The sequence below is a fragment of the Haliotis asinina genome, chromosome 1, assembly GCF_037392515.1.
Source record: "Haliotis asinina isolate JCU_RB_2024 chromosome 1, JCU_Hal_asi_v2, whole genome shotgun sequence".
Taxonomy (NCBI): domain Eukaryota; kingdom Metazoa; phylum Mollusca; class Gastropoda; order Lepetellida; family Haliotidae; genus Haliotis; species Haliotis asinina.
Genome location: NC_090280.1, coordinates 66,592,219 through 66,880,576, shown reverse-complemented (window position 1 = coordinate 66,880,576; position 288,358 = coordinate 66,592,219). Strand labels below are relative to the sequence as shown.

Sequence of the window (288,358 nt, the reverse complement as noted above, 5' to 3'; positions counted from 1 at the left end):
TGTAGATCTGTGGATACACTGACATACTTACCAGTGCCACCATTGTAGATCTGTGGATACATCTACACATTAACCAAAGCCACCATTGTACATCTGTGGATACATCTACACATTAACCAGTGCCACCATTGTAGATCTATGGATACACTTACATATTTAACAGTGCCACCATTGTAGATCTGTGGATACATCTACACATTAACCAGTGCCACCATTGTAGATCTGTGGATACACTTACATACTTACCAGCGCCACCATTGTGGATCTGTGGATGCATCTACACATTAACCAGCGCCACTATTGTAGATCTGTGGATACATCTACACATTAACCAGTGCCACCATTGTACATCTGTGGATACACTTACATACTTACCAGCGCCACCATTGTAGATCTGTGGATACATCTACAGATTAACCAGCACCACCATTGTACATCTATGCATACACTTTAGATTGTAACTAGCACCACCGTTGTACATCTGTGGATACACTTACATACTTACCAGCGCCACCATTGTAGATCTGTGGATGCATCTACACATTAACCAGCGCCACTATTGTAGATCTGTGGATACATCTACACATTAACCAGTGCCACCATTGTACATCTGTGGATACACTTACATACTTACCAGCGCCACCATTGTAGATCTGTGGATACATCTACACATTAACCAGCACCACCATTGTACATCTTTGCATACACTTTAGATTGTAACTAGCACCACCGTTGTACATCTGTGGATACACTTACATACTTACCAGCGCCACCATTGTAGATCTGTGGATGCATCTACACATTAACCAAAGCCACTATTGTAGATCTGTGGATACATCTACACATTAACCAGTGCCACCATTGTACATCTGTGGATACACTTACATACTTACCAGCGCCACCATTGTAGATCTGTGGATACATCTACACATTAACCAGCACCACCATTGTACATCTATGCATACACTTTAGATTGTAACTAGCACCACCGTTGTACATCTGTTGATACACTTACATACTTACCAGCGCCACCATTGTAGATCTGTGGATGCATCTACACATTAACCAGCGCCACTATTGTAGATCTGTGGATACACTTACATCCTTACCAGCGCCACCATTGTAGATCTGTGGATACATCTACACATTAACCAGCGCCACCATTGTAGATCTGTGGATACACTTACATACTTACCAGCCCCACCATTGTAGATCTGTGGATACATCTACACATTAACCAGCACCACCATTGTAGATCTGTGGATACATCTACACATTAACCAGTGCCACCATTGTACATCTGTGGATACACTTACATGCTTACCAGCGCCACCATTGTAGATCTGTGGATACATCTACACATTAACCAGCGCCACCATTGTACATCTGTGGATACATCTACACATTAACCAGCGCCATCATTGTACATCTGTGGATACATCTACACATTAACCAGTGCCACCATTGTAGATCTGTGGATACACTTACATACTTAACAGTGCCACCATTGTAGATCTGTGGATACATCTACACATTAACCAGCGCCACCATTGTACATCTGTGGATACATCTACACAATAACCAGCGCCACCATTGTAGATCTGTGGATACATCTACACATTAACCAGCGCCGCCATTGTACATCTATGCATACACTTTAGATTGCAACCAGCGCCACCATTGAAGATCTGTGGATACATCTACACATTAATTAGCGCCACCATTGTAGATCTGTGGATACATCTACACATTGACCAGCACCACCATTGTAGATATGTGGATACACTTACATACTTACCAGCGCCACCATTGTAGATCTGTGGATACATCTACACATTAACCAGTGCCACCATTGTACATCTGTGGATACATCTAAACATTAACCAGCGCCACCATTGTACATCTATGCATACACTTTAGATTGCAACCAGCGCCACCATTGTAGATCTGTGAATACATCTACACATTAACCAGCGCCACCATTGTAGATCTGTGGATACATCTACACATTAACCAGCGCCACCATTGTAGATCTGTGGATACATCTACACATTAAGCAGCTCCACCATTGTAGATATGTGGATACACTTACATACTTACCAGTGCCACCATTGTAGATCTGTGGATACATCTACACATTAACCAGTGCCACCATTGTAGATCTGTGGATACATCTACACATTAACCAGCGCCACCATTGTACATCTATGCATACACTTTAGATTGTAACTAGCACCACCGTTGTACATCTGTGGATACACTTACATACTTACCAGCGCCACCATTGTAGATCTGTTGATGCATCTACACATTAACCAGCGCCACTATTGTAGATCTGTGGATACATCTACACATTAACCAGTGCCACCATTGTAGATCTGTGGATACACTGACATACTTACCAGCGCCACCATTGTAGATCTGTGGATACATCTACACATTAACCAGCACCACCATTGTACATCTATGCATACACTTTAGATTGTAACTAGCACCACCGTTGTACATCTGTGGATACACTTACATACTTACCAGCGCCACCATTGTAGATCTGTGGATGCATCTACACATTAACCAAAGCCACTATTGTAGATCTGTGGATACATCTACACATTAACCAGTGCCACCATTGTACATCTGTGGATACACTTACATACTTACCAGCGCCACCATTGTAGATCTGTGGATACATCTACACATTAACCAGCACCACCATTGTACATCTATGCATACACTTTAGATTGTAACTAGCACCACCGTTGTACATCTGTTGATACACTTACATACTTACCAGCGCCACCATTGTAGATCTGTGGATGCATCTACACATTAACCAGCGCCACTATTGTAGATCTGTGGATACACTTACATACTTACCAGCGCCACCATTGTAGATCTGTGGATACATCTACACATTAACCAGCGCCACCATTGTAGATCTGTGGATACACTTACATACTTACCAGCCCCACCATTGTAGATCTGTGGATACATCTACACATTAACCAGCACCACCATTGTAGATCTGTGGATACATCTACACATTAACCAGTGCCACCATTGTACATCTGTGGATACACTTACATACTTACCAGCGCCACCATTGTAGATCTGTGAATACATCTACACATTAACCAGCGCCACCATTGTACATCTCTGGATACATCTACACATTAACCAGCGCCATCATTGTACATCTGTGGATACATCTACACATTAACCAGTGCCACCATTGTAGATCTGTGGATACACTTACATACTTAACAGTGCCACCATTGTAGATCTGTGGATACATCTACACATTAACCAGCGCCACCATTGTACATCTGTGGATACATCTACACAATAACCAGCGCCACCATTGTAGATCTGTGGATACATCTACACATTAACCAGCGCCACCATTGTACATCTATGCATACACTTTAGATTGCAACCAGCGCCACCATTGAAGATCTGTGGATACATCTACACATTAATTAGCGCCACCATTGTAGATCTGTGGATACATCTACACATTGACCAGCACCACCATTGTAGATATGTGGATACACTTACATACTTACCAGCGCCACCATTGTAGATCTGTGGATACATCTACACATTAACCAGTGCCACCATTGTACATCTGTGGATACATCTACACATTAACCAGCGCCACCATTGTACATCTATGCATACACTTTAGATTGCAACCAGCGCCACCATTGTAGATCTGTGAATACATCTACACATTAACCAGCGCCACCATTGTACATCTCTGGATACATCTACACATTAACCAGCGCCACCATTGTAGATCTGTGGATACATCTACACATTAACCAGCGCCACCATTGTAGATCTGTGGATACATCTACACATTAAGCAGCTCCACCATTGTAGATATGTGGATACACTTACATACTTACCAGCGCCACCATTGTAGATCTGTGGATACATCTACACATTAACCAGTGCCACCATTGTACATCTGTGGATACATCTACACATTAACCAGCGCCACCATTGTACATCTCTGGATACACCTACACATTAACCAGAGCCACCATTGTAGATCTGTGGATACATCTACACATTAACCAGCTCCACCATTGTAGATCTGTGGATACATCTACACATTAACCAGTGCCACCAATGTACATCTGTGCATACACTTTAGATTGTAGCCAGTGCCATCATTGTACATCTGTGGATACACTTACATACTTACCAGCGCCACCATTGTACATTTGTGGATACATCTACACATTAACCAGCGCCACTATTGTACGTCTGTGCATACACTTAAATATTAACCAGCGCCACCATTTTAGATCTATGCATACACTTTGATATCAACTGAAAAAAATAAAACGGCATGCACATTCCGATTATTTACAAAAATGCCTGGATCTATATATAGTTATATTTAATCCCCAACAACTTGCCAAGATCTATGTATACAGTTATATGACATGTACAACAACTTGCCAAGATCTATGTATACAGTTGTATGACATATACAACAACTTGCCAAGATCTATGTATACAGTTATATGACATATACAACAACTTGCCAAGATCTATGTATACAGTTATATGACATGTACAACAACTTGCCAAGATCTATGTATACAGTTATATGACATATACAACAACTTGCCAAGATCTATGTATACAGGTATATGACATGTACTACAACTTGCCAAGATCTATGTATACAGTTATATGACATATACAACAACTTACCTAGATCTATGTATACAGTTATATGACATATACAACAACTTGCCAAGATCTATGTATACAGTTATATGACATATACAACAACTTACCTAGATCTATGTATACAGTTGTACACCAGTTACAGCCCCTATCTAATTTGGAACTGAGAGTTATATATGAAGCACTACCCCTTATACCATTGTATAAAAAATTTAAAGATTTCCGCACCCTGGTAACATCACTCATCCAGAGACACGTTACTCCTACACGGGTGAATTGGGATACAAGCTGCCGTGTACGATATGCTTCAGTACTAATGTATTATACACTATCGGCTGCCCTCTGCTGGAGCACTTAGCGATATCTGACCTCTCAATACACAAACAAACACAGATTTCACTTCAGACTGGCATTCTATCGGATAGCCATCACACTACATGCACTTTACATTAATTCTGGTGCTTGTCTGAAAACAAATCAGCATGAAAATGCATTATTAAATGAAACCTTCATACCAGCAATGTTGTCACAAAACAGGAATCAGTTTACTGTTTAAATGTCAGCTATTTATGCATGATGTGAGAAAACATGCGGGTGGTAATGAAGCAGATAACGCGATATAAGCAGGGGTAATGAAGCTGGTGGTGAGATATAACAGGTGGTAATAAAGCTGGTGGTGAGATATAACAGGTGGTAATGAAGCTGGTAGTGAGAGATAACAGGTGGAATGAAGCAGATAGCGTGATATAAGCAGGGGATAATGAAGCTGGTGGTGAGATGTAACAGATGGTTATGAAGCTGGTGGTGAGATATAACAGGTGGTAATGAAACCGGTGGTGAGATATAACAGGTGGTAATGAAGCTGGTGGTGAGATATAACAGGTGGTAATGAAGCTGGTGGTGAGATTTAACAGGTGGTAATAAAGCTGGTGGTGAGGTATAACAGGTGGTAATGAAGCTGGTGGTGAGATATAACACGTGGTAATGAAACTGGTGGTGAGATATAACAGGTGGTAATGAAACTGGTAGTGTGATATAAGCGAGTTGTTTGAGCCAAGTCATAGGATGTCTCTTGCTGGTAGGGATAAATGCTTTATTACAAAACGTCAGACAGAACGCATGTCAGTCTCACAGAGGAATAAAAGCAATCAGTTATTAAAACACTTCAAGACTCAGTCCTTAACAGTATCCAGTTGCTTTTCCTCATGCACGAAAACAGGCCATTTACGATTGGGAAAGGAATGATACCGCATTTTTTTTCTAAACACTATAAGAATGGAATTTCGGGGATGTTGTTCAAACAGGACTAACAATAGGTTGTTTTGCCATCACTAACATAGTTTGTTATTCATATTGATTCAGGGATATTCCCTGTTATCGAGGGTTCCACATATGTATTGGTTTAGTTTTGCTATATTCTCCAGACAGTCAGACGTCACTAACAACGATCGTAAGTCACTCAGAGTCGGTCCTTTGTGGAGAAGCTCTCTGAGAAGCCATTGCACCGTGTGTACATGCAGTGTGTGGAACAGAACAGAAATCCAACCGACTCCTTCGCCTGGATGAAGGTGGCTGGTACCAAATGTGAAACCAGTCACTTCCCACTCGCAATCGCCAGAACGTGATTCTTAAAGAAAATATAGATATGAAATGTCGTCTTTGCAATCAATTTACAGAGACTGTCCAACACCTTGTCAGTGGATGCCCTTCCTTGGCACAAACAGCATATCTTAAAAGACATGATGACATGGCTCGCTCCTTTTACTATCGTCTCCGCCATGTCTGTGGCTTTGACCCTGAACATGTCCGGGACGTCATGGAAAATGATGATTTCAAACTTCTATGGAATTGGCCAATATACAGCCTGAGACGAATTCCAGCCAACAAACCTGATCTTGTCCTTTTTGATAAATCCAATGAAATTATTTATATCATTGAATTTCTTTCCCTTTTGACGGCAATGTGATTGGCAAGATTCAGGAAAAGCATGATAAATATGCGGACCTCGCCTTTGAAATGTCTCGCTTGCATCCCAAGTACACTGTCGTCAAGCTCCCCATTGTTCTCGGTGCCCTTGTTTCGGTACTCAGGAGAGTGCCCGGGTTTCCCCGGAGCACAGCAATACAATCTGGGTAATGCAGAACCCTACAGTGTTGGGGAGCCTCCATATTCTCCGGAAAGTTCTTGGTGGGTTCGATTAGGCAGTGTTTCCTCTGAGAAGCCCCATTTCGCTGTCTGGGCTGCGTGTAGATGGGGAGAGGGCCCTGAGCTGAAAGTGAGCTTTACCAGCCTGACTGTGCCAGGATCACCCGAACCCTCTCTGCTGCATTGTAATCTTAATCTGTAAAACATAATACTAATAAGGGCCTGATGATGTACGCCTCATAGGGGAATAATATTACCTGAACTGAACGTACATCATTCAGTTGGGGCTGACACAGCAAGACAAGAAGAATTCGATCTTTCACTTCCACAGCCCAGTCACTGTTTTAGTGACACAAACCATAATGGACGTGGGACTTGCCCCAGGGGAAGCACAGAACCCGACCAAGAATATCTTGTAACCATCAGATCCACACTATTAGAGTGCAAAATCTCCAAATCAACTCTCTCCGGCTTAAAGATCTTATGCTCCGTGAGCCAGTTCAACTCACAACTGGTGCCCGTCAGGAACCTTTGCATGAGCAGGATGCTCAAGTGGCAGCAGATCCAAAACTTCTTATGGACGTCAACAAACTGTTCCGGCGTAGAGCCAACTGGCCCCGATCTTTTGGGCCCTCATTCTTCCTCTTCCCCAATTGCCGATCTTTCCGAAAACCCTGTGTATATTTTGTTTCAATCTATTTATGATGAAATATCTGCTATACCTTTGGAAAAACGGAGGTCTGTGCTGCCACTCGAACCTTGGAGGAACTTCACACGGTTTCCGAAGAAAAGCCGTCTATTGCTAAGTACAATAAACCAAAGAAACGCCGGTTCAAAGTAAAACTAGAAAATATATTTCCTGGATAGAGCTGTGCCTGAAATTAAGATCATCAGGGAATCCCATGTCTAAACGACAAAAGGCAATTTGGAGAAAAATAAAATTCCAGTACAAGACAACAAAAGAAATGTACTTCTCCAAATTGTCGATTCCCTTTAGGCAAAAATGAAAGTTTGGACTGAAAGAAAGAAAAAATGGGATAAGAAAACAAATTCATCAAACAAAATAAACTTTTTAGAAACAATGAAAAACAATTCTATAGGCAACTTAAAACGAGTGGTGAAGGTGAGCATGATATACGACCTCCCATGGACGCCAATGAAAGGTTCTGGAAACAGTTGTGGTCTGTACGCGGCGACTGTAACCTGGAGGCACCATGGGTCAGTGATTATAACCATGCAATACATGAGAAAGTAACTAGGTCGCTTGTGTGTTACATCTCACCAGATTGCCTGAAACGTGTCATCAAAAAGTACAAATCTAACACAGCTCTCGGGCCTGATGGCATTGGAAACCGGTATTGGAAACTGTTCCCTTGTGTCCATACACCATTACTTCACTGTTTTAACTCTCTTGTGGACACAGGTGATATTCCTCCATGATTCTGCAAAGGTCGCACAATACCCCTTCCCCCCCAAAAAATACTTGACTGATTCCAAAATCGTCGGAATGTATGCCAATCAGAAGGGGGAACTCTTTCAGTCCTTTGCTTTTTTGTCTGTCTTTAAATTATTTTGAGATTTCTGCTCAATAGGCAGGAGGGTTATCATCCCGGACCTCCTCAGCACAGATCCCCAAAACCTCTTACTCATCTCATCTACATGAATGACATCGAGCTCTTTACCAAACGAAATACCAATTTGAAAGAACAGGTTCTCCTTGTCGAGTCCTTCTCTAATGATACTGGCATGACATTTGGACTCGACAAATGTAATACTCTTTGTTTGAAACGTGGCAAGGTAACTAATGATGGATCGGTCAAGTTACACGGGGGAGGAGTTATTGAGCATCTTGTGGAAGATGAGACCTACACCTATCTTGGAATGCAAGCTCGAGACGAGCTCCAGTATGCCCAGATTCAAGATAAACTTCGGGCCGAGTAGAAATCTCGTTTAAAGAAAATCTGGAGCTCAGAGCTAAATGCTCGAAACAAGGTCAAAGCCACCAATACTTTCGCTGTGACAGTCCTCTCCTATTCCTTTGGATAACATGCGTTACTTGATTTAGGAAGTTGGCCTTCATCCTTACTAACCATCAGCAATTTTATGAATCTGTACAGATGATCGGGTTTACCACAACAGTTACCAGTCTCATTTAGACAGTCATCTCTCTGGACTTGTCTGATGACTGAAATTACGTGATTTCTGTATTGTCGGAAGATCTGTGTACTTCCAGTCCTGATTAATGCCACTGACGCTCTGTTCGACGTCGCTGACGTTTAGCCACTTGAACATTTTCAGTTGTACCAAGGAGCATGTGACGCCGTATTATCTGCGTCTCAACAGCCAGAGCATGCTTGTCAAGAAGTGCAGTCAAAGTACTGTCGTACAGTGACCCAAGAGTTTCAACAGATGCAGGAGGATTTTGAAGAAGCTCCGATGACTCCAGATCCTCTTTGAAAGCATTTTCATCGATCTTCTTAAGATTTCTGCACAAAACCATGCGGTACTGATTTTGTGGGTAAATGTTACAATACTGTGGTCAGATGCTTGCTTATCGACAGCTAAACATCAATCTGTACACAATCGCTCTCTCTACATATCTCTCACATCAATCGGGGTAACAATCTCAGTCCAAAATGTTCTCTGATTTGTGAATAGGTTTAAGGACGAGTTGCTTGAGAGAATACGCAATGAGAAAGTCAAGGACTGTTTTCACACTTCGTTTTTGTTGAGTGTTAAAATGAACGTTAAAATCCCCCCAAATATAGTGTTGACCTGACAATTCCTGAGAAAAGTCATCATGAAAGAGCTTATTCCGTGCAGATGTTGAAGGGGTCTGTATGTACACATCAACGGTGCTATTTAGACTGTGTCTTGTTGACATGAATGCCTAAACAAGATCTGTAAATAATGGCAACAGTTCGGGAGTGAGAAAATCAGTGGCCAGTTTATGGCTACTCAGCGGAATGATGGACAATAGCCTATCCCAACTGTAGGTGAGAGCTGGATTTGCCCCCATTGTCTCACAGCCTGGGTATGATTGTGTCCTGATTGAAGTTAGACAGAGAATCAGCAATTTTGTCAAGCAAAATGTCACATGAACCAGCAAATATCTCTTCCTTCCGCAGGTCAAAAGTGTTACAATCTCAGCATCAGGTTCCTTGAAGATCTATATGGCCACCCTGGTGTATCGCCATGACAATACTTTTATGAGTGTATGCAAAAGCTGCTTCCTTAGAACCTAACTGATAACTGTGGGGAGACACTCGGACACTCAGGCACTTAGGCAGCTCGCATCGATCGATCAGTGAATATCTTTGTTCAAATCATTAAACATTAGCGTACAAAACTTATATGAATACTACTTTCATATCCCGAAACAAATAAGGGATGTGTGCAGTATCCCCGATGGACTCTTATGTCATTTACATGCGTATGATTCGGTTGTTCCTGTGTTTCTATACGCCTTCCCTTGCATAAGATTATTCAGTCCCATCAGCGCGAAACACGCAGTGAAGATGCGTAATCTAGGTTATAAATTACAGTTGCGCATACCTCAGAAGAGAGAAGGTACGGAATGTCGAGCTGCAAATATAACAGAACACATCATAGAAACTTGATATGATAAAACTTCAAGACAAAGTATATGTGGACGAATACCTGACGAAAGTGTTAGTGTTTAACTAGGGAGGTACCATAAGCTAGACTGGTACGAACCGAATGTATACGATATAAGTTTTAAATACATATGAACCATTTTCGTAGACCTCGCTTGAAGATATCAAACAAGTCAACGCCAAATAATTACTGGTCAGAATATTCCATTGTGCGTACAGGGCAACGAATTACATAACTACATGAGTTAAATCAGTGAACGTAAGTTAGATTCGTTAGCCATGTGAACTAATGATTGTTCTCAGTTTGAGAAGTTTACCTTATGTAAGCATGCTTACAAAATGCACGGCACAGTGCTGTCTGGGAGGAATTCGGTCATGAACTGGGAAGATCCTTTAGTGTCTCTATATGTTTCATTGAAAAGATATGCCTTTATGTCCATTGATCAAGATTACTAATACTTCTAATTACTCCAAGACTGTGTGTACCAACACAAACACACAAACGGCAACACAAACACACACAAACGGCAACACAAACACACACAAGCGCGTCCACTTGGTATCGCAGAGGCTACAGTACCTCCACCATCAAAGGCGACTGTGATACACTGTTGTATTTATACCTTGATTAATACTGCATGAATGATGAGATAAAGACATTGTGCCATGGAGACTATATGAACGAATAAATACTTCATAGAATAACAATCTTATCTTGGGCTTGACCGTATGATACACACCCTTCTGGAAAGCAGTACGAGCTTGCGTCACATGACTTTACTCAAACTGAAACTAAAGACAAACACTTGTTCCTTCGTAACGACCTCAAACCAACCTTAGAAGTAACATTAAATGTCCATCTGCGTGTATCACCCCCACATGTAATGATGCATGTTCACCTTCGTGCATCACTCCTACATGCAATGGTACATGGTGATCTCTATGTATCACTCCCACATGTAATGGTACGTGGTCATCTCTATATATCACTCCCACATGTAATGGTACATGTTCATGTCCATCTTTGAGAATCATTTCTACATGTAATGGTGCATGTCCATCTTTGAGAATCATTTCTACATGTAATGGTGCATGTCCATCTTTGAGAATGTACCATGTAATGGTACTTGTCCATCTTTGAGAATCATTTCTACATGTAATGGTGCATGTTCCAGCGTCACATATAACCAAGCAGAAGGGCATATACCATGACATTTATCAATCAAATCCTCTTTATATATTAATTATAACATAATTCCATTATAGCTGAAACCAGTTATCGCTACCTGACTTTCTGGCTTCACTAAATGGTCCTTCTGGTCTTGACCTTGTTTGTTCATTACGTGGGTCAAATCGACACTAAGTACCAATGGTAACTGTGACATTCCACAAACTAGGCTGCCAGCACAACCTGGCTGTACCATTCCGAGAAATTCTGCTTAATCAAACATCAACATTAAAGTAAATGTTTAATTCATTTTCACACCATGTCCAAACGGGTGTCTGTGTTTTTCCCTTCTCAACAACGTCTTTTGAGTATGAGTTCTGCGTATTGATTTAAATCAGATTTATCTGTTAACAGCCCATCTCTGTCTTCACGGTGTTCACTGTTTTTCTTCACTGTCTTCACTTTCATACGTCTCGGAATAACTCTTGTTCTTCTCGGTTGGCCTTCACTGTTGTTGGTCTCTGCTTTCTTTCACTGTTTCCATGAAAACCAATATGTAAAGACAACTGAAATACTACCATGGTACTTGTTATATATTTATGACATATGAAGTACCCTACTGCCGCAAACTTCATGTTCTGAAAGAAAATTACATAGGGTCGATATGAAATATTGATCATTTAACAACATTGTCTATAGCATAGCAGCAGCTTAGCCATTTGTAGCTCCTGCGTACATCGTGCATAATTCATACGCTTGCATACAGACAGATAGCGACCGGTAATGTGATAAAAGAAAATCCTTCCCTGGAGATTTGCATGGGAATTATATCACATTGTCAACAAGTAATTAAATATAGGTATCTTGAGAGATGACATGACTTTAGAGGCGTGTTTTTACTTCAAAAGATTTAGTCAAAGACTTTGAGATCGTCAGTTTCAGGATGAAATTAGCTTGATTTTTCCCAGTTATAGACTTGGGTTTCCGAGGCTCATGTGTAAAGTGGATGCTGGATCGACAGTGCGTTCCATTTCGCCCATCGACGATGATGTCCAGCATATTTTACATTAAGCCGAATGTTTCTCCACATCCCCAGCCTGATGTGAGTGACACCATGTGCCAGGGAAATGTTGCACCATGGGAATTTCACAAAAAAAGAATCAGCAAGTCGGTATCAGAAAATTGCACGTTTACTGTTGAGAGTATGTATGCCTGTTGACAGCAACTGCTGGCGCCATGAAGATACTCATAATAAATATTTCATGCTGTTGATATGGAAGTTTTGTGCTATATTATGATTTGTGGCAGAACACGACCTATCCCAGCTAGGCCCAATAAACACGTATACAATGTATATATGTAAATTAGCTTTCAAAACAGACTTTTCTTAACAGTTGGCCCAATCGACCAACTACTTACGAATGTGCCAAATGCGGATACCATTGATTTTTAACGATGCTAAAGTCAGCTCGTAATTATACAAACATTCACTTGGGAGGTATACATTATTTATTTATAATCAATTTCCTGAAAATGTATTTGTTCAAATTCTAACAATATATTCGGACACATTTGATGTTCAACAATGATGAGTGGAACGCCTCTGCCTTTGACAGAGATGACGGCAGGACCAAGATAAAAGTGGTTTGCTTCAATGCAGTGTGCTGAAAGAATGGGCAATAATTGCACAGCAAGACCTGCCTTGTAAACACTTTCCTTAGAGAGACAGGAAACTAAATCGCAAATGAATTTTTTCCTCAAACTGTGCATATCAAAGTTATCCCCTGCTTTCAAGTTGTCAAATACATCCTCGAAAACAGTGCATGGCATTATTGCATGGTTACGAAGCAGGTCGAAAACAATGGACACGCCATTGGCTTCAACACATTCATTGTTTTCGGGGAAATATGTTTGACAGATTTGTGTATTTGTTGATCTACAAGCTTCTCGCGTTTTGGATGAAGATTGTGTTTACTTTCATGCAAAAGTACACATCTAATCTTTTTTTTAACTGTTTGGACCTTAATATTTTGTAAAGTGTTTGGGGCATGGCTTTACGGAAACAACCATTGTGTGCGTATTGCCAGACGACACATATTAGCTTAGGAGTGTTGTGCGTGGCATACAATGAAAATCATGATTTCTATCAACCGCAAGCGCATGGTGTATCCTAGTTGGGTAGATCGGTGCATGACTAGATGGTCTCTAGTTACAGAGTGATTACAGAAACGTCAAAAGTGGACGACCCGTTCTGACACATTGCCTGTTCGTTCGCCTGTTAAAGTAAAACCATCCTCACACTGAAAAGACAGGCCAGCTAGACTGGCCAGACATCTGACATTATAGCATCAGAAGGAAACTAGTGATGAGACCATTTTGAGGCATGTCATGAAACTCTTTATGAACGTCTTCAGCATATTGGGTACAATATGCCATGCATACAATGTGTGTGACACTTTTCAGAATGTTGTTTGGGCATCACGTGTGTACTTTCTTTTGTGCATCAGTTTATTTGATGTAGATGACACGTAATGGAGATAGTTCTGACTAGCCAAGGATCACAATCATTTGGAACATTACATTCGAACCAACGATCAACGGATCTGCGAACGAGGATGTGTAGTTGTAAACATCTATAGGTATAATCCACTCCTCTCCATTTCTGTTTTGGTATTTTCTTTCGCCCTCTGTGTTTTCTACAACACTTCATTATTCTGCGTATCTACCTTCCCCTTTCTTGTATCTCTACCTTCCTCTACCCTGTATCTCTACCTTCCCCTGCCCTGCATCTCTACCTTCACCTCAACTGTATCTCTACCTCCTATTGACTTGTATCTCTACCATCACCTCAACTGTATCTCTACCTTCCCCTACCATGTATCTCTACCTTCATCTGAACTGTATCTCTACCTTCACCTAAACTGCATCTCTACCTTCACCTGCACTGTATTTTTACCTTCACCTGCCGTGCATCTCTACCTTCACTTGAACTGTATCTCCACCTTCCTCAGCCCCGCATCTCTACATTCACCTGAACTATATCTCTGCCTTCCCCTGACCTGTATATCTACCTTCACCTGAACTGCATCTCTACCTTCACCTACCCTGCATCTCTACCTTCACCTCAACTGTATCTCTGTCTTCCCTTTCCCTGCATATCTACCTTCACCTCAACTGTATCTCCACCTTCCCCTGTCTTGCATCTCTACCTGCACCTGAGCTGTATCTCTGCCTTCACCTGCCCTGCATCTCTACCTTCACCTCAACTGTATCTCTACCTTCACCTGCCCTGGATCTCAACCTTCACCTGCCCTACATCTCTACCTTCACCTGAACTGCATCTCTACCTTCACCTGCCCTGCATCTCTACCTTCACCTGCCCTGCATCTCTACCTTCACCTGCCCTACATCTCTACCTTCACCTGCCCTGCATCTCTACCTTCACCTGCCCTGCATCTCTACCTTCACCTGCCCTGCATCTCTACCTTCACCTGCCCTGCATCTCTACCTTCACCTGCCCTACATCTCTACCTTCACCTGCCCTGCATCTCTACCTTCACCTGCCCTGCATCTCTACCTTCACCTCAACTGTATCTCTGTCTTCCCCTTCCCTGCATCTCTACCTTCACCTCAACTGTATCTCCACCTTCCCCTGTCTTGCATCTCTACCTTCACCTCAACTGTATCTCCACCTTCCCCTGTCTTGCATCTCTACCTTCACCTGAGCTGTATCTCTGCCTTCACCTGCCCTGCATCTCTACCTTCACCTCAACTGTATCTCTACCTTCACCTGCCCTGGATCTCAACCTTCACCTGCCCTGGATCTCTACCTTCACCTGCCCTGCATCTCTGCCTTCACCTGCCCTGCATCTCTACCTTCACCTGCCCTGCATCTCTACCTTCACCTGCCCGACATCTCTACCTTCACCTGCCCTGCATCTCTACCTTCACCTGCCCTGCATCTCTACCTTCACCTGCCCTGCATCTCTACCTTCACCTGCCCTACATCTCTACCTTCACCTGCCCTGCATCTCTACCTTCACCTGCCCTACAACTCTACCTTCACCTGCCCTGCATCTCTACCTTCACCTGCCCTACATCTCTACCTTCACCTGCCCTACATCTCTACCTTCACCTGCCCTACATCTCTACCTTCACCTGCCCTACATCTCTACCATCACCTGCCCTGCATCTCTACCTTCACCTCAACTGTACCTCTACCTTCACCTCAACTGTATCTCTACCTTTCCTTGTCCTGTATCTCTACCTTCACGTGAACTGTATCTCTACCTTCCCCTTCCCTGTACCTCTATCTTCACCTGCCCTGTATCTCTACCTTCACCTACAGTGTATCTCTACCTTCCCCTGCCCTGCATCTGTACCTTGCCCTGCCCTGGATCGCTATCTTCACCTAAACTGTATCTCTACCTTCACTTAAACTGTATCTCTACCTTCCCCTGTCATGTAGCTCTACTTTCAACTGACCTGCATCTGTACCTTCACCTGAAGTGTATTTGTACCTTCCCCGGACTGTATCTGCACCTTCACCTGTCCCATGTCTCTACCTTCCCCTGCTCTGTATCTCTACCTTCACCTAAAGTGTATCTTTACATTCCTCTGTCCTGTATCTGTACCTTCCCCTGCCCTTTATCTGCACCTTTACCAGCCCTGTATTTGTACCTTCACCTGTCCTGTATCTGTACCTTCACCTACCCTGCATCTTATCTTCCCCTGCCCTCTATCTCAACGTTCCCCTTGTGTGTCCTCCCCTAGCTCACGGTGGTTTCTCACTGTTTCTGTACTTAAGGATCTTCCTGGCAGTATCGTCTTTCTGACGACATAGTTCTTCAGTAGCCACAATACAGTGATATGTGCTGTATTTCCTTCCACGATATTTTATGTTCTTTTCCTAAGTCCCGAACTTGATAGCAGCATACCGTTTGACATTCCTACATGAACATGCCTCATGATACAGCTGCCATTTTGTTAAGTCCCTCTAGATGCGGCGGCATGGCAACAATATCGCTTCACTTGTTTTATTTGACACAAGACAGAAACCAAAGAAGAACTAGCAGGTTTAAAACTCTTACGTTTCATACTAGGTTTGTCAAAGGTTGAGCTTCACAACTGGCAAACTGGATGGGTCCCTCTCTACTTTGCACAATCTAAATATATTGGCAGTCGATAGGGGATGCTGCTGCATTGCTGTCATAAGAGACTCATAAACAATGGCGGCTAACTTAATCAGTGTCGTCTGTTTCTGCTCACGGCCGCTGAACAGTGATAACCCCACAACCCACTCTCTCTTTCCATCCTACTTTCCTCTCGCCAGTGCCGCTCAAATGTTCATTTAGTCTCGGGGTGCATATTAAAAGTGAACGGATAAATGCCTTTGTATCTAAATTGTCCTTCTTGAAACCCAGACCGCTGCGCCAATATAATTGTCCATTTATTCACAGACCACTATTAAGACTGTATTTAACCTGGCAAATATTTGTGCTGGATATAGAAGACTGGGTAAATATGTAAGTTTGGTGACACCTTTGGACTAGAGCTCGTCATTACCGAGGAGGACCTTGCAATCTCTATATAAATCTATATAAGTCACATCTGATAACTGTGTCTGTCTTGGGTATTCACACACCAACTGAGTCGCTATGAAAATATATGTTTCAGAATGTGAGTTGAGGTGACAGTAGCTTGACCGTTGCCTTCAGATTATTGCAGTTCCACACCGACAGTACGCGCGCGTGCGTGCGTGCGTGCGTGCGTGCGTGCGTGCGTGTGTGTGTAACTGGGGGAGTACTGATCTCATGCGGGCGCGTACAACAACAGCGTCACATAGAATAAGTGACTAAATATGTGACAGATTATTTTGTTTTCATTTCACAGAATGTATACAGAATGTATACAGATTCTATCTCACTAGAACTGTCGATACAGGTAGCTTCATAATACACAAGTACAGTGTATCCTACATCAGACAGTCAAGTATCATACTGTTCATAAGTATGTAAAATGGTCAAACTAAGCGTGTATATTAATTATTACATGTTTACAGAATATACATCATTAGTACAGTGTAGCAATACACAAGTACTATGCTTCCTTAGTCACTTTGTCAATATCATGCTAAATGATGAAACTAAGCATATTTACATTTCAGTACAGTTCAGCATAGGTAGCTTTGAAGTACGCAAGTACAGTGTTTCTTTAATCACACTGTCGCGTATCAATCTGTTCACAAGTATACAAAAATGGCCAAATTAATCATGTAGTGTTACATGTTTACAGACTTTACCTCAATAGTACAGTTCAGTACAGATAACTCTGAAGCACTTAAGTGCAGTGTTTCTTTGATCACATTGTTAATATCACGCTGCTCACAAGTATACAAAAATGGCCAAATTAATCATGTAGTGTTACATGTTTACAGACTTTACCTCAATAGTACAGTTCAGTACAGATAACTCTGAAGCACTGAAGTGCAGTGTTTCTTTGATCACATTGTTAATATCACGCTGCTCACAAGTATACAAAAATGGCCAAATTAATCATGTAGTGTTACATGTTTACAGACTTTACCTCAATAGTACAGTTCAGTACAGATAACTCTGAAGCACTGAAGTGCAGTGTTTCTTTGATCACATTGTTAATATCACGCTGCTCACAAGTATACAAAAATGGCCAAATTAATCATGTAGTGTTACATGTTTACAGACTTTACCTCAATAGTACAGTTCAGTACAGTTCAGCATAGGTAGCTTTGAAGTACGCAAGTAAAGTGTTTCTTTAATCACACTGTCGCGTATCAATCTGTTCACAAGTATACAAAAATGGCCAAATTAATCATGTAGTGTTACATGTTTACAGACTTTACCTCAATAGTACAGTTCAGTACAGATAACTCTGAAGCACTTAAGTGCAGTGTTTCTTTGATCACATTGTTAATATCACGCTGCTCACAAGTATACAAAAATGGCCAAATTAATCATGTAGTGTTACATGTTTACAGACTTTACCTCAATAGTACAGTTCAGTACAGATAACTCTGAAGCACTGAAGTGCAGTGTTTCTTTGATCACATTGTTAATATCACGCTGCTCACAAGTATACAAAAATTGCCAAATTAATCATGTAGTGTTACATGTTTACAGACTTTACCTCAATAGTACAGTTCAGTACAGATAACTCTGAAGCACTTAAGTGCAGTGTTTCTTTGATCACATTGTTAATATCACGCTGCTCACAAGTATACAAAAATGGTCAAACTAATCATGTATATGGAGTGTTACATGTTTGCTAAGTTTACCTGATTTGTGCAGCACAGTACAGGTAGCTTCGTAGTAGACAAGGTATCACATTGTCAGATATCATGCTACTCACAAGTAAGCAAACTGGTTAACTAAGCATATATCTGAAGTGATGCATGTTCTACAAGTCTGCTGATAAAGTTAATCCTTGGCAAATAATGTATGGAAGGAGGACCAGAAGCTAAAGAATTTGGCATAATTACAATTAGAAAAAGCTATCATTTTTGTTGCCTAATAATATTTGATGATTTATCCTTTAATATAACTAATATTCAGAGTTTGCCTCTTTCTGCTTTTCCTGTATATAGCTTCTTTAACCACCCGAATTACAGCATTCAGTGGGTTATTGTGCTTGCCTTTAAATCCAAACATAATATTATCTTGTGAAATAATAACTTCACCCTCTGAAACAGTTTTGAGCCACTTTTGAATTTCCTTCCATATCTTTTTCACACAAGGACATTCAAACAACGGGTGTACCTAGTTTCTGATTCTTGTCCACAGACATTACGTAACTGTGATTCAGATATTCCTCTCTTGTACAGAAAGCCATTTGTTGCTAAAATATTATTCACTATCTTAAACTGGAGCCATCTCATATTCACACTCTCAGTACATCTATAAGACATCAAATTAAGATTTTCTTGTCCTGATCTATCAAGTAATCTATTCAAAGACTTTTCACATTTCTCTTGTGCATCTGTACTGAATTCTGGAGCAAATTAAACCTGATAGAACATTTTGCTACCGTTTTGTGTATTGATTATTTTGTATACATTAAATGGGAGGTTTGGATCGTATATCTTTTCTTGGTGGTCATTAATCAAGATTTTGTTAATATATCCCGCTACTGTTGACTTGATCCCTTGATATTGGATAAAGTTATTTTCTTAATTACATGTTTCTACAAATTTGTTAAATGAATAAATTTCACTAGTTTCAATAAACATATCTTTAACAAAACATGTACCTTTTCCTATCCAGTGCCTATATTCTTCCCATCTGAAAACCAATAGAAATATCAGAGTTGTACCATAGTGATTGAGTCTTTATGTTATCTTAATATTTGTAATCTTATCATAGCATTTAGATAGATACAAACCCCATGTCAGTATAGCATCCCTCCAAAACATTTTTGTAATGTATGGCACTACTAAAGTAGCATTTATATATAAGTAATCGGCTAACCACAAAGTATGTATTTCTGGGATGAACGTTCCAGCATGTTTGAACCAATATGGCTTGCTGTACATTCTTTTTATCCATGGTAGTTTTTGTGACAATATACTAGTAGGTAATCTAACATCAGTTACCCCAGTTGCTCTATATTTAGGTGGTTGTGTCATAAAACTTCTCTTCACTCTATCTATCTTACCCCGCCATATGAAGTTAATGCATTTCTTCACAAACTATTTCGGTGTTCACATGTAGGGTTAGGTAGAGAAGCAAACAAATGGTGAGAGATTATCTTGAAATTCTGAAGTTTCCATGAAAAGCCTCATGGCGTAAACCAGTTATTAACAGTGGTAATAAAAGTGAAACTGAACGAAGGGCTACACAAGTCTGTGTGAGACAGACCAGGTTAATTTACAAACTATTAGATCTTTTTCATTTCAGTGTCTGAACAAATAGAATTACTGACAGTAGATGAACTGTTGTCTCTCTTGTCTGAAGGTGAAATATCTGTTACTGAACACATAGAAGAAATGTCATGGAGATGTATGATAATCCTATCTTGTAAATACCAGTATTCCGTGGTGTCCTCACTCAAGTGTGTATTGAACCTCCAACATGACTAGACGGCTGTACGTCAACACTTCTACATGACTACACGTCTACATGTATATACGCCAACTCTTCTACATGGCTACACGTCTAAACGGCTGTTCGTCAACACGTCTACATGACTACACGTTCAAACGATTGAACGTTCATACATCTACATGACTACACGTATTACGTACACACGTCTATACGCTAACATTTCTACATGGCTACACATCTAAACGGCTGTACGTCTATACCTCAACATAACTACATGGCTGTGCGTCAACACTTCTACATGACTACTCGTCTATACGCCAACACCTCTACATGGCTACACGTCTAAACGGCTGTTCGTCAACACGTCTACATGACTGCACGTCTAAACGGCTGAACGTCAATACGTCTACATGACTACACGTTTAAACGGTTGAACGTTAATACGTCTACATGACTACACGTATTACGTACACACGTCTTTACGCTAACATTTCTACATGGCTACACATCTAAACGGCTGTACGTCTATACCTCAACATAACTACATGGCTGTGCGTCAACACTTCTACATGACTACTCGTCTATACGCCAACACCTCTACATGGCTACACGTCTAAACGGCTGTTCGTCTATACCTCAACATAACTACATGGCTGTGCGTCAACACTTCTACATGACTACTCGTCTATACGCCAACACCTCTACATGGCTACACGTCTAAACGGCTGTACGTCAACACGTACTACATGGCCACACGTCCATACAGCTGTATGTCAACACTACTACGTGGTCACAACGGCTGTAAATCAACACGTTTACATGGTTACACGTTTACATGGCTGCACGTCTAAACGGTTGTACTTCAATACGTCTACATGATTACACGTCTACACGTCTATAAACCACCACTTATACATGGCCATAACGGCTGTAAATCAATACGTTTACATGGCTACACGGTTGTACATCAACAAGTCTACATGACTACACGTCTATACGCCAACACGTTTACATGGCTACATGTCTACACGGCTGTACGTCAACACTTCTACATGGCTACACGTCTAAACAGCTGTACGACAATAAGTCTACACGTCTATACGTCACCACTTCTACATGGCTACACGTCTAAACGGCTGTACGCCAACACGTTTACGAGGCTACACGTCCACATGACTACACGTCTACATGGCTACATGGCTGAGTCCCAACACGTCTATATGGCTACACGGTTGTACGCTTAGACGTCTGCATGGCAACACAGCTACACGGCTGTACACCAACACGTTTAAATGGCTACACGTCTACATGGCTGTGTGCCAACACGTCTGCATGGCTACATATCTACACGGCTTTACGCCAACACGTCTGCATGGTTACACGTCTAGACGGTTGTACACCAACACGGGTACATGGCTACATGTCTACATGGCTGTGTGCCAACACGTCTGCATGGCTACACGTCTAGTCGGCTGTACGTCAACGCGTGTACATGTCTACACGTCTACATGGCTGTGCGCCAACATGTCTGCATGGCTACACGTCTAGTCGGCTGTACGTCAACACGTCTGCATGGCTACACGTCTATTCGGCTGTACGGCAACACGTCTGCATGGCTACACGTCTACACGGCTGTACTTCAACACGTCTGCATGGCCACACGTCTATTCGGCTGTGCGCCAACACGTCTGCACGGCTGTACACCAACACGTCTGCATGGCTACACGTCTAAACGGCTGTACGCCAACACGTGTACATGGCTACATGTCTACATGGTTGTGCGCCGACACGTCTGCATGGCTACACGTCTAGTCAGCTGTACTTCAACACGTCTGCATGGCTACACGTCTACACGGATGTACGCCAACACGTCTGCAAAGCTACACGTCTAGTCGGCTGTACGTCAACACGTCTGCACGACTGTACGTGAACACGTCTGCATGGCTACACGTCTAGTCGGCTGTATGTCAACACGTGTACATGGCTACATGTCTACATGGTTGTGCGCCGACACGTCTGCATGGCTACACGTCTAGTCAGCTGTACTTCAACACGTCTGCATGGCTACACGTCTACACGGATGTACGCCAACACGTCTGCATGGCTACACGTCTAGTCGGCTGTACTCCAACACGTCTGCACGACTGTACGTGAACACGTCTGCATGGCTACACGTCTAGTCGGCTGTATGTCAACACGTGTACATGGCTACACGTCTACAAGGTTGTACGTCAACACGTCTGCATGGCTACACGTCTAGTCGACTGTACGTCAACACGTGTGCATGGCTACACGTCTACACAGCTGTACACAAACACGTCCACATGGTTACACGTCTACACTGCTGTACGCCAACACGTCTACACGGCTACACGTCTACACGGCTGTACGTCAACACATCCACATGGCTACACGGCTGCACGGTTGTACGCTTTCTTTTCAGAAAGCAGTGTAAAAGAACATCAAACGCTGTTTGTCAAGTTTACGTGTGTCCCGTCGAACTCTATCTCAACATTTTTATGGTATTCCCAGGGCAGATCTGAGTTTTTCATGTTTGTCTTATGACACACTCCATTATCTGTCGAGCAGTATGACACGTGGCAAGTCCTAGCATGTCTCAGATGCACTATACATGATGCAGACTTATCATGCAGCACGTATGATAGAGCCTGTTAAGAAGAGCGAACAAACAGAACTTGGTAAATGCGTCTGAGGTGATTCCAGAGCACGAGATGCAGGAGGGCATTAGGTCGGAAAACATAGGGGGAAATACCATTGGGCGTTGGCAGTTGTCCCTACAAACCTTCAGTTTCTTCAAGGATCAATCAGCATGACAAGTATGTGCATCGATCAGTTGCCGTCTTCCCGTCATGTGTTATTATGGTTAGTAATTGGTGATACCACCGGATAAAAGAACTACGAAACAGCTAGTCAAAACAGATAATCCAGGTATTGTTTCAACACCAGGGTGTAGAGGTAGAGGCTGAGAGAAGGTAGGGAGTGAAGGGATCAGGACAACTCAATCCCTAGCTGTGACGGCCGAGACAAGTTGACTGGCAGGCGCGACTCGAGTGTTATGGAAATGTTAGTGGTGGTAATGCCGCGTGACAGAGGCTGAGGACTGCTGATCGTCAACAATAACACCCAAGGATGGCGCTTGTCACCCCAAGTAGCATTATGAAAACAACCCTTTCTCGTCCGACCTCCGCCAGATCTCCCTCCCCTCCGTAGACCAATCTAACTTTCCCACCACAGACGACATCCTGTGAACTGGCGGGAACTCCGCCGAGGACGTATTAACATTAGCAGGGGGCGCTTTTAATCAGTTCCTCTCAGATCAGGCCACCCTGATTAATTACTGGCGTGTTTCTCGGAAAGTGATCCTCCTTAATTGAAGCTGAACTGTGGCCTCATTGGGATGTGTTTAAGACCAGGGCACATCCCGTCTTCATATTACCGCCAAGCAATTGTGCTGTGTACTCCAAAGTAAATCACAAAAGTAAAATTGCTTCCCTAAAGGTTGAATCTTTGAAACAAGAGGTTTGCTTCACACTTTGTGTCCCGCTCCGACGAGAGCAGTGATGGACAGACCGGCGCTGCCTTCTCCGTGCAACCGCCTACCGAGGACACCACTTTGATGCCTCGTGTCGCCATTCTCTCAGTTACGCCATGAGGGAATGTGAGCGTCGATCTTAGGATTAATTAGACAGATCCATAGAGGATAATTGTCTTAGAAAAGCGCTGATATTTGGCTGTGATGTAGACATAACTTGATTATGTCGAGTGTGGTCACTGGGGCATTGCGCAGTACAGGATGACTCCCTACCCGCAGGACTAGTGGCTGTCAGTAACATAGGACTGGCGTTTTCGAAAATCTCATACTTTCGCTCGTAGTATCTGAAGTCAAACGTAAACAGCAATTAAAAGCTGTACATAATTTGAGCAGATATTATTATTTGTGGCAATAGTATTGTGGCTTTATATTATTTATAGTCTAAAGCACTTATGAGTGAAAGGATGGCGAATGCATTGGTAAGCCATGGCGACATTTCAATTCACAACGCATTCTAGCATGTATTATCCGTCCAAATCCAGTGAACATTTTCAGCATCTTGCATTAACAGTGTTCATGGCCTGTCTGTGTATCTTCCAGCTTACTGTACTGCTTTCATGGCTTCAGAAAAACAAGAATCAAAGACTATGCTGGCAGGTACAAGGTCAATAGTCGATACAGATACTCGTGATATAGAGAACGACTGCAAGGTACTGCGAGGGCACCATACAGATGCTTGTCTACTTAAAACAACAGATTACAACAAAAGGTATTCCTGAAACATGCAATATAATAATTATATTGATATCGAGTGTCCACGCGCAACACGACATTTGAACAATTTGTGGGGTCCATCTAGGTGACATGCCGCATTGATCGATGACGGGAATAAAGTGTGTCATAGTGACTATGAATGCAGGCAAATCAGTAAAACACCGTTACAAGATGCCAAAACTGGTGTGCACTTTCACAGTTTGTTGTATATAACAATAGTCTAACAAATTTGTACACAGTTGAGTACATACGTGTGCATGAAGTCTCCTGGGTTGACGAACAGATGTGTTTGAATTCTGATATGTGAGGTCGGATTGTCCGTTCATGTTACAGAAACTGCCGCCTGCAATCTTTTTCTTAACAGGAAGATCAAAGGTTTCCGGTTTATTGTGTATTTCTGTTTTTCTTTCCTTCATTTCTTGCAAATCAGTATACCAGCTGCTGAATATTGACTGTTGCAATCCTGCTATGGATTAAGGTCACTTGGCACAAGTGGAATGGAAATGGGATCGGAAGAGCTTGTATGTTAGGGGTCCTGAGGGTGACGGCTGAAGTTGTGAACGCCGGACCTGAGGTGTCGGACAGGGCGAGAATGGACGTGACACCTTGTTCATGTGCCCCTGGCCATGTGATCCAGCTTGCGGCACGGCCTTCTGTCGGGGATAAGCGATGCAGTGCTACGCACATGCTAGAACGCGCCCTGGAGCCGCGGGCTGAGACACCAACACATTACACGATATATTTGGAACGATGGAACGGCAAAAACCGATAGCTGTTTGCAACATCTGCAGTGATGCAAGAAGTCTAGAGACCAAAAGAAGGAAATGTCAGGTTTTGTTGGTGACACAGTGAGAGGCGAATAAGTGAATCACATTTTTCTCGAAAACAACTTTATTCAGTGGCCAGATGAGGTTGACACATCTTCCGAGGGATGGTCCCTGCAGGTTTCACATCTCACTCAGGACCTGCAATACACAAAGGATTGCCATTATATACCAGCACAGTCACAATGGACGATTTCTTTTCGTCGCAGAAACGGATGCAGTTGATCGGGAACCTGACACAGATGCACTGTTGAGGACAATCCTACACAGGTCCCCCATCCTCATTACAGAGGGACTGGGGAAATATGATAATCATAAACTACTGCCAACTGTGAGTGCAGAGAGGAGAGTCACGTTAAGAGGACAGTGAATGATATAGCCTGCGTTAGTGCATGCAACCCAGCAGCAGGTGTTAAGTCTTCATGAAAAAAAATCGAAAAACCTAGCAAACCGTCAAACCAGCTTGGTGAGGCGTGAGAATGACATTGGGCGCACACCTGGAACAGTTAGATTGGAACACTACATTCATCTCGATGGGGACAAGCTTTTGTTATTGACGTTGAAACAATCAGTAAGATGTATATGTAGGTAAAGGAATTTATGTTGACAATGACATGGTAAAACAACGATAAGATCAGAACAAAGGTAATTACAGACACAGGGGAGGTTCATGTTGACAATGACATGGTAAAACAACGATAAGATCAGAACAAAGGTAATTACAGACACAGGGGAGGTTCATGTTGACAATGACATGGTAAAACAAAGATGAGATGAGAAAAGATAGAAGCTTTCAAAGAAAAGAAAATAGCAGAATGAATAAAACAGACTTAATATTCATATGGTTAAAATGAGATAAACTGTCTACGCACTATTTTGGTGTTCGGTTCTGGGCGCATGAAGCATATTAGATGAACACGTTGTGTTCAGCATTTGGTACGTCTGGTCACACCATTCACCGAGCTAAACACGTGCTCGTGTGTGGAACTGAAGCAGTGCAGGGTTTAATCCTGTTTCTAGAGGGTGTTCGTGATACTTGCACAAGCAATTACACAGATTAACAGGACGTGACAGGTAAGGCAACAGAGACACGATGCGTCCATACCAACATGGGTATCTCGGGCAAATCTCTCTTTCATAGGAATAATTTGTTCTTAATATTTATATAATCTGAAACATATTTTCTAAACTATTGTTTCAAATACATTATAGACTTGCTCGGGTCTACACGAACCCTGGCAACAACCTAGAAGTGAAAGAATCAGACTCCCAACTCCCAATAGCTGCGTTTGGCATTTCATGCACAGCTACACAAGCTACATTCATTGCTGGTGGGCCGAAATGTCTGGAGAATGCATGATGGTGCCGTCTAAATGACATGCTGTCACGTTATACTGCTAACGTGTTGGGAAACCTTACCGGGACCTCCAGACTTTTACCATATGAACTTCGTCGTTTTCAAAGCATCCATGGGGACGAGTCAAAGCAGTCAGTATACAGAGAGTATAAGGACTGAAAAGATCATCTCTGTAGATGAACACTTCCCAACTCCAACTAGTGTAGCTGAAGTCGTGCACTAATTTATCCTACTTGTCGCTTCAAGAACTTCTTGCAGGCACTTACACATTCCTATGTCACTTTACAAGGTAGGTAGTGATGAAACATCAAACCGTACCGTTCTGTCCACCGGAACTAATCGTACGTGCTACTTTAAACATAAACCATGTTAAACGTGCCGCCTAACAAAAGGGAGCTGTGCCGTGTAATTTACACGATTAAGAACAATTAAGAATTGAGTTGGAAGCTCTGACTTGTGAAAGACATGGAGTATTCTGTCATTGTCTTCAGTGTTATCACACGACAGTCCACTGCCTAGGGAACCTTCACCCATCACCCAACGCATTAGCCCTTTGTTCAGTTTCTAGTAGTAAATATACTGAGATTCATAAATAACGCATAGGAAAAGACGAAATGGTTCAGATTTATTTTTCATTTGTCACAACATAAGTTATGAGGAATATGAAATGACTCATTATGGTCTTTGAACACATTTTGCAGATGATTACTGATCCATCAGTGTCTGTGAACACATAAAAAACAACAGGACACAAGTGTCACATAACACAACTCAGTAGTTGGCCCACCATGTGCAACCATGCAGGCTAGGTAGGCGCTGATGTATAACATGATGTGTGGGGATCTGTGTATAACGTGATGTGTGGGGATCTGTGTATAACGTGATGTGTGGGGATCTGTGTATAACGTGATGTGTGGGGATCTGTGTATAACGTGATGTGTGGGGATCTGTGTATAACATGATGTGTGGGGATCTGTGTATAACATGATGTGTGCGGATCTGTGTATAACGTGATGTGTGGGGATCTGTGTATAACATGATGTGTGGGGATCTGTGTATAACGAGATGTGCATGAATCTGTGTATAACATGATGTGTGTGGATCTGTGTTTAGAATCATGTGTGTGGATCTATGTATAACGTGATATGCACGGATCTGTGTACAACGGGATGTGTGTGGATCTGTGTATAAAGTGATGTGTGTGAATTAGACTAGCAACTGTCTCTAAAATGAACATATTTTACTGAAAAAAGCTCGTAGTAAAGCATAATAAAATGAAATGGAGTCCTGAGACTTTCTTCATTTGCAGAAGCTAGGGGAATCTACACTTGCCACATTTTCTAGACTTGCATGGGCTTTCTTGGATATATTTGCTTCTGGGTCTGTACGACAGACTATGTGGGGATCTTTGTACAACGTGATGAGTACGCATCTGTGCATAACGTGATGTCTACGAATCTGTGTATAAAGTGATGTGTACGGATCTGTGTATAACGTGATGTGTATGGACCTGTGTACAACCTGATGTGTATGGACCTATGTATAACGTGATGTGTGTGGATCTGTGTATAATATAATGTTTGTGGATCCATGTCTAACATGACGTGTGTGGGTCTGTGAGTAACAGAATGTGTATGGGTCTGTGTATAACGGATCTGTGTATAACGTGATGTGTGTGGATCTGAGGGTGATGTGTATGGACCTGTGCACAACATGATGTGTATAGATCCATCCACAAATGCGCGTATGGTGTGATGTTCATGCGCTTTATGTTTGTGAAGCATGCTCAAACAATGACACTAAATCAGTTCTATTCATCGCTTCTAAAAAAATTATAACATTTATCTTTTTCAATTTGAAACACAGACCACACATTCAAAGTGTGATAATACCACTGGAGTAGTGTAGAGGACTGGTTCTGCCGGGGACATTCACATGGGTCAATAGCTAGCTGCCTTCACTGCTCATATGCAAAGACTGTCCCTGAATTGCCGGTTGCGTGCCTTGTGTAGATCACAGCGCAATCCCAAGTCACATTATCGTGCGTCGTAACCCTACATCCGGTTTTCATGGCGTCGCCCACCATAGAGAGGCGAGGAAAAGGACCACCCACAAAGTCGCACAGCGCCAATGTCGACCGTCAGACTACCTTGGATTTGGTTTACGCTACATATTGGTCCCCATCCATCCCCACATTTCTGCTCATTTGTTGGCTCGGCGAAAACCAATACGAGGTAAGCTGACTGCACCACACAAATGAAGGTCACATGCAGCGTTATCTGCGACATCACTGTTAACGCTACAAAGACGGATTGTACAAGACCTACTGCTTTATTTAGTAGGAGGACAGGGCATGACGTGCTGTAATCTGTGCGGCTTCAATAGATGGACAGTTCATGACATACTGTAACCTATGTGGCTTCAGTAGAAGCACGGAGCACGACGTGATGTTACCTGTGTTCCTTCAGCAGATGGACAGGGCACGACGTGCAGCTACCAGCCTGGCTTCAGTACGGGGCACGACGTGCTGTAACCTGTCTGGCTCCATTACATGGACAGGGCACGGCGTGCTGTAAACTCTGTGGCTTCAGTAGAAGCACGGAGCACGACATACTGTAACCTGTGTGACTTCAGTAGATGGACAGGGCACAGCGTCAAAATGAAATGACTTAAGTTCCTTAAGTTATATCAGTCAGTTAAGCTAGATTAAGATTCCAGCGTACCAATGACGCAGGGTACAACGATATTGTCAACTGAATGTGGGCTAGTTTGACAGTACTGTTGACAATATTGTCAACTGAATGTGGGCTAGTTTGACAGTACTGTTGACAATATTGTCACCTGAATGTGGGCTAGTTTGACAGTACTGTTGACAATATTGTCAACTGAATGTGGGCTAGTTTGACAGTACTGTTGACAATATTGTCAACTGAATGTGGGCTAGTTTGACAGTACTGTTGACAATATTGTCAACTGTACGTGGGTTGGTTTGACAGTACTGTTGACAATATTGTCAACTGTACATGATTGGTTTGACAGTACTGTTGACAATACTGTGGGTTGTATTGTGGGTAGGTTTGACAGTACTGTTGACAATATTGTGAGTTGCTTTCACACTATTGTTGATAATATTGTGGGTTGTATTGTGGGTCAACCGTTAAGACAGACACACAATACGGTCAACTATGCAGCACTTCTGGTGCTGTGACGTAACCCACTATCATGTCGACTGTACGCTTTATCAGAGTCCGGATTCCTACTGTTCTTTTGCTTCGTGATGACTGAAACACTCACTGCCTAACGTGGTTAAATACCGATACTTCAGTAGGCCCAGCGATAACTGGTTTCTGTACAGAATACATTACGGGTGCCATGCCACAGCTGATTCCTGTAAGAGCAATACGCACATACATCCTATTAAAACACTCTTATTCTATAGACAAAAATGTTATTTTCACACCTGACTGTGATATAATATTCTTACGGTACAAAACACGATGTAAATCTAGCGCTCCTGCCTTGAATAATGTATTGGTAGAAATAGCAAGGCGATATTGAGAACAAGTCATCCATCGAGGTACGTCAGTCGCCGGCAGAACCCCGGTGATGCTGGGCAACTCCGACACCTGTGACATACGTCCCGGCCGTCTATTGGTATGTGTAAACACGAAATATGGAGACGTTCATACCGTTCAACCCTTACATGAAGGTTTGATTGACAGGCTCAGTGCGTACCATTAGCCCCCTAATCAGAGTGGCAATGTGCCAGTACGTGGTTTGCCCTTGTTTATTCATTACAAGATCATCAATTATGTTTTATATGTATTTCATCAGTCTTTAGCATATCAATGTATGTGTACATGTAATTGTATTCTGTGCTTAGTTCATGCTTGTGTGTGCACAGTGCCAGCAGTGATGTAAGACAGTGATATGACGAAGTGGCCATGGATCGACGAATCAACGGGGAGGGGGCGGGAGACGGGAGAGGTCCGGGAATCCGGTGTTTGTCTACGGCTGGGGACACTGTGGGAAAGGTCCCATGCCTTTGCCAGCCTCCAAGAAGCTACGGCGACTCCGTAGCACAACTTCCATTGATTTTTTCTCGGCTGCTTTAGGAAAGTGTTAGTAGTTTTTCCTGCATTAAGGATCCCGTGGGATGAGCTGTATACAGGCAGAGCCGCCCCTCCTTTCTCTAATGTCTGACATGACGACATTGCTCCGATCACCAGACACTTAATTATTGTCCTCCAAACCCGCAGCCGCCACTATCAAGATGGCCCGTGGCTCTGCTAAACACAAGAATTGTCCAATTATTAAATTGAGAATCTTAAAATGCACCATGGAAGCTTTCAAGCTAAGTACTTAGCTTTCATAGCTATTTTGTCAAGTCCATGGCCAATTGTCCCAATCCTCGGTGGTTTTCATAAAGAGAAAGTGATTCTGATTTGTGCAATATAAAGTCCCAAGAGGTAAGACGAAAAATTAATCTTCCTTTCAACCTTACATATTTTCTCTTGTGGGAAGAAAGTGTTTAAGTTTCCTCTCCAGTAAAACGTGGCGGGGTTCGGGCAATAGACCAATATGACCGAAGAGAACACAGGGCTTGTGGTTCACTCAAACGTTAGTTCTCCATCTCACGGGGCAGCAAGTCACGAAATAGCGAGTTATGATAGTCATTAAAAGGACTACAGAGAAATATGATGGTTATTACAAGCACTACAGAGAAATATGATGGTTATTACAAGCACTACAGTGAAATATGATGGTTACTACAAGCACTACAGTAACATATGATGGTTATTACAAGCACTACAGTGAAATATGATGGTTATTGCAAGCACTACAGTGAAATATGATGGTTATTACAAGCACTACAGTGACATATGATGGTTATTACAAGCACTGCAGTGAAATACGATGGTTATTACAAGCACTACAGTGAAATACGATGGTTATTACAAGCACTGCAGTGAGATATGATGGTTATTACAAGCACGACATTCTGATGTGATGATCATTGCAAGCACTACAGGGAGGTAAGATTGTTATTTCAAGCACTATAGCGAGGAAAGATGATTGCAAGCACTACAGTGTGATGAAAGGATCATGATGAACTCTACAGTTAGATATCTTGAATAGTGCAAGCACTACAATGAACACTCAATGCAAAACGCTGATGTCTTATAAATCCCCTACAGCGATCATGAATGTTAGTGTATGTACAGATTGTGTAATAGCAGTGATAGCATGATTCCTAATTGGATGGCTTTAGTATCTCAAGCCGCCACTGCTAGCTTCACACATAACGAGATTTGGTCTTCAGCAACACATGCTTGACGCCGTAAGAGGCGACTAACGAGGTTAAACGACAGTTTAAATTATGAAGGGAGAATACAGTGGGGTTTTAACGGCCATATTTTTCGTTCGGTGAATTTTGATTGGGACTTTCCCGACATGGGATGGGATGGTCAGGTCTGACCTGGTTGATAAATCGATGCTCGTGCTGTTGATCACTGGACTGTCTGGTCGATACTCGTACACAATAAACCATCACATAGCTAGAGCTGATACTTCTACAATCCCAAATCGTAAGCGTGAAGCTCCCTCTTTGATAATTTTACCATCACATACAGCAAGCATGACCCATGCTCCCTCTGATAAAAGTTTACCTTCGCATACAGCGAGCATGACCCACGCTCCCTCTGATAAAAGTTTACCATCACATACAGCGAGCATGACCCACGCTCCCTCTGATAAAAGTTTACCTTCACATACAGCGAGCATGACCCACGCTCCCTCTGATAAAAGTTTACCTTCACATACAGCGAGCATGCACCACGCTCCCTCTGATAAAAGTTTACCTTCACATACAGCGAGCATGACCCATGCTCCCTCTGATAAAAGTTTACCTTCACATACAGCGAGCATGACCCACGCTCCCTCTGATAAAAGTTTACCTTCACATACAGCGAGCATGACCCATGCTCCCTCTGATAAAAGTTTACCTTCACATACAGCGAGCATGACCCACGCTCCCTCTGATAAAAGTTTACCTTCACATACAGCGAGCATGACCCATGCTCCCTCTGATAAAAGTTTACCTTCACATACAGCGAGCATGACCCACGCTCCCTCTGATAAAACTTTACCATCACATACAGCGAGCATGCACCACGCTCCTTCTGATAAAAGTTTACCTTCACATACAGCGAGCATGACCCACGCTCCCTCTGATAAAAGTTTACCATCACATACAGCAAGCATGACCCATGCTCCCTCTGATAAATGTTTACCTTCACATACAGCGAGCATGCACCACGCTCCCTCTGATAAAAGTTTACCTTCGCATACAGCAAGCATGCACCACGCTCCCTCTGATAAAAGTTTACCATCACATACAGCGAGCATGACCCACGCTCCCTCTGATAAAACTTTACCATCACATACAGCGAGCATGACCCACGCTCCCTCTGATAAAAGTTTACCTTCACATACAGCGAGCATGCACCCCGCTCCCTCTGATAAAAGTTTACCTTCACATACAGCGAGCATGACCCATGCTCCCTCTGATAAAAGTTTACCTTCACATACAGCGAGCATGACCCACGCTCCCTCTGATAAAAGTTTACCTTCACATACAGCGAGCATGACCCATGCTCCCTCTGATAAAAGTTTACCTTCACATACAGCGAGCATGACCCACGCTCCCTCTGATAAAAGTTTACCTTCACATACAGCGAGCATGACCCATGCTCCCTCTGATAAAAGTTTACCTTCACATACAGCGAGCATGACCCACGCTCCCTCTGATAAAACTTTACCATCACATACAGCGAGCATGCACCACGCTCCTTCTGATAAAAGTTTACCTTCACATACAGCGAGCATGACCCACGCTCCCTCTGATAAAAGTTTACCATCACATACAGCAAGCATGACCCATGCTCCCTCTGATAAATGTTTACCTTCACATACAGCGAGCATGCACCACGCTCCCTCTGATAAAAGTTTACCATCACATACAGCGAGCATGCACCACGCTCCCTCTGATAAAAGTTTACCATCACATACAGCGAGCATGACCCACGCTCCCTCTGATAAAAGTTTACCTTCACATACAGCGAGCATGCACCACGCTCCCTCTGATAAAAGTTTACCTTCACATACAGCGAGCATGCACCACGCTCCCTCTGATAAAAGTTTACCTTCACATACAGCGAGCATGACCCACGCTCCCTCTGATAAAAGTTTACCTTCACATACAGCGAGCATGACCCACGCTCCCTCTGATAAAAGTTTACCTTCACATACAGCGAGCATGACCCACGCTCCCTCTGATAAAAGTTTACCTTCACATACAGCGAGCATGACCCACGCTCCCTCTGATAAAAGTTTACCTTCACATACAGCGAGCATGACCCACGCTCCCTCTGATAAAAGTTTACCTTCACATACAGCGAGAATGCACCCCGCTCCCTCTAATAAAACTTTACCATCACATATATCGAACGTGCGCCAGGCTCCCTCTTTGATAATTCTACCATCACATATAGTGAACGTGCACCAGGCTCCCTCTTTGATAATTCTACCATCACATATAGTGAACGTGCACCAAGCTCCCTCTTTGATAATTCTACCATCACATATAGCGAACGTGCACCAGGCTCCTCTTTGATAATTCTACCATCACATATAGCGAACGTGCACCAGGTCCCCTCTTTGATAATTCTACCATCACATATAGCGAGCGCGTGCCTAGCCCCTTGTTGTGATATATGCCCATCTGTGGCTATGGCTGCGACAGTGGATGCTAGTGTTGTCTCGTCTATTTGGCTCTTATTGCTGTCTACTGAAATCGGAACATAATTTGCATCGATCACATTTCAATCGGAGAGCAAATAATAGTTTATAGTCTGCGATATCTCACACAGTAAACGCTGAAATTCTCAACACGACAATCAAAAACTGCTTCTACATTGTTTGGGAAGTAGCTGAAACAGAGCGCGTAGGAATATCCTCCTGTTGCTGCGGGATTTGATTGTCAAGTTGTCTCTTTGTGACAGCCTTCATACAACCCTCAAACGAAACGACAAACATTGCTTAAGAAACATGTGGATGGAGTCTATTGGTCAACGCATTAATCATTTTCATACTGACATCTCAAAACAAAATACCGTTCTGCTCGTTTTGGGAGGTCGTTACAGATCAGCATAAACAAGCAGGACGTGGAGCTGGTGTTAAATGTTCTCTAGATACGAAATATACTTTCTGCATCAACCTCAATACAAAGACACCATAACCTAGTTTGATAAGACTTCAATGAAACAGCTAAGGAACTGAATGGTGGGTTTTACCACGAGCAAACTGTAGCGCAAATGGGTTGCGCAGCATAGAGAAAATGACTAGTCTTCTTACATGCGAGCGAAGCGAGCAAAGGTTGACTTCGTTCGAAAAATATGTTTCATGTCAAAATAAAATATCGCCACCATCAAAGGTATACACCAATTTCTTCACTGGATTGTGCTCTCACATTTCCAACTCCATGCTGAACAAGTACTCTCGTAAAATAATTTTTATACCAACTCGTGGTATATCAGACCGCTCTTCGCCTCCATTCCCCCTTCCAGCTTCCGCTTCAAAGATATGAAGGAACAGGACGGTATTATTCCACATGGAATACTTACAGTTACCTCCCCTGCTTCATTCGCCCATTGCGCCAGAAGTGATTTACGCAGAATAAATGTTACGAAAATTCCAAAAATGACGGATAAGACAAATAAACTCCAACACGTTCATGATACAAAAATTAGGCAATATTGTATTTCTTTTTAATTTCTGCTTATTCTTGTTCCGTCACTCCGTCCAAGTGCAATTCCAAATGAGGAAATGGGAGTGTACCTTTGATGGTGGCGATATTTTATTTTGACATGAAAAATATTTTCGATCCGAAGCGAGGGAAGTACGCTGCCAACCTTTGCTCGCTTCGCTAGCATATGAGAAAACTTGTCATATCGTCTATGCTGCGCAACCCCATTTGCGCTACAGTGTGCCTGTGGTTTTACCAGTAAAGAACATAGGTTATACGCTGTCCATCTGGAGGATGAGTGAATGCAGAGAGAAATGGTGGTAGTTTGACGTGTGTTGGTATGCACCTGTGTATAGGATGTTTGTGTTAGAGACACGTGTAATACGTAGTGAAAAACGGTATAACTTCCAACACTCTTGTGGGTGTATTACACTGAACCAACCAACCGGTCGGTTAATACAAGCGCAAATTAATGTTCACTTGACCACTGCCACACGGATTATCACTCGACCCGTGTGCTTTAGGTGGCCTTGGTATACTCCCATTTGTCAGACATCCCAATAGTCAGACATGTTTAAACAACATACTATCTGGTTAACTTCACAGAAAATCCCCTGCCTGTTACCTCTTAATGAAATAAGAATGGTCCATAAAATGAATAACAGAACATCTTTTCACATGTAAAGAGTGATGTAAATGTTCAGATATTAGGCTTGTTTATAACACAAGCTGGTATATAACATTTACCTTTCTTTTCTTAGATATGCGCATTTAAGAATATAAAGAAGCTAATGAACAGAATAATTTACATTTTCTGTCATCTGTTGGTATTTAACCCCAACAGCCACCCATGCAGATGGAGTGTCCAGTTTGGAAGATGATAAGGGCACGGCGGGACTGACCGATGACTCATCAGCTGCCACATGCCCAGTAGGCATCAGTGTAGCGAGGAACTCTCCGAGGATGGAACTGGTTTCAGTAGGCTGCATATCACATCAAAAGTGCGCCAGTTTCATGATGTGTCATTGACAATTCATTTTGGTTTGAAGCAGACTGAACTGACTGCTTTGCGTGACTTTCAACTATGAATGATTCTGTGGTTCGCCGCTATCAGACCGAGACTATACGACAATCAAAGTCAGTGAAACACACACACCCCACCCCTCCTTCTTCTCCTCCTCCCCTACAGAAGTAAGCAGCCCCTGTACCACTAGATTGACAAAGGGATAGTTGTTCTGGGATTTCCAGTAACTGGAAAACTACCCTGGGACGATGAGGCCATACCACAATGGGTACAGTGTATAAATGTATTTCATTAACATGCACTATAGATCCCGTCACATGTCCACCCCAACCCAAAGTTAAAGAAAGAGTGAGTCAATAAGTTGGGTTTTACACTTTTCGCGATATTCCAACAAAATCTCGGCAAGGTTATGAAGGGACAGTTACCCAACATTATGCAAACTATGATGGCATTATCAGCGCAGTCAATCATAGTTGAGATGAGAACCTTTGGGTCATCCATCGTACATGCAATATACTGAAATAGTCATTATGGTCAGCTTCTCAAAATCACAAAAAGAAACTAGAAACAAGAGTTTAAACAAGGTGAAATTCTGTCCGGAAATAGTGAATTCTGATAGCAGAATATAGTAAATGTATGTTGAGACTTAGTGATAAGCAGTAGTTTGAGGTCTGATCCAAACGCTCAGTAAAAGGTATGCTATCACATGAAACTGGTGTTTCTTGGACAGTTTCAATGCACATCACTGAACATTCAATGTCACCCTGATTATACATTTCATTTCAGTAGAAATCATATAAGTTTAACAGCTTGTATGAAATAGGATATTGTCACGACACCTGTTTGCAGGCATAGGCCTTGTCACACCAGTGCAGTTTCAAGCTGAAGCCCATCCATTGCGTCAGAACATCAAACGTGTTTTAAACACGTAAACACCGATGACCTCAATGACTGCATTTACATTTTCGACACATCACATATGTAACTGCATGACGTCATAGTTTGTGCGGAAGGAACGGCCTCCCTAAATATTATGTACATACAGGGCTGACGTTGTCTGACGTTGTGTCTTTGTGTTTCTGATGACCTCAGCACGAATTGACTATGTCTGAAACTGTTATTATGTATGTTCCAGCATTTTCTTCATGCATCATATCCTCCATGTTCCTTTATTAACGGAAGTGTCTGAATTACAAGTTATTATTATACCGTACACATATGACTTCCAATGAAGTTTGTTCTCTACATCTCCATTGCACATCGTACTATCTATACGTTAGTATAGCTTTTAGCCGAAAACCCCCAAAAGGACATCAATTTCTAACGCGTTTATTACCATAACGTTGACGTATTCAAGTCGATCTCGGTATAGCGATGTACTCCCAAAGGCGTCGATCATCGTTATATCTTACCGCCCTCATCGGGAGTTCTCGAGAAAGATATCAGTCACATTGTCAGAACTGTACCTGTCCATTACGTTTACGATATGGTATCATTACTTTAACTGAATAGTTACATTAACTATCACGAAATACTTATAAAAATACATGTAACAACTAATACACGTCTATAACTTTTGAGAGACAAAGTAAAGCCCACCTGTAAACAAAAGCTGTCGGGTAGTATTACTTCCACTGGCTACCTGAACATGGAGGAGCAGCAGTCATTAGTGGGTGGAAGTTGGGTGAGGGTTGACGGGAAGAGGAGAAAGGAAGCAAAGCCAACCTACTGTGATGTTTAATTTATTACATGGGCCGTGCAGTACCACTATCGTGCCATGAAGCTAGAGGCCCCGAATCCCAGCTGTAATCCATGGCTTATCGACACCCTTGTTGAAGACCAGCAACAGAGGAGAAGTCTTGTAGACCTGATGAACTTATCGCTTTTCATTCACATTAGTACCCCGCTGGGATTCTGGGTCAGGATTGGTCTAGAGTAACACCTGGTGGTACTGGAAATGGGGAGGGTGGCTGCGACTGACAAATGAAATCATACCCGGATACCCCAGGCCCCTCACAGCGGTTATGGGGCTGTTTGCCACAGGCTTTTGTAATTATTTACAGGCTGCGACAACAGCCTTTCTTCAAAAGTCCATTGTGTGGCGTTAAACAACAAACACACCCACACTTAGGTGATATAACTGAAGCATTGGGAGACATCACGTACACTACAATCTAACATTGAAGCATTGGGAGACATCACGTACACTACAATCTAACACTGAAGCATTGGGAGACATCACGTACACTACAATCTAACACGGCTCCAGGTTTAGTTGTGAAACGGGATATACACATAAGTATTTTGGCATGACGGTGTGTGCAACGTGATCGAGCAATATATATTTCCAGGCACTATTTGGCATTTCTCATGCCTGTCTACGGTATCATACCTCGCAACGCCTACAGACATTTTACGGCCGCATGCATTCTTCCAAAACCTAAGGGAAATCACGTCACATTCTGAACAGGGAATGGCTATTCGTGTGGACCTGTAGAGTATGTACCACAAGTACTGCTATCCGGATAACGGCAGCCGCTGTAAGTACACACGTACTACGACAACAACTGTCTGAAGTCTAGTAACCTTGCTGAAACTTGCAGACAAGGTTTTACAATAACGCTATGGCCTGTATTTGCCTGAGGTTATGACGCAGTACTGACGCCGTGGGGGGAGCGATCCCCAGTCTGTAAACACTCCGTGAGTAGCAGCCAGCACTTGATCATACACACAAAAAAGCCACATATAATTATGAAAATGGCTTATAAAAAATGGCACGACACTAAGATGGCAGACCCCGTGACTTGACTGCGAGCTAAGGGCTCCCTTGGGGACTGCTAGCATTTGCATACAGCAGATATACGAATGAGAGCGTTGTTGCTGTGGAAGGCTGATGAATTACTGGGTCTTAGGAAAATAAATACTTTATACTGAGGATTACTCCAAATCAATTTTCAATGACATTTGCACACAGGAAAAGTGTACTTAAGCAAACGAATATGACATAATGTCGGATCCAATTGCATGGAACTAGACACAAATCTAATTACTCTTGTGATAAAGATGTCTCAGTCTGTAAGTGTTAGCTTCACTTCACACGACTTTTTTCATCCACATGCCTAAGCTTGTGTTATGATTGCCTCAGGTTGGTATGACCCAGGCGACAGTCCACTCACGCTCTACACACAGTACCATGAACGCCGTCTCCAGTAGCACGTGTGTTAACTGTAGCTGTGATTGTTTACAGACCGCCGCCATATAGCTGGAATTAGTGCTGAGTGCGGCGTAAAGCTAAACTCACTCACTACATCAGGAATTGATAGGCCTTGCTCCTTTACAGTAGGAGTTAATAGGCCTTGCTCCTTTACAGCAGCAGTTGATAGGCCTTGCTCCTGTGCAACAGTAGTTGATAGGCTTTGCTATCTCCTTTACAGCAGGGGTTAATAGGCCTTACTTCTTTACAGCAGCAGTTAATAGGCCTTGTTCCTTTACAGCATGAGTTGATAGGCCTTGCTTCTTTACAGCAGGAGTTAATAGGCCTTACGTCTTTACAGCAGGAGTTAATAGGCCTTGTTCCTTTACAGCACGAGCTGATAGGCCTTGCTTCTTTACAGCAGGAGTTAATAGGCCTAACGTCTTTACAACAGGAGTTAATAGACCTTGTTCCTTTACAGCACGAGTTGATAGGCCTTGCTTCTTTACAGCAGGAGTTGACAGGCCTTTCTCCTTTACAGTAGGAGGTGACAGGCCTTGCTCCTTTACAGCACAAGTTGATAGGCCTTGCTTCTTTACAGCAGGAGGTGACAGGCCTTGCTCCTTTACAGCACAAGTTGATAGTCCTTGCTTCTTTACAGCACGAGTTGATAGGCCTTGCTTCTTTACAGCAGGAGTTGATAGGCCTTTCTCCTTTACAGCACGAGTTGATAGGCCTTGCGTCTTTACAGCAGCAGTTAATAGGCCTTGCTTCTTTACAGCAGGAGTTGATAGGCCTTTCTCCTTTACAGCACGAGTTGATAGGCCTTGCTCCTTTACAGCACGAGTTGATAGGCCTTTCTCCTTTACAGCACGAGTTGATAGGCCTTGCTCCTTTACAGGAGGAGTTGATAGGCCTTACTTCTTTACAGTAGCAGTTAATAGGCCTTGCTTCTTTACAGCAGGAGTTGACAGGCCTTTCTCCTTTACAGCACGAGTTGGAAGGCCTTGCTCCTTTACAGCAGGAGTTGGAAGGCCTTGCTCCTTTACAGCAGGAGTTGATATGCCTTGCTCCTTTACAGCAGCAGTTAATGGGCCTTGCTCCTTTACAGCAGGAGTTGATAGGCCTTGCTCCTTTACAGCAGGAGTTGACAGGGCCGTGGTTGTTTACTGCAGCGAGTTATCACAATTGAAACAGAGATTTGTGTTTTCATGACTTTTGATCAAGTATTCGTTAATTTCCCTCTGATGTTGGTGCAATGTTTCGCAATAAGATCTCTGTTGACTTTGATATTATTAAGCATACACTGACACATTCCGACATAAAATATTTAAGATATCGTGTACACAATATTTAGTTGATACCCTGTTATCACTCAGTGACCTCCTCCTCCAATGGTTTCCACTGATTTCCCTGGAGATTGTGCTACAACATCTGCCATAATGGAAACATGCAAGAAACAGTCTCCCAACACTTCTTATGGAAACCAGGCGTAACCCCAAGCATATTCCCCTTGCCGACATCTGTAGACCTGTCACGTGTACTTTTTACCTGTCGTTTTTTTTCCTGGCCATTTGTAAATGATAGAGGACAGTAGGAATGCCACTAGACTAACAGCTAGTCTCTGAAATGAACATATTTTACTGAAAAAAACGTCCATAGTGAAAAAAATAATGTAATGAAATGGAGCCCTGAGACTTTCTTCATGGAAATCTAGACTTGCCACATTTTCTAGACTTGCGTGGGCTTTATTGGATATTTATACTTCAGGGTCTGTACGACAGACTAGAATGCCACTCACTGTGGTCGTAATGTAGCGGGAATGTTGCTGGTCATGAATACACATGTCTGTGTATTTACTGTTTTAATGTCTTTGAAAATACGCCCTGCGTGTTAAAATAATGTTTAATTTCTTATACACCACCGTCTCTTCCTAACCATCACACATAGCGTGCTTATAAACTCATAAAAACGTAGGGGAATCTGAGAATCTCATAACGGACCAGCATTAAACACAACACATGAAATGCACGTGCACAACGTAGTATCCCGCATCTATGGGACGTCATTCTAGATTTTGAAAGTTTTCAAGAAGATCAATAAACCACTGTAAACCATTAATTTTGACAATTTGCATCGCACAGTTGTTAGTGTTTCTTTCTAGGCATAGTTTTTTGTTTTGTTTTTGTTTTCTTTGTTGTTTTTGTCGATTTGTGTATGTGTGTGTCGGTTGGGTTACTTTCTTTTATTTGCTTGTTTATTAGTGCGTTTGACAGAAAGTGAAATGAATATCACACACATGCAAAATTTATGATCACACGATACCACTTAGAAAGTGCTCAGATGCAACATATGTCATATTTGGGATTTCACTTTTTAGTCCAAGTACAAATTCTAGTACATTTTTTTGGCTGAGCATCATCCGGGATTCGAATCCGAACCCTCAGAGTGAGGTACCTAATCGCCAGCACAACTAGCCCGCTCAGCCACCACGACTATCACGTTGAGCGGGCGAGGAGGCTGACTTTGCGTGCTGGCTAGACGGTGCCAGACTCTCCCGAATCCGGAGATGGGACTCAACCAAAAACAGTGCTAGAATTTGTACTTAACTAAGAAAATGAAATTCCAAATATGACATATTTTGCACATGCAAATTTTACATATACATCAAACATGGCAACATCACCGGTGGGTGGTTGTGTGACGGCTGGTTCAAAATTAGTTATAGGTGCTGCTTATTTCTCGTGTTTCTAATATGTAAGTTGGGGCTACATTCGGTCAATACTTGTAACCATATTGAACCATTCGGCCATATAAAATGGACCCCGTTGTGGTTATGGTCAGTGGATATAGTGGCAGAGGTTACAGTGATCAAATGATCATACGAATCAAATCGATGTAATGTTTACAAACGAATATCTAGGAAACCAATATCTAGGATAGCACAAAGATACACTCAGTCCAGACTAAAGACATGTAGACTACTCGTGTTTGCACATTTATTCGCTGTCGAGTTCGGCCTCTTGTTTCCCTTGCATTAATTTCAATGTTCAGTGAGTAGTTTCTAAGCTTTAAAAACTCATGCTTTCTCTTCTCAAGTGCCTGGCTCGATCACATCGCGCACTGTCCTCCATGTTGCATGACAAGAGTAGATCGTCGAAGTTAGTGATATGCCTGCTCACATCTATGTATTTCTATGATAACCATCTCTTACCTATTATCATTGATGTGTAACATTAGTTTAGTATTGTCAAACTGTTTATCACTGGTACTGTGATTGTGTCGCCAGTTTACAAAGTTTTAAGACGTTATTTTTGCATGTGTTATTGGGTGAACACGCATCAATGTACGACTGTAATACAGACATCGTATTTACTGTCAAACACTGCATAATATCATATCTTAACCACATGGGAATTCCGTGATGTGTCCAAATGCCCTCTAATTGCTTTATAACTTATTTACCTGTCAGGGATCCGAGAGTCTGGAGTATGACATCAACTGCATCGACTGACACCTACTGACACTGCCTAAAGAGCTTCACCGTCCCAGGGTGCGTGTGGTGGAGGGTCTACTATGAGTGACCAGTGATTTCATTTACCATTGGAGTTTCCCTATAGAGACTCATCTGCTAGTAATATCCATCGTGTGCTTGATGTGTATCGAGTGTGAGCGAGTTTAATTTTACGTCGCACTCAGCAATATTCCAGCTCTATGGTGACAGTCTGACAAATACTGAATCTGGACCAGACAATCCAACTGCATGAGCATCGATCTAAGCAATTGTGATACGTCAAAATATGTCAGCCAAGTCAGCGAGCCTGGCTAAACAATCCCTTCTATGAGCATGGGTTACTGAAGAGTCTAACCCGCATCTTCACGTTTTGTAATGTAAAGAACGTCCTCTTGCTGTTCACAGTGTAAAGTAACCATCTCCCTTGATTAATCGCTTCAGTGCGGATGGGGATCTTATACGTGAATGTTGCTGAAGTTCAAGTAAGGAAAATGCAGATGTATTGAAATGATAATCACGCCTGATTTGTAATTATACGTTCATGAGATCATGTTTTGTTCTCGACAGTTCAGGTAGTCATTATTCTGTCACATTCTTCTAGATACAACGAATCATGCCAACACCCAACGGTCCACTAACATGTGCCAAATAAATGTGCTGAGGAACTCCAAAGCAATATTACTTGCATTTTCGTTGTTTAATACGCACTCGCATGTGAATGTGTCGATGTCCAAATTCGTCCACATCACGTTATAACGTTATCGATATATATTTGTTGGAAAGGCCAAATATTGATTTCATTTATCTCACTTTAAATGGCTCAGCTGATTTACTAATTATAGAATTTAGTTAATATTTCCATAATTCCACTGTTTCAAATGCACCATTGTACTGTCATATTAATTAGTAGTAAGGGTTAGAAGTTTATTTTATATTCTTGAATGCTGCATTTCATTTTTGATATGGTGATCCTTTTATGTCAACCTAAATGGGAAGGGAGATAATTTGATATAGGGCTGGCAGAATGACCATGTGGTTTGTGGCAAGCACATGTGGACCCAGACATGACACAGGTGAAGTCTACAGTAATGGTAAGCCACATATTATTCATTTAGTAGACATGTTCACTGGTGAAATGTGTTTGTAAAGGTATCATCTTAACTTGTACAAAACATAACAATAATAATATTTTCATAATTTAGGTTTTATTGCTGTTTTGGACTTGACTTATTGAAAATGGCTTTGACTTCAAAACTTGTTCACAAGTGTTCTTTTGGCCTAAAGTTGGTGTTAAAGATGTTTGAAATATTAAGCATGCCATTTATGCAATGTAATGAGTTACTTTTTGTGGTATAATCTACATTGTCATAATATATGATGTCAAGATGTTGTTGCTCTGTGACTTTAGTGAAGGAAAATTACAGTCATATAATTAATTATATTCTTTTGTTTTGTCACAGTCAGTCTAATGTTGAAACTTAGACTCAAGAATAAAGGAAGAACAGGAATACTTTCTTTGTTATCAACATAGCATTGCCATTACTTGACTTAAGAACTGGATCAAGAAAACATGACAGATAAAATAGGAAAAACGACAAAACAAAGAAAGCTAACTGATAAGGGTATGTCATATGCAATTGAAACAAAAGTTAAGCGGATACAAGGTATTTTCCGCCAACTTGAAAGAGATTTTGACCACATCAACCTAGTAATTGGGGTTGTGACTAAGAGCACAACTGAGGATGTACGTCGGGAATATGCATCGTGGCTTTTCTTATATAACACAACATTTGTTCTCGGTTGACATCTATTCATCTGACCGTTCAGTGTCGTATTCTGGGTTAACGTCTACATGGTACAAACAGCCAATTTAACCAAAGAAGCATATCGCTGGACTGCATGCCATCATTCCACAGACAGCCGCGGGTTATCCCATTCTGCAAACCATGACACTGTGATCATGTTAGGGAAGCGCAGAGCGGACGGAATGTGGTAAGGATTTAAGCACGGCATCGGTGTGAGCGGTGACACTGCTGTCATTCAAAACTATCGCCACATGTTCAGTACACAGGACAACTTAAGGAAGCACGTCGCCTTAGACGTGGACGAATCAAGATTATGGCCCGTGGTCGCGGGGCCGCACCATTATTGAAAAGGGTCTAATGCCACTCTGACACTTGCACGAATTTTGTTCCTGCACTCAGCAATGCGTACATAAAAGCGTGCCCGTCGTCAGTCCCCACATTCCTCAATTCGACAGAGACCACTTATCATACCCAGACGAAGAAGACAACAAGAAGGAAAGGCACCAGTGCATGCGAGTTTAAAAATGAAGAAATAAAGAAGAAATAAGAACACTCTTTATTGCCTTTCTTCACACAACGAATTTAGAGAACAGTAGTTACAGTAATTGCCAAGTATTGGCGCTTCGTGTTGCGGAAACGTCGAGGTCATGGTCCAAATTTGTGCTCACTATGGGTCAGGTAGTCTGTGGGTCAGGGTGTGACCATTCTCGCTTCTCAAGGAACAACGTTAGCAAAAGACAAGTAATTCTGTTCCAAGGAAGCCGTGCTGAAATTGGTGATACAATCCGGGAGGCCTCTTTCTGGAAATGACGTCTAGGCAGATGCATATGAATCAAGCTCACCAAGCGCAGATCATGTGTTACTAAATGTTCATGGTCCACAACTGTCGGCGCCAGTGGGTAATCTGTTGGGGACGAGTTTGTGTAAAACAAAGGCGCATATGGTTATCAGTTTGATCGTCTCTGGGTGCTGTTGCATCGTAGTAGAGAAACATCTGAACCTGAAATTAGAGTATGGAGATATCTTACATCATAAGATTACATATGCAATATCTAGCTCATTAGAAGGAATCCAAGTGCAACTATACCAATCCATTTATATATGAAAACAAATAAATATATAAATAAGTACCCTGGAGACAAGATTCCAAGTGCATTCCCCACCACACGACGAACTGTAGCTGTAGACGGATAGTTCCTCGGTGAAATTGGGGGCGATGACAGAATAGTTCCATTAGCCACGTTTTGAGTGTCAATGCGCCATCAGCTACGAAATGGTAGGGCACAGGCTTGTCATCATTAGAGAGTGCCCAGGCATTCTGGAGCGGTTGTCCTCGGCAGTTTTGTGCCAAGTACAATTCTTCCATGTTCGTCCATCTGAAGGACCACCCTCTGCCCCAACATCAAAATTCAAGAACTTGGGCCTACACTCCTGCACTGAACATGAGCACAATGCTGTGGGAGCCCTTATATTTATAGTAGAATGATCCAGCTTTGGGTGGCACCTTCATAGCAACAGTCCCTGACAATTGTGGTAGTTCCCTCTGGAACTAATATCCTGGGCTGTTTGTAGGATAGCTGTCTCTTCAAATACAGAAGTCCACCAGTGGGTCCAAGCACTTTATTCATGATATAATCGGTATACAACTACATGTACATGGTGCTGTAACGAGGGCTAGGCGCATCTTGGTAGGCAATGGTCAGCCAACCTGCCTAGCCGCTGTCCGAGTGTCAAGTCTTACCAACTCAAAGCTCTCTATATTTAAAGGGTCACTGATGCGGAGCGAATAATGTTTCTCGCCAACGGTCTAATTACGAAACCAAGCAGCAAATTGGTTAGCACCCGCTCCCTCGACCGTGACGGACAAAGGACTGGGCTCCTGTCCACATTAGCAGAATTTCTTCACCCTAAAAAGTGAGGAGGCCGGATGCTCATCACATGCCGTTATTTAAAAATATCCATGGTATTCCTTATCTGATTGTAACAAAATATCCCAGTATTGTGAAGTTTTTCCCCCCGATACCTGGATGGTATAGTGACTGATCCAATTTGATCCTATTTCTGTGTTTTTTACCTCGATATTTAATCATGTCATGTGAAAATATGATGTCTACATACACGTAGCAAGCCATTTGTTTCAGTCCGAAAGATTGCAAAGACTGCGTATTTAGATAGTTTTGAGGATTGGCCCAGATGTCATAGCAAACATACGTAAATTTTGGTAGCTACGACTCCGGTTTATTATTTATGATAATAAAAACACACACAGCTGATTTATCTGAATTCGTAAACTGATAACGACTTTCCCATTGGTAGAGAAATCTGTAAAGTTTCTTACGTCAAAAAACCCCTGATTATACCCATTTAGCCACGTACACAGCAAATACCTGTGTGCATTTCTTATGTAAAAACAAGTTCCGTTGGTATCCTTGAAACGGTTTCGGCTCATAAGTGTTTTCAGGCTGCATGCGACACAGAGATTACATCTTCCTTGCTGTAACTCGCGTTTGATGGTATAAACCTACACGTATTATTTGTCACCATTCACTTGATTGTCAGTTAATGAATTTATAACGGGTATAAATAGTGGTAACACCACTAAAATTACTCGACATAGGTTCCCATTTGGCATTTCTCCTGTCTGGAGTAAATACTCAACATTATTAATTAAGGTCTGTAGTGGCAAATGTATTGCATGTTATGTAATACGTGCATGTAAGTGATGCAAGAGGGTTTATTAGCTGTTACAAAAACAAACATCGATCAAAGAATTAACCGATGACACATTGATTGATTAATTACTTCCACAGCGGATTTGTCAAAAAGGCAGTGTTTATGAATGTAGATTTACGTAATCTATACTAAATACACCCTGTCCTAAAGTACGAGTGTGAAAACAACATCCTTCCTACAAAGAATTAACCGCCACTGCCTTGACTGATTGTTGGTCATTATTGGCTAACTAATGGCAGACATCATACAGTTAGTTGCCAGGTGTGCTGTCCTGGGTGACTAGTGAGATTATGTATACACCAGCGTGAACACGATGTGCCACTTTTTCGCATATTAGACCGTTGAAAGACAAGATACAGAGCAGGATTATTTACCAGCTGCAGATGAATGGATTATCGTTCTTTTGTGTGGATATTGATGGATACATTCCTGAACGAGGTAATACCCTGACATTGTTGCTATAGCTTTCGTCTGTCTTAACCTTAGGCCCTGATCAGACTGTCACGTGACGTATTTGATGTTAGCTTGCAGCATCTCGCACCTCATCCATCTGATAGTATATTCCCCTCATAAGAATTAAAGGTGTATGTTAAAGATGTTTTTGAAGTAATAACTAGAAACACTCAAACAACGGCGTATAGTATTTCAGAGCAGATCGGCGATATGTCACATTTGTCACACACATCAAATACACATTCTTTTTCAGATTATCAAAACTATCACTTTTACTTGCAAACACATTTCACCTGATAGTATATTCCCCTCATGTGAATTAAAGGTGTATGTGAAAGATGTTTTTGGGGAAGTAACTAGGAATACTCAAACAACGGTGTATAGCATTTCAATTGCGGATCAGAAAAGATCGGCGAAATGTCATATTTTTCACACACCTCAATTACAACCTAACAATTTTTTTAAGTCATAAAACTGTCACTATTACTAGCAAATACCTTTCAACTAAAGGTATGTTTTCCTTCTAAAACTTAAACGAATATGTGAAAGAAGTATTTATCGGCACAATTTAGTCTATCTTCGCGGTGAATCGAGAATAGAAGCCAGCGAGCTACAACTTACCGACTTGAAACTTTAATACAAACCTTCTGTCCTAATACGGACACTAATACCAATTATTTGACTTAAACTGAAGTGACAAAATAGTTAACCTATCATCTACATGTTGGATTTCAGTTGTTACAACACTCAGCGAACTTAATCAGCTGTTGAAAATACACCGGGCTCAATCTTAAATACTACGCTGTCACCATATTGGCTACACTGGTTACGTAACGACCCGAGACATACGTTCACCGGCTTTTCCAGGAGTTCTTTCTCCCCCTCTATATAGGCTCCCTAATATGAATTACCAGTGGCTAGGAAGCGAAGAGTGGTTGCCAGCTAGAGTCCTACCTCCAGCGGTTCTCTCATGAATGTGGTCTTCTCAAAACGAGGGGTTAACTTATCCATCATGTCTTGGAACAAGTCGAGTAAATTCTGGGATAATTTCTGTAGCCTCTTAATCTTCCTTGTGGATTTCTGTCAATAACTGATCGTAATGTCTGAAGTGATCGATGTCTTCTGGTTAACAATTGCCTCCCCCACACTGTCCTTAGTTTTCTTTTTCTAGTTGGGGTTACGTATTCTTCTTTGGCCTCTTGTTTGTGCACTTGCTGGTCTTCAAGTAATGGTGCTGTAACTGCGAGATATGAACACCTTTCCTTCTCTTGTTCTCTAGTGTTCAACATCTTATAGGTCCACTGCAATATAAGAAACTGGAGGTGATGCCTGCTGTCTACAGATCGTGGGGTCAAGCGGGGACCAAATGATACCACGACTGCTTCAAGTATGCGCGAAGTGGTTGTGACAATGCATGTCCTGCGTACCATGGTGTACACTAGGTATAAACAATGCCCAACAATACTTGACTCAGTCTAATCAAGTCGAACGATAGCGTGTCAATGCATGACAATAAGCACCATTTTCGGTCACGCACTATGTGTCAAGTACATAGTTTATGCGTAAGCAGGAAGGGAACAGAGCGCAAACTTGGCTTCACGCTCTCATGCGTACCATCAGAATTACACGTATTGCGACGACATATTGTGCCGCAGTGCGGAGACAAAATTCGTGTGTCAGGGCGGCATAAGAGTGCACAGCTAGCATCAGTCGCATACACACAGGAATAGACTTCCTTGTGTTTAACGGGTTTGCACCAAGTGCAAACAAAAAACGTGAGGGTTTGGACAATATATTCCAAATATATGAGCATTATGTGGACCCTCATGTTTGCGGAGGTTCAATGATTTGGGAAAAATTCAGTTTCAACAAGGGGTATCCTGTTCGGGGTCATTTGGGGTAGAGTGAATGAGTTTAGCAATAATTCTGCAATACTTTGGCAGGGGACAGAGGAAATGGGCTTCACACATAGTACGCATGTGGGGAATCGAACCCAGGCTTAGGCATGACGAGCAAACACTTTAACCACTAGGCTATCCAACCGCCCCCAATTGCAATAGCGATACAATTTACAGCTATGGCTAACAAGCTAGATTCCTTTTCGTTTGTTTGTTGTTTAATACCGCAATATTCCAGCTGTACAATCTGGAAATAATGAGTCTGGACCAGATAATTCAGGAGTAGCATCATGAGCAAACATCCTGGTTACACTCCCGGTTTCACTCAACTGACCTCAGGAACATTCTGCAGCACAATCAGATTGATAGAATGGACAGGGCTGTTATCCTGATTGGGCGCCAACATTAGCAAAGTCTGTTGGTCCCTCAAATGGTTCTCAGTTGGTACAATTCTTGCACAAAGAATTACACTAAGAAATAGTTCGATGGATCAGCCGTAACTTGTTGAAATGTCACAACAGATCATGTACACCTTAGATGCACTCTACTGAGTCGGATAATATACTGGTACAGCATACACTGGTTGACTGGCCGACTTGACTGTCTCCCAATTTGGTCAGGGGCATGTCCAGCTCAAAGAGCAGTGCCAGTTTGCAAATGACTGTCCCAGTAAGGTAAATAGCTAATATTGCCTTTTTATGGTGTTTAGATCTTATGGTCTCTTTGAATATACTGATCAGCATACAATAGATTAGTTTACACAAGCATACTTTATTGATGTGGAAATGCTTCTAAACAACACTATTTCAACAGACATGTCTGTTCTGTTACATGAGCTTCTGGTATGGTTCTCTCACCCAAACTGATCAGTTCTTACACAGACACTGAATTTTACATATATTTGTCTTTGATTCTGGTGCCAGTGTTTACATTTTTGCAGCAAACATACATCTGTCTATGCAGAGCTTTTAGTTATGAGTAAATATGTATTACAAACATGCTTTTACAAGCATGTTCTTTTCTGTATAGTGCAATAACATATCAATGTAAATCAAAGTATCTTCTTGAATAAAGGTAAGAACTGAGTCCCACAATCAAACTACATGTGAAAGCATGGTCCTCAACGTTATAAAGGTTCAAATCTTAAAACCATGCTTACAGATTTAACATTGTTCTGGATCAGTCAGTAATCTATAAAACATAAGCACTGCTTTACTACTTGGCCCCAAAGTTTGCTGGAAACATCTTCCCTTGGTAGAATGACTTCTGTGTGCTTGAGGTTTGAGTGACTGTTTGCACCTTATAACATATGACATACACCAACAGAGGCAGAGACTGCCTGTCTGTCACCTGAGCTGATACTCCCACAATACATCATTCTAATCCCCAACTGTGAAGTCATGTCTACTTTCAAGACTGTCTCCTGAATGTGCAGGTCTACACTTAAGAAATATACATATGAGAATATAAGGAAAAACAACAACCTGAGTTCTTTCATTACATATGAAGCTAACACAGATATGGAATATCGTTTCCAGATTTAACCTCCAGTGTCAAATCTAGGTCAAGAATAACAATACTGTTCTATATATTATGATTACTACAGGAGACAATATTATTCTCAGTCAATTCCGATTATGTCCTGACAAAGTAAGAATTAAGACAACAGGTTATAATTCCAAAGTCAGGGTGTCTAGGGTCACTAGGGTCTTGAGCCAGAGTCATCTGTAACAGAGAGATGCAGCTTTGAGTCAAAGGGAGCAAACACAGACACTGGAATGAAGTCAGTGTTTTATGTTTATGTATTTCCAAGTACCATCTCCTCTGGGATTTTTCTACAACAAGCCATATATGCCATTAGAGCCATCAAATATTTATCCTCCGGATAAGACACTGATCGCTGCAGATATTTTTTTTATGTTGATGTAGTTTGGACTTGAAGACAATCTTTAAAGATAGAATCAAATATTGTGGATGTACCCCCTAAACTTCTTTGATGACATTGGGAATGTAATCATCTCTGACTGCCTCTGTCAGCTCCTTTTGGTACATATCGAGCCTCTGGGTCATCTGAAATAATTCACAACATACCTGAACCTTCCCCTCCACATATCAAACGTCAGCCACAAGCTATGTAGAGATGTGGCCATCAAACAAATGCACACAGATACTTATTTCATTTAAAATAAAGGCACTGTCTGAACACCACACAAAGCAACATTCCAGCTATATAGCGTTGATTTGAAAATAATGGGAGTCTGAACCAGACAGTATAACAGTATGTGCACTGATCTACATAACTGGGATACAATGACATACAAACAAGTCAGTCAGTCTGACCACCAGATCACGTTAGTTGCCTGTTGCAAAAAGCAAGAGCTGCTCAAAACCAGTTCTGATGTAATCTTCTATAATGATTCACTGGTAAGTAACGAAAACTGCAATGGACATAAAACACCTCTCTTGTACTCACACACACCTGTGAAAATCTAGGTCAGAACTGATTTTGCAAGGCAATATGATAAAAAGTTCTTATTATTCTGATACTCAAATCGTTCATTTCTGCCACTGCCACTGATAATGGGATTTCTATGTCCGCTACCGATACAGGTATACAGGCACAAACAAATGAATTAGCTTGATTCTGTGAGTACCTGTTAGGAGTACATTTGGATGAAGAATTACCTGTTACTTATTGCCGCGTAACAATTATTGCCAACACCTGGCTGTAGCACTTGTGCAGACAGCTTTACTTGCACTTCCGTAGTATTTCACATATTGACACATCCATAAAACGATTGGTTACGAGAGTTAAAATTGCTCTGAGTATTTTACATTGTAGACTCTACAAATATGAATCCCTCAGAAGTCAAGACACAAACACATTGGGGGTGCTGTCACGTGACCATTAGTGACATGACATGAAATTTCATAAATGATGAGAATTGAATGAAAATCATCCTGGCTGTGTTTTGAATCTGACTTGACAATTCAGTCCACCAAAATTGAATCTATGACTTGACAATTCAGTCCACCAAAAATGTGGATATTAATGTGTCTGAACATATCCATAATCCCAACAGTCAATCACTTAACTTTGAATTGACCCAAATTTCCATCTCCGTTTTATGGACTCGACAGACACCATGCAGACGATACTGACAAAATATAACTGACAATTATCACCTTTATCTTTACGTTTTTCCCCGAGAAAACAAACATTGCCAAAATTGCAAACAATTACTCAAAATGTCAAGTTTAATAAGTTCAACTCCGCGATGACATCTCCGTATTCCCATCAGCTAATATCAGCATCCGTCAACATTTACAATGAAAGTGAGTTTTGTTCTTTCATATTTCTTTTTCTTAAAGACAAATTCCAATTATGAAATTTCTAAAATATGTCAAGGGTTGAAACACAATAGTTTTATTGACAAGTTTATGTCAAATTAGGTGAATAATATAAAAACTTCAGAAATGGCGTTAATGGGTCTTATTAGTAGCAGAGAAAGCACAATCTATACCACTGCGCTTCCTGTGGAGAAACATGAAACACAACTGTAAACAAGCCAAAAACATCAGTGAATAGCTGATCTATCGTGAAGATAAATTTTATTTCATTCTGTGAAGAAATAATGGAGCAAATCGTTAAAAACTGTGTAAAAAAAGTGATGAATGGTCGCTAGGTAACTAGTTTGAAGATGTACTTTTATCATTCGCCAAAAAATGCATCATTTAATAGACAGTGTTTTACTACAATCAAAGACAGTAAAGTTAAGACTATCACATAAGTGTCGTTCACCAGAGTACTGAACAAAAGAACTGTGTCAATATAAATGTATGGTGCTACATATGGCTCAAATATTAGAAACTATATTTGCCAATAAGACATATATCTCCTGCAAAATGTTGCTTGCAAATGTTAGAAACATGAAAACTGGCACAAAATTGAAAGAGATGTTATTTAGGTTGGTATTTGGTGATGTTGGAAATCCAAGTTCTGTGACCCGAACTCCACTTGACCAACTTACCCTGAAGTTCCACCTGTCATTCACCTGGCGACACAAGTTGAGGTCCATCTCAGTCACCAAGAGTCCATCACGGGTACGAGACAATGACTGTAACATCAACATCAACAACAGTCATCAGAAGATTACATATTCCCCCAGCCCAGCATATTTGAAAGGACAAATCATCCGAGAGTTTTTAGAGTATATTCGATTCATTTCCATGGAAATCATGCAAAATATAAATGCCATATATCTATAAACAGAAAAAGGCACCACTTAAGATCTGTCTCATATAGCTGCCAAGAGGTCTTGAAAGATATCAAATGGTTTTTGGGTTGTGTTCCGGAAACGAAGCCCAGCCCTCCCTTTTGAGTATAAATTGTTTCCGTGGACACCATATAAAATAAAAATGCCAAAATTTTGTAAATTGCAAAAGGCACCCCTTTGGGGTTTAGCTCACATATCTGTGAAGTTTTCCAGAAAGATATTAAGAAGTTTTCAAGTTGTGCTCCAGAAACAAAGCCCAACCCTCCCATTAGAGGAAATTCCATGGCATGAATGAATGAATGAATGAATGAATAAATAAATAAAGAAAGAAAAACAAACGCAAAAGGCACAACCTCAGGTTCAGTTTATTATATCTACCAATTTTGGTAGAAAAATATTGACCGGGTTTTGAGTTATGCAACAGAAATAAAATGATTATGGACAGACAGTAGTATACACGATAGCGGTACTGTGACAGGTTCTCCCTAAAGGGAGGTGAATCCCTATCACAGTACTGTTAATACTAGTACCGAGGTGCATGCAAAGTTTGAGTAAAATTGGTAGGACAGTTTTTCGGATACGGACTTCGAAGTGAGCATGGGTTTGGTATCGTGAAATATCTGTTTTTCAAAAAAAGTTTTCTTTGACAAGGGGAGGGTTTCGAACTCAGTATCCTCAGACTGACTCTGTCAAGAGAAAAAGGCAGCCAACACAAAGTCCTCATGGGAGAAGTTGCGTAACCTGATCTTCCTATTTCACCCTAGGGGAACTGTGGCTACTGGGGTTGTTTTTGCTATTCTTTTTTAAAAGAACTTTCTATCTTTCTACCCTTACATGACTGTTAAGGTAGTGAGTGAGTTTAGTAGTATGCTGCTTTAAACAAATATTCAAGTAATACCAGACGTGAGTTTCACACAATATACCCACAAGGTGAATTGAACTCAGCCTTAATCACACACACTGAAAGGAAGCTGTTTGATGTTCCTAATACTTATATACGTCTTCTCACTGACTAATTATTAAAACTAAGTGAACTGTCTTTACTCACTGTTCACGGATATAGAAGTTGCCTGGCTATTCGGCTGTGATGTCCACAAAGCAATTTATCATGAATCTTCTTTGAGAATAATTTGTTTGGTTTTTGTGAGGAAGGTTTCTCCAGCCTGTTGTCTCCCCTTTTCTAGAAGCGCTTCTTTCTCTTCTTCGCTGAAGATGGGGCATGAAATTTGGTTCGAATCTCTTGCTTCATTCAGTGGTCTTTGTCAAGTTCTGAGAGCACCAAACGAAACTCCTCACGCGGCGGAAACATGATCTTCTGTTGTGTTCAGCTGCAATTCAGCCAGAACTTTGATTTGCTTTCACCATGTTTTTTCTCTTCGAGTTGCAGCCTGCAATTCAGTCCAATCAACTCCATTGCTCTGGCCATAACTTCAATGCCCAGCACCTCGGGCGAGGCAACAATGGTTGACAACAACCCAAAGCCCAATGCGCCTAATTTCATCCTGATTGCTATTGTGTCGGGCGGTGTCAATGCTGTCCACGTAATTGACAGCTCTGTAAAATTTACAAAATTTATTACAGTAATATAATAAAGGCACTGACACCATCCCGAAGCTCCCTAAAGGTGCACAAGTCTCTGAAGAGAAAGCCAAAGCATAGCTAAAAAACAAGCCATCTGGCGAGTCTACATGCTGGCGCCTCGGCTCATCACGAGAAGAAAATTCTACATTTCAACACCGATTTGTGTTCACCAAGCCGACCTCCTGATCCTCACGCATGACAAGGTGAGACGCAAAACCTACAAGTACGCTCTGCACGTCGTCAATGTTGCCTGCCGCTACAAAGCTGCCAAACTGTTGACGATCAAACACTTGAATGAAGTCACAAAAGCCTTGGAATACATCTACAAACACAGTCACTTGACCTGACCCGCCTTCTTGTAAGTCGATCCCGGACATGAGTTCATGGGAGCTGTGTTGCAGCTGCTGATCAAGCATGACATCTGTGTGTGAGACGAGGCATAGTGGGAGCTCACTGCAGCCAAGCCTTCGTCGAGAGATTCAATCGCATCCTCGCGATTACACCTCACAGCACGGTCCCTTATGCATCACCCACTGTGCAATGACTGTTCTCTTAGCCGTTCAAGCTAACATTGTCTCGTGTGTGACTCACTCTGACACCAATTGTTTCTCTTTTTTTCAAAGTCCATCTGAAAAACATTATCTTCTAATTCTAACAACCGAAAATATCCTTTTCCCCAGACCGACCCATGCTCACTTCAAAGTCCGCATCTTGAAAACTATTCCAATGCATGTATTCACCTGATGAAGGAGCAAGCATACCCTCCGAAATGTTTTGATATCCATAATAAAGAAGTTGACATCCATAAATCTGGCTTTTCTTATGCTTTCCACTTCTACATGTCCATTAAAGAGTTATTCCACTGATTTTAATCAAATTTTGCATGCACCTCTGTAGTAGTATACACAACAGCAGTACTGTGATAGGGATTCACCAAAGGCTCAATTATATTGAACAAAGGTTTAATCTATTAAATTTAACCTTTGGGGAAGACTGCTATCGTTCACACTACTCAGACAGATGAGGCATCGACTATATCCTCCTGCATTACATGCCATGGGGGATAATAATTATTAAACCAACATAATTTTAAGACATATTCAACCCTGATGCCATTACTGCAAACATGAACAATATTATGTGACTCTCTGTAGATCTGCAGTTAATCTAATTCCATTCTGTTTAAGTTTCCTACAAGTTCCTCAACTGCTAAGGCATAATGTACTGACCGGGGTGCGACTTCCATCTGGACCAGCAACATAGCTTGATCCTGCAACACACAGATCCAGGTGGTTCTTGAAAGGCATGGACCAACGTGAACACATGACATATTTTTGTCCTTGATCCACATAGATCCATACTGGCTCAATATATACAGGTGTAACAGACATTGTGGAAATGATGTAGTATTTTAAATACTCTTGGAAATATAAAAAAAATTTGTTTACATGTATCTCTACAAGTTATGTAGTTGATATGTGAAAGTGTGAAATACCTGTTAAGATAAGTTCTGCCTAACTACAATCTCAAAGGTAGGGAGATAGGAAACATAAACAAGCGTCATCAGAAGATGACACATACCCTCGTTGCTTGATTTTTTTCAGACTAAGTTTGAAACATTTCCATGGAAATCATAAAAAGTATAAATAACATATCTGCAAACAGCAAAAGGCACTACTTCAAGATCTGTCTCATATATCTGCCAAGACCTGTTGAAAGCTATCAAATGGGTTTTGAGTTGTGCTCTGGAAAAGAAACCCAGCCCTCCCTTTTGAGACTAAATCCAAATTGTTTCCATGGAAACTGGGAAAAATTTAAAATGCCAAAAATCTGTAAATAGCAAAAGGCACCACTTTGGAGTCTACCTCACATATCTGTGAAACATTTAAAAGTTTTCAAGTTGTGCACCAGAAATGGAGCCAATCCTCCTTTTTGAGACTAAGTATGAGACCCGTGAAGGTCCCCGGGTAGAATAGGCCTTCAGCAACCCATGCTTGCCATCAAATGTGACTATGCTTGTCGTAAGGCGACTAACGGGATCGGGTGGTCAGGCTCACCGACTTGGTTGACACATGTCATCGGTTCCCAATTGCGCAGATCGATGTTCATGTTGTTGATCACTGGATTGTCTGGTCCAGACTCGATTATTTACAGACCGCCGCCATATAGCTGTAATATTGCTGAGTTTGGCGTAAAACTAAACTCACTCACTCACTCACTCACTCACTAAGTATGAATCATTTCCATGGAAACCAAGAACAATAAAAAATGGCAAAAATCTGTAAATAGCAAAAGCATTGCCTGCTTGTCATCTGTCTCATTTATCTGAACGATATTAAGGTTTACTGAACGATATTAAGAAGTTTTTGAGTTGTACAGCAGAAACAAACGTCACCCCCTCCCTTTTGAGAGAGTTTCTCACTCCCCCTATTCTGAACACCAAAAGGCACTACTAAGTTTCGCTGAAAGATATCAAATGGTTATTCAGTTGTCCTCCAAAAGCGAAGGTCACCCCTCCCTTTGAGACTAAGTTCACATCACTTCCATAGAAACCAAGACAAATATAACTGACAAAAATTTGGAAATAGCAAAAGGCACCACCTTAGGTGCTCTTTGCCATATGTGTTGAAAAATATTGAAGGGTTTTGGAGTTATGAGCCAGAAACAAAATGATTACAGATGGACGGACAGACGGACGAGGCGCCTACTATATCTCCCAGCATTACATGCCGGGGGAATAAAAAGCACAAAAATATGACCCCTTGTGCCTGTAGGCAGTACATGCATTTCACGCCAGTTCTGTTGACAGACTGTCATCACACCTGGCTAAACAACCTACTTGTCATCTGTTGTTTTCAGCAGCTATTTGTATTTATTCTGTTTTGCTCAATTTTACGAGTAAACATGCTTTTCTGGACATCCTCTTATGCATCCCACTGAATGCCCAACTAGGCCAAAGTGGTTTATTTCAACATACGCTATTTGTAGTTGTGTCAGTTTTAGGGATACAGAGTAACAACCTAAAAACAGTTGGGTTTTTTTCCATTTCCGACTGTACTATAGTCAGCAGTAGAATGCAATGTAAATGATGTTCTACATATCCAGTAACAGTATTTAGTAACAGTGTGTAAGTGATGTTCTACATAGTCAGCAGTAGATACAGTGTGTAAGTGATGTTCTACATAGTCAGCAGTAGATACAGTGTGTAAGTGATGTTCTACATAGTCAGCAGTAGATACAGTGTGTAAGTGATGTTCTACATAGTCAGCAGTAGATACAGTGTGTAAGTGATGTTCTACATAGTCAGCAGTAGATACAGTGTGTACCTGATGCAGCTTATAGTCAACAGAGATTTCATTCTGAAAGTATTAACAAGCGATTGACTGAAACATCTTGTAAGATTCTTACCATAGAAATGGCCAAAGTCTTTGTGAGCTGTTGAAAAACAAATAAGGTCATCTTTAAAGAAGTTTATAAAAATACAACCAATGCGTGAAACACTGATACAGAAGACTTAAAAGAATACAGAGGACTAGTTCTGTAAAGAACTGATTGTCTGCAATTGGTCAAGCAAAACACATATCCAGTATTACAGATTGGCTTTAGAAGAGCAGCTGTAAGTATTTTGCAGTATGTAAAGTTGAATGAGAGGGTTCAGAAGTTTTCTAGTAACTGCTGCTACTGACACAACTACCCCCTCCCCCCCACCCCTTGACATACACTGACACTATTGCAGGTTACCTGAGTGAGTGAGTTTTGGGTTTACACTGCTTTACTGACCCTGATATCACTTTCAGTTTACTTTATATGCTTCTGGTTTCATTATATCATTTTCCAATGGAAAACCAGTCATAAGCTTCCAACTAGCAGCATACCTCCATGGCTGGAGATGCTGGTCAACCTGTGGCATAAACTGCATGACCAGGACGAGTATCAAATATGTATACAGGTGTATGTGAAGTATACAAGACTTCAAGGGAGACATTTAACAACAAGTACTCCATGTTGTGATAGTCAACTTACCAGGCAGGCCTGATCCAGAGGTAAACTCATTGGGGAAATATTCCTGTAACAGAAGATATCATGCTTTACAGGTATGTCTGTGTAGAGGAACAGTGAGAAGCGTTTTGTTTTAAACATATTGTATTCACAGACAAAAGGATTTGGAACAAGTTCTCCAACTTAGAATAACCTCTCCTTGGTATGAACATAGGTAATTCAGATAACCGCAACTGAAGAAGACAGACAGTGGACAAGAAAGTAGTACAAGTGAAAAAGAGATACAGCTTATACAGGATAATAATATGCTATACAAATCGTTTTGTCTCACTACAGAATGACTGCACTAAGTTGATTACATTTGTATTTTCAAATGATGATAGGTCTGCACTTCCTTCTAACAAAAGTTTGAAACAGACAAGACAAGAGTCTTCCATAAATCCCCAAATATACAATTGGGATCAGTTTTCCGTCCAACTCCGTACAAATCAAAGTTCAAACAACTGACAGCATAAGGAACAATTACAAGTATTCTTAGTAACTGTTTGCAAACTTACCTCTGGATTATGGCTGCCTTATTCCTGTGGTTACCACAGATACATACAGAAAAAATGGAAAAGGCAAAACTATTCTTAAGTCATAGTTTCCCTGCTGTATGTTACTCCCCATGGATTTATCTCTCCTTACACGCGAGACATAAGAGCAGGCCCTTTTAAACCTCACAATTATGCACTCTAAAGCCAACATGTTAACCCAACACCAAGGTAAGGATCAACCATTAGGAACGCAAGTAAAGTGACAACAGGAGTCTATGACGTCGCTTCTGCGTTATTGATGTCACTTTCAGTTTCAGCCGTCATAATCTCCCTTTAGATTACGTAATCGAGAACAACCAATATGGTGGTATACCAATCCACTGAATAACATGTGACTCAAAACTAGATTAGATCATTCCAGATATAAAGATTATTCTCCTCGGAGGCATGTTTTCTCTAAATACCGTCAGTCATGGGTAATTACAATGTAGATGATCACTTAATGAAGCTACATATCAATTTAATGACAGTAACTATAAGTAGATAATTTAACCCCTCAACCTTCATCGACCCAGTGGCCGTGTGGTTGAGCGGCTGCCTACTGATGAGAGAATTGCGGTTCTAGTCCCGCTTTGGACAACCTTTGTATTGTGAGTTTAATCTTGAAAGATATTTTCAATTGATTTCAAACACTCATGTAGCATCTGAATATTGATAGTCATACGAAGTTAGGAAAAGTAAACCCCTCGAAGCGGTCTTACTAACGAAAAGTAAAACCTGGAAAGTCTTACTAATGAAAAGTAAAACCTGTCCCTCCAAAACAAAAACCTCAAATGCTGTTACTCTGGGAAAACAAGAGATGACCTATTCTATAGTGAGGAGGACACTTTAGGTTTATATTAAGACTCCCATCCCTTGAATCCTGAACAGCAGAAGACTCCCATCCCTCACTGATCAGTCAGTATTACACTGCATGCAGACTTTTCTGAGCACTACCCCCACCTCTTCCTTTTTACCCCCAAAGGATGATCTTGTAGAGGAGAGGGGTTGAGCTGCAACCTCAGTTTCAAGATTCTTCAGCCCGTCCGTGGAAGACGCCACTTGTCTGAGGTATGTGTTGATGGAAGTATTCTTTGACTTCCACTGACAAGTTGACACCATCTGTTCTACTGAAACGGATCTCCAAGCAGCTAAAAGGTTCCTAATGCTTTCATCTCATTCGGTGAGAACTTTACGTTATTTATGCCCTGATCACAATCCTGGTATGAATAGGGCAATAGTCTATGCTGAAGTGTTCTTTGAAATTTCCGAGTTCGTATTGATTTTACTAGATAAAAATAGTCTGCAACGATTTTGCATAGAAACTGAATATACCAGCCTACAGCGTGAAGCTGTAGCAAAGGCAAAAAGAAACACTGTCTTGAAGGAGAGGAATTTCAGCGATGCATTCTGAACTGGTCCATATGGAATCCATTGTAATGATTCAAGTACTGAACAGAGGTCCCATTTTGGCAATTCATGGAATAGTAATAGAAGAATCTAAGAGCTGATGCTGTTGTCTCCATTTGATGACTTAAGCCCAGTGATGCTGTGGACGATCTCACTGCACGAGAGATAGACACTGGTGTCTGTTGTGAATCCCTACTGTTCAAGTGACTTGCAGATAACTTCAACATTGGGTTGAAGTTGCCGAATGTTCTTGTAATATGGGCTCAATTCCAGTTGACTAATGAGATTGTGCCAAGTTGGTAGTAACATCGGCTTGTCAAGAAGATATACTAGAGTTGGAAACCTCTGCTGGTCTGACCACATTCCTTGAACTTAAAGGTGACCAATATGTACCCCCAACCCATGGTGGAAGCATCTGTGTACACTGTCAGGTCTGGACATGGAGGCTGAAAGGGTGCTACTGACAGGGTGTTGGCCTTGTTGGTCCACCAAAGTAGCTCTACTTTTAGTTTCTTAGGTAATGGAAGCCGCATGTCTAAGTCTAAATGTCTGTTCTGGTTGATCCACACCTGACTCTCCCACAAATGGATCCTGCCATGTTGAATTGACACTAGCAATCCTAGGAGCGACATCAAAGAGCGTAGAGAAACTGGAGGTGTAGAATCCTGTCTCTCAGGATTAAACAGCAATCCGGAGAAGGACAAATGTAAGACACTCTAGAGTCCAGTATTGAACCCAAACACTTTATTCTTCAAGTCAGAATTAACTTTGATTTGTCGGGAAGCACAATTAGACCCAAATGACTAAACACATTGATTAAGAACTTAGTTTGATAAGAGTCTGAGTGTATTCCTTGCTGGAAAATCGTCCAGGTCTCCGTGAATGGCAATGTTCCTGCGATGGAGAAAATTTAATATGTGAAGAGCCCAGGCGCTAAGATATTCCAAACGGAACCACTTGAAACTGAAAGCCCTTGATTGCAAATCTGAGATATTTCTGGGAGCATGCACGAATCAGGGTGAGTAAATAAACATCTCTCAGATCTAACTTCTGAATTCTGAGTGAGTGCGGATGAGTGTGTAGAGGTTGCTGAGCAACTTCATCTTGAATTTGGGAGTTTTTTGGAGAAAATGTTAGTTTATAAGCTTCAGGTCCATAATCATTCCCATCTCGTGTGTGTCTTATCGCGGGGGAATAGAAACACTGGAGAATAAAAACCTAGGAAGGTATCGTGATTTGGAAGCTCTATTACCGCCCATTTCTCCAACAATTGATCTATAGTCTGAGTAGCTGCACAGAGGTGAGGTTCCTGTACAAAAAATCTCCATCCCGTGGGCTGGATTGTTATGGGAGGTAACCTGTCACACTGTAACATAAAACCCCTTTTCACAACTGACAGTATCCAAGGGTTCCGTTTGATCTATCTCAAATTGTCTCTGTACATGGAAATCCTGCCCCCAAGCCCAGGAGGGATGGTACCTGAAATTATAAAAACACGATGTTCTAGCTCTAAGTCCATGGACATTACTGGGTCGTAAAGCTGAGAGGAAAGAATTCTTGGATCATGTATGCCAGAATTTTCTTCCACCCTTTCTTGAGGAACGAAAAGGAACTCTACCCCACTTCTTCCACTGACACTGTCAGACTGCTCCCTGGAAGAAATTGAAGGTGAATGTGGTCTGGGTTTCCGATATATGTTCAAAAGCCGATCTTTGCAAGGACAAGTTCAGGGCACGTACAGCAGAAGCTAAATGCTGATTAAGATTACGCTAGGTAAAAGCATCCTTAGTTGCAATGGCCTGCTGATAGTATCCATTAAAGATGGTATAAGAGTTAATGAATTAGGGAGGTTCCTCACAGTGTTAAACTTTGAGAACAATCCACAGCAGTTAAGCTAACTCAACTATGGACGAGTGTGGTTGTGAAAGCCTAGAGACACGTTCAGGTGGAAGACATCCCTTTGTCCCTCAGTTCCACAGTAATTTCCACCGCTGGTTGATCAGACGGAGGAGGTACCGTAGGCGGAAAAAGTGCATGAAGAAATTCAATTTTCTCTCTAGGAGAACATCCTGGTACGCACTCATCAGCTTCCATATCCATGGACAGGACTGTTATCAAACCATCTCACAAAACAATGGTTGGGTGCAAAACAGGGTAAACACTAGATCCACGGGTTGACCCAGTGCCAGCAATATGATCCAAGACATCCGTGACAAGACTGCCCAGCCCGTGCTGCATGCTTGCATCTGTGTTGGTATTAGTTATCAGCTGACTGTCACATGTATAGAGGTGATTTGCCAACAGCGACTGAACACCCGACACAGGTAGGCTACCACCGGCCCGTGCCATGGATTTATCCTGCTGTCTGCTGACACAGATGGCTGTCCCTGCCCAGCTCAAATGCTGGGATCACTATTCAGCTTCAGATGGCATCAGATGACCATCCTCTGGGACAGAGCTCCTGACCTGCCAACGGGTACTGACCACAGACTGTGGCCTCGGCTGGCTTTTTGCAGGTCTGATCCACTTAAGGTAGACTGAGACTAAACTGCTTTTGCAGATCGGAAAACTTAAGGTATTAAGAGACTCCAGCTCATTTAAAGGTCACTTGCAACCAAAAAATCAAACATAATTAAAACACAGATATCACTTATTCATGATATATAAAATGCTGATTAAGAAAAAACAAATAAACAGAATATAACCGGATAATCGCAAATCAAAAGTGCAATATTGTGTACTTGGGCTTACCTCCCTAAAAACAAAGCAGCTGCGATGCCGAATCCAGTCAGAGCCCATGGGTGTGCACTCAAGAGTAACAAAGCCTTTTCATTGGCCATTGTTTCATTTGCCACCCCTTTGTTTGTGGCTTGATGAATTCAAATTGGATGTGGTCTGTGATTGAAGTTGTGCATTGCATATTGTCATTACCAGACCTAGGTGTGAATAAACCAGATATTGAGTTTTCTTGGTGACGGAGTCTACTTACTGCTTATCACAATCATGTTTTTTTTGTAACAACTAGATTATTTACACTACTCATGTGTCATGAGTGCAGCGCAGCATAGCTGTTGAAAGCACTTTTTCCCTCAGCAATGGGGGATAATCAGTGAATCGTTTGAACTTAACTGCAGGCTTTTTGGTCATGTCAGGTTTTTTTCAACTTTATAGGTTGAAATTGGCATTTTTGATCATTTGTTTTGGTAAGTACATACTGAAAGGTACCAGAATCTGCAAAGTTGTGTTTTACAGTGCATGTGATCTTTAAGGATTCGTTAACTGAAGCTGACAGGGAGTCAAACAAATTAGTAATGGCGACCAAATCAAATGATGCCAAAGATCTGGATTTTGATGAGAAAGAACAGGAACTACTTTCACTAGTGCTATCCGTTCAACTAGAGAGGGAATCTGATGAAGATTTAGCATGTTTTCAAAAGTCTGAAGACCAAAAAGATTCCTCTTTTTAACAGAATTCCTAGCAGCGTCCATTTTGATCCAACTGTCAGAGCTTAGATTTGAGCACAACAAACACCTAGTACAGGGAGGATCCTTGATACACGCTGCACACAAAGAATGAGGATGAAGATCTGACATATATTTTTGACACTGTAAACACTTGCCTTGTGCCACAGTGTGGTACAATAAAAGGGGACGCAAAGTAAGTTATTAAAAATGACACAAAGTTAATAATTGTAATTGTTGCTTCAAATAAAGCGACTGTACTGACCAATCTGTTGATCTGATCTTGAAAATTCATAATAAACCAATGATAACGAATCATAGTAGAATCTTTTCCAATTTCCTGAAAGTGTCCTGTGCATAGCACATACAGAAAACATTTTAGGTTTCAGAGGGAGCACTCTTACATCACAAGTTTAAGGGGAGATAATTTCATGGGGAGGGGCATACACCAGGGGAACTATGACTCATCGTTTTTTCTCTTCCATTTTTTTCTGTATGTGTGAAAAAGGCAACCATAATCCAGAGGGAATGTTGACACCTATAATTACACAACTTGGTATGAATAATATTGATGCAACCATATGAACATATCATAGATCTTAATGAGCGTTCTCCTAAACAATACATATTTCAAAAGTCATATGGAGGTAACCATTTTTGAAACTTTTTGTTTCCTATTTTTAATGTTGCCAGCCCATATGCTATTGCAGGTAAGGTTAACTGCAATATAGTTATGGTTATCAACAGTTTTAGTTTCATCATCATTCAAAGTAAACACGTGGTATTTCGACATCACTTTTCTCTGAGAATTGGACAGCTTCTGTATTTCCTCAGCTGCACTTAACTTTTACCCCAGATATTTAACTTAGATAAAGCATTTAGATTCATTTTAATAATCCAGTTATGAGGTGAAGTGTAACCTAAAGACAAGTCATCAGTAAAAAGATACATTGAGCAATTTAATTCCCCTGCTACATCATTAAAGTATAAAATGATTTAGACAAGAGTCATCAGAAGATGACATATCCTCCCGGCCCCCACATATTTGAAAGGACAAATCATCTGACAGTTACTTCATGTTTTCTTAGATTAAGTTTGAATCGTTTCCATGGAAATCATGAAAAATATAAATGCCATATATCTGTAAACAGCAAAAGGCCCTGCTTCAAGAACTGTCTCATATATCTGCCAAGATCTGTTGAAAGATATGAAATGGTTTTCTCTCGAAATGAAGCCTATCCCTCCATTTTGAGACTGAGTCAGAATTGTTTCAGTGGAAACTGGGAAAAATAGAAATGCCAAAACATTGTAAATAGCAAAAGACACCACTTTGTGGTCTGCCTCAGTCTTGCTGTAATTTATTGAATAGTTTTCGAGCTGTGCTTTGGAAACAAAGTCCATCCCTCCATTTGAGACTAAGTCAGAATCGGTTCCATGGCAACTGGGAAAATGATAAATCACAAAAATCTGTAAATAGCAAAAGGCACCACTTTAGGGTCTCCCCTACATATCTTTTGCAGAAAGATATTTAGAAGTTTTTGAGTTGTGCTTCGGAAACAAAGCCCATCCCTCCGTTTTGTCCAAAATGTTTCCATGGAAACTCAGAAAATTATGAATCACAACAACCTGTAAATACCAAAAGGTACCATGTTGGGGTCTGCCACATATATGTACCAAGTTTTGCTGACAGATATTAGGAACTTTTTGAGATGTGCTCTGGAAATGAAACACACCTCTCATTTTTTAGACAGAGTCTGAATCGTTTCCATGGAAACCAAGAAACTAAGAAATCGCAAAAACCTGTAAATAGCAAATGGCACCACTTTGGGATCTGCCACACATCTCTACCAATTTTTGCAGAAAAATATTGAACGGGTTTTGAGCTCTGCTCCAGAAACGAAGCCCATCTCTCCATTTTGAGACTAAGTCCGAAACATTTCCATAGAAACTGAGAAAATAATACATCACAAAAACCTGTAAATAGCAAAAGGCATCACTTTGTGGTCTGCCTCAAATATCTGCCAAGTTTTGCTGTAAGATATTGAATAGATAGAATGTATTGTTTAGGAGATCTCCAGACAAGATGACAACCTCAAAGCCACAGCCTAAATCATGTTTCCTTGGAAACCACCAAAAATAAAAGTGATATCTGGGTCCAACCCACAAAAGGCACACCTACGGATCATCCTTGACATGTGTACAAAGTTTGGATAAACTTTCACTGATAGTTCAGGAGATGCTTCTGACAAAATATGAGGACGCATAGACCAAACCTGTTTCTACATCCCTTTCAACTGTGTTGTAGTGTGGATAATAATTAAAGATGTCTTTGAAGACAACTCTTTCAAATACTTCACACAGCATAAAAGGAATACTGGTCTATTGTTGGAAGCTAAAGTTGGATCACTTTTCTTGAAAAGTGGCGAGACAGGCAATTCAACAACTCCACAATGATGAATTCTTCCTACATGTTCACTGGTTACAACTAAATCAAGAAAGTACTATAACGTTGCGTTACCCTTGTAGGCTCTGTTATAATATTTTTCAAACACTTACTTACTATGTGATATCTTAAAGGTTTACCTTTACAAGACAGAAGGTCAGCAATAAGATCACCTACTATAGTAATTTGACTTGTAACATCTAGATTCTTTTCAATACTGATGTCTAATCGTTCTCACAATTCTAAAGAATTATACTCAGGTGTGTACGCTACAAACAACAAAACAAATAATTACTGTGTCTTTTAGCAGCATTTAGAAGTCATTACTCATGACCAAGATCTGTTATGGATTAAACTTCTTTTTGTACATGTGCTTGGCGTATGTGAAGTGCTGGGTATGCGACATCTACATTAAGGATAAAGGATAGGATATTTATATAGCACACATATCCATGCATTTATAGCTTGCTCAAGGCGCTGGTATTTGTTTCCCTCAATCATTGGATCACATCAGTGTCACATTGTATAATCAGTCTCAACTCCCTGGGGAGTATACAACTCTTGGTGCCTCTAGGCACACCAAGTTTATTGTGGCTCTCTCATCCAAACGAGGTGCCCAATTCACAGCTGGGTGGACTGTACTCTGTACATAACTTGTAGTATGTGTGCGTGACGGTTGCTAGGTGGGCATGACATGTACATATCTTGTACTCTGTGAGTGTGACATATGCTGGGCGTGTGTGACCTGTGCTGGGTGTGTGTGACATCTACATACCTCATACTGTGTGTGCGACGTATGCGAGGCATGTGTGACAGTGACATGCTGGGTGTGTGTGACATGTACATACCGTGCCCACTCTGTTGATGGCAACACTGAAGTATGAGTTGGCTATAGCTGCACAGCGTGCTTCAATTGGCCACATTGTTTCACTACAAATGGAAAAGGAGACTGACAGAGTGTTAGTGAAATGTCAAACGTCCAAGCTTAATGAAAACAGTTGACAGAAACTTAACCTTTGAACAGATTACATGTGATAAACCATTGCACAGATTACTTTGTGATAAACCACTGAACAGATTACCTTGTGAAAGACAATTGCACAGATTACCTTGTGATAAACAACTGCACAGATTACTTTGTGATAAACAAATGGAAAACACTAAGTAATCATGGAAGTGGGGTGGGTGGGTGTTTGAACAAGTACAAGAGTACATGCATACTTGGCTGTGTTGAATGCCAAATGTATCTGTTCACTCAAGCTGTGGGTTTGTATCACAACGCACAGCAAAATGGACATTGTCAGTCTTACTTCAACTTCATGGAATCTTTAAGTTCATGATACATGTAGCATAAATGTTAATGGGAAACAGTTACACTCCAAAAATACCTGTCATTGACTCAATTCTGTTCGGCTCATATTACAGTCAAGATTGGGAAAATCATACTCACTCACTGGAACCAAAGAGTGTTGGTGAAAAGTCCAACCTCATCAATCAAATAAGGGTAGATCTACCCCAGGAATAATAGACAATTTGATAAACTGCATAGAACACTGCATCCAACAGAGTATTGAGAGTATCAGAGTACATGTATGTAAAATATCTTTGAATCTGACTGAAAAAAATAAATTCCTCTGCTGTGAATGTTGCTTGTAATGTAATACCGACACCATGGCACTCTTTTGAGACACCACGGATAGAGCCATCCTACAAAGATTCAGATTCGTACGCCTTGTCGGAAAAGGCAAAACCAGACTGATGGTTAACAAACATACTAGGGACGTTAAGGAGAACAAGGAATCAAGTGTAAGTCTAGAGGATGACGGAAGAATTCTTTCACCATCCTGAAACACAAGACAGCTGCAGACAGTGATTACCTGAGTCCAGAGACAGTTGCAGATGGATTGAAGACAATTTCAGCTCCATTGATGCCATACATCAACCAGTTGAGTGGATGGTGACGCCCATAGCAGATGTTCACACCAATCTTACCTGTTGTGAGAGAGAAATGTGAGCTACCTGATACATGTCAGTATGTGGTGATCAAAAATGACACACCTAAAAGTGTATGATGGTATCTGTATCGTGGTTATATGCTTTTAGGGTATCACACCTAACTGTGAGTCATGCACGGCTCCAGAGAAGGACTGCATTGGTGTATGCGCAAATAAAACATGCATGATATGGTAGATGATTTAGACAAGAGTCATCAGAAGATGACATATCCTCCCGGCCCCCACATATTTGAAAGGACAAATCATCTGACAGTTACTTCATGTTTTCTTAGATTAAGTTTGAATCGTTTCCATGGAAATCATGAAAAATATAAATGCCATATATCTGTAAACAGCAAAAGGCTCTGCTTCAAGATCTGTCTCATATATCTGCCAAGATCTGTTAAAGATATGAAATGGTTTTCTCTCGAAACGAAGCCTATCCCTCCATTTTGAGACTAAGTCAGAATTGTTTCAATGGAAACTGGGAAAAATAGAAATGCCAAAACATTGTAAATAGCAAAAGACACCACTTTGTGGTCTGCCTCAGTCTTGCTGTAATTTATTGAATAGTTTTCGAGCTGTGCTTTGGAAACAAAGTCCATCCCTCCATTTGAGACTAAGTCAGAATCGGTTCCATGGCAACTGGGAAAATGAAACTTTTGCAGAAAGATATATAGAAGTTTTTGAGTTGTGCTTCGGAAACAAAGCCCATCCCTCCATTTTGAGACTAAGTCCAAAACGTTTCCAAGGAAACTCAGAAAATTGTAAATCACAACAACCTGTAAATACCAAAAGGTACCACGTTGGGGTCTGCCACATATATGTACCAAGTTTTGCTGACAGATATTAGGAACATTTTGAGATGTGCTCTGGAAATGAAACACACCTCTCATTTTTTAGACAAAGTCTGAATCGTTTCCACGGAAACCAAGAAACTAAGAAATCGCAAAAACCTGTAAATAGCAAATGGCACCACTTTGGGATCTGCCACACATCTCTACCAATTTTTGCAGAAAAATATTGAACGGGTTTTGAGCTCTGCTCCAGAAACGAAGCCCATCTCTCCATTTTGAGACTAAGTCCGAAACATTTCCATAGAAACTGAGAAAATAATACATCACAAAAACCTATAAATAGCAAAAGGCACCACTTTAGGTTCTGATTGATATATCTAACAAGTTTGGAAGAAAAATATAAAACGGTTTTTGAGTTCTGCTCCGGAAACCAAACACACCTCTCACTTTTGGGACTATGGCCGAAACATTTCCATGGAAACCGAGAAAACAATAAATCACAAAAACCTGTAAATAGCAAAAGGCACCACTTTAGGTTCTGATTGATATATCTAACAAGTTTGGAAGAAAAATATAAAACGGTTTTCGAGTTCTGCTCTGGAAACGAAACACACCTCTCACTTTTGGGACTATGGCTGAAACATTTCCATGGAAACCAAGAAAATAATAAATCACAAAAACCTGTAAATAGCAAAAGGCACCACTTTTGGGTCTCCCCTACATCTACCAAGTTTTGCAGAAAAGTATTGAACGGTGTCTGAGTTCTGCTGAAGAAACAAAGCCCCCCCATCATCAGACTACTAGTTTGGTCTAAAAATATTGACTGGTTTCTGAGTTATGCTCCAGATACAAAATGATTACGGACGGATGAGGCGTTGACTATATCCCCTCGGCATGTCATAAGGATATCTTGAGAGAGTCCACTAGGTCGAAGAACTGCTGGATCCACCAGAGAAGCTGAGGAGATCCTATTGACCCCATCTGGATGATGTGCCACATGACCGCTGCGTTGTCTGAACATATCATGAGAGACATTGGCCAAAGATGTGCCCAATGAACAATGGATAGTATTACCCCTCTGAGCTCCAGAATGTTGATGTGACACAAATGATCTGCAAAAGACCACTGCCATAACACTTGCTGGTCGAGAAGGTGAGCTCCCCATCCGTGAAGGGATGCATCCACATACAGATGATGGGACAGGATAAACAGCTCTAAACAAATGCCTCTGGAACATTCAACTCATCCACCCACTAACAGAGGTAGGGATGTAGTTACACATGAAGGGAGATTGGCGCTTCTAGACCGCCCACTCTGATGTGAGGAGCTACAAACAGATGTACTGGTTGAAGTTGCAGTTGACCTCGTAGGGTCAGGGTTTGTGCTAACGTCAAAAGGCCAAAGAGCTCCTGCCACTGACGTAGTGTCCTTTGATGCAACAATGCAAGGGGAATGAGGCACACTCCCTCGGGACAAAGAGTTTGTTCACAGTCTGCGTCGAACACCCTTATGGCAAGTAAGGATCAGTTCCGACTTCTGCCAATTGACCAGCCAACCTAATTGGTAAAGTAGCCGCATCGTAAACTCCACAGCTTGGATACTCGATAATCGTCGATGTAAGCCTCAAATATGGGGCCATAGAAATTCCAAAGGGAAGAACTCGCCATTGGTAGTAAAAACCCTCGAAAACAAACCAGAAGAACTTGCGATGAGCTGGGAAAATCGGAATGTGAAGATATGCATCTTGCAAATCGAGACTGACCATGTAATCCCCCAGCTTGATAATCGTTTTGAGAAGCGCTACTGAGACAGTTCGGATATGAGGTGGAGGCAGAATATACCTTGTTGAAAACCTTCACTTTGAAAACAAGAGTCATCAGAAGATGACACATCCCACCGGGCCCACATGTTTGGACAAACAGGACAAAACAGCTGACTGTTACTTCTTGTGTTTTTAAACCAAGTCACAATTGTTTCCATGGAATTCATGAAAAATATAAATGCCATATATCTGTAATCAGTAAAAGTCACCATTTCAAGATCTGTCAAATATATCTGCCAAAATCTTTTGAAAGATATGAAATGGTTTCCGAGTTGTGCTCCGGAAACGGAAGTCAGCAACGTGTTCATGGAACCGAGAAAATAATACATCATAAAAACCTGTAAATAGCAAAAGGCACCACTTTGGGGTCTGCCACACATATCTACCAAGTAACACTGACAGATGTTAAGAAGTTTTTGAGTTCTGCTCTGGAAACGAAACACACCTCTCACTTTTGAGACTGTGTGAAACATTTCCATGGAAACCAATAAAATAATAAATCACAAAAACCTGTAAATAGCAAAAGGCACCACTTCAGCTTCTGACTGATATATCTACCAAGTTTTGCAGAAAAATATTGAACGGTTTTTGAGTTCTGCTCCGGAAACGAAACACACCTCTCATTTTTGGGACTATGGCCGAAACACACCTCTCATTTTTTAGACAAAGTCCGAAACGTTTCCATGGAAAACAAGAAAATAATAAATCATAAAAACCTGTATATAGCAAAAGGCACCACTTTAGGTTCTGATTGATATATCTTACAAGTTTGGAAGAAAAATATTGAACGGTTTTTGAGTTCTGCTCTGGAAACGAAGTCCACCCCACTATAAGACTAACACCAAAATGTTCCATGGAAAAACAAAAAAAATATAAATGCCCAAAATCTGTAAATAGCAAAAGGCACAACCATAGGCAGAGATTACTACATCTATCAAGTTTGGTCTAAAAATACCAAACAGTTTCTAAGTTATGCTCCGGAAACAAAACGATTACGGACGGACGGACAGACGAGGTGTCGACTATATCCCCCGCATTACATGCCGGGGGGATAATAAGTCTTAACTTGCCTGAGTCTTTCTTGGGGACCAAGAATATTGGCGAAAAACCCCTGGTTGTCTCTATTGTGAATCGTAGAACCACCTTCTGCTAGGGGGGAATACATCCTGTGAGCTGGAAAGATTGTAAGAGGAGGCTTGCCCAACAATCTGGAGTCTGGAGTCAGTAAATCAAGGACATAAGAATCTTCCAAAACAATCCAGTTGGGAGCATAAGTCCCAAGTCTTCCACCCACTGGAGAAAGCTGGATGGGCACAACTGGGGTGGAAGAAACAAATCTGTTTCTGATATCACAAAGTCATTGTTTGTCAGACTTCTGGGTCAACTGTCTGGATGAGGAGACTGGCTGAGAGGCTGTGAACAGAACAGTTGTCCCAAACGATTCCTCCAAGGCCACGAAGGGAGGGGGGGAGTAGTGTAGAATCAGAGTGCAGATCTGGATTTGATGGGTTAAAATGAGAAAGTCGCTATTGTCTCAAAGACTCTTCCACTTGCATGCGCTTATACCTCAATGGCTCAACTGACACTTGCATGTGTGCATCCTGGCCTACTTTATCAGTGACATTCCGAATAGCTCCGTTGAATAAGGTCTTCCAAGACCAAGGTTGACGAAACAAGTTGGTGCGAAATGTGTCCTCCCAAGAGGATAGGTGAAGAGGACCCCTTGGACGCAAAAGGAAAAGAAGTGCGGGAGCTGGTTGAGCAGGACTTGAAACTGTTCCTGGATCAAGAACATAGTTGCCCGAATAAAGGCTTGTTGATGTGTAAAAGCATGAGCAACTGCTATGGCCACGGCTTCAGAAGCAATCAGAATCATGTTGAGAGGAGCCATCACTTTCCTAATTTCACTTTCCTAATTTCACTTTCCAGATGAGGCAGGTCTCTGTCCTCGACTAAGAACAGAGAATAAGCCCTCTGTTTGGAACCCAGCAAGGAGATGTCGTCATCCACATGAAAAGCCAAGCACATGATCTGCTGAGAGACTAAAGCGTGGAGTAGCAAACCTGTCTTTAATCATCATCAAGTTGTCAAACGCAGTATCCAAGGCCGATGCTAACTGTGGGATACACGGCCAGGAGGAAAAGTGATAGAGGCAAAATCCCATGGATGCATGTCAAAGCTACACAACAAGTCAGCAGGTCATGCATGAGCTCCAAGAAGGGTGCAGGTTGTCAGCAATCCAAACCAAAAGGATCTCAAGGATACAGGCAGTATAGGTCTCGCCAACACAGACATCGTAGAAGCACAAGCTTGACCCAAGGTAATCATAGAACTCATCAATGGAGACATAGAAACCACAGAAGCCATGATACGAGTCGTTGTAAGTGTGGCATAGGATGCCATCGGTATGCCACGATTTGCAAATGCATAGGTAATGGCCAAAGCAGAAGAGACAATCACCACTAACTAACTCCACCAACCGAATCATGAGACAGTGCAAACCCAGCCACTGGAGGAGATGCATGCATTGTTCTGATGTCAACAACCGAAGACAGAAGCGGTGCACTAGGTAGCCCAACAGTAAGCGTCGACCTCACTGCAACACTCGGAAGCTGTACACGGTGTGGAGTAAGCATGGCACTGGTAGCATGCGGCACACCGAACAAAAGAGCTGCACTAGGGGTAAGTGATGCACTAGCTTAAAGCGGCGCAATGATAGAGAGCCACGCTCAAGATCGAAGTGATGAACTGGACGAAAGCGCCACACTGAGTGTATGTAGCACATGGAGCTTGGATATCCCATGCAAAAGTGAATACCGCTGCCAACAAAAGCGCCACACTGGAGGCAAGTGGTTGAATAAACAGATCTGGAACAGGCAGTTGCAATAGCTGCACTCTTAAATCAGACTCCACTCTAGACCGAAGCGGCACACTGGGATCGGAGATCTAAGAGGAAAGTGCGGCATTTGAGTGTAGAGCGTACGGAGATTATTGCTGAGATACGAATCAGACGTTTTCTTGATAAAATCTTTTAGGAGAGGGAGATTGTGAATGTCAAGCTGATTTTTTGTGCTAGCAGAGGGACCCTCCTCCGTCCTGTGTCTATCCCTGTCAGCAAGCCGGTGGGAAGTCACTCTTCAATATTCAGAAAACGCCTTGTCGTACAAGTCAGCACAGACAGTACACCGCCGTGACCAGGCACAATGGCCAAGGCAATCCACATACAAAGAGTGTGGACCTGCAGCAGAACGGCAGTTATCACAATGCTTTCACTTTTTCGTAGTTGACTTCAAAGTTATCCCAATAATGAAAAAGTAGAATTCTCATGTTGTCAAAACACATCCATAGTCTGAGGTGACAAGAAAGAGAATGACGAGTACACTCTGTCAAGTGAGCGTTGGAGCATGCTGCATGAGCTTACTGATAACTGAAGGTGTCGATATTGGGTAGGGGGCCAACAACTTTTGTTTCAACTTAGCTCAAAGCACATTCCACACATAGTCGAAGAACAAGAAGAAAGCTGCATAATGTGAGATAGAATAAGTTTAAAAATAAAGACATTATCAGTTGAAAATTGAATATCTTTGTAAATTGTTTGACCCCCAAATTTACATGTTGACTCTCAAAAAATTCTCCGCAGAGTTAAACTAACCCCAAATGTAGATGTCCAGGGGGAACCTTAGTCATGGTAACCCATACTAGTACAACATCTTATAGTGCTTCATGGTAACATGCATAATGGTATGACACTTTACAGTGTGTCATGGTAACATGCATACTGGTATGACACCTTTCAGTGTGTCATGGTAACATGCATACTGGTATGACACCTTTCAGTGTGTCATGGTAACATGCATACTGGTATGACACCTTTCAGTGTGTCATGGTAACATGCATACTGGTATGACGCCTTACAGTGTGTCATGGTAACATGCATACTGGTATGACACTTTACAGTGTGTCATGGTAACATGCATACTGGTATGACGCCTTACAGTGTGTCATGGTAACATGCATAATGGTATGACACTTTACAGTGTGTCATGGTAACATGCATACTGGTATGACACCTTTCAGTGTGTCATGGTAACATGCATACTGGTATGACACTTTACAGTGTGTCATGGTAACATGCATACTGGTATGACACCTTTCAGTGTGTCATGGTAACATGCATACTGGTATGACACCTTACAGTGTGTCATGGTAAATCATCTTTATCTGTTTAGTGGCAAGATACCTACCAAACTGAGTCTGGAACACTCTGTGTCCTGTGTTGCCTTCCATGTAATACGTTGACTGAAACAGACAATGTTCAGGTGACCTGGATAAACAAAGACACATTGTGCAGGTGACCTGGATAAACACAGACACATTGTGCAGGTGCCCTGGATAAACACAGACACATTGTTCAGGTGACCTGGACAAACACAGACCCTTTGTTCAAGTGACCTGGATAAATGCAGACACATTGTTCTGATGACCTGGATAAACACAGATCCATTGTTCCAGCAACCAGGATAAAGACAGACATTAAGGTGTCCTGAGTAAAGACGGACCCTTTGTTCTGGTGACCTGGATAAAGTCAGACACATTGTTCAGATGACCGGGATAAACAGAGACCCACTGTTCTGGTCACCACGATACACACAAACCCACTGTTCAGGTGACCTGGATAAACATGGACAATGATCATAGGGTACTTAGCAAGCCGAACACAGAGATAAAGTCTCATGACTAGGAACATCACTACGTACCTCATTGAAGTCCCCAATCCTTGGAATATGATTCTTGCGGCTTTTGCCGATCACAGCACCCGAGTTAGAGACAACTACTGTAATACAACAACAGTCAACATGACAGAGTGGTCCTTAGCCTTCCTTGTCTATTAGTAGTGTAACATGACAGTCGAGAAGAGAGAGTGGTCCTAAGCGTTCTGTTTCTTTTAATTAATTTAGTTACTTTTAATTAGTGTAACATGACAGTCAACATGAGAGTGGTCCTAAGCATTCCTTTTCTATTAATTAGTGTAATATGACAGTCAACACAAGAGAGTGGTCCATAGCCTTCCTTGTCCTTTAATTAGTGTAACATGATAGTCAACACGAGCGAGTGGTCCTTAGCCTTCCTTGTCTATTAATTAGTGTAACACGATAGTCAACACAGGAGTAGTCTTGAGCATTCCTTTTCTATTAATTAGTGTAACACGATAGTCAACACAAGAGTAGTCCTGAGCATTCCTTGTCTATTAATTAGTGTAACACGATAGTCAACACAAGAGTAGTCCTGAGCATTCCTTTTCTGTTAATTAGTGTAACATGATAGTCAGCACAAGAGAGTGGTCCCTTAGCCTTCCTTGTCTATTAATTAGTGTAAGACGATAGTCAACACAAGAGTAGTCCTGAGCATTCCTTTTCTATTAATTAGTGTAACACCATAGTCAACACAAGAGTAGTCCTGAGTATTCCTTTTCTATTAATTAGTGTAACACAAAAGTCAACCCGAGAGAGTGGTCCTTAGCCTTCCTTGTCCTTTAATTAGTGTGACATGATAATCAACACGAGAGAGTGCTCCTATGCGTTCCTTTTCTATTAATTACTGTAACACAACAGTCAACATGAGAGAGTGGTCCTGTGCGTTCTTTTTCTATTAATTACTGTAACATGACAGTCAACATCAGAGAGTGGTCCTATGCATTCCTTTTCCATTAATTACTGTAACACAACAGTCAAAACACGAGAGAGTGGTCCTAAGCCTTCTTTATCTATTGATTACTACAACAGTAATTAATTAATTACAGTAACACAACAACAGTATAGCAAAGTGGTACTAGGGTCCATGTCTAACAGCATTGTTAGTACACAACTAACTTCAAGTGTCAGTGATGAGGTAGTGCAAAAAACAGATACGTTTTATCAATGTCAAAATTCAGTCAACTTGTAAGACAGCTTGAAAAATCCAGTGACCAAATTATTTGATGTAATGCAAGCCACAGTCTCATTATGCAAAATGTTTAAGTGTATTTGACACAGATTTAGCCTCAGTATAGCCTAATCTGAAGTCATGTTTCACTTGTGCACAGTCATCAGAAACTAGCATTACAAGCATTACGTCAAGGCTGCATAGGAAACAATGTTGAAGGGTATCGGCTCAAAGTATGGAGCATAACAGAAAGCATTAGGTTAGGGGGAAAGTGAGAACTGTCTTATTGAATCTTGTTTGGAGGATAGATTAAACATCATGCTATCAAAAGAATGACAGACAAAAGACAATATGGATTGTGCCAAGTTACTCTTAGGATTACACAAGTTCTGTTTACTTGTAGAAACTAATGTAACAAAATTCATGTCACATTATAATCCCACATGCCTCTGTAAAGTTTCAGCTCACCATTTCAGTTGAGAATGAGCAGTCTAAGCTGTTTTTGTGTCCACTAGCCATTAACAATATTGCTAGAAGACTTCAGCTAGTGTTGCAATACGGGCTACTAGTGGGGCCTACCTAACAGAAATGAATTTTACTTGAGTCTTGGACAAATGGCTAAAGTTACAGACTGCTTGAGTCCTTTATGTTGTCATAATGGCCATACATATAGCTTGAAATCATCAGCAGACATACCTGTGGTGTTGGCCAGGATTTCGCCATGTGCCTCGTCCCGCTCCAAGATGGAGCTGACTACAACCATGTTGTGTTTCTTGCTCAGCTGGACAACACAACAAATGTCAATGTTCAATGTTCTTCATGAACACAAACATGTATTGTTACCATAAAAGAAATGACATAAACATCCTCTCTGATTAATCAAGAAAGCCTCATGTTCACTAGTCATGTTTTCTGCCTTATATGCAGGTGATGTCATATACTTGTGTACTGTCAGTACTATCACTACACACCTTAACAAGACGCCGAGTAACTTCAATACTAACATAAAGAAGTCACCAATATCCTCAACAATGGCAAACTACACTTCATGAATATTCTACTAGTTAGGATTACAGTATGTCAATGTATTGTAAGGTTTTACAGTTCTGCTCTGGAAAGCACACCACCATATTCAGTCAAGGTAAAAACTGTAACGCAAAAGTATTTCATTCAGAAATCCAAACCTACCTTTCTGCTCTGGAAATGAGTACAAAAACCAAGTCAAACTTGTTGCCATGGAAACCACAAAAAAATCAAATTCTAACACTGGTGTAACCCCCAAAGCACATCTAGGGATCATGGTGAACATGACATTGGCAAACATGTGAACCAAGTTTGATACAGCAAAAAGTTTGGGAGATCTGCTCTGGACAAAATGACATCCTTAAAACCACAATAAGTCATGTTTCCATGGAAACATATCTGGGTCTAATTCCCAAAAGGCACATCTTGGGATCATGCTTGACATATGTACCAAGTTTGTTGAAGATAGCAAGCATAGTTTGGAAGATCTGCTCCAGACAAGATCACATCATCTGTCATAGTCAGAGCATAAGTCATGTTTCCATGGAAACTGCAAAAAGTAAAATTCACATCTGGGTCTAACCTCTAAAGGGCAGATCTAGAGATAATGCTTGATATATGTCCCCAGTTTGGTTAAACTATCACAAATAGTTTAGGAGTTTCATTGTTGAGGGGGGTACCAAAAATATATATGGGGCTTCTAACTCACTTCTTGCATCGCTTTCACTGTTGGTCCATTTTCTGCTGACTCAGCAAACTCACACCATGGAGATTTCTCTCTGGTGCAGAAGGCAAATGGCATATCTGATAGAAAGAACACATTAAAAATATAAAAATAGTACAAGATCTCAACTCAGGCTGGAAAGACAGGGTGTTCACTCCATACAAAGCCTATGCCAGAAACAATCATACTTACTCCAAGCCCCCTGGTAACAGTAGGCGTTCACTCTACACGGGGCCTTAGCCTCTGACAATCATACTTACTCCAAACCCCCTGGAAACACTGGGTGTTCACTCCATACAGGCCCTAAGTCGAAGAGAATCATACTTACTCCAAACTTCCTGGAAACACTGGGCATTCACGCCACACATTTTCTTCGCTCTCAGCCTTAGGGAATCATACTTACTCCAAACTTCCTGGAAACACTGGGCATTCACGCCACACATTTTCTTCGCTCTCAGCCTTAGGGAATCATACTTACTCCAAACTTCCTGGAAACACTGGGCATTCACGCCACACATTTTCTTCGCTCTCAGCCTTAGGGAATCACACTTACTCCAAACTTCCTGGAAACACTGGGCATTCACGCCACACATTTTCTTCGCTCTCAGCCTTAGGGAATCATACTTACTCCAAACTTCCTGGAAACACTGGGCATTCACGCCACACATTTTCTTCGCTCTCAGCTCCAAACTTCCTGGAAACACTGGGCATTCACGCCACACATTTTCTTCGCTCTCAGCCTTAGGGAATCATACTTACTCCAACTCAGCCTCAGACACTCATACTCACTCCAAGCCTCCTGGAGACACAGAATGTTCACTCCACACAGGGCAGCAGCCTCCGCTATTTCACAGATCCTCTTTATGAGGGCATCTCTCTGAAAATACAACAACAGTATGCTATGGTAAACAATCAGCTACAAAAGACTGGTCTAATACCACACTGACATGATGTTATGATACCCTAGTAAACACAACGAGCAGTTGTCATAATCAGTGACATAATCCACTGTCACAAATTATCAAATCAAACTTAACAAGAGTCATCACAGGATGACATATCCCCCCGGCCCCAACATAATTGAAAGAACAAATCATCTGAGGGTTACTTGATATTTTACAAAATTAAGTTCGAATCGTTTTCATGGAAATAATCAAAACTATAAATGCCAAATATCTGGAAACAGCAAAAGGCACCACTTCAAGATCTGCCTCATTTATCTACCAAGTTATGTTCAAAGATATCAAATGGTTTTTGAGCTGTGCTCCGGAACAGAGCCCATCCTTACATTTTGAGATAAAGTCTGAATCATCTCCATGGAAACCAAGAAAATGGTAAGTTACAACAAGAGTCACATATGGAAGGTACAGGGTCGAGTCGCTTGGAGTCGTAATTTTCAAGATCACATAAACACTTTCAAGATTTCAGCATGTTAACCTGCATGTTAAGCTTGTCAGCGATATACCTCAAGAAAAATTCACTGGATTTTCCTCATATTTTATGCCTAGCTTCATATAGGGAATGTGTGACATCTGTGACAAAGTGGTTCCAATCAAGACATTTTGTATACTGCTTCCCTATGGCTGGACAAGATGTATCACTTCCATAAAGTCCAACATTTCCACACTTGTAACATGTACATCCATCTTTGTTGCTCAGTCATTGTCACTTACGGTTTATAAGACATAACACTCTGGTCATGTCATTCCACTACACTATATCAAAATCACATGCGAGGACAGTATGGAGACAACTCAAAGGGTCAGAGATCTGTGACATACTAGTATGCAATTGGATGATCTAGAGTAAGATGTTTATGTACTTTAAAAGCACATCCATATCTATCCATTAATTATAACTGACCACAATTTTAAGTATTTAGTGCTATCATTTTCATTACCATGACTTACGCTTATGTGTGCACAAATGTTTTCAAGTAGGTGACATTTGGTGCCGAATGGAGGGTTGATGTGTTCCGCTTCTTATGCTTGGAAAATTCGCTGGTTAAGTTGGACAGGACATGTGTTTTATTGTAGTTTAAAGGTCAGACTGTACCCATATGTATATGGAATGGCTGTTGATAGCCTGGATAATTTTTATAAAAATATAGGGTTACTTAGTAACAGAGGTCTATGGGAAAACATTTGGTGTCATGTAACCTGTAGCTCCAGGCACAAGTTTTAATGAGAATTATCTCCCCTGGTTACATGTTACATTGAGATTCCAATGCGGAAAAGGACTGGCAATACATAACAAGAACTATCACCTATCTGCCAAGTAAAGAACAAATCCCCAAACTGCCAAGTAGAGAACTATCACCAGTCTGCCAAGTAGAGAACTATCACCAATCTGTCAGGTAGAGAACTATCACCAATCTGTCAGGTAGAGAACTATCACCAATCTGCCAAGTAGAGAACTATCACCAATCTGTCAGGTAGAGAACTATCACCAATCTGCCAGGTAGAGAACTATCACCAATCTGTCAGGTAGAGAACTATCACCAATCTGCAAGGTAGCGAACTATCACCAACCTGAGAAGTAGAGAACCATCACCAATCTGCCAGGTAGAGAATTATCACCAATCTGTCAGGTAGAGAACTATCACCAATCTGCAAGGTAGCGAACTATCACCAACCTGAGAAGTAGAGAACCATCACCAATCTGCCAGGTAGTGAACTATCACCGATCTGCCAGGTAGAGAACTATCACCAGTCTACCAAGTAAAGAACAAATCACCAATCTGCCAGGTAGTGAACTATCACCAACCTAAGAAGTAGAGAACTATCGCCAGTCTACCAAGTAAAGAACAAATCACCAATCTGCCAGGTAGTGAACTATCACCAACCTAAGAAGTAGAGAACTATCGCCAGTCTACCAAGTAAAGAACAAATCACCAATCTGCCAGGTAGTGAACTATCACCAACCTAAGAAGTAGAGAAGTATCACCAATCTACTACGTAGAGACCTACCACCTATCTGCCAGGTAGAGAACTATCACCAATCTGCCTGGTACTGAACTATCACCAATTTGCCAAGTAGAGAACTATCACCAATCTGCCAGGTAGAGAACTATCACCAATCTGCCTGGTACTGAACTATCATCAATCTGCCAGGTAGAGAACTATCACCAATCTGCCAGGTACGGAACTATCACCAATCAGCCTGATAGAGAACTATCACCAATCTGCCAAGTAGAAAACTATCATCAATCTGCCAGGTAGAGAACTATCACCAATCTGCCAGGTAGAGAACTATCACCAGTCTACCAAGTAGACAACTATCACCAATCTGCCAGGTACGGAACTATCACCAATCAGCCTGATAGAGAACTATCACCAATCTGCCAAGTAGAAAACTATCATCAATCTGCCAGGTAGAGAACTATCACCAATCTGCCAGGTAGAGAACTATCACCAGTCTACCAAGTAGACAACTATCACCAATCTGCCAGGTAGTGAACTATCACCAACCTGAGAAGTAGAGAACTATCACCAATCTACCAAGTAAAGAACAAATCACCAATCTGCCAGGTAGTGAACTATCACCAACCTAAGAAGTAGAGAACTATCACCAATCTACTACGTAGAGACCTACCACCTATCTGCCAGGTAGAGAACTATCACCAATCTGCCTGGTACTGAACTATCACCAATTTGCCAAGTAGAGAACTATCACCAATCTGCCAGGTAGAGAACTATCACCAATCTGCCTGGTACTGAACTATCATCAATCTGCCAGGTAGAGAACTATCACCAATCTGCCAGGTACGGAACTATCACCAATTAGCCTGATAGAGAACTATCACCAATCTGCCAAGTAGAAAACTATCATCAATCTGCCAGGTAGAGAACTATCACCAATCTGCCAGGTAGAGAACTATCACCAGTCTACCAAGTAGACAACTATCACCAATCTGCCAGGTACGGAACTATCACCAATCAGCCTGATAGAGAACTATCACCAATCTGCCAAGTAGAAAACTATCATCAATCTGCCAGGTAGAGAACTATCACCAATCTGCCAGGTAGAGAACTATCACCAGTCTACCAAGTAGACAACTATCACCAATCTGCCAGGTACGGAACTATCACCAATCAGCCTGATAGAGAACTATCACCAATCTGCCAGGTAGAGAACTATCACTAATCTGCCAGGTAGAGAACTATCACCGATCTGCAAGGTAGAGAACTATCACCGATCTGCCAGGTAGGGACCAATCACCAATGTGCCAGGTAGTGAACTACCACCAACCTGAGAAGTAGAGAACTATCGCCAGTCTACCAAGTAAAGAACAAATCACCAGTCTGCCAGGTAGTGAACTATCACCAACCTAAGAAGTAGGGAACTATCACCAATCTACCAAGTAGGGACCTACCACCTATCTGCCAAGTAGAGAACTATCACCAATCTGCCTGGTACTGAACTATCACCAATTTGCCAAGTAGAGAACTATCACCAATCTGCCAGGTAGAGAACTATCACCAACCTAAGAAGTAGAGAACTATCACCAACCTGAGAAGTAGAGAACTATCACCAATCTGCCTGGTACTGAACTATCACCAATCTGCCAGGTAGAGAACTATCACCAATCTGCCAGGTAGAGAACTATCGCCAGTCTACCAAGTAAAGAACAAATCACCAGTCTGCCAGGTAGTGAACTATCACCAATCTACCAAGTAGGGACCTACCACCTATCTGCCAAGTAGAGAACTATCACCAATCTGCCTGGTACTGAACTATCACCAATTTGCCAAGTAGAGAACTATCACCAATCTGCCAGGTAGAGAACTATCACCAACCTAAGAAGTAGAGAACTATCACCAATCTGCCTGGTACTGAACTATCACCAATTTGCCAAGTAGAAAACTATCACCAATCTGCCAGGTAGACAACTATCACCAATCTGCCAGGTACGGAACTATCACCAATCAGCCTGATAGAGAACTATCACCAATTTGCCAAGTAGAAAACTATCATCAATCTGCCAGGTAGAGAACTATCACCGATCTGCAAGGTAGAGAACTATCACCGATCTGCCAGGTAGGGACCAATCACCAATCTTCCAGGTAGTGAACTATCACCAACCTGAGAAGTAGAGAACCATCACCAATCTGCCAGGTAGAGAACTATCACTAAATTGCAAGGTAGAGAACTATCACCAGTCTACAAAGTAAAGAACAAATCACTAATCTGCCAGGTAGTGAACTATCACCAATCTGCCAGGTAGAGAACTATCACCAATCTGCAAGGTAGGGACCAATCACCAATGTGCCAGGTAGTGAATTATCACCGATCTGCCAGGTAGTGAACTATCACCAACCTGAGAAGTAGAGAACTATCGCCAGTCTACCAAGTAAAGAACAAATCACCAATCTGCCAGGTAGTGAACTATCACCAACCTAAGAAGTAGAGAACTATCACCAATCTGCCAAGTAGAGACCTACCACCTATCTGCCAAGTAGAGAACTATCACCAATCTGCCTGGTACTGAACTATCACCAATTTGCCAAGTAGAGAACTATCACCAATCTGCCAGGTAGAGAAATACAACCAATCAACCTGGTAGAGAACTACCACCTATCTGCCAAGTAGAGAACTATCACCAGTCTACCAAGTAGAGAACTATCACCAATCTGCCAAGTAGAGAACTATCACCAATCTGCCAGGTAGTGAACTATCACCAACCTGAGAAGTAGAGAACCATCACCAATCTGCCAGGTAGAGAATTATCACCGATCTGCCAGGTAGGGACCAATCACCAATCTTCCAGGTAGTGAACTATCACCAACCAGAGAAGTAGAGAACTATCACCAATCTATGAGTTGAGTGAGTAACAGTACTACTGGTGTTCTAATTAATTTAAATAATCGAAGATCGGTCACTGTCACCAAACAACCAAGCAATCAATCACATTTTCTCAAAATCAAACATAAATGATTTTGGACCAACTGCAATTCTTGATAGCCTTGAAAGAGTCAGAGCCATACAAATGTGTAAAATTGTTCACTGACTGAAAAGTCAAGCCTGAATATTTCTTGAAATACCATGAAGTTTATATTAATGATTTACTCATTTGTCATCTCTTTACAGAAATAAGTTGCATCTTGATATACTTATCTGCAATTACAACTTGAATAGAAAAATCAGATAAATGATGCTAACCAAATTTTTTCCATGACTGAATGATTGTAATGAAGCAATCATCAACTGTGAGACTTTAACAATTCACAACATTAGATGATAGTGAGGGTGGTGGTTGTATCAGTCCTGAATTGCTGCAGTGGAAGACTGGTCACTGAACAAATATTTCTCTACAAACCTGCTCTGGTACAGGTGCAGTGGTTGGTAAAACTATCTGGTTTTGAACAGCTCCAACCCTGACAATCCGTGGAGGTCGGGTACTCTCTTCCGCCGCATCAAATGCATACCCCTGCAACTCAAAGTCCTTCTCCTTTGCTAGGGATGCAGCAGCAACGGGGATGTCGAGACTCCTGAAGCATGGACATAGTCTCTCAGTAAACATGCACTTACAACAACCACTTAAAGCAAGGACACAGTTCTCCCAGTACACATCCACCTTACAACAACCACTTAAAGAAGGGAAATAGTCTCTCAGTAAACATGCACTTACAACAACCACTTAAAGCAAGGACACAGTTCTCCCAGTACACATGCACATTACAACAACCACTTAAAGAAAGGAAATAGTCTCTCAGTAAACATGCACTTACAACAACCACTTAAAGAAGGGAAATGGACTGTCAGTACACATGCACACTACAACAACCACTTAAAGTAGGGAAATGGTCTCTCAGAAAACATGCACTTACAACAACTACTTAAAGCAGGGAAATGGATTGTCAGTACACATGCACACTACAACAACCACTTAAAGTAGGGAAATGGTCTCTCAGAAAACACGCACTTACAACAACTACTTAAAGCAGGGAAATGGATTGTCAGTACACATGCACACTACAACAACCACTTAAAGTAGGGGAATGGTCTCTCAGAAAACATGCACTTACAACAACCACTTAAAGCAAGGACACAGTCTCCCAGTACACATCCACCTTACAACAACCACTTAAAGCAGGTAAATAGTCTCTCAGTAAACATGCACATTACAACAATTATTTAAAGTAGGGAAATGGTCTCTCAGTAAACATGCACACTACAACAACCACTTAAAGCAGGGAAATAGTCTCTCAGTAAACATGCACTTACAACAACCACTTAAAGCAGGGAAATGGACTGTCAGTACACATGCACATTACAACCAGTGATCGAAATAACGGCCTGCCCGACTGCCCATGGCCGGTAAATTTTGAGTTGGACTGCCTGGAAACTCTCTCCACCAGCCCAATTGTCTGGCTGAAATTTTTAAGGTTGACCTACTTTCAGTTCACTCTCAGGACGATCATTCCATTTTAATTGTCATGTCATATTTTCATTTAAAGATCACATATACTCTTGGGGGTGCAAATGCATAAATTACTCATTGACATCGTTACAAATGAAACCCTGTCATTAAAACTGCTCATTTCAATCTTTAATTACATTAAATCAACATTTTGGATGACCGTGCACAATTCTCAGCCACAAACAAAATATCAACCAATCAGAACAGCGCATCTCCTTGAAGTAATAGTAGGTATAGATATGAATGTCTATGCAAAATTCATCCACATTTCAAGGGGTAAACTATTTCGTTTACAGGTTTGTACAAATCTGATATTGCGACAGCTGTAGTGAAAAATGAAAGTTATATGTTCTCACAATCTCCTATCATTTATTTTTGTCTCCTGCTTTGCCTAGTTACAACCCTTGTTTACACAGACGATTCTGTCAAAATCACTTGGTGTTGCTAGGTTGTAATCCGTGTTAGGTGGTATAAACCTACACATTACTTGTCATCATTTACTTGATGCTCAGTTAATGAATTTAGAACAGGTACAGTTAGTGGTAACGCCACTTACATTACCCGACAAAGGCCCCCATTTGGCATTTCTTGTGTCTGGATCGATCAAAGGATTAACCGATAACACGCTGATCGATTAATTACTTTTATGCGGATTTAAATGGGGATTTGTCAAAAGGTGTTTATGTATGTACATTTACTAATCTATAGTGAATACACTCTGTCGCGTCTGCGTCTACGTAAAAACAACACCCTTCTTTCAAAGGATTAACCGCCAATACATTGATTGATTGCTCATTATTGGCTAACTAAATTACTTTCTTAAAAGAATGACGCACATTATGTAATTAGTTGCCAGGTGTGCTATCTTGGGTGACCAATGAGACTATACAGCAGTGTGAAAAACCTGAAACAATACAACACGTTTTCGTATATTAGACTGATAAAAGACACATACATCACTTGGGAAATCTGCAGATGAATTATATATCACTAGTTTTTGTGGATATTGATGGATACATTCCTTGAAAAAGGTAATAGCCTGGCATTGCTCCTATAACTTTAATTTGTTTTAATTTTAACATTTGTATTTTGTTTTTATTAAGTTGTCATAGCTTTCAACAGAACCATTGTTTTCATCATGAAGTGTAATGATACAGACGACATACACTATGGCATGCGTGTGAATTATGATTCATATAGGTAAACTAGAAAATGTCTCGATATTACATTCCTGTTATACATTCGCAGATCGCTTCTTTTTATTAAGTTTCAAAATGCATACAAGTATGATTATAAAGCAATTAGGATTATAAGACCAAATATAAATACATATATTGACAAGTGTCTACATACTGGTGAGTGAACGTTTACAAACCAAGTAAATTTATCGTACAGTATTTTCACTTCGACCCTGATCTCGCTTATGTTATGTTACAGGTTGTGTCATGCAAACTCCTCTTGGTCATGATTCAAATAGATATTTAACTACTAGTTTTGATTTTCTAACTTGAGGAAAACAAACTGTAATCTCATTAATTCAAATGAACTTTAGTCCGTGACTTGTGGCACCCTGTCTGAGGATAAATGCTCTTTAAGTTTGTTTTCCCTGACCTACAAAATCAAAATTACTTTTCACTGGTAGTAAAATATGTATTCTATTGATGGACATTAGGATTTTAGATGACATTGCTTATAACATAACAATTTCACACTTGGAAGCGAGGCAGGGGTCAATATAATATTACTTACGATAATATGGTCACTTCGACCACAAGCTCGCTTTCCGAGGAAGAAAGCGTTATATTCGTGCAAAATCCTTTTGGTCAGCAATGTGTAATCAGCAAAATGACGAGCTTCCTACATATTTTCCATACAAGTAACTGAAAATCGTTCCTTCTATGACGTCACTGCAGGGCTCTGGCGACAGAGTAACGTAACCTGTGTGTGGTTTTGTTTGTGGGCGAGAGAGAAGCAGACAGCTTTTTGGCAACTTTTGAGCGCTGGGTATTCATTAACCACAAGGGTTTTTTTTTAAAAAATGGTGTTCCGTTTATTACTAACCAGAAGTCTTTCATATGCAGTGGTAAAAAGAGTACCGAAAAATGGAGCTTATTCACTCTTCAAGAAAGATGAATGAATGCTACGAGTATATTCCATAAATATACAAGGACAACTCTTCAGCCAGTCAAGATAGCAATAGGACACTAAAACTGGCTGGCTTAGTAAGCTACGCTATGATGGGATATCTGTAGTCACATGGTTCAATAAGAACCAATCAAAGAGAGGGTTACTTACTCGTTTGTACTTGTTACAAAATGGCGGCGTTTTTCTAAGGTATTGCAACAAAAAACATGTAAAGAAGGGAAATATCTCTTAGTAGACACGCACTTACAACAACTTATTAGTGTGCATCATACAGTGTAGTACACAAGGTTATCTCGCATTACCAAGTAGGTAAATCTGGTATTAACAAGTGGGTCATTTTCATATTACCAAGTGGATCAATATGGTATCATCAAGTGGGTCTATCTGGTATTATCAAGTGGGTCAATATTGTATTATCAAGTGGGTCTATCTGGTATCATCAAGTGGGTCAATATTGTATCATCAAGTGGGTCTATCTGGTATTATCAAGTGGGTCAATATGGTATCATCAAGTGGATCAATATGGTATCATCAAGTGGGTCTATCTGGTATTATCAAGTGGGTCAATCTGGTATAATCAAGTGGGTCAATCTGGTATCATCAAGTGGGTCAATATTGTATTATCAAGTGGGTCAATCTGGTATCATCAAGTGGGTCAATATTGTATTATCAAGTGTGTCAATTAGGTATCAAGTGGGCCATTTTGGTATTATCAAGTAGGGGTGGGTACTGCAGAAAATGTTCATATTGCGATATATTACGATTCAACACCATAAATTATATAAGTATTGCAAAATATTACAAAAATATTTTTTTGTCTGTGACAACATGGCGTTCAAGTTAGTGTCTGTTTTATGCAAATAATCAGCTTTACATTTGGAGACTGCTTTTAAATATTGCATAAAATTTAATGAGTTGCCTTGACACTTCAAAACTCGGAAAATGCACCACCGATTTAACGTCAGAAGCATTGTTATTTGCGGTAGTCAAGTTTCTTTGTCACTCTTGATTTTAAAAAATGAGTCAAAAGAGAGACAAGGATTTTTAATCTAGACTGTGCATTTAAAACATCATTATTCAAGTACTGATAAAACAGGAAAATACACTTGCTTAGGCATTTTAACTTTGTGTAGAAAGGAATTTCAAAATAGGAAAAAACAATTACAAACATGAAGGGGTTTAATAATTAACATACTGTGAATAAGTATTTAACAGCACATACTACATACACAAATACTATTTATCATTTGTATTTCCCACATTTTCTTACTGTAACACATTAAACACTTGTAACATATATTGGGTATTTTGCTTCAAGAAAATAACCCCAACAGTTACATATTGGCAAAATCATACATTTTGGTGCTATAGTATAAGGAAATATTGTTGGTTTTATGGTTACATTTACATCACTACATCTAGACCCAAATTTATGAAAGTATTTTTTCGTATTTCAATATTTTCAGAAAACATGGGTAGGTATTTCTGTGATTACAATATTACATTCTTAGTTCATAAATCATACATAGAAAATAAAGGTTATCTTCCGAGGTTTGTGTGAATGTTTTTCATGACGATTGAGTGAGTTTAGTTTTACGCCGCATTCAGCAATATTCCACTCTAAGTAAACTTAGTCTCAGTGTTATTCATTACACTACACCACTGAGTCTAACAAACCCTAGTAGAAGGTAACATCAGGTAACCTTTGAGAGACCAATGACCGTCCAATCAATAGCGAGACTGTTAAATAATTTAACCAATCATGGCTACTACTTAGGGATCAGAAGGAATTACAAAATATTGTAAGATCACTCAACAAGCAAAACTCCACATATAACACAGTTATTTGACCTGCAGTATATAGACTTTCGGGTTTCTGTTGACATGGTTACCATTAGGTAATATTTTCGCAAGATGGCATCCTTGACTATTGCCAAAAAAAACTATTTTCAGCGTTCGCCATGTGCATCACCCGGAGGCGATCGTATGCTAAATAGCATTCGGAATCGTTTGAGTATGCACCTTTTTGAGATAAAAAGTTCAAAATGTATGTGTGAAATGTCCACTTTCGTGATTTAGTAAGCTGTGTTCTGATTGGTCAATCCCAAAGTTTACCTGATGCGACCTCCCATGAAGTTTTTTTAGACTCAGTAGTGGAATGTAACGAAAATTACTAAGGCTAAGTTTACTTAGACTGAGCAATATTCCACCTATATGGTGGCGGTCTGTAAATAATCGAGTCTGGACCAGACAATCCAGTGATCAACAGTATGATCATCGATCTGCTCAATGGGGAACCGATGATGTGCGTCAATCAAGTCAGCGATCCCGTTCCCACTAGTCGAAACATACGACATGCATTGGTTAGTGAAGGCCAATAATCTAGACCTTCACGGACTCTTTTTCAAGAAAATTCTGCAAGGCGCAACTGGGGGATGTGTGTGTTGTGTGCAGTGACCAGTTCCATCTGATATTTGCGCAGCATGTGCACTTGTAGACAACTGTACACAGGAATGTAGTTTAAGGAATTCGTAAATCCACTGTTGAAAATCTTACATCCATGCTGTCTTACAACTGTGCTTGGCTTTGTGCAGGTGGATTACGGCAATTGTATGATGATTGTAAAGTTGACTGTAAGGGACCAGAATTATAATGGTAGTCTGACAGGTGGCTCGACAAAAAGACAACATTAGTCAAGCTTCATATTTGTTAATCATTTACATACGAAAACTCCAGTATATGCACCAAAAACATGATGACATGAAGGAATATTGCTGAGATTATCTCCCAGCTTACAACTACCCTGAACTAATATCTGTGATAATCTGACTTAGATACTAGGGCTGGGGCTGGTCAGGGTAAGGCATGAGTTCCTTATATATGACTTGTTGTCATACATACAGGTATCTTAATGTTAGTTGAGGACACAAGTGGGCAGTTCTCTAATTTCTCTCTGACAGAGACTAGTCTAAGTGCCAGGATTACCATGTTGTCCAGGACCCCTGAAAATTAAGAATATGAATCCCAGGGACCCTCACAATACAGGGCTCATGTTAATTCCTGTTAGTATCTTCTATGTATGATCCCGTGAGTGAGTGAGTTTAGTTTTACGCCGCACTCAGCAATATTCCAGCTATATGGGGGCGGTTTGTGAATAATCGAGTCTGGACCAGACAATCCAGTGACCAACAACATGAGCATTGATCTGAGCAATTGGGAACCGATGACATGTGTCAACCATGTCAGCGAGCCTGACCACCCAATCCCATTAGTCGCCTCTCACGACATGCATAGTCGCTATTTATTGCAAGCATGGGTTCTGAAGGCCTATTCTACCCGGGGACCTTCACGGGTCCTATGTATGATACAGAGGGCTTGTATAACAGGCCAGTCCTTCACTTAGGGAAAAGGCTAAATGTTTAAAGATCACCTACAACCCAAAAATCAAACATAATTAAAACACATTTATCACTTATTCATGACATATGATATACATTGCTGCTTTTAAAAAAAAGAAATAAACAAAATTATAAGCATACAATCACGATTCAAAAGTGCAATATTTTGTACTTGGTCTTACTTCCGTCGAAACAAAGTCCTCGGGAGACCAGTCAAAGCGGGTGGATGTACACTCAAGTGTAAAGACGGCTTCCGATTGGCTGTTTCATTTGCAGATATGCTGAGGGTTCATTGTGAGTACAGAAAGATGATCTGTTTGATGGGCATGTTAGAAGTATAGCCAGTCACAAGAAGGTAAGATTCTATGTGGATAACTTCTTTTTGTGTACTTGATGCGTCGTTTCAGTATGGATTCATATACTGTTGTCAAACAAAATCATATACACTAAAAGAAGTTGTTATCCATGAAGAATGTATATAGAGATGTTAGGTTTTGAAAATACATGTTCTCCAGATCTGAATTTGTGCATGATCCAATCAAAAATCATCTCAGTAGAGATGGTAAACTACTGCGTGACTGGAATCTGTCATTCGTCCAAGTACAAAGCAGGACTTGAAACTGACAAGAGCTTGCACCAGATCCAATCATCCGAAAAAAATGAATGTAGTTTGTTTGCAACCAACAGACATAAAAACATGTCATGTGTATCACACCTGCCTAATTACATAATGTGGCAGAGACAGGACTGGTGCACGAGTCATAAATCAATTTATTTTCTTTATGTCGTATAGTCTGATAGGTGTTCAGTTCAAATTGCACATGGTCAGTGACTGAAGCTGTGTATTGCATGTTGTCTTTAGCAAACAGACATATAGGTGTCAATAAACCAGATAATGAGCTTTCTCTGTGACAGAGACTACTTACCACAATCAACAAGTTCTTTATTTTAAGAGTAGATTATTTACTTGTTTGTGTACACAACCGAGATTAGACTACTGCTCACGACCTCAGACTCTGGGCATGCATACTGTTTCCAGCTCTGCGAACCTATTCACTGCGCATGTGTTATGGACGCAGCACAGCACAGCTGTTGAAACCAGTTTTTCCCCCAGCGCTGGGGGAAGTTTAGTGAAACGTTTGAACTCCGATTTCGCGGGCTTTTTTTTCATCACGGTTTTTTTTCAACTTCATAGGTTGAATTGGCATTTTTCATGATTGGTTTTGGTGAGTGCATACCTAAAGGTACCAGAATCTGCAAAGTTGTGTTTTACGTTGCATGTGACCTTTAAGATTAGTATCCAGTAACTGAAGCTGAGGTGATGCTTTAACTATCCCTGATAATTAGGAGAAGAGAAAGAGACCGGAGCAGGCAAGGAGGGGCTGTGATGCTAGCACTAAGGTGACTAGTTTCGTCCGCGTTGGACTGATCAGACGGAGAAGCTAGCGGTGCCTGGGGGTATATATTTACTATAGAGGAGCCAGAGGGGTTGGCCACTAGCAGTAAGGCGACTAGTTTCGTCTGAGTTGGACTCATCAGACGGAGAAGCTAGTGGTGACTGGGGGTATATATTTACTATAGAGGAGCCAGAGGGGTTGGCTGGTAATTGCAGTAACAGTAAGTTAAACACACCAGCAGCAATATGTTATAAGTAAACACTGTAAAAAATCTGTGTCCATAAACTCAGTCAAAGAACTTTAAAATTTGCATTAAAATATTGATTTTACATGCACAGTAAATGTTAGATGTTACAGTGTATCATAGTTATCAAATGGCAACATATGTGGGAATGTTTTGATCCTATCCTAATATGGGAATTACGAATAGAAATTTTGTGATAAACCAAATTTGTTGATTAGAAATAACAGTTCATACATATAATGGGTCTAATCCACAAATGGTGGGTAAAATTGTAAAAACTGTACTGAAACCGTGTATTTTCAGGAGGTATTAAGGTTTGACTGTAGTTTCAAGAGTGTTATGTTTTCATTTTACTGTGAGCTTGTCTTCACTTGCTATTTAAATCAACAAAGTAACCAACAAAACAAAATATATCACTGCTTAAGTTGGATCAGTTCAGTCAGATTTCATTTTTTAATAAACTCTTAACTTTCCATGATAGTGAACACGTTTCTAAATCAAGAAGAACAAGGCACTCGAATACAGCATCGACATACAAATTATTGTCAGCGACAAAATCATGTTTATTGCTTAACGTCAACAAGTTTAGATCAATGCATGTTAAGGGTTACCTTAATTCCCTTCCATAAAGAAGTCGCTTTACTTGTGACAACTCTGTTGGCGGTAAATATTTGTCAAGCAACTTCTCAACATTTTCTATTTCAGCTGACATGTTGGCAGTTCAGAAATGGACGACCCTATCATGTGGTAGGGGTTAAGGGTGTTGTGGGGGAGCTTTCTAATTTAAATTCACGAACATCTAAGAGGATTAGCTAGAAGTTCATAGGTTCAAAACTGAATGTTTGTAGGTTATTCTAAGCTGATTTCAATAGACATCGTAGGATTCAAACATATTCTGACTTTTAAAAACCCAACCATCCCTTTGGAAAACTGCATTGCATTGGCCCAGATCTGGTCCAGGGCCCCGTTTCACAAAACTCTCGTAAGCCTAAGATCTCGTAAGTTTTCTCGTAGCCATTGTGCCTGCTATACTGAAACACAGGAGCTACGGATGCTACGAGAAAAGTTACGAGATCTTAGGCTTACGAGAGTTTTGTGAAACGCGGCCCAGACTGTTATTCGTGTGATAAGCGTATCGAAAGTTCAGATATACTCGTAAATGGGTTAGTTAATTCCATGTAGTACTGAGCGAACTATATTCTGTAATGTTGTGACATACTCATCCATATACATATAGTCCAACTATAGTTTTGCTAGGGGCATTTGCTATAATTATTTTGCCATAATTTCCAACATATTCTCATGGTTTGTATCAAGTCTTAATTCGACATTCTCCTGATTGGTATTTTGGATTGCTGTCACTCATGCTTTGTTCACTGGGACCATTGCCAACTTTTTGACAGTCGGCGATTTCAAATTTGATATTAAGATGCGGTATTTCTGTGCAGAAATTCTAAATAACACAGTTTACATGACCATCAGTATCAGCCTTCAAAACAATTGCACAAAGTCATACCACCGAATCAGAAACAACCATTTGGTGCTAAGAATGCATTTTTTGTTCAGTAGGTAGTGCACGTGTATTCTTTGCATTTAGACTGCTGCAAAATTTTAAGCAACAGAAGTTTCACTATATATAGAGTCATGAAAGAACCAAAATACATACTGGCAAGCGACCAGCGCCTGGCAGTAGCGCCTGTGAGGACAGTTTGATTTTAATTCTCATAGCCTATCGTTTTAGTGATGTGTCAGTGTGTGAAAAACTATGAAAGTACAAATCGAGCTGTCTTCTCAAGCGCTAGTGTCAGGTGTTGGCAATAACTGGTCGCTGGCCAGTACAGGTGTATAAATTTGCTCATGTTACCCCGTCGATGGTTCACCAAGCTAACAAAACTCGGGTTTAAATTATGTCAGGAGAGTCAGAGTAATTTATGTACATTGTTGTTGTTAAGTTTACAGCTTTTCTTGAGGTAAATCACTGCACAGTACACAGACCCACATGATATTCTTGACTGCCCAGTTCATCTAATTTCAACATGTAAAAACGTACAGTTTTGTTAACAATGATTTATCTTAGAATATGGAAAAATATGCTTAATATGAGTAGAGATCTTTTAAGCAAGTCATCATACATTATCATTATATCTCAAAATCTAACGCCCCAGTGCTAATCTTTTCGCTGTACGTTTGGGCCTGGTAGTCTCTTGTTATGTATGTGCACCAAATAGCATTCTGTTTTATTCATCTTGCCAGAACTCTGTTAATGACTAGAACTAATATGTGTAACTGTAATTTACGTTACCACCATATTTGGAAATTTGGAAAGTTTCACAAAGCTATTGTTTTGTTGTTAGGTATTGCCGAAGTATCAGCAATGTGAAACAAACTTTGACCAGTGAAAGTAGTTTTAGGTAGTTATCATCCTTTGTGTATAAGTAATTGAAATTGTGCAGTAATGTAAATTACATCAATGAATGCCTAACAGTGTTAGTTTTCTATGCATAATATTTTCAGTTCTTTCAGTGTTAGGAGATGCAAGAAGACGTCTCTATATTCCATTTCTTGAATGGATTGTGATAGGGTTACATTATTGAATATTGAAATAAACTTATAATTGATGAGATGTAAATTAACAAAAGTATCAAGGAGTTTCAGATAGTATCAGTATGTTTGAGTTTTCTTTGCAATTCTTAGGTGAAGGAGGTTGTGGCTGAAATAATTCATCGAAATTTTCAATTATTTCAAATGTCTACATTCATGAGTGTGTGTAAGCACATCATTAACGCAACAAAAAGTACTTCATTACCCCGAGATTTTCGGGTTGTTTTCAGAATGGTTGAATTGATATGGTAAAAAGTTGTCATACGATTAATGAAACGTATGTTACAATGTCAAGTGCATTTCATTTCAAATACAATGGCTCAAATTGCGGCCCAAAAGTAACATGAGAAAAAGCTAACCATCGGAGTAGCATACATTTGTATCTCAAAATGGAGATATAGTTGTGCTGCTTGACATTTTGTGTCATTTTCAGTGAAAGATAATTGTTGACTGATAATAAGTTTTCTTGCTGAAATAAAGTTTAATTGTTATCAAAAGTGGATGTCATTATTGAAATATCTTAACCGTATTAATTTACATTACAGACAAATGATATCATTTTCTGAACAACCAACAGAAATATTTGTACTATTGTTGATTGTTTGTCATCAACCTGTTTTTCAGTTTTGCACTCAGGCTGAAAACTATTATGATAAGGGTCTCGGGTCCCAATGAGGTTCCTGGTGAAATGTGCATGTTGGGGAATTACCTCAGCAAAGAGTCACAAGACACGAGTCACAAGTAGCTAATAACATTTTTGTGAACAAGAACCAAACTAACAAAGGTGACCCCAGAGAGTCGGTACAACCCTCTGGGCTGAGGGCTAGAGCTGATCTGTGTTGGGAGTCTAAACCCTTCACTCAAATATTTGATTTTCAAATTACTTATCTAGAATTAAAACAATAAATGGTTTGTTATTCACTGAATGATACAAAAGGGATGTGCCCTAAAATATCCAATAAAATACAAAATTTATAGAGTGGGGTGTGTCCTACTGGAACAAACTAGCACTAATCTTGTTTTCACATTTACTGTATGGATGGGCTACATCTTAACAAGCCTAATTTGGTGCTTGTATTACAATAGATGCGCTTACTCTAAGCCATGTCTTAGTGCCCCTAATTTTAGGTGTTTTGCACAATGTTCTGCTTAATAAGCAGTTCACAATGTTAATTACTCTATTTATTTTTATATTAGATTTGAAGCAAATTAATTTGCTTCTATAGCTCAATGGATTTATAAACAATTTTGATTCACAAACTCTTGAGTGTATCACGCAATTCATTTGGAATATAATGATCGTAAGCATGTAGGGATATTGTAACGTAAATACAACATGAATTGGTGGTCATGTTTGTGGACACACAGTGAGAAATCTGGTTGTGCCTGAGTGTTGTTTGAAGAGGGTATCAAGTTTGGGTACCTCACATGGGAGGGAGAGGGCGGAGGGCATACACATACACATTGTACATACATGCTTATGCAGAAGAATCAACATCATCCCATCAGTATGTAATATATTGGTTCTTACTACAATGTAAACTTTATTGCATGGAGGTAAGTGTACTAAATGGGTTAAATACATATAACCCATTATTTGCAGTATTTAAATTTTGACCTTTTTTGTCCCCTACACTTACATTCTGTTGAAAAGAATGCTGGGCATAGTATTTTGGATGGAAACTCAATAAGAGACTTCTTCTTTAGAGAAAATCAGTGATATTATCTGTCAACATGTTTCTGCGTTGTGCAATATGTCTAAGATGACAAAAATCTGGTTTCACACAGAATATTTACACATTTATGTGGAGCCATTTTCAGGTCCCCCTTCTTCAGAGTTGGGGGAAATGTTTAATTGAGTGCTATTTAGGGAAAGGTCATCAAACAGTTTGTCATTTGGGAACTCACATAAAAACACATGGACTTATAACTTTAGAACCCCAAAGATCCACCCCTCCTCACCACTGACCCTGTATGAGTGACCACATTGCTTATGGAGGGTGTCTGTACAATAAATCTGATTAGAGCATGCTGCAGTTGGTAATGGTACCCACAAGACTGATGCATGCACTGGCTTCAGACTACTTTCTGAACTATCTGAACTTGCATTGTATGGATTGCTTTTCTGTTCATTCCAATATGTTGACAAGCCACAAACACAAAATCAATCAGAAAATAGAATTAAGATAGTTTTAATGTAATTTAACCCCTTTTATTTCAGATGGCTTTGAGGACGTGGTGTCGGCTGTGGGTCAGCAGCTCTTGGGGGAGGTTGAAAGAGTGTATTCAGCACATGGCAGACGTAGGTCCAGCTGGAGTTGTTCTTTGATAGGAGATTCTTTAAACCGCTGGAGCACTTTGTACACAGCAGTAAAATATGAAAATCAATTTGTTTCCAACATGTTCATAGCATGTGATCGCATGTTCACCATGTATACTGTATTCACTGTAATTGTTAATTAGTTTGTTAGGCACTTATCAGAGAGATGGCCTTATATAATCATATAGGACAAATTAAATTTATGTTTGAAAATCTTGTGTTAGTGGACAAAGTACAATGCTTGTGATCATTGTTACCTGAAGTGATATATACTGAACAGTAAAAGAAACGTAAGTTTCAAAATATTGAAATCTCATGAAAGGAAGCATTCATGTTTACTATTCAGTCTTCTATTTAAGAACTTGACAAAAAGACAGCATTGCATTTCTTTTGCTGTTCAATATACGATATACCCATTATACACTGGTGTTTTCTGTAACTTCAAAAGTGTAATATTCTGAATCTAATATCAATGTTCATTCCAATTAGGAGATGCTTCCAGTGGTCTCTGCCAAATGGGTGGAGACTTTGGTCAGTGTCAGGAACACTCTGTTATGACTGACAAAGACATAACTTGGAAGTGTAAAGAGATACTGTAGACACGGTTGTTATACTCATGAGAAGCAGTCCAGTGGACATTGTATGACTGCTGCAGTCCTGTATTTATATTTATCAAGATACCATAGTCTTATAAGGTATATCTGTAAAAGAGCAGTTAACATGTTGACTGCCTTTCATGAGTATCCTCATACAATCAATTCTGATCAAATTTGCCAGTACCAGTTATATTGTAGTTACATCAGGTATCTTAAAACAACTTTAACATGCTGGCAAACAGGCACTAGAAGCAATATTGTGTCCTGATGGTAACTAAGAATGCCAGGAGATGTTTGCTTCTTTTGCCTATTACACTTGATAACTTCAAACAGTAAATATAAAGACACCAAGATCCAGAAACTGACAGAATGATAACTCACTGAAGTGAGCTTTTTCATACTGAAGATTGTCCAGAAGGAAGGCCTCTATGTTTGTCATGTCTGGAGATTGTTGTAATGCAAATGGTAGGTCTTGAGGGAACTTGTATAATTTTAGAATTAATTCTGCAGTTATGTCAGCATTATTTTCCTTTTTTATTTCCAGTGACAGATGAGATTTTATCATCGTAAGTATATCAGTGGTTGTATGATTTGCTGTTTATGTTGTACTACTGTCGTCATGAGAACTGAAAACCAGGAACATGCAGGAATTAGTATAAAACAAATCTGATAAGCATTCTTTTTGAAGTGGTAGATGCAGTTTCCACACACCAGATTTCCTAGTGTTAATACTATAGCTCTAAGATACAACACAGTGCAAATGTAGTGTCCATGAATGATTCTGTTTGTCAAGAAGCTCATCGGTTGTTATAAAATATGTTTCAAAGGATTTTATTTATTTGTTCTTCATTTGTCAAAACAGTGGGGTTAGTGAGTATGTCATCAGTGATATCTGTTACTGTAAGTTAAAGAAGTGATGTTTTTTAATGTGAAACAAAACCGATAATATCCCACTGATTCTTCAGTGATGATATATTTTATAATTATCTAAGCCCTCAACAGCTATCATATGGACATGTGTGTACATCACCTTTTCCAAGTACAGGAAGCTAAACAGACTAACACCAGATCCACACTAAATATCCGCTTCTAAAAAATTGCTTCTTTCACAACTGGTTCTGATTTGTTATAGAACCATGACACAAACATATTAAGTATGTCCTCCCTTTCAGGCTGCAGTTTGTGTTCCAAGGTCCATTATTGCCTGCACTTGATCTTGTAGACAGGAAAGCTGTTAGCATTATTACATCACCCTCAGGGAGGTCACTGTACCAGGTCAGTACTCCAGTACAGCTGACTAGACAGGACATTGTGGACAAGAATATTTATCTAGCCTCATTTAAGAATGTCGGGTTTTGATTGGTCCACGTGACTCTGATAAAATACCATGTACATCCATCACGATCCGCGAGCGGGAGTATAAAAGTCGTGTACTCCCGCTATGAAATTCATATCACCCGCTATGCCTCGGTGACGACGCGAAGTGAGAAAAGCGTGCATCGACAAGCCTTTAGTAACGTGCGGTGCAATGAGGTCAAACGATTAGCTGGTGTCAACATGGCAGCAATGACATTTGTTATGGTGCGTGTTGTTTTGTTTTGATCTAGTGAAAACATTCAGCTAGATAAATGTGTTATCGCATCGTGTTGAGGGAAATACAGGGTTTTATCAGTCCCTCGTAAGGCCTCCGGCGAGGGGAATACAACCTCACGAGGGACTGATAAAACCCTGTATTTCCCTCAACACGATGTGATAACTTATACTATACTGTCCTCTGTCTTTAATCCATGAAATGCATCCTCCACATCCTCCTCTTGAGTCTATCCATGACAATCTCCTTTGATTTGTATCCATGACATCCTACTTTGTTTCCTCTCTGTGCATCCACATTTACAAACCACCTGTAAACATCCTATTTAGAATTGGTCTTCAGTAACCCATGCATGTCAAAGAGCTCGCTGAGAGGATCAGCTGGATGGGCTTGCTGATTTGTTTCATACATGTCATCATATTTCAGTCACATAGATTGATCACTTGATTGTCTGGTCCAGACTCAATTATTTACAGGCCGCCACCATATAGCTGGAATATTGCTGCGACTGCAGCATACAGCAACAAACCAACCAAGCATCCAACATCTACAAACAGTATACGTATATGTGCTGGTAAGATATGTTTTGTACTTATAAGAACCTGTGTTTTTGTTGTAGGTGATGGGGAGTTCAGGCACACCTTACACTTGCTTTACATCCAGCACATACTGCTCCTGTCCATCCTACAGGTTCTCAGGTGAGTGGACATGGGTTGTACATGTCCAGCAAACTGCCCAGGGCTGGTCACAGAAGGATAGATCATGCCTTACGTGAATACCAGTAGGGCTGGAATGGGTCCAGATTTTCTACCAAGGTACACCACTCCCTATTACCCTACCCTACCCTACCCTACCCTACCCTACCCTACCGTTAATTCCTGACACCATATTTGCAAGAAATGACAATACATTCTTCACCTCCAAAGCAAAAATTGTCTACATCTTGAAAAACAACACAACCTTTAAATCATGAAAGAATAACATATTACATTGTTTAATCCATTTGTCACATGATCATAACAGATACAGGTGCTGAGACAGCACTAAATACCAATGGTCCCCAACAAAGCATAGACAATAGTATATGTATGCTGGGTAATAGTAAGTGAGATGCTATGTAAACTGAAGGGAGAGGCTACCAAGTAGAAAACATATGATCATCCATTCTCAGGTGATGTGAGGAAGTCATGTATATGAACGCCATATTACACTGTCAGGAATCATGCAGCAGTATAATATGCTAACAGATACACTCATCTCATCAAGGTTCCACGATGTAGGCTGCTTCATCAAGAACTTACTGGAAAATCCATGAAAGTGGAGCTTTAGTTGATGAATACTGTGAATAATCAGTATCAAAACTGCAGTTCTTTTTTTTCGTTTTGCAAGAATCTTTTCCATCATCCAAGCATATTTTCCTTTTCATTTGTGACTTACACTCAACAATATGTTGCATCATATTACATAAGGACAAGCATCATATGATCCATGTTTATAATGCCATGTTGAGGGGAAACACATAATCTCAACAGACTATGTGAAGATCTGCCTGAATGACCTTCTTCAAGCAAGCTTGGACTTTGAATATATCCCAGCCCATTTAATGTTCAAGCAGGGAGACTTTAGAGAGAGAGAGAAGAAACACCTCGAAAAACCCCTGAACGAATGCTGCAGATTGTTACATAGTCAGTGTAGCCAATTTGGAGGCAGATTAGTATTTTAAGATTACGCTCGTGTTTATTTTCAACAGCTGATTAAATTCATGTGTAAATTCAAATAAATGTGTTGTGACAACTGAAATCCTACATGTAGAAGATAAGTTAAAGGTCACTTGCAACCAAAACATCAAACATAATTAAAACACAAATATCACTTATTCATGACATATAATATACATTGCAGCTTGTTAAAAAACAAATACACAAAAACTATAAACGTACAATCGCGATTCAAAAGTGCAATATTTTGTACCTGGGCTTACTTCACTCGAAACGAAGCCCTCGGGAGACCGAACCCAGTCATAGCGGGTAGAGGTGCACTCAAGTGTAACGACGGCTTCTGACTGGCTGTGTCATTTGCTGATACGCTGAGGGCTTATTTTGGGTACAGAAAGATGATCTGTTTGATGGGCATTTTAGAACTATGGCAAGTCACTTCATTTCTTGATACGCTGGGGGCTCATTGTGTTTACAGAAAGTTGATCTGTTTGATGGGCATTTTAGTATTAAGGCGAGTCACAAGAAAGTAAGATTCTTTATGTATAACAACTTCTTTTATTGTACTTGATGCGTTGTTTCAGTATGGATTCATATACCGTTGTCAAACAAAATCATATACACTAAAAGAAGTTGTTATCCATAAAGAATGTATATAAAGATATGGGTTTTGTAAATAAGTGTTCTCTGAATTTGCGTTCGATCCAATCAAAAATCATATCAGTAGAGATGGTGAACTACTGCGTAGCTGGAAACTGTCTTTCGTACAAAGCAGGACATGAAACTGACAAAAGTTTACACCAGTTTCTGCCAGTAGTATCCGCCAGATCCAGTCATCTGAGAAAAATGGATGTCGTTTGCCTGCAACACATAGACATAAAAACATGTCATGTGTTCAAGTATCACACCTGTCTAATTACATAATGTGGCATAGACAGGACTCGGGTGCACGTGTCATAAATCAATTTATTTTGTTTATGGCGTGTAGCCTGATATGTGGTCAATGATTGAAGCTGTGTGTTGCATATTGTCTTAAGCAGACAGGCAGACAGACATACAGGTGTCAATAAACCAGACATTGAGCTTTCTCCGTGACAGAGGCTGCTTACCACAATCAACAAGTTCTTTATGTAATGAGTAGATTATTTACTTGTTTGTGTACACAACCGAGATTAGACTACTGCTCACAACCTCATACTCCGGGCATGCATAGTGTTTCAAGATACGAGAACCTATTAACTGTGCATGCGTTAAGGGCGCAGTGCAGCACAGCTGTTGAAATCACTTTTTCCCCCATTGCTGGGGGAAATATAGTAAATCGTTTGAACTCCGTTTTCGCGAGCTTTTTTTTCGTGGTTTTTGTTTTCAGCTTTATAGGCTGACTTGACATTTTTGACGATTTGTTTCGGTAAGTGCACACCGAAAGGTATCAGAATCTGCAAAGTTGTGTTTTACGTTGCATGTGACCTTTATCTAATATGTCACTTCAGTTTAAGTCAAATAATTGGTATTAGTGTCGTATTAAGACAGTAGATTTGTAGTAGTTTCAAGACGATATGTTATATCTAGCTCTCTGGCTTCCATTCTCAATTCACCATGAAGACTAAATTGTGCCGATGAAAACTTCTTTCACACATTTGTTGAAGTTTTAGAAGGGAAACATGCCTTTAGTTGAAAGGTATTTGGAAGTAATAGCGATAGATTTATGACTTTAGGAACATTGTTAGGGTGTATTTGAGGTGTGTGAAAAATGTGAGATATCGCTGATCTGTTCTGATCAGCCATTGTAATACTACATGCCATTACTTGAGTGTTTCTAGTTATTTCTTCTTTCACATACACCTTTATTTCTTATGAGGGGAATATACTATAAGGTGAAATGTGTTTGCAAGTAATAGTGATAGTTTCATAATCTAAAAAAGAATGTTCGGGTGTATTTGAGGTGTGTGAAAAATATGACATATTACTGATCTGATCCGCCATTGATGCTTGTCATGCTTGAGGGTTATAGTTCTTTCTTGTTGATCTTATTATTTGACAAAACTTGAAAGGTGTTTACAACGCTTTGTGGCAGTTTTTGTTTCTGATGGGTGTGTTTATTCTTCAACACATAGACATAAATAGGCAAATTCAGTGCATTCAGTGTATTTGCACCATGAAGGTGTATCTGTATGCTGAATAATTTAGAGTGTATACGCATGGAAGACTGCTAACTGAAGGGAAAAAAATGCCAAGTGCTGAACACCAGGATATTGGGATGCTGGTTGCACACATTACATGTCTCACCTTAGGTACCGTGATGGGTGCCATCTTTCTGAGCCAAATGCTTGTGATAGATGTTGGAGGTTTCATGTCTCATATACTTCTTATATACCCCTTACGAAGATTTCTGCCATATAACTTGATGATATTGAGGCCAGCATCATTTGGTACTTTGAGTATTGATTAATGGAATGATAGAAATCAGTAGTCTGATCTCTCAGGTGAAGTCTCAGGTGCATATTCCTTCAGGGGATTTTCATGGTGAAGATCATGAGGGGACATACTCAGAGTCATTAATGAAGGATCTAGCTGTTGGTAAGAACACTATTTCTTAAAATTTGTAAAATCTGCATTTTTCTTTGAAATACATACAACTGAATGTTTTACAGATTCTCTTAACAATATTGAAAAATACATCAGATCATTATAATCTTCTTTAACATCCAATACATTCTCTTACAAATGGCACAATTTTTATTCCAATTATCCATCTGCCTCTTGATGTCAATGATTTGCATGTGTAATTCACTCTATCCATGAAAAGTGGAGGACAATACACTTGCGTTGATGCCTTTTGACTGTCGTTCACTGTTCAGAACCCTGTTTTAAATTGCAGCACAAAATGAGACGTCTTTTCACACTTGCTGAAAGGAATCGGGCTATAATGCTTTTGGAATCTAGTCAAGATCAGCTGCAGGTTGCTCTCCACTTTAATATGAGTCAGAGTGCTATTTGTAGGATGTGACAGAGATTTTAAGCCAATGGGTTTCGTGGAATATGCACAATAGTCCGAAATGATAGGCACATAATTAACACTGCATTAACATGGCAGACTCCTTAATGCACCAGATCTTCAGACAGAACACTTCAGTGTTAAAGGTCACATGCAACCCAAAAATCAAACATACGAGGGTTGGCTGAATAGTTCTAAGCCTCACTGTGAAAAAAAGTTACAAAGTCCACGTTTGTAATTTATTTTTCTACATAGTCCCCTTCCAAGTTCACACACTTTTGCCAGTGATGCTGCAAGGCCCGAATCCCGGTCAGGAAGAAATCTTCTTCAGCTACCCTAAAAAAATCAGTCACAGCGGAAATGATGTCATCATTACTTGCAAAATGGCGACCGGCGAGTTCCTTTTTCATTTTGGGGCACAGGTGGAAGTCAGAAGGAGCCAAATTAGGTGAGTAAGGAGGATGGTCAATGAGTTCAAAGCCACAATCGCGGATTGTTGACATGGCCACCACCGATTTGTGAACAGACGCATTGTCTTGGTGGAAGAGGACATCTTTAGTGATCATCCCTCGTCGTTTGGCTTTGATTGCTTCTCGCAACTGGTTCAGTAGATCAGCATAGTATCTGCCGTTGATAGTTTGACCTTTTTCAAGATAATCAATGAACAGAATACCCCTGGAATCCCAAAAGACTGATGCCATCACCTTTCCAGCTGAAGGAACAGACTTGGCTTTCTTCGGAGCTGGTGAATCAGGATGCTTCCACTGTTTTGACTGTAGTTTTGTTTCTGGTTGAAAGTGATGTATCCAGGTCTCATCCATGGTTACAAATCGTGCCACAAAATCATCGGGATCTGCTTCAAAAATACACAAATTGTCAAGGGACGTCTGGAACCTGACACGTTTCTGCTCTGCTGTCGAGAGCTTTGGCACCCATCTTGCAGAAACTTTAGTCATTCCTAATTCGTTGGTGATAATATGCTCAACCCTCTCATAAGAGATGCCCACTACACTAGCAATATGTCGAGTAGTCAATCGTCGATCATCCATCAACATATCGAGCACTCGCGTGATGTTTTCTGGAGTGGTTGCTGTTGAAGGCCTTCCTGAGCGTGGGTCATCATCAAGGCTTTGTCTGCCACGCATAAATTCTGCAGCCCACTTCTTTACTGTGGAAAATGAAGGAGCATCATCCCCTAGAGTGGAGACCATGTCAGCATGTATCTGTGTTGGGGACATCCCTTTCTTTTGCAAGTACTTGATGACTGCCCTGTATTCAGTTTTGTCCATTTCTGATGATTTCAGAGGGTAGGTTTACCAAAAGAGCTGTAGTTGAGATAAAACTATTAGTACGTTTGTAGTTCTTGTATGTATGATTCACTAAATGATTGTCCTCATTGGTGGCAAACACCTGTCTCTACCTGGTGGGGAAAAACCACTCAGGGTGAGAACTTTTCAGCCAACCCTTGTAATTAAAACACAATTATGACTTATTCATGACATATGATATACATTGCCACTTGTGAAAAAACAAAATACACAAAATTATAAGGGTACAATTACGATTCAAAAGTGCAATATTTTGTACTTGGGCTTACTTCCCTCGAAGCGAAGACCTTGGGAGACCGAACCCAGTCATAGCGGGTAGAGGTGCACGTAAGTGTAACGACGGCTTCCAATTGGCTGGTTCATTTCTTGATACGCTGAGGGCTCATTGTGTTTACAGAAAGTTGATCTGTTTGATGGGCATTTTAGAATTAAGGCGAGTCACAAGAAAGTAAGATTCTCTATGGATAACAACTTCTTTTATTGTACTTGATACGTCATTTCAGTATGGATTCATATACTGTTGTCAAACAAAATCATTTACACTAGAAGAAGTTGTTATCCATAAAGAATGTATATAAAGATGTTGGGTTTTGTAAATAAGTGTTCTCTGAATTTGCGTTCGATCCAATCAAAAATCATATCAGTAGAGATGGTGAACTACTGCGTAGCTGGAAACTGGAAACTGCAGAGCTCTAACAGAGGAATGCAATGCAATTCTGCAAGCTTTCTTTATGAACTTGATAAGGAGCGTGAGAACAAGGTGCACCTGCATCTTGGAGGCATGAGGAGAGATATTGAATGACCGAGTGCTTCATCTTTGTCATTTTGGGGGCTTGGTCTGTACAACTGATATTTGCTAGTGCTGTTTGAACTTTTTGTCTGTATGTCACAATGTGTCATATTTGCCAGGACATTAACATTATGATGTCACTCTGAGTTCTGTTGTTTCTGAGAAACCTTTCTTTACATTTGTTATATGTCATATGACCCTTTATCAATGACGCCTAGTATATTATGAAACAGTTCTTTTATCTCACATGTTCATATTGTTTCAAGAAACATGTATATTAACTATCCAGCTTTGGGGTCAGGAGGTAGTTGCGGTAGTACTGTCAAGTGCCTGTTACACTGATAGTCTGTTACACCCATGTGTGTGCTCACCAACAAGATTGGTTTTTATGTTAACATGAATACTGTTTTCCTTTGTTTCAGTTCTTCTGAAAGAAGTTAATATGATGGTAAGAATTTTTGTCCTTGATGGAACTAGCTTATACACAGCAGAAGGCGGCAACTCGGATATAGACACATCCATTAGATAACCTATTCATCTCAATATCATGACTATTTGACAAGGAGATCCAAGTACGTTGACATGATTATCAGATAAACTGTATTCTACCATGACTTCAGTAAATATTGGATTGCGATTTGTTAATCAAAGTCATTCAGAGGTATATAATAACATTATATACCTCTGTTTTTATTACACATTATGTATTTGTTTAAAATCTGATAAACACGGTTATGGTTGAATGGAGATAAACATACTGTGTTGGAAAATCAGAGGTATATAACAAATTTATAATTTTGTATTTAGAACCTCATGCTATGTTTAGAGCTATTATAATTTCATTATATACCTCTGATTTTCCAGCACAGTATGTTTATCTCCTAAATATCTCTCTGATGACACTGATGTCATGGATTTGTACAGTCTGTATTTGGTCCTAATTTGTTGTTACAGTGTAAACATCGGTTGGCCATTCTTTTGAGTAAAAGAATGGGCTTGATTCGGACAGCAAGTGCCACAGATCAAGAGCTGTCATCAATGATTGTACAAATGGATTTCAGCTGAAGCAGCAGACCTGCAGCTGTGTGAACGCTCATCTCCACAGAAAGATGGGAACAGGTAGTAGTGTTGAAGTAATGTGTTGAGAGTTGTGATAACGTTATATTGATGGACCACTCATTGCAGAACGCAAAGCAAAATACAGTGATGGACCAGAGTTGATGCAGAACATGTGGCAGTGTTAAACAAATCAACTTCAACTGATTCAGAACATGTGGCAGTGTTACACTAATGGACTTGAGCTGATTCAGAACATGTGGCAGTGTTAAACTGATGGACCTGAGTTGATACAGAACACGTGGCAGTGTTACACTGGTGGACTTGAGCTGATGATGGACTGATACAGAACATGCAGCAGTGTTAAAGGTATGGACTTGAGTTGTTACAGAACATGTGGCAGTGTTACACTACTGGACTTGAGCTGATTCAGAACATGTGGCAGTGTTACACTACTGGACTTCAGCTGATTCAGAACATGTGGCAGTGTTACACTACTGGACTTCAGCTGATTCAGAACATGTGGCAGTGTTACACTAATGGACTTCAGCTGATTCAGAACATGTGGCAGTGTTACACTAATGGACTTCAGCTGATTCAGAACATGTGGCAGTGTTACACTAATGGACTTCAGCTGATTCAGAACATGTGGCAGTGTTAAACTGATGGACTAGAGATAAAACCTAAGAATCAAATGGATGTCAATTTCGTCACCAGCACTGAGCCAGTGTAGCACAGTTGGTGAAGTTGCTTGATGACTTTGCTGTTGCACATTAAACGGTGAATCGACTCATACGATAGTCAAGAATAAATGAAAATTCTGTTGTTATTTCTTTTGATGTTTTTTGTCCAAGATCTGTCAACCTTAGTTGCTACTCATTACAGTGGACCCGTGAAGGTCCCGGGGTAGAATAGGCCTTCAGCAACCCATGCTTGCCATAAAAGGCGACTATGCTTGTTGTAAGAGGTCGACTAACGGGATTGGGTGGTCAGGCTCACTGGATTGTCTGGTCCAGACACGATTATTTACAGACCGCCGCCATATAGCTGGAATATTGCTGAGTGTGGCGTAAAACTAAACTCACTCACACACTCACTCATTACAGTGAGTTTAGTTTTACGCCTTTTTTAAGCAATATTCCAGCAATATCCAGGACACCAGAAAATGGGCTTCGCACATTACACCCATGTGGGGAATCAAACCTGGGTCCTCGGTGTGATGAGCGAACTACTCATTACAGACTGGATGACCTGTGATAGTCAGTGTTTGCCTGTTTACTTGGACAACCAGACAAGAGCTGTACAACCTCCCTCATGATTAGATACTCTGCCTGCAAAACCCCACAAACTATATTGAAGTAGCAATGTTGACAGAAATTACTATCCCCCGAAATTACCCTGTATGCATTATTCTGAGATCCATGAGAAACAGCATATATTTTCAGGTGAAACAACTTTATTTCTGAGACAACACAGAAGACCACACTCAAGTTTTTGTTAGGTCGTCACTCTAATGTACATGAGTCTTCAACACTTGGAGCCTCCTGTTTCTTCACTCCAGTCCATTCCTTCATCTGCCTTTACATTATTGCTCCAGAGGTATTCTTCATCACTCAGTGTGTGTGTGTGTCTGACAGTGTATTGCAGTGCTGCCAAGAAAGACATCAGCCAGCGAGGTTTGTCTCTTATGTTCAGCAACTACTTTTAAAGAAAACACAAATACCATGAACCATTTCTGGCTCTTGCCTTCACTTAATTTCTGTAGTTTCTGAGAAAACTGTCCCAATTTAGACTCTATGCCCTGAGAAAATAACATGGTTCAAGGGACACAATTGTGTATGCTCAAGATCTCAAAATATGTAGTAAGGGAAGTAAATGGAAAAAATATGTAGGGCACAAATTGTGGACCTGATATGTCTATTTCATCTCTCAGAATTTTTTGCAAACTTTCACTCATGTAACTAGTTTCTGAGAACACTTGTCACTATTTCATGCAACACTGGAAAGCATGAAACAAAGGCCATATAACTCTTCAAAGAATGAAGTTATGCTGCTTGTTTTCGAACATCTCATTTGACTTTGTGTCCAGTATTATCAGTGTGTAAACTATCAGTTTGCTAACTTAAATAGGTTATTTAGTAAACTTTTCAAAGCAGTGCAACAGATGAAAAGATGGACAATCCTGATTCCTATATCCCAAACCCCACTTCACTTACAAACTATGACCAATCCCCTTGCATCATGCCGGATTTGCCCGTTATCAGTAGAAGTTTCACTTATCAGTGGATATGGAAGACATATTGATCACTTTAAATCCAACACTCTGGTACACCAGAACACCAGAAGAATTACTTGTGTTCACCACAAAAGACAAATTCATCATAATTTAGTTTTATTTCATAATTTGATAATATATACAACGTAAGTACTTTCTACAGACTGACATGGCAAAATGTACAAAATCTTGAATAAAAGTTCATGTGCTGCCTCAGATATGATTAAAATATATTGGGATATATATATACAATTATGGCAGTGCTCAGCCCAGGATGGGTTGGGAATCAGGAACAACACAGAACAGTCTCCCCAAACTATGAACACTAAGATGTGTTGTTACTCCTCTGTATTTCACAGCATTGTGGAATGATTTACTTCACTTTTAAGTTGGAATTATTTCAATCAGGATAGATACTTTGTTGTAAATTATTTTGCACCTCCATCGCTTACCAGAACATATCAGAAAAATAGCCCTGCCCTACTCTCACTAATTTTTTTGTCAGTGGTTACAGGTATCAGCTGAAAGTTTATGAAATCTAGGCCAAATGATGCACCATAGATAAATGGGACTGGCTATTTAGGTAGAGTCTCATAGGTTTACAGATATGAGAAATACATCCCATGGTCAGATGACCACGTTATCCTGAAACACCATGACAATCAGTGTAAATGTACATTATATAAGAATCATATAAGCAGTGCCTCAATCCACATAAGGCTATGTCAGTTATAAAACCATGGTTATATAGATTCAATACATGTAGGACTACATCAATCCTACTTTGTTAACCTAAAAGGATCCCTGTAGCAAAAGTGGTATGTGAATCCTACTTTAACCCATAGAGATCCAAGTAGTCAAATTGCTAAGTGAATCATACATCTGTGGTAACCTACAGAGATCCATGAAATGTTATGTGAATCATGCCTTACATTGAGGAATAGTTGTACTTGATGCAGTATGTGACATATACATACTGAGACAAAATAAAACTTATCGTGTCCTGTACTGATGGAGTTAAAATGGTAGTGAATCACTTTAAGTGATAACACACAATTAAAATATTTAAAGGGAGCATGATGGCAGCAAGACAGTGACATCAAGTTAGTTATTCTCTCCTAAAATCAATTGTACACAATATAAAGTAGAAAAATTGGAAGAAGTCTAGCTCCTAGACTGGTCAATTAGCTGCTTGGTATGTGGCAGTAATCTGCCCCAGCTGTATCTCTGACTGAATAACATCAGTAATTAAGTAGTATGCCAGAATAATGTACATTCCCTGAGTTCAACAAGCCCTGATTTTACAGAACTGAATTAACATTTCAGTAACACACAGGCATATCGGTGGTAAAGATTTGTTGTGAAAGATTGAACAATGCAAAACGGCAATTCTAAGATGCTATGGTGAAAGATCAAAGGCTCCAACAATACTTTATCAGACGACAATGTGCACTTTTTGCATTATGTCACAATGTTATGAAGTCACTGCGCCAATCCAGTCTGCCCCCTCGTAATTGAACGTTTTTGCTTTACATCACAAATGTAATGGATGTCAGTTGCCATTGCCTCGTACAGCCTGCCACAGTAAACTGCTTCGACGCATCCTGTTTCTTGGTTTGCAGTTACATCACACAGCTAACATCAAAGGTGGAAACATTAAGTGTATGTTTTCCAAAGGATAAAATGTCTCAAATCAAAATTTTTCAGAGATACGGTAATGTTTGCAATGTCTACATTCCCACAATGCAATCGTGGAATGTCGCATAACTAGCCAGCTTCAGCTGAATGTACTGATCTAAACTTACGTTGTTAGTAGAAATGACACTGTCATTATTACCGTGTATGGTTTAAGAGAATGACAGATGAAGGGTGACAGATGAATCTGATGGATTCTCCTCATTACTTCATCAAATTTGAGTTTATTAAACTTGTAGCTCTTATTGCATGACACGTAAGTCTTGTATCATCTGAAACCCCATGGTAACTTCCAAGACAAAAACAGAAATTCATCATCGTTTGCTGTCTTGGGACTTTTGATACTCCTGGTTGTGGAAAGACAGCAGCACATTTTAAAGTACTCATGGCTGTGTATTTTGGGGATTCTCCTTTCCAAGTGGAATAAATAACAGTGCATGTACCTTCATAACATCTGTAATCACCACTCCTCAAGGCCATCTTCTTAATTGACAGTGACATTGCTACACAAATGTCCCGCATACTGACACACTGCACTTAAAATATATAGCACATGCTTATTTCATTTGTTTCCATACATAAAATAATTGTTTGGGCCCCCGTTTCAGAAAGCTCTCATGAGCCTAAGATTTCATAACTTTTCTCGTAGAATTCGTACCTCCTATGCTGAAACACAGCAAGTAGGAATACCATGAGAAAAGTGACGAGAACTTAGACTTATGAGAGTTTTGTGAAAGGGGCCCAGCTCTGTATCTAATGCACTTTCAGGGTAGTTTTGAACACTGAGCAGTCTGCAACGAAACAATTCATTTTGGTGTCAATTTCAGATTTTAGGGTGAACATATGAAATTCTACAATATTATCTTACTTGGTGGAACTGAAAATAAACGTAAATGGAACTAATTACAGTTCCTTGTGTTGCCACATGCGGTTTGATCACTGTGAGGTTATATCATAAAAATCACCCACCCAGTCTCATGAAGAAGTATGAAGTAGTGATACCTTAGCACCATGAATAGTAAATGTACATAAGGTGAAGGTAAGTGTTCTCCTATAGACTATAAGGGGAACGTTTTTGAATCAGATCGCCTTAGTCGTTTTGCAACAGGCCCATTGAGAGAATCTTCATTTTTTCGTTTGCTACTGTTCTGGTTTCTCAGGCATTTACCCCCAAGGAAAAGACTGTTCTCAAGACACATAGCCCGTTTGGCAGCACCTTTAGCTTGTCGCAAAGTCCTTCTTGTTTTTCTGACTATTCCTTTGGAGTGCTTGTTTTTCTGTTTCGTACAATAATGACTCATATCATTTGAGTTATTCTTGTTCACATCCTCCAACTTGGAAACAACAAAGTCCTGATGTCTCCTCTTCCCACTTTTGCCCTTAGCTTCCCTGAGCAAGTGATTCTCCCCCTCTTGTCGCAGCACCTTCCCAGCTCCAGACAGCCTGGCTGGCTTCAGAACTCTCTCACATCCAGCAAGAGAGGCTTTATTCTTGTCATTATTACCTTGGGATTTCTGCTGACACAGCACTCCTGGGGCTGGTAAGTTGCTCCCAGACATAGATCGAGTCCGTACGTTGTCAACACGACTCTTGGTTGTCCATGTCTCAGAGCTCTCAACTGGATGCACTTCAGGGGAATTGGCACATGGCCAAGGACCAAGTTTTTGGTTAACTGGTTCACAGAGAGGTAAAATGTTGGGTTCCTTCATGGAGGTAAAGCCATTAGAAGTAAGAGATGGTAGTTTGGACGATGTACCCGAGTCAGGTGGCACAGATGCTGAGGAAGCAGTCTTTAAAGAAGCGAGTAACTGAACACTATCATCTAACACATCAGACTGCAAATGTGGAAGAGTCAATTTCTGAGCACTTTTTTCACATAACGAGTTACTCTTCTGTTTGTCTGCTGCCTTGTCACTGTCTCTTCCAACATTTAGCAGTCTGGTACTCAGTTTAGCTGGGGCACTTTTGGGTGTAGGGGGTAGAGGAGGAGCACTTTGGTGGGGTGTACTTGGTGGCCCCTCACAAACTGCAGAATGTTCTGTCTTGATTGACTTCTCTGGACTACAAGTGTCTTGGTGGCCATCAGCAGTACTTTGCGCCATGCTTGACTTAGCCTTCATGGCCTCCTCTCTCCTCTTCTTCAGTATGCTGAGCTTGCTCGGCCCAAGAGGATCAATAAGAACAACAATTGCACTTGTATTGTCTGCCTTCATCATTCGTGCTCGCCACTTGTTAAGAGCCCTTGTAACCAGACGCTCAGCAGGATTCACCCAATAGCTAAGAGGAACAGTCTGAAAACAAGCCAAATATATCACATTAACATCATGCATACCAGGGTGGCCATACACCAATACTGTAGTAACAAGCTTATTGAGTGAGAGCAGCGTTTCCATTTACCGGCATACACCTGTGTTTCACTGGTTAAAAGGCTCAAAGGACTGGTATATTTATAGCAAACAAGTCCTGGGAAAGGGCTAAAACTTCACATAGTTATTATGTGAAGTAAATTATTTCTTCCAAATGGGCAACAAAAAATATTAGCAACAGTTAAGACTTAAGGGAAAAGCCTTGTAAATTTGATCTGCAACATACGCTTTGTGTGTATTGAACTTAATGTCAATTATTAGTAATTTAGCAATTACTGTCATTGGTTGGAGGCCTCACTCAGCCTTGACCCAGATGAGAGGCATTTTGGCATGAAGCCATAATGTATCACAAAGCAATACTCTATCAGGGCCAGTAGAAAAAACAGAGAATCAATAATTAAGTCATTCACCACCATAGGTCGTTAAGAAAGAGTCGTATCAAAATGACATATAATTTTAGGAACCTAACTATCATATGATTCATTTATTAAATCTATCATATTTCACAATCTCTGAAAACACTCACTGCATTTTAAATGACAATATATTATCAACCGAATAAAAATTATCAACCATTTTTCACGATACTGGAAAAAAATTTCAGACATATGCTTTGGCAATGGTCCAAATGAAAGTTATCAAAGACCACAGTAATGATGTTTTGAGATTAAAGGTATAACAAATTGAATACACTGAAGAATAAAATCAGAAACAGTACTCACAAAAGTTGTCAAACGTACACTTCAGCATACTATTTCCATCTTTTCATGTGATTGTGTAATGTAATTCAAATGACACCTCACCTCGAACTTAGCGCTCGGCATGATGTTTTATTCTAAAATATATGCATGAAGCATTTTGTAACAGGTCATAACCTAGCATGATACATCCACAAGTTTCATAAGAAAGGTCAAGGTGGGGAGTTTTTGCGGAACATATTCACAATAGCATGGTTTTACCCAAAACTTTTAACCAAATCAAAAAGTTTTGTTACAAGCATGGTATCCATTGCTGCAATATCACTGGCTGCCTTAGTTCACATGCATGATTTTATTTGCCATTTTTTATTTGTATAAACCTTCTCAAACAATGGTATTTACTGCTGTGTATCACACTGCCAAGTGGAAAGCCACTGATATCAGGAAATAGACTGCCATACATATCTTTTCATAATACAGTCGAAACCGCCTAGGTAAAAACCGCTTAACTAAACATATCGGATAAGTAAAGACTATTCTTTGGTCCCGGCAAACCTCTTCATTAATCATCACTATTTGAGTCCTGTTAACTAAAATTGGATAATTAAACAATACCGCTTAAGTAAACGTTTTCACATAATCCCTGGAAGTAAATTACTGACCAAACGGAACCTGATAACTAAATTAGCGATCACCACATAATCCGACATGAGGGACATGTGTCAGTCACCAGGTAAATAAATATCCTACTTACAGCTTGCTCTGGCGTAAGCAGTTTACAATACACTGACAACTGCAGGCCAGCCCTGAAGAGTTGTTCATTGTTATATGTAGCTTGGGAGTATCAGTGACTAGACCGGTGCAATAAAACATGTTATATTACTTACAAATCTTGTCCTTTACTCTGCCATTTACATATATAAGTTTGGATAAGTAAAAAACCTGATAAGTAAACAATTTAGACGAGTTCCTTGAAAGTTTACCTATCAGGTTTCCACTGTAATTTTACGATTAACTTGGAAAAGAAGTAAACAGCTAAAAATAACAAGGAACTGGTTTATTTGAGGTTTACTAGTCTCAAGGACTGGTAAATCTGAAAAACACCTGAAACACTACAGAGACTTTGCACTTTTGAATGGTATCTAACCTATCCATGTAGTTCCTGTGACCTCATATAATTAAAGGTCACATGCAACCAAAAAGAAAAACACAATTAAAGCCCAATTATCACTTATTCATGACATATAATATACATAGCTGATTGTGAAAAAAAACCCAAATAAACAAAATTATAAGCGTACAATCACGAATCATAAGTGCAATATTTTGTACTTGGGTTTACCTCCCTTGAGACGAAGCATCCATGAGACAGAACACAGTCAGAGCAGGTGGGTGTGCACTCAAGTGTAACAAAGACTTTTCACTGGCTTGTTTATTTGATATCCTGAGGGTTCACAGTGTGTATATAGAGATGATCTATTTGGTTGACTTTATGAGAAAGTAAGATGTTTTCTATGGATAACTAATCCTTTTATTGTATATGATGCAATGTTTCAGTATGGATTCATATACTGTCATCAAGCAAGAGTGACAATGGTATAAAAATCCATACTGAATAACAATAAAAGTTGTTTGTCCACAGTCAAAAAAACATGTCATGTGTACAGGTATCATACCTGCCTGTCTGTGTAATTACATAATGTGATGGGGTCATAAATCAATGTAATTTGTTTATGGTGTATAGTCAGTCTAAGTAAACTTAGTATCAGTGTATTTCGTTACACTCCACCACTGAGTCTAACAAAACCTAGTAGAAGGTCGCGTCAGGTAACCTTTTAGCGACTTATAACAGTCCAATCAAACGCGAGATGGTTAAATAAATTTAACCAATCAAACAACAGCTACTATTTAGGGATCGGAGGGACTTTCAAAATATTCAGGTTACCGACACAGATCTCTCCACAAACAAAAATCTGTATTAACACAGTTACTTTACCAGCTATATATACGCTTTGGGGGTTCTGTTCATGGTTACCATTAGCCAATATTTCCGCAAGATGACATCCTTGAATATTGCCAAAAACATTACTTTCAGGGACTGTTTACTCACCGTTGTCATGGTTATAACGTGTGCGTACGCTAAATAGCATTTGGAATCGTTCGGGTACGAACCTTTTCGAGATAAACAGTTCAAAAGGTATGTGTGAATGTCCACTTTCGCGATTTGATAAGCTGTGTTCTGATCGGTCAATCTCAAACGTTACCTGACGAGACCTCTCATAAGGTTTCGTTGGACTCGGTGGTGGAGTGTAACAAAAAGCACTGAGGATAAGTTTACTTAGACTTGGTGTATAGTCTGAAACTAGTGAAAGGTGTTAAGTTGAAATTTCATGTGGTCAGTGATTGAAATTATTAAAATCTAAATATTTTAGATATTTAAATACTTACCTTACCATAGGTCTTATGCATATTACCTCTAGCTTGGCTAAACGAGATCAGACAGTCGTTGATTCGCCATCCCCTCGATGGCTACCTCATGTAATCTACGAATGTAGTCACGGAAGTGACGTGATCTCTCCACTCGCGCGAGAGCGCAGAATCCAAAATTCACTTTTACCGTCAACCGGAAGGTCCGAAGAGTCCAAAGTGGGGAGGAGCATCCAGCGTTGGGAGGGAGTCATCGCCCTATGGTAAGGTAAGTATTTAAATATCTAAAATATTTAGATTTTAATAAATTTTTAACTTACCTTACCATAGGTCTTATGCATATGGCTTCGACAGATGGATGGTGGTGTGGACTCCGGAGGACCATCCCTCAGCAAACAGTGCACATGCATCAGGAGAACACGGGAAAGCCAATGTCAACGGTCTCAGGATAAAACCTGGAACAGGACAAAGAGCAACCCAATAGAACTCCAAAGAAAAACCGACGCACCCTGGGGGTGAGGTTAATCTTAAGACCAAAGGTAAGTAGAAGTGTAGTTACCTAATGGGCGGATGGTCAGGTAAGTTGCTGAGCAACCACCAATGGACCAAATGACTGTAACCCCTCCACGTCTTCAACTGCCAAGTCCCTCAAGTAGTGGGATGCGAAGACAGTTGATGACCTCCAGAAACAGCCCTCCATGATCTGCGGTACTGTGCAGTTCCGATGGAGGGCCATCGTAGACGCCAAGGCCCTGATCTCATGCGGGTTACTTGCTACCGGATGAGGCAGGTGCTTGTCATCATAGGCCGCCAAGATAGTCGATCTGAGCCACAGGGCAATAGTATTTCTGTTTACTTCGCCTTTGCAGGACATGGCAACGGGAATGAATAATCTTTTGCGGGATCGTCTCCTAGAGGCTGACCTTTTAATATAGCATCTGAGAGCCCTGACTGGACATAGTAGCTCCTCCTCCAAGTCATGATGACCCAGGATCGTAGACAAAGGAGGGATGGAAAATAGCCTGTTAGGCTGCCCGGGAAGCTGGTTCTTAGCCACAAAATCCCAAAGCAAACCCAAATGAACACGTCCGTGTCTTGACTGTTCAAATCGGATCTGAGTAACGTCAAGAGCATGGATCTCGCTGACTCTAGCCGCTGTTGCCAATGATAGTAAGAAAACCGTCTTCTTGGAAAGATGTTCAAAGGAGGCTTCTTCTAATGGCTCGTACGGCGGCCCTCTGAGATGTTGAAGGACAACATTAAGATCCCAAGCTGGAGGACGGAACTTGGCCTTCTGGTCTTCCAGCTTGAAAGCTTTGAGAAGCGCAATAAGTTCTGGTATCTTGGAGATCTGTGTATCTGACTTGATAGCAAGGACAGAATTCAAAGCTGACAAATAGGTGCCTAAGGTACTGCCTTTGAGATGTCTAGAGTTCCGTAGGTAGAGAAGGAACTGTGCCACAAACTGAGGAGATGCTGCCATGGGATCTTGAGATCTTTGTGCGCAAAAATTCTCAAAAGAGCGCCATTTGTCGTCATATAAAGAACGGGTAGAAACTCTATGCGCGCGAGCTATAACGTTCGCCACGTGCGCAGAGTAGCCCTTAGCCTTTAATGCTCTCTGCAGATGACCCATGCGTGAAGATGGAATCGCCGTGGATCCGGATGCAGCTGTCGACTGTGTGGATGTCGAAGCAGATGCAACCACTCTGGAAGTTTGTAAGGGTCTCCGCTGGCGAGCCGTCGAAGATCGGGAAACCACGATCTGGCTGGCCACCAGGGTGCGACCAAAAGCAGTCGGAGGTTCCGCGTCAGTCTGATCTTGGCGATTACATCCGAGAGAAGGATTGGAGGAGGGAACGCATATGCGTCCAGGCCTTCCCATGATAGAGACATCGCGTCGACTGCCCACGCCTGTGGATCCGGCACGGGAGATACGTACGTTGGTAACTGGTGATTGAAACTGGTGGCAAAAAGATCTACCAGTGGTCTCCCGAGTTGCCAGCAAATCTGGCGAAATGCGTCCGGATGAAGCATCCACTCCGTCGGGGATGGTTTGCCGGGGCGCGACAGGGCGTCTGCCAGGATGTTTTTGCAGCCGGGAATGTGACGAGCCGCGATCACAATGCCATTGCTGTCTACCAGATCCGCTAACAGGAACATCTGGTCCAGAAGTTGTTTGGACCTGGTTGTACCCTGATTGTGAATCACCCACACGACCGTGGAATTGTCGGACGCTACCAGGAGTCTGGAGTTTGTTAGAACCGGTAGCCAGTGGCGGACCGCTAGGATGACTGCTTGCATCTCCAGGTTGTTGATATGCCACTCCCTTTCGGCGTCTGACCACAGCCCTGAGGTTGTCTGGCCGTTCAAGTGAGCGCCCCATCCCAAGAGGGATGCGTCTACAAACAATTCGTGGTTGTGGTTGAAGCTTGTCAAACAAACACCGGCGCAGACATTCCACTCTACCGTCCACCACCTGAGGTATTGATGCAGGTGCGGGGGTAGAAGAAATGATGACTGGAGGTCGTTCTCTCGAATGAATGGTAATAGGAACCTCTGTAGTGGGCGCAGCATAAGCCGTCCTCTGAGGGTGAGGTCCTGCGCCGACGTCAAGAAGCCCAACAGAGACTGCCATTCTCTGAGGGTGAGAGGTAGGGACAGAGCTCGATCCGTAAAGGCGAGAATCTTCTGCCATCGATCGGGAGGGACCCTGACCAGACTGAGCCGAGTCAGGAACAACCCCCCAATGAAAGTTAACTCCTGCGTTGGTTCCAGTTGCGACTTCTCGATATTGATAATCCATCCCAACTGCTGAAGTAGGCGTGTGGAGAAGTCCAGTTGTTTGCGTAGCAACTGAGGATTGCAGTGATTTAGAAAACAATCGTCGATGTAAGGATCGAAGTCTATCCCCCGGAGGTGCAGAAACCGGGTGACAGGCAGTGTGACCCGAGTGAAAAGCCACGGGGCCGTAGAAATTCCAAACGGCAGCACTCGCCACTGGTAGTGTACTCCGTTGAATAGGAATTTCCTGTGGCGTGGGAATACAGGAACGTGCAGGTAAGCATCCTGTAAATCTAGGCTGGCCATCCAAGCTCCGGGTGACAACTTGGCTCGGATCTGATCCAGTGACGTCATTCGGAAATGCGGGGGCTCGGCTAAATACAGGTTGTTGAAAGACGCCATGTTGTGAATCATCCGCATTTTGGTGGAACCTTTCTTGGGTATCAGGAAGATGGGTGAATAGAACCCCGGGGAGTGATGGGGTTCTGACACTATCTCTATAGCATGTTTTGTTAATAAAATGTTGATGTTTTCTAGTATAAGTACCTGTTGATCTATTGAGTACACTCGTGACCAGGGAGTGGTAGTCAACGGCGGAGCTCTGGCTAGTGGTAGCTTGTAGCCGGCCCTCAGGATCTTGCAAACAAACGGGTCTTCCAGGAATGTCCAGTTGGCCCAGAAGATCTCTAGTCTCCCACCTACAGGGGTCGGATGAACTGGTACGACTGGGGGTGGGAGGTCCCAGTCGTAGTAGTCCATGGCTTCAGCGGCCGGAGTAGGGACGCTTGCCCCTACCTCGACCGGACGTAGCTGGGGCATCCCTGCCGCGTTCTTGAGGCTTGCGCTGGACATCTGAGTCCTTGGTACGACCTCGTCCCCTCCCAAACGAGGAACGGATAGACTCTCTCCTGGGTACATATCTTTTCTTGGCATTACCCCTGGCTCGGCCACGAAATGCAGAGCCCAAGGCCTCGAAAGTTGACAGCGCCACTTCCGTGTTAGTAAGTTCGGCATGTTGTTTATACACTGTCTGTATCTTTTCCTCAAAGAGGAACTTAGACGTAAATGGTGCACGAAGTAGTTGACGTTTAAATTCCTCTTGCCGAGAACAAGCATCTAAAAATCCAGATCGGCGCATAGTAGTAGTCATGGCTAGCGCCGCGCGTAAATGTCCAAGTAGGTCATGGAGTACTCTGCCTTGCCAAGCAAAAATGGTAGTTAAATGATCCACCCTCGAGGCATTATCCTCTGACAAATCCAAGGCTGCAGCGGAGGTGGCTGACGCAAGCGCCGAGATAGGTTTAAGCATACGTTTCAGTTCCGTATCAATAGCTGCTAGCTTTGAATCCTGAACTCTGTAAGATGACGGAGTTGAGCTTGACAACCTCTTAATTGAATCGTCTAGCACCGCCCCGTTGTCGGCAAAATCCAGACTGTGTACTTTATAATCTGATTTCTTAGACTTCGACGCTTTGATGGTTGGATTTAAGGATAACTTCGCAAAGTCCGAGTCTAACAAAGCAACCGCATCCGCCACCATAGGGTGTGGTGGAATAAGTAACTCAGGAGACAAGTGAATTGACGCCGGGTTGCTTGAATCCGAAGAAGGGGAAGGACAGTCCGGTAATCTGTCGGCAATCCACTCAAAGACAGCAGTTAAGGGAAGATAGGTGCCATCACTATCACCAACATTGCCAGGTTCCTCCTCATAGTCTGGACAAAAGAACTGTTCCTCGTGATCCTCCCAGGAAATAGAGGTTGATTCTCGTCGCTGACTCGAGTTGGAATCAGAGTTCTTAGTGTTAAATTCCTTGCAGGAAGTCCGCAGTGGTTCCGGCAATCGTGAACACTGGGATCTAGAGAGACGCCGTGGTGATCTTGACCGAGATCGCACTCTACGTCTACTTCTGGTACGTGAGTCTTCCTCTAAGGAGCGCCTTGGAGAGCGGGAAACAGACCGGGAGCGCCGGCGTCTGCTACGGTGTGGAGAACGAGAGCGCCGACCCTTCGGGGACCTAGAACGAGATCTGCGCCGGGAGCGCTCAGCCTCTAAACGACGAGCGCGCTCTTCATCCAACTGGCGCTGTAACATTTCTTCTTTAGTCAGCGTATGAGACACTCTGGGGATTCGATAAGAAGTAGTTATAGGAGCAGGGTCAGGCAACAACATTGGCGCTGGCGTTGGTACAGGCGCTGGCGTCGGAATAGGCGCTGACGTCGGAATAAGCGCTGACGAAAACACTGGTGCTGATGTAAACAAAGGCGCCGGGACAGGCAGTGGCGCCGGGACAGGCAGAGGCGCTGGTACAGGCAACGGCGCTGGCGTAAGTCTAGGCGCTGTCGTTGGTAAAGGTGTAGACAACGAGGTAGGGAGTACAGCAGCGCCCGGTGTCAAGAGAGATCGCAGAAGCTTCTGAACTTCAGGATGGGATACGGCATCCGGGTGAGATAAATCTACAAAGGCGTCCGAACGCGTAGGCTCTGGAGAGGAGCGCGCCGGCGTAATAGATGAGCGCCCCACACTAGGTGTTGATACTGGTACTGAAGGCGGTGGTAGATCCTGGTCGTCAGGTAAGGATCCCAAGGAAGACGCTGGCGACGACATTCTTCTCTTACGTTGTGTAAAACGTTTCCTCTGAACCGCCAAAAAGGTCTTGAAATCGGCGAGAGATAACGCTTGACAGTGTAGGCACCGATTATCGCTGGAGCAAACAGCGGACGCACAATCCGGACACCAGGGATGTGGGTCCTTGGCTGACTTCTGCCCCTTGCAGACAGTACAATAGTGTCGAGTCATACACAGAAACTGTAACAGACAAGAAACCAAGACTTGACGATATGTTGATACAATACTAGGAGAAAAAAACCCCTACATAAAAATGTAGAAAGTAGTTGCACCCCTACGTAAAAAATAGACACACCCGTAAATGCGGGGCAGCGAAAAACAACAACCACAATGGCTGCCTTCGCTACGCTGAAATTCATGGCAGAAAATGGTATGATAAATACCGAAAACACAAGTGAAAATGACCAAGCATGGGCAGAAACATGACGGGCAAACAACCAACAAGATGAATTACCCCCATGGACGCCATACCGTTCTCACCTACGACACGGACAAGCCCTGCCTGAGTGAGAAAAAAACAGCACGAGGTAGCAAGGTAAGCACATTAAATGCTTGTATGACTTGACTTTGATACATAATGAGGGGATACAAACCATACCTACCAAGGAGTAGCAACTTTATTGAAACTACACACAGTAGGAAAAAACTGCAAACCAACACGTCCGTTCGCACGAACGCTAAAGGTAAAAGTGAATTTTGGATTCTGCGCTCTCGCGCGAGTGGAGAGATCACGTCACTTCAGTGACTACATTCGTAGATTACATGAGGTAGCCATCGAGGGGATGGCGAATCAACGACTGTCTGATCTCGTTTAGCGAAGCTAGAGGTAATATGCATAAGACCTATGGTAAGGTAAGTTAAAAATTTGTGTATTGCACAGCCACTAGCAGACAGTCATAGATGTCAATAAAACAGACATTGAGTTGTCTGTGACAGACTGCTCGTCACAATCAACATATTTTACTGTTTCCATAGACATATATTACAATATTTCAATTTTCAAACACAGCAATATTTAGTAATGCAATTAGCTTTTCAAATGGTACCCTTTCTTGAAAACTTTGTTTGCAAATCTGCAAGCATGGGAAAACATCTCTTGTTCTCCAACTTCGATCGCAGCAATAATCTTTGTATGCATCACCTGCCATGTTTTTTCATCGAATTATTTTCAAACCTTATAAATTGAATTTGCAGTTTTGATAATTTGCTACTGTAAGTCCACACCAAAAGGTATGAGAATCTACAAAGTTGTGTTTTGCATTGCATCAATGCATGTGACTTTAATGAAAGCTGGCTTATTACACTAACAAATCTTACATAATGCATAATAAATTATTTAAGGTAAAACAACTGATGTAAAAGATGTAAGACAATAAACAGATTTTGACAAATATTTACAAATATTCTATGTATGGAAGGGAATACCATAGATCAGGAAGGATAGATTCATATTTGAAACTTACTTCAAAATAGTGCTCTCACACAGATAACCAATTTTACAAAGCTTTGTCTTATATTAATTGTTAATAGTTATTATACAAACCATTGATATCCAGTTCTCTGAGTGGCATTTAGAAGTGATACACATAAGAAAGAGTTTTCATGGACGTCAACTTCTTTATTATGAGAAACATATTGTGAGGATTATACTCCAAAATGTTGTGCTCCTCATAAAAAAGAAATTGACATCCATAAAAACTTTTTAATATCAAACACTCAGTAACTGTCAAACATCTTATTTCATGCGTCTTTCCAAAATATGCCATTGCACATTGTTTAAAGGGAGGTAACTCTATTGTCAGCTGAAGAATTACTATTTCCAGATTGTATTTGTTATCACATACACATAATGTGTTTCATTTCAATATTACAAACTGTGTCAAAACGGGTCATGCAGGGCTAGCTGTCATAAAAAGAAACCTACATACAGAAGACAAAAAGTGTTTGGATATGATCTGTTCAGTCACAGTCAGTCACAGTCACTCAGTCACTGTCACTGTCCATGTTTTCATCAGTTTTCATGAGGGTTCTTTGAACATCAAAATATTAACATGCAACTTGGTATAAATATGAAGCTGCTTTTTGTAGTTTCAGGTTGCACAGATGGAAGTTCTAAATGCCTTAATCGAGTACTGTCATGTCTACAAAATACTGTTTCTGTCCCCAAGGAGTGCTTAAAATCCTGGGGACATTCAGACACAGAAGCAGATTAAGCAGATGAGACAAAAGTAGTGGTTGGTAGGTTGACCAATATCACATACCTCATCATTGATGACTCTGTCTTCGAAGTGCATCTCCAGATCTGAAACAATGGCCACACTTTCTTCTGCCTTGAGCATGTTCCAGAGGCCATCTGAAGCCAAGACCAGACACTTATGTCGCTGGGGGTCCAACTTGTGAACTGCCACATCTGGCTCAGGAGACACAACAAACTTCTCACTGAAGTAGTCATAGCTCCAAAGGTCACCTGGCAACATACAGGGATCACTGTCACAAAAGCCACGTGTCATATATCACACCAGCAACATGTAATTTTCTGAATAAAACTGATATTTTATACTTATCCAGACTCATGCTCATTGCTCATCTCCTCTTCCCTGGCAAAGGTAGGGGAACACCTGAAACCCCTTGACGTTCCCTTCTGAAAGAAGCGGACAAAAAATACACTTACCCATGTATAGCCCCCCCCATTTCCCGCACAACCGGTCATGTGACCTGCCATGCTCTTTACTCTCTCCTTGTACATCGCCTGACATGAGAATTAAGTAATTCAGCGTGCCTGTGTCTATCCAGTTGACCTGGTAGTTGATTTTCCACAATAAAATCCCATCGTAAACCAGTGTATATTCTAGGATGCGCGATTGCACGATTCGCACTAATTATGATCAAATCGCGCCTCATAAAAACAACAGAGTGTGAACTGTCACGCACAGTAATTTGCTCCCTAACTACCTTTAAAAAAGCATATGAAAAAAAGCTTTATATTGACAAGGAATAACTTCTTAAATCGGAGTCGGCCACAGAGTCAAGTTCGAGTGACAACATGTACACATAACAGAGTAACCTCCCTTGGTTAAAACCACTATCGGCACTGGGGAAACTAAATTCCATTCCATTCCATGAGTATGAAAATAGATAACATTTTTCGATGAAGTTATGATTTGATTAATTAACTAATTGACAACGTTAGACTATGAACACTAAACATAGTGCTTGTGTACAGCACTTGCAAAACACAGTTTTGTCAATCTTTTTCAGAACATCAGTTCGTTTTAGCTTTGTTTTCGAAATCAGACAATATTATCACTTGAAGTTGCAGACGACAAATGAATACAAAATTCTTATTTACAACGGTTTGTGGTAATTTGACGTGAATAATGCCATGCAAAAGACAGAAAATAACTGACTTTTTTTGCACAAAATACCACTGAGAAAGCAACAGTGTCCGCCATGTCTCCCCAGACCGATATGTCTGTTAAGGAGACGTGTAAATCGAAAGGCGAGCAAAACCCCGAAACTGACCCTGGTCCCTCCAGCTCTAAAAAAATCCCAAACCAAGTGTTTTTCAGAAAAAAATGGTTGCAAGAATGGCCATGGCTCTCTCAGAATGAGCTTGGTGCTATGATATGTGACTATTGTAGCCAAAATAAAATGAGCAATAGTTTCACTGGTGGTAGTTGCAATAACTTTCATACATCCACACTATTTTTAAAGATGGTAATACAGGCATTTCCCCCTACAATTTCCAAATCCCCCCTCCTTTTTTTGTAAGGGGGCGACAAATCCCCCCTAGATTTTTAGTTCTAGAATAGACACTGCCAAATATTGCAGTGCAATTGAGGCAGTCCCAAAATGACTACAAACAAAAGTAACCTACTGGTAATATTTTCATTACAATATATGTTCTGCAGGTATTTCTTACATTGGTAATGAAGACCAAAATAAAATACCTAATGATCTGGCAACTGCTAGAAAGGGTATTTTATCAATCTGTGTACTGCGTCTGATGGGTCCCTTGTGGTGCACCTTTGGTCGACTCCATACAACCCTCTGAACACCTGATTTGGCCACCACTGCACCTCCACAATTCTCTATCCGAGACTTCTCCTCCGGACTGTCAGGCTTGTGTTCCTACACAACATATTGAAAGGTTATTGACAAATCCTGCAACATGGTAACATGCTAGTGGTAACTGGAGAGGACTGGCTAACAGTTCACATGGGAAAGCTACAAAAACTTGGCGCATCTTCTGGATTCAACAACTGTATGACCCGCCATGGACAGACATCCAAAAATTGACTTAATAATACAGAGCCGAAGATCAGCCTAGCTTAACTCAGAGCTATATAAGTAGATAATAATCATATATTAATATTATTATAATATTCACATAGTGTAATGGGGTCCAGAGTAACGATGTATACCTTTGTAAGGCACTTGGCATCCATGAAAACTGCATTTGGAGGACCCTTGTCAAGTCCAAGCACAATACCCGAGTCTCCAACATGCCCAATGTAGAGTTTGCAGTTCTTGATTATGGCAATACTGGCTGTAGTGCCAGCTGTGCTGGGGAGTCCGCTCCATGTCTTCGGCCATTTGTCTGCAATTTAAATGTCTGCCTATCACTGGTGACCATAGTAACTTCAGTTTAAACAACAAACCATCAACACAATCAACTTGCATCCAATGATATTTCTTGAATGCATCACACCAAATTTGACTAAATAATCAGTGTAGTTAATAACTTCCCTCTGCACTTGATAGCTGATATTTCCACTAGATACAACATGTACCAGGAGAGACCAGGTGGCAGAGAGGGGAAATAGATCATGTGAAAGCAAGTTAGAACTACAATCTTGTTAATCTGTCATTTGCACAACCAGTGGCAGACAAATGAACGGAAAAAGATATTGGTTTTGTACCATTTTGGTAATTTCACTGTTCTTTTTGAGACAGGCCGTCTAGACTATAATGAAAACTAAGGTGGAAAGTCAGGCTACCTGGCTTATATGTTCAACAGAGCTACAAACCCCTAATCTTATGAAAGTCTGTCCCAAGACCAATAGGTCAGTCCCTACTGGATTCTGGGGCACATTTCAAAGAATTCCGCTGCAAATTTAAGCAAACTCTGCACCCCATTTTTCAATTTTCTGCAACACATTCTGTGGTTAATTATAAAACATTTGAAAAAAGAAAGAACAAAAACATTATACAGACCCTCATGATTTAATGCTCAAACTCAGATATAAAGTGAAGTTGACAGTACACATCACATCTTCAGTAGGTTTGATGACAAAGCACCCACACCTTTTTCTGTGTTTGAGAATTAAACACTTGCTGAAAGTTAATTATCTCCTCTCATTCACAGCTTGGATGCAGACGAACAACTTCCGGTTTCACGCAAATAACAATAACATATTTCAACAAAATCTGAAATAATTTCATTTTTCAATACGTTCGATTTTGAGAACGCAATTGCAGTGTCAAATTCATCTAATATCACTTAAAAGATGCCCCAAACTTGCTTTATTAATAAAGTATCTTTAATCATGATTAAATAAATATGCCAGATCGTTTTATGTGTAACCAATCCTACTTTTGACAGTAACTCTACTTTTTGCTTCGCTTTAGTTTTCACAGACTTCTTAGAATACGCAAATTCTACAGCAGAAAAGTGGACAATCCAGCATGAAAATGCATTTTCCAGATGTTTTTCTGCATGGAAAGGTAAATTCTGTGTTTTTTTCGGAAACTGCAGAATCTTGAAATCCAGGAGGGACTGATAGGTGAAATTTGGGGGTGAGTGAGAGAAGGGACTTGAGCACCTTGGGATGATGGGTAATAGGGGGCCTCCCCCTTGATGTCGTTTAGATTTAGTAAGGACAGACATGCAATTTGCTGCATTATCTGGGCATACTTCCCAGACAACTCAAATTAACATATTTAAATGGATATTTACAAAAGTATCTTCAAACATTGCTAAATATACAACCATCTTTAAATTTTTATCAGAAAATCTGATTTTTTAATGACAAATCCGAAAGTGGATTTTGTGTTTGAAAATCTGAGTAACTCCACTTAAATCGGAGTGGTTGGCATCTCTGGCTTAAGAGGCAGAAAGCAAAAGAAGCCATGGGCTATTAGACAGGTGGTAACTTTGCATAATGGTTGTGTCATAGTGACAATGGCCCAACAACATGCATGTGTAATCACTGCCACATGCTTACTACATTCAGCACAAGATTACAGGCCATGGGAAGTTGTTTCTACACCAATGCTTTCACAAAGAATACAATGTAATTTATATCAGAATTCAGAATTATTGAAAAAAAACTCTATAAGTATGATTCTTAAATTGTATGTTATGTTTGTTTTCTTTCTTAACAAAGCTAAGACACTGTCCATGGTTGTTAATAAAGGGTGTTATTTGTCACACAACAAAAACATATCTGCATATTTCAGATTCTTGAAAACAAGTTTTTTTATAGTTCACAGAGTTCGGAAAATGTTCACTCTTTTACTTATAACCCATGCCTCACATCCTTTGCTACTGTAACAAAAATAACAGATACAAACAAATTCCTATAAAATTTCAAGAAACACCCTTCCTATTCCTAATGCCAAATAGTAAGGCTGTTCAGCTAGACATTTCTTAAGAATTGTGCAGGTTGTGATAAAAGCACTTGGCTCACATGACTACTTAGGTGTGGGAATCACTTTAAGATAAGGAGGCATTTAATATTTCATGACTTTAGTACATCAAATGAAAACGGCACATCTAATATAAACCTAAGATTCAAGTGGTCAAATTATCAAAAGATAAACATTTTTCAATCTGTAAATAGTTTTTTTTTTCCTGTTTAAAAACATTCATTGAAAACATTTTAAGAACAAACATATTGCAACCCCAACCCCCGGGCCAAAAATTAGCCTGTAGTAGTGATGTTATGCTAAGTCGTCACTGCATCAGAGAGTTTGTTGTATCACCTACTAGAAGCCATTTTGAAGGGAGGAGTCATCGTGCCTGACTTTTGCATCCTCAGTATCTCCAGGGTATACAATCTGCTAAGTCTCCACTACATACCCTGGATGCATCTACAGGTCGGTAGCATTTCATTAACCCTTTTTACTGGCTCTGCATTCTCACAATCACAGCAGTCAATCAGCTAAGTCGCTGTTAAAACCAAGCTTGCCAGTTTCAACAAGAATACCGGTCACAGCCGCAAAGGTTCCTTCACAGTGCGACTCAGATTTGGGGGAAACCTTACAAAAATTCGTTCTTCCTCTTTGAGAGAACCTCTGCATGGTTTGTGTTGCCAAGTTTAAATGGTTAGATAATATAAAAAGCGAAGTGAGCTGTGATTAATACACTCTACTTCCAAGCATAGATACCTGACTGGCTAAAAAGCCATCCATGGGAGGTAATAAAGTTATCAGACCGTTATCATGGTTATTGAGCCATAGATGCATCCAGGGTATAGTGGAGACCTTTACGGAAAGTATGCCTTGGAGATATCGAAGATGACTTTTGCCAGATGTGGGAAGAAATCTGCTTGGACAGCCTGGAATCTGATGCTGGGCTGACTGAAGAAATGTTGACATTAGCATCTGCTCCAACCTGCATTTCAGACAACACCTTCACTATAATTGAAAGGTTTAAAATCAAGATGCTTCACAAAGTAAGCAAGGACACTCATATCAACAGTCCCAGCAAATCTATGTTCTTAAGGAATAATTCTTTGCCAAGCATCCCTCCAACGCACACTGCTTTTTCAGGTAAGAAAAGGCAATACTTCATTGTTCACACAGTGAAATTTTCATTGCACAGTTCCAGGTCTCAGTCACATTAAATAAACATAAAAACACATCTGTACACAACAACAGCATCAAAGAACAGCAATCTCAAAAATTACATGCAATCCCTTTTCCCATTTATTTCATGCATACCCGACAGCATGAAAGAACAGCAGGCCCTGTTTGTTCGTAATGTCCACACACGCTGTCTACAGCCTGAAGGGAGGATGGAATATTATGAAAATAGAATACGAGTCAGGCCTCTTAGAATTTTGTTTGTCTTTATGATACTTTTCAGCTCATAAAAATAGCTGAGACTTTCCAAATGTAGATCAATCATTTTTGATGAAATATAAAGAATTTTAAGCAACTTGTTTTTGTTTGAACAGACAGGTTCCCATACCAGCATCAAAAATTAAAACAGACTGGATAAAACTTCCATAAAAAAATAACCATAATGGTTTGGTCAAACTTGAAGTGTTCTAATCTCCATAGAAAATGCAACCGCTGTTTGCATTTTTTGTATATACTGCTAGTGTTAGAATTCCATGATAATTTTGAGTCTAAAATAGTGCCAAGGTATGTTGTATTCCCTTATGTTTACCAGTTCTTACTTTTAGTAGTATATCAAGAAAGTCACCTACCTAGGAGGACATGTATTGGGGCAGACTTGTAGCCCAGCCAGAATTTCCATTTCCAGTGTAATGGGTTGCATCTGAAGTAATCCTATTTGGACAACACTTCAGCAATGTTCCAGAAGCAGCATAATCATGCTTGGAATAGGCTTCATGTAAATGCAAGAAAGGCTGAAACATCCCTTTATCACTGTTTACCCACTGAAAAGCCTGCCTGAAGTGCTCATCATTGTGTTTATGCTAAGGAATAAGCTAGAAAGTGTCAGCATTGATGTGATTTTAAGTTAAAGGTTTTTCATCGACATACATGGTTTGAAATAAATATTATTGTCAGTGTTTCAGTACAATTTGTCATTGTATTATTCAATATTGCACATGCACAGAGGAATGATTATTTTGTTTATGCCTCCTTACCTTAAAATGATCACATGTTAGTGAATATTTATGCCATGTTTGGATCTTTTATCACATTTTGCACAACTATTTTGCTCAGCAACCTCTCTTATACCCCTTGCAACTTTAAGAAATATTTACTTAGTATCCGGATATATCATCCCTTATGGTAATACATTGATGCATCATGGATACTCGGAACCCAAATAACCTGCTGATACCATGTATCGTGTAGCTGATGATACAAACATCAACTCTACCAATGAATCATTACACTGTCCCCAGAATAAAATTGGTGAGCCCTTTACAATCATCATCATCCCCTGATCATCCTCATAACAAAAAAATAATGAACGGTTCCTTTGTTGGTGTTTATATCTGTGTTCTAAGTTTGTGTTCAGAGCTTAACTTATTGGCAACCTACTCTAATTTGAATCTGTCAATGCCATTGATACCTTAAAATCAGTCTGAACAGGTATCAAAAGTGTTTACTGCTTTTATCCATTGCACTTTCAATCCCCAAGAGACGAAGGACAGCACTGAACATGATAAAAGTAATTTTTATTCAAATGATACGTACATTCTCCACACTGTAGCTACCTCTAAACAACGGTTATTAGGAGAATATAAACAAAATCAGTCATTAAACTTATAATCAATTATTAGCTTATCATTCTATGACCCCAAGTTCCTTTTCATACATACATATGCCTATGAAAGCTTCCTCACTTCTCCGAGTTACGTATCAGTAAACTGATGTACGAAAGGGTGGTTACTCTCAAAATGAAACGGCAACAGATCAAGGCCCCCAGATCAATTCAATTTGTGACGATCTGAAGGGATGCACCCAACACTGACTGACTAGTGACTGGCCTATCCCTTTCGCACCGCCATGATCAAGCACAGACATGAACGTCAGACAACCTTCGCCTTTCTCTCGCTTCGCGGAATTGATTTGCCTGGATTCTGATACGCGCTAAATTTACTTTTCGAAAAGAACTTTCGCTATATATATATGTACACACGTCCCAATTGGCGAATGCTGTCGATTCAATAAAATCAAACAAAAATATTCGGTTTACAATAGTCAAACAGATCCTGAAAACAAGAGAAACGACACTGAACGGCCATGTCCGGTGAAGTTATGTTACTGACGGCCCGAACAGCTACGAAAATAGCGCGCGATATTACAGTTTAAAACAACTTCCGTTCTGTCATTTAAGTCAAAATATTAAGTTACATTAACACAGACGATAGTTGTTTGTAATGTTTTGGTTAAATCGGTTATTCAGTGTTGTGTGGAACAGTTGTGGATAAATGTATAGAAACGACTAATCCGGGTGTGAATGAAAATATCTCGGCAGCGAAGTAAGTCACTAATGCTCAACACGCTAGACAATTGCCACTTACCCACTTCTCTCCACATGGCTTGATGCGTGTCAAGAAAGCCATTTCGAATAGCCCACATGATGTCCTCGTCATTTTCACTCCAAAATGCATCGTATTTTGTTATTTCATCCAATAAGTTGTCTCGCGCAAACCGTGATGCCTCAGGACCGCCATGTCCATCGAAGATTCCGAAGTAGGCAAACTCATAGTCTTTACCATCTTGTCGAATAAATCTTGTGGCATGTGTATCTTCCATATAACGCCTACCACCTTGACTCGAGTTTCCAGACACCCTAAGGTTAACACCAATTTTGTTGCTCGTCATTTTGACAAGATACTTTGGGTACACGACATGGATAACCTCCAAACACAACGGCGGAAACACAGCCTCAGTCTCATTGGTTGAAACAAGTAAATGACCCGTGATGTTCTATATATAGAAACAAACATTACTCTCAGCACGTGACACGTCGAAGAAAATACCTGCTGGGGTTTCCCGTGCCCTATCAGGATCATGCTTTCTGACAGAACTTATCTCAGTTGAGTTTGTTGGTTGTGGCTACATACACGACGTCGTGTATATAAAGCTTTTATATTCACGACAAGACAATCTCGTGCATATAAGTCTCATATATGCACGACGGTCCTTTTATCGTTTATATAATGCTGTCATTCACACGAAAACTAATTTAAGTTTATGTTAACCTTCGGACACATCCGTGAGAAATTGTAACTGGTAAAATAAAGACATATTAATTTACAATAGAGAACCCTCTTTGCGCAACACCCAGTGTGGATTCAAATTTTGTATCTTCAAATGTGATTTGTAGGTATATTTGTAATATATTTTCGTACTTTCTAATGCAGTCATTACAATTTATACATAATAAGAGGGAACAGGTCAAAATGGCCACTCGATACATATCGGATATCACTTGCCAGGATTATAAATAGATTAATTTTACAGACCTATTTCAGTTAATGAATTTACAAATAAAACAGAACACAAATGAAATTCATTCAACGCGCGTACCAGTTTTATTTTCAATATATTTGTACATGCGCATACATTTATGGAAATATGTCTTTGTAGCAAACAGTATTTGTTTCTCGTAAATATTTAATGTTGTATTTGACAAAGCTTTGCAGGGCAGCAGGTAACCAGGAATGTGTTTGGAGATAACAGTGGCTACCTCGATATATATGTGTTAGAAAATCAAATTTACAAAGCAGTATGTCAGTGTGTGTATTAAGAGATGAAACTCAAGAAAGCATCGGGTACCTCTATCATGAGTTAAGAAATATAACTCCACAAGGTAACGGTTAGTTATAGTTACGGTTAGTTTGTGAACAGGGAGACTATCTATGTTGTAGACTATCCCTGGTGTAAGGAATGTGTACAATTTTAGTGTATTGTATGTATATAAACTGGGTGGCCGTCAAATCGAGCCAGTTACAAAATGCCCCAGCACATTTGGTCAAAATGCCTCGGATGTTTGGTCAAATTTCCCAATTGGGTTGTCCAAATGCTCCACTTTATTTGAAATGATTAAATATATGCCAAAAATACATAGTTTTTGTCAACTTCGATAATATGTTATTCATATAATCTTATACAGTAATGTTTCTAATTATTACACCATAAGTAAACTGATGGGAGGAAAAGTAATATTCCCGTGTAAACAACACTGTAATTCCAATACGGAGGAAGTGAATGACGTACCCGACGACGGTTTTGGATGTTTATAGTCGGCTTCTGACTGTGCCAGTTTCACCGACGGGGTAGGTGGAACCTATAAGTAATTTACAAATGATAATGTGATAGGGAATAAACCACCGTGATGATGTTCTTATTGGAGTAAACCTATAGCTGAAGCCTAAGATTGTGTATGAGGGTGCGTGATTACCTATTGGTAATGTGTGTAAATGCTTGTTTGCATATATGGGTGAGACAGTGTATGGGTGAGAGAGTGTATGCATGAGAGAGCGTATGGGTGAGCGAGTGCATGGGGGAGAGAGTCAGTAGGCGAAAGTGTATGCGTGAGAAAGTTCATGGATGAGGGAGTGTGTAGGTGAGAGAGTATGTGGGTGAGAGAGCGTGTAGGCGAGAGAGTACATGGATGAGAGAACGTCTAGATGAGAACGAGCAGGCAAGAGAGTGTATGCGTGAGAGAGTGCATTGGTGAAAGCGCGTGTATGTGTGAGAGCGTATGTGTGAGAGCGTATGGGTGAGAGAGTGCATGGGTGAGAGACTGTGTAGGTGAGAGTGAGTGTGTAGTTGAGAGAGTGTACGCGTGAGAGAGTCCATGGGTGGTGGAGTGCACGATTGTGTGCGTGCGTGCGTGCGTGCGTCAGTGTGGTCATAACGTTTGTGTGATTGTTTTCTCATATTTTATTGTACTGCTGCGATACTCTGTGATTTTAGTGTCTCATATGCCATACGGTCGGATGCGTTTTATATTTAATGTATGTATTTATTGTCAAAGCACGTGACCCTTTAATAAGCAGTTGCTGTATATGTGTTAGGAGATATAACTCTGAAAAGGCAACGGGCTACCGTCTGTGTTAGAATTCTACGGGACAGCAGTTTCCTTTGAATGTGTTTGAAGATAAAACTCTACCAAACAACGGGTAAAAGCGTGTGCTAGGAGATAAAACCGTGCTAAAGAGCGGATACCTCCATATGTATCAGGTGACAAAGCTCTACATGGCAGCGGGTACGTATGAGTGTATTAGGAGATAAACTCTACAAAACAGTGGGTACTTACGTGTGTATTCGGGGAGAAGCTCTTCAGCGTAACGGGTACCCCTGTGGGTATTAGCAGATATAAACTCTTCAACGCAGCGGGTACATGTGTGTAGGAGCAGGGACACTACAGTGTTCCCAGAAATTATTGAGAAAATCTTTGTTTTTTTTTCTAATGATGCTAAGATTGGAAAAAGGGCTTTCACTATGCACTAAGCATACTAAATAAGGGAGACAACTCTTGAAGGCTTAGAAGGCAGCTCATTACGTCAAGAGTTATCTCCCTTGTCTGAGCAGACGGCTTCCGGTGTTGACATGGCAGAATTTACAGCAAGAGAGAAAAGAAAGCTCATTCTAGATGATTTTGAAAGGGGTGAGGCTGATGCTAAAGTGTTAGCTTGTAGACATGGTATTCCTCTGTCTACAGTTTACAGAACTTTGAAGAATATTCAAACAGGAACCGGGATAGAGCACAAAGCAGGGGCAGGTCGGCCTAGGAAATTCAGTGTTGTTGATCGCCGAAGACTTGGGCAGATTGTGAGTAGGGGCAAATTGAAAAGTTTTGAGAACATCAGAAATGAAATGATTAGCAGAGGAAGTCCCCAGGTATGCAATGAAACAGTTAGGCAGGAATTACAGAGACTTAATTGGGTGAAAAAAACGTGGAATTCCCTCGCCGTTGATGAAAGGTGTCGGGCTCATGAAAATCAAGATTGGGATAATGTTTTCTTTTCGGATGAAAGTTCTGTTTGGCTTTTCCCTAAATGTGTGAAAATTTGGACCAAAGATACTGTCAAACCTATCTACCAGTGACCAAAACATAGCCCGAAGTTTCACATGTGGGGTGGCATATCGGCTCGCGGAGTGACGCCATTGTGTTTTCACGGGAAACTTGACAAAAGAAGGATACGTTGACATTCTAAATGGTCGCCTTCTTCCGACAGCACAAACATTGTATGAAGACGATTGGATTTTCCAGCATGATAATGACCCAAAACACTCTGCGCGCTACACAAAACAGTGGTTGTCGGGCGGAAATGTTCAAGTTTTAGACTGGCCCAGTTACAGCCCAGACCTAAACCCAATTGAGAATGTGTGGGGAGTCATGAAGGACAGAATAAACCAAAAGGGACTGAGAAATATTGAAGATATGAAGGCCGAGGTGGTCCAATATTGGGATACCCAGTCACACGATTACCTACAAACTTTGATGGGTAGTGTGCCTAGGCGTATTCAGGCATGCATTGCTGAGCGAGGAGGTCTACCAAAGTACTAAAACAAGACTGAGACTGTAAAAAGATGATGTTTTAACATGTTTATGTAAGTAAAACGCAACATGATTCTCAATAATTTCTGGGAATACTATATATACAGATTGTTGTAGATTATCTCTGGTAGGCGTTACAATTATGCTGCAGTTGATCTTTAAGTGAAAGGTGAATGACAGCAAATGACGAAATACAAAGATATTTCATTGTAAAAACGGTTCCTTGTTATTCGTTATGCACGTTATATAGTGTCTCGAAACGCATTGACACTCACATAAGGTGGACTCGCATAATTCGGTTCATGAATATTCTAATTAACCCTGAAAAGAATTCGAATGAAGTCATTACAACGTTGAATGACAACAAGCTGACATAGTTCATTCCAAATAAGGCCTCATATGTTACATAATTCACTGATGCAATATGACATAATTCTAATTTAATAGAATACACTAATGACGTACAGGTGTGACAACGCCCAAGCAGGTGAAATGACAAGTCATACGGGCGGGACAAGAAGTATACAGGTGGAATGATACTCATACAGGTGGGATGGCACTCCTACATGTGGAATGACGCTTATGCAGGTGGAATGATACTCACTGGTGGAATGGCAAGTCATTCAGGTATGACAACACCTATACAGATGGAATGACAGGTCATATAGGTGGGACAACACGTATACAGGTGGAATGATACAGTACTTACACTGATGGAATGACATTCACACAGGTGGAATGACACTCACAGAGGTGTGACAACACCTTTACAGGTGCAATCACACTCATACAGGTAGAATATCATCCAGGTGAAGTGACTCTCATACACATGGAATGTCCTACAGGTGACATGCTTATGGCATCAACAGAGATACAGTACATTAAGTACATCAAATACCAATATCAGTACTATGTTTTGGTTACATAGTCATTCGGGGCCCAGTTCAGGATGAGATGAAACCAATACAGGCCCCCCTAAGTAATTTAAGGAATTACAGCAAATTTGAAGGAATTGCATCTCAAATGGATACAAACGCAGCCCACTCGCGAAACAATTGCAGCGATATCGGTAGTTTAGCGGTAATAACAGAAACACATCGGCCCTATCGGAAGCAATGTCGGTAATACTGGAAACACGCTCGGCCATCTTCGGAGATTTTTCGGTCGCGAGCGGAAACTCACGCAGCAAAACATGGCGTCGTTGGAAGAAACACCCGTCTCGGTGAGTTGTGTTTTTCGTTCCCACTATTACATTTTTATACCTATCCATCTTTGACAACCCGTGTTGAATGCGTTTAGGTATAAGGTGTTGTCGGGGCAATAGCTTATGTTTTTAGGAAAAGATTGCCACTGCAGAACAGTGTCACAAGTCATGCCCCTGGAGATTGTTTACACCTGAACATCGAAGTAGTGCCGATGATTACGAACATCATGAACGTGCGCCATGAAGAAGTTTATGAGCCATAATTTTTCTTTCTATGAAGTGCAATTGACAAATTTAAACACAATTTACAAAAAAAATGATGTTATATCTAGCGCACGTTCGTAATCATCGGCACGACTTCGATGTTCAGATGTAAACAACCTCCAGGGGCATGACTTGTTACACTCTTCTAGAGTGACTATCTTTTCCTAAAAACATAAGCTATTGCCCCGACAACACCTCATACCTAAACGCATTCAACACGGGTTGTCAAAGATGGATAGGTATAAAAATGTAATAGTGGGAACGAAAAACACAACTCACCGAGACGGGTGTTTCTTCCAACGACGCCATGTTTTGCTGCGTGAGTTTCCGCTCGCGACCGAAAAATCTCCGAAGATGGCCGAGCGTGTTTCCAGTATTACCGACATTGCTTCCGATAGGGCCGATGTGTTTCTGTTATTACCGCTAAACTACCGATATCGCTGCAATTGTTTCGCGAGTGGGCTGCGTTTGTTTCCATTTGAGATGCAATTCCTTCAAATTTGCTGTAATTCCTTCAATTACTTAGGGGGGCCTGCAATAGTAACCATACACTTTACTAGACACCCTGATTTCTAATTATGCCATGGAGACCCAATGCTATGGTGGATACCCTTAATGCCTAGACACAACATGTAGTGTTAGCTGACATCTTTTCAGTGCCATTTGCTTACTATAGCTGACATCCTTGTACTGTACAAAATGCTTCTGCAGGGCATACATTGGTATTGAACCTAAGGGTACCTTTGAACTGTACCAGATACCTTTCGAAGAGAAAACCCTTGCATTGTGTTAGATACCCTTATATTGTATCATATACATACTGCAGTGGGCACCCTTATACTGTACTGGAAATCTACTTTAGTAGATATCCTTATACTGCACCGGATATCATCTATCCGGTACAGTATAAGGTATGATACCATGGCACTGTAATGTAAACCTACTAAATTGTAGTGAATAACATTATACTGTAACGGATATCTACTCCGTTGGATGTTATATGCTGTACCAGATCTCAACCGGAATGGATGCACTTGTTCTTGTTTTATATAGTAACAGATTCCTTCTGTAGCGGTTAGCATTGTTACAGTTTTGTACTGTAGATGATACTATAACAGGGATTGTACCGTATCAGGAAACTGTCGTTTTGGAGACTTTCATACTTTAGTGAACACACATATACTGTACGAGATACAGCCTATCATGGACACCTTTAAACTGTACCAGATACCTGAATTGATCTTCAGTAGCCCACGCTTGTGGTAAGAGGCGACAAACGGGATCGGATGGTCCGATTCACTGATTTGGTTAACAGGTGTCATCGTATCCCAGTTGCGTGGATTAGCGGTCATGATGTTGATCATTTGACTGTCTTGTCTAGACAATGTCTTTGCAGACAGCCGCCATATAGCTTGAATATTGCTGAGTGCGGCGTAAACCTAAACCCACTCACTCAGTACCTCAAATCTACTGCAGGGGATACCCTTATAGTATGAATGCTAAATACCTACTGCTGAATGCCTTGCACTGTTCCAGCTGATATATCCAAATATATTTGCAAATATCTGCTTTAAGAAAATAAAAATGCACCCGTTTCGTAAACATAGTATGGCATGGGCACTCATATATAATATCTTCTATATCATAAAAAACTGTGTTTCAGAGAAGATATCTTGAACCTCCTATGAGATATCGTTTTGGGAGTAGATTTTGTACAATGCCCGGACATTGACATGACGTCATGAACTTAATGACTTCACAATGCTATGATGTCACTGCACTGCATGTCTAATGGTAATTCAGTGTTGAGAGATGAACATTTTTCAAAACTAAATCTAATGAAGAATTATTTTTTATGATAAATAGAATCTCACCCTCGTGTCTAGTGATATCAGTTTCAGTTATATCAACACTCGTTGATAAAAGTAAAAATATCCCCTGCAAGCATCGGATATTTGTAACTTTATCAACTCGTGTTGATATACTTGGTATCAGTAGACCCTTTTGTGAGATTCTCTATTCATCAATAATTTTATATTGTTTTACTGTAAATTGATTCATATAAAACAACATTATTCCCATCTTCGAAGTAACACACAGGGCACGTAAAGAAAAACATAACACAAGAGTGTGTATATTTATGTCATTTTAGTAACACAACAAAAATCATTGTTAAGAATGGTTGTGATCATTATGCACTTAAGAAAATAGAAGTAAAGATGCCATAAATTAAAGGTAACAGACCTTTGTAGACTGTGTGAATGGACATGTCCTTCGAACCCATTTATCGTTGCTATACCAAAGACATCTAGAGCGAGAATATTGAAAAAAAAAATATTGAAAGTAAGTTAGCTTAGTATTTGCGGAACTGATTTTGCAAACTATTCTTACAGAATATGAGCAAAATATGAGCATTCCGCTAACAACTGTCAATGACAGCGATTCACAACTTGTGGGAAAATACGGGGAAGACTATGCCTTAAATTAACCCTTAAAAGGTCCGGATGACACCTACGTAAAACTAGTCCTCCGGCGGTACAAGGGCCTGTAACCAGTTTAATGGAATCTACCAATCACAGCGCGTCTTGCAAAGCGGGGATGGAAATTATCCAGTCGTGTATATTGTACCACAATTACAACGATAATGAATTGAAATAAGGGGCATATACTTGATCGATGCCCAATACTATAAAATATTCAAGGGTTTGAGTTGTCTTCAAATTCATTTTATCTTATGTGTATCTGGCTAAAAATGTTCGTGGAACCTTTCACCTTCACCGTAGGACTTTTATCCTAAATAGGACATACGCGAAAACGTTGATTATTGATAATATTGTTGGACTTTTTTCTTGGTTTCTTGATTTTTTAAAAATTGAACGGGTTTACATTTTGATTCAGTATTAGATAAGACACACTATTTTGTCCGAAGGAAACAGGGTTAAGAGCTAAGAGACAAGTAAGAGATCAATGATGTACGTTACGTACGCACGCATGCATACAAAACTAAATTACATAAATTTGTAAGATAACTGGTAACTACACAATTGTCAGATAAACAATTAGTAACCTGTCCGGATGATTGGCAGATATTTGTTTCATGCGCAGCCCACGATCAGAAGGTAAAAGATCATACCTCGAAAGCAAGATAATTGTCTTGCCCATAATGCTGCTTGCAATACGTGTCAATGCTGTGTGAAAGAAATACGATTATTTACAATCCTGTGTGTTTAAAGCTTTGTATGCCGTCACAAAATCAGTAGCTTTACGGGATATCCAAGGATACCAGTACTATTGATCTCATTAATAATTCTCTTCCAAGGTATTTTATGACATCAAATACAGTTTCAAGAGTTTTTTTATATAATAAACTGGTATCTGGCAGAGTACAACCATACATATGTCATAAATAGAAGAACCGATTCGATGCTGTTAATTTTGTATGATATAATATTTTTATTACTTATAGAAATATTTAAGAGACATTAAACTTCTAGATTTTCAATATAATTTCCCACATACCCGATTTTGGAACAATTACAAAAATATTGTTTAAAATTTGAAAACTATTCACACCGTAAAATATGCAGTAAAACTCTGGCAGCCATGCTTCTGGTACAAAGCCATGCAGACGTTTTACGGTGTACCGTAATTATTCATACCGTAACAAATACGGCGAATACCTGGAAGGCGGGGAAATGCTTGTGCACGTATGTTGAATAGAAATATCCATTTACTGGCGTTACTTGCACATAATAGAGTTGAGGAAGCAATGTTGGAACATTACTTATAATATAAGAACTATGTTTGATTTGCAACTACAATCGCTTTGTTATTAATAGTCGCTTTGTTATTAATACGTGAGTTTCTCTTATCCAACTTTAAAAAAAAAACAGCGTCTACATTGTCAATGTGCGGGACATGAACAGCTACAAGATAAAAGCAGATGAAAGTATCAAGTGGCGAGTAGTACCACAAATACCATTTGGGATCTGTGACACTGAGAGGTAGTATTTACGTAAATGTGATACTACTACATAATGTGATACTTGATTACACAATGCTGTTTAGAAAGTGGTCAAATGTAACATATGTTATATTTGGGGTTACACTTTCTAAGTTAAGCACACATTCTAGTATTTTTTAGTTGAGTCCCACCCGGGATTTGAAGCCACATCCTCAGATTCCTAATACCAGCACACAGGGGAAGTCGCGGTGGGTGCGCGGGTAAGGCGGCTGACTTTTTGGGTTGGCGATTAGGTGCATGTGGGCTCGAATCTCGGATGGGACTTAACGTAAAAAGTACCAGAATGTGTACTTTACCGAGAAGGTGTAATCCCAACTGTGACATATGTTACTCACTTACAGTTGTGGCATTTGACTTGATTTGGTATTCTACAGTATATGAGATGATGGTATAAAGGAGGATTGCAGAAAAGGTATAGAGATATCACGAGCACTTGTAAAGCTGTATTGTATGTACAGGTGAAGCAGTTCCATAAACTAGGAAGAACATGTGTCCACGTTGGGAAATCTGGAAAACTCTGTACTAGGCAAATCTGTGATATAGTTCCGTACACGTACATACACGAAGCTTTAATACTTTCTTCCTGTACAACATCTCTTACACACAATAATCAAGAGATTTGTAGCAAAGAGTTGTAAGAGTTTATTATGTCTATGGCCAAATCATGCGGCTATAATGTATACAGTATATGTCCAGCAGTGTAAAACACTGACCAGATAACTCCACCGCCGAGAAAGGAAAATGACCTCTTAAGCAGACGATGGCATTTTAAAATCAAACCACTGCATGGGAAGAAATTGTACCTGAGTCAATTACTCCATCAAGCTAAGACTTTGAAATACTTCAACGAAATGACGATAACATTTTGAAACCACAGCATGGGAAGAAATTGTACCTGAGTCAAATACTCCACCAAGCTAAGACTTTGAAGTACTCTAACGAAAACAAGAATATTTACTCTTGACTGACCTGCGAAGACTTGGCTTCCGAATTGTACTTATAAGCCAGTTTATACGGAACGATGTGATAAAATCTACGTAACTTAAGAAATATATTGGTTACCCACCCCAAGCGTGATCATGTGTAATCACATTTTAATAGTGCTTGTCAGCATCAGCAATAATTTACGGGTTATTGGGTAATAGAAAGACACCGTGCATTTGGCTAAACAGGGGAGATAACTTCGTAATGTCGAACATCGTAATTAGGACTGTGGTGCAAAACCTACGAGTTTCAGTTTCAAACTCAACAACACTTCTTTCGGGCAAAATTAACCCATATGCGCTAAACAAAGGTGATAGTGAAAGAAGCATGTCATAAAAGTATGACGATTAATAAATTAGCATAATATAAGCTACATCCACAACGGCCATTTCACGAGACACAAACACGAGACCCATGCCTACCATAGCTACGAATAAGTCTAACAGCACCATTACAAGCGACCTCACAAGAGTAGCTACTAGGGACCCCACCACCACAACACCGGACAACACCAACAGCACTACATGAGATTCAACCACTACAACGGCCCCTACCACAACCTCCTCTACAAGAGATCCTCTACAGCATACTACTGTCTATAATGCTTATTGCGTCTGTGTTCGGTCCAGAAAAACATCAACTTCAGTAACGCCGCGCCTTTGTGAAGTACCTTGAGGCCTCTGAAACTTTGCATTTTCACCCTTTGTGAAGTACCTTGAGGCCTCTGAAACTTTGCATTTTCACCGTTTCTCGAGTCCTGGTTAAAATATGCATTCAGGAACTCTTGGCGACGTGATGGTCATTCTGATGTGGTTAATGTATCGCGTAGATGAATTGGAATGGACTGTACTGCCCGAACCAGAAATGCCCAAATGTGACAGTTTTGCCATCAAAGTACGCGATCCTTCGTCAAGAGTTTTTGATGTACATTTCGGTTCGCCCATTTCACAATGATCTATCGATATGATCCTTCTGTTGTGCAGGTTAGACTGATGCTACCGCAAACATTGCCGGGCCATCACAACGTCGTACACGACGATCCAATCCGTCCCACAAATGTCCAATAAGGTTTAGATCCGGTGATCGTGAGGGCCATTCAAGAACCTGAACGTTGTTTTCGGCAAGGAAATCCCTGATTATTCTTGCTGTATGCGGTCGGTCGTTATCATGCTGAAAAAAATGACGTTCTGGCGGTTCATGAATGGAAGGACATGAGGCCTGATGATTTCATCACCACCAAATCTGTCCACTTCCTGCACACAATTTGGAGCGTAACGTTCGTTACGTCGATATACATGAGCTCTTCCGTCGGGACGTCGCAGCATGTAACGTGACTCATCACAGAAGATAACAGTTGGCCTTTGCAATGGCCATTGGAGATGTTGGCGACACTACTGTCTGCGTTGTAGCCGAGGTTGACATGTAAGGACAGGTCTTCGCAAAGATCTTCTGGAACGAATACCAGCCTCACGTAAGCGGTTCCTCACAGTCTGATCAGACCTTGTTCGGAGTCCTGGCACTACCCATGTTGTGGAGGATGCTGTGGTGAACCTGTTCCGCAAATGTCGAAGCGGAATACACCTGTCCTGAGTGGGCGTGATCACACGGGGTCGACCTGACCCGGGTCGATCACGTGTTGACCCTTGCTGCTGGTAGCGATGCCAATGTCTTGCTTTGGTACTCTGTGACACATTCAGTTACTCAGTTGCCTTGAAATCGCAGGCTGAGACTCCCCAGGCTCCAAATGACCAATCGCATTGTTTGCGCTGAGCCTCAGTAAGTCTAGGCATGACTTTAACCCAGTTTTTGTATTGGAAATGCTGCATGCTGCATGCAAAAGGCCTCGCATTAATTTCTTCCCTTTCACAATTTATTGCATTTATTGAAGATACTGGTGCGTTTTGGCAATGACAATGTATTCAAACTGATTACATAGACACCAGTGATTCAAATTCGAAAAGTTACGTGGAAAAGTACTACCTATGCGTTTTTTTCTTTTTTTGTTTTGAGTAGTTTATATTGTGCACACGTCATGTTATAGCATAGAGAAATGGTCATTAATGAAAAGATTCACATGGGAAAACATGTAACTCCTGCTGTTTTTAAGTCCCATATAGTCAAGTATATTGATATCATAGTTATGTTTGTATGAGATGACTCTTCTGGCGTATCATAGAAAGACGAGCGCCACGTGCAAAGAAAGCACTCGTTCAGCACATTCCAGTAAACTGTCTGACAGCTCGTTATCTTCGAAAATCAACTGATTTTGTTGTTGATAACTGTGTCTCCATACTAAAATAAGTGTTCTGAAAGATCTCCGCCACTCATGCTCATGTCCTATTAGTACTGATAGTATCGCTTACTCAGATCAAACCTCTCTTCCTCACATAGATACAGCATAGGATTTCAAACGTCACTTTGTAAATCTCTATAGCTGATGTTAAGAAGCTACAACCGGAAAAGTGACAATATATCAGTAATGCCAGATATGAATACCATATAGTTTGGCTAACCTGTTTTAGTGCTTCAATTCAACGGGGTGATTAATGGTTACTGTGTGAGTTGCCTCTGTTACATTCCTTCAATAAATGCTTGTGTAATATCTCGCTGCTTTAGTCCACTGTTGCCGCGGTCAGTAATATGCCACCTAGGTCTTTATGATGGCGGTCTGGAAAAAAATCGAGGCTGCAATTGGGATACTTTGACACTTTGTCTTATACATTTTTTTGCGACGCTTTCAGTCATGCCAGGAATCCCGTCAACAGAGGATTTATGTACTTCCCTCAGGTAGTTTGAAATTCGGGAGTGCCATAGATCTACATGGTATACAAATCCTTGTGCCAAATTCATTTACTATTTAAGTGATAGAAAGTAATATCTTATGATTACAACAACACACAAGTTCAACTTTTGTCCTGTCATTCTCCTGATCATGGTGGGAAAGCTGAACTTCATCAGATGAACGTTCGGATGAACTGCATCACACAAGAATATTACCAAGACAACAGCTAGAGGGCTGGTGAAGTGGCATATTTCCGTCACTTAAAGTCAGTACACGTCACTTCAAGGAACACTGTATGTAGGTGCTATCCATAGCTGTCAGTGGCTCCAGCATTTAGCACTCACCAGTTTCACTCCAAAAATATGTAACCATGGCCTTTCTCGGACCCGCTTGTACCATGCCATCTCATCAATACCTTAAGTCCATATGTTGAAGCAGGCTGTTGCTATCATCCTGGATAATCTGTCAGTGATCACTAGTTTAGATGTCTTTCCGTCGGCTTAACAATCATATCATGCTGCTCAGACACATCTTCTCAGAGTTTTTAATGATATGAGGTGAAATGACTTCCGAAAAATGGCCACTTTGGTGCTCTTGGATCTGAGTGATGTATTTGGCACCATGGACCACGAAAAACTCCTTCATAGAGTGGAACACCTGGTTGGAATAAGTGGTACCGTATTATCAAGTTTCTCATCATACTCGACTGACAGAAATCTGGCACGGCCTGTGGCGGAGAAGCTCTCTAAGAAAGCTGTCTTGTCTTGTAGTGTACCAAAAGGCTGTGTTTTGGGACCTCTTCCTCCTCTACCTGAATCAGCTTTCCTCAATTACTGACAAATTCAACCCTCCTCATTACTCCTATGCAGATGAAAGTCAACGGGTAAGTTAGTTTCACCTCAGCCCACATTCAAGCGATTCAAAAACTGGTATGTCATATGGTAAAGTCATGGATGACATATAGATGCCTAAACTACATTATGACAAAACTGAAGTCCTTTGTTGACAAACATACACTCCTGAAAGGGATCACAGAGAAGAGAGTCAACATTGGCTCTTCCCAAGCTATGTTTTCTACACTAGCGACTATACGTCGGAATTAATTCAGATCTCCTCATGGGAGCTCAATGAGACAAACTCTGTAAAACAAGCTACTGCCATCTGCACATGGTCAGAAACATCAGAAAGTATTAAGGTCCTTTCAGGGGTCTTGGATCATCTTGACTAGATTACTATGATGACCTACTTGTAGGTCTCATCAAAGTTCGGCTTTACAAACTGCAAAAAGTACCGAATACAGCTGCCTACATTGTTTTTTTTAAATCCAAGTTTGATAACAGAACTCCTTTAGTCAAGTCTTACATAAACTTTAAGCTCCTCTGCATTATCTTCAAGTGTCTACACAATCTTGCACCAGCTGATGTCAAGGATCTCATCATTCAGCAAGCTATCTTTCCAACATGCAGCTCATGCTGTGTAAATCACTTCCTGTCAAAATTAAACTTTCTGATTCTCTCATGAGTTTCAAAACATACCTCTTCATGAGCAACTATTACAAACTCATCAATCCATAAAGTACTAGTATATTTTGGTGTATATTATTCTCTGAGTTTATTGTAGCAACATGAGAATGCACTAGTGCAGGCATCCTGGTGCATCATGTGAATGTCCATTATTATTATTATGTTTTACAGATTAAAATGAATATGCAGATTAAAATGAAAATGCTCCGGGAAAGGGTTTAGGTGATCCTGGCCCAGTCTGCCTGGTAAGGCTCATCATCAGCTCTGGGCCCTTGTCCCCTCTACACTGAGCATCTCTGTGGTGGTTTTTAGTTTTATACATACATTATTATCATTATTATTACCATATACAGCCCAGACAGCGAATGGGATTTCTCCCAGGAAATGCTGACAGGTAAAACCCACCAACAACTTTCCTGAGAATATGAAGACAACACTGCAGCCTTCTGCATTACCTAGAGTGTCAGATGGGCTCCCAGCGGAAAACTTTAAAACCAGTAGATACCAAACCAAGGACAACAATGGGGAGCCTAGCAACAGTGTATTTAGGATGTAATGGTCTGATGATTATTATTATGTCTTACAGATTAATATATCCTGGCACAGTTGCTCTCAAATGGACAGTAGAGTCAATAACAAACAACTTCATTGGCTTCATCAAAAATGACAAGATCAGGTTTGTGTGCAGAAATTCTTCTGAGGCTGTATATGGACCTATTCCAAACAAATTTAAAAGCATCATTTTCCAAGATGCCATGGATATGTTCACAGTCTTTCCATGTATGGACCTCAAGTCATAGCAACAGGCAAGGTTGAGACAGTAGTAGAAGCAGCAAGCCATGCCATCATATCATTATATGCTGTTTGTGTAAAGGAAGGGCATCCACTGACAAAGTGTTGGGCAGTCTATGTGACATTTTATTATTACTGTCATTATATTTTACAGATTAAAATGAAAATGTAGCAAAGTATGTTTGGGTGATCCTGGCAATTTTTATTACAAGTGAGTGCATGACATGCAAATTATCAGACAGGTTTGGGAAGTTTAACCTTGTTACCAAGTTGTTCTAACACTTGGTACAAACATTTTATGATAACCTGCTATTTTTTATAAGTGTATATACAAGACATGTTGAGTTTTGGTCAAGTTAGCTGAACAAAATCACCAGTGGCCAAATTTGATCAAAACTTTGAAAGCAATCAGTTGGCTGCTGAATAACCCCAAAGTTAAGGAACTAAAAGAAAACTCTCACAAAAGAAATAACATGACCACAAGACCAGATATAACCATATTTTACTCATTAACAGATACAGAAACATATGCACAGGATGTGTACTTGTTAAGTTATACAGTAAATGCACACAACAACAACAGAAAGTACACAGTTTTGCTGCTTTAGCGCCTCATGAAGCCCTCCCTCCTACTGTCAAGTGTTGCCCACCCCAGCTGCCCAAGTCTCTCCTGCTGTCTACACAAATCTAACCACACTACACAAATGTTTCCTTCACTACAAGTGGCAGTTGGCAGCAAGGCAATTTTTAAATACAGTGGTAATATTGTTGTCAAATTTGGCACGGATTTACAAACATGTTACCAATGATCAAGAACATACAGTGCCAGCACTTACAGAATGTATAGACTCTCATAATGCAGGGTTGTAAGAATAAATATCAGGCTACATGGAATATAACAGGAGAAAAAATACATGAATACAAGATATCTAGTTTGTGTTTGGCAGCAACCTGTATGTGATAGTTGCTTGAGGTTGTTGGAGAGTGTGACATCACGTTCATCACTACATATTGCGGCACCCTGAGAACACAACTACAAACTGTTGGGAAGCAAAACAAAACATGAAAAAAGAGCTATATTGAATAGCACTGGAAATAGTTCACTACAAAACTGTACAAGTTATGACATCAGAATTGAATATCTACAATATGGAAATAAAACACATTACTTCATAAAAACAAGAGTTCATAAAAACAAGAGCACTCATTACTAGACAGGCACAGTGACATAGACTTCACACATTGTGAGGACAATGGAACACTTGTCTAACATCAAGAAATACACCAAGTTTTTATCAAGAAATACAGTTTTTATAGCTTTAAGTGAGTAATTGCTGTATTGTCAAAAACAAATTCAACCAAAGACCCTGCACAAAGATCTTTGTCATTGATTTGTTTCATGAGATGTATGTACAAAAATATTTGTATTATGTGATGTCGAGATATAATATCAAGAACCGTAAAACATAACGTTACCAGTGGCTGGATTATACTAATATAGAATTTGACAGTCAAAATGACATGTTTTGGAACTAATGTAAAGAAGACCCTGTATGAAGCCAGTTGTGAAGAAAACGAAGCTCAAAGCACTGCAATAGGCCAAATAAGATGCAGAAACCAATGGGGGTAATCTAAGGCACAATGTTGACAACTGTCCATCATCTACCAGTACTGTTTTTCACTGTCCCCGAGAAGCCTGCCGTCAAGCTGCTGAGTATTGTGGACTGAAATGCCAATTATCTCACACAATGGGATTACATTGCACTGATGACATGTAAGAATATCTTCCCCATAGTGTGTAGGTGAATTACAGAACACTAGGAGCATAGCTGGCCACCATGTGGCAGCACTACCTACACAAGTACACCGGATATATAGTCTACCTTATTCTACAAATACAAGATCCCTAAACCCTAGCAAGCACCAACATAACGTCTCGTCCACATATACGTACAGTGGTTTATATTATGCACTCTCAACTATCAAGTCCCTCACATGTTTAAATTTGGACTAAATGCATTACTTAGAGTTGGTAGCAGTCAACCTGTCCATTTTGATGATGAGTACAAACCTTCATAACACCATCAATCACAGTGACCTGGTCACATGCAAGTGTGAGTGTGGATAAATCATCTGCATGTGAGAGTGGATTTGTCACCTGCAGGTGTGACAGTTGGTTCTAGGTGTGACTGTGGATCTCTCACCTGCAGGTGTGACAGTTGGTGTCAGGTGTTACTGTGGATCTGTCACCTGCAGGTGTGACAGGTGGTGTCAGGAGAGACTGTTAGACTGATGTGTGGATGTTACTTGACTGCAGGGTGAAGCAAGAAACATTCAATAACTGCAACAAGCTATGAGAGCCCAGCTGTGTCAGACATGTTGTCACCAACCACAGTCCTTCATCCTAATCCCCAGCAGATACAGACAACACCCACTGACATCCACACAGCTGGTATTCATGCTGATTAGCCCAAACCATAACATGGAGGTATTTGATATCTACACTATGTACTTGTATCACAAGAAGGCACCATTCTAATATCACAATTATAGTAAACATATCACCCAATATAGTGTTGAAACCTGGAAGACATAGGCTTTGTGTTTGCTATAGAAAGGCTATCTATTGTAATACACACTTCTTACACTCTTCAACAGGTGATGTGGCACACAGTGACAGGACTCCAAGATCTTCACTAGTCTTCTTACCATACATGTCTTGGAGAGTTCCACAATAAACACTTTTCTCTAGACAATGATGACTTCCCCCTTGGAAGCCATGTGATGGCAAGTTCGAAAGGGATGAAACAGACATGTGTTTCTGGAAGCAGGTGAGTTGGAGGAGGGAATCACTGTGTCACCCGTGTTCTACTAGGTACTCCTGCACTAGCCGCGGCACCACACACAGTCAGTGCAGCAGCATGCCACATGATTAAATGTTACAAACTCAATAAGTTACATGACAAAAATAACAACAACTGTATGATGCTGTGCATGCACCTGTCAGCCTGTCAGCCAGTCAGCCAATCACTGCTCTGCCTCCTTGGCCTTGTTGGCGTCATGGTCACGCAGATGTCGGTAGATACTCTGGACATAGGTAAACACACACTTCCAGTCGGGGTTCTTCATTCTCACCATATCATCTGTATCCAGTAGAGGGGCAATGTCGGCCCTCTTCCTGCACAACAAAGTCAGCTTACTATAGACCTTACACTATACCAGCACACACATCTCAACATCATCCAGCAGTGACACAATATCACCCCACTTCCTGTACAATAATCTATACCAGCACACACATCGCAACATCATCCAGCACCTACACAATGTCACCCCACTTCCTGTACAATAATCTATACCAGCACACACATCTCAACATCATCCAGCACCTACACAATGTCACCCCACTTCCTGTACAATAATCTATACCAGCACACACATCTCAACATCATCCAGCACCTACACAATGTCACCCCACTTCCTGTACAATAATCTATACCAGCACACACATCTCAACATCATCCAGCACCTACACAATGTCACCTCACTTCCTGTACAATAATCTATACCAGCACACACATCTCAACATCATCCAGCACCTACACAATGTCACCCCACTTCCTGTACAATAATCTATACCAGCACACACATCTCAACATCATCCAGCACCTACACAATGTCACCTCACTTCCTGTACAATAATCTATACCAGCACACACATCTCAACATCATCCAGCACCTACACAATGTCACCTCACTTCCTGTACAATAATCTATACCAGCACACACATCTCAACATCATCCAGCACCTACACAATGTCACCCCACTTCCTGTACAATAATCTATACCAGCACACACATCTCAACATCATCCAGCACCTACACAATGTCACCCCACTTTCTGTACAATAATCTATACCAGCACACACATCTCAACATCATCCAGCACCTACACAATGTCACCCCACTTCCTGTACAATAATCTATACCAGCACACACATCTCAACATCATCCAGCACCTACACAATGTCACCTCACTTCCTGTACAATAATCTATACCAGCACACACATCTCAACATCATCCAGCACCTACACAATGTCACCCCACTTCCTGTACAATAAACTATACCAGCACACACATCTCAACATCATCCAGCAGTGACACAATATCACCCCACTTCCTGTACAAAAATCTATACCAGCACACACATCTCAACATCATCCAGCACCTACACAATGTCACCCCACTTCCTGTACAATAAACTATACCAGCACACACATCTCAACATCACACAACAGATACACACTATCTACAGGTAGTTACAGATTTGGCCTTCACCTTGACATTGAACTTACTCTGCAGTGTCAAAGGCCAGGTCAAAGTTGTAGCGCCTGTTTTTCGGTGAGAGTGCATTGAAGTCAAACGCATCTGGGAAGAAGTGATGGATGAGAGCACAGAATGCAAGCCCGTTGTTCCAGGAACTGGAGAAGTTGGTGATCTGTATTGCCTGGAAGCACACCATGTTGCTACATGAGATGCTGACTTACTCCTAGTGCAGTATCAACACAAGGAGGCAACATTTCAATTGTCTATTTCAATTTACTGAAGCAACTCTTTATAGCAACAAAACACTTGAATAATACGGATACATGGGATTGTAAGACCCTTGTATATTTCCGGACTTTACAAGGGTCTTACAGTCCCGTACACCCTTTCAAAAAACTGTTTAACTAAATTAACCCCTACTCACCTGAAGCTTGTCCTATGCATATATACAACCTATATACTGTAATTTAACCATGAATCACACTATAGCACATGTCGTATGTATCATATATACAGAAGTAACATTCAAACACATGCATAAGCTGATCCCAAGATGTGCTATTCCATTATTGTAAGATGCATATCAAATTAAATACTGGAGAGCAAGCATTATGTATTTGTACAGATGCATAACTTATACATGACAGCAGTGAACTGACCACACAGACTGGACAATGCAGAATCTCATGCATACAATACTGTGAGCAGTGAAGCACAAGCTGCCCTTACAACCAAGGCGCAACTGGAACGAAGAAGCAGGTGAAGGGTTGGGTAGAACAACGCTGAATGAGAGGTGGCTGCAAAGTTTAACTTTGACTGACTGCTGTAAATGAGAGTTATTTTTCAATAAAAATCCTTCCACAGTCCTGATGGTTGGCTACTGGAGATACTTGTTATTGGTAGTGTTGAAGACTCCAATGTAAATTTACACACACAGAGAACACCTACTTCCACACCTGCACACACATACCACCTGCTTGTGCATGTGGTTAAAATGTGGCCTGTAAGCAACAAGTGTATTGCACTACTATACAAACTGCTAAGGATCAACTAGATGTCCTTCTCAGTTAAGTTCAGAACTTTTCCAGCCAACTCTCATAAGCAAGAGATTATATACAGCTCATCTCCATGGCAACCATCTGTAACCAAACATGACAGAAACTACAAATACCATGCATAGACACATTACAGCTGCACAGCACTAGAAGATGCACTGATGCACAAGGATAACATGCAGTGGTACAAGGCACCAACAGATGCCATAGACGCAAGAAACCAGCAGGGTCCCTACACTGGTGTGAGACACAATTAGTCTCCCTGCTTGTCTGGGTACCGAGGCACAACACACAGAAGCATTCTTTTGTCTCTGCTGCCATGTGAAGATCACCTGTAATGGGCACACTCAACAAACAGGCTCACGGAACAGGCTGTCAGTTCACAGCAATAGGTCATAGTATTTCTTGTCTATTTTCAAACATACCTGACACATGATTTAATCCTCAGTTACTTGAACTGACCTACACGACTTTTCTCTTCCAGTTCATCTTAATTTCAAAGCATGAAAATTCTAAATATCAACTTCCTAAATAGGTTCCGAGGTTGAATTTGATCGGTGAGTGTGTTCTCTACAAGGCAGCATCACACAGCCAGACTTTCCATCAGGCCAACAGCATGCAATCACCAGGACACTTGGGTACCTCATACTCTGCTGTCTTGGACTTGCACCAGTCTAGCAGCATCTGTTTGATAGCACTGGGGCTACGTGCCATGCCACGTCCGCGTCCAGCACTGGGACAAAAACAAAGAACATCAGTACCAAGGTTATGGAGGTAAGAACCATTTGGAATACCCGGTCAGTGGACACACCTGCTTTAAGTGACACTGCATCATCAGGTGACATAATACCTGTAACATGTGAACCTGCATCATTAACTGAGGTAACACCTGTGCATGTGATCCTGCATCATTAGCTAAAATAATACCTGTAACAGGGAACACTGCATAATCAACTGAAATAACACTCACAACAGGTGATACTGCATCATTTGTTAAAAGAACACCTGTAACAGGTAACACTGCATCATCTGTTGAAATAACACCTGTAACTGGTTAACACTGCATCAATAGCTGAAACAACACCTGCAACCAGTGACACTGCATCATTAGCTGAAATTACACCTGTAATGAAGGGAAGTGGTACAACAATTACCGAATGGTTATCTCTAGATATAAGGTTATCTTGTCCTCTATGGAAAGACAAAGTATCTAGAGAATATATATACAGCCACAGTATCAAATTTAATCCCTTGACAACTTCCCCCTACAGAAAAGGAGAAACACCGCAGGTGATTAACCTATTTGGATTATACATATCACATATTTGTTCCATATGAATTTGGTTTCTGATGGGAATAAGTATGGGTGTCCCTAAAATGATGCAATGTGATGTGCCAAGCTGCTTCCCTGAAATCCTACATTCTCCCTCAAAGTGTTTCTGGATTTGCCAGGACCAAAATATACTACTGACAAATAATAAGGGAACTGATGAAATGACAGTGAATATGAAATTGCCCTGAATGTCCACTAAATCAAATTTGGGCGTGAAGTTCAATATATATCTGGTGTCCACCATTTTGGGAAACACATTCATGACACCTTGATGGCATATTGTTGATTTAATTCCAGAATGTTGCCCATGGTATTGCACGCCATTCCTCCTGAAGAGCTTCACCAAGCTGGGCCAGGTTGACGGGTGCAGGGTCCCTGGTATACACCATTCAGATGAGAATGTCCCATAGATGTTCAATTGGGGAAAGGTCTGGGGACTTGGAGGGACAGTCCAGTGTCTGTATGCCCTCCCGTCAGAGATAAGCCATGACAGTTTGGACCTGATGTGGTCTGGGCCTGTCATCTTGGAATTAAAATTCTTGCCAGTGGAGCCATGATAGGATGCTAAATTTCGTCAATGTATCACTGACCAAGGATCCATTAATGATGGCCTGATCTGATCACTTGTCATGTGTAACCCTGCCCCACACCATGAGCTACTACCCCCATATCCATCATAGTCAATAATTGCCGTTCTGGCATACCATTCACCACTAAGATGCCAACAATTTTTTGACATCTGTGAATCTAAAGCAAATGCTTTACTCATCTGAGACCATTTAATCCCTTGACAACTTCCCAATGGCACAAAGCTCATCCCTGATGCTGCCAATCTTTGGTGCCTATGGTAAGCTGTAAGTGTAACACCCTTGACAGGACAACTTGCTTTCAGACAGGTTTGATAGAGTTTTAATGGTTGAGTGTGAAATTTGTTTCCCCAGTGAGTGTATGACATTCTCTATTGATGGCAGGTGCTGATTTGATCCTCTTGCGCAGGGCCAATAATGTAATAAGACAATCCTGTCGTGGTGTCGTTGATATTGGTCTGCCACGCCCAGGTCTCATTGCAACCCCACCTGTTTGACGGTACTTGTCTCACAGGTGTGAAAACTACACGTTTTGATTCACCAAACATTTGGGCAACTTGACACATCCCCACATCATCAACACAATTCTCCATTTTGTTTGTTGATTGACGTACTGCCTCGGAGGCATTTTTCAGCATGTGTTCAAGTCTACTGCATTAGTGATTGTGAGTTCGCCAATATGTTTACAAAGGTTAACTTCTGTGTGCATGTGCATCATATGTTGGTAATGCATCATGTGGAATTTCATTGTCAGTGGATGTTGTGTTTGGGTACAACTCTATGGTAACACACCCTTTCACCTCAATGTTGTGTTTGGGTACAACTCTATGGTAACACACCCTGTCACCTCAATGTTGTGTTTGGGTGCAACTCTATGGTAACACACCCTTTCACCTCAATGTTGTGTTCTGTAGCAACTCTATGGTAACACGCCCTTTCACCTCGATGTTGTGTTCTGTAGCAACTCTATGGTAACACACCCTTTCACCTCAATGTTGTGTTTGGGTGCAACTCTATGGTAACACACCCTTTCACCTCAATGTTGTGTTTGGGTGCAACTCTATGGTAACACACCCTTTCACCTCAATGTTGTGTTTGGGTACAACTCTATGGTAACACACCCTTTCACCTCAGTGTTGTGTTTGGGTGCAACTCTATGGTAACACATCCTTTCACCTCAATGTTGTGTTCTGTAGCAACTCTATGGTAACACGCCCTTTCACCTCAATGTTGTGTTCTGTAGCAACTCTATGGTAACACACCCTTTCACCTCAATGTTGTGTTTGGGTGCAACTCTATGGTAACACACCCTTTTACCTCAATGTTGTGTTTGGGTACAACTCTATGGTAACACACCCTTTCACCTCAATGTTGTGTTTGGGTGCAACTCTATGGTAACACACCCTTTCACCTCAATGTTGTGTTTGGGTACAACTCTATGGTAACACACCCTTTCACCTCAATGTTGTGTTCTGTAGCAACTCTATGGTAACACGCCCTTTCACCTCAATGTTGTGTTCTGTAGCAACTCTATGGTAACACACCCTGTCACCTCAATGTTGTGTTCTGTAGCAACTCTGTGGTAACACACCCTTTCACCTCAATGTTGTGTTCGGTAGCAACTCTGTGGTACCACACCCTTTTACCTCAATGTTGTGTTCGGTAGCAACTCTATGGTAACACACCCTTTCACCTCAATGTTTGCTAGTGTCAATTTCTTAGTTCCCTTACTTTTTGTCAATAGTATAGCTTTGAGCTTGGACCCACATTAAGACAAAACATGCCAATCACACTGTTCAAAGTGAAATCACAATTGGAAAATTCATCCAGGTTAAAATATGTTCCATCATTCTAACCACACCTCCTCTCCCTCTTCCTGCCTTCCCACAGATAACCAATGTCACCCTATCCCCCACCCAGCCTGTAGGAGTCAGCCCTGGGATAAACTGGGACTGTGGCACTGGTAAGTTGTGAAGACCTCCACCAGGGGCACTACAGACAGTGGTGATGATGTGATGCACATGACACCTGTACCTTGTATTCTTTGGTGTTGTGTTTGCAGAAGGCAAGCACTTCCTGTTTGATGGCAATAGCGTTACGTCTCATTGTGGTAGCAGCCTTCTTAGCCAGTGATACCGAAACTAAAGCACTGTGGACAGAACAGAGTCATGTAACATGCAGCTTCATGCAACATAATACAAGGACAACACTCCACCATGACGGTTCACAATTCTGCAATTGGAAGTTTCATGCACAGGCACTTGTACAACTAACAATTCAAATTAATGTCTCCTGTGCCTATATTATTTACAGCAAGTGCCAAAAAAACATGTTAAGAGAAAAAATAAATGTTTGGAGAAGCATCATTATCTGAACAGATCTGATCTTCAGTACTATCCTGTCATGTAGTCTGACAATGTGTCTGTTGCTTAACATTGTCTCTGAATGAAATCTTTGTGATGCCATAATAGTGCTGTGTAGATTGCAACTAGACATTACAAAGTTCACTTCATTATTCCTGGTGCTATCAGTTTCAGTAATGTTTACAGGAAATTTGCCCACATTTTGTTATTGTGCCTCTCTAAAAAAGTTAAAAATATTATGGTGAAACTAGGTTCAGCTGATGATATATACAAATCTATTCACCTGTTATCACAGAGTCTGTATTTGTTTTGCCATCCTGTCATAGATGAACACAAACAAGCCACATGGGTTTAAACTTCGTTTTGGTAGTTGTGAATGTTCAAAATTTGAAACCTTACTCCTCAGTGATATTTACTGGAATCAAATATTAGGGGTAGTGCTCGAACCGCATCATTTGGCCTTCGGATTGGCATACATAATGGAATCCAAAACTTTTTTCGAATTTTCATACCGTCATTTTAAAAACCCTTTTATACCTTTTCTAAAATGTCTAGAAAGCGAATCATCTTGTCCAAGTCTATGCATTCCCAGATTGAAGGAAGTATTTTCAGAATTGTCTTGAATGTCATCTAGTTAGATCTTTAAGTCAGCAAGACATGAGTACCTGGGTTCCTTTTTCAATTATTTCAAACAACAAGAGTCATCAGAAGATGACATATCCCCCCGGCCCCAACATGTTTGAAAGGACAAATAATCTGATAGTTACTCATTGTTTTTTTAGACTAAGTTTGAATTGTTTCCATGGAATTCATGAAAATAATAAATGCCATATATCTGTAATCAGCAAAGTCACAATGTCATCTATCTGCCAAGATCTGTTGAAAGATATGAAATGGTTTTCGAGTTGTGCTCTAGAAACGAAGTCAGCAATGTGTTCATGGAACCGAGAAAAAAATACATCACAAAAACCTGTAGAGAGCAAAAGGCACCACTTTGGGGTCTGCAACACATATCTGCCGAGTTTTACGGACAGATATTAAGAAGTTTTTGAGTTCTGCTCCAGAAACGAAACACACCCCTCACTTTTCAGACTAGGTCCAAAACGTTTCCATGGAAACCGAGAAAATAATAAATCACAAGATCCTGTACATAGCAAAAGGCACCACTTCAGCTTCTGACTGATATATCTACCAAGTTTTGCAGCAAAATATTGAATGGCTTTTGAGTTCTGCTCCGAAAACAAAACATACCTCTCAATTTTGAGACTATGTCCGAAATAGCAAAAGGCATCACTGTAGGTACTGAGTGATATATCTACCAAGTTTTGCAGAAAAATATTTAACAGTTTTTGAGATCTTCTCCGGAAACGAAGCCAACCTCACCATAAGACTAACACCAAAATGTTCCATGGAAGAACAAAAAAAATATAAATGCCAAAAATCTGTAAATAGCAAAAGGCACAACCATAGAGATTGCTATATCTATCAAGTTTGGTCTAAAAATATTGAACAGTTTCTGAGTTATGCTCCGGAAACAAAATGATTACGGATGGACGGACGGACGGACAGATGAGGCGTCGACTATATCCCCCCGAATTACATGCTGGGGAGATAAAAATAGTTGTCCAATCATGTTATGCCTTCTGTAACTGCACAAATTATGAAAACATGTCATTTGCATCAAAGACGAGTTGTTATATATTGTAGGTATAAAATTACCACAGATTTTCTCCAAATACAACTGGTAGAATATGTTAAACTTTAGAATAAATGCAACAAAATGATCTGATGCATAATAATCCTGATTTCCTTAGTTTCTTACAAACAAACACGTTTTATGAACATATATCAAGAAGACTATGAACACTGGATTTACCGAGAACATACCATATCGACAGGTAAATTTTGTCATGTGCCGTGGCAAAACATATCTCTCATACGTTCTCAGTAAATCTATCTTTGAATCTCGAACTTAGTACTGCAACTAATTCAAATTTCTACATGTCTGAAATTTCATACTTTTTATTGAATTAATATTCAACAGATAAGCTCACTGGAATTGAGATTGAATGAGTTCTCAGTCTTATGCTAATGTTATCACAATTCAATATACTGAAGAATCAGTGTTTTACTTTGCAGCTCATAAATGTCATTTTTAATCCAATCAAATCAAAAACATTATCAGCAGCAACAATTCATTCATACTAAAATGATACATATCATATTAAACCTTGATATGTTCAAGAACAGGTCAGCTATGAATGTGATGACTTGGCTTGAAATTAGGTGTTACTTATAGACATGTGATCATTCGGTAAAACTGCTGTTGATCTTGCTTAAGACCAGGAATGCATGCTATTACAAACAATACTGATGACTGTGAGAAGGGTCACTTGCCATTTGCTACCTAGTGTGTTGCCATGTGTTGTACCATAATTTATATAATGTTTTTTTCATGCAAAATAACAAAATTTATGGTTATGTTATTCCATGTTATTAAACAATGAGTTTTTCTTTGGCCCTTGTCAGTTTTCTGCATTATGATCATAGCGCATATTCCGAACCGAAACGGACCAAACTCAAGGCCTTGTATTATAATACTGAACCATGGTTAGAGTGTATCGTTCCACCACTATCATATTTACAATTAGAGTTCCTCCATTGAAAACACAGGTTTATCACATAATAATACTGGGCTTATCATGGATATATCAGCTGGAATGTCCACCATCTATGGTAAGGCAGGGTGTCCTAACAATCACCGAGCCCTGGCCAACCATGGATGCTGTCAGTCTGACAGCAAAGATTACTCTGAAATACATCACAAAAACAGGAAAAAAAATGTTTCACTTAAAATAAGTGACATCAAGTTTCCAGTCTGACTAAAGCATACAAAAACATGCCAAAAAATGAATGTAGTTTAGACATGATGTAAAAGTAGAGCTTCCTACCTTTGAGTTGCAATTTGCAAACTGGGTGATCCCCCCCAACTTAAAATCATCATCATCCCCAAACCATAAATTATTAGGAATGGTCCTTTAAACCCTGGTCCTGCTGCAGGTGCTTTTAGCTACCAGGATATGAATCTAGCAGGAGAGCGACATTGTCAGGCAGGCTACTGACTTGCTAATGTAGCTGAACATTGATAAGTTTGAAAAGACAGTGAGGTATTTAGCTTTGATGTCACACAAGACAGGTACCTGACTGTGCTGTACAGTACAGAATACATACAATCTAACCAGATTTGCATACCTGCTGACACTATTCAGAATGACTTACATGAACCAACAAGGAAGACATGGCAGCAAGAGTAGGAGGGCCAGTCTGGCATATACCTACAGAGTAAATCTGTTCAGGAGCATAGAGAGGTACATAATCACATATTACAATTACAGCATTGAAGCAATTTCATAATCGCTGCTCACTGGATGACCACATGACTCTCTCAATTACCCATGTATAACTTTATATATCCTCCACTTTGTGTCCTGCCATCTTACATCTTTTATTCAGGGGCACAGTCACATTACCGCACTATGAAACTTAAGGTATTTCAATGGCTTTCTGAAGACCTACTAAACAACATGTCCCATCAGTAGGGGTGAACTTACTTTGGTTGTGCAGGGCTGTTTGTGGCATCCATCTGTTTGAAAGCAGCCATGGCACCACGGGAACCTCCTGGCTTTGCTGCAAGAGGAAAACATGACACATTCATACACTGAAGCTGGCTAGCCTTAAAACCTCCAGTGCCCACTTGCACAAAACAGTCATAGCACTACAACAATTGTAATCCTTCAAATCATGATCTTACACATCAGCTTCAGTCGCCATCCACTTGCGCTAAGCAATTGTACACTAAAATCATTGTAAGCTACAATCAAAATTTACAACTGGTCCAGACCTAAGGCACTGTGAATGTGAATTAGTTTTCAACAATTGCTCTCTCAAAAAATATTGCCAAAATTCTTTACAACACCCCCTAGCCATAACAAATTTTCTGATAGTAACAAAACCAATATCTCTGGGATATATTTGGGATCTGGGGGGAAAAGTGCGCAAATAAAGACAAACAAATAAAACTATCCCCTGAAATGATGCGTTTGGAAACACCGTCTCATTGACAACTATTGGCAGATCATACATTCTGGTGCTGTGTTATAAGGGAATTATTTATATTCTGTATTTAAATTTCATAATTATAATGCCAATAAATATTTTTATTCATATTTCTGCATTCATTTCCATAAACCACAGGTAGGTACTTCTGTGGTTGCAATGTCACAATCATGACAGTTCTTCTTTCATAGAAAACATGCAAGGTACAACGTTTGATGGAGGTACAGTCATCCCTCGCAATGACGTGCTTTGTGATACTGTGGAATCGGTTAAACCGCGGGGAAATCCAAGGCTCCCATAAAAAAAGTTAAACTGCGATCACACCCCTCTTATAAATTACATAAATTAGTGAAATTCAGTGCAGATGGCAACTGACAGTGTTTATCGTGCATATCTATTGAGTTTCAGATGCTTAAAACATGCAGGGTTTTCTCAATAATAATCGTATCAACATCGTAGTAGTAACTTATGAAAGACAAGACATGCTATCAGGCAAGTTATGACGAGTACTTACAATGTTTGCTGTGATGCAACACACCACGCTATAGCGCAGTAAAACACAGTCATCCAAGAACGAATGGTGTCAGAAACAATATTCCAGCTATATGGCGGCGAGTCTGGACCTGACAATCCAGTCATCAACAACATGAGCATCGACCTGCGCAATTGGGAACCGATGACATGTGCCAACCAAGTCAGCAAGCCTGACCACCCGATCCCGTTAGTTGCCTCCTACGACAAGATAGTCGCCTTTTATGGCAAGCATGGGTTGCTAAGGCCTATTCTACCCTGAGACCTTCACAGGTCACCAGCGTTATTAGCTCACTGAAGTCTTGTTTAACAATTAAATGGCCAACAAATTGTTTTTACTACAATCGAAGTTGCAAGTACCGCGGGAAGTCAGCAGTGACTTGTCAAACTGTCTCCTACGTAAAATGTACCCAGACAGGTAACGGCCAGTGTTCATTGTTATGTTAAATATGTTTGCAGAAAACATGCATTATATACTAGCCAGATAGCAATGTATACTAATCTGTTACAATAACTACATAATATGTAAAATATTCTGACACTGGAATAGAGGTTCTTTGATGTAATCTTAGCAAAGATGTATATTCACATGAATATACGTCTTTGATAACAGGTAGCATACAATTAAGGAACAACAATTAAGTTATCATGTCTAGTGATTTTTGATTGCAATATGTTTTCATTTTCAAAGTTTGTTTATTTTCACCTTCAATGATACGATATATTTTTGACTGGGCACAATATACGAAATAGCAGCTTTGTTATGTCCTTGGAAAATATTATTTTACTTGACCTTTGTTCCACATTATGTAATAGGTGGATGTCTAATAACGCAAGGGGTCATCTGTGGACCCCAAGACCCACGTTATGGCGAGGGATTGGTTCCACTGTTCGTTTACAAAACATGCCATGCACGTTTGCAGACAACCGTGGACAAGCACTGAGTTTAAGAAATTCATATCTCCACTGTTACAGAGGTCGATCTTAGCTAGGATCTTAAATCTGAACTGCCTTACAATTGTACAAAGGTCGATTTTGCACAAATGGATTAGGGCAATTGTAAGGTGATTGTAGGGGCTCAAGTCTGATTGTAACTTAGTATGCACTGTGCAAGTGGGTTCAGGTCTGTTGCAATAGCATAGATGAAGCCTTAAATGCGATAAAGTTAATTTTGAAAAGTAATTGTGATAATACAAATCACACTTTATACCTATGTAAATAACTGAAAAAAAACATGCACATCATCTTTACTAGTAGTACGACTGAGTCTTGTATGAGGCGATGTAACCAGAATGTAAAAGGCCTGTGGCGTGCGACACATGGGCCACACGAGAAACACACACTGCTATAGTTAGAGAGGAACAACAGTAATCACTCAATGATGAATTTACTAATACACTAGTAATGACACAGATGATCTTCCTGTGAAGTCAACATGTTGAGGTGTTTCTACCTCCCCACGACTCTGTCTTCTCGGACGTATGTACCACCCCATCTGCACTGTTCCAGGATTCTGTCTTCACCATCAGCCTACCACTGGTGCCAGGTGGACTTGCTGTCTGAAGCTGGTCAGACAGCTTTCTCATTGCTTCTGCTGAGGTGGGCAAAACAAGAAACTAAAAAGCATACAAACAAAAGATTCTACACATTCAAAACTTAAGCATTTGGAGAATACGGGACCACAACATTTCCATGCATGTACAAAGGTGAAGTAATGAGAATTATTGAGAATATTGCCAAGTAACAGGTCTTCCAATGACCATGTTTACTCTGCCTTATGATGCATGGATGACAAGGTGACAAGGTGAGTCATGCAGGGTCTTCACATGCTTGTACACACTCACACAGAAATACTGGGCAACACTTCACTGACACATTTGGTGAAATTTACAGCATCACATCATTGCTTAACATACTGCCACCTAGTCTTGTTGTACCTGCATACCTACCCCTGATTTAACAAACTGCAACCTGGTCTCGTTCCACGTTTTCACCTGGCCCTGGTTTAACATACTGTAACCTGGCCCTGGTTTAACATGTTACAATTTGGCCTCATCCTTTTTACATATAGTCCATTTGAATCAAAATCTCCCCAATGGTCTGCACTCTGACCCAAAAACAAATAATCATAAATGACTCAAACTAACATGGGTGCAGCAACAGCTCGGCAGGTCAAGTTTAACATGTCGCTACCTGGCTGTGTCCTACCTACATACCTGCTCCTGGTTTAACATACTGCAACCTGGCTATGTCCTATCTACATACCTGCTCCTGGTTTAACATACTGCAATCTGGCTATGTCCCATCTACATACCTGCTCCTGGTTTAACATACTGCAACCTGGCTGTATCCTATCTATATACCCGTTCTTGGTTTAACATACTGCAACCTGGCTGCATCCTATCTACATACCTGCTCCTGGTTTAACATACTGCAACCTGGCCTCATCCTATCCACATACTTGCCCTTGGTTTAACATATTGCAACCTGGCCTTGTCCCACCTATATATCTTCCCTGGGTTTAACATATTGCAACCTGGTCTCTACCTATCTACATACCTGCCCCTGGTTTAACACACTGCAACCTGGACTCATCCTATCTACATACCTGTCCATGGTTTAACACATTGCAACCTGACCTTGTCCTTTTTACATACCAGCTCCTGGTTTAGAGAACTGCACTCCACCCATGCCTGATGTTTTTGACACTGTTGTTTCTGTTTTTTTCACAGTCTGTGTACGAGTGCCTCCACCTGCAAACCAACAAATCAATGTATGAGATATGACATTCAAATGCAGGGGATTCATGTATACAACAGTTTAAACAAATATAAACAAGCATTGTCACTAAAGTGACATAATCCCCCGCCACAAATTATCACACTAAACTTAAAAAGTAATGAAAATGAAGGTAGTAGTTTAAGATGAAGTTAACTGTGCCTTCCCAAGATGAAACTTGGTGATGAATAAGAAAATCCAGTGACCAGTTCTTGAGATATCTTATTGACAAGCTTTACATGCAGCTTAACATGTTGAAAACTTCAAAGTGTCGCCATGACTACTTATCATTTATCCTCTGTGTGGATGTACTTGTGGTGGTGGTGGATCTACTTACCATCTACCTTCTGAGTGGATGTACTGGTGGTGGTGGTGGATCTACTTACCGTCTACCTTGTGGTGGTGGTGGTGGTGGATCTACTTATCATTTACCCTCTGTGTGGATGTACTGGTGGTGGTGGTGGATCTACTTACCATCTACCTTCTGTGTGGATGTACTGGTGGTGGATCTACTTACCATCTACCTTCTGTGTGGATGTACTGGTGGTGGATCTACTTACCATCTACCTTCTGAGTGGATGTACTGGTGGTGGATGTACATACCGTTTACCGTGTGGTGGTGGATCTACTTACCGTCTACCTTCTGTGTGGATGTACTGGTGGTGGATCTACTTACCATCTACCTTCTGTGTGGATGTACTGGTGGTGGTGGTGGTGGATGTACATACCGTCTACCTTGTGGTGGTGGTGGATCTACTTACCATCTACCTACTGTGTGGATATACTGGTGGTGGTGGTGGTGGATGTACATACCATTTACCTTATGGTGGTGGCGGTGGATCTACTTACCATTTACCCTCTGTGTGGATGTACTGGTGGTGGTGGTGGATCTACTTACCATCTATCTTCTGTGTGGATGTACTGGTGGTGGTGGTGGATGTACATACCGTTTACCTTGTGGTGGTGGTGGATCTACTTACCATCTACCTTCTGAGTGGATGTACTGGTGGTGGTGGTGGATCTACTTACCGTCTACCTTGTGGTGGTGGTGGTGGTGGATCTACTTATCATTTACCCTCTGTGTGGATGTACTGGTGGTGGTGGTGGATCTACTTACCATCTACCTTCTGAGTGGATGTACTGGTGATGGTGGATCTACTTACCATTTACCTTATCTGTGGACATACTGGTGGTGGTGGTGGTGGATCTACTTACCGTCTACCTTATGTGTGGTTGTACTGGTGGTGGTGGATCTACTTACCATCTACCTTCTGAGTGGATGTACTGGTGATGGTGGATCTACTTACCATTTACCCTCTGTGTGGATGTACTGGTGGTGGTGGTGGATGTACATACCGTTTATCTTGTGGTGGTGGTGGATCTACTTACCATCGACCTTCTGTGTGGATATACTGGTGGTGGTGGATGTACATACCGTTTATCTTGTGGTGGTGGTGGATCTACTTACCATCTACCTTCTGTGTGGATGTACTGGTGGTGGATGTACATACCGTTTACCTTGTGGTGGTGGTGGATCTACTTACCATCGACCCTCTGTGTGGATGTACTGGTGGTGGTGGTGGATCTACTTACCATCTACCGTCTGAGTGGATGTACTGGTGGTGGTGGATCTACTTACCATCTACCTTCTGTGTGGATGTACTGGTGGTGGATGTACATACCGTTTACCTTGTGGTGGTGGTGGATCTACTTACCATCTACCTTCTGAGTGGATGTACTGGTGGTGGTGGATGTACATACCGTTTACCTTGTGGTGGTGGTGGATCTACTTACCATCTACCTTCTGTGTGGATGTACTGGTGGTGGATGTACATACCGTTTACCTTGTGGTGGTGGTGGATCTACTTACCATCGACCCTCTGTGTGGATGTACTGGTGGTGGATGTACATACCGTTTACCTTGTGGTGGTGGTGGATCTACTTACCATCTACCTTCTGAGTGGATGTACTGGTGGTGGTGGATGTACATACCGTTTACCTTGTGGTGGTGGTGGATCTACTTACCATCTACCTTCTGTGTGGATGTACTGGTGGTGGATGTACATACCGTTTACCTTGTGGTGGTGGTGGATCTACTTACCATCTACCTTCTGTGTGGATGTACTGGTGGTGGTGGATGTACATACCGTTTATCTTGTGGTGGTGGTGGATCTACTTACCATCTACCTTCTGTGTGGATGTACTGGTGGTGGATGTACATACCGTTTACCTTGTGGTGGTGGTGGATCTACTTACCATCTACCTTCTGTGTGGATGTACTGGTGGTGGATGTACATACCGTTTACCTTGTGGTGGTGGTGGATCTACTTACCATCGACCCTCTGTGTGGATGTACTGGTGGTGGTGGTGGATCTACTTACCATCTACCGTCTGAGTGGATGTACTGGTGGCGGTGGATCTACTTACCATCTACCATCCGTGTGGATGTACTGGAGGTTGTGTTGGATCTACACACCGTCTACCTTCTGTGTGAATGTACTGGAGGTGGTGGTGGATGTATTTAACGTCTACCTTATGTGTGGATGTACTGGTGGTGGTGGTGGATCTACTTACCGTCTACCTTCTGTGTGGATGTACTGGTGGTGGTGGTGGTTGTTATCTTGGATCCATCATCTCCAGTCTTGGTTGTTGTCACAGAGGTAGGTTTGGCAGCCATGTCTGAAAACTGTTGCATCTTCCTCTTCTTATCTTCTTCTGCCTTCTCAAACCTCTTCTTTACGATGTCCTCCGACTCCTTCTCCCTCTGCTGGCGTCTTGCTTCTCGCTCCACTACAAACCCAATATCCGAAAGTTGTAAACAAATACCTAATTCTGAAACATATTCTTTTCATCACTCTTGCTATTGATCCCCAACCCTGAACTTTGTAACAGATAATTTGGCTTTTTTTATGTATATAATGAGACACATCATTATGTCATTTTTAACTTACACTTGTCTTTTTCTCGCACTTCTTTTAACCTTGCACGGATCTTCTTCCGTTCATCAAAGTCATCTGTCTTGCTCATCTGTTGAATAATACAGGCATGTATTCTTAAACGTTGGAAGACAGACATGCAAGAACAATTCCTGTATCTGTGTTGACAACAAAAGTCTGGTGTATATAGTGACTTAACACATTCACAAAGGCATTCAACAGTTTTAGTAGTAAACATCTGGAAGTGATTTGTGTGGATCTTGTGAGCACAGATGTCTTGCTGTGGTAAGCACAAGTTAACCCTTGGATAGAAAATTCTACTCTCAACAACACCTTAACACTACACTAGAGACCCTTACTCTCCCCAACTCTCAATAACCTTACTCTATACTACACACCCTTACTCTCAATAACTGTAACTCTGTCAGTAACCTTAACCCTACACTAGACCCTCCTACTGTCAATAACCCTAACTCTATACTAGATACCCTTGCCCTCAATAACCCTAACTCTACACTAAAGACCCTTACTCTCAATAACCTTAACTCTACACTAAAGACCCTTACTCTCAATAACCTTAACTCTACACTAAAGACCCTTACTCTCAATAACCCTAACTCTACACTAAAGACCCTTACTCTCAATAACCTTAACTCTACACTAAAGACCCTTACTCTCAATAACCTTAACTCTACACTAAAAACCCTTACTCTCAATAACCTTAACTCTACACTAAAGACCCTTACTCTCAATAACCTTAACTCTACACTAAAGACCCTTACTCTCAATAACCCTAACTCTACACTAAAGACCCTTACTCTCAATAACCTTAACTCTACACTAAAGACCCTTACTCTCAATAACCTTAACTCTACACTAAAGACCCTTACTCTCAATAACCTTAACTCTACACTAAAGACCCTTACTCTCAATAACCTTAACTCTACACTAAAGACCCTTACTCTCAATAACCTTAACTCTACACTAAAGACCCTTACTCTCAATAACCTTAACTCTACACTAAAGACCCTTACTCTCAATAACCTTAACTCTACACTAAAGACCCTTACTCTCAATAACCTTAACCCTACACTAGACCCTCCTACTGTCAATAACCCTAACTCTATACTAGATACCCTTGCCCTCAATAACCTTACTCCATATTAGACATTCTTATTGTCAATACCCCTAACTCAATAACCTTAAGTCTACACTAGACACCCTTACCTTCAACATCCTTAAAACTAGGCTAGAGACCCTTACTCTCAAGAACTGTACTCTACACTAAAGACCCTTACTCTCAATAACCCTAACTCTACACTAAAGACCCTTACTCTCAATAACCTTAACTCTACACTAAAGACCCTTACTCTCAATAACCTTAACTCTACACTAAAAACCCTTACTCTCAATAACCTTAACTCTACACTAAAGACCCTTACTCTCAATAACCTTAACTCTACACTAAAGACCCTTACTCTCAATAACCTTAACTCTACACTAAAAACCCTTACTCTCAATAACCTTAACTCTACACTAAAGACCCTTACTCTCAATAACCTTAACTCTACACTAAAGACCCTTACTCTCAATAACCTTAACTCTACACTAAAGACCCTTACTCTCAATGACCTTAACTTTTCACTAGAGACCCTTACTTTCAAAAACCTTAACTCTATACCAGACACCCTTGCCCTCAATAACCTTACTCCATATTAGACATTCTTATTGTCAATACCCCTAACTCAATAACCTTAAGTCTACACTAGACACCCTTACCTTCAACATCCTTAAAACTAGGCTAGAGACCCTTACTCTCAAGAACTGTACTCTACACTACAGACCCTTATTCTCAATAACTGTGCTCTACACTACAGACCCTTACCCTCAAAATCTGAAGTCTACACTAGACACCCTTACTCTCAACAACCTTAAAACTAGGCTAGAGACCCTTACTCTCAAGAACTGTACTCTATAATAGAGACCTGTACTCTTAATAACTGGGGCCCCTTTCACAAAACTCTCGTAAGCCTAAGGTCTCGTAACTTTTCTCGTAGCATTCGTACCTCCTATACTGTAACATAGGAAGTAGGAATGTTACGAGAAAAGTTACGAGACCTTAGGCTTACGAGAGTTTTGTGAAACGGGGCCCTGTACTCTACACTAGAGACCCTTACCCTCAATAACCTTAACTCTTGACAACTCATACTTCCTCTACGATGGAGATTCCTGTTCAAAATAACCAACCTCTTAAAATCCAAAGAATTACTACACCTCATGACTACAATCATGACATCTCAAATTACTGTGGAATAAATTGGTCCCATGTTAACCTCATTGTACCATGCAGTGAGAACGCAGACTGTGGAACCACCCTAGGTTGTGTGCTTGAGTGGGCAGTTCCTACACACTGTGCTGGTAGAGAGAGACAGATTTAGCTACACAGTCCATGCTAGCAAGGTCCAGGGGACACAGGCCAAGTTGGGAGGGCAAGCAGGGCAAGGATGGGACACATCTCATCACACCACAGCAGTTACAGCCTTACATAAATTGGCAACAGATTAACCCGCAGTTTTAGAGAAGAATCTGTAAAGCAACAGAAAATATTGAAAGTATCGTCATGCAGTAGGTTTCAAATCAAGCCATCAGTTGTATAGAAGGGCAGTAGATATTACACTCTACAGTAGATACTGTAACATGATATCTGCCCTGCCCTGCCCTGCCCTGCCCTGCCCTGCCCTGCCCTGCCCTGCCCTGCCCTGCCCTGCATGTGTTTAATAGAGCCAGGAGGGTCACACCAACCAATTGTGAGGTCTTATCCTCCCAATATATATGCATATGCTTTAATTGCTTTAGATGACTGACATTTAGTGAAAGTAGTATATTAATGTGTGATAGTGGTTTGAATTACTGACTAATGATAGTCAGGATGTATGTGTGTTGGTCATTAAGGGTATGAATAGACTAACTTCAGGTAGATGTGATATGTTGTGTGCTGGACACTCATGGATGAATAGACTGACTTCAGGTGGATGTGATATGTTGTGTGCTGGACACTCAGGGGATGAATAGACTGACTTCAGATGGATGTGATATGTTGTGTACTGGTCACTAAGGGATGAATAGACTGACTTCAGGTGGAAGTGATATCTTGTGTGCTGGACACTCAGGGGATGAATAGACTGACTTCAGGTGGATGTGATATGTTGTGTGCTGGTCACTCAAGGGATGAATAGACTGACTTCAGGAGGATGTGATACGTGTGTTATGTGTGCTGACCATGTACTTAATCACACAAATGTAATATTTGATAAAGAAGATTTGCTTTCTACTTGTTCATAATTCTTTTGATGATCCTATTCTTTTGATGATCCTATTAGTGTCATGAGGTAGACTGTAAGCAGTAACAGTAGAAATTGCTTTTGCTTCTAAAATATATATTTACGATTTTTTCAGATAACAGTACTGTATCTTTAAATACAGATACAAAATACATGATATCAAATGACTAGTGACTACTTACACATTATGGATGATTTAGCTGTTGAGAATCTGCACAGACAGAACAGGTGTGCTACAGCCTTAACTGCAGGGACAGTTGAAATAATGCAATCACAATGGCAAGGTACCTTAGTTTTACATTCTGCTGTGTTGTCTGACATTCAACATTATGGAATCACTTCACTGCCCTCATAACTGTTCTACCTGTATACATGTGGGACTTAGGTTTGTAAGTCACTATGCCCCTACCATGGATAAGGTATCAGTGCTGTTCCTATGGAAATGATTAAGCCTCATCTACCGGCCAGCAAGCATGGGGGCTAGAAAGGACCCGTTCTCACACCTCATGTTTACCCCATACACAGGTACACAGGTTAATAGGCTAGGTCACACTCAGGGGGCACATGCTATCTGTTCCTAGCTCTCAACACCACAAGCAACCACAGAAAGGTCATAGGTAGAATATACACATACACAGAACAGCTGTTCCATTCATAGTATCACCTTACATCCATGTATAGTCTAACCCTTCAACCTCAGCCTTCATCCCAGTGTTGCCACCCCTCCAGCCTCAGACTACATCCCAGTATAGCCCACCCCTCCAACCTCAGCCTCCATCCCAGTGTTGCCATCCCTCCAACCTCAGCCTTCATCCCAGTACAGCCTACCCCTCCAAACCTCAGTCTTCATCCCAGTGTTGCCACCCCTCCCACCTCAGCCTTCATCTCAGCATAGCTTGCCTCTCCAACCTCAGCCTCCATCCCAGTATAGCTCACCCCTCCAACCTCAGTCCATACCCCGGGGGTTACGCACAACCCTTCACTAGAATCATGTACACATGTTAGTGTGACTTACAATTTTCATGAGCTCCTCCTCATCGTTGATGTCCTCGTAGGTTGGCATGGTTGCCTCCCTTGAGTCAGTGCCGATATGTAGCTGCTGGGTTTGTGCCACAGACCCCTTTTCCTTCTATAACCAAACCAAAGCTTAGTTATTTGTTTTGTGTGAGTTGAGTACATGATAACTACATTAGCAAAAAAATATTCATGCACACAGCATACCCAGTGGCCAAAGCAAATATACTTGTAATGTCTCACCTTTTGGTAAAAGACACCACAAACTACCCACTCAACCTAAAGACACCTCAGTCAACCATACAACACATAGTGCCACCTGCAGATACTTCTGTATCCATCTACATGTGGACTTTCTCTCTTCTCAATATTTCCAGCAAGAAAAGTGTCCAGTCGGACATGGGGCTGCAACTGAGGGCATCACCATATTCTGTATATCAACAATGACAGACAAATGGACAGACCCCTGTAACTAGACCTAGCAAGCATATATAACATATTTCTGCCAGTGTGCGGGCATGTAAGACCAGGACTATAAATGAATTCAACATTGATTAGAATGGCAAAACAGCAAAACTGAGACCTCTCAGGGTGATTTGCTTGTGGTAAACACCACTGGGTTTTAGTCAATTAGAATTCCATATTTGAAAGGAAAGGGGAGAAAAAGACTTCCAATTGGTATTAAAGTTCCAGTATGTTCTCACTGAAACAGAGGATCATGACATCAAGAAAGTGATGAGTTGTGAGGTGTATGGCTAACTGCCAGTGACTAAATATCTTGCCATCTGCTCCATGTTACATATCAAAGAAGAATGCAGTTCCCCATCATATGCCACTGCTCTACCCTGTAACATCTCTCTTGGACCACCACCACTCTCTACCGATGGTACACATTTCTACCCTACCTGACTACCCCACTAGAAGTATAGGAGCACCTGCATACATTGTTTCTCACCATCCACTTAGGCTGGAATATGATCAAGATCCTCCTGATAACTAGTTATTTATTCCTAGTTAGCAGTCCACTAAGTTAACTAGCAGTCAGAGATATTCACTGGCTTCAAGAGCCCCAGCACATGTCCATTATGATACTGAAGCAGATCAGAAATTTCCCTGAACAACCCATTTCAGTGAGATAAGAGTCAATGATCAAAACAGTGTGAGGCTGTTGAGAAACACTAATCAACTAAACAGGCACTACCTTTTTGTCGGTTTCATTGCATTAGTCACCTGAACTTCCCATATTTAGATAGACAAGTAGGCATAAACACCTGTACTCAGTAGACACTGGAGTTTCAGACGTTTCTCACTAAGCTGATCACTACATGTTATGACTGGGAAAATATTGGAAGGCAGTTGAGCTGCTGTTGTTGATGCTGCATCACAATACTGCATTGCACCAGATTCTGATATTATCGGCACATGTTACACATTGTCCCTAACCTGTGTATGGAGTTCACTCCTGCATACGTTGTCTTTCTTAACCTGTGTATGGAGTTCACTCCTGCATACGTTGTCTTTCTTAACCTGTGTATGGAGTTCACTCCTGCATACGTTGTCTTTCTTAACCTGTGTATGGAGTTCACTCCTGCATATGTTGTCTTTCTTAACCTGTGTATGGAGTTCCCTCCTGCATACGTTGTCTTTCTTAACCTGTGTATGGAGTTCCCTCCTGCATAAGTTGTCTTTCTTAACCTGTGTATGGAGTTCCCCCCTGCATACGTTGTCTGTCTTAACCTGTGTATGGAGTTCCCTCCTGCATAAATTGTCTTTCTTAACCTGTGTATGGAGAGGACACCTACTTACATTGTCTTTCTTAACCTGTGTATGGAGAGGACACCTACTTACATTGTCTTTCTTAACCTGTGTATGGAGAGGACACCTACTTACATTGTCTTCTACTCCTACTTACCCATGTGAGAAAACTGGTGTCACAAATATGTGTGAGACTGATTTCTAATCCCGCGATTGGCTACTCTATGGTGATGACCTAAGGTCAAGTCATGACAGACTAATTTCCTGATTAAAATTCAGTTACACATGCTTGAATGGAACAGAAACATGTTTGTTGTGCCACCTTGACACCTGCTATTTTCACAAATGCAACATAAACAGGTATTTAGACAATACTTAAACGTATAGTATAAATATAACACGAATCTAGTTATTCTAGTAATAAATTCTAAATGACTCGAACAATCAGTGATACCTGAGTAAACAATTATGTGAAAACAGCTGTTAGAGATAAATTCCCTTTGAATATTTAAAGTGTCCTAGGTATTGACTTGCAAAAATACCTGACATGATAACATCAGTGCCTATCTATTGGGAGATGGGAAGATGATATTTTTCACTGACAAACATGATGATTCTTTCCATAAAGATCCACTTCCCGCTCCAAGCTACTATGCGAATGCAATGCTATCAACTCACTCATGACAATCAGAAGCAAAACACACTTGCTGAAACAATGTTAATCATGGAACGTTTGCATGGCTTTGTGAGTGCAAATGGTGACACATATCCTTTCGATTCGGTTGAACATGTACATCAAAGGTTAATCTACAATGCAAAGTTCATGTCTTCATAACATACAAGATGTAGTCAACTCACATTTCACACTGACAACTCTGTAAATTCTGTAACATTCCAAGTGGCATGGCTCCAGAAAACGAGAAGGCTGCACCCAGAGAAGAAGAGCAGTTCCCCCATTGATAGTGAACATAACCTAAGCAATGTCACATTCAGGCACTTGGGTTGCACCAGCAATGGCACATTCAAGCACATGGGTTGCACCTAATTACCCCCACTCTATAGTTTTGTCTCCGGTAGATGTGATATCACTGGACCTAGACTGCTCCACAAGTACAGATACCCAATGTACAGAGTAATCCAAGGCAATATTCCAATGATGACGACAACCACCAAACAAATAACGAAGATGTCACATGCTCAAATATTTAATGCTTGCAAATATTAAAATCATCCACATTTACACGGTAACGTCATCGCTTTAGAGTAGGAAGCCAAGTGACGTCACTCATTCACAAAGTTGTGTTCAGTATTATTACGCACCTAAGATGAGGACTTACATTGCATACATTTCTCTTAACCCATGTATGGAGAGGACAACTGCTAACATTGTCTCTCTTAACCCGTGTATGAAGACAACACCTGCTAACATTGTCTCTCTTAAACTATGTATGGAGACGACACCTGCTAACATTGCCTTATAACCTGATGGAGACGACACCTGCTAACACTGTCTCTCATAACCTGTGTATGGAGACGACACCAAACATTGTCTCCCTTAACCTGTGTATGGAGATGACACCTGCTAACATTGCCTTATAACCTGTGTATGGAGACAACACCAGCTAACATTGTCTCTCACAGCCTGTGTATGGAGACGACACCAAACATTGTCTCTCTTAACCTGTGTATAGAGAGGACACCTGCTAACTTGTCTCTCCTAACCTGTGTAAGGAGAGGACACCTGCTTCAACTGTCTCTCTTAACCTGTGTATGGAGACGAGACCTAACATTGTCTCTTTAAACCTGTGTATGGAGACGACACCTGCTAACATTGTCTCACTTAAACTGTGTATAGAGAGGACACCTGGGCCCACTTGCACAAAACGATCTTAGAGCTACAATTATTGCAAATCCTTAAGATTGTGATCTTAGGCTTCGGCTACAATCGCCCATCCACTTGCACATAGCAATTGTAGGCTAACATCATTGTAAGTTACAATCAAAACTTACAATTGGTCGGAACCAATTGTAAGGAGCTAAGATCATTGTAGTCAGTAGCAAAATGGCATTCAAGTTGGAAAAAGTATAAACACCGTATCTCTTTGACAAACAAGGAAAGGATAGTAACAAAAGGTGTCTGCATGCGATTGGCAGTGGCCATGACCTTTTCAAAACCACAAAGGCAGCTAATCTTAGTTTTTATGCAAGATAGGAGTGGTTACCCTTTGCTTATTATGCCCTTGCTGTAAACTCTGCCATGCTCAAACACAATGTATGTTATATTGTGACAGCACAGATCTCCACATGTTTCTTTTCAGTCAATGATTTTGTCTCAGTTTATCAATAAAATTATCTACAGATGGATAACATACAAAATTAAGTTTTTTTCTAAAATCTGAAATTCAATCTGACGAGGGACAAGAGTTATAATTAATGCATTTTAAATATAACATAAGTATTCTTCAAACAGGAAAAATACACTTGATGTGGTATGTGAAATTTGTGTAAAAAGATCATGCGTTTTCCACAACACTCCCACAGTCATGTCACCCTTTCATATCTTTCAATTTCAAATCTAATGCTTGTGGGATATATTTGGGATTTGACTCCATATAACACTGACCAGATGCCAAACTATGTTTCACTGACAGCCATTGACAAATCATGGTACATTTAGGTGTTATATCATAAGGAAATTTCATTTATATGTTATCTTTTAATTTTCTTGATTATTAGGTCAATAACTTCAAGACCCAAATTTGTTAATGTACTTGTTTGTATATCACCATTTTCAGAAAACATGATATTTCTGTGGTTGCAGTATCACATTCTTAGTTCATAAATTAAATTAGAATGAAAGATTAGAGAATAACCCATGAGGTACGAGTGATAATATGTTACCTTCCACGTTATCATTTCCTTCAAGGATTTGTGGGTTTGGGTTTGATTGGGTGGGGGGGGGGATTTTGTTTTGTTTTGTTTTTGTTTACACAAAAAGACTGCAAGGTGCAATTATGGAAGGAATGTCAGTTGCATGCAGTAACAAGTTCCATGTTTTATTTGTGCTGTATGCTATGTGCTGTTGCAGACAACAGCAGACAGGTGTTGAGATTAAGAAATTTCTACTTCCAACGTTGAAGAGTTCCATCTTAGTTAAGATCGCAATCTTAAATCCATGCCGTCTTAAGATTGTCTTTGTGCAAGTGGATTAAGGCAATTGTATGGTGACTGTAGCATTGATTGTAGGGGCCTAAGATTGATTGTAACTAAGATTGCTCTGTGCATGCGGGCCCTGTTTCAACTGTCTCACTCAACCTTTGTATGGAGACGACACCTGCTAACATTGTCTCTCTTAAACTTGTGTATGGAGACAACACCTGCTAACATCGTCTCTCTTAACCCGCATATGGACAGGACACCTGCTAACATTGTCTCTCTTAACCTGTGGATGGAGAGGACAATTGTTTCAACTGTGTCTCTTAACCTGTATATGGTGGCAACACCAGCTAAATATTGTCTCTCTTAAACTGTGTATGGAGAAGACACCTGCTTCAACTGTCTCTCTTAACCTGTTTAGAGTGTGTACAATTTCATTATGCTAGAGCTTTCACTCAGCACAGTGCACCTACAGGAGATGAAGACACACAGTGAACACTGGAGTATGATGTACCTGTGGAGATGTAAATAGCTGCAGGAGGGCTGGCTTGCAGACATATTTGTGTAGGCCAGTGAATCCTGCATGCTTCGACAATTATGTTTGAACAGGAATGCCATGATCTAGTACAGTTGCTGGCTGGCAGATAAAATCCTCAAGCAAACAAAGACCAACAGCAGATCTATTTGAGGTAATTTGTAATATATGAATGGGAACAAGACAATACCCACATACAGGAACAAAGTGTCTGTGTACACCTGAAACATCTCGCTTCAGGTGTAAAACCTAAAAGAGCAAGACGACCTTATATTAGAGTTTCAATAACAAAAAATTTTATATGTGTAGCGGCCACAAAATTTCCGAGTTCCGTGCTGGGATTCGAACGACGGACCCTCTGATCCGAAGTCGGACGCCTTGTCCACATGACCAAAGAGGTTAACCCAGTCAGCAAGCTGACAAGGTAAGGATGTCATCTGTGGGATGACTCCACGCCCTGCTACATACTCCCCCGTCAACAGAAGGCACGTCCCGGGCCGCATAGTTGGGTACTGAGGCTTATTTTGTTCAAATATGATATGAACATGCTCAGCCCCACGTTGGGCGCCAATGTAGCGGCCACAAAATTTCCGAGTCCCGTGCTGGGATTCGAACGACGGACCCTCTGATCCGAAGTCGGACGCCTTGTCCACATGACCAAAGAGGTTAACCCCGTCAGCAAGCTGACAAGGTAAGGATGTCATCTGTGGGATGACTCCACGCCCTGCTACATATGTATAAAGTGAAACATCAACTAAACATCAACTATAACAAGGCCCTGTCTAAACACCTAAAGCACCAACTACATCAAGCATGAGAACCCATTGGCTGAACACATGCAGTACTAACTGTATAAACTACAACAATGCCCTTGCCAAACACCAGCTCTACGAGCTACATCAACTATGTCAATGAGTGACAACCCCCTGGCCAAACACCTTCAGCACTAACTACATCAAGTAGGATAACCGCTGGCTAAACACCTATAGTACTAACCACATGAAGTATGATAATCCATTGGCCAAACACCTCCTGTACTAAACACATCAAGTATGACAACCCCCTGTCTAAACATCTGCAGCAAGTATGACAACTTCTTGGACAAACATCTGCAATACTACATACATCAAGTATAATAACCAACTGGGAAAACACCTGCAGTACTAACAATATCTAGTGTAATAACATCTTGGTACTTGCAGTACTAACTACATCACATATGAAAATTCTACATTGATGTAACAATACATTACACTCAGCAGCATACTACCAATTGCAGAATGACACCTTGCTAAGATGTTATACTGGGAACATGTTATACACAGGTAGATCAGCCATTTCCATATGTGTGAGTACCCATGCATGTTAACACAAAACATATAATACTGTTTGCTGTAGTATTCAACATATTACTGCAAAGTAACTATAACCCACTAGAAGGGTTCAGGGTTCAAGACAACAAGTAGAGTTTCAGGACTGGCTTCCATCAAAGTATCCTCTTTGTAAGTATGTACAGCATTAATGGATTTCCACAAGTAATGATTCCTGTGAGTGAGTGAGGATGTTTGTCTGTTAGTCTTTGACCATTACTAAGTAACCATATCAAATCTGGACGTAATTCTCAACACATCGCAATCTCACATTACATGGCACCAGAACCACCATAAACACAAGACAAATACAAGTTAAGAATCTGTGGCTATTTTAAGCACACCATAAATGTCTAGGAAAACATTTAGTAAGTATCTGGTGATGAAACAGACATTTCCTCTGAAAATAGACACCACCTTGAAGCCAATCTTTATCACTGAGACTCCCATCTTGCCAGCTCACCTGCAGACAGAGTCAGTAGACTTGCTGGGCAGACTTAGGGGTTGGTTTACATCTGATTATACCAACAGATATCACCAACATCATATACATGTCATCCATCTGATTCCAACCCCAAATATTATCTGACCATACATATATGTCACACAGCTAGTTATACACCCCAATATCACCTGCCCTCCATTATATGCCAAACATCTGACTTCACACACCAACATCACCTGACCTTTACATACATGTCATACATCTTATTACAATCCCCAGTATTACCTGACCTTTACATACATGTCATACATCTTATTACAATCCCCAGTATTACCTGCTCTTTACATACATGTCATACATCTTATTACAATCCCCAGTATTACCTGCTCTTTACATAAATGTCATACATCTGACTACACACCTCAATATCACCTTCTCTTAACATACATGTCACACACATGACTGCACCACCCAATTTTACCTGCCCCTTACAAACATGTTAATTAGTTGAAGCAAAATGTGTGACACTGGGCCTGATTGGCTGAGGTGCATCTTGGTTACGCGTTTTGTACAAACTGTACTCATCAGACGGAGATACTGGAGCTGCACATGCCTTTTTATAGAGAAAATCTCGGTGGTGGTGTTATTTGTGACGTCACAGGAGTGTTCTCATGCTCTCAGCTGTCGGAGGGGAATTCCCCGTAGGAGCATTGCGGCGTGGATTAGCTGTATTATCAGGTTGATTGATTAAGTTTTTTTAATCTGTTGTGAGAACAGTGTAGACTTTGTGACTGTATTGTCAGAAGGAGAATCTGACTCCTCATGGACAAACACGGCACCTAGTCCTCAACACAGCAGACTTTCACTCACTCTGTCACGTTACCCAAACGATGACCTCGGTAAATCGCCAACGCCCCCGATAAGATATACATAACAAACTTTGATGTCACAATGTCACATAACAAATGGCTGACGTCACAATCATTCAACATGGAGAAAACGCCTTCACTTGCGCGATTTGTCCTACTGCCATGTAAATAGCAAACACACAGATGCCAGGCATAAGTGCATTATCTGTGCCAAAAACTACAGTCGTAAAGATGACTGCTTGGCGCATATCCTCCGCATTCATGGCTCCAAGCTTGACGCCCCCAACTACTGGGAGAAGATCGGCCCCAAATCATTGTCCAAACCAGGACCTAGTCAAGCATCACCAGTACCTGTAAAAACGTCTGGAAACACCCAGCCACAGATGAGGCCACACATGTGGGATTCACGCCAGTCCCACCATTCCATAACTGGTCTCACACCATTGAGGAAAGTGATACTGAACCATGGGCGTTGTACTGTCAATGAAATTGGGACGATGTACCCAACAGAATCAGCCCCGACGAAGCTGGTTACATTCAACCCAAATCCACGCACCAGGATAACATCCTTCAAGAGTAACAGGAGATCAAACGTGGGGCTACCCATGAGGACATTTTGAAAACTTCTATGTTGTTTACACTTACAGAGTTAGCAATATAAAGTGGGACAACCAGTCAGTTGCCTCGGCACGTCAGTGCAATATATTTATTTGTACAAAAGCCTTTTATATATTTAAATCAATCCGATCACTAAATTTTACAGAGAGCAACCCTTTCACTAGTAGTGTTGTTTTTCCTCCTCAGTTATCAAGCCGATAACTCAGGACCCCGACTCTCTAATCCAGAGAGCAGCCATTCCACACAACAAACACATATGTCGTTTCATCCATCTATTCGTAAATAAATCCCATCTACAAATAAAGGAGTCAGATTCTCCTTCTGACAATACAGTCACAAAATCTATTGTGTTGTCACAACAATCCAAATCAGAATTACATATCCAAACAAGGGGAGAGTCAAAAAGCATAATCAATCAACCTGATAATATGGCTAATCCTTGCCGCAATGCTCCAACAGGGAATTCCCCTCCGACAATTGTGCCGCCAGGACGTCACAGCATGAGAACACTCCTGTGATGTCACAAATGACACCACCACCCAGACTCTCTCTATAAAAATACACGTCTTCCTCCAGTATCTTCTCCCTCTCTACTGCACGGACAGGATGTCCACAGTGGTTAGACCGATCATATCAGAGAGCTCTTTCTCTAGTATCACCACTGAATTACAGGTCAATGGACCAAACCCACTGGACGTGAGGAAAAGAAGAAGACTCACATTCAAGTTCAAACCCAAGTCCAATGTAACCACCGAGTCAAAAGCGGTTAAATTAGCCGACTCTCTGATGCCTACATACAGGGACGTCCGGAATGCTAACTAAAAGAGGGCCCGCCTCCTAGTGCATACATACTTTTTGGAAACATGCCTTCAAGGAGACATAATTCCCTCACAATTTGAGGCCAGCCCAAATCTCTTGAATTATAGTGGATATTTGAGCTCCATATGTTCCCTCCGCAAGGACTCAATCACAGGATTGTAGGCTGAAATATCCCTTTTGCCTTACCTATACATGTTAATTAATTAATTAGAATTCCATATTTGAAAGGAAAGGGGAGAAAAAGACTTCCAATTGGTATTAAAGTTCCAGTATGTTCTCACTGAAACAGAGTGATGAGTTGTGAGGTGTATGGCTGACTGCCAGTGGCTAAATATCTTGCCATCTGGTCCATGTTACATATCAAAGAGGAATGCAGTTCCCCATCATATGCCACTGCTCTACCCTGTAACACCTCTCTTGGACCACCACCACTCTCTACCGATGGTACACATTTCTACCCTACCTGACTACCCCACTAGAAGTATAGGAGCACCTGCATACATTGTTTCTCACCATCCACTTAGGCTGGAATATGATCAAGATCCTCCTGATAACTAGTTATTTATTCCTAGTTAGCAGTCCACTAAGTTAACTAGCAGTCAGAGATATTCACTGGCTTCAAGAGCCCCAGCACATGTCCATTATGATACTGAAGCAGATCAGAAATTTCCCTGAACAACCCATTTCAGTGAGATAAGAGTCAATGATCAAAACAGTGTGAGGCTGTTGAGAAACACTAATCAATTAAACAGGCACTACCTTTTTGTCGGTTTCATTGCATTAGTCACCTGAACTTCCCATATTTAGATAGACAAGTAGGCATAACCACCTGTACTCAGTAGACACTGGAGTTTCAGCGGTTTCTCACTAAGCTGATCACTACATGTTATGACTGGGAAAATATTGGAAGGCAGTTGAGCTGCTGTTGTTGATGCTGCATCACAATACTGCATTGCACTGATATTATCGGCACATGCTACATATTGTCCCTAACCTGTGTATGGAGTTCACTCCTGCATACGTTGTCTTTCTTAACCTGTGTATGGAGTTCACTCCTGCATACGTTGTCTTTCTTAACCTGTGTATGGAGTTCACTCCTGCATACGTTGTCTTTCTTAACCTGTGTATGGAGTTCACTCCTGCATACGTTGTCTTTCTTAACCTGTGTATGGAGTTCACTCCTGCATACATTGTCTTTCTTAACCTGTGTATGGAGTTCACTCCTGCATACGTTATCTTTCTTAACCTGTGTTAACCTGCATACGTTGTCTTTCTTAACCTGTGTATGGAGTTCACTCCGGCATACGTTATCTTTCTTAACCTGTGTATGGAGTTCACTCCTGCATACGTTCCCTTTCTTAACCTGTGTATGGAGTTCACTCCTGCATACGTTGTCTTTCTTAACCTGTGTATGGAGTTCACAATTGCAACATAAACAGGTATTTAGACAATAATTAAGCGTATAAAATAAATATAAAATGAATCTAGTTATTCTAGTAAAAGATTCTAAATGGCCTGAACAGTCAGTGATACCTGAGTAAACAATTATGTGAAAACAGCCGTTAGAGATAAATTCCCTTCAAATATTTAAAATGTACAACATGAGTACGTGACAAGTGTCATGTATTGTCTTGCAAAAATACCTGACACAATAATATAAGTGCCTATCCATATGTCAATTAACACACACCAATATCACCTACCCTTTACATACATGTCATACACCTGATTACAACCCCCAAGATCACATACCTTTGAGATACATGTCATACATCTGATTACAAACACAAGTATCACCTGCCCTTTACATAAATGACTTCCACTTGATCATAAATTAAAAGTTATCCTTATACACATGTCAGCTGTCTGGCTGTACCAATCTAACCTTTGGTCAGTTGTAAGGGTTTTATTTTGAAAAGCGAGTTAACTTATAAATGCAATTTGCACTATACTGAACCCTCAGCAGGGGATGAAGAAGATGATACAATACTCGTAGCCATGCTAATCATTAAAAAATAGATCATACAATACTCGTAGCCCTGCTAATCATTAAGCAATAGATGATACAATACTTGTAGCCCTGCTAATCATTAAGAAATAGATGATACAATACTTGAGACCTTGTGACCTTGAGATGAAGGTTAAGGTCTGACTGAGACCTTTCTTTCACTGTGATAAACCTAGAAACCAAATATGAAAAGAATCTATCCTATGATATTCCAATCCATGCGTGCATATGGATGACCATGAAATTTATGTGAAGGTCACCAAAATTGACTGGGCCCTGCACCTTCCCTACATAAAGTTTGGTGTTGAATATGAAGACAATACAGTGATCGGTTCTTGAGGTATCTCGCTGACTAGCTTAACATGCAGCTTACCATGCTGAAATCTTCAAAGTGTCACCGTGACCTTGAAAATCAACCAAAGGTCACCAAAAACGACAGGGCCTGCACCTTTCCTAGATAAAGCTTTTTGTTGAATATGAAGAAAATACAGTAAACGGTTCTTGAGATATCTTACTGACAAGGTAAAACGCTGAAGTCCCCTTATGATCTTGAGATGAAGGTCAAGGTCACTGACTGAAACCTTTGTTTTACTGTGATAAACCTAGATACTAAATATGAAAAGAATCTAGTGAATGGTTCTTAAGATATTCCAATCCATATGTACGTATGTCATTTTTATTACTTTTTACTTTTTGCTAACACACAAGATGTATGAAATGACTTGTGTCTGGATAATCACCCGATGTAGGCTGTCAACAAAATTGAGGATATTGGTTGCAGTGTTTCATTGAATATTCTGTAAACATGAGTTCGAAAAGGGGACAAGTTGTTGTGGTCATATTGAAAATAAGACCAAGGTCACCCAAATCGGCTGGTGCTTGCACAATCCCCTAATGTAGACTCACCAAATGTAGGCTGTCATTAAATTTGAAGACACCAAATAAAATAGTTCATGAGATATGTCAATGAGTGTTTAAAGTGTTCAAAGAGTCATAGTGACCTTGTAAATATAGTCAAGGTCACCAAAACTGACTGGTGTCTGTGTAACCTCCCAATGTAGGCTGTCGCCAATTTTGAATACGTTGGGTACAATAGTGCATGAGATATCGTGTTAACAAGAATCCGAAAAGTGGCCAAAGTGTCGTAGTGACCTTGAAAATAAGCTCAAGGTCACCCAAACTGACTGGTGTCTACGTAGTCCCTCAATGTAGGCTGTCACCAAATTTGAAGATATTGGGTCAATAGTTCATGAGATATCGCGTTAACAAGAATTGAGACATACTGACGTATGTTCAGCCACTGCTGAATACATAATCTCCTGCTCCGTGTTGCGGCGGCACACAGTGATACTGATAGCTCTGCTAATCATTAAGCAATAGATGATACAATACTTGTAGCCCTGCTAATCATTAAGAAATAGATGATACAATACTTGTAGCCCCGAAAATTTTAAGAAATAGATGATACAATACTCGTAGCCCGGCTAATCATCAAGCACTTAAGACAGGTCAGGTTTGTGGACTTCCAATTGACATGTGTAATTGAGCACAGCTCTCTCAACAACTATCAGCTGACTAAGGTCAATGGTTACTGTCAGAACTGCATCTGTTCCAGCTCACTCCATTACAGCTCCTGGTTGCCATGACGAGTCACCATAAACACCTACCATTACATAATGGAGCTGCAGTGTTCCAACCCTACTGGAGGAGTTCACACCTCAAACATCCCTCAGCTTACAGACAGCATGACCCTACATCCCTACATACTATATCCATGACAATAGATCTCCAGAACATCAAACAATACCTCATTTTCTGCTACATAACAATATGGTGGATGAACAGACAAGTTTTTACAATGTCTCCTATTTCTGCATGTAGGCTGTAGCAGGGCACATGTCTGTACTTGTCAGTTAATGTTAGCAGGATGGTATGGTAGACATATTGGATGGAAACACAGCTAAATTGGACATTCTTGTTCCATGTAATTGTGAAAACCTTCTAAATCACTTGTGGTTTGTGAGATGTTACAAAAAATGTTTCAAGTTCCTTGATTGTTTCTTGCTATGAATTGTTGAAGGTACTAATATTCAGCATGGGTGTAGGCAGACATTCCAAGTATGCACATTCCTGGATGATTGTATCTATTGCTGCTGGTCCTGGAGCTTCCTTGGAAACTGCTGCAGCCAATAGCACCTGAAATACTGCTGCTGCTGACAGCATCCAGAAGTGCAGCAGGTGTACCCCCAATGTCCAGCCTCACTCAAATACGTCTTAACTATCAAGTTCAGCCAGTGTACATCATGTACCCATTACAACGTGGACTTGAACCCCTTGCATGTCTGTGGAGAATGTACAGACCTTTGGGCAGACAACGTGTGCTCATATTCTGTCATCAGCAACATTAAGAGCATGGCTTGAGGTGGATCTGTAATATATATCAGGTACTGGAATCAAACGGTTTGTTATTCTATGCCAACCTTGTAAGATCATCCATAACGTTACACAAAGCTGGTTAGTTGTGTCATTATCTACACAACAACCCTACTCGCAAGTTTTTGTTGGATGCTCGCCCAGATGGCCTAGATTTGACAAGCACAGATTATGAAAATCTGATGAAAATCTGAAGTCAATACTATATAGACTTATTAGCTAACTATTGATGTTAAGAAGTATGTGTGTCGGGATGTGGATGTACCACACAGGTCAGGGTCACACAGGTCAAGGTCACACATGTACTGCAGGTCAGTACTGTATGTTTTTATGTGGTCTTGTGTGGCATATATGACATCCTTACCTTGTGGGCTTGTTGAGAGGGTTAATTTCTTTGATTAAGCAGACAAGGTGTTGGTGACCTCGGATCAGATCAGTGCTTTAAATACAAGATTGGACAAGTCTTTATTATAACAACCGTATCGAGACTGTTTCACTTCTATGAGCTGAAATATTGATGCTCTTAAGGTAAGGGTGTTTGGGCATGACTGTACCATACGTCTGAAGGATTAGGTGAGTGCTAGCCTTGACATGGTCTGTAAAAACTATTAAGTTTCTGAATTAGCTCCAATAATATGGTTTCTTCTGATAAATTGTGATGAAGATTAGAAGGTGTAAATGACAAAAACACAGAACCCATATCATGTGTCTATATGTCATCCATCTGCTGTACTGTGGTACAAGGACTCTGTCATCCATCTGCTGTACGTGGTACAAGAACGTTACAGTACCACGTGTCTATATGTCATCCATCTGCTGTACAGTGGTACAAGGACTCTACAGTATCATGTGTCTATATGTCATCTATCTGCTGTACCGTGGTACAAGGACTTTGTCATCCATCTGCTGTACGGTGGTACAAGAACTTTACAGTACCATGTGTCTATATGTCATCCATCTGCTGTACCGTGGTACAAGGACTCTACAGTATCATGTGACTATATGTCATCTATCTGGTGTACCATGGTACGAGGTCTCTACAGTATCATGTTTCTACACAAGTCCTTCTACTAAACAGTGGTAGACAACAGTCTGGGGCTGCTGACTCTCTCAAACAGAGGGGTGCAGTTATAGTGTTATTCAGATGACTTTGACAATAATTTTTACATGCCATTTCTCATTAACCCTATTGTGTGCATTCTTGCTATCTAGCCACAGAATGTGAGGCACAACTCTGCCACATTTGTGTCTGCCAAGCAGATAGCACACACACATGGTGTAGCCATTACTGATGCTTTTCAGAGACTGTAAGTAAGTAATGACCTTCACACCTAGCTCAAAGGCAGTGCTACTGCCTTGACCTCAGAATACCCATACACTCACAGCATGACTTCAAATGCAGAAATAAGTTAATTAGGGTTAATAAGGATGATGATACTGATGATAGGTTAACACATTATCTGCAGGTGCCAGGGAAGACTGCCAATGAAATAAGTTTTCTCTCAACAACTTTCAACTAGTATCTTCTGCCTGAGACCATGTACTATAAAGCAACAAATGTATGTCGTAGGAATGAATTACACACGTCATTGTGCTAGGTTCACTTTGCTGAAGGAGCCCTAGATCTCAGTACAACATTTCCTACCTATTCAACAAACCACTTCCATCGCTTGAGGATGGGTTTAGTATACTAGGTTTACTATCTTACAGGTACTTTTCAGGAGATAATGATGCTTAGTAATGCCCCATATGGTTCACTTATATTGTATTGGATAACACAGGTCATTAATATAACTGATATTTAGATATTTCTTCATTTTTTCAGGGAACTGACACTGACAATATCATTACTTCTTGCCATGTACACCAGGAAATCCTAATGGACCATCAACTGGATGGTCATTTACTCAAGGACAATATTTAGTTATTTATAACTTGACCATCACCATACACAGAGGGTGGGGTATAACTTGACCATCACCAGACATAGAGGGTGGGGTACAACTTGACCATCACCAGACACAGAGGGTGGGGTACAACTTGACCATCATCAGACATAGAGGGTGGGGTACAACTTGACCATCATCAGACATAGAGGGTGGGGTACAACTTGACCATCACCAGACATAGAGGGTGGGGTACAACTTGACCATCACCAGACATAGAGGGTGGGGTACAACTTGACCATCACCAGACATAGAGGGTGGGGTACAACTTGACCATCATCAGACATAGAGGGTGGGGTATAACTTGACCATCACCATACACAGAGGGTGGGTATAACTTGACCATCACCATACACAGAGGGTGGGGTATAACTTGACCATCACCATACACAGAGGGTGGGGTATAACTTGACCAATATCAGACATAGAGGGTGGGGTACAACTTGACCATCACCATACACAGAGGGTGGGGTATAACTTGACCATCACCATACACAGAGGGTGGGGTATAACTTGACCTATATCAGACATAGAGGGTGGGGTACAACTTGACCATCACCATACACAGAGGGTGGGGTATAACTTGACCAATATCAGACATGGAGGGTGGGGTATAACTTGACCATCACCATACACAGAGGGTGGGGTATAACTTGACCAATATCAGACATGGAGGGTGGGGTATAACTTGACCATCACCATACACAGAGGGTAGGGTATAACTTGACCATCACCATACACAGAGGATGGGGTATAACTTGACCATCACCATACACAGAGGGTGGGGTATAACTTGACCATCACCATACACAGAGGGTGGGGTATAACTTGACCATCACCATACACAGAGGGTGGGGTATAACTTGACCAATATCAGACATGGAGAGTGGTAGAAAATATAAGGAAGTAAAACATGACCCTTATATTTAAGGAGGTATAATATGGCCTCATTATATGTAGTGAGTGAGTGAGTTTAGTTTTACGCCGCTCTCAGCAATATTCCAGCTATGTGGCGGCAGTCTGTAAATAATCAAGTCCGGACCAGACAATCCAATGACCAACAACATGAGCATCGATCTGCGCAATTGGGAACCGATGACATGTGTCAACCAAGTCAGTGAGTCTGACCACCTGATTCCATTAGTAGCCTCTTACAACAAGCAGTCGCTCATTATATATAAGGAGGTATAACATCACCTCATGTATAAGGAGGTATAACATGACCCTCGTATATGAGGTATAACATGACCCTCATATACAAAGTGGTAAAAGCATTACTCTCATATATAAGAAGGCAAAACATGGCCTCATTATATGTAAGGAGCTAAAACTTGACCATCATATATGAGGAGGTATAACATGAGCCTCATATGTAAGGAAGTATAGCTTGACCCTCATAAATGAGAAGGTATAACATGACCTCATTATATATAAGGAGGTATAACTTGACCCTCATTTATAAGGGGACAAAACATGATCCTCATATATAAGGAAGTATAACATGACCTTATTATATATGATCCTCATATATAAGGAGTTACAACATGATCCTCACATAAAAGGAGGAATAACATGTTCTCGTTATATATAGAGAGGTATAACATGACCCTCATGATAGAGACAGGTATGACATGTCCTTCACTACAAATAGCTGTCCCTCCTGGATATGAGATTCCACGGTTGCAGAAAAAATTGTGGAATTTACCTTTCCCTGCAGAAAAAATCTGGTCCATGGAAAACACATTTTTGTGCAGAATCCATGCAGAATTTGCCACTTTTCTGCCATGGAATTTGCACATTTTAAAAACTGAGTGAAAACTGACTGACAGTTGAAATGAAAAGCAGAGTTAATGTCAAAAGTAGGATCGGTTACACATAAAACCAACTGACATATTTACTGTGACAACATTTTCATGATTACAGATACTTTATCAATAAAGCAAGTTTTGGGCATCTTTCAAATAATATTACATGAATTTGACACTGCAATTACGTTCTCAAAATCGCTCATTTTGAAAACTGAAATTATTTCAGATTTTGTTTAAATATACAATTGTTACTTGCATGAAACCGGAAGTTGTTCGTCAGCATCAAAGTTACGAATGAGAGGAGAGAAATGATTGTCAGTGAGTGTTTAATTCTCAAATACGGAAAGAGGTGTGGGTGCTTTACTTACTTAAGATGTGATGTGTACTGTCGACTTAACTTTATATCTGTGTTTGAGAATAAAACTAAGAAGGTCTGTTCAATGTTTTTGTTGTTTTTTCTAAATGTTTCAACTGCAGAATGTTTTGCAGAATGTTTTGCAGAATATTTTGCAGAATATTGACAAATAGGGTGCAGAATTTGCTTAAAATTGACACGGAATCAGTGTACATCATGTACCCATTACAACATGGACTTGAACCCCTTGCATGTCTGTGGAGAATGTACAGACCTTTGGGCAGACAACGTGTGCTCATATTCTGTCATCAGCAACATTAAGAGCATGGCTTGAGGTGGATCTGTAATATATATCAGGTACTGGAATCAAACGGTTTGTTATTCTATGCCAACCTTGTAAGATCATCCATAACGTTACACAAAGCTGGTTAGTTGTGTTATTATCTACACAACAACCCTACTCGCAAGTTTTTGTTGGATGCTCGCCCAGATGGCCTAGATTTGACAAGCACAGATTATGAAAATCTGATCAAGTCAATACTATATAGAATTATCAGCTAACTATTGATGTTAAGAAGTATGTGTGTTGGGATGTGGACGTACCACACAGGTCAGGGTCACACAGGTCAAAGTCACACAGGTCAAGGTCACACATGTACTGCAGGTCAGTACTGTATGTTTTTATGTGGTCTTGTGTGGCATATATGACATCCTTACCTTGTGGGCTTGTTGAGAGGGTTAATTTCTTTGATTAAGCAGACAAGGTGTTGGTGACCTCGGATCAGGTCAGTGCTTCAAATACAAGCATGAGATTCAGAAACTTTAAGGCTGCTACACTTGGCAAATCAGATGGCTAAGACTGGACAAGTCTTTATTATAACAACCGTATCAAGACTGTTACACTTCTATGAGCTGAAATATTGATGCTCTTAAGGTAAGGGTGTTTGGGCATGACTGTACCATACGTCTGAAGGATTAGGTGAGTGCTAGCCTTGACATGGTCTGTAAAAACTATTAAGTTTCTGAATTAGCTCCAACAATATGGTTTCTTCTGATAAATTGTGATGAAGATTAGAAGGTGTAAATGAAAAAACACAGAACCCATATCATGTGTCTATATGTCATCCATCTGCTGTACTGTGGTACAAGAACTTTACAGTACCACGTGTCTGTATGTCATCCATCTGCTGTACCGTGGTACAAGGACTATGTCATCCATCTGCTGTACCGTGGTACAAGAAGTTTACAGTACCACGTGTCTATATGTCATCTATCTGCTGTACGGTGGTACAAGAACTTTACAGTACCACGTGTCTATACGTCATCCATCTGCTGTACGGTGGTACAAGAACTTTACAGTACCACGTGTCTATATGTCATCCATCTGTTGTACGGTGGTACAAGAACTTTACAGTACCACGTGTCTATATGTCATCTATCTGCTGTACCGTGGTACAAGAACTTTACAGTACCACGTGTCTATATGTCATCTATCTGCTGTACCATGGTACAAGAACTTTACAGTACCATGTGTCTATATGTCATCTATCTGCTGTACCGTGGTACAAGAACTTTACAGTACCACGTGTCTATATGTCATCTATCTGTTGTACGGTGGTACAAGAACTTTACAGTACCACGTGTCTATATGTCATCTATCTGCTGTACCGTGGCACAAGTACTTTGTCATCCATCTGCTGTACCGTGGTACAAGGACTCTACAGTACCACGTGTCTATATGTCATCCATCTGCTGTACCGTGGTACAAGGACTTCGTCATCCATCTGGTATAACATGTCCATCATTTTAAATAGAGAATCAAAACATGACTCTAAACATAGGATTTACATAAATAGACTGGTACAAAAAGTCCTCCATTATTTGTAGAGAGGTATAACATGACTCTATACATAGGATTTACATAAATAGACTGGTACAAAAAGTCCTCCATTATTTGTAGAGAGGTATAACATGACCCTCAATATACATATAATGGGATATTATATTGATTATACATATTATAGGATAACACACACACACACACACACACACACACACACACACACACACACACACACACACACACACACACACACACACACACACACACACACACACACACACACATCATTCACAGTTTTAAGCAAAGAGCTGTCTGACTGTTTCAACTGTTCTGCAAGAGAAAGACATTACTCATTCTAAGCAGTTAAAGTACTCATCATACATGATAGTACTAGTCTTAAGTAAAATATTCTTTTAAGTTGCATTTATGAACAGGGGAAATTCCAAACATCTGTCAATCAATAAAGGATCAATACGTTTCTAGGTATACATAATGATCAATTAAGAGGCTAAGAAAACATCTGTTCCTAGAATGTGCAAAATCTCAATGAACTACATGAGTCTTGATAGCTGGCTTGCAAGATGGTTGATCCTTTCAAAGTACACATTCACTGGGTACTGCAGGCCAGCCAAATAACATTTCATTTTGCTCCTGTAAATACTGGGAAGCTGGGAAGCTTCCCTAACCCATAGCAGATACACAGTACCGAATAAGCCTCTGTGAATTCAGGTATTCAGGCATGTAGCAGTACTGTTTACACGCAACACCACCTGAAGCATCAGTCGAAGCCATGTATATCAACATTACTATATGTATATTCTTGCTTATGAATACTTTATAAAATCACTGTTGTTGTGATGAAGATACAAACAGGAGCTTAGTAAGGCTGGGACCTTGGAAGGAGAGATGCTATAGCTACTTTCACTTCCTGGTTGTTCAAAGGTCAGGCAACCTTGTGAGAGAGAGATGGAAGGTAATTAGCAGTGTGACCAGCGCCATGTACAAGCCGGACCCTCATCCATACCCAGATTTCACCCAGAAAACCCACTTTTCCCCCTCAAACCCTTAATGAAAGCATCACTCACCTGGTCAACTTGTAGCTGGGTGTGGAAATTAGTTCCAGTAGGTGAGGGCAGTAGTGGTAAAGTGAGGCTAGGAGAATCTGGTGCCAAATACACACACACACATACACACAGACAGTGAGGGAGTGTAGGGGTGGGGGAGACAGCAGTGAGACTGTATTATGATAATGTGCTCTGTGTATGGGAATGCCTTCCACCAGAGGTACATACAGCTGGAAGTGCCAAGATGTAAATATAGCTCATCTCGTAACCAGAGCCCTCTCTCTGCCAGTAGGAGGCAGCATACCTCATCCCTCCTCTCCCCTACCCCTCTCCCGTGCCTCCCTGCGCTGTAGGGAGCTAGTGCTCGGCAGGTAGGGAAAAGTTTGGGTGTAATCATGTGGGCGAGGCATGTGCCTCTGTCAGTATGCTACATTAGCAAACTCCAACATCCAAGCACCATGGGACACACAGTTGAGAGGAAGGGTTACACCAGCTCTTTCCCTATCACCCTCCCATCAGTATCACCATCAAACAGAGTGTAGACATCTTTCAAGCTAATCACATGCTAAAGATACTTTAACCCTTCATGTTGTTTAGGCAGTCATGACAACCTGCAACAACTTTATTGGATGCATGGACTGCATAAACACTGAAGGATAAAATCTTCACAGATCCTCAAGGAAAACATGAAATAACAATTGACATATCATGGTCACATGTTCTTCCTCCCTCTTCATCTACACTGTGTTACAGCATGCCCCAAAACAACTCCACAGGTGAGGGCACAGCATGCACAGATATAGGTCTCAAAAATAACATGTGTGACATTATCCTTAAACAAGCAATGCCACATCGGTAAATATTATAATGTGAACTTTCTACATTCCTTATATGGACATCAGGTGGTTTAATGAAATATGGGTAGTGCAGCTGACCAGAGTATGATGAATGAGTGTTCCATGAGCCGTTCAGGGTCTGTACCACCCAGGCCAGGTGCGGAGAATGATGGTTAGTTAGATGGAGGTTGTCCAGATGCTGGACAGTCTGAGATCACATGGCCAGACACAGTATGGCTACTTCTGTCAACTCGTATCAGCATGTTCTTTTTTAATCTTATCCACTTTACCATGCCTGGGTAGGAACATGTTCTAACAGATCTTATCCATTTCACTAATCCACAATAGGAACATGTTTGTCTTTTTCACATAGTTTTAAACATTTCTTTATCAAACTCATCCCTTCTACTATCTGTAACACCTGTCCATACCGCCTCAACAACTATTTCACCCACCTTTACCACTTTACACATATTTTCTCCAATTGTATCAACATCTACCATATCATATATTTCACCTACCATTTCATCCACTTCTACCATCTCATCCACTTCTCCTACCATCTGACCCATTTCTACCATTTTGCCCTCTTCTACCATCTCACCCACTTCTCCTACCATCTCATCCACTTCTACCAATTCCCCCACTTCAACCATCTAACAGACTCCTACTATCGCACCCACTTCTACCATTTCACCCACTTCTACCATCTCAAGCACTTCTCCTACCATCGCACCCACTTCTACCATCTCAACCACCTCTACCATTTCACAAATCACCTTGCTCACTTCAATATGCTTACTCACCTGTTCTACCATTTCACTCACCTGTCCTACCACCTTCTGTGTCACCATTTCTCATCTCACGCACTTCTCCAATATCACAACATCATCTTACTTACTTCCCCTGACACTTCACCAGTTCCACAGCCCCTTATCTAGTCCATCTATAATGCTTATGAATGGTAAACTAGATTTTCCATGAAGATTTTGTTTGAAAACAATAGCTTGGATCATCTGTGTTTTATCTGTACAGACATTCTAGTTAGATGTCCATCTACAAATGGGATGTTACATTACAAAATCATTATGACACAGCCAAAAGCCTACTTACAACAAACATATGAATTGCAACTATGTGCTGAGTCTTCATATATAGTTCAGTAAACTATATATAACTTAGTGAAACGATGTGGAGAAAAGTTCTTACAACATGTGAAACCCCTCTATAAGAATGTTTACAATAACTAATGACATCACAAGCAACTATTCAAAACAGCAATGATGAACGCATGCTATGTTTGTGATTATTCTTTCTTAGTAAAGCACAGATTAAAGTACATTTCTCATACATTTCTCTCAAAATTCCTTCCAGTGGCAGAGGATTGGTACAGTTGGCTACATGTTGCCTTCTCTTTCAGTAACTATCAGGTTATCTCCCTTTATTTTGTGTTTGGCTCAAAAGCGGACTGATGAATTGACAGGCATTCAAGAAGCACTTGCACAAGTGCCAAGAGACTTTTTGATTCATTAACCAGTGCTGAGCTGTCTCCATCCCTTCTCGCACACCTGGTTGTCCCTTTCTCTGCACTCCTCCCTCAAACAAATAGTGAATTGAATTAATATTTTTATGATAGTTTGTTAAACAACTTTTTTTTTTGTTAAGTTCCTCAAGAGCCTCACAGAGTTGGTATGATGTTTTTATTATGAACAGCGTTTCATTGATTATGTTTTGTTTATTAGTTTTTTGAGTTAGACTGTAATCCATCGGTCCGATTTTGAGACATACACACTTTACTAGTGGTGATAGATCCACCTGCAATGGCATGTCTCCAGAACTCTGTTCTGTTTACACTCACATAATAGATTAATGCTACAAAAGTACATATCTTACTGATAATCTCCACATAACCCACAAATAGCATCATGTAAAGAATGCACAATGCCATTGAGACAGGTGTCAAACGAAACATATGTCAGTGTTGGGCTTACACTTCCTCAGTTTAGGACTCTTTTTAGTACTTGAACACTCAAAGCCCATTTGGGATTTAAACCTATACTCCCAGAGTCAGACACCTAATCTCAAACACAAACATAGCGACCTAACCCAGCACAGCTTCCACAAATTGTCAACTGGTAGTCTAGATCATATACTTTGTGTACTCTGACAAATGTAAAATATTTCCGCCGCCTACAAACCACTGGACCAACTTATACATTGGAGTGTTTTCAAAGCAGTGTTGGAGCGGAGTGTGAGAGTTATGTGGAAACTACAGACCTGGTATAGGAGTAAACAAATACCATTATATGTGTCAGAGTCAAAGTGTTATAACAACCATATCCATCTAGTTCATTGTTTGCATATGCTAAGTCAGGGGTGGAAATTTCTACAGTACTCCGGTATAGTTGCACTTGTCCTGATAAGTCTTCCACTATACCAGTCAAATTTCTTGTTGATTTTTTTTAAAATAAGAAACATAAGTAACATTGGAAAGTCAACTGGACACTGGTACAGCGTCACATGCAAATTTGCTTGCCTGGCAGAATAAAACAGTGGACTTGGATGTCAAGCAATGGGTTATTTCCACCCCTGTAAGTATAAGAAAAAACAGACTGACCTTGACAATGACTGGCTTGAGGTCTTGTGGAGGAAGGGAATGCCATCTTCTGATTGGTGCACTGCTGACTTTATTGGTTTGGGCCTGACCAGCGTCACCTAAGAACTGTAAACGTAGCTGCTGCACTTTAGACAGTTGCTGAGTGTGTGCAGTGGATGGAGTTGGAGCCTTCTGAGGGTGGCTTCTTTCTTGTTGCTGTGTTGGTGTGATTGGTGCTGGGCCTCCTTCTGCAGGACTATCTAGTGTAGTCCACATAGGGAATGATGGTTGTAAGTCCTTCGCTGCAGACATAGCCAGGAATTTACCAATGGTATTGAGAGGACTGGACCTTGCAGGAACAGAGATGGAATGAGTACTTGGAATGTTTCCCTTTATTTGTGAAGGATCATCAACAGGGTCAGTTGGCAGCTTCGTAGATGTTTCTACTTGAGTATTGGTTGGTGAGGACACTGATCTACTAACTTTCTGATGCCGTGAAGGTGACTTGGCAGCTAGAGTTTCCAGAGCTTTTCCAATAATGGTCTGTGGTGGTGATGAGGTGCACCGAGAGGATGATGTAATGATCTGAGAGGCTGACCTTGTGATGGCTTTATCAAGAACATGAGATGGCAATGAACTGGAGGGAGAAGGTTCTGGAGAAGAAGAAATCACTGTGACAGATCTCTGGGAACCTGATCTTGTGAGAGAAGTAGATGCTGACACTAAATGTGTACACATTCTGGGAGATGATACAGTATTCCCACTAATGTCCTCTGGCTCTTTAGATGATGCAGAAGCCATGACAGGGTTTGCAGATGAGACTGCAGTACTGATGGTCATGGAAGCTGACCTTGTGAGAGCCTTCCCAACAATGTGTATTGGCAATGCAGAAGGTGCGACCAAGGGTGATGCTACGTTGGTAGATGTCTTGGAAGATGTCTGTCCCACAGAACTGTTGGTGATGTTGTGTGAAGCTGTAGGGCCTGTGGGAGATGACAGGTGCACAGGTGTATGACTACTGTGCTGTGAGGTAGAAGGAGACCTGGGAGGACCAGTGATGGTTTGTGGTGGTGTTACAGATCTTGTCATAAGAGAACTGGTTACAGTAGATGCCGGTGGAGAAGATGATTCTTCCTCAGCTGCCATGTCTGCAAGAAAACAGAAACAACTATCACAACAAAAAGGTTCCTATCTATGTTGTCACTTAGGCAATGCATCCAGTGGTTTATTGAGCCATATTTTTGTACCTCCATGAGTCCATGCTTGGGTAAAGTTATATACAATTAATGACTGAGTCAGTAAATGCGTGTGTGTGTAGGTATGATTTATGCATCTTTGTAAAATATTCATGTTGTACGATGGCATGTTATTTAACGTAGGAGGAAAACACAAAGTATTTACAGCCTCAGACATTTAGTGCTTCCATGAAATCTACGCATCGACCTGTAAAAATATCCAAAGGGCAGCATGATTCGCACACCTTTCACTGTCAGTAAACACCTGCTTGAAGTCTCTCCCAGTTTATTGTGGGCTAAACACTCATACTGCCCACTGTCCTGGTGACACACCCCACAGATCTCCAGTTTCACACAGCTGCCATCATACTTCTGTTTAAAGTCCTTTGTGTGCCCAATCATCATTCCATTCTTCCTCCACTGGATGCTGGGCTGAGGGATGCCTACGATGTGGCAAGTCAAGACGATACTCTCTCCTGCCTTACTATACACATCACTCAGCGGAACAGTCACAGATGGAGACTTGTCCTTCACTAAAATAGTCACACAATATATGTGTGATCTCACTGAGATCAGACATCTACAACATGAGTAAACTGTCATACTAAGCATGAACTGAATGGTTTGAAATCCCTACTTGTGGAGAAATCCCTAATTAGGAGAAAAACATACTGTGTTGAGGTATATAACAAAATTACAATATCTCTAAATCTGATTTAAAATGGAATGTGTAGTGATTTAAATCAATAATTAGGAGCAATTATAATTTGGTTATATCGCTCTGATTTTCCAACACAGTATGTTTATCTCCATTCTACCACAACCGTGTTATTAAGGCTTTAAGAAATACATACTGTGTTAAAACATTAGAGGTATATAACATGATTATATACCTCTGAATGACTTTGACTGACCAATCACTGTCCAGCATATACTGAGGTCATGGTAGAATAGGTAATCTTACCCTGCACTGTGACACTTGCATCCAGCGACACCTGACCAGCATCATTGCCAGCAATGCAGTCATATCTCCCAGAATCATCAGAGGTGACATCCTCTATTTCCAGTTTGGCTGTTCGTCCATCGTACATTTGGTTATATGGGCAGTCATCTCGCAGGGGGTGACCATCTTTGGTCCAGCTGATGTCTGGTTCCGGTGACCCAATAACATCACACTCCAGGATGAGCTTGTCCCCGACTTTGATGACAGTCTCGGTGAACTTTGTGAGGAACATGGGAACAACAGATGTCTCCAAGTCACACGCTGAAACCAGTAGTCACATGTCACATGTGACAGCAAATAGCACGTCATAAACACGTCACCAGATCTTGATGCAAGAAGGGTAAATAACAATTTAAAACATGAATATTTCAAAGATAGTATAATTCATGTAGGTACGCCTGAAATAGTTGAAGGAATGTAGATGAAAGTGTTCTTTAACATGACAGACCAGCATGCCTGTACATGCCTGATATGGAAGTTAATGTATGTGTCATGCAATATATCATATACATGTCATGCAATGTATCATTGTCTGTTTTTTAAAAAATCTTGATATAAAGTATTCAATAAAAGTATGGTGACATACTCAAATTCCAATTGAAAAATAAGTCTGATTTATATTCTACAGTATTTATTAACAAATTATTGAAAGTCCATTTGCAAAATATAGAGCATTCTTATTCTAAAGTATTCAGTCACAGTCAACAGTCAATGAAAGTGTGGAAGGTGATCAAGTTCTACCTGTGACCATTATTTGGCATGCTGTGCGATCTTCCCCCAACTCATTGCGAGCAACACAGGCATATTCCCCGACATCATCCAGAAAGATTTCTCCTATCTCAAGACGGGCTACATCTCCGTTATAGCTCTGCTTGAAGTCTGAGGAGTTGCGTTGGGCAAATCCGTCCTTGTACCAACTAATGGTCTCAGCGTCTGCCACCATGCAGGCCAAGGTAATGGAGTGTCCTTCTATCACGGTCTCATCATGGAGACACACGGAAAACACGGGAGCTTTGTCAGGTCTCTCTGGAAATCCCACAACATCATGCAGGTGACTATAATGGACTATTCAGTAATAACTGAGGGAATGTACTGGTATTATGGAAGATGGCAGGAAGGAAATGGCTGGGAGGGCTATGTGGATGGACAGTGGAGTGAGAAGGATGGATGTAAACAACTGGAAAGCAGACATGGAACTGGACTACAGGAAGATATATGTGACGTCTTGCTTAGCTTCATGCATTGGCAGCAGATACAGGTTCCATAAGACACATGCTATCCTAAGACAACCCAACATACATCTGCATTAACAATCAACACAAACTGATACAGGCATCAATATCTAAGCCTACATTGATGAGTCCTGGCGAGATGAACTCACTTTTGACTGTGACAGAGTTCTTGGTCTCAGCCTCTCCATACTGATTGGTGAAGACACAGCGAAACTGTCCACTGTCTGTGGTATGGGCACTGTTGATGGTGAGGGTGGCCGTACCACTGGCTTCATCAAAGTCTGTGTGACACCGATTATCGTCCTTATCTATCTGCTGATACCCCAGATACCAGGTGACAGAAGGTGTAGGATCGGCTGTGGCAGCGCACTCCAGGACCACATCATCCCCCTCTCTCACGTCCACATCTTTCACAGGGACGGTGATCTCTGGACAACCTGCATGTCACACGCACTCCATCAGTACAACAACTCACACTCACTTTACTTCTAAAATCAAAGCATTTGTTTCCATATCAGTTTTGTTGAGTGTAATGTAATATAGTCTGATGCTGGTTTTAGCAATACTTGAACCATATGAAGGTGGTGGCGTACATGATGGCTTTACGAACCTGTGAGATGGGTTTACCTGCTAGATGAGGGAACACTAGGTTCCAATACCAACACCAAACATGAGCTTCTCACACTTTGATCTGTTAGTGAGGTGATATATATCATGTTATCCCACCTCATACATCAATGTCATTTTCTGATTGGCTGAGCACTTTTCTGTTATTTTCAATGTACCCCGCTTACAAGCAAGGTATATTGCAGTGTAACTCCTGCCAGAGGCAACCCATTTGGTACTTTGTGATAGTACTAGTTTATCTCAAATAACATTGAATCACGCATGATGCACGGAAATGACCGATGTTTTGCAAATGCAAATTGATCGAAAAGAGATAACTCTAAATTTTTTTTCTGCAAAATCTAGTGATGGCTACGAAAAGATTTGCTTCACATTCAAATGTACGCTTATTAAGAAGGGGAATTACACTGCAAGACAATACACTTGCAACAGCGCAACAAGCAAGATTTGAATTGTTTGATTTGCACAGGTTGACTGAAGTGTATGATGCAATACCCATGCTTCAAACAGTTCAAACTTGACTATGAGGTGTTCGGTAAGGTAAGTATGTTTTCCATGGTTTGATGTACCCTCGATGTTTTAAACATAGATCAAGGTTACATCAACCTCTGTCCCCTTCATGACCAGTGAACAACTTATAACATAATATACATATTCATGGAACAGATTAGTTTCAAAACAAAATTACTGAATGGAATGAGTAAGCTGGAACAGAGTCTCAGCATGAAGCAGTTAAGCACTGTTATTCACTGGATTGTCTGGTCAATTATTCAATGATCGGCACCCTATAGCTGAAATATTGTGGTCGGCCGTGGAAAACAACAAACCAACAGCTGAACTTGCACATCATATAGGTAAAATTTAATACTGGATTCTACCAGTTGGATGAGTATGGCATCATAGAATCTGGTAAGTTTTTAGTGCTAATAAAAAGTATAAAATTTGGTGACCTCATATGCTTTCAGCCTCGTATGCTTTTATTCATAAGTGCAATGGTATATAGGCATAATACCAGTGATAGATGACATGAACACTTCAATTGTCAAAACCTGTCCACATGTAAAACTTCACTTGACAACTTCATCACACACAGACACCTATCACAGCTAAAGGAACACCTGTTATAGCAGCAGGAACACTTATAACAAAAGTTGGAGTGCCATCACAGCCGCAGGTACAAATATCATAACTGCAGGGTCAGTATCACAGCTGCAGGGTCAGTATCACAGCTGCAGGAACACCTATCAGTATTACAGCTGTAGGGGCACCTATCACAGCTGCAGAAACACCTATCAGAGCTGCCAGAAGACCTATCTCAGCTGCAGGGCCACCTACCACAGCTGCCAGAACACCTATCACAACTGCAGGAACACCTATCACAGCTGATGGAACACCTATCAAAGCTGCAGGGACAACTATCACACTGTATAAACATACATCACTGCTGACGGAACACCTATCACAGTTGCAGGGCCTCCTAACACAGCTGCAGAAAAAACTATCCCAGCTGCAGGGACACCAATCACGGCCGACGGAGCACCTATCACAGCTGACGGAACACCTATCCCAGCTGGTGGAACACCTGTCACAGCTGTAGGAACACTTATGACAGCTGCAAGAACACCTATCCCATCTCCTGGTCCTCTGTTACCCACCAAGCAAGGTATGGAGCTAATGATCACTTCTGAGCCTCAAATAAAGATAAAGCCTCAATGTAGTCCTTTTCCTCATTTAAAGCAAGTTGGAACAAATGACAGTTATGCCGCATTCAAAGAAGGTCTCCTACTGACTGGTCAAACAGTTGCATCCTTCCCCATTAATCATGTCTGGCTTTCTAGGAAGCCTTTTTCTGCACGCTCTGGAACACAATTTAGTCCATCACTGTCATTGTCAATAGGCTGACTTGTCACAGTAAAACAAAATACATGGCATCAGTGAACTTTTGTAAGGAAAGCTGTGGTGTCCCTGTGTCACACCTTCAACATGCAGGGTTGAAACACAGTGGTGAGTCGTCAAACAGTGCACAACATTAAATGTGTAACAGCACACAACACAGCTAGATAGGGTGTGGGAACACAGAAACATGCGTACAAACTCTCCAGCCAGGGAAAACATGTTTCTTTCTAACCACTATACGTCTAGTGCTCTCTCTTCCTCCCTCCGCTGCTGGGACCACAGAGCGGAGATCACATGACTCTACCCGGGAGATGTAGTCATGGATGCCTGTCAATACAAGACAAGTCACAATAATATTCTACCCTTCTCCTACAGTTATCATGAAACAACTGTGTCACAAAGACCTCTACTGAAATATTCAATGAACATGTATTGAATCAGGTACAGCAAATCTGTATTTGATGCAGCCTAAGTTTCAGGCAGCTCCAGAGATATATTAAGGAAATATCTCACCTTGCTGTCCTGAAATCTGGATACCTCCCCTAGCCATCCCCTAAAATGTCCCCTACATTCTGGATATTTCCCTGGCTGTTACTCACAGTCTGGATACCACCCCTAGCTGTCCCAAACAGTCTGGACGCCTTCACTACAATTTTGGCACATCACCTGGCTGTCCCCTACAGTCTGGACACCTTCCCTACAATTTTGGTACATCACCTGGCTGTCCCCTACAGTCTGGACGCCTTCCATACAATTTTGGTACATCACCTGGCTGTCCCCTAGTCTGGAAGTCTTCCCTACAATCTTGGTACATCACGTAACTGTTCCCCAAGACCTGGATTGCTGAGCTACTTGACCAGCTTATGCTTCACTATTCACCTTTAGGTCTATCCTGTTGGATGTCCACAACTTCCTCTCGGTCATCCTCCTCTGATCCAGACACACTCCCATACCCACTGCTGGCCTTGGACACATTCAGCTTACTCAGTACTATGGTAGCATGGGATTTTTTTGGTGCCTCTGCTGCTTCCTGTATCATGGGCTGCAGCTGGCTTGGCTTGTCCAGAATGACCTTGGTGATTACTCTGTCTCCCCATGACTGCCCCTTGGTCACTGACTTGTTGTCAGACTCCACACAAATGTCCTGTTCCACCACCTCCCCACCTGCTGTGTCCCGCACACGTCTTGTAACCTGCACACTGCGCTGGAAGTAGTTGGACCCTCGAGATGTCAGCTTCTTCTTCGTCTTGATGACGTCCCGCTCTTGCAGCTGTGTTCCACCAGGCGATGTGAACAATGTCTCTACAACAGTGTCCCGCTCCTCAGCCTGGGCATTGCTACGAGTACGGAATATTTTGGACCGTACAGTCACTACTCTATCCTGGTGGTCATCCTGACTCACCTGCTGGACCGTCACTGTGCCATCATCATCTTCTTGGTAGGTTATTGCATTGTTGCCGTGGGCACTCACAGTGTTGTTGCTGCCGATGTGAGAACTCACAGTGTTGTTGCTGCCAATGTGAGTACTCACAGTGTTGTTGCTGCCAATGTGAGTTTTGTCACTGCTGACCCGCTCCATGCTGTTGGATTCACTGGGCACACCAGCAGTGTCTACTACTCCAGCACAACTCTCCATCATGTCAGACTCTGCATCATTAATGGTCACCTTCTCCATGACGTTGTTGTTTTCTTCATATTGTGAGGCTACCTTCTCTATGGTACTTGGACTCCTCCCCAAGCCTGAAGCAACACACAGACATCACATAAATCATTGATAACACTATTTGTTTCATGTTGGAAGTTACAGGCAATAAACCACAGGTGAGATTCTTGATAAGAAACCTAATAAAGTTCAAGTACATATGAAATAACAAAGTATCTTGTCACCATAGTAATCTTTATGAAACAGTTGAGCAAACCATGTCCACAAAGTGTATGCTAGCAGCTCGGGTTGGGGAGCTAAAGTTTAGGAAACTGTCACAAATATTGTCACCTATCTGGGTTGGTGATATTCCAAAATTCTGACATTATACTAGTGTTGATCAGTATGTCTCACATGTTATAGTATTTGAATATTAGAAAGTAGAATTAAAGATTTGACCTACAACACATCAACAACTACAACATGTGTCTGGACTGAAGTGCTTCCCTGCATCCAGTCTGATTCCCAGTAGTTTAAATTACCTAAGATGGTCGACTGGCCACTGGTCATTTGTCCATGCTGCCCTCTGTCAGCAGCCTCCACCACCTGCAACAGATATGTCAACACTCAACTAAACCTAGTACCACGAGCAGGGCTATGTACATGGCAATAGTCACAAGGCAAACCCTAGCTACAACCCACATAGCCTGGCACACCCCATACACAGCACACACTAAAACAATGTCAGCCTAATTATCTCTGTCACATTTCTCCAACACTGAAATATCTGTTGATTTATGATTGCAGAGACTAAGATGAGATAGAGGACTGTCCCAGTCAGAGGGGTGTGGCACATACAGGAGCAGTAGGCTACACAACAGAGGATCAGAGAGGTGTGAGGGATGTAGAATATCAGTACAGTTATAACTCAAACATGTGTGACTGATGTATGTATATTTATCTGCTGCAGTTTGCATGTGGAGTGTTAACCTTGTTTGGAAACATCAGAATGTATTAACTATTCTGTTCATAATATTGAGCACCCAGCTCCAAACATTTCCACTTGATCAACTATTGATCACTTTCTAATTAATCTTCATAAGTCCCTGGTGCTATCCCCAAAGTTCCTCCTCTGCTCACACACTGCCACTAGTGTGGTGACACCCAGCAGACTCAACATTTATTCCATTTATTCCATCAGCTGCCATTGCTGATAATTATTGAGTGAGTCTATGAGAGTAGCTGTTGTGTAACAGCAGTGGACCTGTAGATGCCCACATAAAATCCCTAGTTAACCAGTCTCATGCTATGGCATCTACACCTCAGATATCAACGAAAATAGCTGATAAGACCATGCTGTTCTTAATACTGACATCTAAATATCTTTTAAAAAAGAACTACCCGAAACTGAACATAATAATCAATCTAAAATACAATTTGATCAAGGCATGTGACAGCAGGAACATGTCCACATGTATGACAGACATATGGTCTAGGTGTCTGGCATTAGACCCAGTAGACCATGTCCACAAGTATCATAGACACATGGTCTAGGTGTCTGGCATTAGACCCAGTAGAACATGTCCACATGTATGACAGACATATGGTCTAGGTGTCTGGCATTAGACCCAGTAGAACATGTCCACATGTTTGACAGACATATGGTCTAGGTGTCTGGCATTAGACCCAGTAGAACATGTCCACATGTATGACAGACATATGGTCTAGGTGTCTGGCATTAGACCCAGTAGACCATGTCCACAAGTATCATAGACACATGGTCTAGGTGTCTGGCATTAGACCCAGAAGAACATGCTCACATGTATGACAGATATATAGTCTAGGTGACCCCCATCAGCTAATGGTCACAACTGCAAGGTTTATGACAGAATGTGCAGATGATTGCCTTGTATCTATATGTCAACACTCTTGGCATTAAATGTTATGTAGAAATCGGATGGTATATATAACCATTACCATACAGTCTGCATGAATCAGGAGGTACTTACCTCACTGTTGTCGTTCTCATCCATAAACTTTATTGCACTCAGGTCTTCCTTGACATTACGCAACAGTATCCATGATTTACTCTGCTCCACATGTTGGTCAACACTAGCCACCGCTGTAGCCATAACTCTCTCACTGTCTGCTATTGTCTGTTTACTGCTGGACTTGCTTGTAACTTGGTCATTGTCATCATCACTGACTTCTACATCCGACAGTTTAGTATCAGATGCTGTGCTGGCATGGTCAATATCGTCTAGCATATCCATGAAGGCCTTTTCCATATCAGACCTATTTTCAATTCTATTCAAAGGCCTGTAGTCTGCCTGACTGGTTTGTTTAAACCAACTTCGAGTTTGTGGAAGAACATCACTATGGGACCGACTCAGCCCTTTTGACCTAGGTTTCAGGTCAACCTTAAACACATACTTGTCTGCACAATTGTCTGATTTCACAACAAAACACTCAACATTGTTTGAGTCATTGGTTTGTTTGGCACATTGATCTGTTGAGGCATTGATCTTGTGATCTCTGCCTGAATCCTTCTCATTGGCAAAGGATGAGGTAGTTAGCAAGTTTTCAGTGATCTTGCTACCACTCTTGTCACTGACGGGTAGAGAAGCAGAAACACTCACAAAGTGGCTTGTTGTTTCTCCTGTCTTGTCTTTATGTGCCAGAGTGCTACCTTCAGTCTCTATGGACTTAACAGACACAGATGTAACTGGAGAAACAGCAGAAAGGTTCAACTGAATATTTCCCTTGTGTTTACTGGGTACAGTATTAAAGGCATCATTACCCTGGGAAAGTCTATCAAATACAATTCTATGATCACTGTCAGTCTTCACTGAAATATTTCCAGCCTTGGACTTGAGTTTGTCAACATGTGGCAGCACTCTTTTCTTAGTATCTGTTCCCCTGCTGGTGCTAACTTTGTCCTTTGTATCTGAACCCTGAGATGCTCCTGAGTTCAGTTTCACCGTCAAACTTGATTTCAGTGTTGGTTCCTTCCTTCTGTCAATGATTAGATTAGAATTACCAGCTTTCACAGGCTGATTTTTGCCTTTCCTTACATCAGAAGTCTCTGACTGAACAGTGCTCGAAGGTGTCAACAATTCACCTTTCCCTGTTATACTAACCTTCTTGGTGTTTGCGGGTACACCTGTTGTTGTGCTGAGATTACCCTTCCAGTCCTTAACATGTGAGTTCGCTGTATATCCCTTGTCAGTGTTCTTCACACCACCTTTGCATGTCTGTGACTCTTGGGATACAGACTGACTGTGTTCTTTCTCTCGACTACTAAGCCTAGCTTTAATCTTGGCAAGAAAGTCTTCTTCCTCTACTCCAGAAGATGTTTTGACAGTCTTTTTGGGCACACTTCTAGAGACTGAAAAGGACGTTCTTGACTTGTCAGCTCTATCTGAGTTGGATCCCTCAGTGTCTCCTGACCTTTTGCCCCCCGGACTCACTGTCTGTCGCAGCTGCTCTGTGGAGAATTGGATCTCAACTTTGGGGTCGTTTAATCTGACTTTTGAGCCAGACTCAGTCCGTTTCAAATGAACACGTTTCACTGTGTTGTCCTCACACTGGTCCTGGCCATTATGTAGCTTACTCCTGGTGGCATCCTGTGACAGTCTTCTGGAGTCTGCCTGCTTCACACTCTGTGGTCTGTGCAGGGGGATGCCCTCCGACTGGTGGCGTCGGCTGCTCTCAGCCTTGGACAACCTATTCCCAGCAGACAACTTGACTTTCTCTGTAACAGAGAAATAAGTAGGATCACTTGACAGTTAGAAGAAAGTGGTAGCTAGATAGTACATCACAGAAGAATTAGACATGTATATATAAGAGGAACTATCAAAGGTTTATTGCTTTACTCAACTGCTTTACCATGACAATTTCAGCAAACGATCTATGGCTTAAAACTGCAAGTAGCAATAATAATAAATACTGTACTCTGGTTAATTTAAGTCATTCAGAGGTATATAATCATGTCATACAGGTCTCTAATTTTCCGTTTGCAATTCTAAATGGTTTACGATAATGCACTGTTTTCCTCTGCCAACCAACATTGAGGACACCAACCAAATAAACCACTGACACATCGACAAATTATGGCAATTTTGCAGTCAGAAATTAAGGATATATCTTTAAAGATTGATTTAATGATAATGGGCTCAACTCATTACTTGCGTGAATCACAACAATAGGCATTAAATTTTACAAAAATACTTCACAAACATAGAAACAAATATTAGAATAAAACATCAACTGCTTTCTAAATACAAATTCAGACGGACATATGTCTACGCTGATTCTATGTAATGATAACATGGATTAAACAATAGATTGCTGCATGATTTATATATTACAATTATTATCAGATTTTGTTGATGACACCATCATAGATCTTGATCTGGTAACAGAGGATGCAATAACATCGAACGCTGATGAAAAGCCTTGAGTCCACGTAACTATCAACAGTTGGGTTTTCAATTCAAACAAAATGGTATTTTTATGATAAATATGTACTATTTCAAATCATACTGTAGTATAACACAATAAAAAATGCTGCAAACCATCAAAACTCTTTGCTTTAACCCAACACATTTTTTGTGAAAAATACATGTCATGGGAAAAAATGATTTAGCCTAGCCATTAAAACTCTTCGGTTTAGCCTATCACATTTTTTGTGAAAAATACATGCCATGGAAAAAAATGATTCAGCTTAGTCATCATCCTTCTAATCCATTACATGCAATTGGTTTTAAATCATATTTAATCATTTTTATCATAATTGTGTGATATCTCTTACCTTTCAACATCGTTGTTTATTTCCTATATTAGTTGTACAGCAGTTCAATGTCAGTGATGTCTTACTACACAGATCTAAACTAAACACTGCTGGACTGGTCTGACTAGGGTGACAATCCCCGTCACCTGAGTTGACCACATGGATGATTAGCCATAACAAAACACTTGTTTTAAAAAATGGCAGGTGACATTTGCACAGTTGCACCTGGATGGGTGCAAGCTGACTGTGCAGATCAACATGATTTCATTGGTTCCTTAATGAAAGCTATGTAATTTAAGGTTTTGAGAATATGTGCACCTAATACATGAAATTTATTATTTGCATTGTATGAATTTAGATGACAAGCAACACAGGTATGTTCCAGCAGTGCCTCACCCTCTCCCATGGGGTATCTAATGTTGCTTATGTCATCTACAGTGTGTGTACAGCTACAAGTGGATAGTGACACCTGTGTTAGCAACAGTTAAACCCATGTCCTAAACATTAATAAAGACCTCTACAGTATGATTACACGCGTCAATACAAGGTTATTCCAAAAGGAAACTAATACCTAATCCCTGACACAAGCAAACTGCTCTGTGTTAACAGAGGCTCCTCTTAACACTAGCGCCCAGCCAGGCACTAAACCTTTTCACATTCAAATATGAAATGATATTCAGGTATAAAACGCGATAGACACAAATGAACAATTGTGTTTCTGTCAACAAAACCATGTAGTTTATCTGCTTGTGTAGCTGTCTACCTGGAGGGCAATCCTCATTGTCTTTTTAGGATTACAGAGCCCAACAGACGGATGATAGATTCACGTGGCTCATGCATGAGTGTGCACATAGTAACCTACACAGCAGCCAGACTGAATGGAGATGTAGATGGGAGTAGATGTAGGGGAATGGGGTTGGTGGTGATGGTGGCTGGATGAGTGCAAGCATTGGACACTTAGGGTCTGGGTGAAGGTGGTTGCACAAGGGTCTGAATGGGTAATTGTTTAAGGGTCTGGGTGAAGGTGGATTGGGTGTGTTGTGCTGGACACACTATGCACTGCACACATATACTAGGCAAAATCATGTCTTTTACATTACCATCACAGTTGGAAATGCTCAGAAGATTCACTTTCTGTTAAACATTTAAAGGAACTACATGTACAATACATGTGTTTAGTGACAACTGACAGGAGACTACAAGGTTGTCAGCCGCAGCGCAGTAAACCTGGACACTGGACTTACCCAGTAGCCAGATACATGAACATATAGTGTGGTACTTTGATACCTCGTCATAATGGGGTATCAAAGTCTCATGTTTTCAGTGGCTCTGTTTGTAGCCAGATAGCCTTCTGGCCTTGTCGCTGTGGGGGAGGGTTTACCCACATTTGTCACATACCTCCACAGTACAGCAGACCAACCCCACTGTGTGACATGGAAGGGTGATAGCACAGCATGGTGGGAGGGTGTGTGTGATGGCATGGCATGGAGGGAGGGGGTGTGTGATGGCATGGTGGGAGGGAGGGTATGATGGCATGGCATGGAGGGAGGGGGGTGTGATGGCATGGTGGGAGGGTGGTGTGATTGCATGGCATGGAGGGAGGGTGGGTGTGATGGCATGGTGGGTGTAATGGCATGGTATGGAGGAAGGGTCGGTGTGATGGCATGGTGGGAGTGATGGCATGGCATGGAGCGAGGGTGGGTGTGATGGCATGGTGGGAGGGTGGTGTGATGGCATGGTGGGAAGGTGAAGTGAAGGTATGACATGGTGGATGGTGATGTGATATCATGACATTGAAGGAGGGTGATGAGATGGCAAGGAGGGAGGATGGGTGTAATGGCATGGCATGGTGGGAGTGTTGGTGTAATGGCATGGCATGGTGGGACAGGGGTGTGATGGCATAGTAGGATGGGGTTTGATAGCATAATGGGAGAATGGTGTGGAGGTATGGAGGTAGGGTTCATGTGATGGCATGGGATGGTAGGACAGGGGTGTGACGACACGGACAGAGGGTGGGTGTGATGGCATGGTGGGTGGTGTCAGGGCATGACATGGTGGGAGGGCGGTGTGATGGCATGACATGGTGGAAGGGTTGGTGGTGTGATAGCATGGCAGAGTGGGTGGGTTGGTGGTGTGATGGGCCATGGTTGGGAGGGTGGTGAACTATCACCTGTGTCATATGGGAGGGTGGTGAACAATCACCTGTGTCAGATGAGCGGGTGGTGAACTATCACCTGTGTCAGATGGCAGGGTGGTGCCTTGGATAGGCATAAACCGTATGAAACAGGTGACACTGTACACTGAGAAGAGTCTAGGAAACAATGGCAACTAAATACACCAACACCTTCTTTACAGCTCCTCAAGTATCAAACATTTCATCTTGTATTCAGCTATGTATCACTGTTATCATCATAAATCTCTAAATATGACTGACATCTAGCTACAGTCCTGAGAATCTGTAATCTCCTGTTAGTATTTCATGCTATGATATTCCTGAAAAATTTCCCCCAACCAAACATGGTCTTCCATTCAAACAAAGAAATACAATATTTTTCAAATGGTAGAAGTTCTTGTCACTGATGATGACTACAGGCCTAAATGAAAAAACACCACATACACTCTAGTCCCACCAGTAGGAAATATGTTAATAATCACCAGGCTCTGATTAGGGAGAGGCCTCTATATTCACCAGGCTCTGATTAGGGAGAAACCTCTATATTCACCAGGCTGTTGTAAGGGAAAAACATTGGTAATGACCAAATTCTCATTTGGCCTTTATATTCATCAGATTCTCATTTGGGCAATACCTTTATATTCATCAGACTCTCATTCTGGAAAAACATTTATATACACCAGTCTCTGCTGAGGTTAAAACATCCATCACTCATTCCCAGTTTAAATTCAGAAATTGGTAATTACAGGGATCTCATTAAGGAAAGCAATGGTAAATACCAGGGTCCAACAAGGGCGATAGACTGACAATTACCATGAGTGAGTAACCTATCTGACATAAGTCATACCAAGCTAACCTATAGTTATACCCATGATTGTATCAATGCTGGCCATGGTTGCCATCTGTTTAAGTGTCCGGCCAACTTACCTCTGATTCTGTCCAGCCAAAGAGACATGGTGTGTTGCAGCTATGGTCACTCCACTAGAAGTCAGTCCTACCCTGTACTGGGGGGCAGGGCTACTAAACACTACATTTGTCACCTCCAATTATGTTTTGTCCCTCAGCTCATACAATACCCTCACTCCACAGCAATGGTAAAATGAACAGGACTACCAACCTCCCTTCAATATATATCAAGCACAGTGTGAGCTAACAATCTATCAAATCATTGACCGGCCTTGTAAAACCTGTCAAGCAGTCCCAATCACCAGTTCCGAGCCTATCGCAAGGTTGTACAGCAACCATTCACAACATCCCTGGCCAGTCAGTGCCCTGGGAACAGCTAATAAATCCTCCTTTCAATATCATTACTTATAATGCCATTCTAATCAACTCATATCCTGTCATATCAAGAGCACTCCAACTTTTCAAGCCAACCTTACTTCAAAATCATATTTTATGTGCTTGACAAATGAATTGATATCAAGCTCAAGCTTGACCATTCACTGTTTTCAGGAGATACAGGTGGTGGTAAACAGGCTGAATGACATGAAGTAGGGGCAGCCGTGATGGAGATTCTTGCAGTAGACATGTGCTGGAGACCGGTAGTTAGATACTATCCTCCTGTCATCACATCAAAGCCAAGAGGCTTGGTCATTATCAGAGTGTGACAATAGCTGCCGGTCAGTGCTACACACAAACCCCAACAGGTAAAGGGGAGTAGGGACTATGCTAAGCTCTACACACAACAGTTACTTAAGGCAAATAGCTACATAGGACTGGTCTATTATATCTCCCTTAATCAAATTTCAATCACACTTCTTGGGTTTAATTGCTGTAATTTACATAGCTCCAGGCGATTTTCCACATACACAAATAAGCTTTTAACTTACTAGGTAGTTCTACAGTGTGGGTTTCCAGAGTTGAAGGCAGTCTTTCAAACTAAAATAAGAAAACGTAACTAAAACTTGGGACAGGGTTTGATATGTTGGAATAAAATACATACAACTATTTATAAACTTCATTTAAACTATGTAGAAGATTTGTTTGAGTGGCATTCAAGACATTGCTGGTATAGAGATGACAGTTTTATGGATGATCAACGTCTTTAACAATTTCTTTATAGTAAAAAGTTGTGCCATCTATATGTAGAAGAAATTTCAACTCAAAATTCTTTACAAACATGCACAATGACTGCAGATCCAGTATGAAACACTTCCTTACTTTAACTCTGTGAGGGTGACTTTAAGCTGCACATCCAAATGACTGACTGCATGGGAAAATGGGTAATCTTCAGGAGAAGCTAAAGCCATATATCTAGGCTGCCTAGTCATTGTTCCATGGAATTAGATTAGTCTATACAGAATGAAGTCTGCACGTGGTGACTCACGTGTAGTGAGTGCAGTGGTGGATGTTAATGAGTGACATCTGCCATGCAACAAAACCTACAGTAATTACTGCTCCCATACAACCACTACTGTAATCCTCAACTGCAGTATGACTTACTCCCATTTGATGCCCTGAATATGTCATCCAGTCACTCCTGGATTCCGCAGCAAATTTTTCAGAATTCTGCGGTAAATTTAAGCGAATTAACTCTATATTCCGTTTCGGCTGAGTCAGTTTTCACACAGTTTTTAAAAAATAAGCAAATTCCGTGGCACAAAAGTGGCGAATTCTGCACAAAAATGCGTTTCCGCGGACCAGACGTTTTCCTGCATGGCAAGGTAAATTCCGTGATTTTTTCTGCAACTGCGGAATCGCAAAATCCAGGAGGGACTGGTCATCAGTCATTATTGGCCACTATAGTTGTACATATCTTCCTTACATAACAATCGGTTGTCTGACAGTATATTTTCCCCTATTTACAAGTTATGACAATATTCTCAAAAATTCTTTTAAGTTAACCAAAAATCTCACTTTCAATGATTTAAATGCAATTTCCTGTATTTGTTGATTTTTATTTCCTTCTTGGTACAGAAGTGTGAAAATCAAAGTTACAATTGATCTTCAGTATCCCATGTTTGTCATAAGAGGTGACTAACAGTCATTGTATCCCAACTGTGTAGTTTGATGTTCAGGCGGTTGGTCACTGGATTGTCTGATCCAATTATTTACAAACCACCACCATATAGCTGGAATATTGCTGAGTGTGGTATAAATCAAAACTCACTCATTCACTCCTTCTTGGCATGAAAGTCCAGAACAGACAATTAACAAAAGTTGGTTTGGACATTGACACTGTACAGTTTCTGAGCAATCAGGACAGAAAGGTCTAAACTGCACAAGGCATAATCAGGAGAAAAGTACAGAACAGAATTTCACAGTGCCAAACATGAAAATGAGAGAATTCATCAGCAAGGTCAAATACAGCTGAAATGTTGCACCAAACACAACCTATGTATCAAGCTCAACAGGTAAGTACACATGGTCAGGTGAGCTAGAAATGAATATTTGGAATGATTGAAAGTAAATGATTGAATAGGTTTCAATAGATGAGTGAGTACTGAGTGAGTATTGCTTTAGACCACATCAAGTGAACAGTTGCCTGACCAACTTGAAAGTATTGTTCTACAACGGCAATGGTCACTTTAACCTCAAGATTTCTCTTCATTCAAGATGACAAATTTTTCCCAGTAAACAATTGTTTTTGTAATAAACAAGGGAATGTAGCTTGACAAAGAGTATACCATCATATTATGAGTAAAAACAGCATCTACAAATAATACATGGTCAGTAAGTATGAAGGGCTGGCACATGGGCTGGCACATGGGCGGGCACCTGTTACAACAGACAAGTATGGATCATTTTCTCAGTTTCAGAATTACTCACTCTTTCACTATGGGGACTAAGTGTTCCTTTATACACATTATTTGCCTATGTAAACTACTCACTTGATGCAGCAAAAGTCTGTGTTTGTCACACCTGTTGACGAGGCAGCCAAATACACTGTTGCCACTGTCAGCAGTACATGTGCTATAGTAGAGCACCTACAACAGTCTGCTGCCTTGTGTGTTTATAAGCTCCACACAGGGTCCACATGAGAAGGAGACAGGGACATTGAGAAGCAGGCAGCAGAATGTAGCCCCACAGGGGGCATCCTCATCCATCCCCAGCAACCAGGGAGAAAACTGTATTACAACGCTTGGGAGAACAGCATTGTCCCACCACTCAACCACAACCATCTCCATGTCCTCAATGTGAGCATCCTCATTCAGATCCTGCTTCACACTGCGTTTGAAATGGACGATACACTGGACTGTCAATTAGTGGAAGAGACTAAATCACGCTTGCTAGATACAGGAATGCAGGTCAGATTATCACTTAAACATTCCCCCCAGCCAGTTGACAAAATTAGGCAACACCAAGGATAACAGAAGAGACTTGAACCATGATGACCTCAAGATGCTTCTGTACATCTGGCCTCATGACCTCCAGCTGAATCTACCTGAGACACACACAGACTCCCACCTGTATAATCAGATTCTGCAACACAACTTTGGACAAATACAGTAGCTGTGGTTACAGCATCCCCCCATTCATTCATCACTTATCATCCTCTGTGTTACTATAGACTGTCTAAAGGTAATCAGTCATGAAGGTGTGCTGGTGTGTGCAGCCGGATTTACATGTATCTATGCTCAGAATATCATTAACACTACTTACTTGACACTAAGATATAGCCATTTAAATGAACACACTTTGTAGGGAAAAAACAGTTAAAAATATATATCAATAAAATCTAACACAAAGGATTCCAGATACTTTCTTCCTTTTCCACGAATACTGAGATCTGCAGAGCTATAATAGCTTGGCATTTCACGATACAAGTGAAGATTCTTATCACCCATCACTGATGTGGCAGTGGAAATGTGTGCAGCAGAAATATGTATTACCCAAAACACTAGGTTACCCTACCATCCTCAGTCCAGAAGACAACCAAAACTATTCCAACCACACACAGCAACATACCAGCTATATGGCTGTGAGATGTCAATAATCTGGATTGGACAATCCAGTGATCAACAGCATGAGCATCGATATATGCAATCATGATGTGATGATATGTGTCAGTCAAGTCAGTGAGTCTGACTGGCACATCCCGGCATTTCTTACCTGGATCTTCACCTGCTGGTAGGCATGGGGTAGCCTCACCATGTGCCAATATAAAAACACTTCTGACAGTTAAAGACTAAATGACAAATACAAGCCATGTCTTTGATTGTGCATTCAGTACAGGCCATGACAAGGTAGTAATCTAACGTAGCCATGTATTCCAGACTTAATGGGCTGTTTCTTTCACTATGACAGACTACAGAACACTTTCAGAGTTTATTTACTGATGAGGATGGTTCCATTTTTTGTCTTGACCCACCTTCTGAAACACAGGTACTTGTGAATACTGACTAGTAATTGTTCAAACACACTGATTACCTGTTATTCTTGAAGAAATAATGTTAAAAAAATATAACTTCACAGACAGTTTTGTTACAATATGGAAGCTAACCACTAAGTTTATAGAGAGTTTTGTTAAAATATGGAAGCTAACCACTAAGTTTATAAACAGTTTTGTTACAATATGGAAGCTAACCGCTAAGTTTATAGAGAGTTTTGTTATAATATGGAAGCTAACCACTAAGTTTATAGAGAGTTTTGTTACAATATGGAGAGTTTTGTTAAAATATGGAAGCTAACCACTAAGTTTATAGAGAGTTTTGTTACAATATGGAAGCTAACCACTAAGTTTATAGAGAGTTTTGTTACAATATGGAGAGTTTTGTTAAAATATGGAAGCTAACCACTAAGTTTATAGAGAGTTTTGTTAAAACATGGAAGCTAACCGCTAAGTTTATAGAGAGTTTTGTTATAATATGGAAGCTAACCACTAAGTTTATAAACAGTTTTGTTACAATATAGAGGCTTACCACTAAGTTTATAGAGAGTTTTGTTAAAATATGGAAGCTAACCACAAAGTTTATAGAGAGTTTTGTTACAATATGGAAGCTAACCGCTAAGTTTATAGAGACTTTTGTTAAAATATGGAAGCTGACCACTAAGTTTATAGAGAGTTTTGTTATGATATGGAAGCTAACCACTAAGTTTATTGAGAGTTTGTTATAATATGGAAGCTAACCAGTAATTTTATAGACAGTTTTGTTGTATAATGGAAGCTGACCACAGTCCAAAGCAACCAGAGTTAATCACAATCTGTCTCATCCAAAAAAATGGTTGATGGTGTATCAATGTTGTAAGAAGTCCTGTCACAAACACTAAAGGACAATAATGCTTTCATGTAACAAGTGATAAATCGATGTGTTCGGGCCTTGAGTACAGCCTAAATTGACTGCCTGTTGAGATTCAGAGTATCCAGCATGGCCTGATATAGCCCCTCCATGGGAGGTACACCAACTGTCCCAATGTTCAGCCCAACACAAACACTATCCACACAGTTATGCTACATATATGTAAATATGGAGTGTGATAAAGCTGAGGAAAATCATAAAATAGCTTGATGTTTGATCTAAGCAAGCCATGCATTGACAAGATGTCAGTCTTTGTACCCTGGGACCAGAGCAGGAACTGGAGGAAATTTCACTAAACACACCCTCTCTGTAGGGAAACATGGGTAAGACACAAGGGGCACATTCCTTTCAATACCTCACCTTCAGGGGAAACGTGGGTCAGACACTAGACTAAACACAGTGGCATTGTTCCTTTCAACATCCCACTTTGAGGGGAAACATGGGTCAGACATTAGACTAAACACAGGTGGCATTGTTCCTTTCAACATCCCACTTTGAGGGGAAACATGGGTCAGACATTAGACTAAACACAGGTGGCATTGTTCCTTTCAACATCCCACTTTGAGGGGAACTGTGGATCAGACACTAGATTAAACACAGGCACACATTCCTTTCAACATCCCACTTTCAGGTGAATAGGGGGTCAGACACTAGACTAAACACATGTGCACATTCCTTTCAACATCCCACTTTGAGGGGAATTGTGGGTCAGACACTAGATTAAACACAAGTACACATTCCTTTCAACATCCCACTTTCAGGTGAATAGTGGGTCAGACACTAGATTAAACACAGGCACAAATTCCTTTCAACATCCCACTTTGAGCAGAATCGTGAGTCAGACACTTGACTAAACACAGGTATACATTACTTTCAACATCCCACTTTCAGGCGAACTGTGGGTCAGACACTAGATTAAACACAGGCACACACTCCTTTCAACATCCCACTTTGAGGGGAATTGTGGGTCTGACACTAGACTAAACACAGACACACATTCCGTTCAACATCCCACTTTCAGGGGAATTGTGGGTCAGACACTAGACTAAACAAGGGGGCATTGTTCCTTTCAACATCCCACTTTGAGGGGAATTGTGGGTCTGACACTAGACTAAACACAGACACACATTCCTTTCAACATCCCACTTTCAGGGGAATCGTGTGTCAGACACTAGACTAACCACACATGCACATTCCTTTCAACATCCCACTTTGAGTTGAAACGTTGATCAGACACTAGACTAAGCACAGGTGCTCATTCCTTTCAACATCATGGGTCAGGCACTAGACTAAACATAGGTACAAATTGCTTTCAACATCCCACTTTGAGGGGAATCGTGGGCCAGACACTAAACTAAACAACAGGGCATTGTTCCTTTCAACATCCCACTTTGAGAGAAAACGTGGGTCAGACACTCGACTAAGGCCATTGATTGTCCATCTCACACATGACAGAAGACCAATGACTGCCTATCTTACACACAACAGATGACCATTGTTGTTTATTTGACACACAAAAAGAGGCCACTGCTATCACACACAATAGATGGCCATCACTTGTCAATCAAACACACAAGAAAAAGTGACTGATTGTCCATCCCACACACGTCAGAAGACCCTTGATTGTCTAACTCACACATAACCGGAGGCTATTATTGTCTGTCTGACAAACAATAGAAGGCCATTGTTGTGTATCTGACTCACAAAAAGGGTCATTGTTGTCTGTCACACACAATAGGAAAAGGTCACTGATTGTCCATCTTACATATGTAAGCAGGCCATGTGTCTATCTGACACACAATAGAAGGCCACTGCTGTCTATTTCACACAATAGAAGGCCACTGATTGTCCATCTGACACACAACAGCAAGCCACTGACTGCCTATCTCATACACAATAGAAGGCCACTGATTGTCCATCTGACACACAACAGCAAGCCACTGACTGCCTATCTCATACACAATAGAAGGCCATTGATTGTACAACTGGCACTCAATGGAAGGTCATTAATTGTCCATCTGACACACAACAGAAGGTCATTGCTGGCTATCTGACACACAATAGGCCATTTATTGACACACAACAGAAGGCCCTTGTTGACTATCTAACACACCAAAAGGCCATTTACTGACACACAACAGAAGGCCAATGATGGTCAATCTCACTGAAGGTCACTGACAGCCAGCTGATGTCAAAGAACCATATGTCAACCACTTAACCAATTTGAACCATCAAAAATATTTACAGAAACAATTTCTGTAAGAAATATGTTCAAAAGACCTGAGTAATTTGCAACATAATGAACATGAATCATAATAAGATATACAACAGCTCAATGCTGACAAAAAAAATATACCATTGTCAATATTTCTCTCATGAAAATAAAAACATTCTCAGTCACTAATAAAACATCTCCCAATGTATATAACACAATAATTAAAAAACATCAACAGAAAAACAAACAAAAAACTTACACTTTTGAGAACTGAAACAATTCAAAGGTAGTCAGAGTGTTTCATACAAGCACGGATGGTGGTGACTGTGTAGAGACAGTGTTGAGTTGAGCTATACATGTCTGCCTCTCTTCCAGTATATATGATGAAAGCTGGATGTAGGTCAGGTGTAGCAACAACACACCTCACACTGATGGATACTTTTTCCCCCTTACTGTGATGATTGGTGGAAAAGGAGTGTTCCCTGTCCACCGTTGTTGAGTAGAAACAGTGCACCTAGTACATACAGGGATATCACACCACTGACAACCAAACAATATTATATCTCTACCAAGTGTTATAGTCTTCAAATCAAATTTTACAGCACTGATCAATGAATCATTTTCCCTATCAAGAGTCCTCTATAGGATCCTCACTTATTATTATCAAACACGAAACAAAACATACAAACATGGAAAACAAAAAATATATCAACCACTGAAAACATGAAAAAGTTACATGCTCTAACTTCAGTACTCTTGGGTATTTCCATTTTGTCATTTTACAACACAGACTTTGTGAAAGTTATAACATATACCACCCCACCCGTAAGTAGACATATAAAATACGCTTGTGGACAGCAAGGGGGCACTTTGTATATAGTGGTGAATAATTATCCAATGCTGAGTCATCTTGGCTACTATAAAAGCATCCTGCAAATTCCACTATGGTACATCGGCTGAGAACCTTTATATTATATAGTGTGCAAAAAATCATAAACTATATGAGTGCCTACAACATGTTTATGCAGACATATTACATGCCATTCATACATGATACAGTTTTAAGGAGGGAACTTGAAAACAGGCAAAACCACTGCTACCTGTATCGAACAAACTGAAACTTCAGAATGAATGAAGGGGCACTTTTATTGCTGGCCTACCTCCCACCTTCAGGTCACCATTATGGATTGAAAACATATCACAGGTGTAAGAGATCTGAAGTGAGTTCCTGGACAGGTTGTGAAGGAGATAAACCACCTGTGCTACAATACAGGTTAACTCCTCCACCTGTACCTCTCAATACCCCAACACCTGTACCCCTCCATTACCCGTCCCCCATCTGTACCTCTCGATACCCCAACACCTGTATCCCTCCATTACCCATCCCCCATCTGTACCTCTCAATACCCCAACACCTGTACCCCTCCATTACCCGTCCCCATCTGTACCTCTCAATACCCCAGCACCTGTACCCCTCCATTACCCCAACACCCATACCATTCCATTACCCATCCCCCACCTGTACCTCTCAATACCCCAACACCTATACCCCTCCTCCAGCTGTACCTCTCAATATCCCAGTACCTGCACCCTTCCATTACCCATCCCCCACCTGTACATTTCAATACCCCAACACCTATACCCCTCCATTACCCATCCCCCATCTGTACCTCTCAATACCCCAGCACCTGTACCCCTCCATTACTCCAACACCCACACCATTCCATTACCCATACCCCACCTGTACCTCTCAATATCCCAGTACCTGCACCCTTCCATTACCCATCCCCCACTGTACCTCTCAATACCCCAACACCTATACCCCTCCTCCAGCTGTACCTCTCAATATCCCAGTACCTGCACCCTTCCATTACCCATCCCCCACCTGTACGTCTCAATACCCCAACACCCATACCATTCCATTACCCATCCCCCACTGTACCTCTCAATACCCCAAAAGCCATTCCCTCCATTACCACTCCTCCATATGTACCTCTCAATGCCACTACCCTTCATTAGTACCCTTCTCTATCACTACTCTCCACCTGTACCCCTTAATATCACTACCTTCTACCAGTACCTATCAATACCACTACTCTATATCTGTACTTATCAACACCACTACCTTCATTCTGTACCCCTAAACACCACTACCACACATCTGCACCCCTAAACACCACTACCACCCATCTGCACCCCTTAACACCACTACCACCCATCTGTGGCCCTAAACACCACTACCACCCACCTGTACCCCTAAACACAACTACCACCCATCTGTACCCCTAAACACAACTACCACCCATCTGTGCCCCTAAACACCAATACCACCCATCTGTGCTCCTAAATACCACTACCACCCATCTGTGCCCCTAAACACCACTATCACCCATCTGCACCCTTAAACACCACTACCACCAACGTGCACCCCTAAACACCACTACCATCCATCTGCACCCCTAAATACCATTACCACCTATCTGCACCCCTAAACACAACTACCACCCATCTGTAGCCCTAAACACAACTACCACCCATCTGCACCCCTACTCTCCATTTGTGCCCACCAATACCAAGACTCTCCACCTGAACCTATCAATACCACTAACAGGCTCGATCTGTTACCTATAAATACCACTACCTCAATCTGTACCCCTAAATACCACGACCTTCCAACTGTACCCCTCAATACCAGTACTCTCCACATCTACCTACTAGTACCAGTGTCCTACACTAGTATCTATCAATACCCCTACAATCCATCTGAACCCTTAATCCCACTACTCTCCATCTGTAACCATCAATACCACCTGAGGTACACACTGCCTCCAACACATTCTCAAGGTGTAACTGTTTCAAGTGTAGATTTAAGTCCATGAGAATAGGCCAGCAGTAATTGTCAGTGTCTGATTCCCACTGCATGAACAGAGATATTGTGTGACCATCTGATGGCTCAGCTACACAACAAGTATCACTGGCAGGACAAAGTGCACAGGATATCATAAACTCCATACTCTTCCCACATACAGATCACTTACCATTAAAAACATAAAGCACAAACTTGCCATTTCTGAACATAGCTTTAACATACAGCATCAGAGATTGTTGATTAAGCAAAGGGTTCATATATTTCTGGTGACTTTTCCTTGATAGATCAAATCATTGATGGATGAGGAATGAAAAAGACGTGTTGTTTTACAAGGGTACCACAAGAGATAAGGTAAATGATGAGTGTATATCCTGCCAAAGCATCAGAACAACAAGCCGTCTGCTGACATAACATATTCCTGTACAATTAGGATATCCTGTGTGTCCTTCCAATCCCTACGGGGTCAAGTGTGTAATAAGGAGGCTGGAGGCTGTTATTGACCCCTGGTCAGCAGAATCACATGACTTTGAAGCTCACAACAGCCATGGCAGCAGTCAGCTGTAACTTTCACATACAGATACAGACAGAGATGGGTGGTCTTAGACACCCTGTGTAATATCTACCAGTGGTGAATCTGCCTGCAGTCATCCAGGGAGGAACTAGGCTGATGATGGTAGTTACTGCCTACCAATCACCACACCACACACAAATACAACACAACAGTCCTGCAGTAACACTGGAGTCTCCTTACCTAAATTGTTTACTTTCAATTAAAATGCTTCTGCTCTTTCACAATATGATAACTGATTTGTTCTCATCTGAACTGAGAATCACTGCTTCAGGAAAACAATCAAGCATGGATACCATCATATACACTTCAACTGCTTCAACTTGGAATCTTCAACAATTTCATATCCTGAAATGCAATTCACTGAAAAACAATTACTTATAGATGAACTTCCATATTACAATGGAAGCAACATTTTAGTGCTAACACCATTATAAGCAAGTATCCATACAAAAATTATTCCTGTTCATCATACAAGCTTCTAAATGCAACTAAAAGAAACCACTGGAAAGCCAGACAAATCCACTGTGACAGTAGTCCCTGCTACTATATCTTCTTCCTAACAACTCTGAGTTGTGTTTCATTAGTTCTTGGTGACAAGATATCCTCATTGCTCCTCATCACACAGGAGTTCTAGGAATCTCAGACAATTCAGTACACGTCACTCCAGGATGCATCTTCTTGTACAATCAGGAATTGACTGAGTACACAGGGAGCTCTTTCTAAACACACAGGCAAGGTGGACACTTTTATTTCTGGGTTCAACATGTTCTCATGAACATTTCTTTTAAAATTCAGCAAGGATCTACATCAAATCATATTTCACTCTGTGAATGTTGTGAAACTGCACTTCTTAACTTCATCAACCTAAAAAGACCCTGAATATCTGGGAGTTGAAGGATGTAAAATACTCAAGATATTTTAGCTCAACAAAAAGCACTAGATATATTATATGACACAATACCCATTACTCTGCTATTTGTCTTACTTGATGATGATTTTACTGACTGTGGTGAAGACAAGAATAAATATCCCTCTATACCACTACCTTCCACCTAAACTGTACTACCCCTTAAATACATACCTTACTACCACTACCCTCCTTCTGTATACTACCACTACCCTCCTTCTGTACTAGTAAGTAAGCTTCAGATAAGATTTAGCTAGTGTGTACTGTACCTACGGTATATTGTTTCAGTGGGTTTTATGAATGTTGAGTGAGTATTTCATTTCTGCTCTCAAATATGTCTCATTGATTTTACTCAGGTAAGTACATGCCATTGAGTGAGTTTACTAAGCAGATATGTGCTGCCTTATGTCATACCTAATCAGATTTAACTTAAATATAAAGGAAATGATTTCACAAAAACTCACTCATCCTATATTGACAGTACAACACTAGTCCCATGTCCTATACTAACAGCACAACCAGATAGCAACTGGTGTCTTTTTCATTATCCAAGCAATTTTTCTGTATGCATATGTTTTAAACTCTGTGCACATCTAACATTTTTAATGCAGAATTGGTATGCAACAAATATTTTTCAGTGTGTAATTGGAAGGTGTCTATGCGTATTTTACCTGGATATGCAGTTTATCTGTGCCCCTTCAACTGTACCCCTATATACCCTCAATACTGTCAGACCCTATTTTTATTTTATATTTACATCATTACTTTTGACCTGTACCCTTTTATCCTAACACTAATATGTACCCCTCAATACCACTACCCTCACATCACTGATTTACCCAACGTTTCTTCCATTAAGGATAGCCCACAGCAGACAACTCCTCCTCCTTCTGCCACAAATGTACACAATACTAAAGGTAAAGAAGCCATGCATAAGAATGTTATGAAGAAAACACCTGTTAGTTCTTACTGAGGCTATTAAGGTCTACACTTTAACAGAGGGACAATATTAATGTATCAAGATTTTAGTCACTTGATTGGTGCTTACTGAATTGTACCTTGGTTCCTAGTTGTACCACTGCTAAAAGAGACACCAGCATCTCAAATAGAATACCTCTTTCAGTAAAAATGTCAAAATTTACTAAAGTTAAAATAACACGTCCACTGATATATGTGTTACTCTTTGATATAAGGACTATCTAGGTAAACAAACCTTTCAACAAAACACACTAAGCTAATGAAATCAAACTAGCTAATTATTGGCCCATACTTACTTTCCAAATCTGTAAATCAACAGTAAAAGTTCATATGAAAAGTAGGCTGCATAAATGACAGGAATGATTCTACCCTACTCCCAGCAGTAGAGCAGTGTCTCCACCTGAACACAGGCTCTTGAATCTGTGTAAGGCTCGGATTCCTCACAACCACAACCACAATATATATATCCATCCACCCTCATATCAACACAGTCCTCACCCTCACAATGAATAATGCTAAAATATTCTGCAAACTGTTTGTTGAAGCATTTAGCCCATTACTCAGTTTTCTGCAGTGTTTACTTGTTAAGTATAAGACCCTCATTAAAAATATCCCTGCTTGGTACACAGTTATATCGGATTATCCTGTTACACTGAGATGGTAGATACAGTGTGGTGGATACAATTTAGAGGGGAAGCTACATGCCCTGCATACATGACGACACAGAGAACCTCATTGTAGCTGAAAAATCACGGGAACTGACCATTATTTACATTTATTTGCTCTTGCCCTATGGCACAAGGAGGTTAATGGCAATAATATCATTTCATAACAATCTAGAAAATCAGTAGTTTTGTATTCATTACCCATACTGGATATCAACCAGCATTGTAGTACATGCTATTCACATGCCCTTGTTACAATCCTCAGTACAGAGGAAAGCAAAGAAATGTCTTGGAATAACTTACCTAATTCCAGTCGTCTCCGAAGCTGACGCATAGAATTCCTGATTTTCCTCTTCTCTTCAAAATCTTCTGTGACTGCAAGCTGAAAGCAAGTAAATCAGGTTACTACCAGTCATATGTCTCAGCACCAACTTTCACTTATACAACAGCAATTGTCATAAAATTCAAAAAGTCAGAAGCATTGTGGCCAAAGCCTATTAAACACACACGATCCCACCCAACCATCACAAAATTGGCAATGTTTCTTTAATCAAACTAAATTGAAGTGTTATCCTGTTGTGAGGTTATTTGTTGGGACAATATTGATAGAGTGTTGGTGTGTTGTGTGGGACTTGTCTCTCATCGATTCTAGCTGTGTACAGACAGAACTCCTTTCACCTCCACACCAAGGTGTCTGGGGGGTAATCCCAATGTCCACCGACTCACCTGACTTACAGATGCACCACAAACTTCAACATATCTTCATCACACTCCAGGATTTGGGGCTTCTGGGCTTCCTACCTACTTCTGTATATCGGTAGTTATACACTGGGATAGTTGGTGACTTGTGTATATCGGTAGTTATACACTGGGATAGTTGGTGACTTGTGTATATCAGTAGTTATACACTGGGATAGTTGGTGACTTGTGTATATCGGTAGTTACACACTGGAATAGTTGGTGACTTGTGTATATCGGTAGTTACACTGGAATAGTTGGTGACTTGTGTATATCGGTAGTTACACACTGGAATAGTTGGTGACTTGTGTATATCGGTAGTTACACACTGGGATAGTTGGTGACTTGTGTATATCAGTAGTTATACACTTGGATAGTTGGTGACTTGTGTATGTCAGTAGTTACACACTGGGACAGTTGGTGACTTGTGTATGTCATTAGTTATACACTGGGATAGTTGGTGACTTGTGTATATTGTTAATTCTACACTTGGACAGTTGGTGACTTGTGTATTTCGTTACTTATACACTGGCATAGTTAGTGACTTGTGTATATTGGTAGTTCCACACTGAGATAGTTGTAGACTTACGTATATTGGTAGCTCTACACTGGCATAATTGGTGACTTGTGTATATTGGTTTCTCATGTAAGGAAGTTTCTACTGAATTCCAAAACATTGATAACCTGATAAAATATACACCAGGAACAACATGTCACATGAAAATCTGGCTCTTTTTGAAGCTGATCACAGAGGGTTTTTGTGTCAGTTTATAACTATGGTTGAAACCTGATTTAACCACTTCCAAACAACCAGCAGCTGACATGACCAACACCAAAGATTAGGCAAAGACTGTCCAACATCAGCTGCACAGGTCACAGTGACCCAGTTCCTTGATGCAGAAGGCGTAATCATGGTGAAATATTAGCAAATAGGCCAGAGAACATGACGACCAATGCAGCACTTTCACACTATCACAGGATTTAGATGACTTGCATGTGACATATGTGTGTTTCAGGTGCAGGTGTATATTTGTCATATATAGTGTCATTTTGAGAAAACTAACTGCAATATTCACAATAAAAACACTGTGATAAGCACTTCCCATTACTATCAGACTGTGACTACACTGAATGCCACACAAATACCAGTTTCTTGTCATGTCTACAATACGCCAGAAGCATCAGTGTTAATCTGCTGCTGTGGCATGACCTTTAGATGTGGCTGTAGGAGTGTTAACAATTGCTGAACTGCTGAAGGCAATTATGGATGGCTGACAGTCCAGTAATCAGTATAAACACTGGCCACACAGGGAACTATCTGCTACATGCTGAAGACAACCTACCAGTGTTCTGAATTCTTCAAGCGTGTCTATCTGGTCATAGTCCAGGTGTAGTTTGGCTCTACCAGTAGCGCTGTCTTTCTGGACACTAGTGGAGGTTGTGTCCCTTGGAGAAAGGCCATGGGTACTACGTGTAAATTTGCTGTCATCCAAGTTGCTCTTCTTCAAATGACCTGAAAACAGAACAACTGATGACTACATCTCCTTATAAGGTTGGCCTTGACCTGACAGTCTCTCTGTAATCAGGAATATGGAATGTTGATCATCTGAAGGAATGTAAATGTTACATCTCATTGGTGGCCAGATTTCTGATCCCCAGGATTTGATACTTCATGTAAAAAATGTTTATGTAAGTTTGTATTTTATTCTAAAATACATTTCTGCAGCAAGCTACCTTGTATGATTACACAATGCCATTTAGAAAGTGCATGGGGAAGTCGCGGTGGCTGAGCGGGCTAGGTGGCTGACTTTGTGTGCTGGCGACTCGGTGCCTGACTCTGAGGGTGTGGGTTCGAATCCCGGATGGGACTCAACCAAAAAAGTACTAGAATTTGTACTTTACTGAGAAAGTGAAATCCCAAATATGACATATGTTGCAAGCTACCTTGTATGTGTACAAATCAAGTCTAAATCATTTTAATATGTTTCCATGTTTAATTCATACTGTATACTCATATTTGGACATTAATTTTGAGTAGCACTGCAGAAAAAATAAAGCAGAATTTTCTTTGGTATTAATATACATTAAAAAGTCTGGTTTTACAGAATGATTTTGATATCATTCAAATGTCCACAAAAATATGGTGCAAAAAGCTGTACAATCTTTGTACTTTAAAACATCATATGTGATGTGCAGTGTAAAATTACACTTTGTGAGGAACATTATGTTTTAATTGTCCTCGTGATCACAGTGTTGTCCCACACATTACATCCTATCACTGCTTTTGTCACACTACCTAGTTTACAGTCCTTCAAACCAGTGAGTAGAAAGGTAGTTCATAACTCAACATTTATCTTGCCATCAGGCACAGGGTATATTTTTACCCACCAGAAGATAAAAGTGAAAAGAAAACTCTTCCAAGCTGGTGTTCCTGCTAGAGCTTCCATGATAAAACCTATTGAGCATCTAAACAATAAACATGGCTGAGATAAATGTGGCCAGGGCCAACTAGCCACAGCAGGAAGACATACACGGCTGTACTGTTGTCCTTTGTGGCGGCAGATCAATAACCACTTTCCCCCACACAATCACTATAATTACCAGTCATTACTGCTGTATCTACATTCACATACAAAGATCAAGAAATGTTTGTCAAAGCTGACATGCAAGGACAATTATAACTTCCTGCAAATTGAGCATTGGAGAGATAACTGACAACTTGTTCAATCAAATTGTGGGTGTGTGAGTGGAGAGTGTATGTGATTAAGCATGTGTGTGGATGGTGTGTGGAATTTGTGTGTGAAAAGAAAGAGAGGGAGAGGGAGAGAGAGTTTGTGGGGGTGGGATAGGGAGCGAGTTGTGACTGGAGTGTGGGTGTGAGTTGAAAGTACATAGATAAGAATATGGGTTGGTGACTGGAACAATAGGAAGGTGAGTGCGAGGAATGTGGGTGTGACTGGTTTGATGCTTTCCCAATACATATATCACACAATGGTTTTTGAGTAGCACTGCAGAAAAAATAAAGCAGAATTTTCTTTGGTATTAATATACATTAAAAAGTCTGGTTTTACAGAATGATTTTGATATCATTCAAATGTCCACAAAAATATGGTGCAAAAAGCTGTACAATCTTTGTACTTTAAAACATCATATGTGATGTGCAGTGTAAAATTACACTTTGTGAGGAACATTATGTTTTAATTGTCCTCGTGATCACAGTGTTGTCCCACACATTACATCCTATCACTGCTTTTGTCACACTACCTAGTTTACAGTCCTTCAAACCAGTGAGTAGAAAGGTGTGTGTGTGGAATTTGTGTGTGAAAAGAAAGAGAGGGAGAGGGAGAGAGAGTTTGTGGGGGTGGGGTAGGGGGGTAGGGGTATGTGTGAGCGAGTTGTGACTGGAGTGTGGGTGTGAGTTGAAAGTACATAGATAAGAATATGGGTTGGTGACTGGAACAATAGGAAGGTGAGTGCGAGGAATGTGGGTGTGACTGGTTTGATGCTTTCCCAATACATATATCACACAATGGTTTATGTGCCCATTTTAGCTGGAAGAAACATTGTTTGAATCAAAGAAAATAGTTTCAGCAGTACGTGTGTGGTTCATAAATAGTCCCTCACACTGGCCAGCCAAGCCTTTCTTAGGAAGGCTAACAGATGAACACGCAACATTTTGTTCACATAATGGTGCTGTTCACAGAATATTTCAAAGGAATGAACACACACACTGAAAGGTAGATCCTGAAAGGAGCACAACCGTCAATTTCAGTCTAAGTCAAAGTTATTGTCCCATATTTTAATCAGAATTGAAAAATTACCAAAAGGCACAAATACATCACTAGACCAAGCAATGTGCAAAGTTTGCTGAAGAAATAGTGAACAGGTTTCACAATGTACCAGTACACCTGCAGAGCATCTATGTGCCAAGTTTGGTGAATAAATATTAAACGGTTTTTAAGTTCTGCTCCTGAAAAGATAAATGTGCACAGACGGACACACTCCATTATGAAGTGGAAATCCAGTTTCACCACCAAGGTTTGTTCACCACCAAGTCTTATTATACCTCCAGGTGGACCCCAAGTAACACTTATATCCCTGCCTGGACTATCACCATGCTTCATCCAGTCTCTCTCCACCACGACCTGTGTGGGTATTTGCTTGTATTTACAAAGCCATGCTCTGTGACATGTGATTCATGAATGTGGATTTGTTCCCTGTGGTCCATATATCCATGCCACCTTTCCCTCATGGACAGATCTGATTACCTGTGTAAATTCCACCCAGGAGAGTAGGCCTCATATTGTTCACCAAATTGAACAACATTACCTACTACTGACTTTGAAGACATCTCTTTATGGGGACCAAAAGGCCTGGTGTAGAGTTACCTGGATGCCTGCCCCCTGTAAAGTGGGTGATGGAGAGAACACGGGTATGTATCTCCAGGCAACTATGGGGTGGCTGGGGTCAGGTTGCAGGGGCGATGATGATCCCCATCAACATAATCAGTGGGAGAGATGCAAAATCAGGCAGTTAACAGAGGTCAGGCCCTCGAAACACAGCTGGACTTTCAACATACAATAGAAGAGCATCTGTATAATTGTCTTTATAAATGAAAAACATTCTGATACATTAAGATTCAATCCTAGAAAAGAAAGGGGATCATGTTGACTGTAATTTGTGTAGTTGAGGTCAGCCATAGGAAGCTTCATGCTAGACAGCTAGTATCAGAGTGTGAACATGTTTGAAGGTGGCCTATACTGATCCTAGAGGAATGCAAATCTGTGTACATAGTCTGAACAGCCTTGTGTTGTGTCCTTCAGTTGTCTCCAATCAGTTGGATACAAGGGATAATCACCTGCAAACAGCCACTCTACCTACACTACAGTGCCAGATCACAAGGGTGGATGAGAGTTCACCAATCGCACTCATTCAGTCTGGGCAAGGATGGGAGCTAGTGTGAGTGGTGGAGAGTCAGTGTGCTGAGTGGAAAGCTAGTGTGAGGAGTGGAGAACGTGTGTGAGGGTGGGGAACCAGTGTGAGAGGCATGGAGCCAGCATGACAGGTGGAGAGTCAGTGTGAAGGGTAGAGATAGAGAGCCAGTATGAGGGGTGGGGAACCTGTGTGAGGGGTGGAGAGGTAGTGTGAGGTAGTGGAGCCAGTGTTAGGGGTGGGCAACCTGTGTGAGAGGTGTGGAGCCAGTGTGAGGGTATGGAGCCAGTATGAGGGATGGAGAATCAATGTCAGGAGTGGAGGGACAGTGTGATGGCTGTGAAGGACTGCTGTTCCCATTCAAAGCAGAGAGTTGGGAAATCAGTATTGTATGTTGGACATTGGTGAGACTGGTAAGCGAGGCTGATAGGTTAGGCCAGGGATAATCTACAACAGAGATAGGTCACTCGCTTTCTTTCTTTACCATTTGTACTAATTAACCTGTGCCTCGTCATGCTCCAACGTACACAGTGACTACTTCAGCTGTGTTTAACTGAACTTCAGCCAGTTTATTGCATCAGTCGGAATTTTACAATGAATGAACAGTAAGAATTAAGAGCAAGACTTATGTGAATGAATGAGAGAAAGAAACACATAAAAGAAAGAAGTAGGTGAATGAATGAAAGAATAAATGATACATGATTCCTTCCCACACATGTTAAAGAACAACATGTAGCATTTCAGTGGCAGATCAGAACAGATCGCCGATATGTCATATTTTGCACAAACCTCAATTACACCCTAACAATTTTTTCAAGTCATAAAACTATTGCTATTACTTGCAAATACCTTCCAACTAAAACTAGTGACAAAACAGTTAACTTATCTTCTTTATGTAGGATTTCAGCGGTTACAACACTCAGTGAATTTAATCAGCTGCTGAAAATAAACTGGGCTCAATCTTAAATACTACACTGCCACCATATTGGCTACACTGGTTATGTAATGACCGGAAACATATGCTTTTCGGGGAGTTTCTTCTCCCTCTATATATAGTCTCCCTGGTTAGGCCAATTAGCCAAATATGCATCAGGTTATGGCCTGAAATGTTGTGTTTGTGATGAAAATATCACACATGGGTAGTGTCTTGTGGACTACATAAGTACACAACAGATGATACTGTTGTGGATGGGTTGTACAAATATATAAACTTATCTGTAAAGGAAGTGGCACATGGCTGACAGAGACAGGAGTTTGCAGTAAGATATTTGTCAATCCCACACTACACACAGTGTTTTAGCCTTCTCTTCTGACCAGGCTATGAGCTATGGTGAGCTGACCTTCTGGCTTCCAGTGTCACTCCCAATATTAGGCACACACTGAGACACAGGTGATAGCTTCAGTCTGAAAGCCATCAAGGCTGGGGTAGATTGACAGCTGAAGAGAGCACTTTGATATTCCATCATACCTGTATACAAGATTAAGGCAATTTAGCCCAGCTCTCCAGCTGAGAGGGAGCTGGGTGTGTAATCTCTCCCAAGATCATTGTCTCCACTCACCCATATGTTACACACTGCACCTGATAAAGTCCCCTATTTCACTGGTCAGTGCATACTTTCAATATCGTATTCTTTGTCAGTATAATGTATCCTTCACATCAGTATAGCTATATCAGAGGCGTGTGATTTGTCGTCTAATCACACAGCAATAAATCTCAGCTGATAGATGCACTGCCCAATGTTTTCATACCCTTGTCAAGAATTCAAAGCCTATACTACCTGTGGGTAAGTTCTCTTTTCTGCCTGTGATATTTCCCTATACAACCTATGGGTATCTTCCCTTTTCTATACGTGATATCTTCCTTGCACTACCTCTGTGTCGTTTCCCTTTTCTACATGTGATATCTTCCTCATACTACCTGTGGGTACTTTCCCTTTTTAACATGTGTTATTTTCCTTACACTACCTGTGGGTATCTTCCCTTTTCTATATGTGATATCTTCCTTACACTACCTGTGTGTAGTTTCCCTTTTCTACATGTGATATCTTCCTTATACTACCTGTGTGTAGTTTCCTTTTTCAACGTGTGATATCTTCCTTAGAATACCTGTGGGTACTTTCCCTTTTCTACACGTGGCATCTTCTTTATACTACCTGTGTGTAGTTTCCCTTTTCAAAATGTGATATCTTCCTTATACTACCTGTGTGTAGTTTCCCTTTTCTACATGTGATATCTTCCTTACACTACCTGTATGCCATTTCCCTTTTCTGCAGGTGATATCTTCCTTACACTACCCATAGTTACCTTCCCTTCTACATATGTGGTATCTTCCTTTTACTATCCCTTTTCTACAGGTGATATATTCCCTATAGTTCCTTATGGGTAGCTTCCCTTTTCCACATGTGATATCTTCCTCATACTACCCAATGGGAAAGTTTTCTCCTCTACATGTGATATCTTCCCTATAATACCAGTGGGTATCTTCCCTTTTCTACATGTGATATCTTCCCTATAATACCAGTGGGTATCTTCCCTTTTCTACATGTGATATCTTCCCTATAATACCAGTGGGTAGCTTCCCTTTTCTACATGTAATATCTTCCCTATAATACCAGTGGGTATCTTTCCTTTTCTACATGTGATATCTTCCCCAAAACTACCTGTCGGTACGTTCTCATTACAATCCATTTAATATCTTCTGTTTACTAACCATTTAATATCTTCTCTTTATTATCCAAAGATACCCTCCCCGCACACACGTTTTAGCCATTCTGATATCATCCCTTTACTTCCCAAGTCATACATTCTTGTTACAACCCATTTAATATCTTCTCTTCACAACCCATTTCATATTTTCTGTTTACAACCCAATTAATATCCTGTGTTTACCACCCATTTGATATCCTCTGTTTACAAGCCATTTAATATCTTCGGTTTAACTATCCATGTGATATCCCTCTTTTTTCTCATTTGATGTTGTCCCTTTAACTTGTTTGAGTGGCATTTTACAAGTTGAGATGTACTAATTAGGACAACATTTTATGTACAACAACTTGCGTGAGTGTCACTCCTGCTTGTCAACAGTGCAAGAATCTGTATTGAAACGTCACACTTGTGCAATTAAAGAAGTTGTTATCCATGAAATATTGTTCTAATCTGTCATCCCCTTACTTACAAAATCATTTATTCCCTTTACCAGCCATTTAATATCTTCTGCTTACAACCCATGTGATGTCCTCTGTTCACTATCCATGTGATATCACTATCTTTTTAGTAATGTGATATCATCCCTTTACTTAAAATATCATCCTTTCCCTTTACAACCCATATATGTCCTGTTTACTATCAAAGTTATATTTCTTGTTTACTATTAATGTGATATATCTTGTTTACTATCCATGTGATATCTCATTTACTACCCATTTGTCTACTAACCAAGTGATATCTCCTGTTTACTAAGCATGTGATATCTTCTGTTTACTACCATGTGATATTTCTTGTTTTCTATCCAAGTGAAAGCTCCTGTTTATTATCCATGTGATATCTCCTGTTTACTATTAATTTAAGATCTTCTGTTTACCACCTACTTATTTTGCTCTGTTTACAACCCATTTCATATCCTCTACCATCATACAGATTAAATCTTACTTATCAATAACAAAATACACAAACAGTCTAAAAGCAAAGTGGCTGAATATCCAGCCAAACTTCTCTACATTTCTCAGTTTATAGTCTTTTGTGTGAGAGATCAAAGTTTTTAACAGTGAAAAAAAATGACACAAAGGCATTTCCCATTATCCTTTCTTTATGAATTTGCCTAATATGCCATTGCAAACTCCATCATGAAAGATTTCTTCTGAATGTGTGAAAGGGGCCAAATTTGAACATTTAATCAAATATGAAAATAAACAATGGCCCTAAGATAGTCTTTCTCAATGTACCTGAACTACATTGTCTTTCCTTCCACCCAGCATTTTCTACTATGTCTAAATGAGGTTAGTCCAGGTTGTCATGAGTTCTGAATGTCCCACCTCACTAGGGCTCCTTTTTCAGTTTAAATGGACTTATGTTATTTGTGTTAAAACTATACCTACTCAGAGACTAGGTGTTGGTTCAGCCCTGAGATACTACCCTGACACTGACAGTAGGATAACAGAGTCTGTCTGACCAGCCTCTATATCAAGTGTAACATGTCCTCAGTGGGGCCATATTCCAACCTCATCACCACACTTACCTGCTTTACTTCTAGCAGATGTACCTCTTTTCTGCCTGGACAGAGAAGCCATGATCCTGGGATATACCTGTCTGTAGTCACACAGTATCAAAAGTCCACATAGTATCACCACAATATCATGTCTGGGACGGACAACACAATCCACTCTGTCTAACTACAGACACCCAATTAATTACCTATGTTGTGTGCCCAGTGTACAGTTCTCCCACTTATGGTGAATGGTGTCCTCCTCTGAACAAATACATCTCTCCAGCCATTACCATACACACCATCAAATCACTTATATGCATATATGTCAATCCACTCAAATTCCTGTCGTGATATGAGCCCTAGGTGAAGCATACAGTTATGTGTGATTGTCATTCACTGCACACATTAATGCTGGTATTTGTTGTGTAATCAGTGACAGAGAGTACAAAACTTCACAATGATATTTGCTTGCTGTGACTGACTGTGACGTGAATGGAGTGAGTTGCTCTCTGCAAATGTTGACAAAGGGTGCAACGGGTGAGAGGTCAACCTGCAGCCATCACAAGGATCATGTACTCAGGTCAGGTGGGTCATTCATCAAATGGATTACTACTCTTCTGGAGGAGAATTCAAATGCTGCATATACATGATGACTGCGAGTATATTCCACCTGTCTGTTGGCACATGAGTGAGACCTGGTGTAAAGATGTGACAGCTTGGTGACACAGAGCACAGAGTCTCTCAAAGTACACTCCACAGTCTTGTAGCATGCCTCCTTCAGAGGTGTCAATCCGGGTACCAGTCAGGTTCATCTCTTTAGCAGAGAATGGCCTTACTTGGGAGAGGTTCGCAAATCCACCACATAAAAGAATGATATGTTAATCTCTCTGAACATCTCCCTCCTTCCTTCAGCATATTGTAGATCAGAAACATGACAGAAAGCTGTAATTGTCCAGAAATAATGTTCTTCCATTAACAAAGCTTGTACTGAGAGGAAAGTATAATGCCAGGTAGTAATCCAGCATCACAGCCACACTGGCATCACTGGATGTAGTGTAGCTGAGATTGACTGACTGGCTGGCCAGCTGATGGGAGTTCCCTTGCTGCTCCTAAAACAAGGGACAAATGTGTTGACACTCCTGTTATGCTGACAAAGCTACCAGGATGCACACATGCGTCTTCTAGGTTTCCATCACTGTGAAGGCAAGAGTGTTTACAGAGTGACGGAGACATTTACAGAGTGACGCAATGTCTCCTCCGCCCTCTCACTGAAGGTCAGCCACTCTCACAGCAAACCGGAATACTGAAGGAATATACTACTCTTTTTTTTGAGTCAACAGTGTAGTGAACACAAAACAGAACAAAATTAATTTGAATGGCAGTTTTGTCTTGTCCAGTGTATACAACAAACAATATAGGAACTAAACATTCCCATCTATACAACATGAAATTTTCATACTTAGACATGCATCCTGATGGTATTATTGTCCAAGGCTGTAGCTAGAAGTACATTTCCACTACTACCCAAAAATACCCCACAGAGTCAGGTGTATCAATGGTAGCCACACCCTTCCTTACCGCAACAGTATCCACTTTGCCTTAAAAGTAAGTCAAACTAAAGCCACCCAACAGGAGCCACCCCAGCTTATCCCAGTCAACTTAAAGCCACCCAACAGGAGCCACCCCAGCTTAACCCAGTCAAATTAAAGCCACCCAATGGTAGCCACCCCAGCATAACCGAGTCAACTTAAAGCCACCCAACAGTAGCCACCCCAGCTTAATCTGGTCAACTTAAAGCCACCCAATAGTAGCCATCCATGCTTAACCCAGTCAATTTAAAGCCATCCAACAGTAGACAACCCAGCTTAACCTGGTCAACTTAAAGCCACCCAATGGTAGTCACCCCAGCTTAACCCAGTCAACTTAAAGCCACCCAACAGTAGACAACCCAGCGTAACCCAGTCAACTTAAAACCACCCAACAGTAGCCACCCCAGTGTAACCCAGTCAACTTAAAGCCATCCAACAGGAACCACCCCAGCTTAACTGAGTCAACTTAAAGCCACCCAATAGTAGCCATCCAAGCTTACCCCAGTCAACTTAAAGCCACCCAATGGTAGCCATCCCAGCTTAACCGAGTCAACTTAAAGTCACCCAACAGAAGCCATCCCAGCTCAACCCAGTCAACTTAAAGCCACCCAATAGTAGCCATCCCACCTTAACCCAGTCAACTTACAGCCACCCAACAGTAGCCACCAACATAACAGAGTCAACTTAAAGCCACCCAACAGTAGCCATCCCAGCTTAACCTAGTCAACTTACAGCCATCCAACAGTAGTCACCTCAGTTTAACCCAGTCAATTTAAAGGTACCCAACAAGAGCACTCACAGCTTAACCCAGTCAATGTAAAGCCAGCCAACTATAGCCATCCCCTACCTTACCCTGCCCCATCTCCCCACTCCCCTGTAAGTAGCCAGCACATCACAGCTACACTGGACAGGAATGCAGGCTTCATAAATACAATACATAAATATGACAATCCAGTTCACACAAGCCCTAGGCTGAAAATTAGTTAGTATGCTTAGGACAGCTTACAGAAACATGGGGCACTTGTTTTCAATGCAGCTTTTATTGCATTTCCAAACCTCTTTTTATTCTGTGTTAAACACTGAGTCTTTCGAACTCAATAGCTTGTATGTTCAACCTTGTTCGGGTCAAGTCTCCCATTCTCAGCAAATAATTTGACTTACTGAAAAGCCCAGCCTTAGCATTTCCCTAACTAAAGGAAATAGATATCACAATTACCAAACATTTGTAATTGCACAGTAACAAACCAGCAGTATATTTGCAATCTAGCTGGTTTCAAATTTGTGTCAACACCTGATTGTCGTAAATATTTGTTTGACCTCTAGAGGTGTGGAATGGCATTGAATGAAGGAGGTGTTGAAGGTATGGAGTTTACATGATATAAACATCAGACTGCTTACTCAACTGATCGCTTCATTCATGGCGACAGGTAATAGTAAGCCTTCCTGATCTAACAAGTTTCTGGTTGCTGACTACATGTCCATCGAAACCAAACTACAAACATCGTTCACCACGCTAATAGCCTCCTGTCAGTTCACATTTCGGAGGAGAGGATACATCTCAGTAGAGTCAAACTGTGAGCGAAATAAGTCAAATGTCAGCTCTCCCCTTATGACAGAATCTTGTATGGCAAGAGTCAAATTGTGCAATAACATGTCATCCTCACATGCGAACCAAATGTTCTAAAATATTTCCAATTAAAGTTCTCTTGAAGTGATATGGTCAGTAGCTCAGTCTCACCACAGACCATGTCAAAGGATATATATGTGCATGTTATCTTTCCTGTAAATTACAAACACAAACATCACACCACATCCCTTTGTTTGCAGATCATACATTAAAAAATGTCCATCCGCAAGAACTTCACAATTCATCCATTTACTGTCTTCAGTTTATACAGCTCCTTAAAGATATTATGTACATTTTTATCACAAAATGACATATCTTGTTACTACTTGGGTGTCCCATTAGCAATAAAGAAAGTATCACACAATGGAAAGAGTTCCGCTAGTACCCCTTTCTTTTTAGATAGTATATTTCCTCCGGGGGAGTAATATTCCAACACTGAAATGAATTCGCTGACTGTTTTCTTGATACCTGTTCTAGTTTATTCAATGTATATTTAGGGTGAGGTATGCTCACAGGTTGTAATTTTGGTTATTTTGTGTTGACTATGCGTATATTACACAACTTGGTAGAACATTTTTTAACCAAAGTCTTACACAGACAAGATGAGGGCAGCATGAAGCACAATGTCTGGAGAGACTCAGCGTACCCACGTTATATTGATGACAGCATCATTCGAGTCAATTATAGTCCTATACTAGTAAATGTAAAAATATATCAGAACAAAACTTGAGCTGTTTTGATTTAATTATTGAATGTTGAGATTATTGTTTTTATTCAACTTGTTCTTCTACAAGAAAACTCAATGTGGAACTATCACAAGGGCTAAAGCTATCACTGGTACAGTGTTTGTCAACTATTTGTACAGCACACATGTATTCACTCCACAAGGTGGAGTATGTTGTATGTCCCAATCACTAGCTATACAGGAGGAGACAGACGGCCTTTCCTGGCAGTAGGCTTGATCAGGAGCAGATGTGTCCTGAGTGATTGTGTACAACCAATGCCTCATAGAACCCTCTCCTGTTCTCCTTTTATTCAGCAGAGCTCTCTCTCCCCCCATCTCCACCCCCACCCCACCCAGGAGAACCCCATCCTGAGGGACCCCAAACAGTGTTGTCAGATTTTCACAAATACCAAAGCAGTCCAACATGCAGACAAGTACCAGAGACAAGGTAGCACTTGTAGGTGGAAGTTTTACTCATGAGTCACTGGTGGTGATCTATGTAAATGTTCTGATCACACCAGAGGTGGAAATATCCTGTACATTATTGTGCCAACACCAGGTACAGAAGCAGATTGAAATCAGGTGACAGTGAAAGAGCCCTGCAGACAAATGTCTGCTATAATGTGGACAAATGAAGACAAAGCACCCTCACAAATGTCTTCCTCCAGGCTGGTGTCAGTCAGGCGTGATGGTAATAAAACAGAGATCACTACCTTCAATAAGATTCAGCCAACCATTCATATAGGAACCAATAATTACCGCATCACATGATCATAGGTCTTAAAGAAATAACTGAACAACTTATTTGCTGGAATATGCCATGCATACCATTATGTCATTGTGTCCCAAGGAGACAAGCATAATATAATCATGTATGAGCTTCAGTCTGCATGTCGTTCTTAACAGTCTCGTAACTAAACTTCGGCCATCTTCTCCACAAAGCTTTATGGATCAGTGTGTGTGATAGCCCAGCTTAGGAGATCCAGGTCTGACACACAAATAAATGGTTTTGACTACTCACACTGTCAACATGATTAAGTCTGTCTCTGCTACATATTACCTTGGTCTAAACAAACCCCTCATAACTTGTGTGGCATTATCTGTTAAAGCAGAACATACTGATATTGTGTGATCAGGGCTCAAGCAGCTTCCACAGACCTGTGTTACACCCGTCTTAATAATATCTGAATAAACACTGAAACAAAGCATTGCTTAATTTCGACATACTGTTCACAATGCTCCTCCTGGATACACACAGTCCTGTCACATATTGCGGTCTTGCTACACATGTCAAACACTTGTGTCCTGCTACATGTGTCAAGCAAAGTTGTCTTATCTTTTGTGTAAAGCAGCATTATCTTATTAATTGTGTAAAGCAGTGCTGTCCTGCTACATGTGTCAAGCAGTGCTGTTCTGCTACATGTGTCAAGCAGTGCTGTTCTGCTATGTGTGTCTGGCAGTGTTGTCCTGCAACATGTGTCAAGCAGTATTGTCCTGCTCTGTGTGTCAAGCAGTGGTGTCTTGCTACAAGTGTCAAGCTGTGTTGTCCTGCTATGTGTGTCAAGCAGTGTTATCCTGCTAGGTGTGTCAAGCACAGTTGTTCTGATATTTGTGTCAAGCAGTGGTGTCCTGCTACAAGCGTCAAGCTGTGTTGTCCTGCTATGTGTGTCAAGCAGTGTTATCCTGCTACGTGTGTCAAGCACAGTTGTTCTGCTGTGTGTGTCAAGCAGTGGTGTCCTGCTACATGTGCCAAGCAGTGTTGTCCTGCTGTGTGTCAAGCAGAGTTGTCCTACTATGTGTGTCAAGCAGTGTTGTCCTGCTAGGTGTGTCAACCAGTGTAGTTCTGCTACCTGTGTAAAGCAGTGGTGTCCTGCTACATGTGTCAAGCAGTGTTGTTCTGCAACATATGTCAAGCAGTGTTGTTCTGCTACCTGCATCAAGCAGTGTTGTCCTGCTATATGTATCAAGCACTGTTCTCCTGCTGTGTGTCAAGCAGTGTTGTCCTGCTATGTGTGCCAAGCAGTGTCCTTCTGCTACATGTGTCAAGCAGTATTGTTCTGCTACATGCATCAAGCAGTGTTGTCCTACTATGTGTGTCAAGCAGTGGTGTCCGGCTACACATGTCAAGCAGTGTAGTCCTATGTGTCAAGCGGTGCTGTCCTGCTAGGTATGTCAAGCAGTGTTGTTCTGCTACATGTGTCAAGCAGTGTAGTCATGCCATGTGTTTCAAGCAGTGCTGTCCTGCTATGTATGTCAAGCAGTGTTGTCCTGATATTTGTGTCAAGCAGTGTTGTTCTGCTGCATGTGTCAAGCAGTGTTGTCCTGCTATTTGTGTCAAGCAGTGTCCTTCTGCTACATGTGTCAAGCAGTATTGTTCTGCTACATGCATCAAGCAGTGTTGTCCTACTATGTATGTCAAGCAGTGGTGTCCGGCTACACATGTCAAGCAGTGTAGTCCTATGTGTCAAGCGGTGCTGTCCTGCTAGGTATGTCAAGCAGTGTTGTTCTGCTACATGTGTCAAGCAGTGTAGTCATGCCATGTGTTTCAAGCAGTGCTGTCCTGCTATGTATGTCAAGCAGTGTTGTCCTGATATTTGTGTCAAGCAGTGTTGTTCTGCTGCATGTGTCAAACAGTGTTGTCCTGCTATGTGTGTTAAGCAGTGTTGTTCTGCTACATCTGTCAAGCAGTGTTGTCCTGCTACGTTTGTCATGCAGTTTTGTCCTGCTACATGTGTCAAGCAGTGCTGTCCTGCTAAGAAGGTGCCTCTGAGACAATGGTTCTCTAGTGGGATAGTTTTTAGGTGGCATTTGAGAAGGAATTCATTTGTTTGAACAGGAAAATGTTCAAATTATGATCAGATTCAAGAACAATTATCAGGACAGTATTGTTATGCTTAAAATAATACATAAATTCAAGACTTGTGATGGTCTTGTATGATTATGTTTGCCTGTCAATGTTTGAAGGGTCATCCTACAGAGAAAAAATAGTCTCAAAGATGTTACCTTCCTCAACTAGAATATCGTCTTCTCTGCTTTCACGAAGCTCCCTTATCCTGGTTCTAATTTTTCGTCTCTCCACAAATTCCGAGGATCTCAGCAACTGAAATATAGACCTTTCACAATGAAAAGCTGTCAAGAGACAGTATTACTGTGTATCACTGACAGTGTAATGCAACCATGCCTGGAGTGGGATACCAACAAATCATGTATTACTTGAACATATTTCCAAACACTCCTGGTAACTCTGCTCTATATTACAAGCAAGTGGAACTCCTGATTTATCAGGATTTAGTAACAAGAAATTAATAAATAGATCTGATGAAACTTCAAAATGTATGTTAAACAATGAATGAATGACTACATTTATCGTTCATTAGCTTACCAGGAACTGCAGGTAATCTTCTGATTTGCAGTTGTCTATAACAGAATCATGGATTCCCCTAACACTTGCAGGTCTCTCCTCTTTCATGTTGTTGTCTGCGCTTTGTAATGAAGTATAGGAGGCACTGTGCCACCTTGGGACGTTGTCCTCGCCGCTTCTGGTTAGGTTTTGTGAACTGAGAGACATTGGCCTGGTACTGGTACCCGCACTGCTCACATACCTCTCCTGGAGAGGTGTTGCGAACTCCTCTGCCGGCAATGTGACGGAGGTAGAAACACCATTCCTGAATTCAACACTGCTTGAAGTCTGGGGATGAGTTGGATGGACATTTAAAACATTATTTCTCAAAGAAACAGAGTTTATTGACTGACGGATATTGGTGAGACTTCTACTGACATTACTATGCTTGTCATGTCCTGCTTTGATGATTGGGTGATGTAACTCCACCACTGGGTTGTGACTAGATACATGGTCAGTGGATGGACTGATTACACTGCTTGAGCACACATTACTGTCAGATGTAGAGAGGCTGGGTGGAGATACACTGTCACTATCTGGAGATTTAACACTTGATCTGGAATTACTGTTGCCATTAGAGGGAGATGAATGATAGTTATTCTGTTGCAGTGCCTCTGTTCTAGTGTTTGTTGTGCCTACATGGGTGTATCCAGAACCGCATTTGTCCACACTGTTCCTCTCCTTTGAACTTGACCAGCATCCACCATGCCCAGGCACTCCATTGCTATTGCCTGCTTTTGTCCAAGAATATCCATTGCTTGATCGAGATGTACTGTCACCTATACCACAGTCAAAGCTCCTTGGTCGGGAAACTCTGTAACTGTCACTGGAAGTCCTCTGTACACCTGGGCTTGGTTGTACTGCTCCTGTACTGGTCTCCTCATTGTCTAACACACTGGACACAGACGGTTTGACAGAGAAACTGTGAGATTTAACTCCCTCATCTTTCAGTTGGCGAATGGCAGCTCGTATCTTTCTCCTCTCTTCAAAACTAGCACAAACATCCAACTGAAACATAAACAGAATAATAATTGGTGACAGAATAACATTAAAAGAGACAATCACAGAAGAGACACAATAAGGATAGGAGTCACAATAACAGTAAAGTAACAGCTTGACATGACAACAGTAGTAGACACAATATCAGTAGGAGACACAATGACAGTAGGAGACACAATAGCAGTAGGAGACACAATGACAGTAGGAGACACAGCAGGGGACACAATAACAAAAGACACACAATAATGCTAGGAGTCACAATAACAGTAGGGGATACAATAACAACAGGAGACACAAAAACAGTAGGGGATACAATAACAGTAGGGGATACAATAACAGTAAGGGATACAATAACAACAGGAGACACAATAACAGTAGGGGATACAATAACAACAGGAGACACAATAACAGTAGGGGATACAATAACAACAGGAGACACAAAAACAGTAGGGGATACAATAACAACAGGAGACACAATAACAAAAAACACACAATAATGCTAGGAGACACAATAACAGTAGGGGATACAATAACAACAGGAGACACAATAACAGTAGGGGATACAATAACAACAGGAGACACAATAACAGTAGGGGATACAATAACAACAGGAGACACAATAACAGTAGGGGATACAATAACAACAGGAGTCACAATAACAGTAGGGGATACAATAACAACAGGAGACACAATAACAGTAGGGGATACAATAACAACAGGAGACACAATAACAGTAGGGGATACAATAACAACAGGAGACACAATAACAGTAGGGGATACAATAACAACAGGAGACACAATAACAGTAGGGGATACAATAACAACAGGAGTCACAATAACAGTAGGGGATACAATAACAACAGGAGACACAATAACAGTAGGGGATACAATAACAACAGGAGACACAATAACAGCAGGGGACACAATAACAAAAGACACACAATAATGCTAGGAGTCACAATAACAACAGGAGACACAATAACAACAGGAGACACAATAACAGAATACTTTTTCCAACAATACTTTTTCAATAACACATGCTCTAATGGAAAGATTAGCACACAATGCAGAAAGACCATCAGAAACAGATGCCAGCCAATCTCAACAGGTGAACAGTGAACAGGACAACCACAGCAGAACCACTGGATCAACTGTCAGCACATCCAAGTAAAAGACTGGATTTGAATGAGACTGGATCAAACTATTGCAAAGCAAGGCAATGCAAGGATTATGAAGTTACTGCATTAATAATTATTCAATTCATACTGTTTATTCTACTTGAATAGACATAACATGCTGAAGTATTGTGATACCACTGTTATATGCCAGTGGTAAATATACAAATCACAGGTGGAAAAAGTTAAAATTGTCCCCACTGCTAAGATTCTAAATACATGCAATAGCTGGTGCTACAGTCCAGACTCTATTGTGGAGTGATGCATCTCCCACCATGGGTTGACCAATCACCACGTCTGCAGAGTGATCTCCCTTCCCTAGCCTCACACAACATCAGCCACTGTGGAGTGATGCATCCCCCACCATGTGTTGACCAACCACCAAGTCTGCAGAGTGATCTCCCTTCCTTGCCCTCACACATCAGCCACTGTGGAGTGATGCATTCCCCACCATGTGGTGACCAACCACCATGTCTGCAGAGTGATCTCCCTTCCCTGTCCTCACACAGCATCAGCCACTGTGGAGTGATGCATCCCCCACCATGTGGTGACCAACCACCAAGTCTGCAGAGTGATCTCCCTTCCCTGGCCTCACACCCAAATCACCCATTGTTGTTGCAATACAAGACAGCAAACAAACCAACATGGGAGTAGTTTGCTGAATGTCCTTCCTTAAGGCTGAAAGGTCACACATCTCCACTGAAAAAATCTCAACTATCTGTACAATCTCTATGTCAAGTTTGTTAAGGCTCAACTAAAGCTGGCCACTTCCTCATATCAATATTGTCCTCTTAGTGAAACACCAGACCTCTCATGCCTTCTGCAGGATAACATTCAAAGCATGGGAAAAAGATCATAATCATCATTATGTTTATGCAATAATACATCAAAGTAAACATATAATTATTGTAAACATCAGCCATAGTAGTGACAATCCCCACCATGGTACAGAGATTACTGACACAATGTGTAACAGATCAGATCAGCAGGATCCATGCCTACCAGCTGTATGTACATTCTGGACTATACACAGACACTAAGTATACTGCTGACACAGTGTTTGCAATACAGTATTTTATTTTGCCTGTTGGCCATTCGGGTTTGTTGCTGCTTGCAGGCTTTAAAATCTACAGGGCCAGAATGAAATCTGCAGGCCCATTTAGTAAATGTCGACCCAATAAAACAAAATAGACTACCTACCTACTGAACACAGTTTCACACTGTTTCTATGAAATCAATTGGCAAAGACTAGAGAAATTTGTATTTTAGTAAAGACTAGGGTTGACACTTTTGAATCATGGATAGTTCTCCATGTTAACAAAAAAAAAATGAGAAAGATTCGCTGGAAGCCATAAGGGCCTGCAAATATTTGAAACTGTTGGCCTGATGTAATAACAACCGATGCTGGGCCTCTGGGCTGTCAATTATTTCCAACGCTGGTGACACTTTATCCCACTGATCATAGAGAAGATCATATTAGTGGGACACACACAAGGGTGACAGTCACACCCAGTGTGGAACAAGGACTCATATGACACTCCCACAAACCTTGAACCTATCCTGACACACAGAGACCTAGCCACTATCATGACACAGGGACATTGCTAAAATCCTGACACAGGGACCTTCCCACTATCCTGACACACAGACCTTCCCAATATCTTGCCAAACACCTTTCCACTATCCTGACAAACACACCTTCACACTATCCTGACACATTGAACTTTCCACTATCCGGACACACAGATCTTCCCACTATTCTGACACAGACCTTCCAAGTATCCTGACACAGACGTTTCCACTATTCTGACACATGGACCTTTCCACTAACCTGACACAGACCTTTCCACTATTCTGACATAGATCTTCCCACTATTCTGACACAGACCTTCTCATTCTGACACAGACATGATCAAGCATGAACAATTATTTTCTCTGCCTAAACAGAAACAACAAGTCCAGTAGTGAACTACATGGTAAGCAAGTAATTGTGATAATCCTGATCTTAAAGCATGAAGTCAATGTGTAGCAGGTGCTTGTGTATTAGAGTTGTAACAGGGCTGGAGATCATCCCCCTGGCTGGGGGCAGAGCTAAACACACACTCATCCCATCAAGGATAATCCCCTGGACAATGTCCCCACCTCATTACATCACCACACCAGTTATGTACTTGATCAGATTATTTGTATCTGTTATTATTACTCACATATTGAAGATATCACTGATTAATAATTTTACAAAGTTATCACACATTGAGTAATAACATTGGGTGATGCCATATGCATAACGTGAAAGTGATTTACAGTTATGACTTCATAATGCAATTACCTCTGACAAAATAGTTTGAGGCCTTGCTTGACACATGCGGAAAGCTAAGAGTCATCACGCTTCTTGAATTCTTAGGAAAGAATTACTTAGCTCGATATTATTTTACTAATGTTGGGTGAGTAATAAATAAAATACTACACAATGTCACGTGTGATACCATATTTATGAAACTCATGAATGGCATCGGTATCTAACTCGCTTTCACTCCTTAAATACCACACCATTCACTCCTTTCAAAAATATGATATTACACGGGGCATCATTTAGTATTCTCTATTTATATCATGTGTGACATGACCTGCCCTTACAAGGCAAGTCATTACATGTGGGGCATTGAACCAACTGTGAAGGGAGTAACTGCTTCAATGTAACTTGTCAGGGCATTGTCCTTACTTCAACAAACATATTATTCTGGACAATCTACACTATAGAGTAATATACAATGTAACAAAACTTGAATCATCCTACAGATCTGTAAAGACCTATAGGGTCATATCAGTGTACACAACTGGTAGATATATAAGGCATAACAATGCTTGTCACAATCTTATTGCTGCAAGTTGGAAAACATGAGTAAAATATTTATTTAAACATTGAAATTTGGGCATCCATTAACAGATATATGTTTCATTGTGTCAGGTTTACTGGTGATATGGGGTGGTGTAGGGGTTAATGGGGTAGCATGGGCTTATCGCTACCTTTAGTTAACCCCCTGGATGTCACAGGGACATATATGTCCCTCCTCTTCACCCCTCACTTTGAAGTCAAATAAAATTCTAAATATACCACGCACATATATATACTTCACAGTTTTGAATTCTACCAAAAATTCCGTTTTTCGTGATACCATCCACTATTATCTCAGACCAAGCTAAAGTGCTTCAAATTGCCTTTCAAAATAGGCTTCATCATAAATGTTGCCATTTTTCACACTATACAAAATCGCGATTGAAAGCGTTATTTGCTGTATGTTTTGAAATGTGAAAATCGGATAATTACTGGGAGTATTGAATTTCAAAAATAGTATAGTAATGATCACTGATATCAAGTTTTCATGTAACCAGTAATGATAATTCTGAAACGTTGCCGATGAACCCAGAATCGGTTGGGATGTTTATGAAAATACACTTACACGAACGCCGAAGTGCGCTTTCCGCCATATTGAATAGTGTTTACAAAATCGCGTTTCGAGACGGCCGGTATTGAAACACCAATTACATCACGTATATTTCATATTCGGCTGTGACAAATGAATCATTGAATTCCCCACACATCTTAGAATCAAACTACAAATGGTCTTTGTCACCAATACCAACTGTCTTGATAAAACGAAACGAAAGATACATGGTATGAAAACGAACACTGTGCTCGAAAGACAGTGCTTGTTTGAAATGTAAACAAAGAAAAATTCTGAATTTACACTGCGTAGCATTTTAGGAAAATTTCCAGCATCCAGCCGTGTAATGATTGCTTCCAATGGCTCAATATGCTTAGAATATTCAGGGGAACAGCATCGTAGCAAGAAATAGCAAATAAAATAGAGATACAATGCAATCATTTGATAATTCATAAGAAACTGTCAAACTTTTAGTGCAGCATGACGCCATGACTGACGGAAAATCACGCAAAACGACAAATGGTTCTTGTCGGCATTTCTGGCTTCTTCCGTCATTTACAATGTAAACGATAAAAACATATAACAATACACAGATAGTCAGAATAATTCTGATAACTTACATCTCACAATTATGCACAAAAGATCCCTAATCAAGGAAAGAGTCCTCATAAAAGCCTGTGTACCCTTGTCAGCGAAGCCACCATTTTGAAAGAAATCAGTCATCCGTAGTGATGTCACACATCAACATTGTTGCACATAGTAGGCAATTTCTTGAGGTGAAGGTTGGCTGAACAAGAGTGTACACATCATTCCGACTGCACTTTCAGTATTGTGATGTACATTTTGCATATCGATCAGATACTTTTTTCATGAAACTGATTTCAGTACCTACATATATCCAGGTTCAACACCATATCATATGTGGATATAAGGTATGCGTTTGCATTCTTCTAAAGCTTCTGATCGTTAGAAGGATACTTACATGGGAAATTGACTCAGTAAGTGTATTATACCTCATTTTAAGCCTTTACACAAGTATTGGAAGATCACACGTAGCCATTACGGCAACATGTGCTTTAGTTAACTTTGATGTACAATATTCAATACGTTGGGATAAATGTTGAATTTTCATATGAACAGGTTAATAAGCAGTGATTTAATTCAACATTGCAGGTAAAACTTATAATATTAATGGAAATGATTTGTACATTTTATGAAATGTAGAGGTACACATATTTAAAGAAAATGTCTTGTTCATTGCATTGGTCTGTGTCATTTTTATCAACAAAACAATTATGAATATTGATTGAGCAGGTGCGAGTTTGTCAAAAACATTTTATAATTACTTATCCTTTTTTAGATAATAAAGTCAATTCAAATTTGACTAAAACATATCTGATGGCAGAATATCTAACTCAAACAATTCTTAAAAACATATAAACCATGTCAAGTCCCAATTTGGTCAAACCTTACGTCCATATTCTAATAGTTCAATACTGGAAAAACAATCTCTTTGTACCTTTCATTGCATACTTATAAAGTGAAATAATTACATAATCATAAGAAGAAAAGTTTGTATCCTAAATGAATATTCCATGAATATTCAGGAGTTGTGAAATTTTCATTTACGCTAGACTGATGCCAGACAGATGCGTGTGTTGCTCACAATAAGATACGTAGTAAAACCGTCTTAATTGTAGACATATTCAGGGCAATGTTTCAGGGGCAAAACCATTCATTGTATGTTTTGTCTAAAAGTGTTTAATTCTGTCACAAAAGTCGAGACCTTTTACACATTCAGTGGGAATTAGGTTAGATATATCCTAATCAGCAAACCAGTGTCTTCTTTTTCAGACGTCACAAAATGCACAAAACATGCCATGACGTCAACTAAAATGTCGCATTAGTTTCAGTTATTTCATTACATTTGAAAATGTGTCTGTTACTCCGTTAATAATGATGCAAAATTAATCAAAATACACAAACAAGAGAAAATGGGAATCTCAGAACTAAATTATGTATCGGATAGGGCCATCAACATTGCTATTATCTGCTTTCTGATGTAGTGCATTGGCATCTTTTCTGTCAAATTTTGAAACTACCAAAAGGTATCCTTTCACAATGGAGGACTTTGCATTGGAACAGTTTAGTTCACTGTGAACAAAACATAACGAAACTATACTGTCTGTATCTACACCAAATTCTCTCCGGGTGATCTAAATTACATTGACCTAATGTAAACCATAGCGGAGTTATGCCCCCTTATCTTTATAGGTGCATGACCTCTCTGTCGACGTTTGACGTCATAGAAGAAAATTGATTTTTGGCACTTATTGCTGGTCATTTTTTATTTTGTGCGTATGACGTTATGCATGAGCACATAAATCCAGTTCATATATACTTATGTCATTCAGATATCAAGCTGCATTTTCTTTGCTCACACTTTCCATAAAGATAACAAATTAAAAAAACCGTAGCAGAGTGCTTTTATTGGTGCACGATAAAAAACGAAGAAATTTACTGTTTTTTAACGGACACAAAAGTTTTGGACAACATTTAGCCGTGTCTATTTCTCAACCTGCTCAGTTAGTCGCAGTTATATTTATACTAACGGATAGGAAATTAAATATTCTACATTTCTGTATAATTTTATAGTCGCAGATCCATGAAAACGCGAGCGCAAATCTCGCACAACATTCACTTTTCAAACCTCACGAAAATTTGCGCCTGAAAAAAACTCGGCATCCAGGGGGTTAAACAAATTAGGAATTACTGCACTGGTTACAACTAACAGCCAAATTAAACTCTGATACCCCAAAACACATAAGAAATACAGGAGAGAAATACTGAATAGATGAAAAATAAAAACATTCAAAACATATTCAAACAAATTTAGTTAAGGCTGAAACAAATTTATTTACAAAATGTGTTTTGGTGCGTATCTTCCAGTCAAGTTTGATTGTCAGTGAACAATCAGTATTTCTGCTCTATTAGGTCTGAGCCCCATGTTATGTGAGGACACAACAAAAGATACTATCTCCAATCAGGCATGGTGGATGACATATTTCTAACTAAGCAGGGTGATGTGTCATAATGCTGTCTTGTCACAGGGCCAAACACTTATATATGCTTTGACAAAACATTTATGTCAATGTCAAGTTGCTGTACTAATGCATTGAATATCTGTCTGCAACCTCTGGAAGGGGTGACATGAAGGTACATAGTGTCACAAGTTAGGGCTTTGTAGGGGTGACTTTCACTGATAACCATCATACAGAGAGAAGATACTCAAAATACCTCAGAATTTACTAAAAAGAGAACCACAAAATAAAAAACAACTCCCTATGTTTTGACCAAGCAGGCCCTGGACAGTTTGTACCAAAAATCTTACACTAGTCATAGTAATTTACTGTTACATTCACATTTAACTTATTTGTGAAATTTAGAAAAGGCATTTTGGTTTTTAGGGTTTGAACATTCTTGAAGAATTTATTGAGGTAGCCAGGTTTGAAGTCAAGATCAAGGTACAGACAGGAGGTAATGGCTTTTGACAAGAATTCACTAAGAAATAGCAGTAGAAAGTTTTAGAAATAGGTAGTTAAGGGGGAGGAGGAGGAGCGGGGTGTGATAAAAGGCTTGTCGAGGAGGAGTATGTGAAACCTGCAATACACAAGACACTTAGTGAACGATGACTTGGTGGTAGCTAACAGATTGTTAGAAGACTCACAGAATAACACGCAGAAATGTTTTATAGTTTAAAGAGAGACTTGAATTTGGGGATGTAAATCAAAGGTTTCTTATGAATGTACACACAGTCCAGCTTGAACAGCTATTTCTATACCATTTATATTGTACACACACTTTAATCAAGTTATGTTCTGTGTCACCTTTGCTATGGTTTTTCAGTGTGGATATGCCCAGTTATCATGCAGAATTGTACACTAGTTCTCTACCTATGTTGTATCATATGTATGTCCCATAAAACCATTTCACATTTGTACACAACATAAAAGCAAACTGTCACACAATAAAATACCTGCTTGCTGGCAGGGTTAACCTCTTTGGTCATGTGGGCAAGATGCTTGACTTTTGATCAGTGGGTCCATGGTTTTGAATCCCTGCATGGGACTCAAAATTTATATGGCTACTACACTTATATCACCTTTACAGGATACGTATACAAACAAGAGTCATCAGAAGATGACATATCCCCTCGGCCCCCACATACTTGAAAGGACAAGTTATCTGACAGTTACATGATGTATATTTAGATTCAGTTTGCATCATTTCCATGGAAATCATGAAAAATATAAATGCCATATATCTGTAAACAGCAAAAGGCACTTCAAGATCTGCCTCATATATCTGCCAAGATCTAATGAAAGATATTATGAAGTTTTCAAGTTTGTACTCCAGGTACGTAGTCCATCCCTCCCTTTTGAGACTAAGTCCGAATCGTTTCCATAGAAACTGGTAGAAATAAAAATGACAAAAATTTGTAAATAGCAAAAGGCACCACTTTGGGGGTATAGCTCATATATCTGCCAGGCTTTGCAGAAAGATAGTAAGGAGTTTGCCAGTTGGGCTCCGGAAACAGAGTTCATCCCTCCCTTTTGAGAATAAGTACAAATCACTTTCATCGGAACCAAGAAAAATAAAAATGGCAAAAATCTGTAAATAGGGTCTGCCTAACATATCTGCCAAGTTTTGCTGACAGATATTAAGAAGTTTTTTAGTTCTAACCCGGAAATGAAACCCATCCTGCCATTAGACTAAGACAAGAACAAAATAAAAAATAGAAAATGTCAAAAAATCTGTCAACAGCAAAAGGCACAACCATAGGTCCAGATTATTATATCTCCCAATTTCATTCTAAAAGTATTGAACAGTTTTTGAGTTATGTTCCGGAAACAAAATAATTATGGATGGACGGATGAACGGACAGACTAACGAGGCGTTGACTATATTCCTCCGCGTTACATGTCAAGACTCACCATCCACAGTGTTATTGTTGCAAATTTGACATATTCTTATATGGCAGGATATGTCTTCCTATCTACCAGTGTCTATGTCTGAAGTGCAGCAGGTCTGGGGAAGAGCATTCTTTTCCTGATGTGCCTCAACTGAAATCTTATGAGATAAGATTCCAGGTTAAAATACAGTAGAGATACTAGTCAATGAATGCGCTATTGTAGACGTCATATAAGATTAATTGAACATTACCATCCAATGGTCAAACATAAATACCTCTCTAAATTACCCCCAGCTTGGACTTCCCATATAAATTCAAAACCATTGAGAACAGATTCATTTTCACATGTGAACCTCATGTTATACACCAGCGTGTTCTAAATAACCCTTCATAACATTGTTTAGGCTATCTGTGACATAGCATTTCTGACAGCTTAAGTCAGCACACAATAACTTTACATAGCCAGTCACACTCAAATGGTGGAGCAGCAGTGGTACATTCAGACCCTGCACCAAACACCTATTTGGCAAATCTGACATATTAAAATATTTCACATTTAGCTTGATATTGATATTGCCAAAATTCCGGTGTAAATGACTGGCATTGCAGTGTGTCAAACATGTTACACAGAATGAAAGTAAAATGATGGATGAATACACTGTAACAGAAGTTAATGCCTTATTTGCTTTACTTAGCAAATTCTGAATTGATTTGTTGCAGAAAAACCTACTTGAAAAAAAGAAATCCTGCGTAAATGAAACAAGTGAAAACTTTAACCACTTTCTTACTCTCTAGTGTATTAGTTTATCCCCATGCTTGAAAAAAAAATGTTTATTTTTTACAATACTGATTTAATACATCTGTCTTTGTTACAAACTGAAAAATCAACAGTGAACACATTCATACAATAAAGAGACTGCTGAGTACCTAGAATCCTACCTCCTCTGCCCTTTTGTCCAGTTTCTCACTGTAACTGGTCCAGGGCAGGGGAGGACTGGCTTTCTCTGGAGGAAAACACAATGGAGCAACCAAACTGTTCTGCCATAGATTTTAAATGTATGCTAAAAATGATACACGTACATACAGCGCTTGACAGAAGCCAGCATGGTGGCCTCAACAGGTCACTTGTCACACGGTAAAACAATACCAGCCCAGCCTGAGAACCTATGCCTTTATTTCCCTGCAGTCTATAGTGAACGACAAGTCTCCTATTCTAACCCTTCCCAATACAGCTTCAAGGACAGTAATTACAGGCAATGTTCCCAACATTACAGCCCTTCACCTGTAAAGATTGGGTGTCAGATAGATCAGGTTACCTTTTCTTTATATCACAACTCACACAACCCTCAGTGTGAGGACATGTAACTACCAGACACACATACAATACACACAAAATCCTCAGTGTTACAACACCTACCTAACAATACAGACATACAATACAGAGACAACCCTCAGTGTGAAGACACCCACCTAACAATGCAGACTACAAATACAGAGACAACCTTCAGTGTGAAGACACCTACCTAACAATGCAGACTACAAATACAGAGACAGCCCTCAGTGTGAGGACATCTACCTAACAATACAGACATACAATACACAGATAGCCCTCAGTGTGAGGACACCTATCTAACAATACAGACATACAATACAGAGACAACCCTCAGTGTGAGGACACCTATCTAACAATATGGACATACAATACACAGACAGCACTCAGTGTTACAACACCTATCTAACAACATAGACACACAATACACAGATAGCCCTCAGTGTGAGGACACCTACCTAACAATACAGACATACAATACACAGACAGCCCTCAGTGTTACAACACCTACCTAACAATACAGATACAATACACAGACAGCCCTCAGTGTTACAACACCTAACAATACAGACATACAATACACAAAAAGCCCTCAGTGTGAGGACACCTATCTAACAATGCAGACATACAATACACAGACAGCCCTCAGTGTGAGGACACATATCTAACAATACAAACATACGATACAGACACAACCCTCAGTGTGAGGACACATATCTAACAATACAGACATACAATACAGAGATAGCCCCCAGTGTGAGGACACCTATCTAACAATACAGACATACAATACAGAGATAGCCCTCAGTGTGAGGACACATATCTAACAACACAGACATACAATACGCACAACACCTTTAGTCTGTGAGAATCTCATCACCTATCTAATCCTCAACTATCTATCAACTGACTCATCTTTAACAGTAAATACTTTAGTAGTAGACTCTTCCTCAGCAACCATACATGAGGGAGGATCACTATTGTAGTACATCAGCAACTATATGTAAGGGAGAATCACTATTGTAATACATCAGCAGTCTTACATGAAGGAATCACTATTGTAGTACATCAGCAACCACACATAAGGGAATCACTATTGTAGTACATCAGCAACGATACATGAGGGACGATAACTATTGTAGTACATCAGCAACCATACATGAGGGAGGATCACTATTGCAGTACATCAACAACCATACGAGAGGGAGGATCACTATTGTACTACATCAGCAACCATACATGAGGGAATCACTATAGTAGTACATCAGCAACTATACATGAGGGAGGATCACTATTGTACTACATCAGCAACTATACATGAAGGAATAACTATTGAAGTACATCAGCAACTATACATGAGGGAGGATCACTAATGTACTACATCAGCAACTATACATGAGGGAATCACTATTGTAGTACATCAGCAACTATACATGAGGGAATCACTATTGTTAGTACATCACCAACTATACATAAGGGAATCACTATAGTAGTACATCAGCAACTATACATGAGGGAATCACTATAGTAGTACATCAGCAAACATACATGAGGGAAGCACTATTGTTAGTACATCACCAACTATACATGAGGGAATCACTATAGTAGTACATCAGCAACTATACATGAGGGAATCACTATTGTAGTACATCAGCAACTATACATGAGGGAGGATCACTATTGTACTACATCAGCAACTATACATGAGGGAATCACTATTGTAGTATATCAGCAACTATACATGAGGGAATCACTATTGTTAGTACATCACCAACTATACATAAGGGAATCACTATAGTAGTACATCAGCAACTATACATGAGGGAATCACTATAGTAGTACATCAGCAAACATACATGAGGGAAGCACTATTGTTAGTACATCACCAACTATACATGAGGGAATCACTATAGTTTTACATCAGCAACTATACATGAGGGTATCACTATTGTAGTACATCAGCAACTATACATGAGGGAGGATCACTAATGTACTACATCAGCAACTATACATGAGGGAATCACTATTGTAGTACATCAGCAACTATACATGAGGGAATCACTATAGTAGTACATCAGAACCATACACGAGGGAATCACTATTGCAGTACATCAGCAACTATACATGAGGGAATCACTATAGTAGTACATCAGCAACTATACATGCGGGAGGATCACTAAAGTAGTACATCAGCAACTATACATGAGGGAATCACTATAGTAGTACATCAGCAACTATACATGAGGGAATCACTATAGTAGTACATCAGCAACTATACATGCGGGAGGATCACTATAGTAGTACATCAGCAACTATACATGAGGGAATCACTATAGTAGTACATCAGCAACTATACATGAGGGAATCACTATAGTAGTACATCAGCAACTATACATGAGGGAATCACTATTGTTAGTACATCAGCAACCATACATGATGGAAGTGACTATTGTTAGTACATCCTCTCAAACTGGTCTTATTGAAGTGCAGCCTTCCGTTGTTCCACTGAACCAGGAATAAGGTAATTGCCCTACTTGACAACAGGCTTGTACAGGAGCAATTTCCTACATCATGCCTTGATCAGCAGCAACATAGTCTACTTCCCCAGCAGACACACTCCGTAATGTACATAGTGTGCTTCCCCAGCAGACACACTCCGTAATGTACATAGTGTGCTTCCCCAGCAGACACACTCCGTAATGTACATAGTGTGCTTCCCCAGCAGACACACTTCGTAATGTACATAGTGTGCTTCCCCAGCAGACACACTTCGTAATGTACATAGTGTGCTTCCCCAGCAGACACACTTCGTAATGTACATAGTGTGCTTCCCCAGCAGACACCTTTCGTAATGTACACAGTGCGCTTCTCCAGCAGACACACTCTGTACTGTACACAGTGCACTTCCCCTCCAGACACACACTGTACTGTACACAGTGTTCTTTCCCAGCAGACACACTCTGTAACGTACACAGTGCCCTTCCCCTGCAGACACACTCTGTACTGTACACAGTGCACTTCTCCAACAGACACACTCTGTACTGTACACAGTGCACTTCTCCAACAGACACACTCTGTATTGTACATAGTGTGCTTCCCCAGCAGACACACTCTGTACTGTACATATTGTACCATTTACAGCTGTATCACCTGCATATAACTTAATGTGTTCCACATAATTTTCTCAAATATTCAACTTCATGAAATATTGCATGTACGTGGTGTCATCAATTTGAAATAAATGGACTGTCATAAAACTGGAACATTATACATGAGTTACAGATTCAGGCCAGTAGTGATGGAAACTCAGGTATACACACTGGTTGAAATAGGACTGTTAGTTGAGCTGAAAATGACACACTGTACACTTTATTCAAGGTAAGATAGCAACATTCTGCCTATAAAGAGCCTAACAAGTGTTCTATATAAAGGAAACAATGTTTTACAAGACATTTCCAATAATATTACACACAAAAAACATGCAATACACACCCACAAGTATACACACTGCATGTGAAGCATTTTATTATTAATGAGCAGGCTAAAATTTAGTTTGACCTAAAATTCAATGGAGGTGGTTGCGGAGCTGCATGATGACAGAATCCCATCTATTGTTTTTTCTTTAGATCTCATTTTAGAAATAATTGGTCTTCGGTAACCCCTACTTGTGGTAAGAGGCAACTAGTAGGATCGGGTGGCCAGGTTCACTTGGTTAACATGTCATCAGATTCCAAATGCGTAAAACGATGCTCCTGTCTTTGATCACTGGTTTGTCTGGTTCAGACTCAACTATTTACAGACACCAAACATAGAGCTGCAATATCGCTGAATGTGGCACTAAACATCAGTCATCAATCAACCAAATAGTGATTTTCCAATGTCATTCTTGCAAATATCAGATGAGCATTTCATGTACTGCTTGGTGAACCAACTTTAAATGTATCTGGCCAAATGTATACTACCCTTCAAAAGTTTAAATGTGGCCACTTACTTCAGTCATCCAGATTTGAAGGTACTGTTAACATATGAATTGATGTATTGTAAAACAAATCAGTAACATTGAAAAGATTATTGTCATGAATTCAGTAAACATAAGTTTCCTCCTTCAACCACCATACTATTAATTTCAGTACCACAAACTGCTACTACTAACACCAGACCTGTGAAGATCCAAATCAGAATTGGACTTTAGTAACCCTATCTTGACGTAAAAGACAACTAATGGGATCGGGTGGTCAGGATCGCTGACATTCAATTGGTCAAAACTTGATTATGTACAGACTGCCGCCAATAACAGCTGGAAAATTGCTGAGCGTAGCATTAAACAACAACCCAACCAACCAACTACGGCTGCTGCTATTACTATTACCATCACTACTTCTACTACTACTACAACTACATCGTGGACCTAACACAATAACCAATATGTACCAATACTGAATACAGCTGCTGTGAAACATCTGTTTGGTTCCCCTTTTCCTAAGATAGACTGGTATGGAATCACTTCTGTTCAGAAAATGCACCTTCATACTCCATACATATGACGCAAATGTTAAATAAAAATATTGTTAATAAATCTTTACATTCCTTCTCCACGGGACTACTGAAAACACCAAGTTTAGGCAAGCACAGCAATTCACAGCAAGTAATGAAAAAGATAAATAAGATATTCGATTAGAGTTTATTACTTGCCGATAAAACTTGCAGATATTACTTTTCCTTGCAAGACAATTTCTCTATGTTTCTGTAACCCTGCAAGAAAAGGGACCCTGATAAGTGTTATTGATTTCAATCATGACGCCCATGTTTATCTTTCATTTCTGACATTCATGCAGTGTTTTCCTGCCTTCACTCCGCTTGCTGTGGACTGCCATCAACACCCCCTGACACACATATTAACTTCATTACATGACAGTGAACAAAACAGCTGGGACACATTTCAGAATTATTTTCCCGTTAAACACTACTTTATGAATATGATAAGGAGATATTATAGAGGTGTGTCACTACATTATGCCATGAATATGATAAGGACTATTATAGAGATGTGTCACTACATTATGCCATGAATATGATAAGGTCTATTATAGAGATGTGTGACTACATTATGCCATGAATATGATAAGGACTATTATAGAGATGTGTCACTACATTATGCCATGAATATGATAAGGACTATTATAGAGATGTGTCACTACATTATGCCATGAATATGATAAGGACTATTATAGAGGTGTGTCACTACATTATGCCATGAATATTATAAGGACTATTATAGAGGTGTGTGACTACATTATGCCATGAATATGATAAGGACTATTATAGAGATGTGTCACTACATTATGCCATGAATATGATAAGGACTATTATAGACGTTTGTCACCACATTATGCCATGAATATGATATGGACTATTATAGAGATGTGTCACTACATTATGCCATGAATATGATAAGGACTATTATAGAGATGTGTCACTACATTATGCCATGAATATGATAAGGACTATTATAGAGGTGTGTCACTACATTATGCCATGAATATGATAAGGACTATTATAGAGGTGTGTCACTACATTATGCCATGAATATGATAAGGACTATTATAGAGATGTGTCACTACATTATGCCATGAATATGATAAGGACTATTATAGAGATGTGTCACTACATTATGCCATGAATATGATAAGGACTATTATAGAGGTGTGTCACTACATTATGCCATATCAAATATCTTGTTTCCTTGATCACAATGTATTTGCAGTTATTCTGTTGGACAAGGAATGTATACTAGCCTTTCTCAAATTTTCATATCTCAAGATTTATTATAAGAAATTCGTACTGCAGTAAAGTTTGGTGGCAATATGAATGTGCTGTTGACACCAAAATATATTCCTTTGATTTCAGTGAGTTGTAATATTCACCTGTGAATAGTAAGTGCCTATATTTTGTTAATGACAGAAATCCTGAATATTGGTCAGTGTCAAACTGCCTGTGTTACCAGCAAATAGTGAACCACTATCAGCCCACATCCATTACACATAGGATATAATGTTGCCTTGCCTGACACATTGTAATTCACATCATAATAATTGCTGCTAAGCATCATAGCCTAGGCCAGGATCTCTGGACTTCAGGCATAGGAACACTGGAATTTGTTACATATCTTATGTCGCAACAGTTAAAGGTAACAACACTCAATGTAGATTTCTTCCTTTGATGAATACTTAAACAAAAAGAAATATTGAATATGTCTGTGATGTCTTAATGTTACAGACATGTCACTGACAATCAACCATGTCATACACATCAAAAGATCCACAACAATGTCATACACAAGGATGACAAAAACTTTATGAATGATAAACTTTTTAATTTAGCACTGGCAGCCTCTCAGTATATATTCAAATATTTTTAAATGCTTGAAAATGGTATAAGAATCTATACCGATGCTACTGCAAGCAGATGATCATCCATACAGTTTTGTCATCCCTGCTGCTGTATACCATCAACTCCTAGAATGCCACTCAAACAAATCAATGTCACATTAAAAGGATATACCACCCTAGAATAAACAGCATCAGCAAACAATATAAACAGTGCATACATTCAGTAGAAATACTTTAATGATCATTTCTCCATGTCACTAACGTTTGTTGCAGTGGGGCAGTGCCAGTACCCACTCGTGTGTACTATTACAGCCTGTGTCATTCACTAGATACTGCCGAGTAATGCCGGCCCGACTGTAGTGTCCTGTCATTAGGTGGCAGGTAATGTCACTTGTGTCTACATAATTCTGCTAGACCAACATGGATACAGGTCGGTGCATTGTACCGAGGTTTATAGATTTTATTTCAATTGTGAAATGATCCTAAATCTATTAAGAAGATTATTTGAGTGAGTCGACATGTTTCGGCAGGTTGTCCATCCTAAACAATAGAAACATTTGAACTTGCTCTGTGGGAGCATGAGAAGTGTGTGCACGTCAACTTACAAGAGAACGCAGGGTGTGCTCGTCCTTGTCGATATAGTCTGTCATGATGTCATTAGGTATCCAGTACGTCCAGCAAGCTGACCCACGTGTCCACTACCCCCGACCATATCCTCTCTCAACCCACAATGTTTACATGCTACCGCCACACTATATGCTCGCTCGTTAAATGAACGCGAAATGTGGTACCGTTAGATCGTGGGGGGTGACATGTGATTTACAGACTCGTCACTACATTCCGCGCATGTGAATCGAATCTAAGTGTGTCATAGACACCTCCTATAGTTATTTCAATACTCTTGAGGACCTTTCAACCAGGGTAAAAAAGCAGAGCGCGTCTTATTTGTTGACATGGGACCTGGCAACAAGTACCGGACACCCCCGTTATGGAAGTGAGTACTCCCATACCAGCCCTGATGACCAATCAAATATTTGCGGTGTTTCTTTGATCTGATCTCACGTCTTGTCCGAGGATTACAAGTTGCAAACATCACGTAATTTCACCACCATCTTTTTTTCCAGAAAGGACATTTTTGCCTCCCAAGGTCGACAATATTAAACCATAAATCGAATATGTTTATGACACTTGTCCTATTAACTTTTCCGATCTATCCCGGTTAAAACAATACATGTAATTTATTTGGAACATTTTATTTCGATTAAGCTTCGTAACGCCAGTTTGTTTCACAACAATGCAAACACTTTGGTTGTCGACGCTGATGGAGTAAGTTGTCATAATAAAATAGCCGTGGCCTAGCTAGACTGACTAATATACAACTCTCATAGATAGTAACAGTAATGGTTCGCTTACATGGAGCTGACAGTAATACAGTAATGGCTATTCCTGATCACAGGACAATGTACGTCGTACTTTCCGATACTCTTTCATCTTCCTGTGGACCATACAGCCATGCTGCTTAATAGGCGCAATAAACTATAAACATCCACATCACTAGCACATCCTCACAAATTCCTTTTTTACAGATGGGTGAATTGAGACAATTAATGTGGATCTAAGTATTTTGTCCAAAGATTCTACGTAAGTGCACCCACCTTGACTGGGAACCGATCCTAGGTGCCTTCTCCGTGGATCGAACCCGGGCCTTCCGCGTGATATTCCATCTATATATGGCGGTTACTTACAAACAAATAAGGTTACTACTGGTATGCTAGCTGTCGGCTTAATTATAGTTTGTGATATTTTGTTTCTACTTGAAGCCCCGCGAGGCAAGTAAAGTAATACCATTTTTATTGTCCCGGAATAGCTCATTTATCTAACGTTCCCTCGGTTTCTGTCGGTGATATAAATCTTAGTTCCATAGTAATCAATTATTAATATAGCCCCAGATCTCAATACACACGCATCAAAGCGATGCGTGTTGGAGCGCCGATTTTACCTGTTCTTTTCAACGGGGAAACGTCAGTCAAACCAGTCCGACTGCAATGTATAATTAATGGTAATTAGAAAGAAACTCACTGGTTTTAGAACAATATAATAAACAATTAAGGTTGAAGCAAGGACTTCTCCGTGCCGGGACGTCACGAGCAACGACAAGTACTCCATCGGTCACAATATAACCCATGTGTACACGATTCAACACGAAGCGACAAAATACTGTGACGGACACGTGTTTATTCTAACAATTAACCAGTTTCCAAATGCGTGAACGCTCGCTTGCCCAGCATTTGACAGGCGATGAGTGCAACTGCAAAGACGGCGAGGCTTAGCTCGGTGTACACGGTGCAGACGGCGACAGATGAATAAAACATTATGTAGATACATTACATATTGTGACGGATAATACCCTCAGTTTCCCGACCGGACACAAGGTCGTATGTATGAATTTCGTGATACATGCACGTAAATAAGACTTTTGAATCTTGACGACTTTAAATGAGAACACAGATATACACGTCAAGCGAAGTGTTAGATTCTCCAGGCGAAATGACGGGTAGGTGAAGGAGAGACACTGCATGGCTGATTCGAATTACATAGTGGGATGAACGCTCTGTACAAGTGCATGAGTAGTACAGTGGCGCACACACACAATTCTGGCGATTTACACTACACTCTGTCATCAGTGATCGACACTTTTAATATCATTATATTCAAACGTCAAGCCAGCAGTTAATCGTGTATTTGTCGAGCGTTGTTTGATTCTACAGCCGGGTTTCCATGTGGCGCAGCACGTAGAACGTAAACAACTCTTTATGCTAAAATAATAATATGCGTCTGTCCGTTCCATGCACGCATTGGAATCCTGGAGACTAACGTTAACGTCGGTGTGAGTGGATCCTCCCGAACCTGGATCGAATCCGATCTGTCCAATCGAACACAATCTGTGATTGTCAAGGGTCACACATCAGATCAGACTGTTCTCAAGTATGGCGTTCCACACCCACAGGGGTCATTTCTGTGTCCTATTTTATTTACTTAGTATACACGTTAACTTGGTCAACTAATTGCTGTCAGTGAGGTCATAACTTGTATGCAGATGACACGCAGTTAATGAAGAATTTCCGTGCCCAGTACTCTCAGTAACATCTTCTAAACATGGCGATCTGCATTGATGACATTAAGCAATAGCCAAACTAAAATATGCACAAGCTGAACGACAGCAAGACAAAGGGTTTGCAGTTGGGTACTCGGTGTACTTGGTACTTGGTGTACTACCACCTACGAAACATCGAGGCTACGAGGCACCCTCTTCCCACAAATGCGACCCATGCCCTTGAGCGCCTTTAGGTTTTATCGCAACTGGATTACTGCAACAGTCTCTTGGCCAACATATCGAACGTGCAACTCAAAAAGGTGAATCGTGTTGAATACACAGCAGCCAGCTAGGATTGTGATGAGGTGCAGAAATCATCTCGCAATAACTTCAGCTCTAATCCATCTTCACTGGCTTCCTGTTCATGCCAGAATTAAATATAAGATACTGTCCTAAGCGTATTAATGATATCACCATTCTACTCCCACCTATCTGCCAGAACTCACAAAGCACTAAGAACCACCAAGACAACTTCGATCTGCAAATGTGTGTCTCCTCATAGAAAAAAATCCGTTTGCTTCAATGCAGCAACAATGTGGAATTGACTTGAACTTGAAAACTTGAAAATCTCTGCACTTTCAAAAGGACGAACCTGCTCACCCCTGCCCCACCCAACACGGCCTATATCTTGCCTCCTATTACAAACTTTGTATATATAACAAGACTTGTGTAAGCGCTATAAACATCCAGGTACATGTAGTCAATAGAGTTTAACGCATTGTAAATGCATTTACATTATTTACTACGTAGTGCGGAGTGCGTAATTTTGCTTACGTTCAAAAGTGTCCGAATACGCATCATGTAGCTATACGTAATGCCGGAAGAAGCAATTCTCAGTGGGGTTACCCGATGTCACATGTTTTTTCATTGCGATTACATGGAATCCTAGCTTAATGGTAATAAAAGCGTGCGTGTTCAAGTATGTGCAAGTTCTGGTTATAAGAGCTATGGAGGGACTAGGAGAGTGCATTAAGAGCTACAGTATGTCTAGGGGAGCTGATAGGATATCTGGGGGTGTGCTTTAATGGCTAGTGTGTCCAAGGGAGTGCATTAAAGCCCAGTATGTCCAGAAGAGTACATTAAAAGTGTGTCTAGAAGAGTGCATTAAAATCTATAGCGTGTCTAGGGGAGTGCATTATGAGCAGTGTATAAGAGCTATAGTGTGTCTAGGGGAGTGCATTATGAGCAGCGTATAAGAGCTATAGTGTGTCTAGGGGAGTGCATTATGAGCAGTGTATAAGAGCTAGAGTGTGTCTAGGGGAGTGCATTATGAGCAGTGTATAAGAGCTATAGTGTGTCTAGGGGAGTGCATTATGAGCAGTGTATTAGAGCTATAGAGTGTCTAGGGGGATTGTATTAGGAGCAGGGTATAAGAGCTATGGCTATGTAAGACATACCGATGAAATTACATCCACTTACATCTGGGTGTATTTATGTAACGTATTGTCAGCTTGCCAGCAAAATGTCACACGGAGCTGTCCAGACTTAAAACTCACTTTTTCACAGCATACTACTAATTATTTCAGCTGTAAATTCTCCATTGTAAATATTCTGTAGCGCTTTGAGCATGCCTTACGGTGTGGAACAGGAGCATTATACGTATGCATTTATTATTATTATTATTATTATTATTATTATTTTTTACAGATTGAGATAGAAATGCAGCAGAGAGGGTTCGGGTGATCCTGGCACAGTCAGGCTGGTCAAGCTCATCATCAGCTCAGGGCCCTCGCCCCCTCTACACGCAGCCCAGACAGCGAATGGGACTTCTCCCAGGAAACACTGCCTAGTCGAACCCACCAAGAACTTTCCGGAGAATATGGAGGCTCCCCAACACTGCAGCCTTCTGCATTACCCAGATTGTCAGAAGGGCTGTGCTCCCGGTGGAGAACCCGGGCACTCTCCTCATCTGTGCTAACAGATCAGGAGGTACCAAACCAAGGGCACCGAGAACAATGGGGAGCCTGACGACAGTGTACTTGGGATGCAAGCGAGACATTTCAAAGGCGAGGTCCGCATATTTATCATGCTTTTCCTGAATCTTGCCAATCACATTGCTGTCAAAAGGGAAAGAAAATTCTATGATATAAATAATTTCATTGGCTTTATCAAAAAGGACAAGATCAGGTTTGTTGGCTGGAATTCGTCTCAGGCTGTATATTGGCCTATTCCAGAGAAGTTTGAAAGCATCATTTTCCAGGACGCCCTGGACATGTTCAGGGTCGTACCATGGATGGACCTCAGAGTCAAAGCCACAGGCATGGCGGAGACGATAATAAAAGCAGCGAGCCATGCCATCATGTCTTTTGAGATATGCAGTTTGTGCCAAGGAAGGGCATCCACTGACAAGGTGTTGGACAGTCTCTGTAAATTGATTGCAAAGACGACATTTCATATTGATATTTTCTTTAAGAATCACATTCTGGCGATTGCGAGTGGGAAGTGACTGGTCCTGAGCAGCAAAAAGGAAGCCCTCAGTTTCACATTTGACACCAGCCGACTTCATCCAGGCAAAGGAGTCGGTTGGATTGCTGTTTTGTTCCACACACTGCATATACACACGATGCAATGGCTTCTCAGACAGCTTCTCCACAAAGGACCGACTCTGGGCAGACTTGGTGAAAGACTTCACCTGGTTTACACCCATCACTGTACCGTCCAGCAGTACATCGCCATCAACAAAATCAACCTTCAAATTTCAAATTGTGTCCAACAACCTTGGCACGCTTAAAGTAGCTGTGGAATTCCTTGCTTTCATCATGACTCTTGACGTGCTTCACCAGAGAATCATCTGACAAATAAATATGTGCAAAAGTACACAATAAAATTCTGTCATGAAGAGCTTCCACATTAATCAAACCCCGACCTCCCGAATTGATTGGCATATATAAACGATTAAGAGAGGAACGAGGGTGGTGTGCTCTGTTATCAGACATGATCCTTCTGGTCAGGCGGTCAAGATTCTGGATGTCTTGTTTTGTCCAATCAACTACTCCAAAGGAATAGGAGAGGACTGGCACAGCAAAGGTATTGGTGGCTTTGACTTTGTTTCGAGCATTTAGCTCTGAACTCCAGATTTTCTTTAAACGAGATTTATACTCGGCCCGAAGTTTATCTTGAATCTGGGCATTCTGGAGCTTGTCTCGAACTTGCATTCCAAGATAAGTGTAGGCCTGATCTTCCACAAGAGGCTCAATAACTCCTCCCCCTTGTAACTTGACCGATCCATCAGTAGTTACCTTGCCACGTTTCAGATGAAGAGTATTACATTTGTCGAGTCCAAATGTCATGCCAATATCATTAGAGAAGGACTCGACAAGGAGAACCTGTTCTTTCAAATTGGTCTCTCCTTTGGCAAGGAGCTCGATGTCATCCATATAGAGGAGATGAGTGAGAGGTGTTGGGGATCTGTGCTGAGGAGGTCCGGGATGGTACCCTTCCTCCCCGTTGAGCAGGAAACTCAAAGGATTTAGAGACAGACAAAAAAGCAAAGGACCGAAGGAGTCCCCCTGAAATATTCCCCTTCTGATTGGAATAGATTCCGAAGTCTGCACCTCTCCTTGCGAGTAGATCTCAAGTTGAGTCGACCAGCAACTCATTAAAGACTTGAGTAAATCAAGTAGTCGCTCAGGGAGGTCAATACACTGAAGAGACTTCAGAATCCATTCGTGAGGGACAGAGTCGTATGCCTTTTTGTAGTCTATCCAGCACATGGAGAGGTTGCGGTGGTATGTCTTAGCCTCTTCCAAAATCATTTTCTGTACAAGAAGTTGATCCTTGCACCCCCAACATCCCTTTCTCGCCCCCTTCTGCTCTCTGTAAATTATCTCATTGGAAGAGCAGTAAGATGACACGAGGTTTGTTAAACACCCTGTGAATAGTTTGTATTGAGTATTTAGACATGTGATAGGGCGGAAGTTTTTGGGATCAGTCAAGTCTCCTTTTTTGGGAAGGAGTATTGTGCGACCTTTGCAGAACCATGGAGGAACATCACCTGTGTCCACAAGAGAGTTAAAACAGTGAAGTAATGGTGTTTGGACACAAGGGAACAGTTTCCAGTACCGGTTTCCAATGCCATCAGGCCCTGGAGCTGTATTAGATTTGGACTTTTAATGACACTTTTCAGGCAATCTGGTGAGATGTAACAGACAAACGACCTAGTTACTTTCTCATGCATTGCATGGTCATAATCACTTACCCATGGTGCCTCCAGGTTACAGTTGCCGGGTACAGACCACAACTGTTTCCAGAACCTTTCATTGGCATCCATGGGAGGCCGTTTATCATGCCCACCATCACCACTTGTTTTAAGTTGCCTATAGAATTGTTTTTCATTATTCTTAAACATTTTATTTTGCTTGATAAATTTGTTTCTCTTTTCCCATTTTTTCTTTCTTCTGTCCAAACTTTTATTTTTGCCTTAAGGGAATCGACAATTTGGAGAAGTACCTTTTCTTTTGTTGTCTTGTACTGTAATTTTAATTTTCTCCAAATTGCCTTTTGTCGTTTAGACATGGGATTCCCTGATGATCGTAATTTCAGGCACAGCTCTATCCAGGAAATATATTTCCTAGTTTCTGTTAATTTCACTTGAAACCGGTTTTTCCTTGGTTTGTTGTTCTTAGTAGTAGAAGATTTTTCTTTGGAAACTGAGTGAAGTTCCTCCAAAGTTCGCGCGGCAGCATAGACGCAGGAATTTATTTCATGTAATGAACAGTCCGCAGAAAGTTTTAGAGAGATAATTTCATTAAGTAAATCAATTTCATTTTTGGGAAAAGACACGCTTAGTTGTTTAATTGGCCTCCGTTTCTCTAAAGGTAAATCACAAATTTCCTCATAAATAGAAGTAAACAAAATGTACACAGGATTTTCGGTAAGGTCTGCAACTGAAGAAGAGGAAGAGTGAGGGTCCAAAATTTCGGGGCCAATTGGCTCTTTCTCGGAAGAGTTTCCACCAGGAAGAGGAAAGAGGTTGACACGGACGTCCATAAGAAGTTTGGGGTCTGCTGCCACTTGAGCATTTTGCTCTTGCAAAGGTTCCTGACGGGCACCAGTTGTGGGTTGAACTGGCTCACGGGGCATGAGATGTTTTAGCCGCCGGAGTTGATCTCGGAGATTTTGCTCCATCAGGTAAGCATACATGGGCATGGCATTGTCCCAATGCAGCTTAAGCGACTTGCCATTGATGCGTGGATTATCAGGCCATCCTGTCGCTTTCGCACACTCTAGTAGTGTGGATTTTAGATGGTTTGACCAAGATATTCTTGGTCGGGTTCTGTGCCTTCCCCTGGGGCAAGTCCCATCTCCAATATGGTTTGTGTTACTACCGGAGGAAGGCTGACTGGACTGCGGAAATGAAAGATAGAGTTTTCCTTGTCTGTCTGTAACCCAGTAAAATACCAGCTTCGGGGGGTCAGCCCTAACTGGGTGATGTACGTTCAGTTCAGGGAATAAAATCCCCCTATCTAGGCCCACCACGAAGAGGTGTACATCATCAGGCCCAGGCCCACCACGAAGAGGTGTACATCATCAGGCCCTTATTATTATTATTATTATTATTATTATTATTTTTTTACAGATTAGAATGAAAATGCAGCAGAGAGGGTTCGGGTGATCCTGGCACAGTCAGGCTGGTCAAGCTCATCATCAGCTCAGGGCCCTCGCCCCCTCTACACGCAGCCCAGACAGCGAATGGGACTTCTCCCAGGAAACACTGCCTAGTCGAACCCACCAAGAACTTTCCGGAGAATATGAAGGCTCCCCAACACTGCAGCCTTCTGCATTACCCAGATTGTCAGAAGGGCTGTGCTCCCGGTGGAGAACCCGGGCACTCTCCTCATCTGCGCCAAGAGATCAGGAGGTACCAAACCAAGGGCACCGAGAACAATGGGGAGCCTGACGACAGTGTACTTGGGATACAAGCGAGACATTTCAAAGGCGAGGTCCGCATATTTATCATGCTTTTCCTGAATCTTGCCAATCACATTGCTGTCAAAAGGGACAGAAAATTCAATGATTTAAATAATTTCATTGGCTTTATCAAAAAGGACAAGATCAGGTTTGTTGGCTGGAATTCGTCTCAGGCTGTATATTGGCCTATTCCAGAGAAGTTTAAAAGCATCATTTTCCAGGATGCCCTGGACATGTTCAGGGTCATACCATGGATGGACCTCAGAGTCAAAGCCACAGGCATGGCGGAGACGATAATAAAAGCAGCGAGCCATGCCATCATGTCTTTTGAGATATGCAGTTTGTGCCAAGGAAGGGCATCCACTGACAAGGTGTTGGACAGTCTCTGTAAATTGATTGCAAAGACGACATTTCATATTGATATTTTCTTTAAGAATAACATTCTGGCGATTGCGAGTGGGAAGTGACTGGTCCTGAGCAGCAAAAAGGAAGCCCTCAGTTTCACATTTGAGACCAGCCGACTTCATCCAGGAGAAGGAGTCGGTTGGATTGCTGTTCTGTTCCACACACTGCATGTAAACACGATGCAATGGCTTCTCCGAAAGCTTCTCCACAAAGGACCGACTCTGGGCAGACTTGGTGAAAGACTTCACCTGGTTTACTCCCATCACTGTACCGTGCAGCAGTACATCGACATCAACAAAATCAACTTCAAATTTCAGATTGTGTCCAACAACCTTGGCACGCTTAAAATAGCTGTGGAATTCCTTGCTTTCATCATGAGTCTTGACGTGCATCACCAGAGGATCACGCGATAAATAAATATGTGCAAAAGTACACAATAAAATTCTGTCATGAAGAGCTTCCACATTAATCAAACCCCGACCTCCCGAATTGATTGGCATCTATAAACGATTAAGAGAGGAACGAGGGTGGTGTGCTCTGTTATCAGACATGATCCTTCTGGTCAGGCGGTCAAGACCCTGGATGTCTTGTTTTGTCCAGTCAAATACTTCAAAGGAATAGGAGAGGACTGGCACAGCAAAAGTTTTGGTGGCTTTGACCTTGTTTCGAGCATTTAGCTCGGAGCTCCAGATTTTCTTTAAATGAGATTTATACTCGGCCCGAAGTTTATCTTGAATCTGGGCATTCTGGAGCTTGTCTCGAACTTGCATTCCAAGATAGGTGTAGGCCTGATCTTCCACAAGATGCTCAATGACACCTCCCCCTTGTAACTTGACCGATCCATCAGTAGTTACCTTGCCACGTTTCAAATGAAGAGTATTACATTTGTCGAGTCCGAATGTCATGCCAATATCATTAGAGAAGGACTCGACAAGGAGAACCTGTTCTTTCAAATTGGTATCTCCTTTGGCAAGGAGCTCGATGTCATCCATGTAGAGGAGATGAGTAAGAGGTGTTGGAGATCTGTGCTGAGGAGGTCCGGGATGGTACCCTTCCTCCCTATTGAGCAGAAAACTCAAAGGATTTAGAGACAGACAAAAAAGCAAAGGATTGAAGGAGTCCCCCTGAAATATTCCCCTTCTGATTGGAATAGATTCCGAAGTCTGCACCAGCCCTTGCGAGTACATCTCAAGTTGAGTCGACCAGCAACTCATTAAAGACTTGAGTAAATCAAGTAGTCGCTCAGGGAGGTCAATACACTGAAGAGACTTCAGAATCCATTCGTGAGGGACAGAGTCGTATGCCTTTTGGTAGTCTATCCAGCACATGGAGAGGTTGCGGTGGTATGTTTTAGCCTCTTCCAAAATCATTTTCTGTACAAGAAGTTGATCCTTGCACCCCCAACATCCCTTTCTCGCCCCCTTCTGCTCTCTGTAAATTATCTCATTGGAAGAGCAGTAAGATAACACGAGGTTTGTCAAACACCCTGTGAATAATTTGTATTGAGTATTTAGACATGTGATAGGGCGGAAGTTTTTGGGATCAGTCAAGTCTCCTTTTTTGGGAAGGAGTATTGTGCGACCTTTGCAATGGAGGAACATCACCTGTGTCCACAAGAGAATTAAAACAGTGAAGTAATGGTGTTTGGACACAGGAAACAGTTCCCAATACCGATTTCGAATGCATCAGGCCCTGGAGCTGTATTAGATATGGACTTTTTAATGACACTTTTCAGGCAATCTGGTGAGATGTAACACACAAACGACCTAGTTACTTTTTTGATGCATTGCACGGTCATAATCACTGACCCATGGTGCCTCCAGGTTAAAGTTGCCAGGTACAGACCACAACTGTTTCCAGAACCTTTCATTGGCAGACATGGGAGGCCGTTTATCATGCTCACCATCACCACTTGTTTTAAGTTGCCTATAGAATTGCTTTTCATTATTTTTAAAAAGTTTATTTTGTTTGATAACTTTGTTTTTCTTTTCCCATTTTTTCTTTCTTTCAGTTTGACATTGTCGTTTAGACATGGGAATCCCTAATGATCTTAATTTCAGGCACAGCTCAATCCAGGAAATATGTTTTCTTGTTTCTGTTAGTTTTACTTGAAACCAGTTTTTCTTTAGTTTATTGTTCTTAGTATTGGTAGTTTATTGTTCTTAGTATTGGGAGATTTGTCTTTGGAAACTGAGTGAAGTTCCTCCAAGGTTCGAGCGGCAGCATAGACACAACAATTTACTTCATGTAATGAACAGTCCGCAGGAATTTTTAAAGAGATAATTTCATTAAGTAAATCAATTTCATTTTTGGGAAAAGACACGCTTAGTTGTTTAATTGGCCTCCGTTTCTCTAAAGATTAATCACAAATTTCCTCATAAATAGAAGTAAACAAAATGTACACAGGATTTTCGGTAAGGTCTGCAACTGAAGAAGAGGAAGAGTGAGGGTCCAAAATTTCGGGGCCAATTGAGTTTCCACCAGGAAGAGGAAAGAGGTTGACGCGGACATCCATAAGAAGTTTGGGATCTGCTGCCATTTGAGCATTTTGCTCTTGCAAAGGTTCCTGACGGGCACCAGTTGAGGGTTAAACTGGCTCACGGGGCACGAGATGTTTTAGCCGCCGGACTTGGTCTCGGAGATTTTGCTCCGTCAGGTAAGCATACATGGGCATGGCATTGTCCCAATGCAGCTTAAGCGACTTGCCCTTAATTCGTGGATTTTCAGGCCATCCTGTCGCTTTCGCACACTCTAGTAGTGTGGATTTTAGATGTTTTGACCAAGATATTCTTGGTCGGGTTCTGTGCCTTCCCCTGGGGCAAGTCCCATCTCCAGTGTGGTTGGTGTCACTACCGGAGGAAGGCTGACTGGGCTGCGGAAGTGAATGTAAACTTTCCTCTTGGCTGTCTGTAACCCAGTGAGAAAACCAGCTTCGGGGGTGTCAGCCCTAACTGGGTGATGTACGTTTGGTTCAGGGAATAAAATTCCCCTAACTAGGCCCACCACGAAGAGGCGTACATCATCAGGCCCTTATTATTATTATTATTTTACAGATTAAGATTGAAATGCAGCAGAGAGGGTTTGGGTGATCCTAATTATTATTATTAGAAATGCGAGGGCGAGTCTGTCAGAGTTCTTGTATGTAGGGCGAGTGAATGCAGAGCTAGAGATAGAATTAACCAGTGCTGGCTGTGGGCATTGTAATCGTACAATGCAGAGTAGTAAGTGTCAGATTTTATCTCAAGTAGGTATGATAGGAAAAAAGCGTTTGAAACTGTTTTCCTATATGTATATATGATGTCATCTGTATAGAGTAACCTTGTAAGTCCTACAACTACACTCAAAAGGGTTTGGCCATCCCTAAATATAGTGCGCTGTGATACAATCGGAATGTTACACTAAAGTAGGTAGTGTCATGCAGTTAGTTCGAGATATTAATATCGAGTTAGCAGTTAGTTTCCCGCTGTCGAGTGTATTCCAGCTATGTAAGACATACCGATGAAATTACATCCACTTATATATGGGTGTATTTATGTACCGTATTGTCAACTTGCCTGCAAAATGTCACACGGAGCTGTATAGATTTCACTTGACATTCAGTTAGCATTTTATTGCATTCGGGTATGAATTCTGTCATATGATATTTCTCATTTCTGACTGTGAATTTGTCGCCACCACTAAACAAATGTATCAAACGTGATCCCATAAGATTTCCTGCATTAGTGTTGCGCTTAAATGACCTGTTGGGACTATCGCGCGGGACTTTGTGGCAGTATTGTTGCAGTAAACCACGAGCTTGGGTCGTTTAGAGTTAACGGTTGCTTGTTTGATTTTATGAAATCTCACGCAGTCTCCACAAATCACACTTACACAACTAAAGTTACATTATTAAATTTTCACACACGTTCATCCTGTCGTTTGTCCACCTGTCGAATACTAATCGACTGTCAGTGTGGAGACGAGCAAGACAGCTGCACAACGCTCTGCTGCACACGAGTACGAGAGGTGGCGGAATGTTCCGAGTATACGAGCGATGTAGAGTAGAGATGGCTGTCAAGCTGACGTTGGACCAAACACACAGGCAGTCAACATAATTATATCTGCAAGCATAAACAATGGCCAGGTACTTTTCTGCTAATGAAAATGGATCAAAATACTCAGCTTTAGGGGATGGCTGCTTCCATTAGCCACTGCTGTAAATGAACAATCGAGTGCAAGAGTGGCTTGTAGATGGTCCATGGTGTGAACAAACTTCAACTGACATGTCTGATAAAATTGTTTATAATATGCATTCTATTGTTTCATATTTCCGATATCGTTACAGATTCGCACAGTCAATATTGTTGTCATCTGCCTCTGGACAGTTTAGAACACCATGGAGAATGAACACTCCGAGATCACCTTCTCTCGCGGAAATTTACGCAGTTTTAAAGCAGATCCGTTCATTTTCATCGAGTGTTTTAGTGTAAAACAAAATCGGCAAAACCATTTCAAAAGCCAAAAGAAGCCTCTGCCAAAGGCAGAGTCTATTGCGCAATTCCTATAATATCATCAAACAGTAACAACACCAGGTGTTATAAACAGAAGGACAGTCAGTTCTTAAAACAATTCAAAATGGAGAACTTCATCGTAGATTATCTTTGTCATTCATCCCTCAGATTTGAAAATTTGCTCAACGTGTTTAGAAAATAACGTTTTGAAAACTTTACCGAGGCATTAAATGCTGTAACTTTGTTTGAACAACTTCAGAGCAAGAAATCTCCTGCGACATGTGTATGCAAGGGTCTAAATATGACAGGCATGAGTCGGTCTTACTTGTCTCTTTATTAAAGTTCAGGTGGGTAAATTAGAGGAAGGAAATTGGCTATTTGATTGTTGTCAAACAGTACAAGATAATCGATATAAACTAGCGGCCAAAAGAAACGCCACCAAAATAAAATAGACTGTAAACTGCCAAAATCATTCTCAGTCTGTTTGAAAATAGATAAAACCACATTTTTCGAACACAACATGTCTGTTCCCAGTAAACCCTTGACCTTGCATTTTGTATTTTGTGGAAAAACACCCGAATTTACAGGAACAAAAGTTATCCGTATCAATTAGGGTATAAGAGGTAACAGGAACATGTCTTGTTTAACAGCAGAGCAGAGGGAGAGAGCAACCGGTATGTTACAGATGGAACAGACACAAGAGCTTGTGGCTAGGACAATGGGATGCTGCAAATCTACCATCGGAAGACTTGTCACACGTCTACGGCAGACTATCACTACAGCAGACAGGCTAAAGAGTTGTAGACTGAAAGTCACAACAGGTATTTATTACTCGTCCTTTGAAGATACTGCAGTGTAATATGTTTACGGCAATCTTGCACTAGTGTAGTACAGCTTGACGTATGGCGTCAAAATGGTTCAAAGTTGTGACTTCACAATGCTAATGTCGCTGTTGCAATTTTACTAGACCTTTCTTGACCCACGGAAGGCTGAGACACTGTAGGCAATTTCGCCGCAGTTTCTGTCAGTTTATGGTGGCGAGTAATAAACAGAATGCTAAGCTCGTTTCCGTGAAATACAATTTTTATCAAACCCGTTACAGATTTAGTATCAAGCTCGCTTTCGCTCGTTTGATACCAAACCATCAACTCGTTAAATAAAAATAGTATTACACGGAAGGTCGTGTAGTATCCTCTATTTACGACTGTTTCACTTTACGAACCGATTCAGCAGATTCAGCAGACAGAGTGTGTCCAGACGACTCCGCGTTCATGGTCTCCGTGCCGATCGATCGAGTCGGATGCCTAATCAAGACTAGTCAGAAGACTCACTTGCTTAGTTCGACGCCGGGTTCGGGCCTGCATCACTGATAGCGGTGGCCGCACTCAGCACTGAACAATATGTGCTGCTTAGAAAGTTGTAAAAACTCTCAGTCGATTCTGCATTGATGATCGAATGCTGAATAATGTACCCAAATGTCATTCATGTGACATTAGATCATGAGCTGTGTCGTTTTTCGACTTATCCATAAAATACCGTTGCTGAATGATTGCTTCCATTCTCTTCCCACAGAGGTTACTTGTCATATCTTCCTACCTAACCTCTGTTCTAATACGACCCTTTCATGGCGCGAGTGTTCAATACTCGTGATTGGAGGCAGTCAGATTTAGTTGTGCAATCAGCGACCTTGTTTCAAAAGTGATCGTTCGCAAGATCTCGGTAATTTCCGGATGCATCGTGAACACTAGAACCTCTTCCCGAGCGCGATACTCAAATGTTTTTTCTAGACAGAACTCAGTCATGTCGTATTTGTTTCTCCACATTGCTTGCAGGTGTCAAGTTGAATCTTGATCGATGTAATACGTGTTCTGATTGGACAGAAAAAATGGAGATAAATCTGCTGCCATTTTTTGCCGCTATGGGATTTTAGGAGAACCGCGAAATATGGCCGTATTAGAACAGAGGTTCGTAGGAAGATATGACAAGTAGCCTCTGTGGGAAGAGAATGGATTGCTTCTTGCAACAAAACATTTAATGTTACCATATTTTGCTTAAATATTGTTTTTGATCAGAAACGTATTTGCTGGCGTTTCTTTTGGACGCTAGTTTATCAGGAGCTTAAGTTAAATCATGCATGGGTTTTAACAAAAGTCAAAATATTGGAAACATCCTACGTCTCTTTTCCGGAGAAGAATGCAAAATCTGTTCCACCTGACGGCCTTTTGCTTGGATTCTAGCGTTACTTAAGGACCATCTCTAAGTTTCAGGGGTTGTTGTTATACCAGGACAATGCAGCTGTGAACTCACTGAACATACTCAGTGTTCACTAATTTCCTTGAAGTAGCAACTGACTTACAAATGTCGTATATGCACATGGAGAGGGCGTCCTTTTGCTGCAGACGACTTACATCACCTACAGAAGTCGCGCATATCAGTGGAGTCAAGGCACTCCAGTATCGTTTGAACGACTAAACTCAATTTTTTTTGTACTCTTTTTACCACTGCATATGAAAGACTTCTGGTTAGTCATAAACGGAACACCATTTTTTAAAAATTGTGGTTAATTAATACCAAGCGCTCAAAAGTTGCTAAAAAGCCGCCTGCTTCTCTCTCGCCCGCAAACGTCTACTGCTACTGCTCACATGCTAGTCAGGAGTTGGACTACTGTAATAGTCTTTTATGCAACATCACCACAGAACAGATGTCCAGGCTTCAACGCAATCAGAATTCTGACGCAAGGATAGTTACACGATCAAAGACATGCGTGCACACCACTCCCTTGCTCATGAAACTGCACTGTTGAAACACGTGTTCAGTATAAAGTGCTTTCATTGGCCTACCAGTGTTATTACTAGTCAGCTCTTTCCCACCTGTCAGAACTCACACCAGTCTACCACCCATCTAGAGTCCTCCGATCTGCCCCACAACATTTATTCTCTATTTCCAACCTCACGTCTGAAACGATTTGGTCAGAGATATTCTACGTACAATGCAACCACTCTCTGGAACAAACTCCCAGAATCCCAACTCTCCAAATGTCTAAAGACAGTCTCAAGACATTTCTCTTCTCCCAGTTCTATAGACTTTAATCTTTCTAGTTGCAATCTCTTAACCAAGGGATGTCCGTATCTCTCATGTAGCGCCATGCGCATACACTTTTTGTGTCTGGATTTGGCGCATTATAAATGTACTTATTATTTATCTGCAACACTCAATATTTATTGTAGTAAACAATGACTCTTGAGGTCGGGTGTCCGGCTTGGACCTACATCAACTAAACTATATTTCCTCCCAACCCAATCTTTCACACCCTCTCCGGGTCAAGAAGACTGTACTCACACCCTTTTCAGCTCTGAAATTATGAGACTCGAGGCTTCCTTTCTAGAATTGTTTATGATATACTTTATATACAAGTTTATATTCGGTGATTATATGTCGGTCTCTGCCAGGTCACTCAGTAGTCGACTCCACTGTCATAGAACCAATTGTACGTCAATACGTTATTGCCTTGCACGAATAATGATGCAAACTTACGAATCTTGCTGAATAAGATAACTAAACACCACACAGGCAAATGCTATACATTTAACGTCAATGGGTCATATAGTGGTGTTGGGGTGTAGTTCAAGTAAGAAGTTATGGGGTGCTGGTGACAATACAAGGCTGTGTTCGTTTTTGTGCTGTGGATATACACGCTGTACATTCCATTTCGGTACACACAAATACTCGTAGAGACAGGGCAGCTTGGATTCTTCATTATGTGATAGTTCCTGACCAGTCTTCTGTTTGACCAGAGATCCATTGCTCGACCCTCACATGCTCGACTATTCAATATTGTTGACCAGAGTTCCGCTGCTCGACCCTCACATTTAGGATTGTTTGACCAGAGTTTTGCTGCTCGACCCTCATAAGGTTGACTATTCAGGGTTGTCAAGACTGTTTGACCAGAGTTCTGAGCTCGACCCTCACATGGTTGACTATACAGTATTGTTTGACCAGAGCTCTGAGTTCGACCCTCACATGGTTGACTATTTAGTGTTGTTTGACCAGAGTTTTGCTGCTTGACCCTTACATGGTCAACTATTCAGGATTGTTTGACCAGAGTTTTGCTGCTTGACCCTCACATGGTCAGCTATTTAGTATTGTTTGACCAGAGCTTCGCTGCTAGACCCTCACATGGTCGACTATTGAGAATAGTTGTTCGGACCAACGGGAACGATTGACGAGAGATGGAGACGTGATAAGGCGATCTGCTGACTGACTTGCCCATTCATATGCGGTCTTTAGAAGAATAGAATTAACTCGTCTATACAAACAGTAACCCTCGCTGGTATTTTATAATACAGCTGTAAGTGATAATGCGTGCTTCTGTATTACCCTGCTGATAGCAGTTGCCGGTGGCTGTCACGTACAGCGGCGTTCTTCCCTCGCCCAGATGTCACTTAAACATTACACTCGTCTGTTGGTGGATTAAAACCACGGTGAGCTTGGATGGGAATAGTTGTGTCTCCGAGACTAGCGGTGATATGCAGGCAGCGTCAGTTGGTTTATCGCCATGTCCTATGCAAGGAATGTTACATGTGTTTCTCGCATAGAACACAAACTGATGATGTGGTACACGCACGCACGCACGCACGGACGCACGCACTGACGCACGCACCCACGCACAAGTGTATAAAAGTATGTTGCCCTTCACATAAGTGGTGCATCTTCAACTACGCGATACAAATGCATGAATACAAAACACATTTAGGCAATATATCAGGATATTTAGATCGTCAGAGTCCATGATGCATCGAATTATCGCCACGAGAGACGATATATGCCTATACAACGTAAAGACTACTTACAAATAAAGTTGTAAGGGGTATTGCTGTATGCTGAATGGGACGAGCGTCTCTTTGAAATTATGTATTTTAGGATTTGTTTGTTTGTTTGTTTATGTGTGTGTTTGTGTCTTCTGTGTTTGTTACATCAACGATGGAGTTGCTGTACAAGTGAAAGAGTGTGGACATTTTTCAAACTCATTGAACTGTGGAATACATGTCTTAAAGTAAATGAAATAAATTTTAGTTGTTTGACAAATAATACCTTTTATCAACAACCATGAGCGATGTCTTAGCTTTGTTAAGAAAGAGAGCATAAGGATGATAAACATTAGAATGCATTCTTAAGAGGCTTTTTTTTCAGTGATTCTGAATTATGTTATAAATTACACTGAATTGTTTGTGAAAGCATTGGTGCAGACACACAACTTTCCTTGGGAAACTTCAGTTTCAAATTTATATTAGTAGCAGTAATAGTAGTTTTTTTCCGTTTATTTCAGTCTCATCCTGTACATACAAAAATGTATCTATAGATGTATAGAGTTGTGCATGCACAAGCCGCCAGAGGGCTGTTTGAGACTTTAAAAGGATTAAAGTACGTAAGATGGATAAAATAATTAAAATAAATTATATAAATTATACAACTGAAAGAAAACATCACATGCACATGCACATGCACATGCACATGCACATGCACATGCACACACGCTTACCTGGAGAGACATTATTATATATTAGATCAAGGTATCCTGAATATGTGTGACTGTGACTGTATTTCCTCAGCATTAAATGCTGAAGCTTTATTTGATGAAAAGTGTGCGTGCGTGCGTGCGTGCGTGCGTGCGTGCGTGCGTGCGTGCGTGCGTGTATAACAAATGCAGTTTCAGTCATCATATGTATCATACCTGTCCTCCTTTCAGATATTGTAAAGTATCGGGATACATATCGCATCGCCACAGTTGTATCATGATGATAATTGTCTCGCATGTTCCCTGCCATAACATGATGATATATCGTCTCGCCTCGTTAAACTGATATTGGAATATAACGTCTCGATCGCCACTTTGACCACGATAACACATCTCTACTAGACACACAAGAGTTAATAGGCATGATGTCCTACAAGTACACGTGTACTGTCTACACGTAAACTGTCTACATAACATGGACTGCATGCCCTACACATAACACTGTCTACATAACATCTACTACATGCCTTACACATAACACTGTCTACATAACATCTACTACATGCCCTACACATAACACTGTCTACATAACATGAACTACATGCCCTACACATAACACTGTCTACATAAGATGGACTGCATGCCCTACACACACCACTGTCTACATAACATGGACTACATGTCCTACACATAACACTGTCTACATAACATGGACTGCATGCCCTACAAGGAACACTGTCTGCATAACATGGACTACATGCCCTACGCACAACGCTGTCTACATAAGATAAACTGCATGCCCTACACATAACACTGTTTACATAACATCTACTACATGCCCTACACATAACACTGTCTACATAAGATCTGCTACATGCCCTACACATAACACTGTTTACATAACATTTGCTACATGCCCTACACATGACACTGTCTACATAACATGAACACGTTGACAAGGGGGCATATATTATACTAATGTCTAGGTCACGTTGACCAAGAGGAACGTATTTCATACCAACGTCTAGGTTACGTTGACAAGAGGGACGTATATTATATACCAATGTGTAGGTCACGTTGACAAAGGGGACGTATGTCAAACCAATGTGTAGGTCACGTTGACAAAGGGGACGTATGTCAAACCAATGTCTAGGTCACGTTGACAAGGGGGGACGTATGTCATACCAGTATGTAGGTCACGTTGACAAGAGGGACGTATGTTATATCAATGTGTAGGTCACGTTGACAGGAGGGACGTATATCATACCAGTATGTAGGTCACGTTGACAAAGGGGACGTATGTCAAACCAATGTGTAGGTCACGTTGACAAGAGGGACGTATATCATACCAACGTCTAGATCACGTTGACAAGAGGGACGTATATCATACCAGTATGTAGGTCACGTTGACAAGGGGGACGTGTGTCAAACCAATGTCTAGGTCACGTTGACAAGAGGGACGTATATCATACCAGTATGTAGGTCACGTTGACAAGAGGGACGTATATTATATCAATGTGTGGGTCACGTTGACAAGAGGGACGTATATCATACCAGTATGTAGGTCACGTTGACAAGAGGGACGTATATTATATCAATGTGTGGGTCACGTTGACAAGAGGAACGTATATCATACCAGTATGTAGGTCACGTTGACAAGAGGGACGTATATTATATCAATGTGTAGGTCACGTTGACAAGAGGGACGTATATTATATCAATGTGTAGGTCACGTTGACAAGAGGGACGTATATCATACCAGTATGTAGGTCACGTTGACAAGGGGGACGTATATCATATCAATGTGTGGGTCACGTTGACAAGAGGGGCGTATATTATATCAATGTGTGGGTCACGTTGACAAGAGGGACGTATATTACATCAATGTGTAGGTCACGTTGACAAGGGGAACGTATATAATACCAGTATGTAGGTCACGCTGACAAGAGGGACGTATATTATAGCAATGTGTGGGTCGCGTTGACAAGAGGGACGTATATTATATCAATGTGTAGGTCACGTTGACAAGGGGGACGTATATTATATCAATGTGTAGATCACGTTGACAAGAGGGACGTATATTATATCAATGTGTAGGTCACGTTGACAAGGGGGACGTATATTATAGCGATGTCTATGTCACGTTGACAAGGGGGACGTATATTATATCAATGTGTGGGTCACGTTGACAAGAGGGACGTATATTATATCAATGTGTGGGTCACGTTGACAAGGGGGACGTATATTATATCAATGTGTAGGTCACGTTGACAAGAGGGACGTATATTATATCAATGTGTAGGTCACGTTGACAAGGGGGACGTATATTATATCAATGTGTAGGTCACGTTGACAAGAGGGACGTATATTATATCAATGTGTAGGTCATGTTGACAAGGGGGACGTATATTATAGCGATGTCTATGTCACGTTGACAAGAGGGACGTATATTATATCAATGTGTGGGTCACGTTGACAAGAGGGACGTATATTATATCAATGTGTGGGTCACGTTGACAAGGGGGACGTATATTATATCAATGTGTAGGTCACGTTGACAAGAGGGACGTATATTATATCAATGTGTAGGTCACGTTGACAAGAGGGACGTATGTCATACCAGTATGTATGTCACGTTGACAAGAGGGGCGTATATCATACCAGTATGTAGGTCACGTTGACAAGAGGGACGTATATTATATCAATGTGTGGGTCACGTTGACAAGAGGGACGTATATTATGTCAATGTGTAGGTCACGTTGACAAGGGGGACGTATATTATATCAATGTGTGGGTCACGTTGACAAGAGGGACGTATATTATATCAATGTGTAGGTCACGTTGACAAGAGGGACGTATATTATGTCAATGTGTAGGTCAGGTTGACAAGAGGGACGTATATTATATCAATGTGTAGGTCACGTTGACAAGGGTGACGTATATCATACCAGTATGTAGGTCACGTTGACAAGAGGGACGTATATTATATCAATGTGTGGGTCACGTTGACAAGAGGGACATATATCATACCAGTATGTAGGTCACGTTGACAAGAGGGACGTATATTATATCAATGTGTGGGTCACGTTGACAAGAGGGACGTATATTATATCAATGTGTAGGTCACGTTGACAAGGGGGGCGTATATTATATCAATGTGTAGGTCACGTTGACAAGAGGGACGTATATTATAGCGATGTCTATGTCACGTTGACAAGAGGGACGTATGTCAAACCAATGTCTAGGTCACGTTGACAAGGGTGACGTCGCAAGATTCCTTCCAGGATCACGAGATAACACAAGGACTTCACTGGCACTGAACACGCAGTCTTCACAATGATAATGATATTTTTTCTTTTCTGTTAATATTGAACTTTTTGTGTTTGCTTTTATTTTGCTCGGCTTTTTAATTGTTTTGTATAAGATCATATTCTTGTGTAATTCATTTTTAGATGTTTCCTAACTGCGTCTGTATGACTCTTAGACTATGTACCTGACGGGTTGGTCATGAGATGAGTCACGTGGTATGCATACCAACTAAATCTCAAACTGGAAAAGGTGAAAGTACTCCTTAAACTTCGCATATGAAAACAATAATAGAGAAACATCACTCCGAAGCTTGAGTCTCGTGTTATTCATATCTTCTCTACTGACATAACATGGAAAATGAGATGTTTCATGACAATGCTCAGTGATGCTGTCGAAAGTCACGTATTAGCAGGCACTTCCTGCTTGGCCAGAACCTGCTGCTACAGGGCAGTCTGGTAGCCTGCAGCTGGTAGTTTAAGTCGTCCGCTCGTCAGGCTGACAACCCGGCTCGATTCCCCACGTGGGTACAATGTGGGAAGTCCATTTCCGATGAAATGTGACTTGACTATTTGTTGTATATCTCGTAGTATAAGGTGAAACGCTATATTCACATACCATGTGGTGAGTGGACACTTTCAAAGTACGTAGTCATTACATTCATCACGACCAAGTCCATGAAAGTAAGAACATTTAAGAAACTCTAGATGTGCAAATGTGGCAAATGCGGGGTCTATTTACTCCCAACTTTGGAGGTGGTTGTCCTTAAGAGTAGACACCAAAGTCCTACTAACAGAAATGTTCCCTAGAGGATGTTTTTTCATTAACACCAGCAATGTCTTCATAATATAATATTCATGATGATCTAGCTGATAGATTGCCAATCCCGGAGGATGAGTCCCTGGCCAACCACGAAGTACGCATTATCTCCTGGACTGGCTTGGTCGCAGATGGCGTGGTCAGGCTTGCTAACTTGGCTGACACATGGCATGGTATACCGGTTGTGTAGATCGATGCTCATGCCGTTGATCGCTCGGTTGTCTGGTCTAGACTCGATTAAATACGGATGGATCAATTTGGATGGAATATTGCAGAGTGCGGAGTTAAACGACTTAATTAGGCCACAAAAACACGAAATAGCTAGAGTGCGTGCGTGCGTTATGTGCATGCGTGACTGCGTGAGGCATGTGGGAATGATTACACAATCTCACACAATGTCACCTGG

The 288,358-nt window shown here is 40.9% G+C and overlaps 5 protein-coding genes across 11 annotated transcripts; 1 reads left to right on the top strand and 4 right to left on the bottom strand.

The window, feature by feature from the left end:
* Window positions 1-40,416: 40,416 nt before the first annotated feature.
* Window positions 40,417-41,686, bottom strand: LOC137274694 (keratin-associated protein 4-3-like). The gene is made up of 2 exons (XM_067808041.1): window positions 41,629-41,686; window positions 40,417-41,414 (listed from the first exon to the last, which is right to left on the bottom strand). Exons 1-2 carry the CDS (start codon window positions 41,684-41,686, stop codon window positions 40,417-40,419), a joined length of 1,056 nt encoding a protein of 351 aa, XP_067664142.1.
* Window positions 41,687-52,237: 10,551 nt separating this feature from the next.
* On the bottom strand, window positions 52,238-96,025 carry LOC137296312 (beta-ureidopropionase-like). The gene is made up of 15 exons (XM_067828085.1): window positions 95,896-96,025; window positions 86,997-87,168; window positions 81,467-81,554; window positions 80,663-80,757; window positions 79,627-79,711; window positions 77,766-77,842; window positions 77,253-77,307; window positions 70,273-70,387; window positions 69,244-69,325; window positions 60,530-60,572; window positions 59,915-59,941; window positions 57,736-57,776; window positions 54,680-54,766; window positions 52,631-52,718; window positions 52,238-52,374 (listed from the first exon to the last, which is right to left on the bottom strand). Exons 1-14 carry the CDS (start codon window positions 95,994-95,996, stop codon window positions 52,632-52,634), a joined length of 1,155 nt encoding a protein of 384 aa, XP_067684186.1. The 5' UTR covers window positions 95,997-96,025; the 3' UTR covers window positions 52,238-52,374; window position 52,631.
* Window positions 96,026-96,218: 193 nt separating this feature from the next.
* LOC137282150 (zinc finger SWIM domain-containing protein 7-like) lies at window positions 96,219-111,101 on the top strand. 2 transcript variants are annotated; one of them, XM_067813889.1, is made up of 7 exons: window positions 96,219-96,447; window positions 100,107-100,187; window positions 101,346-101,367; window positions 101,974-102,076; window positions 103,012-103,090; window positions 109,643-109,668; window positions 110,175-111,101. In XM_067813889.1, exons 1-7 carry the CDS (start codon window positions 96,444-96,446, stop codon window positions 110,283-110,285), a joined length of 426 nt encoding a protein of 141 aa, XP_067669990.1. In that variant the 5' UTR covers window positions 96,219-96,443; the 3' UTR covers window positions 110,286-111,101. The 2 variants fall into 2 exon arrangements, with proteins under 2 accessions (XP_067669990.1, XP_067669984.1); XM_067813883.1 differs by lacking the exons at window positions 96,219-96,447; window positions 100,107-100,187 and having other exon boundaries at window positions 101,182-101,367.
* Window positions 111,102-112,651: 1,550 nt separating this feature from the next.
* LOC137296270 (protein phosphatase 1D-like) lies at window positions 112,652-135,776 on the bottom strand. Its single transcript, XM_067828025.1, has 5 exons — window positions 135,380-135,776; window positions 129,572-129,747; window positions 129,098-129,278; window positions 127,409-127,614; window positions 112,652-116,537 (listed from the first exon to the last, which is right to left on the bottom strand). The coding sequence occupies exons 1-5, from the start codon at window positions 135,681-135,683 to the stop codon at window positions 115,305-115,307; spliced, it is 2,100 nt and encodes a 699-aa protein (XP_067684126.1). The 5' UTR covers window positions 135,684-135,776; the 3' UTR covers window positions 112,652-115,304.
* A 15,653-nt stretch (window positions 135,777-151,429) lies between these two features.
* On the bottom strand, window positions 151,430-265,126 carry LOC137296232 (uncharacterized). 6 transcript variants are annotated; one of them, XM_067828014.1, is made up of 22 exons: window positions 264,959-265,126; window positions 246,025-247,050; window positions 245,646-245,742; window positions 230,910-231,079; window positions 229,132-229,210; window positions 209,426-211,170; window positions 207,959-208,022; window positions 206,654-207,514; window positions 203,401-203,688; window positions 202,761-203,045; window positions 201,981-202,280; window positions 201,262-201,549; window positions 199,803-200,929; window positions 175,327-175,440; window positions 170,986-171,061; window positions 170,609-170,824; window positions 167,914-168,009; window positions 166,710-166,850; window positions 164,221-164,296; window positions 160,281-160,395; window positions 155,301-155,452; window positions 151,430-154,122 (listed from the first exon to the last, which is right to left on the bottom strand). In XM_067828014.1, exons 1-22 carry the CDS (start codon window positions 265,001-265,003, stop codon window positions 153,972-153,974), a joined length of 7,512 nt encoding a protein of 2,503 aa, XP_067684115.1. In that variant the 5' UTR covers window positions 265,004-265,126; the 3' UTR covers window positions 151,430-153,971. The 6 variants fall into 6 exon arrangements, with proteins under 6 accessions (XP_067684115.1, XP_067684073.1, XP_067684082.1 ...); XM_067827972.1 differs by lacking the exon at window positions 160,281-160,395 and adding an exon at window positions 156,969-157,059; XM_067827981.1 differs by lacking the exons at window positions 160,281-160,395; window positions 166,710-166,850 and adding an exon at window positions 156,969-157,059.
* Window positions 265,127-288,358: the final 23,232 nt, after the last annotated feature.

Excerpts from the sequence above, each read along its gene's own strand:
- LOC137274694 (XM_067808041.1), bottom strand. The coding sequence starts at position 41,686 with ATGGCAGATGTTGTAGCACAATCTCCAGGGAAATCAGTGGAAACCATT. Across the intron at positions 41,415-41,628 it reads GGAAACCATTGGAGGAGGAG|TAAACAACCACGGCCCTGTC; the intron begins GTCACTGAGTGA and ends AACTCGCTGCAG.
- LOC137296312 (XM_067828085.1), bottom strand. The coding sequence starts at position 95,996 with ATGTCAGCTGAAATAGAAAATGTTGAGAAGTTGCTTGACAAATATTTA. Across the intron at positions 69,326-70,272 it reads GCAACTGTCTCTGGACTCAG|TGAAACAATGTGGCCAATTG; the intron begins GTAATCACTGTC and ends TTCCATTTGTAG. Across the intron at positions 54,767-57,735 it reads CAGATGGAAGTCGCACCCCG|TCATTGTCTCGTACCCGTGA; the intron begins GTCAGTACATTA and ends TTGATGTTACAG.
- LOC137282150 (XM_067813883.1), top strand. The coding sequence starts at position 101,258 with ATGCAAATGGTAGGTCTTGAGGGAACTTGTATAATTTTAGAATTAATT. Across the intron at positions 102,077-103,011 it reads CAGGGAGGTCACTGTACCAG|GTGATGGGGAGTTCAGGCAC; the intron begins GTCAGTACTCCA and ends TTTTTGTTGTAG. Across the intron at positions 109,669-110,174 it reads TGAAAGAAGTTAATATGATG|TGTAAACATCGGTTGGCCAT; the intron begins GTAAGAATTTTT and ends TTGTTGTTACAG.
- LOC137296270 (XM_067828025.1), bottom strand. The coding sequence starts at position 135,683 with ATGACGAGCAACAAAATTGGTGTTAACCTTAGGGTGTCTGGAAACTCG. Across the intron at positions 129,748-135,379 it reads AGCCATGTGGAGAGAAGTGG|ACAAATGGCCGAAGACATGG; the intron begins GTAAGTGGCAAT and ends TTTAAATTGCAG. Across the intron at positions 127,615-129,097 it reads AGCAGTTGCCAGATCATTAG|GTGACCTTTGGAGCTATGAC; the intron begins GTATTTTATTTT and ends GTATGTTGCCAG.
- LOC137296232 (XM_067828014.1), bottom strand. The coding sequence starts at position 265,003 with ATGACAGACTATATCGACAAGGACGAGCACACCCTGCGTTCTCTT. Across the intron at positions 211,171-229,131 it reads TCGGAGACGACTGGAATTAG|AGAAAGTCAAGTTGTCTGCT; the intron begins GTAAGTTATTCC and ends TCTCTGTTACAG. Across the intron at positions 166,851-167,913 it reads GTTCTCTAAACCAGGAGCTG|CAGAAGCAATGAGAAAGCTG; the intron begins GTATGTAAAAAG and ends TGCCCACCTCAG.